The sequence below is a fragment of the Thamnophis sirtalis genome, unplaced genomic scaffold (assembly GCF_051295495.1).
Source record: "Thamnophis sirtalis isolate CommonGarterSnake01/CBP01778 unplaced genomic scaffold, rThaSir2_p1.2 scaffold_3, whole genome shotgun sequence".
In the NCBI taxonomy this organism is placed as follows: Eukaryota; Metazoa; Chordata; class Lepidosauria; order Squamata; family Natricidae; genus Thamnophis; species Thamnophis sirtalis.
This window is the reverse complement of record NW_028261383.1, coordinates 120,086,055-120,374,412: the sequence shown is the minus strand read 5'-3', so window position 1 is coordinate 120,374,412 and position 288,358 is coordinate 120,086,055. Positions and strand designations below refer to the sequence as shown.

The following is a 288,358-nucleotide window of genomic DNA, read 5'->3' as shown; positions in this document are numbered from 1 at the left end:
ACGAGTATTAAAGGCATCCCGGCTGAAATCACTTTTTAAAAAAGCCATTTTAAAAAAAACCCCACTTTTAAGGTGGTGAGCAGATCTAATGCTCCTTCCAACTCCTCACAACAGAGAAAGGGAGGGGGGAGAAAGTTAGGGAAGGAAGGAAAGAAGGAAGGAAAGGAAAGAAAGAGGGAAGGAAAGAAGGAAGGAAAAGGAGGAAGGAAAGGAGGAAGGAAGGAAGGAAAGGAGGAAGGAAGGAAGGAAAGGAGGAAGGAAGGAAGGAAAGGAGGAAGGAAGGAAAGAAGGGGAAAAAAGAGTGACTGGCCTCATTTCATCCAAGCAGATTTTCATGCCTAAAATGGGACTAGAAACTCCTGATTTCTTGTCTGGTGCCTGAACCACTACTAGGCAAACTGGCTCTCTTATCCATATTTGATCTACTGCGACCAAATATCTTCCAAATCGTGCCAGGAAAGCAGCTGAGCACAGCTGCATTGAGCAACAGGAATTATTTTTATGGCTGCGTAGTTTCTCCTTTTGCAAAACTAGCAGATTAAACAGCAAACTCGCCACAAGATTGCAAGTAACTTCTAAAACTTCTCCTCAAATAGAAGTTATCTGAAACAACCCAGTGAGCAGAGTTGGGTGTTGATATTATTGTATCTCTGTGTAAAGCCATGAATTTGTTATAGAAGGTCATAGACAAATAGCTGTCTTTTGGGGTCATTACAGGTGTCTGGAATAGAAGAACATGGGTGTTTTCTGATACGGAAGCATTTGTATAAAATAGAGTGCAACATTGGCTAATAAACAATAGCTCCAAACTTAGTTTTAATTTTATACATTTAAATTCATTCATATTTTCACATACTATGTGAACGAGACAGTTTTTATATTCCAACACTCCAGGATACAGTGTTAAGCTTATTGCATTGGGAGATTTTGTACAACATTTGCTTAAAATATTTAAGAAAAAAATGATTGGATATTTTGTTGTTTAGAATGCAAGGCAAGCACACTTCAATTTTAAGGGACTGGGATTATTTCCATATACTGTACAGCAGGACCTCGATTTACAACCACAATTGACCCTAAATTTTCCATTGCAAAGCAAGACGGTTCCTCATTTCATGACCTTTCTTTCCACAGTTGTTAAGTGAGTCACTGCATTTGTTAAGTGAACCATGCAGTCATTAAGCAAGTTTGGCTTTTCCTGGTCACTTTGCTTGTTGGAAACCAGCTGGGAAAGTGATAAATGGTGATCGCATAATCCTGGATACTGCAACTATCATGAACACATGCCAGGTGCCAAGCAAATTTTGATCATGGGGTCATGAGGATGGTGCAGTGGTCATAAAGGAGAAAAACAGTCACAAGTCAGAAGAGCAACAAAGATGATTAGGGGACTGGAGGCCAAAACATATGAGGAACTGTTTCTGGAACTAGGTATGTCTAGTTTAATGAAAAGAAGGACTAGGAGAGACACGATAGTAGTGTTCCAATATCTCAGGGGTTGCCACAAAGAAGAGGGAATCAAACTATTCTCCAGTAGTAAAAATGCTACTGGTTCATTGAAGGCCCAAAATGTAAAAGATGGCTTCCAAGTCTGACACTGACTGATTCAAACTGACCTAAACTCATCCTGGTCTCTACGTTTCTGGTAGTCAATTAATATACCAAACTGGATCTGAAATACCAACCTGGTTCTGAAATCTTTCATGTATGTGGGAAATCATATAAACTTACACAACCATGTGAAAAAAAAGTAAACTGTTTCCTGTCATCTTTTTTAATGAAAGAACTGAAGGGGGGGGGGGAGAGTTTACATTGGCTTCAAGTATAAATTATTTTTAAAATCCTGCAACAGAGGCCTCCTACAACAAATAATGTCTGGGAAATTGGCATTGGGAATTAACTACTTGACTGTTTTGTTTTCATTATCTGAAATGTTCTTTTCTTAAATTGAGCCACCCTTAATTCTTGCTAGGCTGGGAATATGTAGGTTATAGGTTATAGGTTTATTATTTATAGGCCGCCCTTTTCCCTGAGGGGACTCAGGGCGGCTTACAGTTCATAGGGAGGGGAATACAAGACAGTGAGACATAAAACACTACATAATTAAAAATAGAACACAACATTCATCATTCGGGCGGGGGTGAATTGCAATCTTTAACCCCAGGCCTGACGGGATAACCAGGTCTTAAGGGCTGTGCGGAAGGTCTGGACGGTGGTGAGGGTACGAATCTCCATGGGGAGATCGTTCCAAAGGGTCGGAGCTACTACTGAAAAGGCTCTCCTCAGCATAAATATTATATATATATATATATATATGTGTGTGTGTGTGTGTGTGTGTGTGTGTGTGTGTGTGTGAGAGAGAGAGAGAGAGAGAGAGAGAGAGAGAGAGAGAGAGAGACTAAAGGGAGATTGTATTTATTTGTTTAAAATATTAATTGAAACTGTTTCACTATTTAAAAATCCCCTAACTAAAATTAAAAATAATCCAGTACAAACAAGAAAACCCAAGGCAATACATTATAATTCACAATGAACACATACATAATGAGCTCCCCTAACATTTTGACCTTAACACCCGGGGGAAAAACAGGCTGCAAGAATCTTCTGGAAGGCCAAGGGGGTCAGTGCCCTCCAAATCTCACGGGGAAGGCTGTTATACAGAGCAGGCAGGGTGACAGAGAAGGCATGCCTCTGTAGTCCTGAAAGACAGCCTTTTTAATAGATGGGACTGGAGCATTCCCACCTTGTCAGATATGGTGCAACAGTCAGAGAGATAATCCTGCAAGTAACCTGGTTATGTGCTATCCAGGACTTTAAAGCACCCTGAATAACACCCGGAAGCATCCTGAAAGCCAATGCAGGTTGTACAGCATTTACACTCCTGTGCAATTTAGTTTACCAATCTATTTGCCATTGGTGTCAGTTTTATCAGAAGCCCATTCTACCCTGTTTTTTTTAGTAAAAATGAAAGTTAGCACACAAAATGAATATATTTCCCTTTCTAAATATACATGTTGTATGCAGCTTTAAATTAAAAACTATGTTTCAAAATTGAAATAAGTGTGAACACTAGGGGAAAAATAACTTTGTTCAATCCATATAATAGTTTTAGGAAAGGAAATTCTATCTCTCCACTACCTGTTTATTCTGTTGTAACATTGTGCAAATGAATGTCAAATATAATTTCATTGCACCTTAGGTTGTAAAAAAAAAAGATCTCTACAGTTTTAATGTTTTTATTTTCCTCTTTGAGGTTGAATATGCTGATTCACAAATGGAAGCAATTAATAGACTCTGAAACATAATACAACAGGGCCCTGGAGTTTCAAACTCAGTGGCTACTAATTACAGGACATCTTGTTCTGTCTCACATAAATACATCTTACTTAATCTGTCATAATTAGCTGCCTTTATGACAAACACGCCAGGAATTACACAGAGAAGAGGGCTTGATAAAGTAGTTTAGCCCACTGATGGCCATGATGATAATAAAATAAGGCAAACCATATAATTTCTTAACAATCAATTGCTTAATAATAAAATATTATTTCTTCCAATCAATACTACCACTTGTGGAAATCTTTGAATACCAAATACTGAAGTGAGAAAGCAGATGGCAAGAAAAATGAAGCTCATACCTCTTCGTTCCAAAAGTTTATGTCATCGTCTGTAAGCCTTGGAAAGTATTTGAGCTCTACCCAGAAATTGGTCAGTCAGCCAAATCGATTTTCCTGTTCTCTTTGTTCTCAAGAACTTCATATTGGTCGGTCCCGACATCTGTCTCAGTCCATCTTCTTTTCATCTCTGCATTCTACATTTTTTACATGTCATCATCAACAGTTAGTATGTCCAAACCTAGCTCAAAACAAATTGCAAACATAGCTATTTGCTTTTAAATTTTCCTCCTTCATACACATACACACACATACACACACACACTGTTTTAAAACTGTTTCTTGAAGGACTGGTTGGTAAAAAAAAATACTGTATTCTTTCAAAAAGGGAATCTAAAAGCAGAAGCACTTTTCAGAAAGATATGGCAGAGCTGAAAGGCATGACGTGATTGGAATTTGCTCTCATGGTATGTGCTACTACAAAATACATCTGCTGGTTTTTCTTGCATGCGAGTATTGGCACTTAATGTCATGTTCTGTGACGGGAATATGATATAGCAGCCTCAAGAATGTATTGGATTTTTGGGGGGGTAAGCCCACATTTTCCAGAAATTTAACGGGTTTGAAAAAGGGCCCCTCATGATAGAAACACAACTTAGGAAGCTGCCTTACACTGAGTCACAGTTTTGATCCCCAGGCCTAAAATAGGCACCATTGTGCTCCCAGGATTTCAGATTGGAATCTTTCCCAGCTATTACTTTAATCAGAAATTAATCTGGAATTTTCTGTATATGTTAAATTGTGACTCTTCCTTCAGGTTGAAAACACTGTTCGTAATTCTTCCAAGAGCTGTACTGGAAATGAGGACAAGCAGAGATCCTGCACCTGCCCAGGGTTTGGCGCTCACATAACCTTCACAGTATTAATCAGCCATTTTCTTAATCAGCTAAGTACAATTTAGGATCTTATTCTTTTTAAAATTATTTATTTATTTAAATCTATTGGCCATCTGACTCCAATAGATTATAGGCAGCATTCAAAATTAAGGAAAATATTTAAAAAAGCATTGAGAATCACAGACAATTCAGACTAGTCTAAAGGACAGCAGAAACAACAAAGCCAAACAGGGGCCATTGAACAAACAATAAACACCAACCCAGTGGTGAAATCCTCTGAAGTCTACTGGTTCAGTGATCTGCTGCCGAGTGCGCGCTTTGTCCGCCTGAGGCGCGCCTGCACAGCACTAAAAATGGAACATTTTGAAGCCTTCCGAGTCTGCAAAGGTAAGTAGAACAGTGAGGGGGAGAATCCACTGTCCACACAATTTAGATTAGCTAGAAAGCAGGAAATCCGACGATTCTAGCTAATATAAATCTCATGTCACAGCTGATTATCAGAAATACCAGTTCGCCTGAACCGGTAGCATTTCACCCCTGCACCAACCCCGGGACTGGGTCCAAAGGCAGGTTTCCAAACTTTTCTGAACACCACGATTGAGGGCATTCCTCATTTCTGGGGTGATGCTGTTAGGGTGCCACAAAAAGACATGCTTTCCAGGTCCCTCAAGATGGCAGTGTTTAATGGAGGGCACCTGGAATGCCCCCACTCTGCTGGAATGTATTGGGTGGGCAGAAGCAGTTGTGGGATAAACACTTGCTCAACAATTTAGGCCTTTTGCCATACACAGCTTTATAACCAGAACTTTAAATTACACTTGAAAGCCAACTGGCAGCCAACACAGCTCACATAGCAGTGGTGACACATAGGTGTGCCAAGAGGTGCCTGTTACTGCTCAGGCAGTTACTCGGGTTGTTGGAAGCTGGCAGGAAGTTATGAGAACATGCTCGTTTAATGACTCATGATCCTTACTTACAATGGGGACTGCAGGGATGCTGTGGCTAACAGTATAACTTAAAGATAGATATTCATGTCCCAATTGCCATCATAACTCAAGGACTATCCATATTTGAGATAAGCAGCTATTTAAATATGATGAATAAATTCATAAATAATACAGTCTTTGCAATATTGAGTCTCTTACTGAACAAGTTTAAGCTTTTGGAATACTCTTTATAGCAATGGCATTTAGACTTATATACCACTTCATAATGCTTTATGAGTCGTTTAGAAATGTCAGCATATTGCCCCCAACTATCTGGGTCCTCATTTTACCTACCTTGGAAGGATGGAAGGCTGAATCAACTTTGAGCCAACTTTGAGCCTGACTGTGGACGTGCAATACTGCATTCTAAACACTGCCCCATCACAGCTCCCGGAATTATAAATGATTTTGGGTATTATGACTGCTAAAACACCTACCCCAACATCTGGACACCTTCTCTCTAAAAATTCTGCACTGCTTGCTAATAAGGTTCCTACTCTCCTCCATCATATATTTTGCCTTCCTGGAAAGCCAGTTACTGTAGCTTTGACACTCTAAATTTCACCCACTGTGAAATTGCACAGCCTGTGGTGTTAACACTCACCTTGGTATGTCTACAGAGAATATCTCATGGGCCCCAATCTCCAAAAAAGAAATAAAATGTGGGGACTTGGAAGGAACATTTCTAATCTTCTCCTAAAAGACATGCAATTAAGATTGCCCAGCAAGGTACCGATCAGGTGCAGGATAAGTGCAGAAGAAGAAAATGTGAAATGGCACACCTATAGAGTTTTAAAAGGAAGAAAGGAGTGTTTGAAATGACTAATTGCAGAATTCAGGCTAACTTCTTTTGCCACACTTTTATGTCTGTCAAGAAAGCACTTCTTTGTAGTAAGTGACAATAAATAAAACATTCAAAAACAAAATTTATTGGATTATAAAATGCCTAGTTAATAAAGCAAATCCAGCTGGGCAAATGATGTCTGTTATGGAACATGTTAATCTTAGCAGAAGACTAACAAGTAAAATTCTTTAGCTGTCTTTAGACAATATTCATTAATTTGTAAATTAGCCGTGCATTCTGAATAATCCAATATTATATATAAAAAATGTAAGCACATTAAGAACATTATTTGAATTTTTTCAACAAAGGAACTCCATAGTATTGTTGGTCGAGTAAAATTATCATTGTTTACCAAATAAAATTGTATGTGATTTTTTTAAAAAAATGTTAGATTATGGTGTATTCACAAATCAGAAAGTCTCTGTGTAAACACCATAGAGAGACACTGTGGTTCAAGATGGAGAAAGGATTGTGGCAAGGTTGCATTCTTTCACCTTTCTTATCCAACCTGCATGCCAAAATGATCATGAGGAATCTGGAACTTGAAGAATAAAAAATCAGAGTAAAGACTGGAAGACGGAACATCAACAGTCTTTGTTATTCTGACAACACAACTCTCCTCTCAGAAACCAAAGAAAGCCTTAAACATCTGATAAAAAGAATGGAATGAGGAATTGATCCTCTTCCTGAACATCAAAAAACCTCAAGTTCATGACCACTTTGAGGAATGAAAATGTCAAAATAACAACTGAGAGTGAAGAGATCAAATGTGTACAAGAATTCACTTTCCTAGTATCACAGGTTGATCAAAGCACTGAATGCCATCCAGAAATAAAGCATTAAATTGTACAGGGTTGCATAGAAATGATGAGCTGGATCAAGTATAGAAAACAAGGATATCAACTTGCCAACTAAATGCAACTAAATGCAGATTAATCCACGCTGTTGTGTTTCCCATAGCTATTTATGATGGTAAAAGATGACTATGAAAAAAACTTCATTCATAGAAAAATAAATTTGTTCAAGCTGAAGTGTTGGATTACTCCTGCCCATTCATTTGACAGCAAAATGACAAACAATCAAGTACTGGAGCATATTAAACCAAGTATATTTTTGGAAAGCAAAATTACAAAATTCTGCTTTACTAATTTCAGCCATGTCATGCAATTAAACTCACTGGAAAAAGCAGTTATGCTTGGGATGTAGTCACTATGTTTTTGGTGACCTCGTTTCCTTTTGCTGCACCATCAAAGCTGATACAGCCATAACATAAAAGAACTGAAAGAACTTGTACAAGATTGGAGAAGGTGGAGAAAGAATGACCATGAACAGGACACAAATGAATGGATAGCATCCTCATAGTGTTGCAGTACAGTCTTACATATACTTACTTAAATAATTACCATCTATTTCTTTTTAAGAAATAAGACAGAAAAATGGGAACATACAGTAAGCAAATGGTTTTAAAATAAGTACAACATATAGATCAGCTTCTGATTAAGAATATGAAAATATTTATGATAAGCAATGTAGAACCGGCAAAATATGGTTTCACTATTTAGGAAAAGTGGAAATAAAATTATGTTATTTTGATATAACAAAATGGATACAAGTAATGAAATTGCCCTTTCTCTGGAGATCTTAAATCAGAACTACAGGAAAAAGGGAACTGAATCCGACAGATGGAGAGCTAGAGAAAAGTGAAGCTCTTTACCTCCATCATCTAAGCAAAATAGACCAAGAGTATGAATGTATCAGATTTCCCCAGTGATGCTGGATTATGAAAAAGAGAGATATTTTTGGTAATTGTATGTGAAATGCAACTTTCCTATTATGGTTTGCCTTGAAGAAAGCAGGAGTCTTGGAAACAAATAGGAATTTGGAAGAGAAAGAAGCTTTGCTCATTGCCTATGCAGCAAAAAAAAATGTAGCAGATTACATAATTCCAATAATTTCCAAAGAGATAGCCATTATTATTTTGTTCTTTCCATTAACAGATTATTAATGTTTTATTTGAATCCATTCTTAAAATTGTGCCTGCGGGTTCAAACACTTTTATTACTGAAATGACAAAATAGGGATAATTTGATTGCTCTCATTTTAAATAAATACTCTTCTTGATAGCCTAAGACCCTTCCAATAATTTAAAAAACTAAGAAAAATTATATATGACAGCACAACATCCTGAAAACTGTATTACACAGAAATAATTGAAAAACAGTGCACTCACTAAATTAACTTTTTAGCAGATGAGTCAATGGGCAACAATCCATTCATTTTAAAATATTCTCATCTGAAATTCCATTTAAAAAAAATTCAGATATTTCTAGCTTGAATATTGCGTTTGCTAAAATTATCTAAAACTATCAATTTAAATGATAGGAAATGTCTACAAAATTTCTGATTAGCCAATTGAAAGAAAGAAAATTAAAACCATATAATATATGTTATACATGTGTAGTACATACACACACATTGTACACACATTAATAAATAAAATCCACTAGCACGATTGTTGGCTTTACCAAGGGCCACATGATTGCAAGGACCACTTTCTGCTCAGGTAATCTTACAGCAATCTGAACAGTCGCATCTCAGGGAAGATGTCAAAAGTGGCAAGTTTATAGTTACAGCACTACCTTCTAATTGCGTCACTGTTGCATACATATACAGAAAAATAGGGGTTTGATTACAATATGAAATACAAAATATGAAATGAAACAACAAAATTAATACAATTAAAAAGAAACTCGAAAGTTAAAATCAATGTAAGTAAAGTATCATTAAAATTATGGCTTAGATATCTATACTGAACTAATCACAAGGGTCTTGGTCTATCTTTTAATTATGTTATTAAAAAACACAAACATCTATACACATTACATAATTATGACTTTGATTCTTAATTGAACTTTAGTTAACAGGTAAAATCAAATGCACTGAAAAAAGTTTGTCCAGTTTTCTTTTAAAACTGTATAATTTCCCATAATTTCATGCTCCAGGTAATCCCCACTGCACTACTATGAATTTCCAGACAAGACTTTGATTTCATCCTCTCCTTAATTAAATGAGGATCTTAACAGTTTTTTAGTCAATTCTACCCCATGGTAATGAATGAGACTATTGAAAAAAACAAAACAAGCACATGATGTGCTTGAGGTCAAACATCATGCCAGATTGTTCCAAGATGTTTTAGGTATTCCTTGTGCCACAAAGGAGCATAGAGCTATCAGAATATTAAGGAAATGTTCATAAATCTTTGTGTTTGAATATATGTATGTTTGTGAGAAATTATTCTAGGCTTTAATCTTTAGATTCCCTGCCATCCTTTTCCATGTTCTAACTATTTTTTTCTCCATAGTTTTACAATACAGGTAGTCCTCAACTTAAAACTACAATTGAGCCCAAAATTTCTGTTGTTAAATAAGACGTTTGCTAAGTTAATTTCTTGTCGCAGTTGTTAAGTGATTCTCTGCAGTTGATAAGTTAGTAACATGGTTGTGAAGTGAATCTGGCTTCCCCATTGACTTTGTTTGTCAGAAGATTGCAAAAGGAGATCACATGACCATGGGACACTGCAACCGTCATAAGTATGAACCAGTTGGCAAGCATCTGAATTCTGATCACATGATTATGGGTATGCTGCAAAGGTTGCAACTGTGAAAAAAGGTCATACGTCACTTTTTTCAGTGCTGTTGTAACTTTGAATGGCCATTAAATGAACTGTTGTGAGTCGAGGACTACCTGTAATACCATTAATGCTCAATTTAGCCAACATTGTAGATTTTAGTGATTTTACATTCTGTTAGTCATTTGTATTATGGTGGTTTAGCCATTTTTTAGCACAATGGTTTTATATCAGTATGTCCATCACATAGCTTTATATTCATAGTTGATTTTGTAATACAAATTCATTTATAAACTTAATGGAATATGGCAGTTAAAGCGTAACAATTGTTCAAAAGAAGCAGAAGCATTGAAAGTGAGGAGAAAGGCACTAGTTGTCAAAATACTCATTCTTTCTCGAAATCACAGAGAATGGATTTAGAAGTAGAGAGCATTTGGACTAAAGTAATTGGCAGAGCAAATAAAAGCAATCCTTTTGTTCTACTGTCATCCAACTAATGAATGCATAATGGCTTACAGAAGCACTTTTTCACTTCCTTCCAAGAGACCTGAAGCGTGATGGGAGACTTTTGTCACATCAACCCTTGTTGACAAAACACCCTGCCAAACCTAATGATTGTAAGAAAACCTTATTCTATTCTGAAGGCATTTTTTTTCTCAATCATAGAAGTCATATGAAGATCAGGTTCCTTGATCTGATATTATTTAGGGAAGATTTGGTTGAAGTTTTGGTTGAAATAGTACAGTAATTTGACTGTGCCTAGATTTAATTTTTCTTAAATATTGATTTTAATAAACTTGGCACAATAATAAGTACTTAGGCTAAGAGAAGCTATAATAGGATGCTGAAAATGCACTTTCAGGCTGAATTCAAGAGATGAATATTTTCCAAACCTTTGAGAAGCATTTTTTTTTAAAAAAAATATTTTGTTTGGTCAGACTCCACTTTGCTAATCATAATATTTGGTTCTAGTCTGAAGACTATGAGGGACTGATTCCAAAATAAAAAGTATCATGGGGAAAACTTGGTTAATTAAAGTGGCTTTAAAAATTGCTAATGGCGGAAGTCAGTCCTAAGGTTTCTTTTGGAGAGCTTCTACCCTTTAAGGTTTGAAAATTCCAAGATTGTCCTTATGCAGCATCTCTGGGATACAGATTTTGAAACTAATCTAAGCCTGGTATTTAATCCCATCATCTATGGGTTTGTTTTTTTCAAATGGGTGTTTGCCATCTGCTTGTCTTTCCTCCTTTCCAGTTCTGAAATTTTGCCTTCGCCTTGGCAGATTGGAGACACTACCCTCTGCATTCCTGTGGGTCATTATAAAAACACTCCCTTATATCAGTACACGTGCCTGAGAGGGGACAGCTCTATAGAGCCCCTCTGACACATGCTACTCTGCTTCTTTCTTTATAAGGAATCTCATATGACAATTGTCTTTTCCATGCTGAAAAACTATTGGCAGAGAGGATGATGTTTATTTGTCAAATCTTCTGTATGACCAAGCCTCTGGTGTATCGCTCAGGCTGCTTGATTTTGTTCTTCTATTTGTTCTGTAAATGAATGAAGACGTATCAATGTTGATCATTCATTATTTTTAATATTCTTTTATTTCATTGTATGAATAGTTTTATTTACAGCTACAGATTTTATACATATTTGATGCATATTGTGATACATTGTTTGTTGTAAGACTGTTAGAAACAATACATACATATTTTATCATTTGTCCATCCATCCATCCACTCTCTCATCTGAAAGAAACAGGAAGCTTAATATAAATCAGCCTGGGAATTTACTCCTATACTTTTCAAGATTGTTTACAAACTGGCAAATCAACTCTAGTAATTCTACATAATAATTCTGGAGGACGTTTTATTGTAGATTGTGACATCTCCCAAGAAAGAAAAGGAAGTTTTCCAATCAGAAATGACAAACTATATGAACATCTACAAAGCAACAAATAAAAACAAGTAATTGGGGATTTATTAGAAAAAGAGCATAGCAATTAAGGAATAATTTATGACATGTTTTTTAAACAGCAATGCAATTATAGTCTATTTCTCGTGTTTCTTATGTGATAATTAATACTTTCAACTGGCCTCTGCGTTTTGTGATTTAGAGACTTATAATGCATGCAACATAGATGTTTTGTTTTTTGGTTTTTAACTTGGAGGCTTAGTGGATTACGAAGACAGTAGCCGATGATATCTTTATAAATAAAACTATGGAGCAGGAGTTCAGTTCATAACTACCATTTGTGTTTAAGCTTATCTTCAAACTGCATTAAGAAAAGATCCCAAATTACTCTCTTGTCTGAAAACCAGGCTTCATTTCATGATTTGTAAAATCAACAAACAGAAATTAATTAAATGCATTGGGGCTTGATTTAAAAAGGTCAGCCTCCAAATATATTTGAAAAAGTTCTTTCAGGGGGTTATTTCATGCAGTTATTCATAAAATTGGGGGTGGGGGGCAATGTGGCAAAGGGAGTTGAGATTGTGTTTTCTCTTCCAGATGACAATGCCAACTTTTATTGCTTTGTTCAATTGCCTTTTTTAAAAATTCCTGCAACTCCTCTCTCAAGAATGGATGAGCCCATCTAGTGGGCACAAAAATCAGTAAAAATTAGCTTGTCATTGTGGGCATATTATAATTTTGGTGGAATGGCTTTAGTCCACCTAATGAATCAGTAGCAAGATTTTCATAAAAATGTGCCCTCTAGCTTTTGAGAAAATGGATCCATATCCCATACTTTTGGGAGGAAGGGGCCAAAATGAGCATGATGGCAAATAAGGCATCATGATACCAGTTTAGCCCTTTCCTAAATGCATTTGCTATTCATGCTGTTATAAAAAGGGTAGGACATGCTTGGAGATTCTCATTGTACCATGCTGGCACCATCACTCCATGAATGCTGAAGCTCAAAGTTATTGTGAGAGGGGAAGTTTTTCCTAACGTTGTTACTGCTGTTCATAACAGCAGACTATATAATTATTTCCCCCCCACAACATACCTGCCCTAAAGCTTACACTATGGGCTTTCATGTCATCAATAAATCTACCGATCAAGGTAGATGTGTTAAGCATATTTGCTTTCAAACGCATTTGAAGTAGTGCTTTTTGCTTCAGGGAATTTATTTAAGCAGCAGAAACTTCTGTAAATCTAAGATGGAGCAAAAATTGTTGCCTCGTATGACTTTAAAGCAGGATAGCGAGGCTTAAAACACTGCTGGGAGTGTGGGAAAAGAAACTTCTCATCCCCACTCTTTGAAGGGCTGTATAGGTGGCAGGAATACAAAACTCGTGATTTCATTTCTTGCTTAGTGCATCTATAAGATTTTTAAAGAAATGTCTTAACATACCTTACTAGAGAACTATTTTGCTAGTTGTTGTTAGCTGGCACACCTGGAGTTACAGGAGAGACAATAAATATGTGCATTATGTATAGCAAAAATAGGGACGCGATGGCTCAGAAGCTAAGATGCTGAGCTTGTTGATCAGAATGTTCTGCAGTTCGGCGGTTTGAATCCCTAGTGCCGCGTAGGGCTCCCGTGATTATTCCATCATTGGAGATTTTAAAAAATAAATTGGACAACCATTTAACTGGGATGATATAAGAACTCCTGCCTTGAGCAGGGATTGGACTAGACGTTCCAATCTGAGGTCCCTTCCAGCCCCATGATTCCATGTTCTATATTCTAAAGAACAGAGAAATGAAAATAATTACAATTTGCCTAATATCATAAATATAATTGTCATTTCTTTTTACCTAGTAACTTTCAATTAGGCAGTTAGTAGGAAAAATAAATGTTTTTGTGGTGTCAGCATTATTACCACTATACATCAATTTGACTTAAAGCAGAAGATTAGATGAATGGCCCTAAACATATCTGTTCAGAAGTAAGATTAGAAGTAACAGCACATCTTACACAATACTTATTATTCCACATCTCAGCTAAAATTATGTCTCTGGTTTATTTTCAGGTTCTATATTGTTCAATATCATGTCTAGCAAAGCGGTTTCTCATCGTATATTCTAATGCTGTATCTATCTACTGATTATTAGATTTTATCCCATATTTATTATTTTATAAGTAGCTCAAGGCAGCAAACATATTTTCCTTCTATTTTCCCCACAACAAAACCCTCTGAGATGGATTTCACTGAGAGAGACTGAATGGCCTAAAGACCCCCAGGCTGCTTTCATGACTAAGATCACACTAGAACTCACACCTGGTTAGCATCTTAACCCTCCACACAAAAACTGGCTCTATTGGTTAGATCACTTTTAATAAATAACTACACATTTCTAGGAACTAATTTTACCCTATCTCTTAGGCTACACATGTCTCTATCAACCATTCAACATCTGCAAACTAGCACTGATTTGATAAAATTGCCAAAGCTCTATTTCCCATTCTTCACCATTCACAGAATTGACTTTTCTCACCTCAGAGATGGATAAAACTTGCAATCCAATGAATTCCTTCTGTATTAATGATTTTCCCCCCATGAAGAAGGTGAACTGTCATGTCCCACTTCCCTGTTCTAAGTTGTCATTTCATATAGCACAACTGAGGAAAAACCCAAATATTCACTAGCATTGAGGGTGTTACCTAGTTTGGTAATGAAATGACTGCAAGAACACCAAGATCAGAGAGCACCAAGTTCCCCAGAGACCTAAATACTACTTGGGTGGCTTCCTGTTCTTATAAAGTTTGTTGAGATAACAGGCATGACAATGGAAAGAAGGGTGAACGGTTATCTGGTCATTTATAGAACATTAAAAACTCAGATCCTCTCTAATTGGTCAGTTTGAAGCAGAAAGTGTGAATTAATTGGCTAGTGTTCACAATGCTCAGCTATTAGCTACCTCAGACTGAGTTAATGAATGACCCAAAGTGTTTTCTCTAAATTCCAGCCTCATAAGCATATAAATAGCGCTATGCTTGAAGTATTTGAGATATACAGATGGCGAGACAAATGGCAGAAATCACCACTTGGTTTTAAAGTACCTTGCTTCTGTGGCAGACATGTTACACTATTTCCCATAAATTACAATTTTAAAAAATAGATGCTCAGTTGCTGTTCAGCTCAAATTGGCCCAATCCCAGATGGAATAATGGGTTCAACATTTTCAGTGGAATGTTTACTACTTCAGACACATTTACAATATCAAAGATAGAAAATATTTGCTTTTTCAGGTGATTGTTCTAAAATATTGAGAAGCAGGATCTCATAATCCTCCCTCTCTCCCATCAGATATTATACCCTAAATACTTGCACAGATTAAGCATACTGAAGTAATATGCTAAGTAGGTTCTTACTTATTGGCATAGGAAAATTTACCAAGTCATATTTTGGGGAAAAATTCACATCTTTGGTTCAGGGGTGATGGGAGCTGTAACTTAAAAGATCAGGAGATCTATCTTACAACAGCAACAATATAACAATTAAGTATGCAATCATATTCACTATATACTATACAATATGCACCTCTATCTCTTTTAATGTTGTTGTGAAGGAGTTATAGAGTTCAATTATATATGAAGAAAGAAAGCTAACTGAGATGCAGGCCTCACTGAATCTTATTTCTTCTTTGTAATTTTTTTTAATTGTCTGCTGCAGATGGCAGAAACTGACCAATGGCTGATATAAGAAATACAACCTGGGTTGGGCCTGGCTAGTATTTGGATAAAGGACCACCAGGATATCCCACAGGTGTAAGCTAAATTGAGAATTTGGGGAAAAAATCCCAAAAGCAATGAAGGCGAACCTTAGAGTGCAGTTGCCCAGAAAATGTGTGTCCATGTTCATGAGTGTTTAAATTGACTTTATTCTTAGTTAGAAAATGAAATCGAGCATGTAAGTTGCCAAATCCAGAAATAAATTTGATTAGCTACATGATTGAAAGCTATTAGCCATTGTTAATTGAATTCTAAAATATGCATGCTAATGATAGATTCAGAGTATTATAATCAAAACTTGGTCCTCAAAGAATGACACAGTCATGCTAACTCTATACTATCATAGTATTTCTTGCTGTTTTTTGAGAAACTTTTTTTTCCATCTTGAAGCATTTTCCCTAGGCAGTTGCCCTCTATGATCATTTCTTTTTTTTCTCCCTTAAATACTGTGCTAAAAATGTCAATGTCTCTTCTTTTGTTTCTTGAAAATAACTGCTTCCTGAAAGTGGAAAAGAATCAAGAAATGCCTTTTTGCCTCATCCAACCTCTTTTTATCCACTTCAAATATTCCCTTCAAAAGTAGGGGGCATTTCCGTAAAGGAGTTTCTGGCCACAAGTAAGCTAAGCACCTTACTTGGCCTTACAATATTCTGCTGGTTTTGTTAGGCACAAGGACCAAATCCCACACCATGAGTTGAACAAAGTTATTTTCTTTTAATTGTTCCTATACCTATTTGCAAGAATCTTACCAGATTGACTGTATTCTCTTGAGGACCATCAGGTAAGGATTCAGGGACGTTGGGGAAGGTTAGTAATGCAGTCACATTTTTTTGCTATGCAAGGACTTTGTTTGGTTCCCCCCCCCCTTTCATTCTACATGGAGATTCTACTACAGATGTTTAGGAAACCTATAAATGTGCAGCTCTTACACTAGGATTTTATTTGTTAGGTGTGTTTAGTGTTTCTTTTATCTTTAATTGTATGTGTGATTATGTATGTGTATTCTGTTTAAGATTTTGCTAGCTGCCTTGAGCGGCTGCTACAGCAAAATGTTGGACTGTAAATCAAACAATCAATATGTCAGTCAATCAAACAGATCCTCAGTAAGAAATCTGGTTTTAGCTTAAGGCAGAACACCCATGTTTGAAAATGCTAGACAACTTCATTCTAGAGGTATCCAAACTTACATGGGCATTAGTTACAAGCTTGTTCAACCATCTCACCAAATATGGTGAGTCATCAGACAGTAGTATTCTTGGATAAGAGCATCTAACAACTTTCTGTCAGAAGTAAAACCACTTATTTTCTATGGTATGAAATAGTTTAGCTTTGGGTGCTATATAATCGAAACAGCACCCAGAAGTGCTGAATTTTCCTACTTAATTTTCAAAGTAAAAATAACTGAGGCTAAGTAATTTTCTGAAACCTCCTCATTGGGGTTTAGTTTGATCTGTTTCTGTCTTGTGCAACTGTACTCTGCCTTAAAATGTACCATTGATTTATAGCTTATCAGTAATTTGACTCCAAAGCAACAGTGGCAATTAAGTGTATCTTTGCAGGGGGAGAGAGGAATACCTGGGACCTGGGTACTTGAGAGACCGCCTCCTGCCAATCACCTCCCTATGACCAATTAGATCCCACAGATTAGGCCTCCTCCGAATACCATCTGCTAGCCAATGTCGCCTTTCGACCCCTCGGGGGAGGGCCTTCTCTGTGGCTGCTCCAGCCCTCTGGAACGATCTCCCCGTGGAGATTCGGACCCTCACTACCCTTCTGGCTTTCTGCAAAGCCACTAAGACCTGGCTGTTCCGGCAGGCCTGGGGCTGATGAGTTCCCAGCTCCACTTAAACTGTTGCGACTGTTGTTCTGTTTTAACTTGCCTGTTTTTTGTTTTTTGTTTGTATTCCCCTTCCCCCTGCTTGTTAGCCGCCCTGAGTCTCTCGGGAATAGGACGGCATACAAATGGAATAAACATTCTAAACATTCTAAACAAACAAACAAACCTGCCCAACAGAAACAAAGTGTCTTCATTGTAGAGTTCAGTGTAATCTCCTTCCCCTTTTGCCAACTTTCAACTGCATGAGAGTGAAAAAGGATTGCATGCTTTCCTGAATTATAGTCCGATGATCCATATTTATTAGCATCTGGTGGTTCCGAACCTTGAGATTATGAGTGTCTTCTGATTCATTGAATTTTATTTATTTGAGAAAGTTTATCTAGTATTTAATATATATTTAGATCTTATCTGAGATGCACTAACGTATTTGAGTTTCTAAGGATGTTACGTAGTCACTGGTGACCTCCTGCCCTTCATAGCTCATTATATAGATGCCTCTTGATCTCAAACAGATGTGCTTTCTGTTTGTTCACTGAATGTCAGCATCATCTCTCATTCCATAGCTCATGGTTCCCATGGAGACCACTGTATTTTTTTAAAAAAAATATGAATGGATCAGCACAATGGGTGGAAAGGTCTGGGTAGAAAGACCTTGATTGCACATCACTGATTAATGTTCAGCAAGCAAATGAAACCAATTCATAAACTTCTTGAAAAGCAAAAGACACTGGGGCAAGTTAATAAGAAAATTTATGGTATTATATGCACCTCCATAAAATAAAAGGACAATGGGGGCTATTTTTCCTAATTAATTTGAATTTGTAAATATTTTATACTTACAAATTGTTTTATCCTTTGCTAGGCTTGGCCAAAAGGTAAATAATAATTACCTTGGAGACATAAACCAAAGTCCAATTAAAAGGAACCTAGAAGAAACTTCCACAAACAGCTTCACAGCAGCAGATCTAAGAGTTCCTCGTAACATTCAGGAGCCCAGAATTGGCTTTCTTTTATTAGCTGAAGTTGTTCTGAAATAAGAATCTTTGGGATTCTTTAGTGTGCCAGCTGAAGAACTTGCCATTTCCTCTTCCAACCACAAGCAAACCACAAAGAAACTGGCTTCAACGTGCAGCATGTTTGTATGAAGCAGGAAAACCTATTCTTTCATCAGCGCCACTCAAATCAATCTGCATCACTGTGGGTTACAAGCAGATCTCAGGAACACTATAAGGGAAAAAAATTAGGGAAGGAAAAAATGAAGAAGAAAAAGATGAAAAATAAAGCCTGATCTTGTATATTGCTGACTTCTACATAGCCTTTTATAACTTTGGAAGAGAGGGGGGCAAAGGGAGGAAGGGAGGGAGGGAGGGAAGGAGGGAGGGAGGGAGGGAGGGAGGGAGGGAGGGAAGGAAGGAAGGAAGGAAGGAAGGAAGGAAGGAAGGAAGGAAGGAAGGAAGGAAGGAAGGAAAGAGGGGGCTTTTAAAAAAAATAGTACATCAACTCCTTTTCATCATCCAAAGTGCTTCATCCATGCATGATTCTCTTTTCCCAATTTTAACTATGAAATAGTTTAGCTGAACAATAGAGGGCATAACATCAGAATGAGACTTGAACATAGATGTTCAAGCCATTCTAGCATGCAAAGGAAGGGTCCAGCTTTATCTTCTTACTCATTTCTCTTTACTTTGTGAAAGTAAAGTAATGAATAATAACCCTTGATTGCCTTATAATAGTGATCAGAACTGAATGCCCATAAGTCATCCTGTCAATTTTTATTTATCTTTTAGCTTCCACATAATGGCTGTCTGAAATTTCCAGGCCAAACCTGGCCTCAATATTTTACCACAACTTTACTTTGCCTAACCTAATGAAGAACCTTTGCTCCATCTTCCATCTTTCGTCTGTCAACCTGACTGCATATCTCTGCTCATATTTCCTGAATTTTCCATGTTTCAGCTTCATCAAAGAACTTCATTAATTTCAAATTTAAGATTTTTTAAAGGTATGCATAATTCTGTAAACCTCTATCATATCCACTCTTACTGAACTTTTCTATAAACTGGAATAAGTCGGAATAAGAGAATTGTTCCAGCCTCTTTATCAGGTGTACCAGTAGTAAAAAAAATGTTTAAAAAAGTTTTTTTTTAAAAAAAGTACCAATGATCAGCTGTGTGAGAATCAGCTGTGCCACATGATCATCAAAACTTTTAAAAAACTTTAAAAGACCCACTAAGAAAACAACCAGAATATTAATTCTACAAATGACACGAGATATAAAACTGCACTACTACTGGAAAGATACAGGTTGATGTAGTAAAAGTTTATAATAAAAATTAAGTCAAACTTAGTTAAATTTAGAGTATTATATATAGTCATATAAATGAGTAATATTGATAATAATACATATATTGGTACTAGTTTGAGGATATGAAATCTTATACAAACTGCAAATGAGGACTACGAGAGGAGACGTAAAAGTATTTGTTATTAAATATAATCAATTTTTATTTAGAATATGTTAGAAAGATGAAATGTTATTGAATGGAATGCTATTATATAGTTGTACCTCAAATTTAGGATATTTAACAAATCATCACCAACAATGAACAGGCAATGTGCCCAGAATTCAAACTGGTGATAAATATGATAGATATTCCTTCATTATTCCCCAAACCTTGTATGAAGATATATTGGTTAAAATGTTAATATATGTTATCTTTCTGGGAGAATGGAGGGCATTCATTTCTTTCTATTAATTCTCAATACAACTTGATTTAAAGTCCTTTCCAAGGCCTAAAAGATCACCTTGTTAATCAGAGATACTCTTGGACAGTTTAAGGAAGAAACAGTAGCAGAATCCAGGTCCTATCTTAGACACTCCCCATTAAGTTATTTTGTCAACTTTTCAGTGGTAGAGGTACATTACTGACTTCAGTGTGGAACTGAATGGAACTTCAGAAATTCTTTAAATTCCTTCATATTATTTCATTCATTAATTCATTCATATTATTTCCAGATTTCTTCTGGGATTGTTCACATCAATAGTTCATTTGAAATGTAAAGAATGAAATCTAAGCATCTAGGTCAAAAGCATATAATCCTAACCTCTGTCCAGTCTGTAAAATCTAAAGCATCAAAGTATTAGGAGGCTAGGTTGTATGATAGCCTTCCCTAAATTGTTGTCCTCTCTATATATTTGTCTTTAACTCCCAGAAAACTCAGAAAATCTTGGTTTGGGTTGGGAGAAAGCAACAGATTAGGAAAGTCTATCTTAACCTCATAGACTACCAAATGCTACCAAATATTTGGCAGTCTGCCTTGTGTCTTCTTTTCACTCTCTCACTCTTCCTTTTTCTACGATACCATTGAGAAAAAGGGAATATGACCATAATCACTATGCACCATTCTGGAGCTGTTAATACACTGTGCCTAAACTGAAACTCATAATCCAATCATTGCTTTCTTCAATTTGGGCATTTTTAAACAAACCTTTTATTGTGCAATCACCTTGCATGGAATTTAATGGGTTTCAGAGAACAGCTAATTCATCTAAGGCTTTCTTTAGAAACAGTGTATCTTCCTGTGAGCTATCAGACAATTCAGTACATTTCCAGAAATCAAAGATTCTATATTAAATTAATCCAAGAATGGCTATTAATAATAAATAATGAAGATAATTTCTTGAGTAAAAATGCACCTCATAATGAGTAATTGGTTAGCTGTCCAACATAGCATTCTCATTTGGTCTAATTATGGATTTGAGTTTTCTTATAAATCCGCCTAGTTTACTTTACCTACAGTATGTCTTTAACGTGCCATACAATCTGTTGCTTATGTTGCAATAGATTAATAGTTGATTCACTGAAGTTTGTTTTATGTGATTACTGTAGATCACAAAATAAACTTTTGCCTACTTTTACCAAACTTAGACAATATTGCAATAACAAATCTTCAAACCTGCTTCTGCAGCCCACATATTGACTTAACACCGTGAACTGTCCTCCCAATTTTTTTTTAAAAAAACTTGCCTCTCTTCTCCTAGAATACAATGCATGCAAATGAACTGCTCTGTCAGAGTGGGCATAGTGTGATTATGTGAGACAACTTTAACAAATAGCTCAAAACAAATAGCAATCAGCAATTACAGAAACACATATGGAGAGAGAGGTATGCCCCCAACAGGGCCTCTTCTTATTACAGGCTCTTAAAGTGATATCAGCCCAAAACCTTGCTGATTCATTCCTAGTATTACATCATCGTAGCAGCTGATCAGCTCTTAAATCATTATCCTGACATGCTCCAACAGAGTTAATTTGATCACCTTACTTTACCATCTATCTCAATAGGTTAATGTTAGGTAGAGGCTTTTATGATCGGATGTAGCTGTTTGGTGATAAAAATTTTACTCCAGCCCCAGTCACTTTATTTGTGATAATATCCATATCTGCTACCCATGCCCCTAGGCCAGTTCCAAAAGCATCTTGAGGAATGTATATGTCAGGCCTGCAGTTATATCCCTTTTAGGATCTTTGGCCTGCCACACTCTCTATTATTTCATTATGCTGTTTCATTAGTGTAGTAGTTGGGAGGGGGGAATAGAAAGGAGTAGAGTTGTGGAATGTGTTGTTGTCATTCTTTTCTAGAAGCCCAAGGTCATCTTTTGTCTCTGCACCTCTGCACCTGACCGGAACTAGCTGGGTGGAAACGCCAGCATGGGCAAAGAAGATTGGATCATGTGATGGATTTATGGGTGTGGCGATAAGATCATGAACTTTCAACTGGGTGGAATCCCAGGAAGTTTTTCAGATTTGGGATTCCACAGCCGTTGCCAACGTGTCTGTCTTATTAAATTGGAACTTTAAGGATAGCTCTGTCTTGGATTCTGATTTAATTCTGCATGATATTTGGAACAATATATTTATCAATTAGAAATTTTACAAGCCTGACTTTACATGCACTATGTGAGCAGTTGGTTGTAAGTCAGCATTTTTTTTCCAGAATAAAACAAGCATTCTCTTTGAGAAATGGCATGCTTGTCTTGAAGGCAATAGCAATAGCAATAGCAATAGCAGTAGACTTATATACCGCTTCATAGGCCTTTCAGGCCTCTCTAAGCGGTTTACAGAGAGTCAGCATATTGCCCCCAACAATCTGGGTCCTCATTTTACCCACCTCGGAAGGATGGAAGGCTGAGTCAACCCTGAGCCGGTGAGATTTGAACCGCTGACCTGTGATCTAGCAGTAGCCTGCAGTGCTGCATTTAACCACTGCGCCACCTTGGCTCATAGTTAAAGGCCCTAGTTATTTCTGCCGCAAAAGTACAGTATGCTGTAGATATTACTGTAGTGTTCAATTCCTGCCAGTAATAGCTCCAAATGTAGTGGGAATATATAATGCAGATTCAATTGGATTTCATTTTTGTTCATTTTCCAGCATAACCTAAATAACCTAAATAACATACCCAACCAAAAGCAATTGGATGGGGGATAAAAAAACTAAAGAACTACATGAGAGAAGGAATAAGCATATTACAATCTCTTTTCTAGCTGGATATCCAGAGCATGAATACCTACACACACAGACACACAGACCTGCTTAGATTGCATTGTTATTTTCTACTAAAGATTCATAAAGTCTGACAAAAGCTTTCGAAAGAACTGGAAGAATTTGTGCTGTCTTGTTGGCAGTTCTTTGCTGTTTAGGGAAAACATTTTAAAATGAAGAGGTTTTCATTTCCAAATCTTGAAATTCACTTAAAAGTGATACTGCCAACCTCACAAATAAACATATGCCCCAGGTCTGATAGTCCAAATATCCAAGACTCAAATTAAAGGAGCTGGCTTCCCCCGCCCACCCCCTTTTAACAACAATGCAAATTAATTCTCTCATAATTAAGATTTGCTTTACCAGTCATCCTGGCAAGCAACAATAATTACTTATGGCTTAATATGTATCCATGATAATTAAGCCACTCCACCATTTTCAGTAAAGTTATAATATTTTATTTCCTTTTCTTCTCCTCAATGAATAGTTTTAATATTCCATCATCCTGAGAGGGGATGCTGTCATTACAATAATAGCGAATCCTCCAGTTTCATGGGATTTTTAAAGGAGATTTTAAAGTACCACAAGCTAGTATCTTAAGCAACGGTGTGTTTCAGATTTTGTTACCACCAATTCGCCCCACATGTGCCTGCTTGCTTCATGGGCGCGCACTCCCCTTCCACATATGCCCCCAGCCTTTCTTGCATGCACTTTGCTCACACATATCTCTTCCTCGCAATTGCCCTGACTCAAAAACATGCCTAAATAGGGCAGCCTAGAGCCAGGGCGGGTGGACAGGCCCACCTGCGGTTTTCGCTACCATTTTGGGCAAACTGGTCCAAACTGGCTGAATACCACCTCTGACTTTAAGAATAAATTTCAGGCAGGAGTCATATAAGATGTGCATTCAATGACCTTAGTTTTAAAACTTCAGGGCACTTATACCAGTCCTGCCTGAACAAGATCTTAAACTTCAGTGAGCAAACTCCTTCTCTCTTCCACCTTCTTCTGCTTCTTTCCTGCTTTCTCAGTCAAAACATTTGGCATTTAATTGCTCTTCAGCACGAATAGATTTTATTGATAGGTCAATTTCCTTAGCACTCCTCCCCCCAAAAGAAAAGAAGCTATTGTGTATCAAACACATACACATACATTGCAATTTGATTTTACAATTTCTTGAGGAATACAGAAATCACTACTGTATGAGATTATGTTATGTTTCACTCCCAAATGAAAAGGAACTTGACTCACCATTTTGTTAAAACAGCAAAATTGGAACTTGCAGCCTCTGGACCAGGGGAATAGGGGCTTCCCAACAAGGCTTGGATGTAGGCACCTGCCTCAGGATCACTTCAAAAGTTGTGATTAATCTGACAGACTGACAGACACAACAAAAGTTGTGATTAATCTGACAGATCTTGGTTAAATAGATGGGGAGTAATTATGACTAGCTGTAAGTAAAATATTTAAATCAGAAGTAAATTAAATCAACATCAGTTATACTTCTGATCCTAGTCAGTAGGAATGTCACTTAAAGCTTAAGTACCCTCAGCTGGAAAATAGTCCTGCCTTCCTGAAGCAGCAAGTTTAGCTCTAGGTTCAACAAAGATCATTTTGAATTATGTGTTATAAATTCTTATATGAGTGTAATGGGAAAGGCATGTTATAGAGAGGGAAAACAATCCAAGTTCATTTAAATTACCCAACAGAGTATTAGGAATGAGTATATAGTTTATAATAAATCATTTATGTGTATAATTTTCAAAGTGGTGTGATATCTATCTGCCTACCATTCAGAGTTCCTAGGAGACAGAATATAACATTTCAAAAACAAATGCCATGTATTGTTACAGCAATAACACTGAGATAATAAGAGAGATGAGAACTGCTTGGCTAGAGCAAGGCTATCAATTAAACATATTAAAATACCTGTGAATGTGATACCTCAGAGAAAACAAGACCAGCACTGATGACCTTTCCTGAAGGAATTCCAAATTCTGGGTGCTTGGCAATGTGAGATGTCTCAAGATTAGAACCTCTGTTTCCTAGCCTAATGCAAAGGACCATCTAGAACAGAAGTGTCAAACTCAATTTCATTGAGAGCCGCATCAGGGTTGTCTTTGACCTCGGGGGGCCAGAGCGGGCATGGCTAGGGTGGATGTGGCCAGCTCAATGTCACCCGTGTCAGGGGCACCTGAGTGCTCTGCCAGTGAAAACAGGCTCCTGAGCTCCGTTTTCAGCTGCGACATTGTCCTGCAATCCTCTGCCAGCTTAAGTGGAGTTCATGGGCCAATTCATTTTTTGTTTCCAGAGGAGGGCCCGAGGGCCAGATCTAAGCACCTCAAGGGCTGGATCCGGTCCCCGGGACTTGGGTTTGACACCCCTGATCTAGAAGTAGACATCTAGAAAGTTCTTGAATTAATTAAGCAAGCATTTCCTGTTCTTGAGATTTATACAAAGCACATTTGTCAGGCAATGGGATTATTGTGTTTGGGATGTACATGTATCAAACAGGAAGGATTGGAGGTGCTGGGGAAAACTAGGGAACATGGTCGGAGAGAGGATTCCCAGAGAAAGGAGGAATTGAGGGCCCTGAAGGAACAAGCAGAATAAGAAAAGGACATTTACTAAGTGGCTTGGCTGCTGAAATGATGAGAGCTGCACTGAAAATGCAGACCAGGAATAACAAAACAAAGTTGCTGGATTGCCACCAGGCTCAGGTGAGAGTTATTTTTCACTCCTTTCCTGAGGCTCTCTAGAAAATATAACAGCGGAAAGTAAAAGCCCTGCTAAGTTCCCTAAATGAAGAGTTAGACTCAAAAAATTGTGCTTAAATTGAACATCTGTGTAAATAAGGAAGCGGGAAACAGAAACAGTTGTGGAACTGCAAGAAACTATGTAGATATATATGTAATAGTTCATTGTTTATATTAATAATATAAGTTCAAATTGAGAGCCTGTTTGGAGTATTGGTTAAGATATCAGGATAGAAACCTGGAGCCTGTGAGTTCTAGCCCCAGGTTAGGCAGATAGCCAGCTGGGTGACCTTGGACCAGTCACTGTCTCTCAGATGTATGAAGGAGGAAATGACAAACCAATTCTGAAATCTTGCCAAGGAAAATGCAGGAAGGCAATCACAGGGCAACAAGATTTACTCAAAGGCACTAAACAAACAAACAAAGAAAGAAAGAAACAAATTTAGTTGCACTTTAAGAATAAACATTGAGCCATGGTGGTGCATGGTTAGGTTGCAATATTGCAGGCTAATCCTGCCAACTGTAGGAGTTCGATTCTCACCAGCTCAAGGTTGATTTAGCCTTCCATCCTTCCAAGATGGGTAAAATTAGGACCCAGGTTGTTGGGTGCAATATGCTAACTCTGTAAACTGCTTAGAGAGGGCTGTAAAGAACTGTGAAGCAGTATATAAGTCTAAGTGCTATTGCTTTTGAGCTGGGAGAAGAATATTCTCTCTCCCTCTCCCCCCTCCCCCTCTCTCCCTCTCTCTCTCTCCTTTTCTCTCTCTTTCTCACTGTGTTGGGTGGGTTCCCCTTTCCTTTTCCCACCTTCCTTTTTCCAGAAACTTTTATACATAAGCAAAATAACAAGGGAGAAGGTTACCTTCTACAAAAGGAGGATTTTATTACAATTTTGATTTGCCAAAACAATGCACTGAAAGTTTACGGAAACTTTCTAATGTTCTCTCATACATGCACATAATTTGACAGGATCTGCCTTTGCACTTGGTTCTATGAGACACACATATAGGAAGCAAAAATTGGCAAAGAAACGAATATTTTAAACTACATTTTTCAATGCTGAGAAGGTGATTGAATACTTTTACCAGTTTCCCTTAATCTATATCAGACAATCCTTAAGGATTTTTATTTGAGCAATTGCCCAATTTTTCTAAAGAAAGAATGAATGAATGGCAATTTTCTTGCAGGTACTGTGTGACAGAAAGGTTACAGCTGCAGAGCTTGGAAAAATACAACTTGATGATGAATGAGGGAAACTCTAAACAAAAAGCTCAACATCAGATACCAAGGGAAAAAGCTGAACAAATTGAATACACGTCAGTCTCAATCTCTATTATGAAAAACAATCCTGACCTATATCCAAAGACTCAGAAAATCTTGTATGGTTATAAAGTGTTTGTAAGTGTTGGTAAATGGTTCAAAGTGCAAAGAAAAAACCACAGGCTTGGGCCCAGAATGATGTAAGTGCACTTCAGCCAAATTATCTTACATAATCAAGTCCTTTTTTAAAAAAAAAATAACCCACCAGAAAGTTACAAAGAGAGGCATAAAACTGGTGTTAAATAGTTCATGTGACAATACTTTTAACACCATCATACATCAACATCTGCCTAATCCATGTCCTTGGGAAGGACTTGATGGATAGATAAAAATGCCAAAACCGATTTAAATATTTGAAATATGTAGGACCTGAGCAAATGATTAAAAGTATATTTCATGTTCAATTATATCAAATAATTGATGAATCTGATAATAGAATTACAGTTTTTATTGTCATTATGACAATAAATGACAAACCGTTTAATTGCTGCAAAGAAAATAGAATATTCCAAGAAGATGGATGGAGAAAAATGCCAAAATCAGTTTAAACATTTGAAGTGCATGGAAATATACAGAACCTGGGCAAATATTAATAGTATATGTCATGTTCAATTATACCAAATAATAGATTTACAGTTGTTTTTATTGTCAATAAATGGCAAGCTGTTTAATTGTTGCAAAGAAAATAGAATATTAGAGTAGAATATTCCAACACAATACTAATTCAGATATAAATATGTATGAAGATAGCATAAACATATGTGCTATTTGCACCCTGAAAATATTCTGGTTTTCTTTAGCCATATTGTACAATTATACATCTACTGTGCATTCTACAGATCATGCACATTTAGATATTTTATGAATGTAAAAGTTTTGGGTTTTCTAGCCTGAGTTTATAAGATTTAAGTTTAATAGGCATGAGCTTATTGTTCATTCTGAGCTGAATGAAAATTGATTAAGTTTCTACAATAGTCAAGTACTTTTCTTTAAAAAAATTAACCCACCAGAAAGATACAGAGCGGTATAAAATTGATGTTAAATAATTCCTACTTTATAAAAATAGGTTTTTAAGGTTTTTTTCCTTTAAATATACCTCATTAGTATTCCCAGTGTTCTCCTGACATACCAACTATTTAGTTTTATAAGAGAATTGCTTTAAAAATGCTGACTGCACAAAATATGCCTGTTACCTATGCATGTAAGGACCTTTTCCTTTTACTTGACAACTACAATGACATTACTATAAACTCAAATGTGGAAAGGTTCAACTACTACCCACAATGGAGGAATGATTGAAGAAGATGATAAAACTTGCAGAGATGGCTTAATTAGCTTTTTTTATTAGAGAAAATACAATTTATGATTCATTGGAAACCCCTTACAGACTTTTGCCATGAAACAGGAAAAAAATTCTGTTATGATTGTGGTTTTGAAGTTTAGGGGGAAAAACTGGATAATGGAAAAAGTAAGTTTTTTTGTTATCATAAAATAAGAGATAGAAATTTCTTTCTTTTAAGTCTTTTTCTGCATGTTTACGTTTTTCTTTCTTCTTTTATTGCTTCTTTTATTGCTTCTTTTACTCCTTTTGTTAGTTTTTATGTTCTTTGTAGAAGTTTTAATGGAAAATATTTAAATGTCCAGGTATTCAGTAGAAGGAGCATATCCCTTACAATAGGTTTGGATCATTTAGAATATATGATAATGCAAAAAGTATTTTTTCCTGAAAATTTAATTCCATCTTCAAATATGCCCTATTCCTTTTTTAAAAGGCTATGAAATTATATACAATAAAGATAGGGACATGTGCTTTCCTTTCCAAAGCAGTCTATTTTCAAACATATTAATTGGGGGGTGGGGGGATAGGCCTTGACTTTAGAGATCATTTTTGTATCATATCCTTTGCCAAAGAAAGACTGATAGACTTATTTTATTGATTTCCACAAAAAAGATACCTATTGTTAAATATCTTATGCTGTAGGATCTTCCTATAAAGTTCACTGCCTATGAAGATTTGCACTTTTAGTTTGTCAACTCCTGGATATATAGCAGAACTCCCGCTTCCCTCAAATTTTTCTGGTATTATTATTTTTTCTATATTACTGACCCTAATGCTCTTGGCTATATACTGTAATTTCTTTCAAAAATTTGAACCACTGACACTATGAAATCTTTGACAGAATGCACAATTTCATTCTAGAGATGTTCTTTCTTTCTCTCTCTCTCTCTTTCACGAGGGAGAGAGGGGGGGAACACTCTTTCTTTTCCTCTGGAAGTTGGAAAATATTTTCTAATATTTTTTCAAGCAAAACCCTCAGTCGCCTACCCATGTATTATTTTAAGAATGTCTACACAGCCTATTCTAAGTCTACAATATTATGGGTTTCCTTTTTTTTCATTTTCTTCTCCCACATAATTAATCTAAACAATTAAACCAAACAAGACAAGAAATCTGTTAGGCATCATCTATCACTGTTTGCTTCTTACTGAGCTTTTCTCAGCAGTAGCACTGCAGGATCACCATTTGTGAGCATCCACTGAGTCACTGAGAAAGCAAGCTGTCTGGTGGGGAAAGGGAACAGAGGATGGGACCCCAGGGTCTGGAATAGACTTTCCTCGTCTCTCTAGCCACTTTACAATGCATTGGTCTGAATGTTCCTCAGGACAACTTCATCTCCTGAGTAGCAAGCATTCAGTTGCAAGCACAATAAACTAGATACTCTGGTTAGTGCATCAAGAGGGTCACTGGTGGAAGCTTGTCCCAATCTGCTACCTTTTAAGCGTCTGCTTAAAGCAGCCGCTTTATTCTACCTGAGTTATCCATGACCATGCTCAGTTCAGATATGCTGCAGTTATATTTAAGATTGCCACTGGAAGAAGTGAGGAACTTTTCCTAATGGAAAGAAAAGCACAAGTGCAATGATCTTTTTCTTGTAACTTCATTTTCTGATCTCTTCCAATCAAGATGTTTAAGAAATTACACCAAGACGTCCAAATTAGCAAAAAAAAATGCATGAAAGAGTGTTCTGCTCCACATCATCCCAAATCCAGCACTCTGTTGACCTAGCAGTACAGTGAAAGAAAGTCCGTGCCCTTGGGCTATTCTTTGTCAGATTCAAATCCAAGCAAAATAGCTTTCTAAGAGAATATTTTCAGGCTTCCAGAAGCACATGTGAATAATACTGTGTTTCCTACTGTAAATCCCACTTCAAAAGGGAGATATCCTTTCATCATTACCATCATCATCTTTCCAAACAGCCTCTATCTTTCCAAATCAACTTTCAAAAGATTACTCACTTGCTCTCACAAAGTCTCATCTACTATTTATAGCACTTCATTAAGCTGTCCTGTTAATTACAAAAGGCATTACAATAACTAACAGAATAACAAAGGGGGAAGGAACCTTGTGTAGTTCAACTCCCACACCCAAGTAGGATACCCTACACCATTTCTGATAGATGGCAGTCCAGTCTCTTCTGGAAGCTTCTAGTGATGAATCTTCCACAACTTCTGAAAGCAAGCTGTTCTATTGGTTTATTGTTCTCACTGTCAAAAAATTCCTCCTTATTTCTAGATTGAATCTCTCCTTGATCCATTTCCATCCATTATTCCTCGTCTGGCCTTCAAGTGCTTTGGAAAATAGGTTGACCCCTCCCCTCCTCTCTGTGCATCCCTCAAATATTGGGACACTGCTATTATGTGTCCCCTGGTCCTTCACTAGACTAGCCATGCCGAGTACTTACAACCGTTCATTGTATGTTTTAGCCTCCAGCCCCCTAATCATTTGGTTACTCTTCTCTGCACTTTTTCTAGAGTCTCAACATATTTTTTATAGTGTGGTGACCAAAACTGGATGCAGTATTCTAGGTGTGGTCTTACTAAGGCTTTCAACTAGATTGAATACTTACAGTGGTGGGATTCTAAATATTTTCCTACCGGTTCTGTGAGAGTATACTTCGTGCGCATATGTGTGTGCAGCATTCAAAGATTGCCCTCGGTGACAGTGGTGGTGAGCTGAGCGAATCAGCTGAGCTAAAAAAACCAAGGGAATACAGGACAGAGAACTGCAGGGATGGGAGAGCGGGACCTGGCAGAGGTGGTATTTGTCAGTTCTCCATATTACTCAAAATTTCCACTCCCAGTATGCCAGAACTGGTTTGAACCGGCTGAATACCACCTCTGAATACATAGACTTTAAGACACTAACAAGCTGCTTTCAAGCAACTGAATTATTCATTCACATCAGTGAAGAACTGCTGGCTTAAAAAGTCATTCAATATTTAGAAATAAGGAGGAAAAGTTGTAAATTTCAGGCTTTTGCCCACCAATAGATATACCAGCCTTGGGCAAGATTTGCCATGAATGTCAATAATGTAGACTACCTACCACAGGGATATTTGGCAAAGATATCACTTTTATTTCCCCAGTTTTTCAGAACAGAAGGAGGCATACACTGACTTAAACAAAATCAAAACAATCTTCCAAAGGCACCTGAAAATCCAGCAATACATCCACCCACAATAGCTAGAATGTAAATGTTATGCAAATGCTATGCCTCTATGCGCAAACAGATTTTTCAGATTAGCAGCTGCCTTTTACCAGAATGATACAATATCAGTTTGGCCTTCCATTAAGCCATATTGACATATCAACCTCTCTAAATAATGGCCTTTCCATCTGTCTTATATAATGGTTTTTGAAATTTCAATCCATTCCACTGAGAGATACTTCATACAGCAACTGCTGCCTCTTTATTTTGCCAACCAAGATAGGAGAGTTTTCTAATGAGGACATGGAACAACAGCAGTTCAACTCTTTCACACACTGCTTGGACAGTTTTCAAAGTCTTACAATGTGTGGGGGAACCCAGTAATTCCTTAACATAAAACAACATCACTCTTTCTGAACCTACAGCTGATCTAAGGATAAGATCCTTCTCTTTTAGCTAGAGCTTCTCCTATCAGACAGCAGGGTGAGATCAAGGTGCTTCCTTATAGCTCACCAAACAACTTATCAAAGGTTTTCCATTGTTAAAAAAATACCTTTTTACAGGTCATCAGTCTCTTTTATACATCTGCTGTCTATTCTACATATCATGTACATTTAGATATTTTAAAATATGCATGTAAACGTTTTAGGTTTTCTAGCCTAAGATTTAGGTTAAGCAGGCATAAGCTCATTGTTATTTTTCAGGTCTGAGCTGAATGAAAATTGATTACATTTCTTCAACACAGAAGTAAGCAAGAACATCTCTGAACTACAGAAATGGGATTTTTTAAATGTATTTATTTTGAAAAGTCTATATTTACTTGTAGAAACTATTATTTCCAAATTATGGGGAGTAACATAAAATGCAGCCGCAGATATTTTGGTAAAATTTAATAAGGGACAAATGGTTCTACTATCTAAATATAGTATTCCATGATTTGGAAATCCTGGCAATTAGAACAATTTTTCAAGAAGAATTATGTAGAAGAAACCTCAGGCAATGAAGAACCAGTGTTTGATTTTGGTCTTGATTTTCCTGCTGCAGAGTTTTCTTTTCTTTTAATTGCAAACAATGGTGATTTGAAATCAAATGGCCTTGGAAGGAAATAGAAAGTTTTGAAAGCTGACCCAGATGTGTGGTGAAGTAAGAATTTATTATATCAATTGTTTTAAATAAATCATGTCATCTCTGCTCCAGGATGAGTAAGAGTCTGCTTGTCAAATTTTTAGTCCCATTCATCAATAAATATCCACCTACTTTCTGCACAATTCAGTTCAGCTCAGTCTAGTCTTCATTCTGCAGTCAAGTCGTATCAGTTGTTCATTTTCTGAGTAATTTGACTTAGCATCTTGGTTAGCGTTGGATAATGGATATAAAATCGCTCTCATTTATGGCTGTTTTCTGGCAAAATTCAGTGCAAACAACACTCCTACACAGGGCACAGAAGTCTTAGTTTGGAAATCAACAACACCCATTTGGACATCTGGTTGGTGCTATTAACAGCCATTTGCCTAACACAGAATGTTCAGAAGCTACTTTGTTCAAATGTATTGCATGAGGCCAAGAAATGTATTCATGTTTAATATTCTTCAAACAGAAATGCTTGGAATAAAAGGTAAAAGAGCCAGAACTATAAAAAGAATTCCTCTGATATAAGAGAATTGTTAGGAAGCTGACAGGATCTCATTAAGTTAGTGACCATATTCTGGTCACAATTCAACTAAATTGAAATAATTAATCAGAATTATTCAATCTCAATGACTTTCAATAACTGACTGGACCTGAAACATCATTAAAAATTAACCCATTTGAAATTCAACAGGAATTAATCATTAATCAGTGAAAAGTGAGCATGATTGTGGTTGTTTTGTTAATGAGGTGAAGCAGAATAAATCCAACTTCTTTAAGTTTCAAGAGCTCCAATTGAAAAGCTGGAACATATTTTACTGTACTGAAGCAAAGCGCTGGGTCTGAAGCAGGAGATTAACATTTTCATATCATGCATTCTAGACAATGCTCATAAGTGTTCCACATTTTTTATTTGTTATGAGTGCCAATGAGATTTTTTTTCCCCAATGCAAATAATAACCTCAAAAAATAGGCTTTGGAAAGACCACAGCTAGAGAAGAAAGAACACCATGACATCTGTTATGATCCTGACTAATATCAGGCCCCCCACCCCTCCATTAGATACAACTATCCTCATTTTTTAAATGTGCACCAAGTGTCACATCTCATTTGGCTTTTAGCTTAATGCTTTTGGAACATTTCAAAGCAAAATCAGCAGAAGGTTTAAATGGGAAATAATTTCACTCACTCTTTTTTAATGTACCTTTTCAAAAAGCAAACATGTCAGCTTGCATAAGTGTCTTCCAAATTTTAAGCCTTTAAGCGCCTATCAATTTTTAGATGGCATTCTTGAATCATGAATGAGGAGCTGTATCTTAGCTCCTTGGCCAAGAAAGGTAGATGTCACCGCAGAGACAGAACAACTGCTGTGTCAAATCAATGATCAAGCTTGACATCATGGTGAGAAATTAGAGGGGCAGCACTGGCTTCCTTTTGAAGGAGGGAAGGTGAGAGGGGGAAGTATCCCAAACACTACATGATCAATCAGAAGTTCTTTTGAGAGAAAGTGGAAAAGTGATCAATAGTTCTGTGAGGGAAATGGGTGGTTTCTAAATGATGGATGGATGGATGGATGGATGGATAGATGGATGGATGGATGGATGGATGGACGGATGGACGGATAGACAGATAGATGGACAGACGGACAGACAGACAGATGCACAGACGGACAGATGGATAAGATAGAGTGGATAGCTAGATAGATGATAGCTAGCTAGCTAGCTAGCTAGGTAGGTAGGTAGATGATAGATAGAATACATATATTGAATACATAGATTGAATACATAGATTGATTAGATTAGATAGAAGAGTGAGTGGGAGAGAGAGAGTGGGAGAGAGAATGAGAGAGAGAGAGAGAGAGAAGTAGCCTTATTTCAAAAGTGTCTGGAATGAGGTCATGAGGTGCTGTTTGTCCTAGCATCTTGTCTCACTTTTGTAAAAAAAATGCTTCAACTCATTTCACAGACATAGACCTCGATCAAGAAGATATTTCATTTTTCTTCCACTGTTTTTCTCCTCATTGGAACACGACAAGGAGATTTTTGCATTAGGAAACCTCAGATGCCTGGACTCCAACTTAAAATCCAGTGCAACTGAAAAAACATCAAGTAGTCTGTACTAGAAACCATGTTTGAATGGTTGGCCCCTCAAAAACCAGAAACATTCTTGCAGTGGTGAAAATCATGGTGTATCTCACAGGAAAGAATTTGTCAGCTTCTCTGTTTGGTATACAAACAACAGACTTCTATTTCTAAAAGGCCTTTTTCCATTATTCAGTTGACAATCCCATGATACAATCAAGCTAAACATTTTTTTATTTTTGTGAAATGTTCGCTTCCAATTGTTCCTCTGTGTGTGTGTGTGTGTGTGTGTGTGTGCGCGCGCGCGCATGTATTTATATGTATGTATCTATCAATCTGCCTGCCTGCCTCCTGCCTGCCTGCCTGCCTATCTATCCTGTATATCTATACATATACATATACATATACATATACATATACATATACATATACATATACATATACACATACACATACACATACACATACACATACACATACATATACTACATATACATCATATACATATACATACACATGCACATATAGAACAAATAAACATGGAATGGATCAGGACAAAATGACAAAATTGACGTTCCCTGACTTCCTCAGCATCTTTTCAAGGGTTTTTTTTTTCCTATTAGTATCAATGCATCTTTTCAAAGCTTATAATCAGTATGATTCTTGCTTTTTTCCCTCCCTTACATTTTCCATTCCAGCGTTTCTCTCTTCCCAAGGTACAAGATGGGTAATTACTGCCCAAAATACCAATTCTTGCCCTGCAATTATCATTAGAGTTAATGAATACCTCAACGCAGCAGGCAGCTGGGAGATTCCTGTTTATACTCTCAGGCTGCACAGTAGGTTGTCAGGAACAAGGCACCTATTGCACTGAACAGATTTCTTTTTATGCAAAGTTAGGTCTCCCCACAAGTCACTGAGACAGTCAGAAAATAGGTACTGAAGAACCTTTGCCCCTAAATATAGGCATTCAGTCCACTTTCCTTTTTTACTTTAGAGAAGCGAGAGTGCAGCTGGCCAAAGAAGAATGAGCTCACTTCACTAACCCTTGCCTCACTGTTTTATTCCTGACTTTCGGACCTTGTGAAAAACACTTACAAAGAAAAGCAGGCTATATCTGTATGACGTTTCCTCATGATTGGAATCAAAATCATGTACCATACATTAGACTTCTTTTCATTTCCATCAATCTGTGGACAATAGAGGTGGAGGAGGAGGGTCACGAAAGTACTTGGGATCCATGAAATGGATGTAATTTCATGCAGTATTTGAAAGTTGCCATTGATTTCTTATTGAAAAGCTCTCTGATGTAAATATGTAGACATATGGTTGCAGCTGCCTAGTTCTCACGAAGATAAAGGTGAAAGGGAGGGAGGAATGAAGCACATTCAGATTTGCAGGAATCTTTTCCTATGACTTTACAATAAAGGTAGTTCTGACTTCCGTGACATGGGTTTCCTAGTTTAATCCACTTTGAATGGCTAACATAATACCTAAAGCCTGAGTTCAGAAGCTTGAGAAGCTGAGACCAAATGTCTTGCACAATCCCTAAGAATCTGGAATTCTTTAGATATCACAGAAGTATTTCTTGCATTCCTCTAGCATCAAGAATAAACTGTTGTGGGACACATAATGAGAAGGCCCTTGTTGTTTCTTTACAACCTGAGCTTTAACTTTACAAGTTTTAAACTACTCATTTTTCTTTTTTGAAATTATTTTATAAATGCATACTCTGAGAGAAAAACAACTCAAATGTTGATGCTACCGGTGGACCTCACAGACGCTGGAATAAAATTAGCACGAACGAACAAATTCCATGATTGCACATCAATCTTTTCTTGCCCCTTTGTTTAACTTCTGCATCAAAACAAGCCACACGGTCTCCATGGAATCTCTTCTCTTTCTAATTAAAAAGGTACAAGAAAGAAAATTGTCAGTGATATACTAAAGTCAAATATGTAACTAAAGTATATTTTTATGATATTTTATTTAAAAGTCAATATACAAGATACTTTTTAATTAGAAAAAAACCCCATTGTTTTCCGATCTGAATATTTCTTTTTAAATGAGAAAACTATTCTTTCATTCCTCAGTTCTGCATGTCATAACAAAAGAAAAAAAAACAAACCTGGTGCAGAATTGAGCAGTAATAATTTACTGCATGACCGATGATGACATTTCAGTTGTTATATGGAAATTGTTTCTGAAGATACGCATCTGACAGGCCTTGCTTACTGCTTGCCTTTTAGAAAAAGTGAGATCAACTGAACTTTCTTTTTAAGTTGGTCCATCCATAAGTACAGGCACTACTTTAAAACTTGATCTGAATCTTAAAGAACTAATAACTTTATGAAAAGCTCAATCTTCAAACAAAAGTGAGCCACAGGCAAAAGTCTTTCAGATGTTAGCCTATGCAGAAATTGCTTCTCCATGCCCAAACTTTTCAGATGCAGTCAAAAATGTTAATTATTATGTACCACTCAAGCAATAATTACTGTTTTTTTCATACCGCACAAATATGTTGCTTTGGGCAGTCATATCATTGTGCTTAAAGTGAGTTGACCTAGTGTCACAAATAGGACACCTGCCACTTTCTTCCTTAGAACCAGATTTCTGAAACAGGACATCTCTTTCTTCTTTTTCTTATCTTCTGTCAAATATTGGATTCACATTCACTAGATCTCCCTATGAATACCAAGTTCTGATTTTCACTACTGCTATTTTCTCTAAGATCTATTAACATGGAAGTGAAATGATTGCTTGATGATGTGCTATCAAGTTGATATGAAATCTGATGACCTCATAGATAGATTTGCTTCTGGACAGTCTGTTGCCAATTTAGTCCTTCAGATCTTCCAATGGTGCATCCCGGCCAATGTGATTGAGTTCATCCATCTTGCTGCTATTTGTCTTCCTTCCACCTTTTTAGCATTGCAGAATTTTCCAGAGAGCTAAGTCTTTACATATATGTCTAAAATGCAATAATTTGAACCTGTATCATTTGTGCCTCAAGTGATAAGCCTGGATCTGTATGCTTTCTTGGCAGTCCATGGTATTCCTAGGAGACGTCTTCAGCACTAACATTCAAAAGAATCTTGTTTCCATAAATGGTTGTAATCTCCATTGGATAGCCTTAAGCATTCTTTTGCTATCATGTGAAATGAAAGATTTGATATGATAGTTTTGTACAATCTGCTAAGTTATAGACTGACCTCTTCAAATCTGTTGGCCATTATCTAGATTTTGTAACATAATTTGGTTGGAAACTTTTCATATTCTTCTTGTCATATTTGTTTGTCATGTTTCTGTAAATATTCCTCTGATTACCGTAGCCTTATGACTTGGTAATGATCACAGTAATTATCTAACTTAGTAGTGGTTTTTGGAAAGAAAGATTGTTTTCTAAAGTATCTAGGTATGTGATGGCAAATCTATGGCACAAAATGTCCTTTCTGTAGGCACATGAGCTGTTGCCCCAGTTCAGCTCTGCTGTGCATGCGCATGGGCCTCAGGGAGCCACACATGCATGCACAGGGGGTGGGGCACATGTGCAGAGGCTACACATGCTTTGCATTCACACACGTGCATGCATACTTTGGGCACTTGGTCCAAAAAAAAGTTAGCCATCACTGATCTAGTTGTTGTTGACATCTCTACTGTACTGAATTTCAGTATGTTCCTTCAATCCTTGTTTGATATTCTTTAAGTCAATTACTATCTGTTCATTGGTATCCTTAATATATCAGTTTGAATTTGCAACCACCTTTTTGGAAGATTTTCTTGGGGTTTGTTTGTTTGTTTGTTTCTATCTTTGTCTTTACAGATGTCATCGTAATACCTTAATATTTCTTCTGACAGTTCTTTGAAAAGCTATGTTAAGTTTTTTCCTAAGATCTTTGGCTTTTCCTTCTTTAATTTCATTCTGTGGCTCCTCTAGTTCCCTAGCGATGAGATTCGGGACTTCAAAGCAATTCGTCATCTTCTCCTTGCAAATGGTGAGTATAAGCTCAAGATCCTGACATGAAACTAGTTGGACTTAGAACAGCCACTCAAGCAGTTCAAGATTTGTTTCATAGTTAGCCCCTGCCCATCTCTGCTTAGCTATATAGCTCAATTATAATTGAATGTTTCTACCTCCTTATACCGATAACAGAATTGCTTTGATTTATGTACATTCTTTGTGATGATTTCCATGCATATAAACAGCATATTGATTGTTTGAAGAAAGAATTATTAAAGAGGAAATCATTAGGTTGGCAGTAACTGATATGTGATTCTTCTGGTTCCTTCTGGTTTCTAGTCCATGTAATGAACCTCAATGCTATATATAACTTTGGCATCCAATTCTCCAGCCACAAGCAATACGTTTTGCTTATGTGTTCTCTCAATTTCAGATTGAACTTGACTGTTCACTGCCTCCTTTTCTGCACCAGTGCTTGGAATATAAACTTGGATAACTGTCATATTAAAAGGGTGTCCACATGTTTAATTGATATTATTCAGTCCACTGACTACATTATAGCCAAGTATGTCTGTATTCTTCCTGTGAAAGCAAAATTATTCCTTCTTTGGTTTTTCATGTTCTACATAGGAAAAAGTATGATCTTCGAACTGAAAGTTTTCAATTTCAGTCTTTTTGATTTGCTAATGCCTAAAATATAAATTTGTAGTCTATTCATTTCATTTTTCATTATGTTGAGTTTTCCCCTCCTCATGGTTCCTTTTTTTCCTTTTTATTATATTGTTATAAATCTTGATAATTTTATTATTTCAAAGTTATATTTATTTAATATGATTACAGAATATTAATATAGTTTTATTTATAAAGATTAAAGTATTGAAAATAATGTTTCTGGGATATCTATTCACAGGAGCTGAAGGTAAGTGATCCTGGTAAAAATAGTATACTAATCTGAATAGGGAACTTCCATTTAACTGTCATGACTAAGAAGTTATTAAACCCTGTTAGAATGCTTGTAGCTTAGGTTTAAACTGTGTGGTCCCTGCTGATCTCTGAGTTTGGTGGTTTTCTCGCAGATACTTCATTATCAAATTAGGTAACATCATCGGAGTATGATGTTACTCAATTTGGTAATGAAACATCTGCAAGAAAACCACCAAGTTTAGAGACCACCAGGGACTAATTAAACCCCCTTTGAGACCATCTATAGGATGTTTTCTATCTTTCTATTTAAGTCATAGCCCCTCATCATGTAACAGAGTTTCTCAACTTTAGCAAATGTAAGATATATGGACTTCAACTTCCCAAATTTTACAGTCCACATGCCTGGAAGAACAGACTGGTCTTAAGAGGACCAGCAAAGATGGGGCAGTCATATTGCTACCTGTGTTATCAAGAAAAATGCTTAAAGCGGAGGAGGATCTAACGTAGTGACGATACGGATGTGCGGTCTCTATGCTCCGAGACTGCAGCTGATACTTTCGCTGCTGGGTGCTCCAATCGGACCTAAACCATCCCTGAACAGGAAGAATACGTCTTGCTGACCTCAGGGACATTGCAAAGTCCCTGATCGATGCAAGAGAAGTTCTTCAAGCCAGCAATAAAATATCCAGCCAAGGCTGACAAAGTCGGGGTGGCTCCAAAGCGGAAGGATACAGAAAGAGAAAGTGTTTCCAACTGGTGAGAACCTTTTACCATTTTAAAAAGAGACTGCCTATTAAAAAACTTAAAATTAATTTAAATTGAAGAACAGAAGAAATAAGCAGAGGAATTAAATTTGGAATGGTTTTGGACAAGGGGTTATCTTACTTTTTAAATGCTATCTTCATGGATGGGATTTATGCAAGCCTTTTAAAACAAATGGATTAAGTTTTCTTCTAATTTTTTTCTTTTATTATTCTCTGTAACCTATGGACTAAAATTTTCCTCTTTCATTAGTGTGGGTGTTCTTCTAACTCATTTAAGAATCGGACTTTTTTTCTTTTAACTTGAAATACAAAAAAGATACAAAAAGAAACAAGGAAAATTGCAACATAATACTGCTATTCGGAGGTTGGAAGGTTTGTGTATTGGAAACAAAACATTCTTTTTTCTTTCACTGATTATTTTGGTTTAGCACTACAAGGTCTTTGGTACTACAAGGTCTCACTACTGCTTGATTATTGAGAGTGATAAGAAGGAAAACACACAGATGTCCCTTTGAAGTATATCCTTAACCAGCAAAAAAGTGAAAACAAAACATTATTGTGAATCTATGCTAAATTTTATTAACCTTCCAAGCCAGAGCAGCTGTGTTTGTTAGTTGGAGATAATGGCACAATTTCAGCAGCAGAAAGAAATAAGTCTGCAAAAGATATTCTCAGAAATACAGAAACTATCAAATACATATGAGAGGATAGAGAAGAAGCTGGAAGACTTAGAGCATCTAACAGCAAAATATGATGAAGAAGTTGAGGATGTCTATCAAGTGGAAAACGTGGTGGTTAAATCCTAAAAAAATGAAGTGGAAAATGAATATAAAGAAATTAAATTTGCTGATATTTATGGTCATTGGTTTGTCTCTGAAAATGGAAAGAGTGGGATACTGAAAGAGGAACTAAACGAAGGGGAAATTTATCCCAGATGGCAAGATACAGAAGAAGAGGAAACAAAAGAATTTATGGACTTAAAGAGAGAAATTTTATTACCAATATCATTGATACCACTGACAATCAAAGATAAGCTGATTAAGGAAACAGAAGAAGGGCATCGAGATTACATGAAAGATTTTATAAGCAAGGAGTTGCTAAGAGGAGTCCATACAAAGTTGATTAAGGAAATGATTAGAGGATTGACACCACAAATGGCAGAAGATATGAGACTATTTTGCTACTGGAAAGATACAGGTTGATAGATGAAAGAGTATAAGTTAAAACTAGTTAAACTTAGTGAATTTAGTGACAATAGATATTACAAATAAATAATTGATAATGTTACTATTGTATACAATGTGTAGTGTCATGATGAGTAATAATTGGATATGAATATTGAATGGTACCCACAAAAGGAAGATTAGAAATCCCTTTGGATTATATATAAAGGTTAATAAAAAAGAAACTAAGTTAGATACAGTTAAAGCTTTGATTATTAGGGGGGAAATGTTATGATACAGAATATAGTTAAATAAAGGAGGGATAAGGATAACACGTACATATAGATATGGGTATAACATAAGGAAACTGGATATAAATTGTAAACAGTGATTTGGAAAGGAGGATTAGAAAATTTTGATATTAAATATTGTGGATGTTTAGCTAGAATTGGACATAAGGATTCAGTGTCAATGGAGGATTTTAGAAATAGTAAATGAAATGCCAGTATGTGGTTATGTATTAAATCTTGGTATATTTTATGATGAAGGATGTTTAAATAATTATAGTCAAATGAAAATGGAGATATGATGATGGCAATATGTATAAATATATGAGTTAAAATACTTGAGTTAATATGAATTATGTTTGTTGACTGTGGAAGAGATGCACAAAAGTCTTTTTGTAACCAATTGATACACTTTCTACAGCATGTAAAGAAGGATGTTTGTTTTGAAAATAAAAAATAAAAAAACTTTATTAAAAAAAAAGAAAGAAAAATGCTTAAAGCAATCTATAGTACCAAAGCAGTTTCTACTTGTAGCGGTGGGGTATAGGATATAGAATAACAAAGTTGGAAGGGACCTTGGAGGTCTTCTAGTCCACTCCCCTGCCTAGGCAAGAAACCCTACACTACTTCAGTCAAATGGTTATCCAACATCTTCTTTAAAACTCCCAGTGTTGAAGCATTCACAACTTCTGGAGGCAAGCTGTTCCACTGATTAATTGTTTTAAGTGTCAGGAAATTTATTCTCAGTTCTAAGTTGCTTCTCTCCTTGAGAGAAGTGGGTAGGAGCAATGACTTTTGTAACTTTGTCTTATTTGCATGAATAATACACAACAATACCATCTTTCAAACCTTCAACAAGGAATTTAATTTGCAGTCAATTTACAGAGTCAATCTACAGAGTACTTTAACTTTCGGAGCTGTCCACATCCTGGTGCTTAATGATAATGCAGGAAGGGGTGCACTGTATGTAAACCAGAATAATATATCACATTCATCTTCTCTTAAATCCTTTAAAAGCATACAGGAAGGTGGACTGTATATATACCATTCTGGTACATAGAGGTATGGCATTACAAAGAATTTTGAAAAGTAAGGGTAATCTTGCTTCTATAAACATCAAGTGACAAAGCAAATTTCATAAGTAAATGAAGTGCCTCCATTGATCATTCTGTAAATATTATGACTGTCTTCATCCAAGCATGATGTTTACCAAATCTCCCGTCTTTCTTTCCTGACAACACAGCAAAACAATCTTTCATTGGAACGATCTCCCCGTGGAGATTCGTACCCTCACCACCCTCCAGACCTTCCACACAGCCCTCAAGATCTGGCTATCCCGTCAGGCCTGGGGGTAAAGATTATAATTCGCCCCCACCCGAATGCTGAATGAATGTTGCTTATTTTTTAATTACATGTTATGCTATATGTCATTGTATGTATCCCCTCCCATATAAGTTGTTAGCCGCCCTGAGTCCCCTCAGGGAAAAGGGCGGCCTATAAATAAACTTATTCTATTCTATTCTATTCATCTCAAGATATCCAAACATTTTCTGGAAACATAGAAGCCTTTTCATACATTGATGTAGGACAGGGGTGTCAAACTCAAGGCCCAGGGTCTGGATCTGGCCTCTAGAGTGCTTATATCTGGCCTGTGGAGCTGCCCTGGAAACAGTGTTGGACTGGCCCATAGTGCCTCTGCCAGCAAAAACTGAGCTTGGGAATGCCACGTGCAGGAAGCCGTTGCAGCTGAAAACAAGCTCGGGAGCCTGTTTTCTCTGGCAGAGTGCTCAGACCACCACAGACACCCCTGACATGAGTGACGTTGAGCTGGCCATGCCCACCCTGGCCATGCCCACTCCAGCCCTCAGAGGTCAAACACAACTCTGATGCGTCCCTTAATGCAGTCGAATTTGGCACCTCTGATGGAGAGAATGAGCAACAAGAATCATCCAAAGTATTCTTGCTCCTCCATTCAGTGGCATGCCTCTCCTAGTGCAATATATTGACTAAACCACAATTGTCTGAATACATATAACACTATTAACAATGATTTAGAAATAACAGTGATTGGATCTGTGTCACACCTTGTCATCATTTTATTTGTTTAATTTGGGCTTTGTGTGGTATGTGTGAATCTAGCCAATCAGTTGAAAGTACAGTAATTCTCTATATGAATAAGCTCTTTTCAAACTCCCCAGCACTTTGCAAAAGACAGGGTTCCTTGTACTGTGCATAGAGACTTCACACTGCTATACCTAAAGGCTCTATCCATACCTTCACCTCCAGTGTGAGGGCAGTCACTTGGGCAGCAAATGACTCTACTTTCCCCTCTAAATGCCTTTAAGTGAAGCTAAAGTGTTGCATGAAAAGTCTATGGAGATTCTCAGTCATCCAGGTCATGGTTGTCCCAAAGGTGCTTTTACTTTCAAGAGGAAACTGGACTTTCTGGGTTTTTTTTAAAAAACATTTTGCTTCTCATAATATCATAATAACAGAGTTGGAAGGGACCTTGGAGTTCTTCCAGCCCAACCCCCTGCCTATGCAGGAAACCTTACACCACTTCAGACAAATGGCTATCCAACATCTTAAAAACTTCCAGTGTTGGAGCATTCATAACTTCTGGAGGCAAGTTGTTCCACTGATTAATTGTTCTAACTGTCAGGAAATTTCTCCTTAGTTCTAAGTTGCTTCTCTTTTTGATTAATTTCCATCCATTGTTTCTTGTCCTACCCTCAGGTGCTTTGGAGAATAGCTTTGCTCCCTCTTGTTTGTGGCAGCCCCTGAGGTATTGGAACTCATCCAAGAAGTTTTTTCAGCTCTGACTGTTGCATGAAAACAAAGAACTAAAATAGTCCTCGACTTACAACTATAATTAGGACCAGAATTTCCATTGCTAAGCAAGGTGGTTGTTAAGTGAGTCACACCCAATTCTTCAATCTTTTTTTGCCATAGTTCTTAAGTGAATCATTTTAGTTGTTAAGTGCAATGGTCATTATGCTTGTTGGAAGCCAAGGTTGCAAATGCGACCACATGACCCTGAGACCCGGCAGTTGACATAAATATGAGCCAGTTGCCAAGTGCCCAAATGTTGATCATGTGACTGTGGGGATGCTGCAATAGTTATAAGAGTGAGGACCAGGGATAAGTAACTGTTTTCAGTGTAACTTAAAACAGTCACTAAATGAATGGTTATAAGCTGAGGATAAGGATAAAAGACACATGTGTATACTAAATCAATTTAGTTCATGATAAAATCCCCCCTTTTGTCTGCTTTGATAGCAAATAGTGGCAGCTATCATTCATCTCCCTGCTGGCAATTTTACATTTAGATTATTCAAATGCATTATTAAGGGAAGCCACTTAAAATGCCTTCCATAGTTTTCTCAATGGCTGGACTTTGTAAGATTGAAATCGACAGATCTACCATTTAAGGCAAAATAGCTGGAACCATCAGCCAATGTTAACAAATTGTTTAAAAGCCTTTAATAGGCAGCAACAGCCTGAAAACTGTTACTGCCTATTAAAGTTGTTCGTGGAAGCTGACTGCTTCAAACAAAAGCAACATAAGAGAAGTGTTGCCTAATAAAACTTTCTTGACACTTTTTGGATAGCCACTGTGTTACCCTTTTATGGATTATAAAAGTCATTAAAAACCAGCACAAGTTATTTATGGTGCCAATATTGCTTGGAAACACAGTGCTGAAGCAAAAACAATTATTTTTGCTTTGTTTCTATCTTTTCTTCATGGATGGCTGTTTTGTTTTACACATTTGCTACCATCCTAAGGTTGACAGATGGTACTGCACAGACAAAGCAAAGAATGCATAAAGTGCATAAAGAGACGTTGGCTTTTGTCCTAGATAGTTTAACCATAGAAACACAAATTTCATGATAAGCATTTGCCTAAATGTTAACAAGGACCTACTATGCAAATACTTTTGGACTGGTTTTTTTTTCAGATTCTGAATGCATGAAAAAAACAAAATCAGGACTGAATAAAAGCAATTGAAACTAGTATGAAGTAGTTTTCTTCTTTTATAAAGGAATCTATGATTTCAGGAAATTAGAGTGCCAAACCTAGAATTCTTCTTTATTAACAAGAGTTTTTGCATTAAGCACCATTGTCGTATAGGTCATATGTCTTCCTATATTGAAGCTATATGGGTATTTTGCCACTATAGAAATCATCCTGTGGCAGCTCAGAAAACCCTTCATCATCATCTATAATGCAAACCTTGGTGGAATAACATGAGCTTTTATCCTGTAAGTGTCCCATTTTATTCTTCCCTATCTTTTCTTTTAAAATGTATTAAAATTATTGTCCTAAAAAAACCAAAATGACCATCTGCTTTATCCTGGCTTGGATCGTTATTGGCCTATACCCAAATTCTCCATTTCAGCCCGACTAGGCGATAATCCAGCTTCAGATGTTGCTGGACTTCAATTACCATAAACTGCAACATTGCCAGTGTTGACTTGAATCATAAGAATTAAGAGATTGACAACATCTGGAGGGCCAATGTGCAAAATTACCTTCTGACTACTATGGCTTTGTATCTGTGGTAAATATGTCATCATTTTGCTACTCAGGACCTTTGGCAACAAAATCCCTTTGATAAAACATTACTGGGCAAAGTACCAGCTCCATTACTAATACCTAAAATAGCAGCAATTAAGACAGAACTATACATTTTTCTCTCCATGTTTAAGAAGAAAATAAAAAGAAGCATGAAACATAGTATTTGGCATTAGAAGGAGAGTAAAGAATGAACAAGTTTTTTGTTCCTTTCCCTTCTATGATGTATGTTCTAAAATTTCACTTTTCTTCCTCTTTTCTCCACTTTTAATATTTTTCCCAGTTTGTATTAGTTTTTGGATCTTTTTATTTGTAAACGTTAATAAAATTATTTTTAAAAAAATGAAATGATATTCCCCTAAACTTATTTGAAGATTGGAAGGAGCAATGTTTATTTCTTTTCCATTCTTTCCTTCCTAGGGTGTTTATTTTTAAAGCATTCTCTCCTATTTAAACTAAGGGACGTGTTTGAACCAGTGGTGGGATTCAAATATTTTTACTACCAGTTCTGTGGGCATGGCTTGGTGTGCATGGTGTGGCTTGGTGGGTGTGGCTTGGTGGGCATGGCAGGGGAAGGTTACTGCAAAATCCCCATTCCCTCCTGATCAGCGGGGGCTCAGAGGCAGAGAATAGATGGGGGTGGGGCCAATCAGAAGTGGTATTTATCGGTTCTCTGAACTACTCAAAATTTCCACTACCGGTTCTCTAGAACTGGTCAGAACCTGCTGAATACCCCCTCTGGTTTGAACATTTGCAAAATGCTTGCTGTGATTTGCTCCACTTTGGAAAGGAGGTGTTACACTTGAAATGGGACTTTTTGTGACATTTTTGCAGATGAAATTCAAGGTGAAACAGTTTACACACTCAAAGTGAGTTGATGGGCCTTTGAGGTCTCAGCCCAACCAGGAAAAAGCAAGGAGTTACTTTTCCTTTCCTCCTGCACCTACCTACCTACCTACCTATCTGTTGTGGCCCAGCAGGAGCTGTTGGAGCTGCCACCAGATTCCGACAGCGAGGGGCCCTATGAGTCGGCTCTGGAGGATGTGGAGGACCCTGGACAGGGTTCCGACTCTGAGCAGGGCACAGAGAGACTGGTTGGCCACCAGGTGGTGCCTGAGCCTTGGACCAGTGGGGAGGAGAAAGGGAGAGTGATCCAGAAGCCAGCAGTGAGTTGTTCCTGGATGTCTGGAATCGAAGAGCTAATAGGCGTCAGGAACAGTTACGCAAGTACAGGAGGTAATTGCACTCAGCTGGTGGTCATTAGGCTCCTCTCCAGACTATAAAAAGACTGTTGTGCACACACCCCTCTTGCAGAAGTCAATGCATCGACTAAAGAGAACTTTTGTAACTAACTTGGCAGGCTGGATTGCTGCCAAGGTTTGTCTGAATTGCTGCCAAGGTCCTTATCTGTTTGTTATGCTTGGCTTTCAACCACCGAGGTTTTGGTTTCTTGCTATTAAAGTACATTCCAGTTAAGCATGTCTCGGCTTTCGTTACTGGACAGAGGAGGGGGTCAGAACACTACCCATCCATCCATCCATCCATCCATCCATCCATCCATCCATCCATCTACCATGTTTTCCTGAAAATAAGACAGGGTCTTATTTTCTTTTGACCCCCCCCCCCCAAATAAGCACTTGGCCTTATTTTCAGGGAGTTCTTATTATTGTTGAGGTGCAGGAGGCGGCGAGCATGGTCACCTCATGGCTGATGCTGTGTTGCAATATTTTGGGGAGGGCTTATTTTCTGGGGAAGGCTTATTTTAGCACATGGGCTCAAAAGCTCGATTGAGCTTATTATCCAGGGAAACAGGGTATCTCTCTCTCTATCTCTCTATCTCTCTATCTCTCTATCTCTCTATCTCTCTATCTCTCTATCTCTCTATCTCTCTATCTCTCTATCTCTCTATCTCTCTATCTCTCTATCTCTCTATCTCTCTCTCTCTCTATCTATCTATCTATCTATCATCATCATCATCATCATCATCATCATCATCATCTATAAAAACCATAAACAATATTTACTCTTACATTTTTAGAAGTGCTGTTTTTTTTAAAGGACAGGTATCCTTTTTTATTTTTCAGAGCACCAATCAGCCTTTCCGTCTTTCAACTATTTTGATGGATCTTCTTTGGCTGTTAGCAAATGCATTTTCCCTTTTCCTTATTTTGCATGTGTGAATCCAAAAGAAGAGTGCAAGAAAGAATTTATTGCAATTAAAACCTCGTGGAATTATCTTTCCTTTTTCCTTTAAAATGAGATTATTTGTGAAAAATTATTATTAGTCTATTTTTGTTTCAATTTTATATCTCATTGTAATAATATGCTATATTCCTGGCAGGTAACATTGTAAAACATAAAAAACCATGATGAAAAATGGCACGAAACGATAAATATAAAACTCATATATAACATTGAAACCTGGGCATCCCTGTCTTTTCTAACTCAATTTGATGAATAAGGTTTAAGGCTGTGATGGCGAACCTATGACACGTGTGCCACAGGTGGCACGCGGAGCCATTTGTTAGGGCACGTGAGGTGTTGCCCTGTCAGCTCCAGCATGCGTTCGGGTGCTGGCCAGCTGATTTTGACCTTCTTCCGGTTTGCTCCTAGGGCCATTTTTTTGACCTCTGGAGCTTTCAGGCAAGCCTCCTGAAGGCTCCGGAGGGCAAAAAAGGGCCCTGCGAGTAAACCGGATGTCCATTCCTGAATTTCTGGTTTGCCCGCAGGACCGGTTTTTCACACTCCAGAGGCTTCAGGGAGCTCTTGAAGCCTCTGGATGGCCTCCCGCGGTTGGGGGAGGCTGTTTTTGCCCTCTCCAGGCTCCTAGAAAGCCTCTGAAGCCTGGGGAGGGTGAAAAAAAGCACACCAAAAGTGGGGGAGTGCTGGTTGTGCATGCATGCACACAGGGGGTCATTCATTCCTGTGTGCTGGGTTGCACGCATAGCATTATGGGTGTGGCATGCCAGTGCACGACCCCCCTGTGCTCCCCCCACTTTTGGCATGTGAGCCAAAAAAGGTTCGCCATCACTGGTTTAAGGAAATCTTGCCTGCAAATTCTATTGGGAACAGCAGAGTCACATCACAATCTTCTTTCCCCCCTGGAAAGTTTTCTACTTTGTGAAATAAAGACACAACAAAGCACTAAAATCAAGAAGAGATTCAGGAGTGGGATTCTATTGGCTTGGATTGTTTTGGGCAAACTGGTAGCTCCAAAGATCAGCTGGGAGCGAACCGGTTCACTTCCACAAACAAGTGGGCCCGGCTGGCTGCCCCTGCACTTTATCTACATTATCTACCATGCCTCAGCTATTTCCTTCCCAAGCAGCAATCCAGAAGGTAAGTCTTCTCTAATCTGTGCATTCATGCTTAGCAAACCAGTTGTTAAATAATCCCACCCCTTGATACAACACTTAAAGAGCTATTTTTGCATCATGAGGTGTATCAAAATCTCTTCCTCCTACTACATCACTGTTTTCAACAGAAAATCATACATTGATTCCCTGCAGGGGTGGGTTCCGGCAGGCACTCCTGCCAGTTCGCTCATCTGTGCACGCATGTGCAATACAATTAAACTTGTTCTGCCCATGCACAGAACTGAAAAACAAGAAGAACCGGTTCAGGGGCATGGCAGGCCTCAGTTGCTGCTGGTTCCAGCAACCCAGGCTGCCAAACCACTACTGGTTCAGCTGAATCAGTCCAAACCGGTGCGAACCCACCACTGATTCCCCATTCCCTTTTTCTTTTTGGGGAAGTGTTAGTTCATCCTACTTTCACAATTATATCTGAGCAGGAGATAATAAGCCCCATCATGTCAAGATAGAGAAGATATCAAGGAAGCAGTTAGGCTTTCTTGCTTGGTATCAACCCAGTTTGGGATGTCTTCTGACTGACTTCTGGCAAGATTAAACTTATCCTTCTTTGAAAAGAGGTCAGGCGAAGAGAATGCATTAGCAACCCACTGTGGCGAGGGCTGCAGATATTAATATTGATGAAGTTGCCCGATGCGTTGATGATTTAGAGTCACAGTCAAGTCTCTACATCAGTGTTTTATAATCCTAGGATTCCTGGGGTCCCCCACAGGGATCCACAAAAAATCAAAATCTCGCCAGTCTATGTTAAAAAAATACAATATTAAAATCACATCAAATAACTATGGGTAGTGGCAGCAAATGCATCAGTCTAAATTTTTAATATGATAAATATCAATAAATGTAGCCCATACAAAGAAAAGCTTTTGAGATCCTCTGTAATTTTTTTAAAAAGCAGAATGGAGTCCCGAGAGAAAAATGTGTAAGCAATCCTGCTCTATAGGATTAGTGCTCATTTCTTTTCATTTCTTGAACCAATCAGTTTTCTATCTATCTTTTTAAAATCTGGATGCTCATGAACTGGAAGAAGAGAGAGATTCTCAGGGACCTGAATTTGTTCTCTCATTCTCCAGACTTATAAAATAAGCATTTGAGATATAAATATTTATGCATTCCAAGTTGCTGTTCAAATGCTTCTGCCGTCCTTAACTATAACTACCTAAGTTGAGTGGATGAATAGGAATGTGAGATGAGCTTCTCTCATAATGTCAGGGGTACCAAGATCCTTTTTCTCTGCTGCACTAAATATTCCTATGAAAGAAGGGCTAATCTTGGCCCAATCTTACAGTAGCTAAACTTCCATGGGGAGGGAGACGAAGACTAATCTGAGCTCAGAAGCTAGTACAAGATGAGGCAAAGTTTCTGGTTTTATGGAAAGCACCATGCCCACCAGATCTATAGAGTTTTAGCTCTGCAAATTAAATATTTCCTTTGCAGATACACTATAGCTGAGGCAAAAATACAGGTAGTCCTTGACTTACAACAGTTCATTTAGTGACCGTTCGAAGTTAACGATGGCAAAAAAGACTTATGGCCATTTTTGCAACTTATGACCATTAAGCATCTCCATGGTTACATGATCAAAATTCAGATGCTTGGCAACTGACTCATATTTATGACAGTTGCAGCGTCCTTGAGTCAGGCGATCACTTTTGGTAACCTTCTGACTACCAAATTAAATGGGGAAACCAGATTTAATTAACAACTGTGATTTACTTAACAATTGTGGCAAGAAAGGTTGTACAATGGAGCAAAACTCACTTAACCACTATTTTACTTAGCAACATAAATTTTGAGCTCAATTGTGGTCATAAGTTGAGGATTACCTGCATATTCCCTCTGACAGTGAGAAGAACTCCAAGTGCAGCTGTAAAATCTCTAAAGCTTTGTCAACTAGTACCTTGGTGGAAAATCAGGTACTTCGGTGATTGGAATAGAGGCTGGGTAAGAACCAGCAGTGGCATCAGCATATTTCATATAGCACTTCCAAAGCACTCAGACTTACATACCACTTCATAGTGCTTCATAACTCTCTCTAAGCAGTTTACAGTCAGCATTTCACCCCCAACGATCTGGGTTCTTATTTTACCAACCTCAGAAGGATAGAAGGCTGAGCCAACCTTAAGCAATGGCCACCGACATCACAAAAGAATGACAATAAATTTGTGATATGAATTCCTTTTCCTCTTTGTATATACAAGATGTAACTGTGTAAAATGGGTTGTTTAGATAACACGGGAATGTGTAACTTAGCAAGCTTTGTACTATAAATTCCTTTACTGATTATGTCTTTGTATGAGAAAATCACTCTCTCCTGTGAATCTTTTATCTGTTCTTATTTGTAGCAATTAAGATAAAGAGAACAGTGTGAGCTCCTTAATTGAATGGCGGGGGAACAGTGTTACTGGTCAGATATGTCTTCAGGCCATCCCCAGATATTCTCCCAGGTTTTATTCAACACTTGTCTAGAAGGTGGTTAGTCGCCAATATAAGTTATCAAATCACCCCCAGATGTTGCCTTCTAAGGTCCCTGTCTGATTTGAAAATATCCGTGGCGGAGGGTCCACTATCTTAAGTAATGTCCAAGTGACTGATATGTTGTACGACTAAATGATCTCCAAGTGTTATTGTTCATATTCTCTATCTCTTTAGAGATAGAGTAAAAAAGGATAGCAAAAGTCCCCAGATAATTTTTTTTAAGACCTCAACATAGCTTTCTTCCGAGGAAGAAAATGTATTGCACAACAATTGGCTGTAATGGGTCTGACCCTTGGCACTTGTGAGCTTCCTAGTAAGGGAAGAAAATGCAAATGCATATTGGTGAAATGCTTTTTGGCATTTCACACTGGTTTAAGCCTATTCTCTCTGAATCCTAATGAACCAATTGTCTCCCAGATGGCCCCGGATACCGACATATATGTTTTCTGTTAACTCACGGGGGAGTGTTAAGTATTTAAGGGCAACAGCAAGTAGAATCTTTGGATTCTTACTCATAGGATGCAAAGCATATGTTACAGCATTGAATTATGACATGTCTTTCATCCTTTCAATGAAATAATAAGGTATCCATTCCTCATTTTCAAAATGACTAGGCTTTGACAAATTCTAAAGCCCCCGTTTCTTTTCTGTTCAGAAAGAATTCAGACAACTTTCTTTATTACCATTCTAGCATGGGAGAGCAGGGAAGAAACAAGAACATAGCAGCTTTGATTTCCAAAAATTCAATCATCAAAGGGGCACAGTGACCAGACACATTAGGCAAGAAGCTGGATTTCGTTAGTTCTAAATCTGAACATTAGGAGAGAAAGAAAAGCTGCCTGTTTAAAGGGCAATTCTACATATAGTTTTGAAACCACTTCTACATTACATCTGACCATCTTTCTTGGATAGATGAACTACTGCAGGGGTGTCAAATTTGATTTCATTGAGAGCCTCATCCGGGTTGGGTTTGACCTCAGGGGGCCAGGGTGGGCATGGCGAGCTTGACATCACTCATGTCAGAGGGGGGGCACCTGTGGTGACCTGAGCACTCTGTTAGCAAAAACGGGCTCCTGAACTCCATTTTTGGCCACGATGGCCTGCAGCCCTCTGCCAGTTTTCACTGGCAGAGGGCTGCAGGAGGCTGTCGTGGCTGAAAACAGAGTCTGGGAGGGCAGCGCTTGGCCCTCCCGAGCTCCATTTTCACTGCCAGAGGCACCGCAGGCCAGTCTTTTGATGTTTCCAGGGTGGCCCTGTGGGCCAGATCTAAGCAACCCATGGGCCAGATCTGGCTCCTGGGACTTGAGTTTGACATCCCTGAACTACTGTAATTTTCAGATATGGTTCCACTTATAGAACAGCACTTCCATATTTGTTCATTCATTCAGTTTGAATGGCCACACCTCTCAAGTTCATGACTCTGGGTAGCTAACTGTTAAAAAAAAAGTAGAAAAGCAGAAAAAAACAGAATAACTAGAGATAAAACAGCAGCCAAGATGAAAACAGGTCTATTAGTCACAAATGAACATAACACAAGCACAAGCACAGCCCTACCTCCTGATCACCAGACCCAGTGACATTTTATTCTTCTTTACTTTATTTTATTACATGTACACTGCCAGTCATGCCTGTTTCTGAGCAACTTACAATGAATTTAAAAATTAAAAACAACAATCTAATAATACAGTTTACCCAAATGCTTAGGAATAATCATGGAACACACCTCAGTGGAGACACAGAAGCAGCCATTTAGAACTGAAATTTAATTGAAGCAACAAGATCTTAATAATTGTGCAAAAATTAGGACCTATTTCATATTAGGGCCCAGCTGCTATTCCAGACTAGGAGAGCAACAACTGAAAAAGTCCACACCTGGGATTCCTAAATTATCAGTTTCTAGTCGTTTCACAATCCCTACAAACACTATCCACATTTTCCGCAACTTATATAAACAAATAGGCATTACATTTTGGTCTCACCCTACCCCTAGACACTGGGCTAAATTGAGCTATTATTATCTCCACCCCCAGACAGGCAGACACATGCAGAAATTTCACACTGCAACTACGGTATGTCAGTGCTTATAGAGGTGTAAAGCACTTAGATGCAAATTAAGCCTATCATCAGAGCTTCCTAAAGGAATTTAAATGCAGGAGTAAACACCCTTCCCCATATAGATCTTGACAGCTAAGAAAATTTGCAACATGACCATACATTTGCATACGACATGTACTGAAATTATGGGGAAGGGTGTTTGTCACTTTTCCCCCTCTATGTGGAATATGGATAAGGGGATTTCTGTCATTATAAGAGATGCCATAACGCAGGTCTGCAAAAAAAAAAATCGACAGCTGTTTTGGTTATTCCACATAATCTTTATGTTTTTTGTGTGCTGAATCCGAAAATGACCTCCATTTTGTCATAGGACATCATGTTTCCTGACAATTTAGGTAACTATGTTAAATAAGGCAATACCTCAAAATAAATGGAAATAGAGTTATAAAATTAAAGTTTTATTAGAATATTTTCATGAAAATCCTTTTTTGAACTGAAATGAGCTCATCTATACACACTAAACTCTATTCTTCTCCCTTGTGAGGCTCCTTTTGGTGCATTTACGCTTATGAGTAGCATCTGGAATGTCTCTATGAAGCATCTAACAGTAGTCTGCCATCATTGTAATGCTCCATTTTCCCTGGTATCTCCTTTCCATCTCTTTAATGTCTTGGTGGAATTGTTCACCTTGTTCCTCCCTCACAGCTCCCAAATTTTCAGGAAAGTAGTCAAGGTGGGACTGGAGGAAATGCACTTTCAAACTCATCAGGTAACCTAAAGCTTGAAATGCTTTCAGCATTCTTCCGACAATCTTTTTGTAGTGAGGATCTTTGTTATTGCCTAAAAATTTCTGTACAACTTCTTTAAATGCAATCCACCCTTCTTTTTGAGGATCCGTCATGGTATTGACAAACTCTTGATCAACTATAAGCCTTCTAATGTCTGGTCCGACGAACACACCTTCCTTCAATTTTGCCTCCGACAGGCATGGAAACTTGGTGACCAAGTATTTGAAGCATTCTCCATCTCTTGGAAGTGATTTTACAAATTGCTTCATCAATCCTAATTTTATGTGGAGAGGTGGTAGAAGAACTTCATGGGACGGTACCAATATTTCTTGGAGGACATTTTTTTCACTGACTGTTAGCACCCTCGGCTGCCAACTCTTCTTGGTCCAGTGATTTTGTTGGTCTCGACTGTCCCATAGACACAGAAAACAAGGGTATTTGGTATACCCAGCTTGTTGCCCAAGTAGCATGCACAAGACCTTCAAGTCCCCACACACTTGTCAACCATGGTCTTAATATTTAAGAACCAATTCCAAGTTCTCATAGGTTTCCTTCAAGTGTACGGAATGACCTACAGGTATGGAAGCATAAAAACCATTGTGGAGTAAAACTGCTTTGAGACTCCTTTTTGAAGAATCTATAAAAAGACACAGTTGCTCTGAATCATATTGGATTTTAAATTGACCCATCAGACTTTCAACATCGATGCAATAAACCAACTTGTCTTCTTGGGCGAAGTAAGGAACAAACTCCTTTTCACGATGTCTGAACCATGAAGATGACACTCCTGGCAACAATAAATTCCTGCTTTTCAGCCTTGATCCGAGTAACTCAGAGGCATCTTTGGGAAGATTCAAGTCTCTTACCAAATCATTCATCTCCTCCTGAGAAAACAATTTTGGTCTTGTATCATCTTCAAAGTCAGAACTTGATTCGTCATCTGGTTCAAGTATGACTTCACTTTCATCAGAGCTAGGTATCTCTTCCAAGGTACCAGGGGGCTTGGGTAATGGTATATCTGTGCCATGGGGGATGGGACAAATTGCTGAGTGAAGATTGGGGTATGAAATGGAATGCTTCCATTTGGAATTAAACCCTTTCACATTGCATGAACAAAAGTAAGAATGACGAGCTAACATGAATTGCGATGAAAAAGTAAGAACAGCCTAGAACCAAGAACCTGATGAGGTTTTTTTTTAATATAATTTTTTTAATTACATAAACAACACATACACACAACAATAAAAACTAAACAAAACAAAAAAACACACAAAAAAACCCCCATCATCACATACAGCATGTCGTTTGGTTACAGGTGTTTTAACATTTATCATTCTTATACATTTATTATTTCAACCTGATGATGATTCATGCACAAGTGTGGCATGCAGGAGAGAGCAGCTCTGTGTCTGTACTCGAGATGTCACAGTGCTGGCCACGCTCCTGCACTGACCGGAGATGCTGCTATCTGCCCTGTGTCTCCCTCCCACTGGATTCTTCAGGAAAGATTAACCCCTTCTACCATTAGAAGCACAGACTTAAAACTTGCTTAGCTTATGTATATATTGCTGACCATCAGATTTACAGTGCTATATATATTTTTTACATAGCTCGGACAAACCCTTTAAGGGTTTTTTTGGCATTTTATATCTTAAATGCACTTATGTGAATTAATTAATAGTAATTTTGACTAAATTTTGTTAAAAACCCATAATATAAAAAAATACCAAAAATTTAAAAAAAATGATAAATTTGAAGACAATTTTGCATGTTGTGGCAAATCATGACGTTTAGGAGTTTTTTCAATATTTTATTTGTTTTCAGCACACCAAAATACATGGAAATTAGATGAAAATAATCAAACAGTTTTTTAGTCGCAGATCTGTGAATTCATGGAGCAAAATACTGATTGAAGGATTTTTGATTCTCCCATTGATTCGCTGGGGGGGGGGGCCTTTGATTTGTCCATGATGTTCTCAGTGTAATGATAGGATCCTGCATCATAGAAGGAATGTGGGTGTCTAAAACAGGCTTTCCAATCAAAATCTACTACCTCAACATGTGAACAGTATGAAGGACTGCAGGCAATGAGATGCCAATGGGGGTGGGTAAAACAAGTAGCATTGCCAACTCTCCCTTCAGATCATTGTTATTTACACTTGGGATTAAATGACACCCTTTCCTATTATTTCAGTGCATATTGTATGCATGTGTATGGTCATTTTGCAAATCCACTTAGTGTTGAATTGATATTATCTACTATGGGAACAAATCTGAATTACTTGCCATGAGGTAAAACTGGACGCAATTTATTTCCCTCGGATAGCAGCAATTTTAGCGAGCCTTACAAGGCTTTTTCATTTTTTCTGATGATTATCTGTTAAGCATCTCTATCCTCCAAACCTCTGTGCTGTTTACAAATTATCTAATCCTCTCATTCTCTACAAATGGTTGGTCTGTTGGAATAATCCACTGCTCACTTCTTTAACTAAACAGAAACCCACCATATAATTCAGCTTTTGCCATACGTGAATTATGTGTCACCTTTACAGAAAAGGAAACATGAAGTATTTTGTTTTGGGTCATTGCTTAATAACTGCCCTATCAGTAGGTGCCTCCTCTAGAGAGATTATAATCAAATCTGTGAAATTAATTGCCAGTCTATTTCCTGTACTTTGCAAACAGCAATTAACAGCGTAAGAATAAGTTCTGTGGCCAGAATGAGTTGAATAATGTTATGGACTTCAAAATAAATAAATAGTGTGCAATAATTTATTCCTCCTGAAACAGACATGTCTCACCATGAAATCTCTGATATGGTATGTAAGCTGTAAAGGAAATGGAAGGAGAAATGTACTTTGAGATTTACAAGTTTTTATTTTTATCTATACATTTTATTAAAACTTTAAAAGAGAACATGAAAGCTAACACATAATAAAGAAACTTAAAAATACAAGGCAAAAAGGAACAAAAGTGCAATAAAAAAGAAATAGAAAGAGGTAACCTCTGATTTTCATTGCCGCAAATACAAGTAGAATTACAAAGTTATATCTTGCTACATGATTACAATAAAAAGCTTACTTTTTTTCTATTATTCATTTTTTTAAATAATCATCAAAACTGCAAATTATAGATGCATTTTTTCTATTTCATCCAAAAAGTCTGTAAAAGGTTTCCAGCCACTCAGAAATGTATATAATTGTCTTTTCTCTAATTTAAGAAAATCATGTAGATGTCTTCTCCGGTTTCATTATCTTCACCAATCATTCTTCTGTTGTAAATAGTGTTGAATCTTTCCACTTTGAGCATATAATAGTCTTACTGAAAAGACTATGATATATGCAGTCGTCATATATCAAAACAAAATTCCATGACTTTTTTCTAGTTACCTGTCCCTTGCTTCCAAAAGAAAAGCCTCGGGTTTTAACTGTACTTTAGTCTTTAAAATCTGAATTAATATATGTATTTGTATTCAAAAAATTCTATTACCAAACATAATAGAATATCCCTTCTAGTAAAGATTTGAAGTGCCTTTTTACATTGTAGACAATTTTTCTAGTGACAAATGCCAATGACACATCACTTTATAGAAATTAACGGTAAGATTATCGCATATTGTACAGTAAATTTCAGTTCTTTCAAACAATGTTTTCCCATTGAACCATTTCTATATTGTACCAAATAGTTTAGTTTATTTCAACATATATTTTTTCACTTGTTCTTCTTTTATCTCATAATTCTATAAAGGTTTATACGTTTTAGCAACAACATGTTGATCATTGGTACATAGTTCTTTTTCAAGTTTTAAATTCTTCAAAACCATAGTATCTTTTATCCACTTTGAATCTTTCTGGTAATTATTCATAAGAAAACCACTGACAAGTAAATCCTTCTAATATCAAAACTTCGCTTGATTTTATTTTACATTCTCTTTGAAAAAAAATCGTACTATATCAAAGTAAGTTAACCATTTTTGCTTAAATATCATTTTTCCTCTATAAAATGCTTTGTGGACACAAATGTATTATCATGCACAACCTAAATTTATATTTATTCCATTCTCTAAGAATAGTTTGCCTGATGATTATTTTTAAAATCTACATTAACCTTAACTTTGACATGCCATAAATAGCTATACCACCCAAATATCAGATCATGTTCCTCTAACTCCAATAGTCTTTATTTCTTAACAACTCCCACTCTTTTATTGGAGCAGCAAAATATAATTTCAGATGTGGTCAACCCAATCCTCCTCTCTTTGCATTTTGTGGTACCTTATATTTAACTGGTGGGTTCCCCCCAAAAAAATTTAGATATCCTTCCACCATTGTATGGTGGGATCAATCATCAAAACAGGTATTGTCTGAAACAAAATAACATTCTAGGTAAAACATTCAACTTAATCATGGAAATTCTACACTACAGTGAGTATTGTAACTTTCTTCATATTGACATAACTTTTTAAACTTCATTCCATGTCTTCACGTAGTTATTTTAAAATAATATACAATTCATATTTATTATATTTATACCCAAGTGTTTTACCTTGTTCTCAATCTTAGAACCCATTTTATTCATTGATTCTGTTTGAATCTTTTAGCTTGTTTTTCCTCTCATCTTGTCTTATATCTTTATTCAATTTTTCAAATAAACAAAGGAAGGGACAGTGGGCAACTTTGTCTTGTTCCTTTTTGTATCTCATATGGTTTGGTTAAATCTCCAGTAACAATTATTTGTGCCATCTATGGAGGATAAATTGATTTCATCCATTTTAATAAAAAAATCTCTCCAAAATTCTTTTCATCAGAATTTTAAACAAGAAAATCCAATGCAAATCATCAAAATCTTTTTCTCCATCTAAAAGCATCAACGCAGATTGTTTTTGGTGTGCTCTTTTGGTGTGCTCTTTTGAATATTCCAGAATATGCATTTTTAGTTCCAATATTGTCCTTTAGTTACCTTTTAGCTAAAAACTCTAAATGATTAAATTCTTTCAAAACTATTTTCAGTCTTTCAGCAAAAGTCATTGTAAACAAACTACAGTCATTATTCAACCATGATATTGGTCTGTAATTTTTTGCTGACATCAAATGTTGTACCTGTTTAGGTATTAATGTTATATTAACCTCCTTCCAGGTCTCTAGCATCTTTCCTCCTTATGGAATAGAATGCCTTGTGTTCTATAAAGTTTATAAAAGTTTATCCTCAAAGCAGTTATAATGTCTTTGGAAACAATATTAACACCGGATGCTTCCATGCTGCCACATTCTTGTGCCTGGGAAAGTAGGAGGGGGGATTTAGTAGGGGGATGTAGTTAGATAAAATAGCATTCTTCTTTTCAGTCAAAGTCAGAGTATTCCTGCATCTGAAGAAGGAGTGGTTGGAGTGATGTCTTGAATTGGGACAGATTGGGATTGGAAGAAGCGATGGATTGATGGGTGCATGGGATGAGTTTGAACTTTTGACTTACTGAAGGAAAGTCCGAAATCTCAGATTTGGGTTTTCCCAGATGTGCCTGTATACCTACTCTAACAAATGGGAGCTTTGAGAAAATGCCTGTCTTGGAATTTCATTGGAGTTGGGGTTTTCAGGAACACTGACATATAATACAAATTCACTACTTGCATGATTTATACCTTACAAGGTAGATCCAGCAGGAAACACAATCTAGTGTGATAATTATAATTTATTGCAGAGTTACATTAACAGAAACTTGCAAGTCTGAGACTAAATCTCTCCCACTTCACAGCCCAAGAAACTAGGGAGGGTCTCTTCTGAGCCTCTTGCTTTCTTTTTTTAAATTTTTTTATTTATTTACTTTCAAAACAAACAAACAACTCCTCCTTCTTTACATATTGTAGAAAGTGTATCAGCTGGTTACAAAAGGCTTTTGTGCATCTCTTCCACCATCATCAAATATAATTCATATTAATTCAAATATCTTAACTCAAATATTTACTATATTAACATCATCATACCTCCACTTTTATTTGACTATAGTTATTTAAACATCCTTCATCCTTAAATATAACAAGATTCAATACATAACCACCTGCTGCTATTTCATTTACTTATTTGTAAAATCCTCCATTAACATTAAATCCTCATATCCTGTTTTAGCTAAATATCCATAATATTTAATACCAAAATTTTCTAATCCTCCATGTATATAATTTATTATCATTACCCTTTCTTTATTTAACTAAGAGCCTCTTGCTTTCTATCCACATTCCTGCTGCAAACTCAGCTATCTTTTGATCTGACATTGTTTCATCCTTTGCTTACAGTCTCTTTCTCCTGTCACTCAATGTTATTCCCACATACCATTACAAGGCCCCACTTCTCAATTATACTCACTCACTTAGCAAAAATTTCAAGGGCTTATGTGAAGGCATTTCGATCAGTAAAGAACATAGTTCCAACAAATAATATGCTGCAGTGGAAAACTTTGAATTACAAGGTTAGAATAAAATTTATAGTATTTTCTACCCATATTTTTCAATTAAGAGGCCTTTTTCAAACAAAGCAATAGATTGATATTTAGATAGGTTTATACTGGGGTTTCCGTCAACATAGAAAATAAAAGTTTATTTAAAATGTAATAAACCATTCTATTTTATCTTCTAAATATCAACTGAAACTAATAAAATATTTATTCAACAAAATAGAAAAGCTGCAAACTTATACACATGTATCTGGAAGTCAATTTCACTGAACATTGTGGGACCTATTTGTCAATAAAGATATATGGAATTTTCTTGAAGTTATTATAGATAGAAGAATACAGAAATACCGTTATTGAAGGAATGGATTGTGAAGATGGTAGAGTTCACAGAAATGGCTGAATTGACTTGTTCAATTAAGGAGGTAACAGCAATTAGCCTTATAAAAGGCTGGAAAGCCATTATGGACTTTTTGCTGAAAATGGATAAAAATGAATTGATGATTTCATGCCTTATGGCAAGAATGGAACCAGAATATGTAATTTGGGAGAGTGGAAATGGTAATTACGATGTTTATAAGTGCTCCAAAGAAACCTGGAAGTAAATAAGTCAGTCTGCCTCCCTCCCTCCCTCTCTCTCTCCATATTTCTCTTGTTATCTTTCACTTTTTATTTTATTCTTTCACACTTATTTCTATTTTTTATTTTCCATTTTATGTTTCCATAGTTTTTAATCTTATATAAAGATTTCCCTGTAATTAAAAAAAAATCCCCATGTAAAGAGAGTTATATATAATATTATACACTGATAAAATTTATATTGAACAAAGTTAAACAATAACTAATAGGAATAGAAAAGTGTGAAGATACACACATGGAGAGAAAGAGCACTTGGTACTCATTCAAGTAAGAAAGATGAGTCCAGTGTCTGTTAGATGTGTTATCCTTTCACTGTATTTAGCCCTTAGAAAGTGATAATGAGATAGGATTGTGGGAGTTGTCGATCAACTTGCCTATATTAGATACTACAGAAACCATGTAGTAATCACATACAAAAAGTGCTTATTAGAAAATCCTAAGTACTTTTATGGTTGTGTATCACTAAAATATACATTATCTTCATAGCCATATCTAACATGCATGTGGCATTCTGGTGAAAAACATTGCTTTAGGGAATATTACCATAGCAAAAATCCACTCCCCCAAACCACAGGTAAATGTTAGTTAAGTAACATTATCACATTATCTAACAAGAAGCAATAGCAGAGGATCAAACACACTTTATAAAATTTGGAATAATTGAACTGAACTGAAAGGAACTGTCATGTTCAAGGGCTTGCAAGGTGCTTTACATTACCACAACAATAGTACCGATATATACTATGAATCTATCAAATCCTTCACCTTTTCTAGCTACTAGAACAATGATGGGGAAACTATGGCATGTGTGCTGGAAATGGCATGCAGAGCTATCTCTCCAGGCATGCCAGCCATTGTCCATTGCTCTTCCAGGTTCTGGGAGCATGCGTGTGTGGGGAATGCCAGAAGCTGGAAGAGCAGCTCCCTGGCATGAATCGGCACACTGGGAAACTGAGCTTCTGGTTTCTGGTGCTCCTGCACGTGCGCGCCGGGGAGTTGCTCTTCTGGTTCCCAGTGATCCCCTGCACGCACGTGCTCCCGTTTTGGCACTCGGTGCCAAAAAAGTTTGCCAACACTGTATTAGAACTTTGTTGAACTGGCTGCCATTTGTTATTTCTTAAAGATCTCTCTGGGGAATAAAGACAGAAGACAATGGGAGGCCTTAACCTTGATGTGCTCTGAAAATCTGGAAAGTCTATTTAAAATTTTTTTTAAAGGTTCAGCAGTGAAGTCTGAGATTCAGAAGGAAGAGTTTATGGATATAGAGGTGCTTGTAAATATTGTATTGTGACTTTAGCTTAATCAGTAGCCTGTACCCTTTGTGCGTACTCAATTGGGTTAAAAGGTAAAGAACCAATTGAGCTAGGATTAAAGGAAGACACGTCATGAAAAGGGCTCTCCACGAATGCGCTATTCACTGAGGAAAAGCAACAACAAAAAGCCTTCATGTGGCCATTTAGTGCCGTTATATGTACAAAAGAGCCAGCATTTCATTTCACCAAGAGATCAAGAAAAGTACTAGATATATTTACTTGGTCCTGAAAGGTCTTGCTGGTGAAGAATGAAATGGCTGCCAAAGACAATGGAGGAAACTTTCTCTAAAATGAAAACAAACAGGAATCTTGGATGAGAGTGAATATGTCATATTGGAATTCAATACAATGCAAACACAAGCAATAAAACATAAACACACCAGAGTCTTAGATTTTAAAAGAACTGATTTTAATAAACTCAGTGAGAACTTAGGAAAGATGAAAATCCTAAAGGGGAAAACAACCCAAGTAGTTTGGGAAACTCTGAAAAATATGATCATAAAATCTCAGTCTACCACAAAATCACTAAAAAATAAAAACAAGAAATCCAAGAAGAAACCAGCATAGTTACATAAAGATCTCTCTGTCCCAAATGTGTTTTTTTAGAAGGCAACTGGACTTTCTTGTTTTTTTCTTTTGAAGACGTTTCACTTGTCACCCAACAAGCTTCTTCAGCTCTGACAGGACAGAGGTGAATAGAAGGATTTATATTCCTTGCAGACAGCTCATAATCTGCATCCTTTTAGAGCATTATTGAAGCATTTGGAGGTTTATCTGTATCCTCAGGGTCATCTGAGTAGTGCTCTGAAATCCATTCCTACTCCCACACCATTCAAAGGGTGTTCATTCCCCCCCCAAAAAAAACACCTTGGGGACAACCATGACCTGTATTTTAGTTATACAATTTGGGCTGAACACCTAAGGATCTTGGAGTCCTAGTGGATAATCAATTAAGTATGAGCCAGCAGTGTACAGCAGCAGCCAAAAAAAGTCAATGAAATCCTAAATTGCATTAACAAAGGGATTGAATCAAGATCACGTGAGGTACTAATACCACTCTATAAAGCCTTAGTAAGGTCACACCTACAATACTGCATCCACACTATAAAAAAGATGTTGAAAATCTAGAAATAGTGCAGAGAAGAGCAACAAAGATGATTAAAGGGCTGGAGGCTAAAACATGTGAAGAACAGTTGCAAGAACTGGGCATGGCTAGTCTAGTGAAGAGAAGAACCAGGAATGACATCATAGCAGAGTTCCAAAATTTGAGGGGCTGATGCAGAGAGGAAGGGGTCATCCTATTTTCCAAAGCACCCAAAGCCAGACAAGGAACAATGGATGGAAACTGATCAAGGTGAGATTCAACCTAGAAATAAGGAGAGATTTTCTGACAGTAACAACAATCAACCAATGGAATAGCTTGCCTTCAGAAGTTGTGGGTATTTCATCACTGGAAGCTTTCAAGAAGAGACTGGACAGCCACTTGTCAGAAATAGAATAGGGTCTTCTACTTGAGTAGGAGTTTGAACTAGATAACCTACAAGGTCCCTTCTAACCCTGTTATTCTGTATACAAGTGCATGTGCACAAACACCAGTGGTGGGTTTCAAAAAAATTTTAGAACCTCTTCTGTAGGTGTGGACTGATTTGTGGGAGTGGATTGCCACCCATGTGACCGGGTGGGAGTGGCTTGGCAGTCATGTGACTGGGTGGGCATGGCCAGCTTGTAAAATATGGTGAAACACACTTAACAACGCTCTTGCTTAGCAACCAAAATGTTGGCTCAGAAACTCTGGCATTTGAAGCATTCAAGTCTTAAAGCTGTCAAGTCACAAGACGTTTGCACCCCTAACCTTTTAGAAAAAAAACCCAGGGGTGTTCAAACTTGACAGCTTTAAGACTTGTGGACTTCAACCCCCAGAATTCCTCCTCTCACTCTTCATCTTGATGATGTGCGGACGGGCAGGGTGAGGGGAGGGAGCTGGAACCAGTTCTAAATGGCTCTGTAGATTTGTGGAACCTCTTCTATAGAAGAGGTTAAAACTGGCAGGAACCCACCCCTGGCACACACTCATACAACGACCTGGCAGTGTGAGAGTTATTTACTCTCATTAAGTTTTTCTGTATCAATAACTGAAAGGATAAGTAGAAATAAATATCTGGAACATGCAAATCAGACACCCCGCTCAAAGCAGTAGTAGTATATTTAATTTCTTCAGGCAAGACATAAAGGGATATCCTGGAGAGTTATGGAAGTTAATTTCAATCAAAAAGCAAGCACTGAAACACACTCTAAATCTTCCCATTCAGACTACTTGATTGCCTGGAGTTACCATGCAAGAGCCCGAGCATAGTGTTTTTGTGATTACAATCAATTCCTTAAGGATTCTTGGGTTGGCAGCTAAGGCTATGAACATTTAAAAAATTATTCAAAAGAGGTGCTTCATATCTTGAATGAGCACAGCATCTCTCTGATATGCATTAAAGCAGCCTGACTTTTTTCAGGCTTCTGCATGACCCTGAAAAGAGGTGTCATTCCTTAAGGGCTTTAGTATCTTAAAGGATTCAATTTCTTAAAGAAGATGTAGGAGTCTGGAAAATGTTATGTCTCCTTTAATAAACAGCAGGCAGTGATGTGAATTTTCTCACTTCATTCAACTGGTTATTTATCAAACAGCAAGAGTAACATTTCACTGAAGCTTACAATAAATCTTTATGCACATTTGAACTGCCTGGACTTCGCATGTGCGAGTTTGGAATGTCCGCTTCGCTTTCCGCTCCGTTTCAAGCTGACGGAAAAAATGCTGGGAAACCTTACAAACGGGCAACATAATCCTTCGGAGAGGTCCCCGGGGATGATTGAGATCCAGGGGACCCGAAAAGGCCAGTTTGCTGAGGAGGTCATCACTCCCGGACGATCTCAGGTCTCGCAACTCTCAGCGGTTTTGAAACGTTCTATGCCGCTTGATGGCGGCGGCGTGCGGGCGATAGCGGCATTTTTTACTGACTCTCGGCGCCTGCAATGTCTTTTGACTTTGCCCGCCTGGCTTGTTGAGCCCCTGGGGACCTTTTTGGATTGCCACCACCCCTGAGGGGGGGAGAATGACCTGTGCGCCCGCCGAGGTCGGGTGAATTGGGCGGCTGGCTACATTTGCCACCACCATGGCCCTTCCAGAAGCCCCTTCCCCCCCCTCTGTGTTTGGCTCGGCCTTTGCATCAACGCTGCCTCCTTTCTCTTCCGTTTGTTGCTTGATTGAACTTCTTCCCTTGGTGAGTTTCTCCTTCAGCCCACCATCGCTGCTGTGGAGCCTTCTTCTATTCCCCCTGCTTGTCATTTGGCTCTTTTCCATCTGGGCTTCTGAACATCCAGCTTCCTTTAACCGTAATCCCAGGCCCTCTGGACTTGCTGCCTCAGACCCAATTGCTTTCACCATCACTACCTGCGACTGCCCCTGGAATACCATCTTGGACAGCACTTGTTTAATTCCACCCATTACAGGGCCTTGGACTTTGGATGAGTGGGGGTACTCACAGCATTTAGGAAGGCCCTCTGCCACCCCTCAACCACCCCGGACTCTTTGGACCTTCCCTGGCCTACAGAAAAGTGGGAAACGAGACACCCTCCTGTGGGTTGAGTTTCATTGCTGGGTTTCAACCATTTTAACCATCTCAAACGCTAAGAAGTACTTGCACAACTCCTAACATCGTGCGAACTGCTCTTGTATGTGGAATGCTTGTGGTATGCATGCTAATGAATGATCCCACTTTTTTAACCAATTTTTAACATTTTTGCTCTGTAACTGTAATTTATACTTTTATTGCTATAGTGGGGTATGCATGCTGGGAATGACTGTTTAGCATATATGAGTGGACCGAGAATGCGGCCTGGTGCCCCCCACACTGAGTGCAGAAGCAGAAGTGGGTGGGGGCCTGGACCCGCTTCTCGGTCCGGAGTCCATGGGGTAAATGGCCTGCCGAGGAGATCGGGGGCTGTGGGAGGGGAGGAGGGGTCTACGGAATCAGGGATGGGCCGGAGCATCCCAGTCACATTTGGGAGAGGCAGGTACGATGAGAGTTTCAGGGCTGGCCATTACCGGGGAAGGAGGGCTCGCTATGTTACAGCGATCCCTCGTTCCTGCCCTGAAGACTCAACCCAATGACCAGGTGGCAAGAGATGTCAGGGCCCTGGTCTCAAGTTGCTGCTGCTAAATGCCAGGTCTGTGATTCAGAAAGCTCCCCTAATCCGGGACTTAATACTAGACGAGGGGGCAGATCTGGCATGTATTACTGAGACCTGGCTTGGCCATGAGGGAGGAGTCCCCCTCTCGGAAATGTGCCCAGAAGGGTTTCAGGTGCTGCACCAACCATGACACCAGAGGAAGGGGTGGGGGAGTAGCTGTTGTCATCTAGAAATCATTAGCACCTCGTGGGATCCCTGCTCAGGAGACTGTCGGGTGTGAGTCCCTTCTGGTGAAGCTGGACCTTGGGGATCAAGTGGCCCTGTTGTTAACTTACCTACCTCCCAGCTGCATTACAACAGCCCTGCCTTCACTCCTGGAGTCAGTAGCTGGACTGGCAGTTGAGTTCCCCAGACTTATTGTCCTGGGGGACTTTAACTTGCCATCTCTCGGCAAACGCTCTGATGGGGCGCAGGAGTTCATGGCTTCCATGACAGCCATGGACTTGACCCAGGTAATTCAGGGTCCGACTCATACAGCGGGACACACTCTTGACCTCATGTTTCTCTCGGAGCAGTGCAGATGTGATCTGGAACTGAAGGGCATAAAGACCTCGCCCTTGTCATGGTCAGATTCCTACTGAGGCTTGATTTTCAGAAACTACTCCCCCACTGCAGGGAGGTGGAACCGATTAAATGGTTCTGCCCCAGGCGCCTGATGGATCCTTTGAGATTTCAGATGGAGCTTGGGGAAATACCCGACTCCCTTGCCCACAATCCGACAGAGTCCTTGGTCGCTGCTTGGAACAGAGCGGCGGCTGGGGCTCTTGATCGGATTGCGCCTTTGCGGCCTCTCTGCGGCAGTGGAGCCCTTGGTTCACTGAGGAACTCCGGGAGATGAAGTGCCAAAAGAGACGCCTAGAGCGATGCTGGAGGGCCAGTAAATCTGTATCTGACCTAACACAATTAAGAGCCTTTATCAGGACTTATCTAGTGGTGATTCGGGCAGCAAAATGTACGTATTTCTCCGCTCTCATTGCGTCCTGAGAATTCCGCCCGGCCGCCCTGTTTAGGATAACCTGCTCCCTCCTGAAAGGAAGGGATGCAGGTGAACCCTTGCAGGGAGGAGCCGAGGAATTCGTTTAGTTTCTGTCGGACAAAGTCGCTCAGATTCGGACGGACCTGGACTCCACTTGGGCAGTACCTGCAGAGATGCTGAGAGTGGGCCTTGATCGGATTTCTTGGAGTGAGTTCCAGCCTGTCACTCCTAAGGAAGTGGACAAGGCCATGGGAGCTGTGAGTGCCTCCACCTGTCTACTGGACCCGTGTCCCTCCTGGCTGGTTTCGACCAGCAGGGAGGTTACACCAGGCTGGCTACAGAGGATTGTTAATACCTCTCTTCAGGAGGGATCTTTCCCGCTGCCCCTAAAGGACGCGGTGGTAAGACCCCTCCTTAAGAAGCCTTCTCTGGATCCAGCTATCCTTAAAAATTATTGTCCAGTCTCCAACCTCCCTTTTGTTGGGAAGGTTGTTGAGAAAGTGGTGGCCTTTCAGCTCTGGCGGACCTTGGATGAAGCGGATTATCTGGATCCCTTTCAGTCGGGTTTCAGGCCTGGTTACTCCACTGAAACTGCTTTGGTCGCGCTGACCGATGATCTCTGTCGAGCCAGGGATAGAGGGCATTCCTCTATCCTGGTGCTTCTTGACCTCTCAGCGGCCTTCGATACCATCGACCATGGTATCCTTCTGCGACGACTGGGAGAGGTGGGAGTGGGAGGCACCATTCTATGGTGGTTCTCCTCTTACCTCTCAGATAGGTCACAGTCGGTGTTGGTTGGAGGGCAGAGGTCGACCCCTAGGCCCCTAAAGTATGGGGTGCCTCAGGGCTCGGTCCTGTCCCCCCTCCTATTTAACATCTACATGAAGCCGCTGGGTGAGATCATTCGTCGGCACAGGATCAAATACCACCAATATGCGGACAATACCCAGCTGTATCTGTCCACCCCGTGCCAACTCAGAGAAGTGGTAGAAGTGATGTGCCAGTGCCTGGAGGCTGTCAGGGTCTGAATGGGAGTAAACAAGCTGGCACTCAATCCCGACAAGACCGAGTGGCTATTGATGTTCCCCCCCAAGAATGGACCAAATATTCCATCTCAGCCTGGGGGGAGAAACTCTTCACCCCTCAGAGAGGGTCTGCAACTTGGGTGTCCTCCTGGATTCTCAGCTGACATTAGAATACCACCTGTCAGCTGTGAGCAGGGGGGCTTTTGCCCAGGTTCGCATGGTGCACCAGTTGCGGCCCTACCTGGATCGGGAGGCACTTCAAATGGTCACTCATGCTCTCGTCACCTCTAGGCTTGATTACTGCAATGCGCTTTACTTGGGGATGCCCCTGAAGAGTGTTCGGAGACTACAGTTGGTCCAGAATGCGGCCGCAAGAGCGATATCGGGTGTACCTAGGTACACCCATGTTACACCTATCCTCCGCAAGCTGCACTGGCTTCCCATCGGTCCCAAACGCGCTTCAAGGTGCTGGTCATTAGCTTTAAAGCCCTACATGGCTTGGGACCTGGATATCTGTGGGACCGCCTCCTGCCACATACCTGCCAACGACCCATAAGATCCCACAGGCTGGGCCTCCTCCGGGTACCGTCGACCGGGCAATGCCAGTTGGCGACTACTCAGGGGAGATCTTTCTCTGTAGCTGCCCCGGCCCTGTGAAATGATCTACCTGCAGAGATCTGGACCCTACCCGCAGAGATCCGGACCCTTAGCCAGGAGAACATAGTATTAATATGGAGTAGTTGCTTGGCTGCCTAACACTAGGTTGTAGGTTGTGTACCTTTTGAGTCCCAAGCTTGGTTGAGTTCCCAGATGCCATTTGATACATTTGTGTAGAGGGTTAATCCTACTTTTGTTATGTAGAAGAGACTAGTTCAAGCATTTTAATGGCTCATTGACAAAGGTGGGAGCTATTAAGAGTGAGTCTGTTTCCTGCCTAACAACATGTTTCTCCATTTCTTATCCAAGGCAATATAATATTCTGCCTTTTCAATATTTCCCAGGATACCTCATTTTTATAGGAGGGGGGTGGGTGCTAACTTCCTGCACAACAATGAGTAATTAACTGTAGGTTTTTTTTTTAAGTTTCTTTCTTGTCTACAGTAAAGCTTTAAATCTTGCTAAATCATGTCAGAGAATCTCCTGCCAAGTCAAGCCGCAGGCAGAATAAGAGGGTTAAGTCTCTAGATGACTATGATTTACTGCAAAGCACTGCCCTGACCTTTGACAATTGCAGAGAAATAAACATTCTGTGATGAGTAAAGAATTGAAATGCAGCTAGAAATTGGAAAAATGTCATAATTTTGAAAAGGACACACCTTGGCAAGTACTTACATTTTCATTTACAATCTAAATGTTTAAAAAGGCTTACTGCTTCATCACTAATTCACTATCTCATATATAAATCAATCAAGTTACTATTTTAGTCAAATTTATCACAGTCAGATGATATTAATGGATGGAAGCATAAATCAATCAGTCAAGTACTGTGACAGATGCTATATCTTCAAATAGCATACAAAACATTATTGTGCATGACTGAAAATTTATACAAGCAGATCCAGAGAAACTTGCCACTGATTTATGAGAACTGATAAGAGTCCTGGTGGCGCAGTGGTTAGAATGCAGTACTGCAGGCTAATTCACTGCTCACTCCAAGGGTTCGATGCTGAGCAGCTCAAGGTTGACTCAGCCTTCCGTCCTTCTGAGGTCAGTAAAATTAGGACCTAGATTGTTGGGAGCAATATTCTCACTCTGTAAGCCACTTAGAGAGTGTGGTAAAGCTCTATGAGGCAGCATATAAGTCTATTGCTATTTCATAGTTGGAATATTGATCAGTGGTAAAGAGAAATTACAGTTTTCTAAATCCACAGAAGCAAAGTTAAGCATTAAAACTCCTATAAAATACTGAATTAACAAGTAGTTGTGAAATTGAAATTAAAAGTGGATGTCTCTGAACTTCCTTTCCCCTCCCCCCTGCCCAGTATATCATCTGGACCTCTCTCTGAGAATGGGATCTATTTGTGTAGTAGGACTTAGGCCAATTCTTATCCAATTCTTATTAAGGAATATGAGCAAGATAGTGGGGTCGGGGGCTACCTTGGTCATGTCTAGCTTGTGGGCTTTATTAGAAATTTGATTGGCCATTTGGAAACAAAATCTGGACTAAATTGGTCTTTGGTCTGATCCAGCACTGTTTGTCTTATACTCTGACATGACATATACTTGGCATTTATTTTTCTCCATTAATGGACTCCATAAAACTTGGTTCATAGGCCAAGCACAAACTTGCCAGGTTGCACAGGATCATGCTTTCCATGAGCAGGGTGGAGGCGTGCATTGCATCTCTAGTTATCCTACCACAGACAATCAATCCAGAAGCAAGGTAGAGAATATTTAAATTTGCTATTCCTAGGAGCTCCAACCAGCCTAAACAAGACGGTAATGTAAAAGTCGTGGTGTTATAACTGGGGAGTATTGTAATTAGAACTAGTAATAATAAGTTCCCTCTGCTGATCTAAAAAACATATCAGTTGAGGGGAGGGGAGAAGTGGTGGGATTCAAATATTTTTACTACCGGTTCTATGGGCGCAGCTTTGTGGGTGTGGTGTGGCTTTGTGGGATGGCTTTGTGAGAGTGGCAGGGGAAGGTTACTGCAAAATCCCCATTCCCTACCCACCAGTGGTGGGTTTCAGATCCCATTGCAACTGGTACCGTTGCAACAGAGCCCGGCGTCCTCCACATGAAGCTATGCAGCACACGCATGCGTTTTACCCTCCAGCAACGCCTCCATGAACCTCCGCAACCTCCAGCTGCTCAGCAGAACATCACGCAGGACTGTATGCGCCATGCATGTTCGCAGAAGTGCCAAAGAGTTTAAAGACAGGTAAGGACGACAGGCGCGTGGGTGAGCCCTCCGGAGCACCATACCGGAACGGTACCCGGTGCTCTGGGCAGGCACCGGTACACCTGTACCGGTGTACCGCCTGCAACCCATCAGTGCTACCTACCGCACTAACCTGCTTTCCAGCTCCATTTTCCTGTTCAGGACAACAAAAGAAGATCACCTGGGAGGCAGCGGAGGTGGGGCCAGCCTGCCAGTACTCCAAACTACTCCAAATTTTCGCTACTGGTTATCCAGAACTGGTCAGAACTGGCTGAATACCACCTCTGGGGTGGAGGCTATATGTCACTTAAGCTCTTTGCCTGCAACAGTCTTTGTCAAACTGATTACCCTAGCCACCATCCCAAAAAAAGACATGCTGAACTGTGACTCTCATTATCCCCACTTCTGGCATGACTATCTGAAGGCACAAAGTTGAGGAAAGATACCTAGAAATCGGTATAGGCAGAAACATCAAAAGAGCCATAGATCACTTGTTTCTGTGAGATCACCAGATACTAAAAGGCTTGAAATAGAAAGTTGCCAACCTCCCTCTCCTTTGTACAGGAAACACAACATGCTCTTTCAAGTAACTGCACTGCATGTTCTAACCTATTTTTGTTTCTGGCAAATTAGCCGAGAAATGAAATAATTGCATGGAGCTCTACAAGTTTAAATTAAGCAAGAGAGCAGAAGGATAAAACCTCATTGCAAAAATGTTTGGAAATCCAAATGAGGCAAAAGTTTTGCTTTTGTTTTTTAAAACAACCTTCAGTAACAGGTGGGCCATTTCTTTACACTTGCGCAAACACATATGGGTGCACACAAATTAGAGAAGATGGATGCACTATTTTTATTGTTATTTAGCAGAACAATTTACTTGCAGAAAATTACCAGCTGCTACCTGGTGCTAATCTGACTGTATTTAAGCAGTAGCACTCAGGTGCCAGTTGTCTAGTTATTTGAATCAGTTATCAATGACCCAAAATGAGAGAGAGAGAGAGAGAGAGAGAGAGAGAGAGAGAGAGAGAGAGAGGGAGGGAGGGAGGGAGGGAGGGAGGGAGGGAGGGAGGGAGGGAGGGGGAGGGGGAGGGGGAGGGGGAGAGGGAGGGAGAGAGGGAGGGAGGGAGGGAGAGGGAGAGAGATGCAAATCAGGGAGCGGGGAAATTACCAGCTGCTACCTGGTGCTTATCAAATCCAAGTTTTCCGATCCAATTTTTCACCCATTGAGATTTTTTTATGAAAAAGAAAGAAATTATTTTATATTGCATGGACTCATGAAATAAACAAGACATGGTTCCTAGGAATGTAGATGGCACCCCCTGATTATGAACTCTTTTGTTAAAAATTTCTTTGTGGAAGAAATTAACATAGCAGTATGAATCCATTTGCATGTGAATGTTGCTGTTAGTGAAAAAAATATGAGATAATTTAGTAGACAATATTATGACATTGCAATCATTGAAAAGTAGTTGAAATCAAAGGAGGAATGCTCTAACGTAAAGTCACTCTTGCAGCAATTTGGGAAATATTCCCCATTAGAATAACATTCCAGAAGGGCAAAACAATTATGTATTATTATATTATTAAAACAATATGCTCATAACATATCTTTCCAAAATTTCTACATTTTCAAAACGTGTAATCAAACTATAAATGAATGTTGTTCCATTGATGTTAAAGAAAATCCCTAATATACTGGAATGGCTGGAATAAACTGGTCTCCAAAGGAATACTAGAATATTCTGGACTTTTTTGAAATGTTTCATTCTGGGGCTGGAATGTTTTGCAAATTCCAAATTCAAATCAAGAGATGGTATCACAACCAATGAGGAATCAAAATGAAAGAGTAAGCTGGTCAGGGATCAAAAAGATATCAATGAGCCGAGGTGGCCCAGTGGTTAGGGTGCAGTACTGCAGGCCACTTCAGCTGACTGTTATCTGCAGTTCAGCGGTTCAAATCTCACCAGCTCAAGGTTGACTCAGCCTTCCATCCTTCCGAGGTGGGTGAAATGAGGACCCAGATTGTGGGGGCAATTTGCTGACTCAATTTGCTAAAAATCTGTAAACCGCTTAGAGAGGGCTGAAATCCCTATGAAGCGGTATATAAGTCTAATAAATAAATAATAAATAAATAAATAAATAAATAAATAAATAAATAAATAAATTTGAAAGTCTAGAATGAGAACCAAGAAATATTAAAAGAAATATCCCAGAACTTTTATCTTGATCAAGGTGGGAAGATCTGCACACCTGCCTGGGTGAAGCCAATTACTAGATAAAATGGCATCACTTTGGAAGATTGTTTACTGAGAAAGCAAGCAGCTGAGCACATGAGCCAATTGTCATATTCTCAGCTCCAGGTAATAACTGCTTTTTTAAAAAGTTCTTTCTCTCTCTCTCCCCTGCATTTCCAATTACGCTTTTCACGAGCTTTTATATGTGGATAACGATCCAGGCATCATACAACTAAAGTGGCTCATCATAGGATTTGCTCACAGAATGAAGTTCATAAAAATGCAAATTATTACTCCCTATTGCTGATTCTTGAAGCCAGTGGTGCATGGTAATAGTGGAGAATATTTGTCAGTATTATGTTACATGGAGAACCAGCTCTCGTTTTAGTACATTAATGAAAGATTTTTAGCTTTCCACTAGTAAAATTCCATTAAAAGAACCAGTGCTGTAAAATAACAAGTGTGGTAGCAAGATACTTGAGTCTAGCATGCTAAGGATTTTATCATCAGTTTAATATTCTTAAAGTGAAAGACAAATGGAAAGAAAAAGAGAGAAAAGAAAGAAAAAAGAATACTCAAAATGAGTTATGAAATATAGTGACTTTCTTCTCTTCAATCAATATTGACTTACTCATCCTCTCTCCTCCCTCTTATCTTCTCCATAAATCCTTTCAATCCCATATTAATTTCTCATCTTTTTCTATCATTAACTCCATTAACTCTTCAGTTCATATTTTTCTTCTTTTAGCAAAAAGTCCATAAAAGCCTTCCAATGTTTTTAAGAAACCACTTATTCTTGTCTCCCTGACCAAATAGGTCAATGTTACTATTCAGTGGTGGGATTCCAATTTTTTTTACTACCGGTTCTTTGGGTGTGGCTTGGTGGGCTTGGTTTAGCTTGGTGGGCGTGGCTTGGTGGGTGTGACAGAGGAAGGATACTGCAAAATCTCCATTCCCTCTCCATTCCAGGAGAAATTTATTGCAAAATCCCCATTCCCTCCCGATCAACTGGGACTCGGGAGGCAGAGAATAGATGGGGGCAAGGCCAATCAGAGGTTGTATTTACTGGTTCTCCAGACCACTCAAAATTTCCACTATCGGTCAGAACTGGTCAGAATCTGCTGAATACCACCTCTGTGACCATTAATACTAATCCTTTGTAGGTGGCAACCCTGCCTGAGTCCATGCCTCCTTTTTAAAAAAGTATTTTTTTTATAATAATAAAAAGGGAAAGCAAAATAGGCATATCTCTGGAGAAACGTACTGTTTGCACCAATTAAACCATAGAGGCAAGGTTATTTTATGGTTGCCCTTGGTTTTCAACTGTTATTTATTTGTACAGGCAAAATTGTGGAAAGTTTCCTAATTTGTTAAAGGTGCTCCAGAAGAGCATAGTTGTTTTTGTTTATTTATTAAGTTTTAAACAAATAAATGGATGGTTTTATATTACATTCACTCAATATGTCAAGAGTACTGGATCACATTTTGAAATATAACATTTAGTATCATAAAAAAAATGAAACAACTTCTATAGGTCTAAACAAATAAAAAAAGTGTTATTGGATCCTCTCCTAAGTGAAGCACAAATCATAAAATGTTGCTAGTTAGAATTTGGCTGCTGTTTAAAAAAGTGGGTGGGTGCTCTGCCCACCCACTTTTATCATATGCAGAATGTACTCGACTTACAACCATTCAAATTTTAAAAAGTGATTTACAACCAATCCTTGCACTTATGACAGCAGATTCTCTAGGGTCATATGATCAAAATTCAGGATCTTGGAAACCAACAGGTGTTTGTGATGTTGGCAGTGTCCCGGCCTTGTGTCAGCAGTTTGGCAGTTCAAAACTCACTAGGCGTTTTTAAAAAGTCCCGATTTTCTGGCTTCATGTTGAAAGCCCAGTGGATTTGCTTAAGAAATCCTAACCGGGGCAAGACAAAAGACACTCTGTCTAACCTCTCTCTCTGTCTCAGTACTTTCATTGAAGATATTAAAACGTTAAAGCAAGAAAATGGAACACACACACCCCGCCTTTTTTACTTCCTTTTATAAGAAAAGATGACCCAGTACCATAGAGCTCCAGGAAATACTTTGGCTAGAGAAGTAGTGAGTGTTCCTTCCTGGATTTTCCGGAGGGGAGGGGAACGGAGATTGGAGGTTAGCTCGTGTAGGGAAAATGGTGATATAAATGGTGATAAAATATTTCCCTGGGACTAATTTCACCATTTTAATTTGCTCAGTTCTTTGTATTAACATCTACATCATTCTGGATTGACTTGGAGTTCCTGCCTGCTGGTAAGTGATCTGGGTTTTTTCTTTTATTTTTTTAATGTATTTTAAAATAATATTTTATTTATTGTGCATAGGATTTTTTAAAATTCTGTGTGGATTCTTTTTTAAAATTGTCTTAGACTATTTAAAAAAAGATTCTATCCAAAATAAATTGAAGTGAAACCATTTTTAAAAATTTTATGCACAAATATTTTAGTTTTGCTTCAATTTATTCTGTGTGGAATAGTTTGAAATGTTTTACTTCAATTTATTCTGTGTGGATTCTTTTTTTAAATTGTCTTAGATTATTAAAAAAAGATTCTATCCAAAATACAAAATACCAGCTGCACTTATTCACTTAAGAACTGTGGCAAGAAAGGTGGTATAGTGACCAAAGTTTCAATGGCATTGAAAAAAGTGACTCATGACCATTTTTCACACTTAGTGATCATTTTCACACTTAGTGACCATTGCAGCATCCTCATGGTCACACGATCAAAATTTTGATGTTTGGCAACAGATTCGTATTTATGATGGTTTCAGTGTCCTGGGGTCATGTAATTGCCTTTTGTGACCTTTTGACAAAGTCAAATGGGGAAACCAGATTCACTTATGTTACTAACTTATCAGCTGCAGTTATTCACTTAAGAACTGTGGCAAGAAAGGTGGTATAGTGACCAAAGTTACAATGGCATTGAAAAAAGTGACTGATGACCATTTTTCACACTTAGCAACCATTTTCACTTAGCGACCGTTGCAGCATCCTCATGGTCATGTGATCAAAATTTTGATGTGTGGCAACAGTTACAATTTATATTTGTAAATAAAAATACAAAAAATATTACAGTACTATTTTTGTGTTTTATGAAAATTTTTATTGCTCCATATAAAATTTTTAATCAAGCCCCCCCCCCCCCCCGGTCAAAGGTCCCTCTTTACCAATCTGAAAATCTGGTCACCTTACACTAGGCTCAAGGTTGACTCATCCTTCCATCCTTCCAAAGTGGGTAAAATGAGGACCCAGATTGTTGGAGGCAATAGACTGACTCTGTAAACCGTTAGAGAAGGCTGTGAAGCAGTATATAAGTCTAAGTGCTATTGCTATTTGTGGCCTTCCCAGTTGGCTTCCAACAAGCAAAGTCAGTGGAGGAAGGTAAATTTAGTTAACAACTGCAATTATTTGCTTAACATGCATGGCAAAAAAAAGGTTGCAAAATCAGGTACAACTCACTTAATCCCCTTGTTTAGCAATGAAAATGCTGGTGCCAATTGTGGTTGTAACTTCAAGACTATGTGTAACAAAGTTTTCATCCGCAACCTCTCAGGAATATGTACTGGATAATTGTCACTCTCTCCAGGAACTTTTTTGGCTAGGGGTTGGCACAGGGAGGTTGGTTAAAGGCTGCCATAAGGACTTGGATATATTTGTGGTTTTTTCCAGTATGTTCCCTCCTAAATAATAATAAAGTTGGTGGTTATATAATATGTGGAAATTGCTGAGAGACTACTGAGTCTCTCCTAAGCAATGAGTTGTACTGTAATGTTATAATTCTTAGAACTCTTTCAGTCCTCTTCTTATCACTCCTTTGTTTCTTCTTATCTCTACCACACCACTTCTCCCTTTTCTTTATCTATTCCTAAAGGTGCTATTTGAAACTATGAGGAGCAGAAAAGGTGACTGCTTTTATTGCTGCTTATTAGAAAATAAAAAAGGTTTCCGTAACTGTTTCACTTAGCTCAATCAATGTTCAATTTAAGGGAAGAAAAGGCACCTGAAGTACGATTTTGGGACTCCATGCCATTTTACTGAGAAAGTAACTGTGTACTTTTGAACTTGCTTCCATCTGTAGCTAAGACTAATGGGAAACTGTGCCAAACACATTAAGCTACTGTAATATATCATGTAGTTTGGTACTTGAGCCATACGCTCTTTCATTTTTGGAGAGTTATTAAAATGACTTCCTGCTAGGTAATATTTTTAAATGACATAGCAGGTCAGGAAACAAAAGGCAAATTTCCTGAGATAATCCTGAAGGATATTTATCAGACATAGAAAAACCATCACTAGCAGTGAGATGGCTGAGCCAATTCCAAAGCTAAAAATATCTGAAGCAATTTGTTCATTGTTCTGATTTGTATCCATATGTGGATATTGCACGTTTTTCCACACACAAAAAGTCTGACTATTGCATTTGTATTCATTGCTGATTCTTAAACATTCTTTAATTATAATTAAGGAACTGAAATTATTATTATATGTTCAATCACAGCTGTCAATTTTATGGCTGGTGTCGGCCTTCAGATGCTTCAAGCTTTCCCCAACAACCTAGGATGTCAGAGCTATAACTGAAAAATCATCAAATGATACAAAGTACAGATTGTGTAAAGTGACAGAAGAAATAGTAATACATATATTCAGGTCTTGCAAAAAGATGGCACAGAATATAAACAACAAAACAACCTGGTCACCAAAATGATTCACTGGAATCTGTAAAAATTATCCTGTGCCAGAAATGAAGAAAATGATAGGAACATAGAACTGAAAAAGCAGTAAAAATGAGCAGGTTAAAATATTGTGGAATTTCTGATTTTATCAATAAAAACTGATAAAGCCTTGGATCATAATCCACCAGATTTATTTATAGTTGAAAAGAAGAAAGTGTGGATACTTGATATGACAATATCAAGAGTTACCAAAATAGAAAACAAAGAATTGGAGATGATTATGAAGTATCAAGATCTGAAAGATTAGGGCTCTGATGGTTCCAGTACATATCAGCACACTACTCTTGGATGACACTTAGAAAATCTGTGCATTGACAAAACTTCCATCTGTCAATAGAAAAAGCCAGAGTATTTGGATCTCCACATATGCTATGCCAATACAATGTGATATCCAAGGTCCTTGGGAAGAGCTCAATGAGTATGAAGGTTAATATCAGCTTAAAACTTGCAGCTGTGATTTCACATTGTTGTGTATTTAACAATAATTTTAACTTTATGCCTCCCATGATTCACTGAATTATTGTTTCAGGGGTATTTCCTAACAGAGTGACCATGAGTGGGCAAAAAGCAGTGGAAGCAAGAGCAACTTCTGATTTCCTACTGATTTCTCTACTGAGTATTTTGGTGTGAAGCTGGGAGGGAACATCAGAAATCTTCCTTCCTTCCTTTCTTCCTTCCTCCCTTCCTTCCTCCCTCCCTTCCTTCCTTCCTCCCTCCCTCCCTCCCTCTATATTGAATTCTGAGGAAATCAAATTTAAAATAATACATTTCTAGATTCATTATATGTAAAGAAAAAAAAATAAAATAAAAAATGGAGAAACCTAGGAGTAGATGGCTCCTAAGAATATACACAACAACCAGGTTTAAAAACAAAAGAAAATAAAAATTTGAAACAATAAATAAACAGCAACACAGATACTCCCAAAAGACAGCTGCCTCAAAATAGGGGTTTTCAAGGTAAGATGAAACGAAGTACTGTGCTAAAATTTTCTGCTTCCCAGTGTTTGAAAGCTTTCTTTCCATATCAAAGAGCCTTACTTTTCTTATCTCATTCATAGGCCGTAATACTTTCTGCAGGTTATTTTCTGATGTACTCTACTTTGGCATAAATGATGACATTTCCGCCTTCTCCCTTGCTCTGCAGCCTTTTTGGACTGAAATAAACCCAAGAGAGAGATTATCTCTTGGTACCTCCTTTGCAATTTCATTGAACGCTGGGAAGCCGCAAACAGAATGCTGAAAAAGTTTGCTCCATTAAAGATGACTCATTCACACAACCCTTGCCCCAGTGCAGGATGTCCCCCGTCAATGTCTGTCCTCGCATAACACAGTACATAACATATTACTTTCACCTGCCAGTCCCTGAGTTCTTATTTTCAGGATCATTCCGAATACATCTTTATAATTCCTATATGAAAAGGCACTTTGAGAATGTTCAGTGTTACTTTTGACAATCAAAGGCCCAAGTTTTTGAGACTAGGGAGGGATACACTGGTAATTATCTGATCTCTGATATCATTGGAACAGCATTCTCTCCCTCCCAAGAGGTTAGGCAGCTGCTGAATGATTCAATTGTTGATAAGAATGCTATTCTTGAAGTCAACAAAAGATTGGTTGCAGCAAAATCATTAGATCATTACATATGCAGAGGATGGATCTTTTGGTATCCAATTATATATTTCATTCCACAGAATAAAAACATAAATATAAGTCTTGTACCTTAGAAAAGAAAAAGCAACTGAGCAATTCAAAGCAACAAAGTGCTACCTTCTTAATTAAGGTTTTCCAGCCTAGGTGTATCATTTCTGACAGCACTATTATTTTGCAGGCATCACAGTCACTTCTTCAGTTTAGTCATGCTTTATCACTGGAATAGACAGACCTTTAAAAAAAGATTTACAAGCATTCTCAGTTATTAATGTTAGGTTGTATGCTGGAATTTATACAATTGTAATTACTTCTTCATCATCATCACCACGGAACTGGACTCACAATAAAATCACCTCAAACTTCTTGCATATTTTGAATTTAGGTATCAAGCATGTAAATAGTTTTATGATATATTCTTCCAGGGAAAACTCATATCATTGTAGGATTCCATTAGGAAAATCTCATGAGATGGAATTCCTAATTTTTGTTCTTTGCCCCTCAGATCTTGCATTTCATTTGCCAACAAGATTTCCAGTTTTGCCAGAAAAATTGGCTTTCAAAAATATCTCATTGAAACCTAAATTGCACATTTCAAAGTTATTACAGCACTGTAATATTTCATGTGATGTTATACCAATGGAAAAAATTGTGAGTCATTTTAGCACCAAACTCATTGATGCACATTTGTGTTCTACAACAAAATGAAGGTCTTTATTATTAAAACTGTCCATCTATTGTATTGCATTTGCTTTCTTCATATTATATAATCCATTTTTCAAAAAGTCTCCATTCCAACTTATTTGACATCCCAAAGTTTCCATTTACTGTGCTATCCTTTATGTTGTTCTGTGACTTGAGTTGATAGAGTTGACATTTGATTTAGCATGCCAGAGTTTTTCAGTGTGACAGCTACAGTTCAGCAGACAATAAAGAAACAGTGTTTAAGGTAGTATGAGCATACAGTATATAGCTAAATTAGAGCTACCATACTTGGACTGCAAAAATGAGACAACTGGTAATTTGTCTGCTGTAAAGCATCAGTCTTCTGTATCCTTTTTACTGCTATTTTAGCAATTGTCTGGATTTTGGCAGACCTAGGTTGTGTCAATTAAAGTTAATTTTTTAAGCCCAATTGTCCACCACATTTAAAACAATGGAGTAATGACCCCTTAGCCAATGAAATGACTATAATAAGGATCAAATGTATGCCACCCATTGTGATTGTGAAGCAATGGGAAATATCTGAAGAAACCCATGCACTATTAGGGGCAGATTAGCAGAAGACATGGATCAATAGGTAAGTGCCACTTAGCAATGAGAGTAGTATGGTTTGGAGACCAGTGAAGAACCAGGGGAAGAAGACAATGCCAAGAAACCCCAGTTGTGAGCTTAAAGGAAAGTTCCTCTAACACTGACACTGTTTCTTGACAAAGCAGCTCCTCTTCTTAGAAGAGGTTTGTGTCCATTTTACATACCTTTGGGGTGAAAGGGGAGATATAGTTTGACTCTAAAAGTAGACTGATGGAAAATCCTTTAGCGCTCCAGACCCATGGGCCGGATGCATCATATACTGGCCACGCCAACCCACGGTTTAGCAAAGTGGGGGGGGGGGGGCTGATACAACCCATGACGCTACCATGACAACGCGAGTTTGGCACCCTTGCTCCAGAGGGTCAGGCAGGATAATTGGATCTGGACTGTTAAGTAATGAAATGACACAATTCCAACTTAACAGGGGTTGTTTAACAGGAATTGTTAAACAGCAGTAATGTGACTTAATATGTATTTAAGCGAGCAAGTTAACTATTTATTCTTGATCAAGAGAGTCACTAAAGAGGGGGGTATTGTGTTTGTTTTCATAAGGGAAAGATGATAATACTGAATCCTGGCTTTCAGAAGTGAGGGCTTCAGGTTTGTTTTTTCTTGGATAGATAGGAACAAATGGAATACCTTTCACCACAACAAAATGACAATCATAGTAATAGGATTCTGCAGCATCATATTCTGAACATCCCCACAATTCCCTTTAAACATCTGTCACCGATGAACCCTACCAGAAGTCATCTCAATCATCTGGGAGTTTAGTCCTGACCACTTTTATTTCAATATGAGAGGCAGAGTCACATTTATAACTTTGTTTACACATTTAACAAATAAAGTCAGACTGCTGGAGAAAACCATAGTATTAAATATGTTTCTTCCCAAAAATATTGCAAAAATGCCAAAATATTAAGTTAAAAACTGCTTATAATCTGTAAACTCTAGTAGCCCTTAGTGACCTTCTGCAGAGGTGAAGATGGGGCATCAGTTATTATTACAACCCAATTTTCTGTCCTCCTTAAATCAGCCAGTCAGCGAGTACTTCATGCTGATTTTCCCCTGTGTTTTGAGAACCTGCTGATAAAATATGTAAAACACCTTGAGAGCCTTGGGATATACAAAGGAGTCTGGCTAGCAATGAGATGTCTGAAGGATTATGCATGAACAAAGTTGCAGAATGCAACAAATGTCAAACAAGAGAAAGCTTTTGTGACTGATACCATAAAGATGTCATGGCAGGCAACACATGATAGCAGCTGCAGCGCAGCCAATTCAATAGATAAGACATGCCAAGTCTTGTTTAAATTCTTGGTAGATATTTTATATTTTGTATTTCAGTTAGTTACGCCATGAGACAATGCTTGAATCATAAAATGATTAAAAATTTAATTCTCAGTTTGAGAGAAAAAATAAATTGCCTTATTTTATTAGTGTCTGTTTCAGTAATAGCTATTCTTCAACACTTAGTAGAAGCATGTCAGTGCTTGCATGATAACCTTCTCAGACATAGAGAAACAAAACAAAAAAAAAGAAAACAAATTATGGCTTCTGGAATTGATTATATTAATGTAGTTGTGTACAAAACATTGTATACTTATCACAGAACATCGGGATATTTCTTGAAATGTTCCCTGTTTGTACCTCTCCCTTTCTCTATACCTCCCTATCATAGGGATGGTTTATGCTGTGTTGTCATGATTACGGCCAGGAACGTCAATCAAACAGTATACGAGCACTGATTGGTCCCGACGTGACTGCAGGCATCCCATTGGCTAACTGTTTTGACAACTCGACTATAAAAAGGCTGTCATGTTAGAAGTTGTTCCCTCGCAGTTATTATTAAATAAATTGTTGTTGTAGCAGAGCTGTCTCCGTGTCTTCCCTCAGGGCTCAGGCTATAGCATTGGCAACGAGAATGGGATACTGAGGAAATTGCTGCATTCTCTCAAATATACTACCTCAGTTAAAGACCCATGGCTAAAATGATGGTGATACCTCCTTTTGCTGCCTTTGCCCCTGAGAAAGAATCTTGGGAGATATTCATGCTGAGATTTGAATGTTTCCTCATACCGCATGACTTTACGGAAATATCCGGTGAGAGGAAGAGGGGATATTTCTTAAGGGTTTGTGGACCTGAGACATTTTCCATGGCTCGAGCTCTAGTCATTCCCGCCTCTGCATACGGTGCCATTGGAAACTATACTGGCTAAATTGAAGGGGCACTATGCTCCGGCTCCCTCACGTTTTGCTAGAAGATATTTTTTCCGCCTTTGTAGGCAGAAAGAGGCAGAATCAATAAGCCAATACATGGCTTCTCTTAGAAGTCCAGCAATTTACTGTGATTTTCCAGACTTAGAAGAAGCCTTGGTAGAACAATTAATCTGCGGCATTAGAGATTTGCGGCTTCAGCGATGATTATTGGCAAAGTCCAACCTAACTTTGACCATCACCTTGGATGAGGCAAGAGCGGCTGAGCAGTCAGAGCTATCCATAGCCAAAATTCGGAGATTTCAAGCCACACAAGACGGTTTCTCAGCTGCAGCTACAGTCAATCAACAAGTGGCTGACAATGAGGACAAAGAATGGGCAGCTGATGAAGTTAATCATCTTAAATCATCTGCAAACAGCTGCTGGAAGCCTTCCACAAAATCACCTCAGACTGGCTGCCTGAGTTGTGGAGGTAACCACAGGCGCTTGAATTTATTTATTTATTTATTTATTTCCCTTTATTTGTATGCCGCCCTTTTCCCTGGGGGGACTCAGGGCGGCTCACAGTTCAAAAAAGGGGGGGGGAGGACAAACAATTTCCAACATAAAAGCAATACAACATATTAAAAAAAAAAACACAACAGTCACACAATTCGAGTGGGGTTAGAATCTTAACCCCAGGCCAGCCGGGACAGCCAGATCTTTAAGGCGGCGTGGAAGGACTGGAGGGTGGTGAGGGTCCGAATCTCCACGGGGAGTTCGTTCCAGAGGGTCGGAGCAGCCACCGAGAAGGCTCTCCTCCGAGTAGTTGCCAGTCTACACTGGCTGGATGATGGAATTCGGAGGAGGCCTAATCTATGCGATCGTATCGGTCTGGTGGAGGTAATTGGCAGTAGGCGGTCTCTCAAGTACCCAGGTCCAGTACCATGAAGGGCTTTGTAGGTGATAAGTAGCACCTTGAATCGCACCTGGAGATCAACAGGTAGCCAGTGCAGCTCGCGGAGGATAGGTGTTACGTGGGTGAAACGGGGTGCACCCACGATCGCTCGCGCGGCCGCATTCTGGACCAGCTGAAGTCGCCGAATGCTCTTCAAGGGCAGCCCTATGTAGAGCACATTGCAGTATTCCAGCCTAGAGGTCACAAGGGCACGAGTGACTGTTGTGAGGGCCTCCCTGTTCAGGTAGGGACGCAACTGGTGCACCAGGCGAACCTGGGCAAATGCCCCCCTGGTCACAGCTGACAAATGATGTTCGAAGGTCAGCTGTGGGTCCAGGAGGACTCCCAAGTTGCGAACCCTGTCTGAGGGGCGTATAGTTTGACCCCCCAGCCTGAGAGATGGAACACTTGGCCAATTCGCGGGAGGGAAACACAGCAGCCACTCGGTCTTTTCTGGATTGAGCACAAGTTTGTTGACCCCCATCCAGTCTTTAACAGCCTCAAGACCCTGGCTCATCACATCCATCGCTTCGTTGAGTTGGCACGGGGCGGACAGATACAACTGTGTATCGTCCGCATACTGATGGTATTTTATCCTGTGCCGTCGAATGATCTCACCCAGCGGTTTCATGTAGATGTTGAAAAGAAGAATTGCCGCTTCAAGTCTTCCATTTACCGGCATTGTGGCAAAACGGGACATATTGCATATGTATGCTGCACCAACATCCTAAATACTGATCAGCCGACTAGTCGTTCTACCAACCAAACTAAGGGCAGGCACCCCTTTCAGACCAGAGATGACTGTCATGCCATAGACCACGGGGGCAACAATGAAGAAACTGTCAATACTGCATCCTGTCAAAACCCCAGCAGCAAGCTGATGTTCATCAATGTACTGATTGAGGGGACTCCATGTAAAATGGAGATTGACACAGAGTCTGTTAAGTCCATCATAGCCTGGGGGACACTTAAGTGGCTGCTACCCAAAGTTTAAAAAACCAATTTGGTTCCGGGAAGCTGCTCTTTAAGGGATTACCAAAACAATCCAATTCCTGTTATGGGAACAGGGATGTTCACTGTGAAGTTTGGCCACTTTAAAGGAACCCTGCCATTAGTCATGGTGGATGGGCCATTGGCTACTTTGATGGGATTGGAGTGGTTTGCAGTTTTGGGTTTTTCCATTACAGGTATCCACTCCCCTGACTGCACTGCTGACTTTGAGGCTCTGGCCAGAGAATTCGAAGATGTCTTTAGCGACAACCTTGGTAAATATAAGGGATCCCCAATATCTTTCAATTTAGATCCTAGTGTTACCCCAATACGTTTAAAGGCCAGGAGAGTTCCATTTGCACTCCAAAGTAAAGTGGGCACAGAGTTGGACAAATTATTGCAACAGGGAATATTAGAGCCTGTAGATTACGCTAAGTGGGAAACCCTTATAGTTATTCCAATCAAATCAGATGGATCCATTAGCATCTGCAGGGATTACAAATCAACATTGAATAAGGCCCTTCAGGCACACGTACCCTGTGCCAGTGGTGCAACACTTGTTGCATTCACTGGGCAGAGGTCGCATATTTGCTAAGCTTGACCTAGCACAAGCTTACCAGCAGCTGACTGTGGATGACAGCATGGCTGATGCCCAAACTATTTTTACCCATCACGGAGCATTTCGGTGCCGCAGACTCCAGTTCGGGGTCTGTGTGGCACTGGGCATTTTTAAAAGCATCATGGAGCAATTGCTCCATGGGTTGCTGGGGGTATTACCCTACTTCAATGATGTGCTAATTGCAGCACACAATAGGGAGGCCCTACTTAACAAGCTCAGGGCCATATTATGCAGGTTCCAATGCCACATTGGAGTAGAATCAGTGGACATCCTTGGATTTCACATAGATGCCAAGGGCATCCATCCAACCCCTTCGAAGGTTGAGTCCATTAAAAAGTCTCCAGCCCCCACCAATAAAGTGGAACTGCAAGCTTTTTTGGGGCCTCTTAAACTTTTACGCTGTGTTTTTACCTCACATGGCTTTCATTGTGGAACCCTTGCACAGGCTTTTAGACTTGTCCTCAGTTTGGAGATGGGGCAGCCGTGAAGCGCATGCGTTCATGGCTATCAATTCGCTGTTGACGTCATCTGCGGTGCTCATACAATACTTTGAGTCACTTCCTCTAATATTGGCCACTGACACTTCTCCTTATAGAGTAGGCACTGTGTTTAGCCATTGCTGCCCAGATGGCAATGAGACTCCTTTTGCTTACTTTTCCCACTCTTTGTCCAAAGCTGAAAGAATTAAAGCCAATTGGACAAAGAGGCATTAGCAGCTGTAGCAGGAATCAAATGATTCCATCACTACCTCTCTGGCCGTACTGCAAACAGATCATACTGCAAACAGATCACAAGCCATTGCTAGGCATCATAGCAGGGGACCTCCCAACTCCCCCTATATGTCCCCTAGGATGACTCATTGGATAGAATTCTTAGTGGCATATTGCTACTGCCTAGAATTCTGGCCTGGAAAACACATGGGACATGCGGATGCCTTGAGCCGCTGTCCCTTACCAATAGAAATGCAAGACCCAGTCCCTGCATCAACTGTCCTGATGATTGACAATCTGGATTTGCCCTTATCATCCACCGATATAGCAGGGCACTCTAAACGTGACCCCACTATTTCGCAGGTTTTAGATTGGGTCCATAGGGTCTGGCCTAGAGGAGTAGCCAACCCTATTATCTGGCCCTACCCTATTATCGAAGGCGGATCGAACTATTGGAACTTAAGGGCTGTTTGTTATGGGGAACCCGAGTTGTGGTCCCACCCCCTCTCTGGACACCCATTCTGCATCACCTGCACAAAGGCTTTAGGCCGTAGCTATGTCTGGTGGCCTAAATTGGACACAGAGATAGCTGACTGGGTGGCTGGCTGTCAGCCATGTCAGTTGTCCTGACCAAATCCCCTGGCGGCCCCAGCCAGGGTTTGGGAATTGCCCAAGGGCCCATGGAGCCATTTACATGTAGATTTTGCTGGCCCAGTGCATGGGCATCTGATAGTGGTAGATGCCTTCTCAAAATGGGTTGAAATATCTACCATGTATTAGACATGCATTGGTTGCTCCCTATCACCCGTCTAGCAATGGGCTGGCAGAACGGGCAGTTTGATCAGCTAAGGAAGCCCTGGAGCACATGGGCCCCGGTCAATGGGGTCAGAAAATTAATCAATACTTGGCCCAACACACGACACCATGCCAAACAACCAAGAAAAGCCCAGAACTTTTAATGGGGTGGCGCCTTCAGATATTACTGGACCGTTTGCATCCATCCTACCAGGCAGCCTCCCCTCCGGAGCCATTTGAACACAACCATGTTTTTCAATTAGAGGATAGGGTGTTTGCAAGAAATTTCATAGCTGATCCAAAGTGGGTCGAGGGACATATTATTCAAGTAACTGGACTGTATTCCTATAGGGTCCAGTTACTGGATGGATGACAGTGGCGACACCATGTGGACCAGCTGAGGTGCCACGACTTGAAACCCAAATAAATATTACATTTTAAGGTGACCATATTTTTGTACCCAAATGCTGGGTATGAACATCTAAGACTAATATAATATCATAAAATTATTATTAAAATAGTAGTGGCAAACAAACTTCAATGACAATATTTCATTACCTCAACAGGTAACCAGAATGACTATGTGGGCACATAGGGAGCAGGGGCAACTTCTGACTTCCTACTGGCATCTCCATTGATATTGCTTATGTGAAACTGGCAGGGAGAGTTGGAAATGACAATCACGTATCCACCAGGATACTGCAATGCAGAGGTGAAATCCAGCAGGTTCTGACAGGTTCTGGAGAATTGGTAGCGGAAAATTTGAGAAGTTCAGAGTACCAGCAAATGCCACCTCTGGCTGGCCCCAGAATGGGGTGGGAATGGAGATTTTGCAGTATCCTTCCCCTGCCATGCCCACCAAGCCACACTCACAGAACCGGTAGTAAAAAAAAAAAAAGAATTTCACCATTGCTGCAATGGCCACAATTTTGTGAACAAAACTAGTCTAAACATTGTGGAAATTTCAGTTCCACAGGAGTAATGAGTTCCAGATTTTTACACATTCAGTTAGTGGATTTTAGATACTCTGACTCAAAAATTATAGTAGTTATAATTTGGTTAACTTGAGAGTACAAAATACAAACAGATAAAAATAATAAGAACTTTAGTGGTGTATAGATTTTATAATACTGGTAAATCTCTTCCCTATTCATTTTTTCATTTTCCTATTTTTCCACTCAAACATGAGCTTACAAAAGCTCAAAGAAGCTGTTAGTGACAAACTTCCCTTGTAAAATGATGCCCATAAGCAACTCAACAACAACAAGTTATAGCATAATCCATAGTCCAGTGCCTTGGAATCTGCTGCCAAATGATTTTATTTAATATGTTCAGATGGGGAAAATATTAATAAGGAGCAGTCCTAATAGCTGCATTTAACTTAATTAAATTTAAATTAATTCAATTTTTGTTGTAGCATACAAAATTGTACATCCCTTTCATATAGCAAATAGATAAAGAAGATATGTATGTATTGCTCCAATTTCCACATTTTTCCCTTTTAGAAAGCCATACTAAAGTTTGCTGGGGGAAAAAAAATAACAATGAAATCACTACAATGTATATAGAAGTTCATAGGCCTTGGCATATGGTTAAGGTGACCAGACGTCCCGCTTTTGGCGGGACACACCCGCCTTCCAATGCATTTTCCCGCGTCCTGCCCGCCTTTTTAAAAGGCACGCTTTTTTTGGCGCTAGCAGCTCCCGCCCATCAGCTGCTAGCTTGCTGGGCTGGCTCATCGTTCTGTTCTATCTGCTACAAATTTAAGCCAGCCCAGCCTGCCGCTCACTGATTTAATTGGCCAGGACTCCAGCCAATCAGTGAGCTGAAAATTTTCCATCCCAACCAGCTCACTGATTGGCTGGACTCCTTAGCCTGAGGACGCCTGCGCAAGTCTCCATTTTCCTTTCGTCTTTTGGGGTTGCAGCTGCGCTTGTTGGTGAGTAATCTAATCTAATTCTAATCAGAGAATTTTCCGCTCGCCGCGGCAGGAGGAGAGGGTGGGGGCAGCGGCAGCCGCCCGCAGAGAACCTCCTCTCGCTTCCGGGGCTCCCGCCGCCCGGCAGAAGCCCGTGAAGCGTGTGGAAGTTCTGTGCGGGCGGCTGCCGCTGCCCCCACGCTCTCGTTCGTGCAGAGAATTAGCCTCGGCTGCTGAAGGGATCGGGCCGCCACTTTAACTTTCTCCTCCTCCTCCTCCCCTCCCGCCCTCAGCAAGAGAAATGGCAGCCCGCCCGGGAAATGGACACTTTGGCAGCGCTTGCACAGCGCTGTGGAAGCCCTGTCAAAATGCACGTTTCCCTCCTCGGCTGCTGAAGGGATCGGGTCGCCACTTTAACTTTCTCCTCCTCCTCCTCTCCTCCCGCCCTCAGCAAGAGAAACGGCAGCCCGCCCGGGAAATGGACACTTTAGCAGCGCTTGCACAGTGCTGTGGAAGCCCTGTCAAAACGCACGTTTCCCTCCTCGGCTGCTGAAGGGATCGGGTCGCCACTTTAACTTTCTCCTCCTCCTCCTCTCCTCCCGCCCTCAGCAAGAGAAACGGCAGCCCGCCCGGGAAATGGACACTTTAGCAGCGCTTGCACAGCGCTGTGGAAGCCCTGTCAAAACGCACGTTTCCCTCCTCGGCTGCTGAAGGGATCGGGTCGCCACTTTAACTTTCTCCTCCTCCTCCTCTCCTCCCGCCCTCAGCAAGAGAAACGGCAGCCCGCCCGGGAAATGGACACTTTAGCAGCGCTTGCACAGCGCTGTGGAAGCCCTGTCAAAACGCACGTTTCCCTCCTCGGCTGCTGAAGGGATCGGGTCGCCACTTTAACTTTCTCCTCCTCCTCCTCCCGCCCTCAGCAAGAGAAACGGCAGCCCGCCCGGGAAATGGATACTTTGACCTTCCCACAGTTGCTTTTCTGAGCAACGGGGAGACAGAAGGGACGCAATCTCCTTTCATTCTCCCTCTGCCTTATTCACTCATTCGGGCAGCAGAGAACGAAAGAAAATTGCATAGCCAAGGACAAAGGAGCCTGCAGCCTCCTTCATTCAAATGTTCAGGCAGCGGGGATGGGGGGGGGCTTTCTCGCATGCCTTCTTTCTCTGAAGCCGCTGCAAACCTTGGGATTGTGTAGCAGCCAAAGATCGCCTGGTTAAAAAGGAGGAAGAGGAGGCTCCACTAGTCCGGAGCCCATCCGCGGTGGCAGGGATCCCCCACACACATACACACACACACAAGGAGGGAGGAGAGACAGAGAGAGAGACAGACACACACAGAGAATGACAAGAGAGACAGAGAGAGGGAGGGGGGGAGATAGAGGTAAAGAGCCACACAGAGAGTGAGAGACAAACAGATACAGGGAGAGGGAGGGGGAGAGGGAGGGAGTGTTTATGCACATAAGGAAGATTTAAAACTTCGGAGTGAATCCGGGAAGAGGGAAGAGATGGAGGACTGACTTTTCACTCCGATTTCTGAGCCCCCAGCTGTTAGTGACGGAGAAGGACGAAGGAAGAGATTGCATTTTTGTTAGGCTGAAAGAGCTGTGGCGTTTTAAAGAAGTCCCGTTCTTTTTATTTAAGCACGAAAGGAAAAATCTCCAAAAAGCCCGGGGAAATGTTCCTTGCAAAGCATCACCGTCTCAGAGAATGCAAATGAAGGTGCTTATCTCCCTGCCCGGCTCGGAGTCATGCTGAGTCCTATTCAGAGGGCGGAGGGACGCTGTGCTTTTTTTTTTTTTTTTTTTTTGTTTATGTTCTCACAACCATGCAAAGGTGGGTTTTGTGCTACAAGGATCTTTCTTTCTTTCTTTCCCTGTCTGCGGTTCCGATTGAAGTTGCTTCGGTTTAAAGCACCGTTTCTCATTCCTTGCAAAACTGGGGCAGGACTGCCTCTCCTTGCAGCAGGCTCGGTTGCAAAATGTTTCCCTGATTTGGTTTATAAGTTCGCAGCAAGGCAATCCAACAAATAGGAAAGTTTTAATAAGATTTTCTGACTTTATTTGGTCTCTGCTGCCACCCCCAACCCCAACCCCTCCCAAGGAGAGAGTGGGAAGGAGAGGAAGGAAGGAGGGAGGGGGAAGGAAAAGAAGAAGGGAGGGGGGAGAAGATGGAAGGAGAAAAGATGGAAAGAAGGAGGAAGATGGAAGAAGAAAGGAAGAAAAAGAAGAAGGGAGGGAGAAAAGAGGGAAGGAAGTGGGAAGAAAAGGGGAAGAGAGGGAAAGAGCAGAAAGATGAGGAGGATGAAGTTGATAGGCAAGAGGAAGGAGGAAGGAAGGAAGAAAGAAAAAGGGAGGGAGAGAGGAAAGAAGAAAAGATGGAACTAGAAAGGAAAGAAGGGAGGGAGGAAAGAGGAAGACAGGGAAAGAGCAGAAAGACAAAGGTGAAGGTAGATAGGCAGAAGGAAGGAAGAAATAGGAAGGAGGGAAGGTGAAAGGATGGAAGGAGGAAGGAACAGAAGCGAAGAGGAAGAGAGAAATGGAAAGAGCAGAAAGACAGAAAAGATAGATAGGTAAAAGAAAGGAAGTTGAAAGAATGGAAGGAGGAAGGAAGAGAAAAGGAGGAAGGGAGTGAGTGAGGAAAGAAGAGAGGATGGAAGGAGAAAGGAAGGAAGAGAAGAAAAGAGCAGAAGATGGATAAGGTGAAGATAGATAAGCAAGAGGAATGAAGGAAGAAGTGAGGTGTCTCGAGGAGGGGGAAAACATTTAGTGACCAACGTTACAATGGCATTGAAAAAAGTGACTGATTACCATTTTTTACACTTAACAACCATTTTCACACTTAGCGACCGTTGCAGCATCCTCATGGTCACACGATGAACATTTTGATGTTTGGCAACAGATTCGTATTTATGATGGTTTCAGTGTCCTGGGGTCATGTAATTGCCTTTTGACAAAGTCAAATGGGGAAACCAGATTCACTTATGTTAATAACTTATCAGCTGCATTTATTCACTTAAAAACTGTGGCAAGAAAGGTGGTATAGTGACCAAAGTTACAATGGCATTGAAAAAAGTGACTGATGACCATTTTCACACTTAGTGACCATTTTCACACTTAGTGACCGTTGCAGCATCCTCATGGTCACGCGATCAAAATTTTGATGTTTGGCAACAGATTCGTATTTATGATGGTTTCAATGTCCTGGGGTCATATAATCACCTTTTGACAAAGTCAAATGGGGAAACCAGATTCACTTATGTTACTAACTTATCAGCTGCATTTATTCACTTAAAAACTGTGGCAAGAAAGGTGATATAGTGACCAAAGTTACAATGGCATTGAAAAAAGTGACTGATGACCATTTTTCACACTTAGCGACCGTTGCGACCATTTTTCACACTTAGCGACCGTTGCGACCATTTTTCACACTTAGCGACCGTTGCAGCATCCTCATGGTCACGTGATCAAAATTTTGTTTGGCAACAGATTCGTATTTATGCTGGTTTCAGTGTCCTGGGGTGACCTTTTGACAAAAAAAAAATTTTTTAATCAAGTGCCCCCCCCCCCCCCCGGTCAAGGGCGTCCCTCTTTTCCAATCTGAAAATCTGGTCACCTTACATATGGTGCCAGTAATATATTATTCAGCAAGCAAAGAAATTATTCAAAAACCGTTAAGTCAAAGCCCTTTCCTAATTTTATCCTGACCTATAACTGTCAGAGTTTATTTCTGTAACATTCTCATTTAGTTCTCATAGCATTCCTGAGGAGTAGCCTGGCATTTGAATAATGAGGAAACAGGAAGAATTGAAGGAAGTACATGGCTGATTCATATTTTTCCATTTGCTGTAGAAGTAGTATGAGATCTGTTAAGTGTGATTTGACAAGGATCTCCATCTCTCAGAACATTCTTCCTACTGCATTGAGTTGGCTAGTTGTAAAATAAGTTGAAATTCCTGCAAATTACGAATAGGATAGGATAGGAAAGGAGTCCCTGCAGATTTTACTCTGCTAGTCATCGCTGACTATAGGGGGCAGCATTCATCTCCGTTTTCAGACCATGAGCCAGTGTTGTCCAAAGATGTGTTCACAATCATGTGGCCAGCATGACAACATGGAGCACTGTTACTTTCCCACCAAAATGGCACCTATTTATCTACTTGCATTTACATGCTTTTGAACTGCTAGATGGAGAGGAAATAGGCAAAGATGGATGCTCACCCTTTTGCACAATGCTTGAGTGACAAACCTGGGCTATTGGTTTTCTAGACGACAAGTCATCATGCTGCAAATGAAAAGTAAGTTTTAGTGATAGCACTTAAAGTTATATACCACTTCTGTGCTATATAGCCCACTCTAAGCAGTTTACAGAGTCAGCATATCAGCCCCAACAATCTGGGTCCACATTTTATCAATCTCAGAAGGGTGGAAGGCTGAACCAACCTTGAGCCAGCGAGAATTGAACTGCTGAACTACTGGCAGTTGGTAACAGCAGGTTAATTCTTATATCATGTACTGTATATAACTCTGGGTGGCTTACAACAGTTTAGAGCTCCTATATTTTTCTCAGTGGTGCAGGAATTCTGCTCCCCCTCTTGGAATCTAGCTGTACAACTTTATGGTAGATTGGAGGTATTAACCAGATATAAGAGCAGAATGGGAATGTCGTATCTGTAGCAAAATTCCAACAATTTTAAATGTTACACATGTCAGAATAAGCCTCACTGATCAGCCTTTCTGACAGCTGAATGTTTAGGTAAGATGTAATGGCAGTTTATTTATTTATAGTTTGATTGAGGAATTTTTGTCATACTTTTTAAATATAGTTTTTTCCTGGCCTGGGGGTATAAGGATTGGTTTGGTGTGTGTGTGTGTGTGTGTGTGAGAGAGAGAGAGGGGGGGGAGGGAGGGAGGGAGGGAGGGAATGAATTTCGGTAAGAAAGGGAGATTGTAGTTTTAGATATATTAAAGAGATCCTAAGTTTAGCAATAGCAATAGATTTAGACTTATATTACAATGTGCTGTTTCATAGTGCTTTACAGCCCTCTGTGCGCAGCTGACAAATGACAACATATTGCCTCCAATAATCTGGATCCTCATTTTACCAACCATGGAAAGGTGGAAGGCTGAGTCAACCTTCAGCTGGTCAAGACTGAACTGGCAGTGGGCAGAGTTTTTCTGCAATACTGCATTCTAATCACTGCACAACATGTCTCATTAATATATTTTACACATCATATCTGCTGTTTCCCTTGGAGGGCTAATAAGAATTGGGAATGTGTACAAACTACAAGCCACACCTCTTTATTTGTATTACCTATTTTTAATGTAGGTAAAATTATACAATTCAGAAGAGACTAAACCAATGATGACATATTACAATATTCAGATAAAATGAAAAAAATTATTATATATTTAAAATTATAGAATAACTATATAATAGAACAAATATTTTTGTTAGTTGGGGCTTTTGGGGTGAGGTATTATAATTATAATAACAGAAATGGAAGGAACCTTGGAGGGCTTCCAGTCCAACCCCCTGCTCATGCAGGCAACCCTATACCATTTCAGATAAAAGGTTGTCCAATCTCATCTTTAAAATCCTCAGTGTTGGAGCACATACAACTTCTGGGGAAACTTTTTCCACTGATTAATTGTTCTAATTGTCAGGAAATTTCTCCTTAGTTCTAGTTTGCTTCTCTCATTGATTAGTCTCCATCCATTGCTTCTTGTCCTGCATTTAGCTGCTTTGGAGTATAGACAGTGTGGGATTCAACTAATTTAACCGGTTCTCTGCCCTAATGATTTCTTTCAACAACCAGTTTGCCAAACTGCTCAGAAAGTTAACAACCAGTTCTCTCAAAGTGGTGCGAACTGGCTGAATCCCACCACTGAGTATAGTTAGACCCACTCTTTTTGTGGCAACCCCTTAGATATGGGAACACTGACATCATGTCACCCCTAGTCCTTCTTTTCATTAAACTAGACATACCCAATTCCTGCAACTGTTCTTCATATGTTTTAGCCTCCCATCCTCTAATCATCTTTGTTGCTCTTCTTTTTTCTTTCTGGCTTCTCAACATCTTTTTTATATTGAGGCAACCAAAGCTGGATGCATATTCCAAGTGTGGTGTTACCAAGGCATGATAAACTTCAGGTAATCTTGATTCTATCCTTCTGTTAATGAAGCTTAGGGCTGCATTGGCTTTCTGTGTGTGTGTGTGTGTGTGCGTGTGTGCGTGTGTGCGTGTGCGTGTGTGTGGTATTTTTGGCCGCTGCAACACACTGCTGGCTCATATTTAAGTGATTACCCCAAATTCCCTCTCACAATTACACTATATGTTATTAAGCAGTTTTGGTGTCTGTCACCCTAAAGTCTTCAAAACAGATTCTCTAGCAAGAGAGGCTGACTTGATTTTGTAGGATTTGTTGTACTTTATATAAAAAGAAACTCTAAATTTCACTTGATCCCTTAGAGGCAAATGCTACTAACTTTTCATAGCTGGAAACAGATTTTAGAGAGATGATGATGATGGTTTACTTGGAATAACAAAATGCTTGCTTGTTGCTTGCTTGCTTACTTGCTTGCAAATTGTTTCTAGTTACTGTAAATAGATTTAAACCCAAACATGAGCCTTTGACTGCCTATTTTCCTACAACATTTGTGCATTTTATTAAAATTTCTTCATCATCTGCTACTTGTGCCAAATAATTCAGACTGCCAGTGGCCTGCAACAGATCAAATATAATAAAATGTCTATTATGAGCTTTAAAAAATAATTGTTTGCTAATTTGTATGTTCAAATGTTTGGGCATTATAGCAACATGAATCAAATAATATTCTGAGCAGAGGGCAAGGGAAGGCAGGTTGGTGTCTTCTAAGTTCTGAGTGACAGCTTCCAGCATCTCTTGTTAGCCATGCCTTTTATGGATCATGAAAATATACATCCATCTCTGTGGTAATTAAACTGATAAACACAAAGGGATATACTAAAAGGAGGTAGAGTTGAGCTATTTCTCTTTCTGAAGATATGAGTTCCTCTTGTTTGTTTGTTTTTTTTAAAAAAACATTTTCACATATCAAAAGCAATTTAAGACTGAATTAACTCTTCTGTCATTTTCTCCAAAGTACTCATCTGAAATATGTGGGAAGCATAGTTATCTTTCAGTAAAAACTTAATTAAACCCATCTGCTCAGTGTAGCTATTTTAGTTTAAGAGAACACTAAGTGGCTTTTGACACATTCATCACCAATTCTCAGTTCTATCAGACCAATACAGATAATAAAATCTGGCTCTTTGAGCTGTTGTCTGCTTTCACTTTAATGATACAAGATGTTCTTATACAAGCAAACATGTACAACGTGATAACACAGGTCTGACTCAAACCTTTCTTATCCCATTTCCCCTTCATTTCTTAACCAAACAGAAAGCATCTGCCAACTCCAGAATATTATGACAGAGCTGTCAGCTATCATCAATTCACAGAATTTCCAAAAGCTAAAAAATTAAGCAACATGTCATGGTTTGTAGGCAAAAAAAAGTAAACAGACACTTGGTGAATTTTACCCCAAAGGCCAGAAGAACAAATGTAGAAAAGTAAGAGGTAGATCTTTTTACAAATTCACAATACTTAAGTATGTAACTAACAACCAAGAAGTCTAGATCCATCTGAATTATTCAAATAGTATGTGGAACAATGATTTAATTATCTACAGGTTAAATATTTACACAGAGTTATGTTAAGATTTGACTTTAAACTGTTAAACCTGATAAAACATTGGAGCCTACTGCTTAAAAAAAGACCAATCCAAACTGAAATATATGAACTTGTTACAATTGGGCTACTGGTGGAGAAATAGCCATTGCAGACTTCCTAATATGAGGCTGTCATATCAAGGCTGCAGTCATCTGAAAATCACTAAATTGCACCAAAGAGCTTGAGTTCTGTAATCTAATGGTCATCTGGAATGTTGCAGCCCAGATATGGTGTTCATGTAGTTCCCCTAGTTTCTTATTGTGAACAGACCACACAGGACAAATTCTCTAGATGATGATGATGATGATGATGATGATGATGATGATGATGATGATGATGATGATGATGATGATGATGATGGAGAAGAAGAAGAAGAAGAAGAAGAAGAAGAAGAAGAAGAAGAAGAAGAAGAAGAAGATGATGTAACCTATTATCATCATGGCACTTGGTACCATGTCCAAGAATTTTACAAAACACATCAAGAAATTGCAGCTTCCTGCAATAACACCAGTGGAACTGCAAAAAACTGCACTACTCAGAACATCGTACATTTTAAGAAGATACTTGGTTGATACCTAGGATGCTGGCATCAACCCCTATCAACCATCAGTGCCAGTCAATGATATTTGTGATACATTTTTAAATGTTCAGTTGACTGAATTTCATGTTTAATGAATAAAAGAGATAATAACAATAATAATAATATATCAAAAGAAAGCAAATGTAGTATTACCAACAGTAATAGATGGCTTGGGTGCAATCCAAAAACAACTGGAGCCTCACTTGGACACCATCAGCACTGACAAATTCACCATCAGTCAATTGCAAAAGGCAGCTTTACTTGAAATAGTTTCCATCCTATGACAATATCTGTAACACCATCAACCGTCCACATCTGCCTACCCTAGGACGTTGGGAAGGACTCAATAGTTGGCTAAACTGCCAAATCCAGTCTGAACATCTAGCTGACTGTGTGATGAATCAAAATAAAAAATAATAGCTAATTAATGTTCTGGCTCCAGTTATAAACGAATACCTAGAAAGCAAAATCAGGAAGCAAGAAAAAAAGTCAGAGAGTGCACCACCAAAATAGAAAACCAGGCTGCAAAATTAGTACTGGCATGTTAAAATCTGATGTAAACCATCTAGAATAGATGAAAGAAAATAAGCTGAAAAATAAAGAAGACCAAAGAAGGCCTGAACAAGAAAGATCACCTACAAACAAGGGAGATCAAGGAAACAGTGAAAATAACAAAGCAACGAATAACAGATCAGAGAAGATCAGCAGATATAAGTTTGAATTTCAGACTGGAGGCATAATCCCTCATTTCAGTCAAATCAGAAAATGCATCCATGGAAAAACTGCCATGAACCACTCAACACCTGACAAAGAAGAAATAGTACAGTTCTAGGAGCAGCTATGGAACAACCTCCCCAAAATACAAGAATGCAATTTAGCATGGATTTAAAAAAGGTGGAGAAAAGGACAAGGAAGATCAAGAATTAGTTGGCACCAAGTATAGATTAATTGCACAGTTTTTAATTGGAACATATGACTGGTCTACATCCATTTGTTGCCAAGCAATTTAACAACATATGGAAGAAGGTAACAGTGAAGATTGGTCAACATCTGGATAAACTTACTTGATAATGAAAGATCTAACAAAAAGAGAACAGCAACTACAGGCCAATTACCTGCTTACCAATGACTTTCAAATTGCTAACTGGTATAGTAGCTGATACAGAGAAACTATCCAACAGCAGAGGAGTTAAAAAAAATCAGTTCCTATTTGACAAGATAATTCTGGAAAACTGCAAGAAAGGAGAAAGAAGACCAACTTGAATGTAGCTTGGATCAATTATATGAAGGCATTTGATTCCCTGCCTCATGACTGAATAATCAAATGCCTTCAAATAACAGGAGTCAGCAGAAAAGTCAGAAACTTTGCGCAAAGTTTAATGGCATAATGGGAGACACAGTTGGCTAATGGTGATAGTCTGGGAGAGATTAATATCAATAATATCTTTCAAGGCAACCCACATAGCAATATTGTTTGTTGTTGCACTGATTTCTTTGTCAACAATAGTGAACAAGCCAGGCCAAGGCTATCAAACATCAAAACATCTGCCAGGCTATCCCTTCTCCTTTAGATGGATGATCCGAAGGTATATGGAAAAAATATCATCTGAAATAGAATTGCTACTAAACACTATATATAGAAAGAGTAAATGATAAATAGAGAAAAGAGTTATGCCAAAACAAAGTATTTGGCATTGACGAAATCCCCATTACTCAAATACAGAAGGCACCTTTACATGGAATAGCTTACATCCTGAAAAAATATCTTTAATACCATCAAAAAAACATCTGTTTATCCCAGGTCCTGACAAAGAATTCCATAAGTGAATAAAAAGCCACATTCAGTCTAAACATCTGGCTGAATATGAAATAAACCATAATAATGAGGTGTTAGCATTAGAAAAGGCATCTTCCAGGGCGACCCATGGTCACCATCATCAACATCATCATCATCATCACCATCATCATCATCATCATCATCATCATCATCATCATCATCATCATTATACAATTGTATCACAGCGGCCATTTGTTTCGCCGGATTTGGCATTGATTACTAGTCGGGCCCCACCCAGGGGCCTAGGACGTCGTAACGTATTTTCGTAATATGCGTGCAGATCCAAGCAGTGCGGCTTTTTGCATTTGACTGATGGTGATTTTGTCAATTTTTAACTGTTTTAAATGTAATTCCAGTGCTTTTGGAATAGCACCTAGTGTGCCAATTACCACTGGAATTACCACTGCTGGTTTGTGACATAGTCGTTGAATTTCGATTTTTAAGTCCTGGTATTTTGCGATTTTTGCATGTTCCTTCTCGGCGACCCTGCTATCACCTGGTATTGCAATGTCTATGATTGTCACCTTGTTTTTCTCAACCAGTGTGATGTCTCGTGTATTATGCACCAGTATTTTGTCTGTTTGTATACGGAAATCCCACAACATCTTGACCATCTGATTTTCGGTGACTTTTTCAGGCTGATGTTCCCACCAGTTTGTTGCTGTTTTAATATTATAATTTTTGCACAAATTCCAATGGATCATTTGCGCTACTGAATTGTGCTGCAATTTATAATCAGTCTGCGCGATTTTTTTACAGCAGCTGAGTATGTGATCAACAGTTTCATCAGCTTCTTTGCAAAGTCTGCATTTGGCATCATCAGAGGATTTTTCGATTTTGGCCTTAATGGCATTTGTGCAGATAGCTTGTTCTTGCGCAGCCAGGATTAGTGACTCTGTTTCTTTCTTTAATGTACCTATTGTTAACCATAACCGAGTTTGTTCACTGTCCACTTTATCTTTTATTTTTTCCAGAAATTGGCCATGTAGTGCTTTGTTCCGCCAACTCTCCATTCTTGATTTTATCACATCTTTTCTGTATTCTTGTTTCGTCTGTTGGGCCTTCAGTAGTTTTTTGTTCTTTACTTCAATTAATAGATGTTCTTGACTTTCTTTTAAATAATCAGCCAGTGCATGTTTTTCTTCTTCAACTGTTTGCTTCACTTGTAATAATCCTCTGCCACCTGATTTTCGGGGCAGGTACAGTCTATCAGTATCACCACGTGGATGTAAACTGTAGTGCATTGTCATTAGTTTCCTGGTTTTTTGGTCCAAAAGGTCCAAATCAGCTTGTGTCCAGTTAACTATACCAGCTGTGTATCTTATAACTGGTATTGCCCAGGTATTTATGGCCTTGATTGTATTTCCACCATTCAATTTAGATTTCAAAATTTTCCTAACTCTGTTGGTTTACTCTCGCCTGACAATAATTTTTACTTCTCCATGCTTGATATTATCCAACTGCAGAATGCCTAAGTATTTGTAGGCTTCATTTTCATTGCATTTAATTAGTTGGCCATTGGGCATTTCAATTCCCTCACATGCAGTGATTTTGCCTCTTTTTATGGATACAGTGGCTCATTTTTCCATGCCAAACTGCATTGAAATATCGGTGCTGAATACTCGGACTGTGTTTGTCAATGATTGGATTTCTATTTCTGACTTTCCATAGAGTTTCAAATCATCCATATATAATAAATGCGAAATTTTTTCAGCTTCTTTGGCTGTTTGGTAGCCTAATTTCATTTTTTAAAAGATTACTGATAGTGGGATCATTACGATGATGAAGAGAAGAGGTGAAAGTGAATCACCCTGGAAAATTCCTCGCTTGATATTAACCATTCCGTAGATCTCATTCCCTACTGCCAACTCAGTTCTCCATTGTTTCATCGCCTTTTCAGTAAAGGATGTAATATTTTTGCTAATGCCAGTTGTTTCTAAGCATTTTATGATCCAACTATGTGGCAGTGAGTCAAATACCTTTTTGTAATCAATCCAGACCATATTCAAGTTCGTTTTTCTGTTCTTACAATTTTCTAATATCATTTTATCAATTAGGAGCTGATCTTTTGTGCCCCTGCTCCTTCTTTTGTTGCCTTTTTGCTCTACTGGCAAGATGTTGTTTGTTTCCAAATAATCCATCATGTTATCTGCAATAATGCCTGTGAGTAATTTGAAGGTTGTTGGCAAGCATGTTATTGGTCTGTAGTTTTCAGGTGTTGTTCCTTTAGTTGCATCTTTCTGAATCAAGTATGTTTTTCCGGTTGTCAACCATTCATCAATTTGGCCCTTTTGTAAAATTTCATTCAGTTGCCTGGCCAATATTGCATGTAAACTGGTCAGATATTTGAGCCAGAAACCATGTAATTGGTCCTTTCCAGGTGATGTCCAATTCTTTACCTTTTTTACTCGATTTTTTACCAACTCAGTTGTTATTTCTAATATTTGCATTTGTTTGTTGCCAATGCTTTTCTCAAAGTCATGTATCCACTTTGCTTCCTTATTGTAGTCCTTTGCATTTTCCCACAATTCTCTCCAGAATTCAACTGTGGCCTGCTTTTCTGGTTTTTCACTTTTGGTGTCACCATTCACATTAAGACTTTGATAAAAACGCCGTTGGTCTGATCGAAATTGCTGATTTTGTTTATATTGGATGATTTGTGCCTCACATCTTTCAATTTTTCTAGCTGTTGCTGTTATCTGCTGTTTTACAATCTCTACAGCTTCATTGATGTTTCTTGTATCCAATCTATATCTTCTGATTAGCCAATCTATGATTTTGTTGTTTTTAAGCCATTGCTCATGCATGTTCTTTAAGTTACTAGCATCTGCCCTTAATTTTTTGTTTTTTTGTTCTAATCGGATTTTCCACTTTGGCTTTGATGCTTTTTCTGTTGTGTGACTAGGTACTTTGATTTTAATGCCTAGTTCATTAGTGACTATTACAGCTGCACTGTACATTAACTGGTTTGTTTCCAAGATGGATCCCGATTCAATTGTTGAAAACACTACATTAACCATTTTCATGATAGGGGCCAAAATTTTCTTAGGCACAATTTTTAGTGATGGTAAACGTTGCCTTTCCTCATTAAGCAGAAAATGCTCCATGATCTTATCCTTCAATTCTTTTTGTTTTTGAGTTAGTTCATCAGTTGGTTCAGTGATAACTGGTTCTAGTGGTGGTGGTGTTATTTCCTCCCCGAGAGCTTCTTCTGGGAGTTCTACTATAATGTCTTTAGTTGTGTTTTGAATATCAGTTATTTCTGCTTGTGATATTGTTTTTTTTGGTTTTGCAATTTGCCTGAATTTCCTCAAGTTCAACTTCACTAAACACTTTATTCCGTATAATAAATCGCCTTTGATCTGCTAGTCGTTGTTCACCAACATTTGAATCTGGATATTGTTCTTTCCATAATTCATACACTCGCTTTAAACAACCTCCTTTTTCTGGCTCTGAGTTGCAGTAACCGGCCATTATGGCACAGTTTTCATCTGCACCACATTTCTGTCGTTTTGTTGGCTGGTCCACTTGTAGCCCACTTGTCGACGGCCCCAACATCCGCCGCGGCCCTTGTTAACCCGCGCGACGACCGATGCGGTATAAAATTTTTATTCATTTCTTTCACCATATTGTATGGGTTGGCGGGGGTTTTTTTATGGGGCCAGTTGCCAACCTGACCCCAACCCTCCTCCTTTCTCTTCCGGGCTTGGGACCGGCAACGGCGGAGTTGTTGTTGTTGTTGTTGTTGTTGTTGTTATTATTATTATTATTTCTCATTGCCACTTTCAGTGATTTTGAAGAAAACAAATCATGGCTAGCAAACAGCAAAATATTCTAATAAAATCTCAACTTGCTTTATATGAATGATCCGAAGCTTCATGGAAAATCAGAAATTGAAATTGAAATTGTAAGAATTTTTAGCAGAAATATAGCAATGGAATTTGTCTTAGAGAAATGTGCTACTGTAGCAATAAAGCAGGATAAAATCACAAACAGTAATGGAATTGAAATGTCAAATAGCCAAACCTTCAGGAGGCATTGGGACAAAGTCCACTCTCTCTGTTACAATAAGGCATTAACAACAGATCACAACTTTTTGTTTTACCATAATAGTATGAACCAGTCATTTCTATAAAGATCTATCAATCTAATCTGTAAAACCCAAAATCAAAGTTTCATTCTTTTCCACATCAAGCACGAACTTCAGAAGCAGTAACTTATATTTCTTTCTTTAATCAAAGTAATCAATTTTGCCATTTCAGCCAACTCCATCAGCTTCTGCAACCATTCTTTCATATAAGAAATCAAAAGGTCCTTCCATTTTTGCACATACAATAGTCTTGCTGCTATCAACATATATAGCAAAAAAGTTCCAAACTTTTTCTCCAGCTCTTTTTCCATTAGACCCAAGAGGAAAAGTGCTGGTTCCATTTTTATCTCTACTGTAACAAAGAGAGTCAGAAATCTACGTTTCTTCTTCTTTCCCTATTCTTCCTCACTTTTCTTTCCCTTTTTCCTTCCACCCTGACTGTCCTCTTATTTGCTTTTGTATTTTATAATACCTTAATACCTAATAAAAAATGTATGAAACAAAAAGAGGCATTGGGATGAAGGCTAGAAGTATCTAGGAATTTTAGAGTTGGATGAAAAGCACAGTGGAAACCACCATCAAAACCATCAATATCCGAGTCCTGGCTGTGATATGATATACTGATGGTTTTATTGATTGGACCCAAGCTAAACTGGACAATTTGGACCAAACAACAAGTAAACTAATAATTGTTCACTGTGCATTACATCCCCATAGAGATATTGATACATTAAACCTGCCCTGCAGAAGTGGAAACAGGTTTACTTGAGGTCAAACAAACTGTCAAAGAAGAAAAACATGATTATGTAAAAGACAACCAATAATAAGTGTTAGTGCAAGATAAAATTTGGAAGTTACTTAAATGTACATGAAAAAATAGAATATTGAAAAAAACATGTAATAAAAGCACAAACAGAATGGTAGCAAAGAAAAGTATTACATGATTAATTTTCACAAAAATTGAAGGGAAATAGATAAAGATAAAACCTGGCAATGGCTTCTAAGTGGAACACTAAAAAGGAACTGAAGGCTTAATCATGGGTGTGCAAGAGTGCAAGCTATCTGAAACTAATGCAGTCAAGGCAAAGTGCAAATTGTACAAAGAAGCAGCTCATGCAAGAAGATTCACAAACTGATTATAAACAATGACCTAACACATTTGTCAATTTACTGAAATATCTATAAAGATTATCATGTGCCAGTAATAAAAAAATAATCTCAAAATATGGTTAAAATATTGTGGTATTTCTGAATACAGACTGATACGGTAATTGTCTCATTATGAAACATATATAACTGTGATTGAAAAGAAGAAAATGTGGATAATGATGTGACAATACCAAGGGATAGTGAAATGCAAGACAAAGAATTGGAGACGATCACAAAGTAGCAAGATCTGACAATCAAAACTGATTATGACCATGGTGGCTCTAGTGTTTATCAGTACACTAGGTGTTATACCAAAATAAAAAATAAAAATCTTGGACAGCACCTAAAAAATCGACACATTGACAAAATTTCTGTCAATTGCTAAAGGCCACATTGCTTGGATCTGCATATACACCACATGGATACATTACAACATTTTAGGTTCTTAGGAAAAGCCCAACATGTATTAAGGTCAACACCAGTTAAAGAACTGGCAGGTGTGACTCTACCATTGTTGTGAACAAAGAATAATAAATTATAAGCCACCCAATTCCTAATGACTCTGGGCAGTTATCTTTCCTCTTAGTGATATCATCCCTGAGGATTAAATATAGATGTGAGAAACGAAGGCAATAGGACATAGAGACCAGTGGTGGGATTCAAATAATTTAACAACCGGTCCTCTGCCCTAATGACCAGCTGGGTAGGTGGGGCTCGGTGGTCATGTGACTGGGTAGGCATGGCCAGCTCAACATCACTCAGGTCAATGGGTGCTTTGCCTTAGCTGTTACAATGTAATAAGGATTAACCCGAGAGGCAGTTTCTGTAAGCATGGCAATAAAGATTAGACTAGAAACAACACTAGAATGTTTCCTTCCTGCCTTCCTTCCAGGATTAGTCCTGTAAAGTGGGAAAAAACAAAAGGAGATTTCTTCTAACAACTGGTTCTCCGAACTGCTTAGAAAGTTAACAACCGATTCTCCCGAATAGGTGCGGACTGGCTGAATCCCACCACTGATAGAGACGTGTCCCTTGGTCATCTTGTAGTTAAAAATGACACAAACCACTCATAAACATTTTCTTGAAACACTCTTCTAGAGTAGCTATTTCTTTTTTATAAAATTGAATGAGGACAATTGAACAACACAGAAGAGCATTTTAATATAACACACTACAATGTTAAGTGCCTGCCTCTTCAAACTAAAAACATTTTCTTCTTTACCTTAAAACTTTTTAAAGTAGCCAGTTTTTTTTCTCCCAAGGAGCTACAAATATGTCCCTGACCCTTCTATACAGAAGCATCTTTTTACTCTCAAATCTGAAGTAAATCATAACCCTAGAAGTTAGTTCATTTTATTACCAAATGCTTAATGAATTTGCTGAAAGGAAATGGTTAACAAAAAGTGTATTTTGTGGCTGGTACCTAAACTTGGTATCAAAACTCTGCTAGAGGTTTTTTTTTTTTTTTTTTTTATAAAAGGGACAAAGAACATTCTTGCAATTTTTAAGATCACAACATAAACTTTTATGGATCATTATCTGCTTCATAAAATACATCAAATACTATGCTGAATGAGGAGTATATTATAGTATACACTGTACTTTGCTGTGGAGGAGGGAGAAATAATAAAAAGAATCTCAGACAACAATAAAATGTAGAAAGCACAAACAGTACAAATAATCTATCGATAATGGCTATTAATTAAAAAATTGTTGGATGTGATAGACCTGCATGCACTGATGAGCTATATAATGCACAGAATATAAAAGTCTCTTGGCTTTGTTTAACCCATAATAAATGTTGTTCAAACTTCTAATACATTCTAGTATAGCTACTTCACAATGAAAGCGGTCTTTATAATTCCTTTGCTCAAGGATGACATTAGTAGCAGAACGTCCTAAGCAGTTTTGACAAATCTTTGCTCAAGACCTCCAGTTTAAGTCCAAATAATAAAGATGACACCTGTAGAGTATATGCCAGTTAAAAGAAAAAGCAGGAGCCGAGGAAGTGATGTCATGACTATAAAGATAGTGTGAAGACATTGCCATGTTTTGGTGGCTTTATAATCGAATAGAACTCCAATATCTGGAGCCAAAAATTGTTGGAAGTCTCATGTAATGAATTTGATAAGATTTAATATTAGGAATGAAGGTTAATAAAATTGGATCAACAGTAAATACTAGGTATTGTTTCTGAATTATTTTATAATATGTTCTATAGATACAACCAAATGACAGACACTTACTTGTCTCTCAATTAATCTTATCTAAAATAACACCAATGTTACATTTAATGAAGAGAGAAAATAGAGGGAAACATCTTACAGTGATAAAACCTGCATCAATTGATCAAAAATTCAATGTGAGTTGATTCTGGCTGGTCAATTATCACTTATCTACCATAATCAGGAATATCCCCAGAATTTAATAAATGAGAATAAATATAAAATAAATCTCTATTTTCCCACCTACCCACACCTAAGGGCTGTGAGTATATCATGTATTTTGTTCTAATTGACATTAAACTTTTTATGTGGATGCAATACTAGTTTAGGTCCAAAGTTTAAAGAACATGCAAAAAAGTCACTAAAACACTTGGTTATCATTGTGAATTCAAATTTTAACTTGTGTAAAAAAAAAAAGGAGATATAATATCTTTAAGCTAACATTTTATAATACTAAGGATACTGCTTGTAAGAAAAAAGAAATAAAATATTATATGCCTTAAAATATAGAGAGGGAACATTTTTCTCTAAAATACTGAAAGAGACACTTTCAGGGAAGAAATATTTTTGTATAGTTATTTCAGTGACATATCAGTCTGTGTGGGAAATCCAGGATATTTTGTTTTATGAAAAACAGTCCAAAGACATTGCTTTATTGAACAACATTTCTCTGTGGATAAATGTTTGTATATCTTGAATTATTTTACGACAGATAGTGAACAGAACAGTATCCATGTCAAAACAGTTAATACTCTTCTATGTAATTTCGTTTTAATTTCCTGATATTTTCATTGACAAAGTTAGGTGTCAGCATTTTGGAAAGCCGGTTTGGTCTAACGATCAAGGTACTAGGCTGGAAACTGAGAGGTTGTGAGTTCTAGTTCCACCTTTGGAGTGAAACAAGCTGAGTGACTTTGAGCTACTCACTCTCTTTCAGCCCTGGGAAAAAAATAGGAACAAACCATGTCCATATTGCCAAGAATATTGCAGGGATTAATCCAAACAGCTCCCAGGAGCCAAGAGTGACTTGAAGAAATAAGGGGAATAAAATATTTTGGACTTCAACTCTCATGGGACCCAATCAGCCTGGTTAATATTAAAGAGCTGTGGGAGAAGCAGTCTAAAATAACAGGGAAATGTCAGAATGCCTCTTTCTGATGGAAGCTTTTTAAATGCATTTGTACCAAATGTTTAATTTGCACTTCAGATTTCTGAAAGTTATAGATCTAAGGGATTAATGTGTATATAGTTATGAAAAGTGAATCCTGAACATTGTTGGTATCCCAAGTTATCACTATTTTTTTTTCATATATCAGGGGTGTCAAACTCATGTCGTCATGGTGGCGTCACATGACGTATCGAGACTTTTTCCCTTTTGCTAAAGCAGGCGTGGGCATGGCCAGTGCATGATGCATCCACCCCGCGGGCCACGAGTTTGACAGCCCTGTCATATAATCTGCTCTAAAAGGTTTGTATTTGTTTCCTATGACTGCAAGCTTGAACTTGCATAACAATGTAGTCATGGTTTAAACAAAAATGTAATTCTGCCTGAGATTCTTTCAGAATTCAGAAGAGAGTCTAGATGAAATACACCACTGACATATAAAGCTAAAGGTATTTCTGCATGCAGCTTTAGGGGCTGAACTTCTGTAAATAATCTGGGAAAGATTTCAGGACTATGGTGAATAGTTCAGTGGAGATTCCGACTTACTGTGCTTGAAGCATTTAAAAAAGACAAATTTCATGCTAGCAAGCATTAGGGAAAGAGATGGAAAGTAAAACTCCTGATGTTGCAAAGCCCTTATTCAAATGTATATCCACATCTGGAAAACTCTGTATAGTTCTAGTCACCAAATTTGAAAAAGGATATTACAGAGTGGAAAAAACACACAGGAGCAGGCAACCAAATACCTTTCTTACAAGAGAAGGCTAAAACATTTGGGACTCTTTAGCCTAGAAAAAAAGATGACTGAATGAGGACATGATTGCAGTGTATAAAAATCAGATGATTGAGCAAGGCCACAATTGTAATATATAAAATCACTCTCAGCATGGAGGAAGTGGGCAGAGAGAATCTTTTCTCTTTTGCTTAAAATGCCAAAGGCCAAGGTCATCCATGAAAGCTGTTTGGAAGGAGACAGGCATGCTGTATATAATTACTCATAGAAATTCATTATCAGAAGTAAGTTAGGGGAAGACCACTAAAGAGTCAGTTTAATATGATGGTTAAGGCATCAGGCTAGAAACTGGGAGACTGCGATTTCAAGTCCCGTAAGAAGCCTAAACTGGGTGACTCTGAATCAGTAACTCACTTTCTCATCCCTATGAAGGAGAAAAGTGGCAAACCACTTCTGAAATCTGAAAACAAAAACTTGCAGGGACTTTTCCAGGAAGTCACTAGAAGTTAATACTGACTGACTTGTAAGTGCAAAAACAAAGGAACAAAACTTGAATGGCTTTAAATGAGGGTTGGATAGATTCCTGGTGTGTTAAGAGCTACTTATTTTAAAAATACTCCTCAGATGGTGCCAGATATCATGTTTGTAAATAATAAGGGAAAGGAAGTAACAGTAAGGGAAATGTATTTCAAAAGCTCCTGATTGTTTCTGGTTGGCCACTGTGAAAAACCAAATTTTGGACTTAGATGAGCCAAGGGCTATACAGCAGAGCTATTTTCTCATGCTGATGGAGCTAATGGAGAAGAACATCAGGTGATTTAGAGCCTTTCAAAAATCAAATTATAAGTCATAAGCCAAAGTTAGTCTAAAAGGGTGCTGACAGACTCACTCTAATTTTGGCTACCATAGCCTCTCCTCCTACAATATCTGATTTGGGCCATCCACTACCTCCCAGACAAATTACAAAGCTCACAAGTTTTTTATGACCGTGAGGTGAAGATCTTCCTGTAGATCTCAAAGGATCGTGAATGGCAAATAGTGAAATAATGAAACTGAAGAAGGGCTATTCTTAAAGATCCAGTCTGAATCAGCTACCAGAATCAGAGTCCTAAAGATGCTTTTTCAGGAGGCAACTGGACTTCCTTTATTTTCTCTTTGAAGATCTATCCTCTCTATCCACTATCCTGCCAGAGCTGAAGAAGCTTCTTGGATGAGAAGTGAAATGTCTTCAAAGAAAAAACAAGAAAGTCAAGGTGCCTCCTGGGACAATCTTGACCTGGATGACTGAGAATCTCTATAGTCCAGTACCAGAGGTTTTGTCTTCTGAGCTTTCTGACTCATGCTGGAGCCCATCTTCAGGAAACTTCTCTCTAGCAGAGGTGTTGTTGTTGTGTGTGTGTGGTATTTAAATGGTATGCAGCTTTTTAGATTGGGGAGCTAATGGCTAGCTATTAGGTTGGGGGGGGTTGGACTAGAAGATCTCCAAAGTCCCTTCCAGCTCTATTCTGATTGTTTCTTTGTGCTGCCAAGCTCTCACCTCCTAAGTAATTGATAAACTGGGGGTAAATTCATAAAGCCTCCTAAGTAGACCTACATAGAGCAAATATAGTCATACTGTACTCAGTATCAAGGATGCGGCTGTACAGGTAGTCAACAGTATTAAGTATCTGGGGGTGCAGATAACTAACAATCTAAACTGGTCTCTCCACACATCATCCTTAGTGAAGCGTGCAAACCAGAATCTACATTTCCTGCATCGGATGAGAAGAGGACATCTTTCACCTTCTGTCTTGGCCACTTTTTACAGAGGAACAATTGAGAGTGTTTTAACAAACAGCATCACTGTTTTGTTTGGTGGCTGCTGTGCCTCAAAGTCCATTCAGAGCGTTTATAGATTATAGGTGGCTCGCTTCCTGTCAATCAGGATACTGCTTATAAGCGCTATGTGCTTAGAGCTCAAAGCATTGTTAGAGACCCCGCACACCCACTTCACGGTCTGTTTCTGTTGCTCCCCTCTGGGAGGAAGTTTCTAAGTATTTCTAACAAACTGGCAAGTTTCTGTCCATGTATACATCCGAACTAGACTGTGTTGTTTCACTGTGTGATTATATGTGGGTATATGCATAATTTTGTATTTCTTTATTATGACATGGTTATGTAATGTATATTGAAGGCGGTGACCCTTTGAGAGCTGCATGCAACGAAAATTCATTTTAATATATGCCAATTAGTGTACATTCAAAGTGACAATAAAGTTGGTCTAAGTATTCTCTCCGAGGCTTTCCAGAAGAAGCAGGTCAGCCCCATAAAACATGCACAAGGCAATCCCACGAATCCAAACGCCCTCCCACGAGCGTTCCCGAAAGCCTCGACTACTTCAGTAGCTTTTACTCAACTCCGACCGTGAAGTCGCTGAAGAAGGAGAAGCCCGAGTCCCAGGCGGACGCTGGAGCAGCGGCAGCCGCGGAGCTCGGGGCAAGCAAGGCTCGGGAACAGAGCCAGCCATTGGCCGCCTGGAGCTCCACCGGGAGAGCGGGAGGCGGTGGCCACCGCGCGGCAAGTTGGAGGGGGGGAAGGCGACTGGCCCCACTTGCTCCGCGCGCGAAATGGAGCGCAACTTAAGCGTCGGACTTGGCAACGCGTCTTCTCGGGCCGCAGCGGGGGGAAGCGGCAGCGAAGCGGCGGCGACCTGGGTTTTTGGCGCGGTCCTCTCCGTCATGTGTGTGGCTGGCGTGACGGGCAACGTGTACACCTTGGCGCTGCTTTGGCGCTCGGGCCGGGGCGCCCGGGGCGCGCCCTTGTCCGGCTCCATTGCCAGCCTCGCGCTGGCCGACCTGCTCTATCTTTGCTCCATCCCATTCATCGTGGGCACGTCGGTGGCCCAGGACTGGTACTTCGGCGAACTGGGCTGCCGCTTCCTGCTCAGTCTAGACCTGCTCACCATGCACGCCAGCATCTTCACCCTGACCGTCATGTGCACCGAGCGCTACCTGGCCGTCACCCGGCCGCTGGCCGTGCGCTACCGGGCGCCGCGCTTCCGCAAGATCACCGCCGGCGCCGTCTGGGGGATCTCGCTGCTGCTGACCTTGCCCATGATGCTGATGGTCACCCTCAGCCAGAGCCGCGACGGCAAGCATATTTGTGCCCCGACCTGGAGCCCCGACGCCTTCCGGCTCTACCTGACGGTTCTTTTCACCACCAGCATCCTGGCCCCCGGGCTGCTCATTGGCTGCCTCTACGCCCGCCTGGCCGCCACTTACTTGGAGTCGCAGAAGAACCCGCCGCGCAAAACGGGGCCCAAGCGCTCTCCCCGCCAGAAAGTCCTCATCCTGGTCTTCACCATCGTGCTGGTCTTCTGGGCCTGCTTCTTGCCCTTCTGGATCTGGCAGCTGGTATCCCTCTACCACGGCCCCCTGGGACTGCCTCTCCACATCCAGAAGTATATCAACTACCTGGTCACCTGCCTGACCTACAGCAATAGTTGCATCAACCCCTTTCTTTATATCTTGCTGACCAGGAACTACCGCGAGTACCTTCGGAACCAGCACAGGAAGTTCTACCGCTTCACCTCTTCCTTTCGGAAGAAGGGCTCCAACTTGCACTGTTCTTGGAGACGATCGTCCTCCTCGGGCACCCAGTATGAGTCTGGGACAGAAGGCCTGGGGATGGCTGCACTGAAGGACTGCAAATGAACTTCGCCTCCCTCTTGCTTGTTGGGAACCGTTTCTAAAAACCATCAAAGATGGGCCTGAGCAAGGTGAGATTTGCCATGTGGGTGGTCTGTTTGGAAATTTTCCCAGGGTGAACCAAGAGAGCAATTTTATTTCCTCAATAACAAACTTCTTTAAAGTGAAACTTACTTCCGTGTTAAGCATACACACAGAATTGTGTTTTATTCAAAATCAGAAGTTGTGTTAACCTTAAAAGTGGCACAAATTTACTCCAAGTCTTTGGAGTAAATTTAAGCAATATAAATCAAGAAATTTTATTTTATTCATTAAGATAATTCTTAGTAAGCCTTACCTGTGCAGTAAACTCTGGGATTGTAGAAAATTGGAGAGAACAGCTATTATAATACTTTAATTTAGGCAGAGTTTTTTTTAAAAAAAAGAATTGGCACAAATCTTTGCAAATAGATACTTAAATATCACTCTTATCTATTCACAGATATTATTAAGGTTATATCCCACAGGTCTTGGTTGTGTTGTTTTCTTATAAATGAATGTTTTAATATAGTAGCTGAATTTAATGGTCATAAGGTAATAATAAAGATCCACAATTTAAATTGCAATATTATAGTTACTTGGGAGTAAGTACTTTTGAACTCAGTGCAGTTTACTTCTAAATATGTATCTTTCGGTTTTATGGCAGGGCTTAATATTTTATATGTTCGTTGATTTGTTCTTTAATCTTTCTGAAGGCTGATGCTGGTGCATTATAGTTTTTTTAAAAAAAATCTTTTGTCAATATATTGAAACCAACAGCTGTATTAACTTTAATGATGCAGTGATAATGGGCTAGGCAAAGGTTATTGCAGGGTAAATTATTTTGCTAATCTTTTAAAAGAGTAATATTTCAAAAACTCAATACCTTTGGTAAACATTCTACCAAGATACACATATGTTTCACTTCCTTCTGGTTTTACACCATTTATGTATCTTGCAACAGTTCAATTCTCCCCATCAAAACAAATTCTTTGGCTTTGGATACATTAATTTTCAGATCCATACTCCTTGTTCCATACAATTTAGCTAACATTTATTCCAATCATTTTGATTCTCAGCCAGCAATATCAGCTGAATATGAAAATATATGCATATTCATGTCCCCAAACAACAAAAAATGACATTAGAGTGTCATTGCAGGCAATATTAGTAGTATTGTCCTAAATCAGTTCATTGCAAGATGAATCCCTTCTCAGTTGACTGTGCTAGCACAAATCACACACTTTAATAGTTTAAGAGGCATGGATACCCTTCTATTGGAGCGAGGAAGGTAGGCAAGCAGCAACTCCAACTGAACGGCCCAATTTCATGAACAGGATTTTTCATCTGGCTTTATTGTGACAGTATCCTTAAGAGTCACCAAAGACTACTAGATAGCCACAGCCACATACCCATTCCTGCCCTGAAATCACTATTGGTGCCACACCTGAAATCTGGAAAGGCACATCTTCAAGAGGGAGTCCCCGCTCATCCATGTTTCTGCAAAGAATGCCAGGTTGACTTTTTCGTTCACTATCAAGTCATGGATGAGATAAGCTTTATTATACAAGCTGACATAGCATTCATTGATCTATGATGGTGAAACAAAGCTTATCTAAAAACAAGAGTTCAACTTTTTAAAAAGTTAATGCTTATCTTGGTCTTTAAGCAGCCTGCAGAGCTAAATTTGATTTTTAATTACATCTCTTAAAAAATAAAGTATCTTCCAAACTGAGCTCTCCACTTTGGTGATTTCATGGATAGATCCATGTAGTTCCTTGGCAACAGTACAGAGCTGGCTTGCCTCCTGTCTCCTCATAGGATTTTTCCCTCCTGCAGTTTTAACTCATAGAATTGGTATTTTTTTTAATTCCTTCCATCCATCCAGGACCCAACCTACTTAGCTCCCCAGCCTAGACAAGATTATGCAAGTGCTGCCTTGTGCTGAGGCTAATGTCATTTTTCTCCTCACACTTATTTTTCTGTTACATTAATAATTACAACCTGGTGGCAGCTTTTAAAAGATGGTTTGCAGCTGTGTCCAAGGTTTTTTGGCTATACCTGGCCCTGCAGATTGTCTATCCTAACCTTAAAGGAACAGAAAGCTAACAACCTTTTCACTCATTTGCTGCTTGGCTAAGGTGTCCAAGCCTTGCCTATTACAATTTTGCCCTTTGCATCTTCTCCCTCCCCCCCCAACTTTGTCTTTTTCATTCTCAGCTAACTCCTCCCTCCCTAGTTTTTAAAAACCTTTTCCTACTTCTGAAATTTTGCATGATGATTTTTTTCCCTGCCATATACCTGTAACATGTTAACAGACCATTTTTTTCCAGTTGCAATTCTCTCTGCATTTTTCTATACTGTTTTTACTCAGCCCCAAAGCCTATGAATTATTTATTTCCCTACTTCCCAGGATTCTTTCACATTAAATCCAGAGTTCTCCCCATCACCAATAAAGATCTTTTGAACTTATAACAACAAATATCTTTATTCTTATTAAAAGATTATCGGTCACCTTTTAACTATTAGTCATTTCATTATCACCGATTCTCCTAAATCAAATTTTAAATCTTCACAGATTACAGGAACAGTTGAACTATTAAGAACGTGTTGGTGGCTTCTCATTATTCTCTGCTTTGCTCTTCTTCTTTGGCCCCGTTTCCTTATGGAACAATCAAAGGAGAAAGTTCCAGTCAAATCAAAGTGTAGGTGAAGGTCTCATTCCTTGTTACCAAGTGCCCATAGCTTCTACTGTCCACCATCAACCAAGAGACTGCCAGGTTGAAGGGCCCATCTGGATCCTTCATACATATTCTTGGACATGTCACCCATTTTCCTGTTCCCTTCTATTCTTATCCTGCCACAGCTCTTTCTTTCTGTCACACTACTTCCCCACCCTCTCCAGTACCCTTGTCAGACAAGAGTGCTGATAACTTTTCTTCTTTGTTGACTTATAATTTCAGAATAGAGCTGGAAGGAACCTTGGAGGTCTTCTAGTCCAGGCCCCTGCTCACACAGGAGACCCTATACCATTTCAGACATGTGACTGTTGAGTCTATTCTTAAAAACCTCCCATGATGAAGCACCCACAATATCTGAAGGCCAGCTGTTCCACTGGTTAATTGTCCTCACTGTTAGGAAGTTTCTCTTCAATTCCAGATTGCTTCTCTCTTTGATTAGTTTCCATCCATTGTTCCTTGTCCTGCCCTCTGTTGCTTTGGAAAATAAATTGTCACACACACACACACACACACACACACACACACCGGTCTTCTATGTGGCAAAGCCTCTCAAATGCTGGAATACTGCTGTCATGTCCTTTAATGGTTTGTGTTCTGTTCAGTTATAGATGTGCTACATAGCTTGGCTTTTTTGGAGACTCTAAAACACTGTGGGGAATCAAAGACAATTTAAAAAAAGAAAGTTAGTAAATTACAGATTTTGGTGAACAGGAAAATTGATAAGTGACTGATATCGAGTTCCTGAAATTAGACTTAATGATGCAAATTGTTTTCTGGCATAGCAGTCCTGAATACTTTGAAATCACTGAGTCATAGCCATATTTCTTTTAAGCCTGCTTAGTGCTAACTTATTTCACAAATGTATTCTGAAGAGTTATATTGGACCTGTTCTTAAGTGTTTATTTTTAATAATCCATCATGTGTTTGTTATTATTATTTTAATTATGTAATGATCCATTTGGAAAGGGTATAAATTTGCACCTATTCCCTTCCCCTTTTTTGCCACCAGCCAGCAGCTGCCCAGTGAATTAAGATGACCATTTCCAACTAGCCCCATGCGGCTAAGCTCCTCTGTTACTAGAAATCAAGAAGAAGCAATTTAGATTTGTCTTCCCTGATGGAAGGCCACAGCAGTAAAATGCCTGATCACCTGCTGATCTTCTTACACTGAAATATAGAGCTGCATGGGGCTAGATGGGAAGTGGCAACCCTGGCTGTGATGATCTGTGCTGTTTACAACGGAGTCTACATAGAGTCAATTTTAAAGATAATTTTGTCTGTTTGTAATAACATTGACCTTTGTGGTGAGCAGTTTTCAAAGTGTCTTACCAAGAAGAACCATGTCGAAACAATCCTTGTGAAAGGATGTATCCCTTTAGTGTGTTGACTGTAGGGTGACATCATACCATAAAGTTACTATATTATGTTTTCCAGGTCATGGCGATGTCTTTGAGGTCGTGCTGACAAACCGTGACATAGTCAAGTATTTGACTGATCACACACTGGTCTGGTCAATCCTCAACCTGCATGTAGCCCTTCACACAGTATGCCGCCAAAGACTGTCAGTACCTCATTCATCATCATGAGACTGCAGGACCCAGGTCAAGTCCAATGTTTTCAAGACGTATTTAATTAAAAAAAACAACTCTCCAACAATTTATCCCTTGTTGGAACCTGTTCTGGAAAGTGGGTGCAGTTTTAAAATGTCATCACTCAGACTGCAACAACGGTAGTTGTATTGAACACCTGGGTGCACCAAGATTGCTTTTGATGAAAACCATGAGACCATTTCAGCAGCCCTCCAGGCCAAAACAAAAGCTATGCAAGCTGCCATTTATCATCTATCTCAAAGATGCACATTTTAAAATACCTGCAGTCCAAAGTACAGGAGAAACTGCAAGAAATGCAAGCTGAGCGGTAGCTGAGAAAGCCTGCTTGAGCAGGCTTAGCAGATGGATTGCTATGTAGACACGTATGCCTCTGGAAAGTTCTTCAGCACCATAAAAGCAATTTATGGTGCTTCTAAATCAGGATGTTCCCACTTGCTGGAGTTGAACCGGATCAACCGACCAGGAAGAACTGAGAACTACTGGGCTGAGCACTTTTCCAAACTGCTGAATAAGTTGATCCTGCTGTCTTACAGCATAAATCCTGACATTCCTCTGCTGCCAGTCTTGGGTGCCTAGATCTGCCTCCTTCTACTGATGTGATCAGGAAAGTGATTTTACATATAAACTCAAATAAAGCAACAGGGCAAAACAGTGTTCCTGCTGAGATCTACAAAGCCCCCAAACTCTTTACAGATATTCCAGTACATCTTGGCAGATGCCTGGCTCATAGAAGAGATGCCCGGAGATTCTGTGATGCCTTCATTGTGGCTTCCTATAAAACTAAGAGAAGCAAATCAGACTGTGGAAAGTACAGGGTATCTCACTGCTGTCCATCACAGGCAAGATTTTTGCCTGCATTCTCTCTACAAACTTGTCACTTCTTGGAAAGCAACTTCTCAGGGACACAGTGATGCGCTAGAACAAAGTACAACAGACATGATATTTACCATGAAACAAATCCATCAAAAGTGCATTGAACAAACAAACTTCTTGACTGTCTTTATTGACCTGACAAAGACATTAGCCACTGTAAATAGGAAGGCTCTCTGAATCATCCTGAGATGTTATGGACATCCAAGGAAAATCATGAAGTTGATTCAGCTACTCCATGGTGGAATAACTGGACAAATCCTTTACAGTGGTGATGCATCAGCTGCATTTGCCATTTCCAATGGGGTGAAGCAAGATTGTGTGTTAGCTACAATCCTGTTCAATCTATTCTTACTTGCATATTATTACATGCCATCCAGGATCTCTTTGACCTCACTAATTGAACCCACACATGAAGTGCCTCCATATGGTCATTCAAGAAACCCTTTTTGCTGATGACTGTGCTCCTAGTGCACAAAGACAGTGGCTGGAAGTTGATACTGAACAAATTATCAGACACTGCTTTGCTCTTTGGCCTGACTATCTGCTTGAAAAAGAGCTGGTTAACCTGTGCCAAATACCAACCACATTGGTATTTGATCCAAAAATTACTGTTGATGACACCCAGCTGGCAAATGTAAGAAGTTTTAAACACCTGGGAAGCAAGTCTTTGGAAGAAGAAATTGACTCCAAAGGCCAACCAGACTCTGTACCAGGGTTCTCAATCAACACAATACCTGTATCTCCCCAAATCTGAAAGCCTACAAAGCTGTGGTTATCCATGCTCTCCTATATGGATATGAATCCAGGAGTCTGCATCGATGACAGATCAAACATCTGGATAAATTTGTGGAAGGCATGTCTCCAGTCTGGAGATTTTGGATCACAGGGAGTCCACCAGCATTGATTTGGTATGGTGGGTGGGATATGTCATCAGAATAGACATCTGCCATATATCCTGCCAGTTGCTCTCTAGTCTACTGGAGACTGGGAAGAGACTTCAGGGTCATTAAACATGTGCTACGAAGATGCTGTGTGAAAGAAACCCTATACTGCTTTCGCATTCAGCCAAGAGAACTAAATGTTATGACTGCTGACACAACTTGCTGGCGAGCTCTGTGTTATGAAGCCTTCACTGTATTTGAATAGACAACCATTAGTGGCATCAAACAATAATATTCATAGCTATTATAATGGACTTTCAGTGCCCCTTTTATGCTATATTCTGTGATGCCAGACTGCAGAACAATCTCTCAGTTCACATATGAACTGCACAACAGTATGTCTTTTTTGACTCTGAAGATATCTCTCTTTTTCTCCATCCCTCCATCCATCCTATCATCCATCTATCTATCTATCTATCTATCTATCTATCTATCTATCTATCTATCTATCTATCTATCTATCTATCTATCTATCTATCTATCTATCTATCTATCTATCTTCCAAGTCACTTTCATGATACTTGAAGCAGTCCTTTTTAAACAATGAAATTGGTTTTCTTATGATATGTGTGACAGTTCACCAAACTATGTTAAAATGGTATTGGAAAGAAAATGGGAACATCTGTGTTTGCCGTCATGCATGAAGATTGTGGAATATGACTTGGAATCAATTGTTTCAGGGACATGGCTTGAGATCCATTGATAACTAAACATAATTTGTTTTGCAGATTTATAAAATACAAATATACAGATCTTTCAGCCCAATGACAGTCCAGCTGCCACACTCTGCACCAATAACAGTTTCTGGAAACATGTCAAGGGTAGCTTCATATCAAATATATTACATTCACTAAGGAGAGGCTGATCCTAGGTATAAAAAAAAACTGTTGCCAAATTTGACAGCTCCAGAAAGGTTGCAGCTGGTCTATCTGATGTACTTCTGCAAAAGTGCTTCTTGACATATAGCATTGCCTGCAAATCCACTCTCAGCTTAGGCTGAAGGGTTTTCCCAAGTTGCACTGGCTCATTCAGGAGAAGTGGTTCCAAAACAGTCTCAATCCACAAGTCCTCCAGGGATGGAGAGAGAGAGAGAGAGTTGTGATATTTGTATGCCTGTAGTCGTTTTATTCATTGTATTTGTGTATGCAGACAAAACTTAATGTATTCCTTTTTTTAGGTGTGAAGTAATAACTAGCTATAAGAATATCTGTTTCATTTTAAAAATAAATGGTTTGGGTAGGTTTTTCAAATATTCACTCCATTTCTTCCTGTATGATCCTTTGTTGGTTGAAACTTCTTCTTTACCAACACCACTGATTTGTCCCCTGTTCCATCTGAAAAGAGAACAAAATTTCTTTTAGTACATATGGAATATTTTATCTTGATCTGCAAAAGAACACCTTTTAATTTACTGCATTTCTCCTGATACTTTAAAAATAAAAATAGGGAGGTACTTTGAATTCTCTTTCCTGCTTGCTTAACGTAAAATATTTTATCCATAACTGATTATAGAAAGAATACATTTTCAATGATTGCATGATATTTTAGAATGTATTGATTTATTGATTGACTTTATATGGTTGCCCAGCTCACCAGAAGTGGCTTGAAATGTAGAAAGTTAGCACCCACCCCTCTCCTAGAAGAATGAAATATTTTAGGAAATATTAAAAAGGCAGAATATTATATTTCCCTAAAGAGAGAAATGGAGAAACATGCTCTTGGAAAGCAGTGTCCACAGCAGATGTCAGCACTTAAGAGATAAAGAGATAACATTATTCATAAGCAAATTTCCTGCAGCAAGGTCTGAACAAAGGTAGGATTAGCCCCCAGCCACAATAGGAATTGCCCAATAAGCCTCTTCATTGCATCAGCCCTAATTTCAACCAAACTTAGCTCAGACAAACTCCTAGGATTTGTACATGGCACCATCAGAGTCTGACAACAGCCAATAGAATACATGTTCTTGCACAGGAACAGGAGGTTCAAGTGCAAAGCCCAAGAAAAAGTATAAATACCCCCCACTCTCAACTCCATGGGGCCAGCTGCACCACAACCACAACCCATGTTCATCAATAAATGGGTCCTCTCTCCAATCAGCCTCCAGCCTCCATTTTGTCTCCAGTGCCTTTCTCCCAGCTTGGAACTGAACCAGGTGGATATTTCTTCCCACAGAAAGAAAGCATTATGTTCATGAAGATCTGCTTGGGCCAGCTGTGATCCAGATAAAACAACCCTCCCTTATGATTTCCTATTCTGTGTTTGATCAAAAGAAGCCTCCAAACAATTGGGGGTGTTTTGGATAAGGATCTGCAAGATTCAAGCTGCCCGGAGAGCAAAACTCTAGATGACCAATAGATGGCAGCAGAGAAACACCTCAAACTCTAGCATCTTGTTGGGTCCAAGTGGCTGTTCAAATACCTGCAGGCCAAAACTGATAACCCTACCCTTAAGGTTTCTTTGAATAAGGGAATGAATGAAACAAAAATATGAGCGTAAATCCTAAAATAGGGTGAGTATAATTTACAAAAAGGAGAAAATAACCTTGTATCCAACCAATGCAAAAAAAAAAAAAAGACATTTATTTCATACCTCTTGCGTCATCAACCCAGCTGCTCCATTAATATTTTTAGTCTAGCTTTGTAAATGAAACTAAAAAATTATCAGGACACAAGTGTTTATGATAATCCACTCAATAAGAGTGAATGGCCATGTTTATAATTAATAGCACATAAGCCACCTGGCAAAGACGTTTGCTGAGTTTACCACTGCTTCTCTGTTAGCTCTCCCTGCAGTCCTTGTTTTCCTGCCTTGCATATCAATTGCTCCTCTCCTCCCTTTTAAATGCTCATTGTTAATTTGATATTTGAAATTCCTCAAGACTGCAGCTGTGTAATTTCCCAACAAAATATATTCAGTTCCACTGCCTTTATTATTTATTCATATATTTATCTGAATTATGTACATGCATGCTTTTTATTACATAAGTTCTACGAAAGAAACGTAGGAGAATTTCAGCAAAAATAAAAACAAAGAAAAAATATTTGGACAAAAACATTTGAAAAATCTCCAAAAATTTAATCTCCCAGGACATGGGGTAGGAATGGTTTTTGGAGAGTAGAGGAGTGTCTAACTAAACAGGCTTCTATGTAGGTTGTTTGGTTGTTGGTTGTTTCTTACTTGGACTATATCCACAATAAATAGAATGAATGGAGTCCCAGACAGTGGTTTTCTTATTGTACTGCTGTAGGAAAAATAGGGATACTGCCTAAAGTTCCCAAATAAAAGATGAGTTATAAATCCAATATATAAATAAAACAGAAAACTATAAAGCTTTCTGGTGCAATCCACTCAACATGAAATCCCACTGACTGACTTTCGCAAAATTTATTTTCCGATGATTGTATGCCAGATTTCATTTTTATTTAACACACACAGCCAGGGCCTTCGTAACAGTATCATGGGCCCCAGGCAAAGCAGTTTACTGGGGCCCTTACAACAACTCACAGGAATAAAAATGTAAATGGTTGATAAAATTAAACATATATTTGCATGCTAGTATTAATAAAAAGCCGTAAAATGTAATAAATATGTTGCTGTATTTATATAATACAAGGTGCATTGAACAGTTAATATACACAGATTAGGATGTCCCCCCTGTGCTCGTAGGGCCCAGGGGCAAGTGCCTATGAGGGCCACACAGCAGAATTTTTCCACTGCTGTTATCTTGAATCTACCTCAGATCTGCATGGAAATGTCCAATAAGAGCTTTACTTTCCTAGCTGCAAACCCAAGCATTAAAATTCATAAAGCAAAAACTGTCTTCTGGAATTATTGTTTATTAATACATGAAGCGGGGCGTTCTAAGGTACGGGTGTTCAATCTTTACTTCCATCAGGACATGAACAATAAAGAGAAGCAGAGTTAGGATGAAATTTATTTCCAGTGTTACTCAATCTGAGCCATTTTCAAATGTGTGGACTTCAACTCCCGGAAGTCTCCAGCCGGCCTTGTTGGTTGGGGGAAATGCTGGGAACTGAAGTCCACACACCGAAAAGTGGCCAAGGTTGAGAAATACTAATATAGACCATCCTTGCACACAATACATTACAAGGTATATTCTGTATCTGAAACAGAGGTGGGTTCCTGCCAGTTCTAACCTCTTCTATAGAAGAGGTTCCACATATCTACAGTGCCGTTTAGAACCGGTTCCAGCTCCCTCCCCCTGCACATCCACACATCATCAAGATGAAGAACGAGAGGAGGAATTCTGGGAGTTGAAGTCCATAAGTCTTAAAGCTGTCAAGTTTGAACACCCCCGGGTTTTTTTTCTAAAGGGGTGCAAGGGTCTTGTAACGACAGCTTTAAGACCTGCATGCTTCAAATGCCAGAGTTTCTGAGCCAACATTTTGGTTGCTAAGCAAGAGCATTGTTAAGTGAGTTTCAACACATTTTGCAAGTTGGCCACACCCACCCAGCCACTTGACTGCCAAGCCACTCCCACCCAGTGACATGGCTGGCAAGCCACTCCCACAAAGCAGGCCACACCTACAGAAGAGGTTCTAAAAAATTTTTTGAAACCCACCACTGATCTGAAGCCATTTTACTTGCATTCTTAAATTGAAGAGAATTTTTATGATTTTAACACTTAATAGAAGAAATAGGCAGTGTGAGGTCAGGATGACAACACTGGCTGAGAGCCTTTCTATTTGCAGCAGTCAAGACAGCGATGTAGTTTGTGCCATTCAAAGGGGTGATTTTTCTGGGGTTTGGGAAGATTTGTGCATTTTCATTCTTAAATAAAGCCTTCACTTTTTACATTTTTTGCCCCAAATAATGGAAAGTTTAATTTTGATGTCATTAGCCATTGAAATGGATACATTAGGGGAAGAGGAGGATGGGCCAGGAGGAGAAGGAGGAAGGGGACAGGGAAAGGAGGAGGGGGAAGGGGAAGTTGTTGAGAGCTATTTACAGTTTGGTAGTCCCAAAATGTCCACATAATTAAGGATAAAAAAAATGTTTTCACCTTAAGAAATTTTGTCTTGTGCAAATGACCAGCACTTTTAAGTAGCAAACCTGCAAAGTATTACAAAAACAGTTTAGCCCTGCCAGAAAAATAACTTAGCATAAGAACCAAAACTAACACTGACCTTTTTAAAAAAAAGAATAGAACTGCATGAGTTCATTGTGGCATTTATATTTGTAGCCGATTAAAAACCATAGTGTAATCTGCTTGGAGCATTATATTTTGGGTTCCATGCATACATAGACAAAATTCTTTGGTTTTGGTTTAGACAAGTTGCCAATATTTCTTTTTTACTTTTGTGGTGTGAAATTGTAGCACGGTTCATGTCTGCCAAGATAATATCAAAATAACAAATTGGACAAATGCTGTAGCGCTGCTCCAGTTTCGCTGACTGGTAAATAAGGATGAGGTATGTGGTGTATTCTCAAGCAGCTGGTCGCCTCTACAATAACTGACAATCATATGGAGAGGAAATGCATTCCAGTGACTGCCATGCCTAGAAGCAGCATGAAGAAAGCCTGTGAAATGGATATGACAGCCAATCTGGACAGAAGTGTACTTGCAACATATTGCCACATCTCAGATTTGGAAATCTTGTGGTTGCCCGATGTCCAGAAAGAGCAAGCTTCTTTGCGCTGAGTGATTTGATATAATAAGCAAGAAAAGATGTACTACTCAAAGGAAGTCTTAATGCATGACTCTTTAAAGATAATGGTGGCATGCTGCTTAAAATACAGGCAATTTGCAGGCAAACTCTGCCCACAGTCAGGAGTTCGATCTTGACCAGCTCAAAGTTGATCCATCCATCCATCCTTCTGAGGTTGGTAAAATGAGCACCCAGATTGATGCGGGCAATGTGCAAGCAATGCTTCTACATTGTAAACAGCCCAAAGAGTGCTGTAAAGTGCTGTAAGGATAATATAGAAGCCTAAATGCTATTGCTCCAATGAAAAATAATGCATACTTCAATATAATGTAAGTCATTTCAGTAATACAAATGTGTGGCCTTGTAACATAGATCTGTGCTACTAGAGGTTTCAGCCTTTATTTCTGCCCTATGGGGAATTAAACATCACAGAAGATAAATCAGATTGAAATTTATTTTAAAAAAATAAACTGTTAAAAAAAACCTTTAAAATTTTAAATATCAGAAAAACAAAAAGAAAATAAACGCTTCAAGCAGATTACATTAAGGTGCTGGTCTGCTACAAGCACGATTTTTTGTAGCAGAATCTTCAAAGGGATGTTGCAGGGATTTCAGTTTGTTACAATTCATCATAACATTATGATGAGAAGCAATATCCTCAGGTCCATCCTGAAAAATAAGTAAAAGTCAAAATTATACAGAATTAATTAGCTTGTACAGAGAAATTTAAAAAAAAAACTGACTTAGTACCATGATAAAGCATAAAACAATCAAAATGCCAATCCTCTTCAGAACATTTTTCTGCAGCTTTCTGCAGAACAAATCATTTTTCTTAAAGGAAAAACTCTTGGATTCCTTTTAGCTATTCTGCCCCTTTTTCCTAGAAATTCAGAACTTTCTGAATTCCTAGTTCAGAACTGAAAATGGTAGGTGAAGTTGTGCTTTTCTCACCCATCATTTAGAGTTTCTGAATAAGTTCTATATCAAGATTTAAAACAACCACACTTTTTCTATCGTTTCCCAGAGGGAAGATGGCGGTGAGGACATCTGGTTAGTGTATGGACAAAGGACATCTCTGTTACTGTATTACTGTTACTGAATTACTGTATGATTTTTTTAAAAAGGTATTGAGAATCTCAAAAGAGAGCAGAGAAGAGCAACAAAGATGATTTTGTCTGGAGGCTAAAACACATGGTGAACAATTGCAGGAACTGGGTGTGTCTAGTCTAATGAAGAGAAGACTGGGGGTGGCATGGTAGCACTCTGAATGTATATTGAGGATGTAAGCCTGTCCAGCAAACAGGTAACCTTCATTCATAATAGCTACCTTTGCCTTCGGTCTTTTCATGTTTGAGGCTCTTGGATTTGAATTTTCCCCATTTCTTACAGAGAGAAAAGTGGATTGCTATAAGAAGTCTTTTGATAAGGAAATTTGCCAAGGAGATGTCTCTATAGAAGCAACCCAAATTTCAGTATTTAGCTCGTGCAAGCTTTTTTGTCTTTTCTTTTTAGCCTTGTTACAGGACAGATAGGTTAACTTACTCCTGTGACACATACCAAGGCCCTGAGTGCAGATTCTGCCTCTTAGGCACCAGTTGAGGCACCAGGGGAGAATCTGGCAGGACATCACTGGATTGATTTTCAAGCTGTTACTCCTGAGGATGTGGACAAGGCCATGGGAGCTGTAAGTACCTCCACATGTGTACTGGACCCGTACCCCTCCTGGCTGGTTGCTAACAGCAGGGAGGTGACACGGGGCTGGATCCAGGCGGTTGTTACCGCCTCCCTTCGGGAGGGGTTCTTTCCCCCCGCTCTAAAGGCGGCGGTGGTGAGACCCCTTCTGAAGAAACCATCTTTGGATCCAGCCATCTTAAACAACTATCGTCCAGTCTCCAATCTCCCCTTCGTGGGGAAGGTTGTTGAGAAGGTGGTAGCCTTTCAGCTCCGGCGGTCCTTGGAGGAAACCGATTATCTAGATCCCTTCCAGTCGGGATTTAGGCCTGGCTACAGCACGGAAACCGCTTTGGTCGCATTGATCGATGATCTCTGGAGAGCCAGGGATGGAGGCTATGCTCCTTGTCCTCTCAGCGGCTTTCGATACCATCGACCATGGTATCCTTCTGCGACGACTGCAGGAGGTGGGGGTGGGAGGCACTGTTCTACGGTGGTTCTCCTCTTACCTCTCGGACAGGTCGCAGTCGATGTTGGTCAGAGGGCAGAGATCGACCCCTAGGCCCCTGACGTATGGGGTACCGCAGGGTTCGGTCCTGTCCCCCTTCCTGTTTAATATCTACATGAAACCACTGAGTGAGATCATTCGATGGCATGGGATAAAATACCACCAGTATGCGGACGATACGCAGCTGTATCTGTCCGCCCCGTGCCAACTCAATGAAGCGGTGGACGTGATGTGCCAGGGCCTCGAGGCTGTTAGGGACTGGATGGGGGTTAACAAGCTTGCACTCAATCCAGATAAGACTGAGTGGCTGGTGTGTTTCCCTCCTACTAATTGGCCAAGTGTTCCATCTCTCAGGCTGGGGGGTCAAACAGTACGCCCCTCAGACAGGGTCCACAATTTGGGAGTCCTCCTGGACCCACAGCTGACTTTTGAACACCACTTGTCAGCTGTGACCAGGGGGGCATTTGCCCAGGTTCGCCTGGTGCACCAGTTGCGTCCCTACCTGAACCGGGAGGCCCTCACTACAGTCACTCGCGCCCTTGTGACCTCTAGACTGGATTACTGCAACGTGCTCTACATGGGGCAGCCCTTGAAGAGCATTCGGCGACTTCAGCTTGTCCAGAATGCAGCCGCGCGAGCGATTGTGGGTGCACCTCGGTTCACCCACGTAACACCTATCCTCCGCGAGCTGCACTGGCTGCCTATGTCTCTGGATACGCTTCAAGGCGCTAGTCGTCACTTATAAAGCCCTTCATGGTATTGGACCTGGGTACTTGAGAGACCGCCTGCTGCCAATTACCTCCACCAGACCGATTAGATCCCACAAACTAGGCCTCCTCCGAATTCCATCCGCTGGCCAGTGTCGACTGGCGACTACCCGGAGGAGAGCCTTCTCTGTGGCTGCTCCGACCCTCTGGAACGAACTCCCCATGGAGATTCGCACCCTCACCACCCTCCAGGCCTTCCGCAAAGCCCTTAAAACTTGGCTGTTCCGACAGGCCTGGGGCTAAAGAACCGTGCCCCTATCTCGAATGGTATGATTGTTGCGCTTTTAAATTATGTATTGTTTTGTGTTGTTGTCAAATTGTTTGTATCCCCCCTTCCCTTGTTTTGAGTTGTGAGCCGCCCTGAGTCCCCCTCGGGGGAAAAGGGTGGCATACAAATGAAATAAACATAAAACAAACATAAACATAAGAAGTATAAAGGCTATATTCTAATTATCCGGGAAAAGATTCAGTAGAAACCACTGCTATGTATGGTAACCTCCTACAAATAAAGCTAGAATTAAAATGTCTATTATACTATTAGTTTTGGCTCAATGCAAAACATTTTCAAGCTTTTGGAATGCATCAAAACATCAAAACATTGCGAGAAACTCAGAAAGTTCCTTCTTCCTTATCCTTTCCACTCATTTTGACTGTTATTGACAGAAACATTGCACTGTTGGCTTACATCCAAATGAAATTCTGAACTGATTAGACTCTGTGCCAAAGGGTTATGCCAGAATCAACAAGTGATTATACTAAAATAGCAAAGAAAATTTACATGATTAGCTTAAGTAGCTTTGGAGTTTCACTGATATTATTGTGCTGATTAAAAAGACACAATTTACTCTATTTTTTTAATACTTAAAATTGTAAATATAAAAGGGTCCTATTTAATCCCATTAAAGAGAGATTATACTAATAGGTGATTATAACTTTTCTACCATTTCAAATGGATTATATACAGAATGAGGTTTAAAAGAATCCTGAGATTTTTTTGTAAGGACCTATATGTAAAACCATATGTCTATTTTATCACAGTTACACAGATAAAATAGTCCTGATCTTAGACAGCATGACAGAAGACATATATGGCATTTCTGAGAGCATAAACAAATGCAAAAAAAGCATCCAAAATGGGTTGTGTAATTTCAACTATTTTGTTAACATTTTCATAGTGACGTAAATCAGCATTAGGCATTTGAGCAGCAAATTATAAGTGGGTACCAAATTACTACAGGGAATAGAATGCCTCTACTTTAATTTCCTCTGGTTTATAACCTGAGCATGCTCAAATAAAGAACTTCAGTGTGGTTCTATCATAAAACACACAAACAATCTTCTTTTTTCATGTTTTAGCAATTGCCTGATAATACAGCTTTTTACATAAAGAGATGAATAGCTCATCATTATTCTTCCTAACAACAAGAGAAAGGAGGCTCATTGTCTGAGGTCTGGTTTTCCACAGGAGAGTGATCATCTCCATGAAAATTAAAAATAAATATACTTTCAACCTTGCATATATCTAGTGGGGTAACCTCTGTATTTTTATTCTGCTTGTTCTTAGGGATGTGTGCTGGAGAATAGTGGGCATATACCACATTTCCCTGAAAACAAGACCAGATCTTATATTAATTTTTGCTCCAAAAGATGCATTAGGGCTTAATTTCTGGTTAGGTTTTATTTTGTGGGAAATAGGGTACTAAATGTATCTGTCCGGCTGAAAATCTTAATTGTGGCTTATTTTGAGGGTAGGGCTCATATTACTGAAAAATCATGCTAGAGATTATTTTCTGGTTGGGTCCTATTTTCAGGGAAATAGGGGGGGTATGAATAGTTGAAATGTTAGGGTAAGGTCTAACTGATAATGCAGACTTTCCAAACAGTTGGACTAAGCTTGAAGAATTCCCCACTGCCATGCCTCTTCTTTTTGCAATAATTTTATTAAATATTATGTTATACAAATAAACTAATACACTCGAGTTAAAATATATTTTAAAAGAAGAAAAAATATAAAGGTCCATTGAAAGAAGAATCCTCCTTCCTCCCCTGCAAGTAACATCAATATTAACCAGTGATGGGATACAATTTTTTTTACTACTGGTTCTGTGGGCATGGCTTGGTGGGCATGGCAGGAGAAGGATACTGTGAAATCTCCATTCCCTCCCCACTTCAGGGGAAGGTTACTGCAAAATCCCTATTTCCTCCAGATCAGCTGGGACTTGGGAGGGAGAGAATAGATGGGGGCAGGGCCAGTCAGAGGTGGTATTTAACTGGTTCTCCAAACTACTCAAAATTTCTGCTACCAGTTCTCCAGAACAGGTCAGAACCTGCTGAATACCACCTCTGATATTAACAGTTTATCATAATCTCTTTAAAAAAAAAATCTCCTCCAACTTAAATAGCAAGAGTCCATTAAGAAATAACAACATACTATAAAAGTTACATTAATAAACTGACTTTGAATCCTTCATTTTAAGTTTATGTCTCATTTTCTATTTAAACAAATCCCGCATCTTATCATTTTAAAATAAATTATTATCACATCCAATCATTAACAATTATCTTCATAACAATTAAAACATCATCCTTGTATTAATCAATAAAATCCATTAAATGTCACTGAAACTAGCAGTTCACTTATATTAATCCTGACCAAATAAACCAATGTTGAATTCTTTTTTTTTCTTCCAAAAATCTTTAACTCCCTCAAAGTACAAACATTTAATTTTTCATACTCTCTAAATCTTTTCTCTCAGAAGTATTGGCATCCTTTTCATGTCTCTTTTGTGATTCCAATGAACAAAAATTATCCTTGTCACTCTTCATGTTCTCACTGTCACTTCTCACAAAATCTTTGACAGTTCCAACTAGTCCATCATTCTTCTGGTTTGATGTTTGTAAGTCTTTGTTAATTATAATAAGTCAGCATCCAGTTCCATTTGTAAATCCATTATTCCATCACTTTGTTATAAGCTATCAATTTAAAATCCCATATTCAAATCCATATGGGTTTTATTCAACGGAATTTTCTCTTTATCAATATCATCTTCTAATTTGATAAGAGATAGCTTTTATAATTACAGCTTTAGAACATTCATCAAAAATTACTTTACAAGGCCATTGATATATTTACACTAGTGCCCTCTAGTGTCCAACCTTCAAAGTCATCTTATGAGCAGTTTCCCATGAGAAAGGATTATTTTAATTAGCTTCAAAATCTTTCTTTAATTCAGATCCATCTGAACCCTTAATCTGTTTAAAAATTTCTAAAATTGGCACTCTGGTCACCCTTCTGCTGCATATTTTGGAGAATTTTTTTTACAAAACTTATAACTTTCTTTTACCTAGCAAATACAAACCAAGTTGCAGTTCTGAATGTTTTCAATCTTAAAGTAAAGGTTCTCCCTGCACATATGTGCTAGTCGTTCCTGACTGTAGGGGGCAGTGATCATCTCCGTTTCAAAGCCAAAGATCCTGCACTGTCCGAAGATGACTCCGTGGTCATGTGGCCGGCATCACTAAACGCCAAAAACGCACGGATCGCTGTTACCTTCCCACCAAAGTGGTCCCTATTTTTCTACTTGCATTTTTACATGCATGTATGTATTTTCAATCTTAGCAAGCAGTTAAAAAAGGTTAAAGAATTTTAAATTTTAACAAGAAGGAAATGGGGGGGGGGAGGAAATGCAAAAGTGATTTAAAAAATGAGATTTGCTCAAACCTTGACTCTATATAAAGCTACATTAATAATTCTGAGCTTAATGGAGTCCAAGTTGTTTGCAAGAGATTGCAAAAACATCCATTTCTGCCCTCTGTTCACAAAACAACCCCATCTGTCTGGACTGTTTATGGGTGATTTCAAATACATCTCCCCTTCCTCCAGAGACAATTTGGCAGTCTGGATGCGGCATCGCACTGCCTGTGGGCTGTAAGGTCTCCTGCTGTTCAGTGGAGTCAATTTGCCATTCCTCACTGGAAGCTCCTCTCCTCTTGTATTAAGGACAATAGGTTGGAGAAAATAACTTCATGTAAATGCCAGCATGAACAGGAAAGGGACCTGCAGCGATCCCACAACCAAAGTAGACATGAACAGGGCAGTCAGTTTCAGGGATACAGCCTGTCACATAAAATTAATACTCTCACTTTTACAGTGTTTTGGCATAGAGGAAGAAAGACAGTAAGAGATAAAAGAAGCAGAGCGGAAAATGCAGTGGAAGATACAGGGCAAATAGTATGTACGGAGAGGGAGACAAAGCAACAGATAAAGGGGGCAGTCTTTCTTCCTAGTGATTAAAAGTGACTGGCGTGAAAGGGGTTCTCTCCTAGGTAGGTGGTACCATCTCTGTACATCCGGTTTCCGATGCAAGTAAAGATAGGTATTGCTTCATTGTCATTACTCACTCTAGCATTTGACTCAAGCCATCAGCACATACTCTTACTCTGCATATGTATCAATGACATTACAGTAGAATTGCAGAAGACTGAGCAAATCATCTGATTGGGTGTACTTTTAAATATCAACATTTTTCCATTAAAAGAATTGTAGCATGTGAAAATAAGACCCTTCAAGTCAGCAACATGCATTTTGTATTTATTTTATCACACCTTATTTTTTACAAATAACTTGAAGTGGTGAGAACATATCAAACACACTTCCTCTTATTTTCTCCACATCAATCCTGCGAGAAGAGTTGGGCTGAGATTAACAGTAACAGAGTTGGAAGGGACCTTGGAGGTCATCAAGTCCAAACCCCTGTTCATACAGGAGACCTACACTAGGGATTCGAACCAGTGACCTTTCTGATTGATAAGCTCAGCATCTTAGCCAGACTGACCCAAAATCACCCAACTGGCTTTCATGGCTAAGGGGGATTTGAACTCACAGTCTCCCACTTTCCAGCCTAGTGCCTTAGCCACTAGGCCAAACTTGCTCCCATAATGGATGGGGAATGAAAATAAACATTGTTGCTTTCTTCACTAAATGTATTCTATAGAGCATCAACTAAATAGTAAGAGAGTTGCTTAAATTTATACATAGATCTTGGAACAAGTTTGTGGTGGTTTGCATATGCCAAAGGAATTTATGTCAATCAGACATGAATGCTTGTAATGATAATTATGAGACAATTAAATTCTTCTCTGGAAAGCAAATTAAATTCTGTTTAGAAAACAATTTTCTCATTAAGTGCTTGAGTGGAAGATCTGTAGTGAAATACGAAGCCCTAATCTTGTCAGAAAATGAGGGAGCATTCAGAATATATAATGTACGTTTCTTTGATATTTGGATGTTTTATTGCAGGCAGAAAAAACTGGACAAGACAATAAAAGCTGTGAAGAACCAAGTGGGAAGAAAATGCTTAAGTGCCAGTAAAATGTTTCTCCTCCTCCCCTCAATAGCTTGACAAGATGTTTATGAAGGATTCTGCATTTGCTGACCGAAAGGTGTTGATTAGAAACCATTGTCCCCAACAATTGCATTTTATGTTTGAAGGAGGCAACTATAAGCCTATTGTCAGCCTCTGCTTTGCTGTTACTTCGGCTGCCATGAAACGGGGAGGGAGGGCATGGTATTTGGGAGGGGTTACTCATTGTGCTGGAGGAAGGTTCTGGAGTTCAGCTGCCTGTCGGACTACGCATGCGTAGGAGATTCCCGCCAGGACTAACAGCGCCGACATTCCATCTTCGTGATGCCTTTTGAAGTTATCTCACACCTGACACTTGGGAGAATTATGATTGGACTGTAACTGTGATGCCAAGGGGTGGGGAATGGGCTATTCTATATATCAATCGCTTTCGCGCCTAAATAATCCAACTTCGCTTCTCTATGCCTTTAATCATTTATAATTAGTAAAAGTACACTTGATTTCTACTCATGGAGTCTCGTGGTCTTCTTTCCTAATTATCTAATGGAGAGGATCTGACACCTATTCTCAAGCAGCTGCAAGGTGGAAGCACTTTTCTCCTGCAAACTCATTGACTAAAATGAAGGTTGAAGTGTTGAGAGGTTGAACTGATCTAGCAAATGTGAAGGTATTTCTTGAGTGATCTGCATACTTGACATGACCACAGTTGGGAATGGAACTTCTGCCATTAAGCAATATGATCATTAAATGAATCATGCTGATTTTACACTGTTTTATTGCCACTGTCATTAAGAAAAACACTGCGGTTGTTAAAGTCAATCCAGCTTCCCCCATTGACTTTGCTTGTTGGAAAACCCCTGGGAACATTGTAAATAGTGATCACATGACCCTGGACTGCTGCAACCATTGTAAATAGATGGTTGCCAGTTGTCGGGATTCTGATCATGTGACTGTAGCGATGCCGCAATGATTGAAAGGACAAGTACTAGTCAGCATTGTTCTAATTTTGAACAAACACAAATGAATGGGTATACTGTAAGTTGAGGAATACCTATAAATAATTTAACTTTGAATCTTGACCTAGAAACTAGAAGCCTGTGAGTTCTACTCCCATTTTAGGCATGAAAGCCATCTGGGTGATTTGGGACAACAACTTTCTCTCAGCCAATCCACCTCATAGAGTTGTTTTTATAGGAAAAATAGGAGGAAAGAATATTAGGTATGTTTTGCCACCTGACGTTATAAAGTAACCAAGGTGGGGTACAAATATAATAAAAATAGTCAGAGATGGGATAGGGAGAGAATAAAATAGCTAATATTGAAAATAAACAAATAAAATTCTTAGAATCCACTTTCAAAGGAAGACAACTTTCTTACAGCCAATGGAAATCAAATCAGGCAGCTTTTGCTGTAATAAAAATGTTATTTGGTGGGCTAGATAGGGTTTGTCAAAAAGGCACATTGTGTATTTTGCTTTCTCATAGGATGTATGTACTGGAGATGATTTTCCAGATTGTCTAATGTAACTACTGTTGTTCATTCAGAAATTCACCAAACTATTCTTGGCAGCAACCATCCAGAATTCTTTGGGTCAGATCATGCCATATTTGTCAAATTTTAAAACTGATGAATATTCAAACATCTAATATTTAAGAATTATTGTATAAAAGATGTAGTAAACTTTGTAAATACAAAAAAAGTTAAAATATCACTCATAAATATGACAGAATGCAAAGTAATAATTTTAACTCACAGTACTTTCCTATATAACAAGGGTATCAAACTCGATTTCATTGAAAGCTGCATCAGGGTTGTGTTTGACCTCGAGGAGTTGGGGTGGGGATGGCTAGGGTGGGCATGGCAACTCATCATCACTCATGTCAGGGCTCCTGTGTTGGCCCAAGTGCTCTGCAGCGAAAATGGGCTCCGTTTCCGGCTGTGACATCCTCTTGCAACCGTTTTCACCAGCAGAAGCACTGCGGACTGGTCCTTTGCTGTTTCCGGGGCAGCCCCGTGGGCCAGATATAAGCACCCTGTGAGCCAAGTCCGGCCTGCAGGCCTTAAGTTTGGCACCTTTGCTATATAACTTGCTTGGAAAACTTTTCCCACAATTGAAGAATATATAGCCTAAGCAGGTTCTTCTTAAGTTTTCCTTTGGTAGAAGAATGCCACTGAAATATTGATTCTAATAATCACAGTGGAATTTGCATGAATCAAACGTATTGTTTCCATTTCTAATACATTTTAAGTTCTGCCAATTTTACTTAAAGGACTTTGAAGATATTTTACACTTACTCAACAACTGAATAAGTGAGGCAGCCAAGACCAAGTTTATTCCAACACAAACTTTAATGGATTTTCAAATCACTTGAATATTTATAATCTAAGATTATAAGATTAAACAAGGTAATGAGTCTGTTTCCCCAGGCAAATAGAGAAATTGAACCGCTATTAAGCACATTATTTAGTAGTTTTATTTTATTCTAAGAAGCCTCCTCTTAGCTGATTATATGAAATCATGACTGAAATCATATACAGCTGGTTTCTACAGAGAAAATTCAATCATCACAGCTCATGGCTTCTTCCAAGGAAGAACATATTGAAATAAGGATATAAAACAAAAACCTGATACTCTTGTGTAAAAGAGTAGGGTACACCTGTGTAAAATTGCAAATGATTAAAGCCATAAATCAGTTGGCTCACAAGTGTTCCAGGTTTTTATTTCCAAAATATAAATAACTCTATGGGATCTGGAATAAGGCACGATGAAACTCCTTCTTTGCAGTACATTCCAGAGTCCATGAACATATTTTATGGGAAATCACAAATTGTAATTTTGAAAACAACTGATGAAAAGGAATATTTGAAGAGATTGCATGATGGAATAATACTGTTTCCCAGGCCTGTGCAGTACCCAAGAGAGTTGGAAAGGAAAATCCAAACCATTTTAATTACTATCTTATAAAAGCAATGTTATAAGAAACTTAGAAATAGGGGCCTTAAGGCACTGTTTTTGCAACACTTAGAAGGAAGCAAAGTTAAAAGAAAAACTACACACACACACACAATTTACTTTAGATAAAATGCAGTGGAATTTATATGGTAATTTAAAAGTTGTTTTCTTTTTCTCTCCCATACAGAGTTTCTCTTGCCAATCCATTTGGCTACCATCTGTCATGTTAAAACAGGATCCCTGATACCATGGTCAGGATTGCAGGTAAAGGAAATGGTGATGGCATAGCGAGTGCCCCAGTGGACCTTCTCAACATGATGGAGATTTTCCGAGCCAGATGTGAAAAATGAAACCCGTCCTGCAAAACAAGAATCTACAGTCAGGAACTTAGCAAAATCATTTACCTGATTGCCGATACCTAGGATTCTGTAATTAGCTACTCAGCTTCAATCATCCAAGATTTGGTAGTTACCTAATGGTAAAGCTACCCTGTTCCCAGATCAAAATATCTTTATGCACTTAACAAGATTTGAGAAAGCCTGTTTTTTTTTTAATATGTACATTCTTAGTTCCACAATTATTAAAAGAAAAGCTTCAGCAAGGGAGCAAAGAAGAAAGAAAGAAAATCTTTGAACATAGTCTTAAGTGAACAGGACTTCTGATTAGGGTTGTGCACAGCTTTGAAGAAGAAAAAGTAACCCCTATCAACAACTCCTTAAACCGAGTTTTAAAGTTTTATCCTGGAATCAACCACTATAGATGGGGATTCTGGGAAAACACCCAACTCATTTAAAAAGATGCAAATTAGTGCTAAATAGAACAGACCAAGCACTCTTTTCCATATGAATGAAGGTTATGAATGAAGGAATGAAATATTATCCCAGGATAATGTTGTCAGTCCAATCTGGGCCAGTCACCAGGACCAAGGTTTTGTCTTCCAAGCTTTCAGACACACCCTGGAGCCCATCTTCAGGAAACTACTCTCTAGCAGAGTGTGTGTGCTGTTCTGTATGTGGTATTTATAGTGCCTGTTGTAAGTGGCTTTTTAGATGTTAATTGGGATGTGTTGATAGCTGGCTTTTAAGTCATTAGCTGTCATTTGCTTGTGCTGCCCAGGCCTCGCCTTCTAAGTACCTGACAGGATGGTGGTAAATCAGCACTCTTGTTGACTGACAAGGGGTTTCTGAGGCTTCAATCACTTCCCTGGCTGTTTTTGTGCCTGTTCATCCAACAATCTTAGTAGCTGAAAAATTGAATGTGTCTCCTTGTCATTGCAGCATGAGGCTACCAATAAATTCAGGTCTTCTTGTCTGACTGCTTGTTTGTATTCTTACAATCTGGTGGTTAGTTTCCTCCACCAAATGGGCTCCAGCACCACTCTAGAAGCTCGGAAGACAAAACCTCTGGTCCAAGTTGGATCCTGCATTTTTTTTTCATGTACAATCTGAAGGGCTGCATAACTTTCCCTTGATTCAACTTTCCCTTGATTCAGTGCTTGTTGGAAGAGATTTGGTTTATCTATTTTCTTAGATTTTCTTAGATTCTGCATTAAAACTACCCAACATATACCCAACATTTAGCATGTAAAGAATTTTAACACCTCATATTAAAATGTATTACTAGTCTATTTGTGTGGGCTATGTGACATGCTTGGACTGCTTGCTTATGTATTGAGCACTACACTGGTGCAATCAACAATTCAGGTATTTTGGGGAAGGAAAATGCTAGCTACAACAGCTCTGTCTTTCAAGCCACCACCCTTTTAACTCCCAACCACCTCCTACTCTTATATAAAATCATCACATTATGAAAAAGAAATGCAATGTCTGTTACCAGAATAGAAACCAGAATTCCAATCACTTAAATTTCTGATTGTGCAACTTCTCAATGGTTGGAGTAAATGTGATACTGAACAGCAGTTTCACATTACAATATTGAATTGGACTTACAGGTGAACATTATCTTTTACTTTAGTTGCCCAACTTTCACAAATGGTCTTTCCAGAATAGAAGAAACAGTGGTTATTTTCACTCTCCTGCAAGATTCAATGAATGGCTTTCAAGAAACCATACAGATTTACAATGCAAAAAAGAAAAAGAAAAAAGGGCAGAGGCATTGTAAGTGAGCCTCTGCAAGGAAGATGTACAACTTTTGCCAGCTCAAGGGTTGCAATTCAAAAGTGATGGGATCACTTCTATTTATTATAGAATAAATAGAATTATAGTGCCACTGTGGGGAGACTTATAACAACAACATTATAACCATAGTAAAAGAGATACCTTTTTATTCATGAAATGACTGCTTTAAAAAAAAAGGCAAAAATAAGATAATTCTGTTTTCCCCCGTTTCCATTAGCAAAAAGGGAGGTCTCAATATCATAGTTCTCCCTACTAAAGAACGTATAGCTATCTTTTATTTAGGGAAGTTGGATTGGAAGGGTTGGGAAGGATGGACAGAGGTAGGCAAAGCATGTGAGAAAGGTTAGAAAAGAAGCAGAAAGGTAATAAGTAGAAATGGCTGGGAAAGCAGGGGAAGCAGCAGCTACATATGGACTGAGATGGCTGGAAGGAACAGAAATCTAATCCTCATCCTCATCTTCATCATTGAAGGATTTTTGTTGCTTTAAATTAACAACTACTTAAACTGATGAACAATTGAGGGAATTATGTGTGTCTAAGGAAGAGAAGGACTAGGGGTGGGTGACATGATAGCAATATTCCAATATTTGAGGGACTGACACAGAGAAGAGGGGGTGAACTTATTCTCCAAAGCCCTGAGGAAACGACAAGAAGTAACAAATGGCACCTTTCATGGAGACATCCAACCTAGAGTCAAGAAGAAATTTCCTTTTAGAGAAAACAATTAATCAGTGGAATGGCTTCCCTCCAGAAGTTGTGGGTGCTCCATCACTGGAGGTTTTCAAGAACAGACTGGACAGCCATTTATCTGGAACTAGCTGAATACCCGTGCTCCACTACAAAACTATGTGATTGGGCTTGATAAATCGACACTTATAGCTTGAAAATTAATGTAGTTACCATCAACCTCCCCTCTCTCCCTCAGACTTGCCCCACAGAAGCCTCCCCTATCCTATCCCCTTCTCTCCCTCAGATTTGTCTCACGTCTAACTCTAAGTATCACAGCCTGTTAATAATAATATACGAAATAATAATGCTCCGATAGTCATTTTGAAAAATCCTTTGTTACCAAGCACCTAGAAGCCAAGAGGAACATATGTGCCAAATTTCAAGTTTGTAAATTTCAAGTTTACGGTTCTGGAGATTTCGTGATTCCTGTATGAGTGTTTTCATGTTTATATATATATATATATAGGTGGTATAAGGCCTCTTGAACAGGGGATTAGATACAGTGGTCCCCAACCCCCGGTCCGCGGACCGGTGCCGGGCCGTGGAGTACCTGGCACCGGGCCGCGCAGCAGCCGGGGGCCATGATCGCTGCAGCGGCTGGGGGCCATGCAACGGCCGACTCTTCACTCATGCAGCGCCGTCGCCGGAGGGGGGGAGCTGCGCGGAAGCACAGGAGCAAGTGAGGCGAGGAGGAAGAATCCCTCGCTACTACACCACCTCCGCCCCCTCCCCGAGTCAGCCGTCCCCTCAGTGAACGCCTCCGCCTCTTTCTCCTTTCTCGCCTCAGTCGGCTCGCCTGGAAGCGAGGCGAGGAGGGGGCGGACCATGCGCTGGAAGCGGAGCCCTTGGAGGCCCTGGCGGCTTCCCCGCCCGGCCTTGGCTTGTGAGAAGGAACGGTGGGAGAGGTAGAGAGAGAGAGAGAGAGAGAGAGAGAGAACGTCGGGCAGCCGAGGGCTGGGGGGTCTTTTGAGGGGAGATGGGGGGCAGCGCACGGTGGAAAAGCGGCGGTCTTGCCCACCCCTTCCCTGCCTCCCGCCCGCTCCAGTTGCCGCAGCCAGGGGTGGGGGCTCGGTGCCTGAAGTCTCTTGCCTCTCTTCCAAAATTTCGCCAACGGGCATCGGTGAAGCGCGCTCTTTCTCTTCCTCACAAAACACATTTCCTTTCCCCCCACGCGTAGTTATTGGCGATATGGACTCTTGGAGGCTGCGCTCCTGGGTCGCGTTTCCTTTTTGCAGCCCACGAGAATGCCTGGTTCTGAGCCTCAAAAAACGAGAGTTCTCTTAAGGCTGCAAAAAAGGAATATACTTTGGTCCTTGAAGCGCTTTTCCTGTTATTTGGACATTATATATATACGTACGTACATATGTACGGTATGTATGTATGCATGTATGCATGTATGTATGTATGTGTGTGTGTGTGTATATATATATATATATATATATATATATATATATATATATATATATATATATATATATATATATATATATATATATATATATATATGTCTGTAGTCCATAATATAGTGATGATTTAAAAAAAAATTAGTTGAGCACATGGAATCTTTTTTCTTTTAGTATATTTTGGAGGTGGGGGCCCACTTTGTTATTTAAGATAGTATCTCCTTTTATATATGGTAGTGAAGATACCTAATACTCCTACCCCCTATTTCCCCCACGACAATCAATGTGTCGTCGCGAACAACGCAACCTCACCCCTGCGCGCGCTCAGCGGGCCACGGTAAAATTATCAAAGGCTGACTGGTCCGCGGCGATAAAAAGGTTGGGGACCACTGGATTAGAAGACTTCCAAGGTTCTTCTAATCCTGCTCTTCTACGTTCTAAATTAACGACTTGTAAGTAGTAACACCACTGCAGTGCAAAATTTTTCAGAACTTGCCATCTCTAAACATATAGTTTCCTAAAACGACAAACTACAGACAGAACCAAGAAGGGATCTTATTTTCTGACTTGCTGAGAACATGTCACTAGTAAGAGAACTCCTTGAAAAAGATGTATGTATTATCAAAGCCTCTATTGAAAATCATGATGTCCATGATGATTTCACCCATAAGGGGCTTCAAGGATACAGACAGTCCTTGACGTATGACCACAAAGGAACCCAATTTTGCTGTTGCTAAGAAACACATTTATTAAGCAAACTTTGCCTCATTTTACAACCTTTCTTGCCACAGATGTTAAGTGAATCACGGCAATTGTTAAGTTAATAACACAGTGGTTAGTTGAATCTGGCTTTCCAATTGCCTTTGCCTGTCAGGAGGTCACAAAAGGTGATCACGGGATTCCGGGACACTGCAACCGTCATAAATATGAGTCAGTTGCCAAGCACCCAAATTTTGATGACAGTGAAGATTCAGCAATGGTCATAAGTATGAAAAAAACATGTCACTTTTTTCAGTGGTGTTGTAACTTCAAATAGTCACTAAATGAATCATTGCAAGTAGAGGACCCCCGGTACTGAGAGTCTGGAATGAGCCTAAAAGACAAACAGGCATCCTGTCTCTTGATGAGAAAAACTCACTCTCTTGATACAAAGGTCTGGAGAAGAAAAAACTATTAAATAATGAAGATTACTTTGCCAGACCTGATATCACCAACTCCCCTTCCAATTTAATTACACATAATCTTTCTAGGTAACTTAAGGCACACCTCTTCTACCCTGTTTGAACTATTTGTTGGTTTTCCAAAAGGAGTTCCTTTAAAATGGTGGAATTATTTCCTGTTACTACAGGACCAAGCCAGTAGCATAATAATTTGGAAACAAGTGGCTAACAAGACTGAGAAAGCTATACATTTGCCTATAATTTTGCATCAGTAAGCTAGTAACCTCAACGGTTTTGAAGGAGGAAGAGGGCTTTATGCCCCAACGGCAGATAAAGCAGTAGAACCATCTTCTAGGACCGTGATGGTAAACCTATGGCATGTGTGCCACAGGTGGCACATGGAGCCATTTGTCAGGGCATGCAAGGCGTTGCCATGTCTGCTCTAGCTGACTTTGGCCTTCTTTTGAGGCCACTTTTCACCCTTGACATACTTCCAGTTTGCTCGTAGGGCTGGTTTTAGCCCTCTGGAGTATTCAGGGAAGTCTGTTCCTGAACTTCTGGTTTGTCCATAGGGCCGGCTTTTCATGCTTTGGAGGCTTCAGGGAAGCTCTTGAAGCCTCCGGAAGGCCTGAGGGGGGGGGGCTGTTTTCACTCTCCCCAGGCTTCTATAAAGCCTCTGGGAAGGGTGAAAAAAGCATGCCAAAAATGGGTGGGTGAGCGCTGGTCATGTGTGCATGTGCACTGGGGTCGTGCGCATAGCATGGGTGTGGCACGCCTGTGCACAACTCCCCTGCGCTCCTCCTGCTTTTGGCACGCGAGCCAAAAAAGGTTTATCATAACTGTTCTAGGAGAAGGGAAACTCTGATTACAAACCTCCACTGCCTTGTGGCTATATCCATTACTGGAAAAGGCTTCAGGAGTCAACTTCGAGGCAAAATCCTGAGCCGGAGTCCTGAAAGCAGTTCATGATTGTATACAAGCACGTTCTGGTAACTTTTGTGATGCAGCTGGAACCAAATGAATTGGCTCTGCAGTCCCATTGGACTATTTCAGCAATGTGGAGAGGGAGGGATCTGCTGCTTGGTTAACAGTCTATCCTCCATATTAATCTATCTAGACCTCGTGCTCTGGAGAGGACACTCCAGCTTTACCTTTTTTCCAGAGTATCATAGTCTTTTGAGACTGAAGGATGCCAATGCAAGCTAGTAATTAGTGAACTGCTATCTCAGCAGGTGGCAGCACCGTTTGTCTTTTCTTGTCAGCTAAGCAGCAAAGCTGATTGTGGAAATTGCTAAAATATGAATATTAGTGCCTACAAATTCTAGTCCATCAAGGTCATTTTCGTTTTTTCTACAGGGACTGCATTTTGAGCAATTTAATATATCACGATGATTAGTAGGATTAAGACTCAAGACCAGGAACTGTCATGCTTATGCATCTAAATACATTAATACATCAAGAGCCGAGGTGGCGCAGTGGTTAGAGTGCTGTACTGCAGCCACTTCAGCTGACTGTCATCTGCAGTTCGGCTGTTCAAATCTCACCGGCTCAGGGTTGACTCAGCCTTCCATCCTTCCGAGGTGGGTAAAATGAGGACCCAGAATGTGGGGGCGATATGCTGACTCTATAAACCGCTTAGAGAGGGCTGAAAGCCCTATGAAGCGGTATGTAAGTCTAACTGCTATTGCTATTGCTATTGCTAAGTTGAGAATTTTTGCTAAAATTGCTCTCTTTCCAATTTCGTTGTATTTAAGTACAATGTCAATAAAGATCATATTTGATGAATGGTCACTAGTAGAAGGCATAGGCAGGAGTTTGTGCTATGATACATACATTTGCCAGTGATGGGAAGAACATCAAGAAAACTGGTGAGAAACTTCAGAGGCCCCACTTGGTAGGAATGAGCAGCCACGGTTGAGGGCTTTTATAATCTTACCTGATTCTAGTATCTGAATTTGAAAACTATTTTTAATGTTTCTCTTGTTCTAAAACAGTTTAAGAGCTGTTAAAAGTCATTTATAAAAATACAAATGCTTTGATGTAACTGATAGCCATAAAGAAACAAAATTGCTCTTATTGTGCAAAACTACTAATTAAAATGACTGAATAGTTCATTTCTTGCCAACTTTGTAATAGCATAAGCTTTTAAGTAAAATATATTATTAAGTTTCTAATAATCTGCCCCAGTTGGAAGACAAAGAACAAGATTTTTCCTAACCCCAAGCTGAGTAGATGAAACCAGAAAGTCACTTACTATGCATGCACCATCCCCTACCACCCCAAATAAGATGTAGCCTTCTTTCCTCTCCCACCACCCAGAAAGCTGTAAAAACTTTGGATTTGGGATGGATAAACTCTGCACACTATTTTTTTAAAATGCCAGAGTAATACATAATAGGACTTTCCGATGACTTATATCTACGGAGGGTTCCCTAATAATTTAAACAATGTAGTTATTTAGCTCTACTCATATCTATGTTACTTTAGCATTTATAGCATACAGATATGAACAGATTCTCATCTCAGCCTAACATGGGATATATACAGCAGTAAAGTTATTAATTGTTAATCTATGCAGAAAGTTTAAATATAGAGACAAGCGATGGTGGAGGTCTGCTTCTAAATATAATATAGATCCATTCAATTTACTGGAGTTCAACAGAAAGCCAAGTCATTTAATTGTTAAGAACATAATATATGTTGAGACTTCACTAATAAAAACAATTTCAAATTGCCACATGACTAAGATGTAAATGTACTCTAGTTATGACAGAATATTTTAGGCTTTTCTTCAAAAATGGATAACTTTAAATAATACTTTTTCTACCATATCAGTTGGCAGTAAAAAAAATAAAGTTACAAGCGCTATGAAATGAAAGCACATGATTAGATATGACACTTCATGTTAGCTCACGTCTGACTACTTGTATTCGCTTGGAAGGGTATGTTAAAATTCTAGCTTATCAAAGAATGAACATCATAGTATTCACTTGTCAGTAAGAATGTCCTGGATATGATTCATCGCCCCATCAAAACCAAGAACATTAGTTCCACTCAGAGTAAGCAAGAGCAAAACCCAGACTTCTGACTTTCATTCCAAAGTTCCTGGTTAATATAACAAGTAACCCAGAGATAAAAATGCCCGAATCCCTTTGCCAGACCTTTCTATTGGGAATACTGGCAGAGCATTGTGCTAGCCTATTGCTCCTTCTCTGGGAAGACAGAAGGCTGAGGAAATCTAAATGCTCCAGAAGTAAAAAGCAACTATAAACTCCAATGCTCCAAGCCTATGCTACAAACCTATTATTCAGGTCACATAGGGGAGGGTAAGGGGAGAACCCCAACATTGTAAATCATACCCCCAAAAAACCACATTATATCTAATGAGTTTGATTAATGTTCAAATGCAAAAAAGTTTCAGATTCTGAAATGGGAGCTTTTTTACCATAATTTTCTATGTACTTCTATAAGGATATTTAAAAACCTTATTTTTTAAAAAGATCTAGGCATCCCACAAAAACAAACTAAAATAACAGTACTTTTTACCTAGGGTATAAATCTGAGGAAGTCTGATGGATTTGACCTGGACATAAACTTTGTGAGTTCAACTGTGGACCTCAACCGACCTCTGGGTTTATATGCTGCTCTGAAGGCTACCCTCTTACAGAATGAGTCGATCTCATGCCTAAGACTCTACTTTAAAGGCAGAGGTCTTTGTTCCCTTAGTCTTACTTTCTTTCAAAACAAATGCCCAAACAAAATAAAGAAGAAAGGGCTCTGCTTTGAAGGGATACCCCTGGGAAATGTCACAAAATCAGATTAGTGTGTAAGCTAGTTCCTATTCTTTGGCACTTTGGGTAATTTTTGCCTCAAGACAGTATTTATTAAGCAATACAAAGATCTTTCCAGTTAAATATGCAGGGTTTCTCCCCTATCCCCTGACTGAGAATCACGTAATGAGTAAAAAACCTGTGGTAAAAAAATTCATTACATCCTCCCTAAAATCACTGGATGTTTAAATGGACGGGTAAGAAAAACTGGCAACAAAATACATCTTTGTCACTGAAGACTTATAGCAGAGATTTTAAAGGAAATCTTGTAACATTTAAGAGGGATAATGTGTTTGGCAGAAAAGTAAGACCTTTTACCTGAGTGCTTCTAATTCAGCAAACTGTCCAATTCTTCTTGGATAATGCCTTTTCAGAACCTGATATGTCTATGGTGATTGCTTGAACCAAAATGGTAATAGTTTACAAGGTTTCCCAGGCTCTCTGTTTCATGTGATTCAATGAAAACTGAGTATTTGTTTTTAATTTATTCTTTCTTTATGAAGTATAAGCAATAATACAACCATGAACATATCCTTTAAAAGCACCTCAAATAACAGTCATGCATTGATACATAAATGTCTTCCAATTCTTGTTGAATTATAGTTTCATCCCTCTTAAATTTTACGGGATTTAATTTAATTGCATTTTTGGAATGCAAAAAAGATGATGATTGTTCTAGTTTTGTCTCCACAAATAGTTCTGAAACATGTACTATTCAACAAACCTTTGTTGTTGAACTAAAACAAAAATATTTTTTTCTTTTACCAGGTAATGTTTGTTGTTGTTCTTTATTCCTGTATAGTCATAGAAATGGGGTATGACTTGATTCCTAATCATACATCCAAAGGGCATTTGTGGAAGGTTTGACCTCTTTAAGATTTCACTTAAGGTGTGCTCATCTTCAAAATCTTAATAAAATTTATTTAATGAAGCTTCAAATCAAAGGACATGTGCCAATTAATAGTTTCCAACATGAATTATAGTGGAGAGATTATGAACTTCTTCCAGATATCACCTGAGAAAGAAGATACTTTGCTGATCACACATCTGAGTCTTACTAAGGATTTCAGGGTTCCAAGTAACACTTCCAACGCAAGAAGACTCCAAGGCTAGAAGTTCCTCAAAGTTCCATTTTATTAGAGATGTCATATTGGCACACCTGGAAAAACCCAAATCTGAAAGCTTCCAGGTTTTCTCCACCCAAAAGAAAGCCAAAGTCCCTTCCCCTGAACCCACATGTCCATCACATGGTCCAATCAATGCACCATCCCAACTGGAGATGCCTCCCAGTCACACCAGTCCAGGTGTAGGCCAAATGTCCTTGGCTCTCAGAGAAAGTAATGTTATTATGGCTATCTCCCCTTCCAGTTTTCCACAGCACCAAATGTGGCAGCCCTGAAGATCCAAAGAAAAAGATGGCCCCCAGGGCTGACAAAGGATTTGTTTTAAAGTGACAGAATAAGCAGCTTCAGATCATTAGGAAAGGGCCCCTAGACCTGACCACTCAAAGTGTAATGTTCTGTATGCCATCTCTTCAGCACAAAATGGTTTCCCATGAGTGAAGAAAGATTTTACTTTATTAAAATAATGTTCAAGGAAAATAAAGGATCAGATTAATTAGAAATTTTATCATAAAGGAAATGCATATGTGGAGAAAAGCAATTATATCCAGCAAAAGACAGTTTCCAGAGACCAAGAGATCAAATTATTAAAATTTCTTCTGCACAAAGTTATTTAACTGCACATTGTTAATGCGAAACATGATTATGATGATTTAAGAATTTTATTCTGCACCTACTTCCTTCCCTGTGTCTTCCTTTTTTTCTATTTCATTTCCCTCCAACAGTTATAAATTACATCATTTTTCTGGACATATTTCTTTGTTTAACCTACCACCAATATGCCAATTTTTTCAAGCTATTAATGCTTTTAGGTATTACCACAATATATTACACCCCCTTTTGTTTAAAAAAATATTGTTAAAAGTTAACATTATAGATTGAATTGAAATGGGAAAATATACACATTAGAATGACTGCTTGGGGATTGTGATTGTGCTAAAAAGGCAACACATGAAGCTACACAAATGTCAACATGATTATAATACTGATGCCTCTATGATTTAGAGTGTCTTAAGAATCCCTTGGAGATCTTGGCCATAATTTACCACAAAATTAATTATGCTTAAACTTAGATGTTCACAATTAAGAGCCAGAAGAACCCCCAGGGGCTAAATGGACTCCTAAGGTTCTTCAAAAGCTTTAGTTCAGAAAAGGGCGAACAGGAATTTCTCTGCAGCTTTTCTCTTTCTCTCTTTTTTCTCCAAATTCTTTGAGCCTGTAAGAAGGCTTAAGAGAAAGGCTGAGCTTTATTTCACCTATCTCATAGAAACAGGGGGAGAGGAAAGTTTGAAGACATTTTTGTTAAATATATTCAAGAAAAAAACAACAGTTCTTTTCTGGAACCTTCCTCGATCTAAAGAGCTCAAAAAAGAGGTTGGTGGTAGGGAAAAATCAGGACTCTTTAGTGAAAGATAATTCTTTTTCTTGCTTTGTCATGGTTTGGTTAAAAAATATACTGAAGAACAGCAGAACAGTTCCAGGTATTTCTTGGTATGTCACTTAAAGAAATACACGCCTTCCTATTCCTCTGCATATACAATACAATACAATAAAATACAATAGCAGAGTTGGAAGGGACCTTGGAGGTCTTCTAGTCCAACCCAGGCAGGAAACCCTATACCATTCCAGACAAATGGCTATCCAACATCTTCTTAAAGATTTCCAGTGTTGGGGCATTCACAAGCTGTTCCACTGATTAATTGTTCTAACTGTCAGGAAATTTCTCCTCAGTTCTAAGTTGCTTCTCTCCTTGATTAGTTTTCACCCATTGCTTCTTGTTCTACCCTCAGGTGCCTTGGAGAATAGTTTGACTCCCTCTTCTTTGTAGCAACCCCTGAGATATTGGAACACTGCTATCATGTCTCCCCTAGTCCTTCTTTTCATTAAACTGCCCAATTCCTGCAACCGTTCTTCATATGTTTTAGTCTCCAGTCCCCTAATCATCTTTGTTGCTCTTCTCTGCACTCTTTCTAGAGTCTCCACATCTTTTCTACATCGTGGCGACCAAAACTGAATGCAGTATTCCAAGTGTGGCCTTACCAAGGCATTATAAAGTGGTATTAACACTTCATGTGATCTTGATTCTATCCCTCTGTTTATGTAGCCTAGAATTGTGTTGGCTTTTTTGGCAGCTGCTGCACACTGCTGGCTCATATTTAAATGGTTGTCCAGTAGAACTCCAAGATCCCTTTCACAGTTACTACTATTGAGGAACGTACCACCTATAATGTACCTGTGCATATACCTTTAAAGTTTTTGGGAAATTTTTCTCCCATGAAATGTTTTTCAAGTAAAATGTTTACTTGAGAGGGGGTAATAATTTGATTCCTGGCAAAGACCTCAATTAGCCTCTGCAGTTTTCTTGGCAAGATTTCAGAAGTGGTTTGCCAATGCCTCCTTTTTAGGGATGAGAAAATGTGACTGGCCCAGGTCACCCAGAGGTGTGATTAGCTTTTGGTAACTCAGGCTCTTCCAGATATCTTGGGACCAACTGCCAAAACTCCAATCCAGTATGGGCAATGGAATGTATCTAAAGGATTCCAGGCTGTGGAAGGATAGACTAGATGACCCTTTGTAGCATTACATTGTTGTAAAGTTTCAATAGGATAGTGAAACCTCTATGTAGGCCGTCCACTGAGTCATTTTGGCGGTCTCTTTCACTCGGTCAATCAGATTGTGAAGTCAAAACAGATAGAGGGTTATCTATCTGAATGTTCAGACTGTATATTTCATTTGCAATAATTCAAAGCATACTACTAGATTATTAGCCATGTATGCCTCTTTATATTTCAGTCTCCTTTTTTTTAACCATCAACAAAATAGTTTGAAAATTAACAATTCACAAATCATGCTTATTTTTTTAAAAAATAATGTTGCTTTTCAAAACCATGTTTCCTCATGTGACATCAAGTTACAATACATATTTACCTCTCATTTATTCTTGTAATAGAAGGCAGCTGGAAATCACAATTCTTACTTGTATAACATTTGAATGATGGAAGGTGTGATACTGCTAAAACTAGTGTTAGATAAATGCAAATATTAGATAACTCTTAAGACAAAAGCTGCCAGTTTTATTTGCACTTATTTATGCTGACGTTCTAATTCATTTATTTCTATCCTGAAGGTATGGATACACAAATTAGGGAGCTGTGTACAAAGGAAGGTATTAAAAACAGAGCACGAACTAGTAAGATCTGTAAAGCAAAGAAAATTCTACCTGCTCGAGGTTCTACAGTCCTATTTGCGCCTTCATCCATAAAGACAAACCGTCCACCACCAAAATCTTCTGCATAGTCTGATAGGTAGAGCAGTGATGTGTAATCAAAGGAGCCATAGGTCACCTACAAAGGAAAGATAAAGTACTGAATATCAAAAAAAAGCTCGGGGATTGAATTGGGTCTGCAGATGCATAGGCCCTGAAAGAAGTTGGTTATCTGGCTCCCTTTTGGTTGGGTTCCAGGTCCAAGTGTGGCAATGAGATTTCATTGATTTCATCTGTGTTTAACCTCTGGTGAGACAAGGAATGTATCCCCTCCTGGTACTGAATGCTATTTCAGTGGCTTTTGATACTATCAAACTTAATATTAGACTGCCCCCAAGAGAAGGAGTTTGGCACATTGCTTTGCAGTGTTCTCCTCAATCTGAATTTGCTTCTTTTGCAGCCACATCACACTAGACTTTCCATCTGCAATCAGCTATTTGTCACATTTTGTTCATAAACACTATTACTAAGCTAGGTATTTCAATCCTATATCTTTGTGTCTAATTTTTTTCCACTTTATGAAACAATTTGTATCTGTCTCTAATAAATTTCCTTCTGCAACTTTCAATGGATTGAACGAACTTTTCCAAGGATACTAGCTATTTTCATTCTCATTTCTAAAGAGAAGCTATTCATGAGCACTGTTTGAATGGGATTTTTTAAAAGTCAATTAGCCAACCTCTTAATTATCATGTCATCCATTCAACACACACGTTGCTAATCAGAATACTATGGGATCCTTGATCAAACGGTTTGCTGAAATCTAGGATGACCTAGAAATCTAGATGGCTGCAGCATTTTCACAATCTAATAAAATTACTGAACAAAAAAAGAAGGCTATTCTAATAAGACTTATCCATGACACATATATGCTTATGTTTAGTATTGATCACATTATTTTCAAGGTAATAGAGATCAGAGATATAATTACTGACTGGTGGATAGTTTCTTGGATGGTCTCTTCCCCCTTTTCAAAGATAGGAACATTTGTTCTTTTTCAATCATATTTCACCAGTTTTTCATGAGTTCTTATAAATAACATATAACAGTTTGTCAAACTATCAGCTACATCCTTCAGTATCCAAGGATGCAATTCCTCTGACCCCCAGAGACGTAAGATTCATTTAAAGCAAAGAAGTATCTTCTCATCATGTTTTGTTAAATTGTGGCTCCGTCCCTTCATCCTGCTCTTCATTATTTCCTTAGACAGCAAATATATCCTTGTGGGAGAAGACTGAACCAAACAGCAGGTAAGAAAAAAGCTATTTCCTGTTTGCCTTTTCTAATTTTCATTAAGCAATTAGTATACTAATTTGTGTTTCTTTCCTTTTTATGAACATATATGAATAATTTATTTTCTACTTGTTCCACTATCAGCGAATAGTATTTTTTTCCATTTGTTTTTTTTAAAAGAATATACTGTATCCAGTACTTATCTACAATCACTTTTCTGAAGGAAAATTGTTATGTGAGGCATGTTCCAAACAAAAATAATTTTCTTCCCAAAATTAATATCCTTCATCCATTTGTTTTAAGAATGAAAGAAAATGATCAGGCAGTAGCATATGCAAGTGGGAATGTCTTTGCAAAGAGTTGATCAATTATTTTGCATAATTTCCTAATCATTTACTGAAAGACCCAAGTGAGCCTCTTGCTGTATTTTTATTCCAGCTGCTGCCACCACAAATTAATTTGTTTTTAGAGATATTTGTTTTAAAGTGCTTTATAAAAGAAGCTACAATGATGATAAGTTGCAACTATTTTCAGCACCACTTAACTTCTGCTGACAAGTGCAGATGTACTCCAACAATTCAGGAAAAATTCATAGAAATGTTTATGTCAGCAATCCACAATTTCCTCAATCAATAATATAGAAATGTTCATATGGTGTTTCAAAACCAATTTTCTATAAGTTACTGAATAATCAGTATTTCTAATCTTACAGCTTTGAGAAAAAATATTTTCACTAGAATGAAAGGTTTGAAGATCATAAATGTAATCTTTGTGGAACCTTTAAAACTCAGGAAAAGTGGTTTTTCATCCTCTTTTCCTTATCTACTACTGTTCAGTTTTACAGATCAGTGTAATTTCAGTTGCAAAATGTGTTGCAGAATGCTGAGCTAAATGTTTTAGTGCGACACTGTCACTCACATTCGGTTGAGTAGGAAATAATAAATTATTCTCTCCCAATCACCAGAAAGGTTCAGAAAAAAATATCTTGGCTAGATCAAGGACAGAACAGCCCAGTTTCCTCCCAATAAATCTAACTTCAGGATCTTTCCAAGCCATACCATTTCTGGAAAAGCAATGATGGACTGAGGAGCTAACAGCCACCACAGGATAAAAACAGGCAAGTAGACTGGCTTTTTGATAATGCTTCTCCAGACAAGGAATAAACTTGAAATTACAAGTGCTCCAGGCAGCTGCCACTCATGACTGCAAGTCAGCAGTCTCCAGTGGGATTACAGCTCTGGGTGATGAGGAAATAGCTATCTTGTTCAAACTGCAGTGAAAGCCTTTGGAATTGTCATGGACAATTGTCATGGACAGTTTAGGACTCACATATGGATTCTGAGTCTAACATTGAACAACCTTCAGCTCAATTGGTGGTATGTCAAGGGGAATCACATGAGGCTGATCAAACACAGGCACCACCTGAGCAGTTAGAAAAGTCAGAAAATGACATACGACCTCCCAGCCCACACCTGTGACAAGAGCAGAGAAGGTCTATCAGACTCCTCATCAAGCAAAGAAGAAAACTTTCTAATTGGTGACAACTGGCTGCAACTTATCAAATAATCTTCTTTGCCTGTTTTCTTTGCTGTAAATATCTGCCATCCAGCTCACGTACAACATTTGTGTGTGATTTTGGTTCTCGGGCCTTTAGCATTTGGACTGGCTGATAACCTTGACCTTGAAACACTGAGCTGATTCTGGATGATTTTGTGGCATTTATATTGCCGCCTATTTGCCCATGGCAACTCAACGCAGCTTACAGAATATAAAATGACATTTAAAACTAACAAAAAGAATCAAATAAATTAATATAGTACAATATAACAAAATCACCCCCAGCTCCCATGGCCCTGTCCCAACGACAGCAGATCCCACAAGCCATTTAATGGGCACCATCCTGTTCTGTATTCCCTAGGCCCATTGGCAGAACCAGGTCTTCAGCCCCTTTCAGAAGAGTATTAGAGTGGGGACCATTCTAATCTCTGAGGGAATGATGTTCCAGAGCCACCACGGAGAAGGCCCTTCTTCTGGGTCCCACAGGTGTATCTCCTTCGGAGATGGGACCTGCAACATTTCCTGCCTCCCTGCTTTCATGGGTCGGGTAGATGTGACTGGCAAGAGACGGTCCCTCAGATAACCTGGTCCCAAGCCATAAAGGGCTTTAAAGGTGACAACCAGCACCTTGAATTGCACCCAGAAGCAAATCGGCAAACAATGCAGCTCCCGCAGGAGAGGTAATAAATATGCACACTGGAGTTTGCACAAAACCACGTGGGCTGCTGCATTTTGCACCAACTGGACCTTCCAGATACTCTTCAAGGGCAGCCCCATGTACAGCGCAGTGCAATAGTCAAGATGGGAAGTGACTAGGGCATGAGTGACTGTGAGTAGGGATTGTTGGTCCAGGAAAAGATGTAACTGGAGCACAATCTGCAATTGCACAAAGGCCCTCCTGGCCATGACCGCCACCTGCTCTTAAGAGTTTTGCATGCTCCAGTTTTCAAAGCAAACCTTGCAGCCAAACTTTGGCTTTGTTTACGTTTCTTGTTTCCCTGTAACTTTTTCAGCCTACTAAACTGATAATTACCCAATAAAGTGTGCATACATTTGTGTGGCTGAAGCTATAGCAGGGCACAAAGGACATTAAGTTCACAAATTTTCTTTTCTAATCACTTTCAGAAATTACTTGCTTATTGTTTTTCAGCTATTATGAATCTTTAGCTTGACAAGTTTTACAACACCAGGTGTTTCCTTCAATCCTTAGACAAATAGGCTTTAACTAAAAGTTTAAAAATGTAAACACTTTTTAAATAAACAGCAAAAGGGCAATTAAAAGTTTGATTTTAGCAAGTTACAAATGAACTAAGGGTCCAGATGAATATGAAATAAGATTTTGGGATTAATTATATAGAATCCTTCCTGTGGGAAAATGCTTTTGTTTTCTTTCTTCTTTAAGTTAATAAAACTTTAAAAATTAGTTACTAAAGCGAACTAAACATTATAAATAAAGGTGCAAACTCACAATTATAGAATTAAGCAAAGTATTTTAACATTAGACAATACCTAAAGATATTTTTGAAAAATGGATCCAGAAGTTCATTTTAAGAGTATCTGCCTCTATAGATAGACTATTTAAAAGATGTTATGGAAAGAAACAAATTCTATCTGACAATATCAGTACTAATTTGACAGAATTACAAAAACCCCACAATGAGTTATTTTATCACAGTTTTAAGTTAAGTTTAGTCCATGAAATGTGAAAGAATATTGATACAAAGAGGCACTGATAAAAAAAAGGCCAACAATGCATTTAATTCTGAGTTCCTTCTAAAAGTAAGGAAGAGAATATAATGAAACAAACCACGTTCTATGTAAAACCTGAAATGATGGGAAACCCTATCCATTTAAACGACTTTCATTCCTTTCATTTTTCCAGATAGTGTGTATAATGCACATTATTACTACTTATTACTGTACTAATAATTATTACCAATTATTACTAAATTCTTCAAAAATCATTATTTACTAGGATTAGTCTTTAACATCTTTTATCTTTTTATTTTATGTTTTATTGTAATGTGTCTGATTATTGTGAAATACCCAGAGTCACTGAATGTTGGACAACAAACAAGTTTAAAACATATGATTTGTTGCATAGCCAGCCAGACCTTGAGACTGGATTTAGTATTTCTATCCATCTATGCAATCCTTCTATTATTATAATTATAGCTAGAGCTATGTTTAATTCAATCAAATAAGATGGATGAAATGCTTTTTTAAAAATAAAGTAAGATAGTTTTTTTTTTTTAAAAAAAAAACCTTTGGAACTGCCAAATCTGGAAGAGATTAGAAAAATAATTTTCTCAACTAAAATTAAGCAAGATAATATCTGAAAAAATAAACATTTTGTGGAAAACTGTAATGCAACTTTTTATGAAATGATATGATTTACTGGAACAATTCATACTGAATCAAACCAAACTATTTCTATCATATTATTTGAAGAAGATTGACAATTTGCAAAGAAAAGCAGCAAAAAGATTTTGTTTATTGTATGAATAGAGGCAGGAAAATGTCAGTTACTCTCAATAGCCTCATTCAAACAGTAAAAAATAAGTTGGAATGTTATAGTCTTTAAACTTACATTGGTAAAATATTTTTACTACTAACTTCCTTAATACTTTTTTGAGCAGAAAAGCAGAATGTAAACTTTATAAATAATGGATTACATAGTACAAATATAAAAGGCAACAGAAAGCCAACATGATAAAAGAAAATTCTAAAAAAATAAGAAACTAAAAATACTCCCAAAATAAGATTCTCAAAGTCATATACTAACAATATTTTAGCTTTATCAATGACCTTTGTTTATTAGGAACTTTGCTCCTAATGAACAAAGTGCTACACAGGCTGATACTGTTCCTACATTTTCATATTATCTAGCAAAGCATAATAAGAATCAACTGAATAGCCAGACTGATTATGTAACTTAATAGGAAACAACCCTAGGTTTTTAACTTCTAAATTTTGACTCACCCAAAAGGGAGCACTACAAATTTAAAAGTCATTCTACATCCATTTACTCATTAATACATTTCATTAAGCTCAGCAGGGGTTACTTCTGAGAAGGCACACATGATACTTACCTGCTGAAATTACATCAGAGCATCCTGACTCTTTAATTAGAGTGCTAGCATATATATATGCAGGATGCCAATGCCAAAAGTAGATATTTAGAAGAATAGTAAGGAAAATATTATTTCAATATATCATTACCTTGTCAATATGAGGATGCCAATATTCATCATGGGTTGTCTTTGCTTCTGAGTTATTTATTCTAGAGAAGAAAGTTGGCTTTGTCAAATACATGGAAGATGAGCTGATGCCAAAAGCAAGAGCTATTTTTTGTTGAATTCTTAGCCTCACATCACTACAAATGAGAAAAGAACACCAGAACTGAGTAAAACTGCACAAAATATTGGATTTATTTTAAATATATTCTCTTATTTCACAATATCTAACATACACAGAATATTAAAAGAAATCCATGCACATTGTCTCAAGAATTCTATAACTTATGTGTAGCACAATTAATTATAATACATCATGGCTAGCAGTCTTAGAGAGAATAGAATTGCATTAATTTGTTTGTAGTTCAGTTCAGTTTAGTTCCGTTCTGAAGCTTCCAATGATACAAATACTATATATGACCTGCACTTTATACTCTACTTCTATAACCTCCAAGCTGGAAAAAAGTATAATTTGTCATTTTTTTCTAACTGTCCTCCATTTCACACATCACATAAGTCATAAATCAGTTTTATAAATCCCAACGGGTGAATTCAATCTTCCCATGCAAAAGGTTTTCACCCAACAAACATTTTTATTAATGGAAGTGGAGGCCAAGATAAATTCTGTCACTTTTGGGTGAAAAGTCTGAAGCAAGCAGAGTAGGAACCAGTGACAGAACTTTTATCTGAAAACTAGACAGTTATTTCCTGCTTTCAAGGTCAGAAGAGAATTGGCTAATATTCAAACAGGTGGAAAGAAAAGACATAGAATTTAATTAAACGCTGTAAAACTCTAAGTAGTCTTTGAGTTATGACTCTTGGGTTCAGAAACCATTCAAAGTTACAGCTGCACTGAGAATGAATGGTACTTAAGCCCCATCACCAAATTTATAGCCATTACAGCCCATTCTGTAATCAGAATTTGGGTGCTTGGCAACCCACCTGCACTTAAAAACCACAGGTGCATTTCAACTCCCTCCCCCATCCCTCCCCATCTCTGCCCTTTTGGCCCCTTCTATTCTTTAGCTCCTACTGTCCTGCATGCTACTGCCCCACCTCACTGACCTACACTGCCTTCTTACCCTCCCCATTGAGCATTTGAGCATTGAATATTTCTCCATATCCATTGTCCATATTCTAAAAAAATTTCAACACTGGAAGATTTAGAAGAAAAGAAATTCTCTATCTGTGCTTCCCAGCCTTTTTCTTCATAACTCAAAACAGCTTATCAGAAAGTCTTATTGAACTTTGAGTCATAACTTTGAATGGTTGCTGAACAAATGGTAATCATTCAAGGACTACCTGAATTATAAAAACATTTCTATATCATCTCAACAATCATTTCACTGTCAATTTTATTGATATTCATCTTCTCAGGAATACTTTGGGAGATTTCTGAATATATTTCAATAAACATGCAATTTATAAGACAATTTAAAACTCCCTGTTATGATGGGTAATTGGGTTTGTGTGTCATTATTCAAAGAAAGACCATTTTTACCTAATTTTGGATAATTGACCCAGGAAACATTGATCTAAGAGCACAAACTTGCACATAACCCAAATACTGTGTTCTTTCATTATCAACACTGCTTTTTTCCATATTTCAGATCTATCTTTAAAAAAAAGATTCATTTGAAAAAGTTTATTCAGGAAACTTATTTTATCCAAACCAAATCAATTTGAATGTCTTGTCTATTTTTTTTCCCAGTAAACTTTGCCCATCATTTAAAAATCTTCCTCAATAACTAGTTTTTATTCACATAGTCTATTTGACAAAAATCAATTCAGGCACTCTAAGCAAACAATAAGACTTTTCTTTAGCTATTCCTTTGAGCTGCCACTCTGAAAGCTATCCACATGCTGAATTGTACTGAAAAATCCTTTAAGAATTTCTTCTGTGCTCTCTAACACAATAGCTGTGATTATATCGAAAAGGCATCAGATGCTCTTTAATGCAGAACCATGCTCAGAGATGATAATCCAAAATGAAAGGTAATTTTTATATCAACCCACCATTTAGACTTGTGTTTATCTGCCTTTTCAGAATGAATCTTCTATCTACAACTGCCTACATTAGAAGAAGTATCCAGTAAAAGAAGTAGATACACAATGTAAACTGAATTGCGACCATAACATCTATACAGTTAGAATTCATTTATGAATCAGATTAATATAATTAAGACTACCACATCTTTTTCTGGTTCAAAATACCATATGGGGATACAATTAATCCTTCCCAAAACAGATTCCCCTGCCAAACAAGAACAGGTCCAGAATGCTCTCACTGAGCATACTCCCCTCCGAGTTTCTATTCAAGCATCATCCCTCTAGTCCTCTCCAATGGCAATGAACAGCTGATAACAACCAAGGCTAATGTGGTGCAATGGTTAAGATGCTGGATCAGAATAGAGAGATACAGGTTCTAGTCCGAGCTGAGGTGGCGCAGTGGTTAGGGTGCAGTACTGCAGGCCACTTCAGCTGACTGCTATCTGCAGTTCGGCGGTTCAAATCTCACTGGCTCAAGGTTGACTCAGCCTTCCATCCTTCCGAGGTGGGTGAAATGAGGACCCAGACTGTGGGGGCAATATGCTGACTCTGTAAACCGCTTAGAGAGGGCTGAAAGCCCTATGAAGCGATATATAAGTCTAACTGCTATTGCTATTGCTAGCCCATCATTAGCCATAGAAGTACACAGGTTCATTTTAGGACACTTACTCTCTCTCAGCCTAACCTACTCCTCAAATTTATTACAATGGGGAAAAACATGATAGCAACTTCATATTAATTTTACTAATCTTAAGTATTACCAATCTTTAAAAAGAAAGCTGCACAAGAGACACTCTCCTTTTGCCATTTAACTAGTGGACTGTACCAAAATCAAATGCTGGGATTAAATAAAGTCTAGGATGCCTCAAGATACATTTAACCAAATTGTTTCTGTACTCTACCCTTCCATTCATTAGTGGTAAAACAAAAGTGATATTTTTAAGATTCTTCCCTTCAATCTATTAAAATGTTTCCTCAACTAATATTTCTACAATGCAAAATGTTTCATCTTTCTTTGCTACATAACAAGTTAAGGCACTGATCAATTCAAAAATTATGCTATAATATAATTTTTCCCAAATACAGTAATAAATAATGAGTATTAGTATAACAAAGTTATACTAGCCAGCTAATGGAGAAAGCAAAACTAAAATTTTATAATACCTGGAATTTCTTACCGGTATAACTTAAAATCCTTTTCTGTGAAGATGTCATGGATTTTATCATTAAAGTATCTGGAGGAAAACGAAATAAATAACTCATGAAATCAACTCACAGATCATGTATATTAAATCTTTGTACTAACCAATTACTTTCAATATTCTTTCAATTAAATTGTTTACTCAGATCACAATTTTAATACACAATTATTTTTAAAGTTTCAAAACAATACTTATTAAGTCTAACACACAAGATCAATTCTAATAAATACCAATTGCTGTGGAAAACTGACAGCTTGTTTAAAAAAATATTCTAAAATGAACAAGAGCCTATTTCTACATCCAATATCCCGAAAATGATTATCACATATTCTTTGCTAAATGAAGAGAAGTTGCTGAAAATAGAGTAACTTGTGTAAAGTCATTTAACAGACTGAGAGTTAAAAGAACAAAGATCAACCACTCTAACGGTGGATATATTAAAATGCAATTCCAAATTTACCTGTACATATTAACAAAATGCTTCCCCAAAGAAAGGGCTCCAGAGTGCAAATCTAGAATTGAAGCCTGAAATAGGAATAAATAAATACGTTCAGTATGTAAATACAGACAATGGAAAATATTTAAGGCAAGCTGCTTTCTTTAAAAAGAAGACAAATTACTCTGTTTGGAAGTCACAATCCACAATGTTCTGAGAACATAATGTAAAAGTGTGATGATTTTAAATATTTCCCAAGAACAAGGAAACTCAAACTTACTCTGAATTATTTCCCAATAATTCTTTATCTATACATATCAAGCTTACCAATATTTCTGGAGGGGGAAAAGTTATGAGCTTTCAAGTGGAGTGAATTTAAACCATGATAGAAATCACTATTAAGAAACAATGTTTTAAATCACAATTTCTTAAATAACTAAAATATTTAATAACAATTAACCGCTCTAAGACTTAGCCAATTCAGTTGGTTCTAGATTATTGTTTATCCCTCTGCTTCTTATGTCTGGGTAAAATGAACAAGCAAACTAAATCCTATAGCAGTAATGGACAACTTTTCCACAAACCCTGACTTTTTACTGAATTGTAATTTTGAATGTGGCAGATGGGAAGAGATCATAAGAATTATAATTAGGCAGGTGAATTTTTCCCTGACTTCAATTTTTTTTCAGAATAAGCCTTCAGGCAGAAAATGCCCAGTCCTCTGAAGTGCTTTCACATTATAGTAGAGAGCAATACGTTAGCATCTTACAGAAGGGATCCAGAAAAAAATCCCACTAAAGTATACATGACCAAGAAAAATTGCATGACAATATATTTGTATTTAAGCTGAATTTATATATGAAATAAAATGCAAACAAAGGTTATTTGTTTAATGAGGTAAAACCATGGCATATTATTATTCAGCAGTCAGTTATATTCTCCATAGAATATCTTATTTAATTTTTTTAAATTAGCATTAGGAGCAACAGCAGTAATATTCTCTTTCATGACCTTGGTCAGATTACCTGTTCAGGAAGTAATAAAGGATAGCATTACAATATGCTGACAATGCAACTAGCTTTTAAAACAATATTTTCAGTTTCTACAAAACCTGCTGAGTGACTCACTGTACAAAGGGAATTAATAAAAACAAAATGGCAGTTAAAGTCATTCATTCATGAGAATCTGCTCATCAGCGTAAATAGAAGCACAGTGGCTCACAAGGTTAGAACGTTGGGCTGATGATTTGTATTTGAAACCCGTTGCTGCACCAAGGTGGGGTTAGCTCCTGTCACATACTCTGGCTCCTGCCAACCTAGTGGTTCAAAAGTGGGTGATCGCGAGTAGATAAATGGGTACCACTTCAGTAGGAAACTTCATGGCAACCCAAAAGGATTCCCCAACTGGTGTCCCTTGGGCAACGGTGATGTCACCGGCAAATCCTTTCACAATGGAAGCACTTTGGTGCTTCCAATACAGAAGAATTAGTATACCGGCGTAAATAAAAAATAGGGAAAGCATCTGTATGAAAGGTATTCTTATGTCATAATAATTATAATCCTTAATCTGAGGATACCTAGGTGCTCTCTGAGCTTGAGCACTGATTATGTTACATAATTTGGGTAATGAAATACCTGCAAGAAAACAACCAAGCTCATAGAGTACCAAGGACCTCCCATTTCAATCCTAAACTACAAATATTCTCCTTTATTGATCCTTAATCTGTACGGATGTCAAAGCAGTTTGTAAATGATGCAGATCACACATGCATATAAAGGTATCTTAAACTCATACTACCAATTTTAGAGCAGCAATCATCCTTCATCAATTACACTCAGTGTAGTTTAGACTATGATACTTATCACCTTATTTGTGATAACATCTGACTATAGAAATATTCACTTGGGCAAGTAGAACTAGCCCCTATGAGACTAATAATTTAAAACATTTATGAAAAGGTTGTCCATCTCCCTTGCATTCAAATAGAAGGAAAGCCATGCAAAAGACTTCTTGCTGAAAGATCTGAAACAACTGAAAAGAAGTCATACATTCAATTTAGGATTTAGAGAAAAAAGATAAAAGCAATACTGAATCAACTTGATTTATTGGAGGTATGTGAAATATATAAAAATCATCCTGGACAGAAATACTATGAAAAAGTTATAAACCACAGATATATTGTTAACTTATCAATTTTAGAAGAACGGCATAAAGGAAAGATAAGTTCTATTTGGGACAGAACCCAATACATCTCTACAACAAATTAAATTATTCAGCCAATTCATCAATTATTTTTGGAATTATACAGCAAACAGTCACCTGACCCAGAAAAAATTGAATATTTGAATGGCATATTACTTTAAATATTACTAATCAACAAAAAGCTCTTAACCCATAACAGAAGTCAATACTAAAGAATCAGTTAAAAAGTTAAAAATGAATAAAACTCCAGGACCTGATGATAATTCAACAATACATTATAAGATTTTGCCCAGCAAGCAGCCATTTAAAAGACAACACCGTTCACAGATGCAAAATGGGTGGGCAAAGATTCAGACCTATCTAACTTTTGGAACTGCAAAAGAGACAGTGAGAGAATCCTATTTTCAGAATTGTAAGATTGAGGTCAGCCATTCCACCTGAACGAGATAGGGCAGGAAATATGACCCAATAAACTAATCCTATTTTATTGTAAAGCGACATTACCAGAATCTTCAGTGTTCCAGAAAATTGTATTTAAGTTACTGAACTAACAGACTTCCTACATTCAATCAGATATAGTACATTATAGTGTGATATTAGGATATCAGATTAATCAGAATAAGACACAAAGAATTATATGGAATCTATCAGAAAAAAAGCGTAGTAATACCGATTAAGCCAATTAAGTATCTGGGAATTTTACTTAGCAAAATATAAAAAGATATATTTAAGAATAATTATTCACATATTTGGAAACAAAACATAATAGCAGATATGTGCAGCAAAAATGAATATTTTACCCAGAATTAACTTTCGGTTTCAAATAATTCCAATAAGAATTGAAGAAAAGATACTAAATGTGTATCAGAAATGAATTAATTAATTCATTAATTCTATTTGATGAAATAAAAAAACTGGCAATAAAATTTAAGATTTTGCAAGATGTGAAAGAGATAGATTAGCAGCATCAAATCTTAAATTATATTATTATATCAGTTGTTTAATCTGAATCCATTGCTTTATTATTAAGTATTTATTTTCCTAAAAGTGAATATATATAAAAAGTTGACTAGTAGAGATTCATACGGATAAATTAAAGATGAAATCTTCTGAGATTCTCCCCAATGGTTAGAATTGTCTCATTGATTTCAATATCTCCAAATAAGTAGTATAGTTCAAACAAGGGATAATACTCAAGAGACTTGACTGAATTTTAAGCACTTGTTAACTCAAACATTTGTTGGGGCTTATTTCTAAGTTGTTACTGAAATATGAACCAAAAAGTGAACAAGTTAAGGATTCTATTGCTGGAATTCAAAATTAGTAACATTAGCAGATATAATCAAAGTTAGGTTTTTACTATGCAATAAAATAGCTAGAAGTCATCATAATAGTAGTACATAAACAGACTTAGCAAACTAAGTTGTGGATTATGCATCAATGTCAAAATTATATATTTAAAAATAATTTTGAATTTAACTTGAAAACTTTGTCTGAATTGTTATTCTGTACTTGTACTATATGCAAAGTCTGGGTCTCTTTTAAGGTAGTGTTTAAAATACTAAATCTTGTCTGTAGTCTAACGAAGACAAATCATCTAAATTTGGTAAAAAGTTATACACTTTATTCTGATGAACAATTCTTATTTAACTTGAAAACTTTTTCTGAACTGTTATTCTGTACATGAACTTGTACTATATGCAACGTTTGGTTCTCTTTTAAGGTACTAAATCTTGTCTCTTGTCTAACGAAGACAAATCATCTAAATTTGGTAAAATATTATACACTTTATTCTGATTAACAGTTTTTATTTTTATTAATTACTGATACGTGATTGGATTTCAGTAATTAAGATTACTGTAATATTAACCCAATATTATTTTGAAATGCTTTATTCAATATTATACTGTGTGGATTTAAAAAAAGTTTTATTCTTTTTTTCATTATTATGATTGTGCTATTAAAGTATTACAATATAAGCATACCAATAACATTTTTTTATGGACGAAAGCTCCCAAGACAATCAGTCAAGTTCAATTACACAATCATTAGTGCTGTCATGGTTGCAAACATTGTGAGCAAAACATGTCTTCTTTACTGGCCTCTCAGTTTGGCATGTGGTGAACAATACAAGTAAAAGGGTTTCTAGCCAGCATTACTGGCTTTTGCTAGCTAGCTGGCTATACGGACTCAGCACGCCCCGCCCTCCAGTTCCTGGTTGCTCCCGGATAGCTCCAGCAAGTACTCTTGCTGCAGTCCGGTTGCTCCCAGGCTGGTTCCAGCCAGTATTTTTTGGGCTCAGCTCTAGCAAGTACTCTTTGAGCCCAGTTGCTCTCTGGCCGGCTTGAGCAAGTACTCTGCAGGCCTGGATGGCTTCTGTGAATTGACCACAGCTGGCTTGCCTTCCTGGCTCTTCTCCCAGCATGAGTCCCATCACCCAACACCCATCTGGGCCCCCCCATGCATCCCCTGCCCCCTGCGCATGTGTGGCAACTCTGAAATGGCACGTTGTGGCAACTTTCAACGGCACGTTGTCTCGGACGTTGACATGTGCATTTCAAATTCTGTACTTGAACACATATTGCATAATAGAAAATGAACAGACTGATTTAAGTAATATATCCCAATGGAAATTTATTTGACAGACAGTGGGCAAACAAAGAACAGGCAATGTACAGTTCTAAGAGAACAGAAAGGCAGACTGAAAGAGGTTCCTTCTCACTCATCCAGATCAAGAGACTTTGGGGCTTTCAAACAATAGCAAGGCTATGTTGATTCCTTATTGAATAGGCTGTACATTTCCTAATAAAAAAGACACTAAGATTGAATGGCAAAAGCTGGGATTTAATGTTACTGGATCACAGACAGTTGAGATTCCTATCCGTAACTAAAATGAACATTTTCATAAATGAAGATGAGAATGGACTCCCGTTTCTGTCTGACAGGTACTTCTCCCCTAAAGACAGCGTAAAACATAATCTGAAGAATCTTGCCTGAATACCAGAAGAACGTAAGAAAGTAACAGGACACTGCTCACCCCTCCATCCGATCCTCCCAGGGACAGTCCCCTCTCTGCTATTCTGTGGATGAAACAACAATCTCAAAACATAGCTTTTCCCCCAGTTCTTTACAGATGTTTTTGAAATACAACTTGTCACCATTAATAAGGAAGAAACAGAAAAGAAACATCCCCCTTGGACTCATAACAGGTAAATCAGCATAACAGGTGGCCTTCATTATCTGTGGAGTTTCATTCTCAAGGGTTCAAACTGCAGATTAAAAAAACTGTAGATGTGACCTTAAAAAGAGATAGAGAAAAGCATAGAGAAAAGCTATCCAGAATATTGTGTTCATGTAAAAAAAGGAGGGGGGGGGAGAGCTCCAAGCTAGAGTTACATAAACTTTTCTGCATGATCTGGACTCCGTTTAACAATTATTGAAATAAAATACTGCAGATAACGAGGGACACCTGTGCCACACACATTACTCAGAAAGAGGCAAAGCATTTGCTAGTAAAAATGGCAAAATCCAAAGCTGAGCGCTTACCCAGTCATTTCCAGGTAGGATTACTGCAAAAGTCAGCAACAAGTTTTGAATTGCAAGTGAGCAAAGGTTAGAAAAATCTAGTTTATTATCAATGAAATAATGTTCTGTGGGAAAATGGGAATCTATAGGCTGAATAGAGGAGTCTAAAGATGCAGTGGAGAGAATGAAAAGGGAGTGGGTGAAGTACCTTCTGTGATGAAAAGAGCTATTCATCTTTATTGAAAAAAGTGATAAAGCCCCTAATTAAAGCTTTCAGTTCTTTCTGTGTTTACCACTGAACACTAACCTTAGGGCCGATCAAGGTGTACTTTTCCAGCTAAAGTTTAGAGCAGCTGAATAGGGGAAGAATAACAGTTTAGGCCCGTGATGGTGAACCTATGGCATGTGGGCCACAGGTGGCACGCGGAGCCATATCTGAGGGAACACGAGGAGTTGCCTTATGTCAACTCCAGCGCACATGCACGCACTGGCAAGCTGATTTTTGGCCTTCCAGAGGGGGTGGGGGAGGCCATTTTTCGCCCTCCCCAGACTTCAGGAGGCTTTCCTAAACCTGGGGAGAGCGAAAAGTGGCCCAACAGGCTTACCGGAACTCCAGAGGCCTGCACGCATGCACAGGGGGGGATTGCATTATCCCCTCCCCCCCACATGGGTGTGGGCATGCGCATATGCGCTATTGCACACATGCGTACACTTTTGGCACTGAAGCAAAAATCGTTCACCATCACTGATTCAGGCTATCCAGGAAATAGGGCTGGCAAGGGAAAAATAGTATATGCAACTCATATTCCCAGCAGCATACTTTGTAACAAGGCCAAAATATATATTCATGCTGAGCTAATCAACATCTCATAGGAATATCACATGCTGAAAGAGAAGCATATAGTGCAGAGTATAAAACTGCATATACTTGAAATAAATATTGTGTTTATATACATAAACACACATACTCATTAATAGAAATACAGTATGTGTCCATGGAAGGTGTATCTAGATCACGTAAAAACTCTCGGCCCATGGGCCGGATGTGTCACACCCTGGCATGCCCACACCCAGTTTAGCGATGGGGGGAAAAGCCCCAATATGCCCCGTGATGCCGCCATGACAACCTGAGTTTGACACTCCTGATCCAAATAGACGAAACCATTCTAGATAGGCTTTCTGGATTTTTGGATCCAAATTCCAAAATATGAAAATACAACGGAGACAATTTGGAAACCTGGTTTTAAATTATGGCCAATAATTTATTTATTGTTAATAAACAAGTTAATACAGTTAGAGAGGAGTTATAATCTCATGTTTTAAAAGAAAACATTTGATTCTTTGGCCTTCCCTACCTTAATTCCATATCTGTTAAATGAAATAATAATGGCGGCCTATGTCACAAGCATGTTTGAATATAAATAGAATGCAGACCAAAAAGTATGTTTCATGTTATACCAGGGGAAAGGATGGAAGACATTTTAGATGTTATAGAACAAGAATCCCCTGATGTTTCACCAAAAGTCCTCTTGACTAGGACCGTGGCACGACAAAACTGCACTCGTCAAAATAGCGGTGATTAAACCGCGTCGCTAAAGCCGCGACGTCATCACCACCGTGAAAACAGCGTGGCGACAGAAGGGCGTTCTACATGCTTCGTTCCAGCTCAGCCATGGGGGGTCCAGCTCAGCCGCGGGGGGCAGCAGGAAGCCCCCGGGGGGCCTGGCAGCGGCGGCGGCTGAGGCTCTCCTGGGGCCGGCGAAGCGGGCTTGCCCGGCGGCGGCCGCCACCCGTCCAAGGAGATGTTGTTGAGGAAGAAGAGGGTGGCCTGCTTCCGCCGGGCAAGCCCACTTCGCCGGTCCCGGGAGAGCCTCAGCTGCTGCCGCTGCCAGACCCCCCCGTGGCTGAGCTGGACCCTTCCCGCGGGCTGCTGCTGCTGAGCAGCCCGCTTTGCCCCATGCCCACTGCCGCTGTCAGCTGGAGGAGGAGGGCTACCTTTGGAGGTACAGAGGCAAAGAACGAAGCATGTAGAACGCCCTTCTGTCGCCGCGCTATTGTCGCGGTGGTAGGGTCGTGTTTTTCTTAGCGCTTTGGATGCCGCGGATTTGCCTCTGCACTTATGTCGGCGCGGATAAGGGCTTCGCGGTTTTGTGGTGGAACCGACTAGGACTGGGAAAATTAGTGGAATGGGGAGTCTTTGCTGCTCTTTTGGCTGTTTTCTTATAGACATTTCATTACCTACCTAGGTAGAATCATCAATGTAAGTGAGCATGGGGTTTGCTCCCAGTTTATATACAATAGCTTGCCCTGTCAGTAATACTGGTATATGGTTTTTCCTTGTTATTTCCTTAATTAGGGATTGTTTTGTGCTTGATCCTTTGCCTGGTGCTCATTCCAGCTTATCTGGTTATTGGCTGTTGTAGAGGATATATCTTTTTAATTGTGTCTTTTGAATGGTGTGTAAATAATGTCTGATAATTTATACTAGAAGTCCTCATTTAAAGTGTGATTGTGACTGGTCATAAACTGAAAAATCATGTGACTGCATAACTTTATCCCATCTTAGTGACAACCCTCCTGGATGTCACTGTAAAAAAGAACTGCACAGGTTGTTAAAGAAGGATGTCACATGACTGCATAACTTTATCCCATCTTAGTGACAACCCTCCTGGATGTCACTGTAAAAAAGAACTGCACAGGTTGTTAAAGAAGGATGTCACATGACTGCAACTTCCAATTTCCTGTTAATATCCTCACTGACTTTGCTTGTGAGAAGCCAGCAGGAAAGTTGTAAATTATGATCACATGACTGTGGGGATGTTGCACCATCCGTAAGTATAAGATCCAGTCATAACTACCACTAGTTCAGAGTCATCGTAAGTTCAAACAGTCACTCAAGGGGGCATCTGTATACTGTTTACAAAACAAACAGAAAACACCACCACCACTCTATTCTAAAGTTTTTAACAAGGACATTCTGAAAAAAAAATATATTTACCTACGGATTTGCTCAGCTTCTTCCCTGCTAATTATGGAATCTGTTATTCCTCTTCCACACTTCCGAGGGGTACAGCCTAGATAATGCATAAGAAAAAAGAAGAAGACAGTATTTAAATGTATGTTTAAGTGTATGGTTTGCCAATTGCATAGTGGCAAATAGGACAGCACTCCAGAGGGTCAACATCACTGCCTAGAGGATCATTGGTTGCCCTCTCCCCTTTTTGGAAGAGCTTTATAGCTCCCGCTGCCTTAAGAAAGTTCAAAACATTCTCAAAGATCCATCTCATCTTGGGCACTTTTTTTTTTTTTTTTTTTTTGGAATTATTACCATCTGGCAGACGGTACAGGATGATAAAAACTAGGACAAACAGGCTGAATCCCAGGGCAATAGCCATACTGAATTCTACGGTATAGTGCAATATTGGATTTTCAATTTCAATTATATAGAATGTAAAGGATGTATATATATGATTTCATTTTTATAATTGTAATGTACACTGAAGACAGCATTTAATTTCGTTGTACCATGTGCAATGACAATAAAGTAAACTAAACTAAACTAAATATTTTTCACTGCTGTACCTGTCTTTAAAGATATTACAGACAGTCAGGGTGGATAAAAATCGATATTTTTTTTAAAAAAAATCAGATTTAAATTGGATTTTGTTTTATTTAAAACAGATTTGTTTTATTTTTATCAAATTCATTTTAATAAAATGCTTCTGGAGTAAAAATCTATCTAAAGATAGTTTTCTATTTAAGATACATTAATAATTTAGTTTATTCAGCATGAAATGGAGCTAAGTTTTGTAGCATGGTTGTATATTCTGCAATATTGGGACTATCGGTGAGTCAACAGCAGGTCAGACGTGGAACTGCTACGGAACAGAGATGACAGTTGCTCTTTAAAACTTATGATTTAAATTGAGTTGATTTAAATCAAGCCTTTTTACTAGTGATTTAAATCGTGATTTAAACAGACTTGATTTAAATCAAACCCACCCTGCAGACAGCTGTATTACTTGAAATGACTGATCCATCAGTAGTAGATCAAATCCATCACAACTTATACATTGCTATCATTACACCTCATACTTTTATTTAATTCTCATAATAATTATTGTATCTTATGAAAAAACAACTGTCCATTTCAATTTCCTCCACCATTTTTCTTGGTTTCATGCATTAGCTGAAGAATCTGACTTTCTAATTCTCAAAATTATACAAATTATTGTTAAAAAGTCTATATTTCTTTCCCCACACAAATTATCCTGATATAATAATAAACATTGTAACAAATCTAAGTAATGTTTTTTTGCCTAATTCGTCAAAAGAATTTTGATCTGTTTGGAAGAATTCACTGGTGCCAATTTTTACTTGAATATAAAAGACAGTTATCTCCAACTTTGCAAATCTTTATATTTTTGTTAGGAGCTTCAAGTAGCTGAAGTTAATATTCTATCCTGTTGGTTTTACTTCTTGGACATTTACAAAACTATCATATTTCAAGGAGCATCTGGGGAACAACTATTGATTCAACTTCGTCAAGTGAAATAAACAAATACTGAATTACAAGCTTGATCTTTCAGAGTAAATTAGACTCTTGAGACCAACTTTTCCTGTACTCTTAAAGAGTAAAAATGACAGGAGAAAAAAAATGATCTATCTGCAGCGGACACTTCAATCGTGGTATTTTAAGGAAAAAAAATATTGAAACATATACTAGAGAACTCTGCAGCATTTTATGTTCGATTCTAAAAAAGAATTTGGGGGTACCAGTCTGCAATCTAGGCAGTTTATATAAGATTAAAAACCAAACAGAAAAAGACCAGCAAGATAAAACAATAGGAAACCACAATAAAACAAGGCTGAAATCATACCAATAAGTTGAACTTATCTACTCCCGTGGTCTAATGCCTGGGGATGAACCAGATTTTCAAGGCTTTATGAAAGGACAGCAGGGACCATCTGAATCAGGGAGAGAGTGGGCAGCTGTTTCATACAGCAGGCATTGTGACAGAGAAAGCACAATCCCTATTAGACAGTATTGCTTCATGGAGGCTATCCAAACAAGTCCCTCCTGTCATATCTTGTCAGTCAGGCAGAAAGAATTGAAGACAGGAAATCTAATCTATAATTTGAATCTGTACCATATAGAGATTTATAAATAGCATCCTGTAATTTGAAGTATTTAGAAGAGTACAGGAAGCAAGTGCATTTTGCATACTATGGCTACCAATGCTGCCACATTCTGGATCAGATGTAACTTCCTGATAGCCTCCAAGGGCAGCCTTATGCACAGCACATTACAATAGTCCAAACTGAAAGTGACCAAGGCATAAGTGACCATGAACAAACCAATCCAGGGAGAAGCCCAAGCAGTACACAAGATGGTTTTATGCAAAAGCCCTTCTCACCATAGCTGCCATCTGCTCTTCAAAGTCCAAGAGAAACCAAAAATCTACACCAGTTGTGTCTGGAGAAATGCAACTCCAACACCCCAAATAGAGGTCCCAGGATCCAGGGACCCCCTAGAATCCATTGCCACTCAATTTAGTTTCTTTTCAGATCCAGGCTCCCATGGCCTCCAGATACTAGTACAAAAAATCCATCACTTGAATGGCCATGAGGTGAGATTCATACATGGGTGTCATCAGTATATTGATCATCCTTAGCTGCATGACAACAGATGAGCCCACCTGGTGAGTCCATATAAATGTTAACTAGGAGCAAATAGTACTTTAAACAGATCTCTGAGGAATCCTGGACAGAGTTTTAGCCTTCTCAAAACTAAAGCAGATAAAACAAAGCAGCATTACACAAGTTTAGGAAGAGATAGTATTGCAGTAAATTACCAAAGCAATAGATAAATCCTGAAAAAGGCTAGAGATAAATTACAGTTCCCAGGATTCTCATCAAGGTTACAGTTAGATGTGATTTAGGCAAGCATCAAACTGAATTTTGATATACAGTATTTAAAAAACTTTACTGTCAGATTAGAGAATAGGGAACCCTGTCAAATATATCTCACAGGTGCCCCCAAGTGGAATCTTGGTAATATGAAAATTGCAACAGAAATGCAAAAAAAAGAAAGAAAGAAAGAAAGAAAGAAAGAAAGAAAGAAAGAAAGAAAGAAAAGAAAGAAAGAAAAGGAAAAATAGAGCAACCATTCAGAAACAGACTGAATTAATCCAGCAGAGTATGATCAAAATATATTCATTTAAGAATATATATTAGACTGGGTCCAAATAAAATATTTTAAAAAGTTAAAATACTTCAAAATTAAATTCATTTTAGTATTGAAAATGCAAACCTCCCCTTTGAAAGCATGTTAAAACTGTAATTTCACCCTTAAAAACCAATACAAATGGGAACCCCCACCACAAATAAATGAACCTAAAAACATTATCCCACAAACTGAGCATGCATCCACCAAGCCCAAAAGCGCAAATGTGAGATATATATCCTACACATTCTTTCATTCTGTATGAAATCAAATATCTAGCTCCTCAGTTATAAGCATTATTTTTTATTCTGATTTTTAATTCTAATTTTAACTTAGTGATTCTGAAGATGCAAAATCACAATTATGAATAATGAACTGTTATAAAAACTCCTGTTTTTACAGAAGATGAACTTTTGAATCAGATTATAGTGGCACAAGCAGGCAACTATAAGAATCATGGGAGCTGAATTTAAGAGAGAAATCATATAAAAATATACGGATCCAAGACATACTGTATTTTTCGGAGTATAAGATGCACCAGAGTATAAGACGCACCAAGGTTTTGAAGAGGCAAATTTAAAAAACAAGTAGGTAGATAGATAGAGGGATAGAGATGGAGAGAGAGAGAGAAATATAGTAGGTAGGTAGGGATAGAGAAAGAGAGTAGGTAGGTAGAGGGATAGAGAGAGAGAAATAGAGAGAGAGAGAAATACAGTAGATAGGTAGGGAGAAAGAGAGTAGGTAGATAGAGCAGGGGAGAGAGAGAGAGAAATACAGTAGATAAGTAGGGAAAGAAAGAGAGTAGGTAAGTAGGTAGGTGTTTCCAGGTGTATTTATCTATGTGCTGGAGAAGGAAATCGCTGACAATTTGCGACTTTGTTTCTGCTGGGACAGCACTTGATCAATGTAATTCTCATCAATCAGTTAGAGCTTTTCCAAAAGGGAAAAAAAGTTTTTGCACTCTGCAAACCTCCCCAAAAAAGGCATGAATAGCCTTGGGGGGGGGGGGGGCTTGCAGAATGCTCGGGGGGGGGGGGGGGGAGAATGAGAAAAAAACAGGCTGCTTTTCATGAAAATGGGCCTCTTTTTTGTCAAAGAAATTGCATACATAGTCTTATGGAGGCTTATAGAGTGCTCCTGGGGGCTGGGGGGACAAAAAACGGCCCGTTGTTTGCTCATTTCTGCCCTTCACAGCCCCCAGGAGCTGTCTGAAAGCCTCCATAAGGGTATGCACAGGAAGGGGCGGGACTTTGGGAGGCAAAAAAAAATGCTGTATTCAGTGTATAAGACACACCCAGATTTTCAGTCTCTTTTTTGAGGAAAAAAGGTGTGTCTTATACTCCGAAAAATATGATAGGTTGTCGAGAAGTTTAAAATTTTACATGCTTATTTTATGGGAAAGTTTCCTATGCACCCAAAAAATGCCATCTGACTCCAGAGACTCAACAGAACTGGAAAGTAACATCAGCAACATGGTGTAAAACCATGGATATTTGGGATAGATTCAGGTTTGCTTTATACATTTCCCATTTTATGCCATAGCAGCACTGACTGCATAGTTTTCTTTTCCTTCTGCATCCTTTATAGATGCAGCCTGTGAGATGACACTCCTTTGAGTGTCCCTCCACTGACCCTCTTTTGTAAAATCCCCCCTCCCCCCAAAATATAAGGCTATAATGAAATTCAGGTTTTTGCACTTATGTATTGCTAATAGTACATGATTTTAATTATAACATCTCTCTGAGTGAATATATCCTATGACTCTCCAAAGGGAACACTAAGAAGTCATAGAGAGGCTTCTCCCAGATACTAGAAAAAACAGCCTTTGAACTCCTATGAAAAACCAGAAGAACCATAGCTTGAATTAATAACACTGAGAATTGATCTTTAGTTTTTTGTACACATTAAGAAGATCCATGTGATGGCACAGCATGGTTGTAGTCCATGATTTCATAATCCATGTACAATTTTCTGCCATATTTGCAATGTACAATATATACAGTGTAATTTTTTTTTAAAACTTGGTTTAATTATATGAATCATACTAGGTGATTTGTCCATGCTGGAAAGGATCTATATAAGATTTATGAACATCAGTGAATCACAGTTATGCTTTTGCCTCATTGCAGCATATATTAGAGAAATGATCTGTAATTTAAAGGATATTTTGATTGAAATCTTCTGTAAAAATATGGAGGATCCATGCTTCATGCCAGTAGTTTGTAACAATAAATCAGCAATTTTATCTGTGTGGTTTATAAACAGAAACATACCTAATGGTTGGGCTTGAGGTCAATCTCATACCTAAATCTAAATCCAATTCAATACTGGCATTGATCCATGGCTCAACAGCATCATCATAATACATACAGTTCTGCCCGTTGTGGTCCGGCAGCGGCCTGCGGAGCTCACAGCAGAGTTGGACAGCGAGGAGGTTGGAGAGGAACATGGGACAGTCCTGAAATCTGGGGAAGGCTAGGACAAGGACTCTACAATGGAGGCAGAGAGGGGGCCAGGGCTATCTGGGTGTTACGTACTGCCTCTGGAGCTGCAAGAGTTGGACAGCAGCAAGGCAGAGGAACAGGCTCCACCTGTTCCCAGGGTACGCATGCGCAGAGCTGCCAGAAGGCAAGAACAGTTAAAACAGAAGGGACGATTCAGTTGTCAGGTTTGGAACTGATTGGCCTATGGGGGGGGGGGGGTCTGGATTCTTTTACTGCCAGTTCGCTCAGGGATGTACTTTGTGTGTGCTTGATGCGCAGTAGTAAACAAATTGTTTCTGCGCGTACACAGAAGCAAAAGACATGATGGCACTACAGCACCACCGATAGAACCGGTTCGGGAGCATGGGCAGCCGAGTTACTACCTATTTGGCCGAACCAGTCTGAACCGGTAGGAACCCACCTCTAGATTAGCTCCTCCCATAGGATATAAAGGAAGAGCAAAGGCACATGAGCCTTTTCAGGAAGCAACTTGGTTCATGCTGATCAGTTTATCTTTTGAAAATATGTTTGGACTCTTTGCTCTTTGTGGTCTTGCCAAGCTAATTGCCATTTAAGTCTTTGGCAGCCTTATGCTGACAGACTTTGGCAGCCTACTGTAGAACCTTTACTATTATTTGGAATTCAATACGGGCTGTGAATGAATAGAATTTTCAGCCTTTGAAATAAAAAGAGTTTTTTGGGACTTCATCGTGTATTTTTATTGTATCAGGAAGCCTAGGTCAGAACAATGCCCATGTATGTGCTTTCTTACTTCCGTTTATGAAAATCCCATGTAAGGATCTTTTAGAATATAGTTTTGAACTTTGGTGGTACCTAGAAACATTGTCACTGACTTTTAGAAGTCTCTAAACCCGAATATAAATTCTGGACATAAGGTAGGATATTGTGTAGAAATCATGAAAGATTGCGTGCATCTTATTTTATAAAAATATTTTTGTGCCACTGTAAAATATTGAATTATAGATAGTCCTTGAGTTATAACTATAATTGATCCTGGCAATCATGGTTATAAATCATGATGGTTGTAAAGTGGATTATCATGGGACTAGACCTATTTTAATGATCTTTTTTCCATTGGTTGTTAAACAAAGCTATTATTTGCTATGGCTGGTTTTTGCAATAAAGGAAATAAACACTGGTTTCCAGTAAAACTGAGATAAATCACAGACATGTAACCATGTGGTGCTGCAAATAAAAGATTATTAGAAGCAAAGAAAGGAAATAGACTTGGTTTATTGCATCACTTGGTTAAAATAGAAATGTTATTATTTTTGGTAATCCCTTAATAGGGTTTTGCTGACATCAGGACTGGAATGACAAGGTTTTAAGAATTTGTTTACAGAACAGAGATGGAATACAGGAAGAAAAGATCACTTGTTGTATTTTAAGAGAAGATGATAAGTTACTACAATTGTTTATAATTGTGATGAATTTATATGTGGGAATTGTTAGAGTAGATAAATGAGTATGTTTGACTCGGAGGACCTGCTGGGGAAGGCGGGAGGAACCGGGGTGGTTGGGGGGACCATGGACATGGGAGTGGGTCGGAGCATAGCGGTCGTGACAGGGAGAGGCAGATATGGCGGGGACCTTAGGGCTGGCCATTACTGGGGAAGGAGGGTTCGCTACATTACAGAGATCCCTCCTTCCGGCCCTAGGAGTCCCACTCCAAGACCAGATGGCGCGAGTAGTCAGGACCCTGGTCTCAGGCTGTTGTCGCTAAATGCCAGGTCTGTTGTTCACAAAGCTCCCCTCGTCCGGGACTTAATTGTTGACGAGAGGGCAGACCTGGCATGTATTACTGAAACCTGGCTGGGCACAGAAGGAGGAGTCCCCCTTGTAGAGATGTGCCCAGAGGGATTTCAGGTGCTTCATCAGCCGAGAGCCCAGGGAAGGGGTGGCGGTGTGGCTATTGTAATCCGGGAGTCTCTGTTACCTCGTAGGGTCCCTGCTCCGGAGCTTGTCGGGTGTGAGTCTCTGCTGATAAAGTTGGACCTCAAGGGTCAAGTGGGTTTGCTGCTAACGTACCTGCCTCCCAACTGCGTTGCAGCATCCCTCCCCTCGCTCCTCGAGTCAGTAGCCGAGTTGGCAGTTGAGTTCCCCAGGCTTATAGTTCTGGGGGATTTCAACTTGCCATCGCTCGGTGAACGCTCTGATGGGGCGCAGGAGTTCATGGCCTCCATGACGGCCATGGGCTTGACCCAAGTAATTCGGGGCCCAACCCATGCAGCGGGTCACATGCTCGACCTCGTATTCCTCTCGGAGCAGTGGATGTGTGATCTTGGTCTGAGGGGTAATGAGATCATACCCCTGTCGTGGTCAGACCATTGCCTACTGAGGCTTGACTTCCGGAGGCCAAACCCCCACCGTAGGGAGGAAGAACCGACCAGGTGGTTCCGCCCCAGGCGACTTATGGATCCTCTGAGGTTCCAGACGGAGCTTGGGGTTATTCCTGATACCCTCGCCCACAGTTCGGCGGAGACTCTGGCTGCCGCCTGGTACTCGGCGGCGTCGGAGTCTCTCGACCGGATTGCGCCACTACGGCCCCTCCGGGTCAGTGGATCCCGGAGAGTTCCCTGGTTTACCGAGGAACTCCGGGAGAAGAAACGCCGGAGGAGATGCCTAGAGCACCAGTGGAGGTCCGATAGGTCCGAGGCAAGCCGAGCACTCTTAACTACTTGCACCAAGGACTATGTCCGAACATTAAGAGCTGCGAAAAGATCATATATTTCTTCCTTGGTTGCGTCCGCCGAGTCACGCCCAGCCGCCCTGTTCAGGATAACCCGCTCCCTCCTTAATAGGAGGGAGGCGGGAAACCCCTTGCAGGGTAGGGCTGAGGATTATGCTCAATTCTTGGCGGACAAAGTAGCTCGGCTTCGATCGGACCTGGACTCCACCGCAGTAGATCCAGCTGAGACGCAGGGGGACCATCTGTTACATCAGCTCTGGGTTGAGTTCCAGGAAGTTGCCTCAGGGGATGTGGACAAGGCCATTCGAGCTGTAAGTGCCTCCACTTGTATTCTGGACCCGTGTCCCTCCTGGCTGGTGGCTAACAGCAGGGAGGTGACACATGGCTGGATCCAGGCGGTTGTCACCGCCTCTCTTCGGGAGGGGCACTTCCCCGCCGTACTTAAAACGGCGGTGGTGAGACCCCTCCTGAAGAAGCCATCGTTAGATCCAGCCATTTTAAATAACTTTCGTCCTGTCTCCAACCTTCCCTTTATCGGGAAGGTTGTTGAGAAGGTGGTGGCCTTTCAGCTTCAACGGGCCTTGGAGGAAGCTAGTTATCTTGACCCCTTCCAGTCCGGCTTCAGGCCTGGTTACAGCACAGAAACCGCTTTGGTCGCATTGACCGATGATCTCTGGAGGGCCAGAGATGGAGGCTATGCGTCCATCCTGGTTCTCCTGGACCTCTCAGCGGCTTTCGATACCATCGACCATGGTATCCTTCTGCGACGACTGCGGGAGGTGGGAGTGGGAGGCACTGTCCTACGGTGGTTCTCCTCCTACCTCTCGGACAGGTCGCAGTCGGTGTTAGTTGGGGGGCAGAGATCGTCCCTGAGGCCCCTAACATGTGGGGTACCCCAGGGTTCGGTCCTATCACCCCTACTATTTAACATATACATGAAACCGCTGGGCGAGATCATTCGGAGGCACGGGATAAAATACCACCAATATGCGGACGATACACAATTGTATCTGTCCGCCCCGTGCCAACTCAATGAAGCGGTGGACGTGATGAACCAGGGTCTGGAGGCTGTTAAGGACTGGATGAGTGCTAACAAACTGGTACTCAACCCGGATAAGACCGAGTGGCTGTTGTGTTTCCCCCCCAATAATTTGGCTAATACACCAACACTTAGGCTGGGGGGTCAAATTTTATACCCCTCAGATAGGGTCCGCAACTTAGGAGTCCTCCTGGATCCACAGCTGACTTTTGATCACCAGCTGTCGGCTGTGACCAGGGGGGCATTTGCCCAGGTTCGCCTGGTCCGCCAGTTGCGGCCCTACTTAGATCGGGGGGCTCTCACAGCAGTCACTCGAGCCCTTGTGATCTCTAGGCTGGAATACTGCAATGGGCTCTACATGGGGTTGCCCCTGAAGTGCATCCGGCGACTACAGTTAGTCCAAAATGCAGCCGCGCGAGTGATAGTGGGCGCACCACGGTTCGCCCACGTTACACCTGTCCTCCGCGAGCTGCACTGGCTACCTGTTGGTCTCCGGGTGCGCTTCAGGATACTGATGACCATCTTTAAAGCACTCCATGGTAGTGGATCTGGGTACTTGAGAGACCGCCTTCTGCCGATTACCTCCCTAAATCGACCAATTAGATCTCACAGACTGGGCCTCCTCCGAATTCCATCTGCCAGTCAATACCGACTGGCGACCACGCGGAGGAGAGCCTTTTCTGTTGCTGCTCCAACCCTATGGAACGAGCTCCCCATGGAGATCCGCACCCTCACCACTATCCAGACCTTCCGCGCAGCCCTCAAGATCTGGCTCTCCCAGCAGGCCTGGGGATAGGTTCCTAATTACCCGCCCGAGTGTTTGACTGTTGAATGAAAGTTGGGTTTTTATTACTTTTCTGTTGTTCACATATTGTTTTGTTTTGACCTTGCACCTCCCCTCCCTTGTCGTTGTAAGCCGCCCTGAGTCCCCTCAGGGAAAAGGGCGGCATATAAATCCCAATAAATACCTAAATACCTAAAAAATACCTAAAAAAATATGTGTATGTGTGTGTATGCGCGCGCACACACACACTGTTTCCCTGAAAATAAGACCTCTCCGGATAATAAGCCCAATTGGGCTTTTGAGCGCATGTGCTAAAATAAGACCTCCCCTGAAAATAAGCCCTCCCCAAAAATATTGCAACACAGCAGCAGCCATGAGATGACCAGGCTTGCTGTCTCCTGCATCTCAAAAATAATAAGACCTCCCAGAAAATAAGGCCAAGGGCTTATTTCGGGGTTCAAAAGAAAATAAGACCCTGTCTTATTTTCGGGGAAACATGGTACATACACACATATACATACACATACATATATACATATACCATATTTTTCCAGACTATAAGACGCCCCGGAATATAAGACACAAGATTTTGAAGAGGTAAACAAGAAAAAACCATTTTTGTCCTCCTTGGCCCCTAGGAGCACGCAAAGGATTTGGGAGGCCTGCAGAGTGCTCCTGGGGGCTGGGGAGCACAAAAATGCAAAACATGGGGATTTGGGGGATGCCAAAAACAGGGCATGCAAAGGGTTTGAGAGGCTTGCAGAGTGCTCCTGAGGGCTGGGTAGGGCAAAAACACCCCCCCTTTTTTTTGCTAAAAATAGGCAAAAATGGGGTTTTGGCCTCCCTAACCACCGAGGAATTCCATTTTTGCTTTCCCCAGCCCCCAGGAGCACTCTGAAAGCCTTCCAAACCCTCTGTGCAAAAAACAAACCTGTTTTAGTGAAAATGGGGAGCCACAGAGCAGAGTTACCAGAGGCCAAAAATGGTTGCATTCAGTATATAAGATACACCAACATTTCCATCCTCTTTTAGGGGAAAAATAGTGTGTCTTATACTCTGAAAAGTATGGTATATGCACAGTACATACATAGACACACAGACACACACACACTTTACTATATTCTTATTTTTCTTTTCTTTATTTTTCTACTTTTTTCTTTTAGTTTGCATTAATTTTTTAATCATTGTAATTATCATTTTAATAAATAAATTATTTAATTTAATTTAAATAAATTTACTATTAAAAAGCATCAATGCAGGTCATATTATTCAATACCTTCAAACCGTTTATGGCTGTCATAATCCTCTGAGCAGGGTACTTCAATGAATTTGTCTGGGATGCTTTCACCATGATGAGCCAATACTTCTGTAACTCCATCTTCACTGAACAAGTAGCTTCTACTCAAAAGATAACCCAGCATGGCAGATGAGAGAAGGAAAGCTGCTGTTAACCATTTTCGCCGTGCATCTTTCTGAGTATTATCTTTCACGCCACTGAAAACAGAACAAGATGCTTTTATTCTTTTCTTTAATACATATTTTGACTTTGGATTTTACAATGAAGTTTTAAAACCTATGTCTGGCCTTCATACTTTTACTGTGTATTATTTTTTCATCATTATTTTAATTTTAAAATGTCTGTCTTTTGATTATAGTACACCATGTAGTATCAGCTGATCTGGGAAAATGCTATATTGAAGAGCAGAACATGCATTTTAAAAAACAATAAATATAATTCATACAATATGCACTTCTTTAAACATAAAACTAGTGAAATACACTTGTATTCAATAACATAGGCTCAATGGCTGCATCTTTAATACAAAAGCCTCATTCACATCAAGTAAGAAATATCATTTTCTGAATCTTGGGCTTGGGGAAAAATAGCCTTTAGCTATTAAAATTCCCGATAATGTACACTTAATACGTTATGGCTTACTAAAAAAATACATGTTTTCTGAAATATCAAAGAGAACTGAAACACCTGACTTCTACCTCTTTTTTAAAATTCAGTGATTTGTAGTAAGTTACAGAAAGTATTAGTATAAACTGCTATACAGACCTAGAACAGTATGTGGTTTAGATTTTGGATTTGCACTGGACAGACCCAGGTTCAAGGTTTCACACAAAGAGAATTCACTGTTTGACTTGGGAGACAATTCGGTCTTAGTCAACCTATCTCAAAGAATTGTTGTGAAGACGAAATGTGCACTTAATATTATTTTTATCTAGCTCTTCCCCCACGGCCTTTCTTATTTATATCCTCACAAGGACTTGCAAATATTAAGTTGTCCACATGTAAGAAATTCAAGATTACCCAGAAACTTCTGTGGCTGAGTAAGGAAATAGTTAGGGTATTTCTGGCCTAAATCCAGTGCTCTACTAGTACAGTAAGGATACTAGGCAGAAGTCATTAAGGCAATTCTTTAGGACAGAGGAACGCCATGATCCAGAAGAAACATAAAAGTTTCATAAAAGATAGTATTGTCCAAGTAACCACACAAGCATCAAAAGGAAGCGGAAATTCTTTTAATGAACTTAACTATTCCATAGAGTTCTTTTTTTATTCAGCTACCCATGTCATGGATATGACTCATGAATATTTATCAGCACTGCTGAAATATTATAATTTTCCCACTTTTCCTGCAGCATATTCTCAACATGGGAACTCATACAAATAGTCCTTGACTTACAACAGTTCATTTTTACCATGGCACTGAAAAAAGTGATCAATTTTCACATTTTCAATCATTGCAGGATCCCCATGGTCACATGATCAAAATTCAGACCCTTGGTAACTGACACATATTTATGATGGTTGCAATGTCCTGGGATCACGTGATTCCCTTTTGCGACCTTCTACCAAGGAAAGTCAATGGGGAAGCCAGATTTGCTTAACGACCGAATTACTAACTTACTCACCTGCAGTGATTCACTTAACAATGGTGACAACCAAGGTCGTAAAATAGGGAAAAAACTCAATGCCTCACTTAGCAACACAAATTTTGGTCTCAAATATGGTCGTAAATTGAGGACTACCTGAATAAAGTAGTTTGTCTAGAATCCAGCTATCAATACCATCTTAAACGAAGGGAAAGGAGAAAGCTTTTTTCTCATAAGCAGATTCCAACCTGTCACCTTATTATTAACCTTATTAATAAGAATCTTATTGCAGGAATCCAACTCAGTCCAACTAGAAATTATTAAGAGCTGCCTTGTGATAGATTCTACATAAGGGGTCACCAACCTTTCCAACCCCAGGGACCAATAAATTCATAATTTTAAATCCCACGGACCATTAATATATTTTTTAAAAAAGGTAACTAGTATTTAGTGCAATATAAAAAATGCAAATTATTTTTAGCGGATCACCAAAATTTTCTCACGGACCACTGGTTGGTGACCACTGTTCTAGATTCATCATGTCGGTAGAAGTCCTGAGCCTTCAAAACACAAAATACCCCAAACTGATACCCTATGGATTTGTGTGATTTATTGAGGCAGCCCTCAATCCGGCCCCCAAGGACTTCTAAATACAGCCAGCTCTGTCCTAGGTGGATAGATTTTGGAAAGCGTTGTCCACCTCGATGGAGAGCGCGCCAGGCTGGGCAAAGAGCTGTAGGAGGAGTGAAACAAGCCAGGCGGGATGGGAAAGATGAAGCACTTATTCTCTCCCATGCGCAACACTGAGCCATAACGGGCAGCTATTAAGCACCCAGTCACCCTTCGCACCTGCTGCACTGACGACGCTCTTCCGCTCGAACCGCCGCACCTGCACCGCCACTCTCCGGAGCCCTCCCAGCCGGCCGACGCTGAGGCGCCATGGATCCAATGAAGCCGCTCTACCTAGATCTGAGGATGCTACCTTCGAGGATTGGAGGGGGCGGGGACGGAGGAAGGCATCGGCCAATAGGCTTTTCACAGCATCCGACCCGGAAGCTCAGGGAGCCGCTATTGAGCTTGGAGAACGCGAGCGGTCAGGCATGCTCAATCCAGCCTAGAGCAGCCGAACACAAGCCAGAGGCGATGGAAAGGTGAGCAGTTGTTGGAGAGGGGCGTCCGCTGCGATAAGGTTATTCGGAAGCAGGTGTGCAGAGAGCTTAAAAGAAAAGAGAGCGAGCGAACGAGCGATCGCCGGATAGGGGCTGGGGCTTGAGCCATGAACAATATATCTAAAAGGTTGCATTTACTCTGGTTATTTTTTTTCCTGTGGCTTCTGCTGTCTTGTCTGCAAGGAGATGGGACCCTGCAAAGGGGTGAATTCAGGACACCAGTTTGCTCTTGGAGAAGGGCGTGGAGGTTTTGCTAGTCCGAGTTGCAGCTGTCCCAGAGTTGAAAGTCACCTGCAATATGAAGACATATACCCATTTCACGCTGTTACCTTAACACGGGTAACGTGTGAAGTCCTTGAGAACAAATTGATTGTTGTATTTATTATTACTATTTGTGACCTGCTCTTAATTTTAACAACTTCTAAAGATCCTTAAGTTCTCGTAGGAAGTCTTCTGAATGTGGTTATTCTCCTAGACCTTGTGGGTAAGGTTTGATGTGCAGATTGTCTGGATGTTTAGGCTCTTTAAAAAAAAATGTTTTTCTATTTTTTAGAGTCACTCTGACATTGGGTGGCTTGTAAATCTAATAAATAAATAAATATAAACATATTCTAAAGCATATGTATGCAGAAATTGATTTATTTAATAGGGTTTTCCCCAATATGTCCCAATAATTTGGCATGTATTGCATATTATATAACTGCAATGTATATGATATACTTTGCATGCATAAAATCTCAGGTTGCACCCCTGGCATCTTTAGATAGGGCTGAGAGAACATCAAACATGGTATTCCAGATATGTTGAGCCTTTTGTTAATGGCCAGGTTCTTGACTGATTCTCAAAACATTAAGTAGGATAATATCTAGTTGCTGCTTGAATGGGAGACAATAAAGAAACATTAGGCTTGGAAATTTGAAAACATCCTAGAAAAATTTCATAGCAGACTAGGTCAATCATGCTACAAAAAATGTATGAATCACCAGGATTTTAACTCAGAAGCGACTTTGGGTTGACATGCTGAGCTATCAATGTTCTGAATTTGGCATGAAGCAGTTTCCTGCGTCAAATATAAAATATCCTCCTTTATTGATGGCTGTCTATTGTAAAATGTCTTGAAACTTTTAGATTTAGTGATATGTCAAATTTTAAAATATTAGTACAACTGTTTCCCTAATATCTATTTTCTTTTAGATTATTACAAAGTGGCTCAGTAACTTTAATGGAATGCTAATAAATAAAATTAAGCTATAAAGCAGCAATTTTTACTTGGAGAGAAGACTCTCTGAATGTGATGTAGCTTTTTTCAAAGAAACATGCCTTTCAGTTGTAATGGAAAATTTATGTCATCCTATACTGACCTAAGTGACAAATTTGCTCTTTGAGATGATTGAGGCTTATGGCTTGAAGATGAGAAGAAAATAGGAATACAGGTAGTTCTCAAGTTATGACTACAATTAAGCTCAAAATTTCTGTTGTTAAAACATCGGTCAAGTGAGCTTTCCCCCTTTTAATGACTTTTCTTGACACAGTTATTAAGTTAATCACTTCAGGTGATAAGTTAGTAACACAGTTGTTAAGTCACTCTCGCTTAACATTGACTTTGCTGATCAGAAGGTTGCAAAAGGGGATCAAATAACCCGGGACACTGCAACCATCTTAAAAATGAGTCAGTTGTCAAGTGTCTTGAGTGTTGATCATGTGACCATGGGAATGCTGCAATAGTCATAAGTGTGAAAAATGGCCATAAATCATTTTTTCAGTACTGTTGGAGCTTTGAAGTCACTAAATGAACTGTTGTAAGTTGAGGACTACCTGTATGTGGGAAAGATTAGGCATATAACAAGAACTTGAACTATTTCTTCTCTGACAGCTTCAAAACATCAGTCTCTTATCATAACATCCTTGGAGTGAAGAGCTTTATGTAACTAAATGGCCTCGTAATTATGAGGCAGGATAATCAGTGTGGTAACACTCTCAGACTAGTAGCATTATGCTTCTCCCAAACCATTACTGAAAAAAAATGCTTGCAGGTAGAGATTCAAAGGCATAAATATATTAAAATATGTATTTTTAAAAAGAAAACAAGAAGCTAGTGATTGTCAACAATAAGACTCAGACCATATTTACTTAAGATTCAAGGTTTAATTTGACATTCCTTTTTCTGACCCATGTTGTAAGGGTGAAGTGATTGAAAGCGTGCTTCCACTTATATATTAGGATGGTCACCTATGGTATTTGCTTTGTAAAAGCCATGAAGAAAATACAAATGTTGCTTATTTTGACATTGTGCCCTCTTGTAAGAATAAAGACTCACAAAATGTGGTTTTGTGGCAACTTTCTATTATCTTAATTAATGATGGGGCAAATGAGGCAAGTGATAATGCAACTCCTCTTTTCCAGTATATCATTAATTGGTGTACTGCCGACAGCAAATGCAGAAGAAAATATAATGATGGTTTCACCTCCCTTTGAATTGCGCCTGGTGCATCTGGATCTCAAGGGGGCTCCACCCAGAGTCTCATACCTGGCAGAGGTAACACAGTCTTTATATGTATAATTGAGGAACTGATTTCTAGCTCCACCCAGCTCAAAAAAGTAGTCTTCAATCTATAAATTGTATAATTGCCAAGGAGAGTTCAATAGGAATCTGGTGGCAGATAAGTGTAATCAATCAGTCAACCAATTACAGTAACATTCCTAGATTTATTTTGTATAGAGTAGCTGCAGTGTTACTACAATTCAGTTAACTATGTAATTAAAAAGGACAATGCCCTGGAAAATAATACTTTAGAAATAATGGCTTCTAAATCAGCTATAACTGGCTTTGAAATGTGACATTAGGAAGAACTCAAGAGTTGTGCTGGATTAGGATACCCGTCTTTCTAATACCACACTAAATAAGTAAATGTCTCTGGCAGCATTTCGCACCTATTTTCCCCAGCGATTTATTGTCTCAAGTGCAGTAATCCTTGAGTTATGATCATAATGGGACCTGCCCATCATGTTGTAATTCACGATGGTTGTAACTTGAGTCAACCATGTGACTAAGCAGATTTTTATAACTTTTTCTGCTGTGGTCACTAAGTGAATGCTACAGTCATTAAGCAAATCAATAGTTTGCTATGGTTGTGTCTTTGCCAAAAATCTGAAATAAATGCCAGTTTTTGACAAAATATGTAATAAAACATGGTCAAATGACTAGATGAGATTGCAAATGGCCATAAATGCATTCCAGTTGCTGAGCTCTTGAAGTCTGGTGAAGTAATACAGTGGGATGACCGTCAGAACTGGGTATCTGGTTTATAAATAATCTCCAGAGAGATCTGTCTCTTTTAACAGTCACTAAGCAAATGGTTATAAATGAAGGACTACCTGTATTATGTAACCATCATGACTATTAGCCATTATCTTCTGTGAATTTATCTAATCCCTCCCACCTTAGGATCATGTTTTCCAACCATCATCTTTCCATTGCATCCATTAAATGTTGTATGTGTTGTTCCTATTAGTTGTCCTGAATCTCCCACATTCACTTGAAATGTATGAACCTGGCTTCTAGCATTTTGCGAGAAGAAAGCTGCTTCTTCCTCATTTTTGTGCTGTACGCATAAGGTTTATAGTTTCTCAATAAGAAAGGAAAATGCCAAGGTAGATTCTGCTCTTTGCTTGCTTTATTTTTTTAAACAGGGCAGAAACAAGGGAGCTAAAACATGCTATCTCCCAAGATCAAAGCCTAGGGATCAATATATCTGGGAGGCATTTTCTAAGGCCATTGTTTTCTTATAAAATTAAATGTAGCAATTCACCACTGACTAGAGATTTGAGATGTTTTATGTAACCAACAGATCTTCCCATTGCTCCATGAGCTGGGTGCAAATGGTATTCTCCTTGAATATGAGGATATGTACCCTTATGATGGAGAACTGAAGCCACTCCGATCAAATGATGCATACAGGTATGTTAGCCAGCCGGTCGTCTCAGAAGAGCCAACATTTAGATATAGTCTCTGGTTCTCTTGCTTCACTGAAATCTGAGTTTTATAGAGCTGTACGTAAATTTACTACTGAGGGACAAACTCTTTATTTTTTGAATAGCCCTGAAAAACAATTCCATTTAGTTCTAATTTCTTTTATTTGCTGTGTACTGGATAGTGGTTTAAACTCTAGAGCAAATCGCGCTTAGGCAGCGCATGACACATCCGGTCCACGGCTGGGAGTTTGACAGCCCTGATCTAGAGTATCTAATATTTAGTTTAAATTTGTTGCAGGTATGGACACGTAATGTAGATGTAATCTGTCCACTATGCAAAGGAAACACATCCATGTAAGATGGAATTCTAAACAAAATAAACCTGGCATCAAAGGTATAATTTATTAATAAATGTTTTTCCTTCTAGTCCCGCTGAGGTTAAAGAGATTTTAAAGCTGGCAAAGTCGCATGATTTAGAGGTTATCCCCTTAATACAGACGTTTGGACATATGGAGGTAAGTGCCAGCTCCTAGTTAGGGATGTTTCACCACTGTTTGTTTTATTTTTTGTAATTCTGAGTTGTTTGGTTGATATATTTATCTATACAGACTTGCATTTGTAGCTATGCAATCTTCTGGATTACTCTACTATATTTGCTTTGGTTTATGGATTACTACCTCTGGTTCTTGCTTCTCCTGCAGTTTGTTTTGAAGCACAAAGAATTCTGTCACCTCCGAGAAGTGGCAATGTTCCCCAACACAGTGAACCCCCATAAAGAGGATTCCTTGAAATTGGTTATTGCAATGATACAGCAAGTAATGGCACTGCATGACGATCTCCGTTGGTTTCACATTGGCTGTGATGAGGTAATGCTTGGAAACATGAACCTGAATTTGATCAGGGAAGACAGGGCCATTTAGCAGTGGTCATAACCGTCTGGCACTTTATTATGTTTCCTTGTAGGATTTTTGTTGTTGTTAAATTATTTATTTGTTAAATTTATTTGTTGTCAGTCTCGCCCTGGGGCTACTCGAGGCTGTTTTAATGTTTCTCTTCATGCCATCTTTCATGGGATCATTCTGATCAGCTTTTGTTATGCATCAAAACTTACACTTTTATATCTTTTATTTTAGCCACTTGCCATTTATTTTTCTGTTATTTTGATTGTACCCTGGTGTAAGGAAAATAAAGAAACCTCCTTGCAAGACAAGGGTGAAAACACAAAAAACATATATTTCAGCTAGCTGCTTTCCTGAAACAAATTATCTGTGTTTCAGTTGTTTTGGTCTACACAAAACACAAAAGCTGTTTTGTTCCAGATACTGACTGTTTTTCTGAGCACAAGTGGGGGTGGGGTGAGTGGAAAAGTGCAATAGCAACAGCTCAGGGAAAGCATAGGCTGGTGGAATAGGCCAAATTAGGACATTGGCAGCAGAGGTGGCTGAGAGGAAAAATGAAAGGGTAGACAGTGCAAAGATGGACAAACAGGTCATCACAAAGTCCATGCAGAGAGATGAGACAGCATACTAACATTTTTCTAGTCACCCTGTAAAACAACATAATTCCACAACATAATTCAGTCAATACCGAGAGTAATTTCATGGTATATTTCCACCAAAAAGTGGCTGATGTAAAATTGATGGGCAGAGCTTTGGAAGATGATGGTTTGTTTCATATTTGGAAGAAAATGTATTTTCCATTGTGTTCATACCTATCTTAGATTAATAATAACAATTTTGCCTATCCATCCTTGTTACTATCCTGCAATTGTCTGATATTATGAGATATTTTCTTACAAACAACACAGAATAAGTTAACTTTACTACTTCATAAACATTGGGATACAATTAATAATGCCTGCAGGATTTTGTCAGATTTCTCAGTGAGGGAAATCACAGATCTCTAAGCACTTAAAAGTTGAACCTGTTTCCTCACTGTGACATGGCTAAAGATTCCCAGATGCAGTTTTGTTAAATTAGAATCTTTATTTCTGACAAGAATGAAGCCACACAGAGTGGTTGATTGCCTGCTGTTAGTGCAAAACAGTACACTAATGGTATGAGATGTGTGTTAAAACCAGATTTCTTTTGATTTCTTCCTTGTCTGCATCAATTTTCCAGATTTAGAATTTTGGGTTTTGCCGTTTTTCGCATTTATTACTCTATTTTAACATGATTTTACAGAAGGAATAGCTGTAATAAATGAAATTTTCCCTTCTTTATTTTCATGGTAAAGATAATCATTCTGAATGTGAAAAGCAGCTCCTTGATCATTTGGGAAAGCCTGTTTCCAAATGACATAGCAATATAAAAGGTACCCTAAAGGAAAAATATCATTGAAGAAAAACATTGACTCTATATCTTCAGGTGTATTACCTTGGTGAAGGGGAAGAATCCAAGGAATGGCTGCAGCAAGAAGAAAATACTATTGAAAAGTTGTGCCTAGACCACATGAAAGCAGTGGCCAGTCACATAGTCTCAGCCCATCCCACTGTGAAACCAATTGTATGGGATGACATGCTGAGGAGAATGAGTAAAGAAACTCTGAGAGGTAGGTAGTCAGTTCAGAATTCCAGCTGCAGTTTTGGAATATTGGAGCAAACTCAATGATTTCTGAGAAGTCACTTTTCATCAGTCACATTTGCACTAAATAATAAGCCATTAGGCTTGCTTAATGTGAAAGTCCCTGCTGACAAGAGCCTATCTACCAGATCTCCTACCCGTATTTGCTTGGGGTCCCTCACACACACTATCTACTTTTGAAATTATCTGTATGAAATAGTGATAAATAAATTATGAATAGTGTCTACAGCTAAATTGAGCAGGAAGGAACATGCACCCTACATTTGGGTAAGATCAGCTGTTTAGAAACCTACATACTATGTGGACATTTGGTAATTGTGTTGCTTGAAAACAAGAGCCAGTGGACACACAAATATCAACCATTCTTTTGCACAATATTCAAATATTCTTTTGTGCACTGTATTGGGAATATAAACATTATATATAATCCCATAATCTCTCAAGTAGTTTGAGGTACTTTTGCAGAAGAAAGACCAATTACAACTATAAAGAAAATTTTCCTTTCTTTTCATGGTGGAGATAGTTATTCTAAATGTATAATGAAGCTCTTTGACCATTTGGAAAAGCCTTTTGCATTTTTCATAAAAATGCAATGTTCAATAACTATGTCTACCAACATTTTTGTTATCTGAACATCATAAAAAGTAAGCACTTAAACCTAGTAATTTTTAAAAAAAGATGGATAAAGTCAGATTGCTAAACTGTTTGAAGTGTGGTGTTTTTGGGAACACTAAAGACCCATACACAGAAAATACACAGTTAAGGCATTTAAACCTATAATTATTATAATTAGCACTGACAAGAATGTCTATTGTGAACAGGAAAACAGTTTGAAAATAAAAATCCCAAAACTATATAAACGCTGCTGCTTCAAATAATAGGAAATTATTTCAAAATATAGAAATGCCTTAATGAAATGAATTGGAAAAACACTAAATATACTGTTGAATTATAGGTAAATAAAATTTTGATTTGATACAGAACTGAGAGGTTGCCAGGTATCTTCTTCAGTCTTGCCCTCACAAACCATTTTTGGGGTTGGGATCAAGAATTTGATGTATACCTCCACATTTTCCATAATTATCCAGAACTGGTTTAAAATTAAAATAATTTGAAACAGTTAGAAAGGAAACACATTGTTAAATCACCACATCTTTTACTATTTCATGAGTGAATGCTAAAATAACTTGTTTTGCTAAAATCACATTATTTCTGGCTTCATTAATCCATTCTCAGAGAGGCAGGAACTTTCTTTTTAGAATCTTAGCCACTGTTCTCTAAATTACAGAAAGAAGAATTGTTTGTACAAAACTGAGAACAAACATCACAAAAGTTTGATCTTCACAATCATTTACGTTTCTGCTTCTTTCCAGATTCTGGGCTAGCACAAATGATAGAGCTGATGATTTGGGATTATTCTCCTGATCTTGATGTGGAGAGTAAAGGTTTGTACTTGAAAAATGGTAAAATACACTGTCCTGATGATCAGAGTAAATACAGCTTCCCAAAGCCCTGCATTCAGCAGATAGTATGTTATGCTAAAATTGGGATTAAATCTCCATTTAGGGAGGAAGGTCATTGGATGTTGCCAGAATATGCTTGTTTAGCAACAGTCCCCTTTTGCTTGAGTTTTTAACAATAACCAGCAATGGCCTGATAGGGTACGGAGGCACTAAACATGAATGGAAAAAGCTTATTTTCTCTTTATACCCTTTGTGCTTCTGACTCACACAGAAACATACACACAGTCTAGAATTAAATCAAGGTGGAAGCAGCAGAAATATTGCTACAGAAACAACTCATTTGCTGGTGTTTCTGGCCTTTTTGCTATATTATCCAGGCGGTGAGAAAAAATGGAAAAAACAGAAGGAATAGAACTGGGAAATGAAAATATAGTGAAAGCATTAGCAAAGGATGATGGTTACAAGTACCTAGGCATATTGGAAGCAGATAACATCTTGAATGGAAAAGTCAAAGAGTCAATGTAAAAGGAATACATCAGGAGGGTCCGCAAAATATTAAAATCAAAGCTGAATGCTGGAAACATAATTAAAGCCATTAATACATGAGCAATTCCAGTGATACACTACTCAGCTGGAATCATCAACTGGACTCTGGCTGAACTGGAAAACCTGAACCGGAAAACACGCAAACTTTTGAATATGTACCACGCTTTACATCCACGAAGTGACATTGACAGGTTGTACCTGCCAAGAAAAATAGGGGGCAGGGGTCTATTGCAAATCCATCACACTGTAGAAGAAGAAAAATGAAGTTTGAATGATTATGTGAACCAAAGTACAGAAAAATTGCTGCAGGCTGTGAAAATGGAGAACAGCATAAAAACAACAGAAACAAAGGAAAAACAGCTGGATGACAGATTAAATTGATGGAAAACCAAAGCTTTGCATGGACAGCGCTTGAAAAACATTGAAGGAAAATGTGGTGACAACTTGACATGGACATGGCTTAAGATGGGAACCATCAAGAAAGAAAGGGAAAGTTTAATACTGGCTGCTCAAGAAGCACTACAAACTAATGCCATGAAAGCAAAGATACAAAAATCCACCGACAACCCAAACTGCCGACTTTGCAATAACAAAGTCAAAACTGTTTCACATTTAATATGTGAATGCAGCAAAATCGCACAAACTGATTACAAAGCTAGACATGACCGAGTTGTTAAATTAATCCACTGGTCATTATGTAAAAAATATGATTTACCTGTATCCAGAAAGTCATGGGAACATGAAGTGGAAAAAATTATTGAAAATGAGAAGGTAAAGATCTTGTGGGACTTTAGAATACAAACGGATCGTCATTTGGAGCACAAGACGCCAGATATCACGGTTGTAGAGGGCCAAAGTGTACAGTTTATTGAAATCGCTGTTCCTGGAGATGCCAGAGTTGAAGAAAAAGAACAGAAAAAAAAATGAAATATCGCGACCTGGCCATCGAAACTACACAGCTATGGATGAAGCATGTAACAGTGATACCCATTGTCATCAGGGCACTTGGCACCATGTCCAAGAATTTTACAAGATGCATCAACAAATTGCAGCTTCCTGCAATAACACCAGCGGAACTGCAAAAAACTGCGCTACTCGAAATATTTTATATTTTAAGAAGGTACTTGGTTGATACCTAGGAAGCTGGCAACAAACCGTATCAACCTTTAGCACCAGTCACTGGTATTTGTAATGCATTTTTGAATGTTCAGTTGGCTGAGTTTCATGTTTAATGAATGAAGTATATAATAATAATACTGCCGACTTTGCAACAACAAAGTTGAAACTGTTTCATATTTAATATGTGAATGCAGCAAAATTGCACAAACCGATTACAAAGCTACACATGACCGAGTTGCTAAATTAATCCACTGGTCATTATGTAAAAAATCTAGATATAGAAAATCTGTATCTAGAAAGTCATGGGAATATAAAGTGGAAAAAGTTATTGAAAATGAGACGGTGAAGATCTTATGGGACTTTCGAATACAGACGGATTATCATTTGGAACACAACATGCCAGGTATCACAGTTGTCGAAAACCAAAACGTACAATTTATTGAAGTCGCAATACCAGGAGATGCCAGAGTTGAAAAAAAAAAGAACTGGAAAAAATCACGAAATATCACAACCTGGCCATCGAAACCACGTGATTATGGATGAAACATGTAACAGTGATACTCATTGTCACTGGGGCACTTGGCACCATGTCCAAGAATTTTACAAGATACATCCACAAATTGCAGCTTCCTCCAATAACACCAGCGGAACTGCAAAAAACTGCGCTACTTGGAACATTGTATATTTTAAGGTACTGGGTTGATACCTAGGATACTGGCAGCAACCCATATCAACCATTAGCACAAGTCAATGGTATTTGTGATGCATTTTTGAATGTTCAGTTGACCGAGTTTCATCTTTAATGAATAAAGTATATAATAATAATAAGCAGCAGCAGCAGTAGTGCTTGGAGGTATGATTTGAAAACGGTTAATATTAGGCAAATTCAGATCCTACATTTTAACTGAGTTTATCAGCTCTGTGGACAGAGCCAGAGAATCACTAGCTTGTAATGCTTTATTACTAATCTGAATTTAGGTTTGTACTTATTACAAATCAGTTGTAAGAACAGGGCCTTAACATCCCAAATTTTTCATAAATTTTTCCCATAAATTTTCCCTTGTCTTTTAATAATTCATGCAACCTGTATCATTGCTGTCTCTTTTTTTATGCAGCCAATCTCATTGAAAAGTACCAAAGGTGTAACTTCTCAAAATTCTGGTTTGCTAGTGCCTTTAAAGGAGCCACTGGAGTAAACCAGTGCTTGACACTCATTGGACACCATCTTAAAAACCAGGAGCAATGGCTGAAAGTGGCTAAGAGCTGTCCTGCTGGTATCATAAGAGGAATCACTCTGACTGGCTGGCAAAGGTAACTACATCAGAAGTGGTATTCAGCCAGTTCTGGAGAACTGGTAGTGGAAATTTTGAGTAATTCGGAGAACTGGCAAATAGGCTGGCCCCGTGCCCGCTGCCTCCCAGCATCCTAGCTGATCTTTTATTGCCCTTGACAGGAGAACGGAGCTGGAAAGCAGGTTAGTGGGGTGGGGAGGGAATGGGGATTTTGCAGTATCCTTCCCCTGCCATGCCCATCAAGCCACACTCACCAAGCCAAACCACACCCACTGAACTGGTAGTAAAAAAAAATGAATCCCACCACTGAACTACATGGTATACAGATTAATAGATATTATAGCATTATTAGTATATTGAAAATTGGCACTCTTAAAATTGGTTTGGCAATCTGAGGGGCTACTGCTATACTGCCTCACTAGGCCTACATTTTCTTCTTTAGGTATGATCACTTCTCCGTTTTGTGTGAACTTCTGCCTGTGGGAATTCCATCCTTAGCCATATGTCTCCAAGCATTAAAGAATGGTACAGTATGGTTCTTTCTTCAGTCACTTAAACACATGCTTAGGATCTATCAGCTCTTTGAGGTCATCCAAATAGGAACTCACAACCATGAGTACTAACACTAACTTTGTTGTAACATTAGAGTAACAGAATTTTGCAAGTCTAATAACACTTCTCTCCTTTCCGCCTTTATTTTCAAGAGAACTAGGAAGAGTCCTTTCTGAGATAGTTTCTTCACCTCTATTCCTGTGTTCCTCCTGTTTCCAAAGTTATTCTCGCAGCCATTTAAACAGCATCACAGTAAAAACGTATTTTTTTAATTTCATTTATTACAAGTTTAATGAAGTATACACTTAAAACTAAAAAAATATGCCAACAAATTATAAAAAATACAAAAGTAATCAAAAGTAAAAACACAATAAACAACAAAAACCATGAACAATCTAGGGATACTTTGTGTATCAAGTTTTAAACAATGTATCAACATTTCAAATAAAGAAAACTTGTAAAGTGTGTTCAAATCTGTGTCAAAGAAAACATTTTTACTAGTAGAATGCCTTATATATTACACATCTTGACTCCAGTCCTTACTATTACTTTTCTAATATCTCAAAATAATCCTTTTAACAATTCCTCATGCCTAAGAAATTAACAAATTTCTTAAAAACAGTAAATTTCCACATTTTTGGAATGATATATGTATTAAAATATTGTTCCCAAAAGTTACAATAACTTACTAGATTAAACCATAACATTTCAAGGAAACTGGGATTACTAATACTAAAAATTGTGCATTCCTTTGAAATACCTTTTTCACTTCTAATTTAACCCATACTTTGTAACTTATAATAGGCAGCTGTGTTCTTTCACTGCATTTAAGTACTTTATTTGGCTAATTGTTGTATGAACATGTGAGATAACAGACAGGAACTTGGGATAGTGATAAAATGGTTTGTAACTCCAGGGAAATACTGCTCTTAAATATTTGAGCTCTGTCTTAGATATTCCCTATATCGCAGTGATGACTAACCTTTTTCGGATGGCATGCCAAAAGCGGGGCATGCACGGGCATGTCCACACCCATAATTCTATGCACGCAACCCCCGCCCCCCTGCGTTTGGCCCACAATGGATCCATTTTTCACCCTCCCCAGGCTCCAGTGGTTTTCTAGGAGCCTGGGGAGGGTGAAAACACCCCCCAGGCCTTCAGGCGGCTTCCCTGAAGGCTCCAGACGGCGAAAAACAGCCAAAAAAGAAAGCCAAAGTCTGCTGGCCAGCGCACCACATGTGGCATGCAGCTGACAGGGCAACACCTCACGTGCCCTGACAAATGGCTTTGCTTGCCACCTCTGGCACTTGTGCCATAGGTTTATTTATTTATTAAATATATTTATATGCCGCCCAATCCCAAAGGACTCCGTGCGGCTTACAAAAAATATAAGGAAAAAAAAACACATAACGATAAAAGAAAACAATTTAAAAACAACAAACACCCTCATGCATTCATTCTAGTCGGGGCTGGACCTCAACAGTGAGGTCAACAAGGTTCACCTTAATAGCTATATAGCATCAAATAGAAAAGATTATCAAATAATTTTAAGCTAGTTACATATTTATTTAGAACTTCAGAGACAGATCTAATCTGAAGGAGATTACAGATCCCAAATGTTCAAGTGTTTATAGGATCAACATCTTTTCAGCAATATGAGAGGGATGGGCAAGATGTATCCAGAGAACTGATACAGTCACATGTCCAACTGAGGAACATCTGAACAGGACCTTTACTACAATTATCACCATGAAATGTGGTAGCAGGAGCATGTCTGAACACTAATGAGACATTTTGGCATTCCTCAATTTTCTATTATCATAGTAATAAATTACTGTACAAAATAATTACCCAATTTTCTTTCCTTTTCCAAATTGTATGCTTAAAAAAAGCTCTTCTTTGGATCTTTAAGGTGGCTATTCAGAAAAAGTGAGAGAAGATGTAGAAAAATTACTGGGGCTCTCCCATTTGGAAATAAACAGCTTCATGAGGTAAAAGTCCCAAGTTTTTCATTATTACTGAATTATTATTACAAATTAAATCTACTCTTACTCTTCAAAATAAGGATTTGAGAGCGGAACATTCTAGAAAACTATGACACTTTGGCCTTAAAATTGTGCCAAAATCCCCTCACTGTGGCATTTCAGGAACAGTTTGGCTCTTTCTGAAAGTAATCCTCCAAAAGGAGAAGTGGTTTGAGATATCACAATTAATAAAATTGTTGAACCACACCCAAAATGGCATGGCTTGAGGGAGAGATGTTCCAGATTTCTCTGAAACATTCCATTATCAAGTTAATGAGTTTTGCACATCCTTTCTCCTAAATTAGAAGTAAGCAAATCTGCATAATGCACTTTTTAAATTACATGGAATTGATTTCCAAGGATAATAGCATCTTGAAGGAATAGTGAGGCCACTGAAAAAGGAGATATAGAACTGCAAGTTGACATCCTTATCTTAAATATTTAGCAATACAATCAAGATTAATTAAATTAGAGGTAATCCTTGGGTTATGTTAATTTGTTCAGCGACCATTCAAAGATATAACAGTGCTGAATGAATGGTACTGACCATGGGTCCTTGTAAATTTTGTCCATTACAGCATTCCCATGGTCATTTGATTGTGATCTGGACACTCAGCAACTGGCTCGAATTTCCAACCATTGCTGTACCCATGGTCATGTGATTACAATTTGGGACCTTTCCTGCTGACTTTCCATATCAGTGAGGAAGCCAGCAGGAAAACAAAGATATGTCTTCCATTTTGAAAGATTTGATAAAATCTGTTCATTGTCATTGGATAGAAAACTGCCATCCATTTCTGCTTTAACAATTCATTTAGCACTTATTCATTCTTCCTCTTAGGATATACTAATGACAGCTTATTAGCAGAGAGATAAGCAAATAGGGTAAGGACATCTGTGCCAAGTGAGATTTTTGCTACTGAAGTTCTTAATTGTGAGGACGTCAACAACTATACATTTTTTCCATCTATAAAGATTGATTTTTCTACTGATTAGAGAAGACCAAGATTTATCCTCTTCCCTTATTTAATACGTATCTGAATAGGGCTCAGGCATCATCTCAAAAGATAATGTAAGATGATGTAAATGTATTATTAGGAAGCTCATTCTTTCTTAATATTTTATTAATATATTTTTTTTTAAATCCTTTTAAAAAGACTGCCCGGAGTAATTCACAATCAAATGAACAATATAATATCTAGTCACTTATAATGAATAAAATGTTTTTTTCTAGCCACTTATGAAAGCTGATACAGATTCTCTTTTTGAACAGTGGTATCACAGGGACTTTCCCAGGAAATGAAATTCTCTCATTTGTAACTCAAATTGCGTTTTACCTCAAATCCTCAATAGATGAACTTTTGGAAAACAACAGGTTAGAAATTGTGTCGTTGTCTGTACCATCCCCCTCCCCAAAAGTTGATTCTTATATATAATTGAATTTGTATCTATATAAAATTACAGTATCATTTTGTTATGTATTAAATCACCCAATAAATACATCATGGTTAATGGCATTTAAACAGTATCAATATTGTGTTGAATGGTCCTGAATAAATAAATGCCTTCTACATTTTTAATAGAATAAATGGACATGTGATGTCTCTCAATTCATTGTTTTTGTTCATTCATATCAGTCTGAATTTTTAGATATGTTACAGGTTGGTTTAGTCCCTACCACAGAAAAAGAAAGAAGATCCATCCCATAATGATTCATCACTTTCAGCCAGATGCCGTAAGGTAATTCAAGATCTGTGATCTCATGCAAAGCCTGCATTTTTAAAACTAGTTTGGGACAGACTGATGGCTATAAGTTTACACTCTTGTCCAAACCCACCAATACAGACAATCCCATGCTGAGACCTAAGTGAGGTTCTTTATAGATTCAATCAGGTTTAGACCGATAGTTAATGGAACTTATATTATTAATCATAACAAATATATCTCATTGATTTCAGTGCATCAGCTCAAATATAGTTATGTATGTTATTGTAAATTTTGGTCGGCTGACACAGTCTATAATTTAATCAAATTCAGAAATAGCAAAATATTTCCCTTATTACCTTATTAATAAAAGTAAATTATTTGATTCACTTGTATGTGGTTGTATGTGTATATATCAAATAAATAACACACCTAAAGGGAGAGAGATGAATAAAAACAAATATATTTATCCCCTATTTTGAACTTCCTCGAACTATAGGACTGTTGGAAATCATGAATTATTTGTGGAAATTTAAATTTCCAACTTAAAAGGCTTAAAAAAAGAATGCTGACAAAGTGCTGGTCCTTCATGGGACGTGAAAGGTGAATTTAGCTAGGCAGAAATGTTAATATCTAGACATAAAAGAATTAGCAGAAAGCTGAGATATAACTAAAAATATGGAATGGGACTGGATATTAGATGTCAGAAAATGATAAAAGTAATTGAATTGCGGAGAAAGAAACACGCATAGGATCTGAAGAAAGAAATAGAGGAGTTGATGGCAAGAGGAACTGATGTAATTATTACTTAATACAATATGATATTGGCTATATAATAGTATACATGTCATTATATGTTATGAAAATGGAAAATAAAAAGTTCTTGTACAAAAAAAAAAGAACAACAAAATAATAAAAGAAAAAAAAAAGAAACAGCCAAATCGCTTCAGATCTCAGAATCTTGAATACACAGGAGAGAAAGTAGAATTATAAAAGCATTAGAAACACAAACAACTTCAGAGATGGGAAACATGGTGAAATAGATTGTATTTAATCAGATCGCTGGGCCTTCAAGGCAGTATTATCTATATTGACTGCAGTAACTCTCAGCAGGCTCTTTAGAACCAGGTAGAGAGAAATTGAGATCAGCAAATCTTGCACAGTACAAAGGAGAACAAGGCTGCATAATTGAAGCAATAGAGTTGACAAGAAGGAAGCTTAAATAAGGGAACACATTGAATTGAAAAGTAATGTGAAAAGTAATGTTTTATGTCCTATTCAATGCTGACTATCAACTAGAGAATGAAAACTTCTGCCACATTATACTCCCCTTATTTCTTGCATCTTCTATTATGTACATATTCTTTGTAGCACAAGGTATTTTATTCAACATATGGCATCACTTTTTTTGCTAGGCTTCTGACCAAATGGACTGTTCTAACAGAGGAATTGCAAACAGCCATGAAAAAGATTTTCTACACCACTGCTATAGAAGAATGGATAGAAGAAAATGTCGAACCAAGCCTTCAAAGACTTCAAGGAACAGTAGATGATCTGAACTGTGCAGTACAGGAACTGTCTTAGCATTTTGATATATGACTTTGCTAATTGGAAACTCAACTTTCAGTTAGAATCAAGCAAATAAATAATAGGGTATGTCCAGATGAATTTTAATACGTTTGGCATTATAATGAAAGTCTGGGGTTATAAGAGAGATGAGTCTTCTTTTTATCATGCTTTAAATTTAAAATTAAATTTAAAAATCATGCAGACACTTTAAGTAAATATGCTTAGAATACTTCCCCTGAAGTGTGAGAAAAGTTAAGTATAAATTTTTTCTCTCTTAAATACTACAATGGTTAGGAATCTTCTAACTAAACAGTGGTGGGACATTCAGGATATAGCAAACGAACTATCTTCATGCAACCAAAAATTTTAAGGAATTCATAAAAAACAAGTGAGGATTAGCATACAGACAACTTAAAAATGGACATTTACAAATTAACAGAGAACTTTACATGGGATTGTAATGTGAGAAAGAGAGCACACAAGAGTATAATCTCTTCCATTTAACTAAGCCTGTTTATACTGCAAGTAATCTTGCATCTATTACAGTTTCTTGAAGCTGTGCATTTGAACATTTAGTGATTTCAGCTACTAAGGCACCAACTGTTCCTCTGCCAGATATTCAATGCAGAAAAAAATATACAATTTTGTTATAGCCACTCTTTACTTTTAACTTCAAACAGGCACCTTTCCATTTTAAGTATTAAGGTTCATCCAGGCAAGAACTTTAATTACCGTATTTTCACGACTATAAGCTGCACTAAAAATCCTAAAATTTGATCCAAAACTGGCAGTGCGGCTTATAACCCGGTGCGCTTTATATGTGGAAAAAGATCTCCCAGCTGCTTTCGGGGCTTCCTGGAGCGCCAAGAACCTTCGCGCTCTTCTCCGCTCCTCGCGACTGCAATAGATGTCCAGAAGCTAATGGGGCTAATGGGGATTGGATTTCCAGCTCGATAGCCCCTGCCGCTCCTGGACGTCTATTGCAGTTGTGAGGAGCCGAGGAGAGTGTGGAGAAGGGCGCGAAGGTTCTTGGCGCTCCAGGAAGCCCCGAAAGCAGCTGGGAGAGGCGCGCGGTTTGGTTTCTCCTCCCTGGACGTCGCAGCAGCAGCCCCAAGCACACCGATCTCTGTGTTTTTCACATCGGGGCATGCTCTTGCAGCACACCCCAATGCGAAAAACACTGAGATCGGTGAGTTTGGGGCTGCTGCTGCGACATCCAGGGAGGAGAAACCAAACTGTGCGCCTCTCCCAGCTGCTTTCGGGGCTTCCTGGAGCACCAAGAACCTTCGCGCCCTTCTCCACACACTCCTCGGCTCCTCACAACTGCAATAGACGTCCAGAAGCGGCAGGGGCTATCGAGCTGGAAATCCAATCACCATTAGCCCCAAAAGCCGCTTCTGGACGTCTATTGCAGTTGTGAGGAGCCGAGGAGAGTGTGGAGAAGGGCGCGAAGGTTCTTGGCGCTCCAGGAAGCCCCGAAAGCAGCTGGGAGAGGCGCGCGGTTTGGTTTCTCCTCCCTGGATGTCGCAGCAGCAGCCCCAAACTCACCGATCTCAGTGTTTTTCGCATCGGGGTGTGCTGCAAGAGCACGCCCCGATGCGAAAAACACAGAGATCGGTGCGCTTGGGGCTGCTGCTGCGACGTCCAGGGAGAAACCAAACCGCGCGCCTCTCCCAGCTGCTTTCGGGGCTTCCTGGAGCGCCAAGAACCTTCGCGCTCTTCTCCGCTCCTCGCGACTGCAACAGATGTCCAGAAGCGTCGGGAAACGTGCGGCTTATAACCCGGTGCGCTTTATATGTGGAAAAAGTTTGAAAAATTAACGTTAATTGATACTGCGGCTTATAATGCGGTGCGGCTTTTGGTCGTGAAAATACGGTAAATAGTATTTTCCAATAAATCAAACTGCCTTGTAAGATTAGTTTACAACGCAAATGTTTATAAATAAATGTTGAAGTTAAGACTTTTTTTTCAGAACTATATAAAAGAGCGCCTGTCTTATCCTAGTCAGAGATACAATCACATTTCCAAGATGTCAGATTGCTTCCAAAAGAATATCTTAATATTGACCCCAAATAACCATCTGTAATCAGTTCTGAGATGAGCAATGAGCATTCAGTTCCATGAACCAGAACAGGTGACAGCCTCATGCCTAAATTTCCTTATGCAGCTCAGGTTCTCTCACCATCTCAAAGACACGTTTGTGTTACATTCAATTTGATATCAAACCATTTCTTATTTTAATGTTCTAATTATAATCTTGCTTAGATGGATATTTCTTCTACTGTATCAATTTCAGTGAATTATGAAATATTGTCCAGTTTTTAAAAATGCACACATTTGTAGACACAGCTCTATTGCTTAATTGTGCAAGAAAAAAACTTTTAATTTCTAATGCCATAGCCAGGAAACAAGTATTTATAGAATGGAGTTTATAACTTTTCCTAAACCATTGTTATTTTTTTAAAAGCAAGAAGTTGTTTTACAAAGGAAGCATTAAAATGTGTTACTATAGTATTTGAATATCTGACAAGGAATATTAATACTCAGTATGAAACAGTGCAATAATTTTTAAATTGTACAACTGAAAAACCACTTTATAAAGCACATTCACTTTCCAATAAACATCTTAACACTTTTCAAATAACCTGACATATCTGAACAAAAATGTCTTTTTGACAATTATTGTTCAACAAGGTTCTACTCAGAAATTGACTAGAGGAAGAACTGTCAAGACAATCAATATATTTTTAGAATTTCTAGAATGTGGGGTATTTACTTTTCATATGTGGAAACCAATGACAGACCCTAAACCTTTTAAGTTTAATAAAATATACTGGATAATCCTTTTTGATATTAACTATTTCTTTTTCTTTCTTTCTTTTTTTTAAAAAAACCCCTCTAAACAGAAATATCTGACATATAGCATTTTTCCCATTTTTGAAATAAAAATCTATCATTTAATTATCTATTAGACTGGGTATTTCCTTTGAACTACAGTAAATTTAACACAGACATTATTGGTACTTGGCCCCAGTAGAAAGTTAAATATAATCACCATCAAACTAATATGAGAAAAATGGATATAATGTGAATCATGAATTGAAAACAAACCCGCAAGCATATGCACACACATAAGACTTTCATTGTGCTTATCAATTTTAAGGATGCAATATCAAATGTGGTTGCTGAGGAAAAGCTAACAGTAATTTAACGCAAACCATCAAGAAAAATATGCATTTTTTTGAAAAGTTGCATTCAAAACATTCAATTTCAGCTAACTTTTAGAATTTATTATAGTCACTGATTTACCATTACAGACTCATATCACCTCTGTGGGCTGTCATTAGAGAGCTAGCCTTTGGTTGGAATCCCATTTATGTCCTTTTCTAGATAGGAAGAACCTAACTACTGTTGATTACAGACTGGTAACTACAAGTTTACAGACTGCCAATTAACTACAAGCAGGAGTCCAGTTTTGTTTAAAACAACCTTGGATCAGGACAAATTTCACTTGTAATTACAGACCTCCTTAATTGCGAAAACCATTAGAAGAGGTTCTGCACTATGTAACATGTACTATAGCTTGTCAACTGGTAATCACTTGCAGATGGGTCTTCTCTGGAGTTGTTCCTGCTTTCCCTTTTGTTTAGAGGGGAAACATCCCAGCCTCAAATCTGGGTGTAGTGTCAAACTGGTTTGCTCTGTAGCAAAAGTTTTTATACTGCTCCTCCGGGGGAAGTGCAGTTGTTGACAAATAGCACGCTCTACATTTGAAGTCTATGGCCTCATGATACTCTTGCTGGAGGATTTTATTGAAATTTAAAAATATCACAAGGAGTGCAGAAGGAGAAATAGGCTCAAGACTTATCGGGAATTAGGTAATCATCTAAAGTATGCCCAAATGGTATTCCCACCGGAAAATCTTTCAGTTGAAAGATCCATAGGTCTAGACTCAAGAACAGGGATGTCAAATTTGCGATCCGCGGACCAGATGCGTCACATGCTGGCTCCACCCAGTTTAGCAAAAGGGGGGGGAAGTCCTGATACATCACGTGACGCCACCCTGATGACGTGAGTTTGGCACCCCTGCTCTAGAAAATATGGAAGAAACTCCTTTCTGATTGTTGCAAATCTGTATGCTTAACATTATACACAGGAAGTTAACAATTAAAAAATGTTTCTAGAACTTAATAATGTAACAGATTCAAGTTTTCTACCATTCAGAAAATTTTTGGTTTTTACGTATCAGAGTTCATGTAACTATTTGTCCTTTGCTTGATCTTCATCACTAACATCCGTTCCACTACTCGTTTCAAGGCCTTCGTCAATCTGAAACTCGTTCAGTTCAAGGAAACCAACAATGATTTTGGCCACAGCCTCAACATCACTGAGGAAGAAAAAAATAATAGGCAAGATTTAATGAATCCAACGCCTACTTGAGCTATTCATGAAAATATGAAACACTGTGCATCCATCTAGTAAAGGTAAAACATTTACTAAAACAGATAGCAAAATCTCTGGCCTTTATTGTTCCAATGTCTGCTTGAAAGAATATCATAGGTTTTAATGTTAACTTTTATTTTCAAACTGAATTAAATTTCAGTCTGATAACAAAATTATTTAAGCAAAATAAATTAATTGTATGGGGTTTCAGATGCCAATTCTCTTCCTGATATAAGTAAGAAGTATTATATTAATTTACCTGAAGCACTATGCCTTTTCTGCTAACCTACTGGTCTAATGGCTAACTGGCAGGAAATAAAATACATAGAATGTGTGGAAAAATTGTTAAAATACTTTCAGAAATGTGTAGTTTTATTTCTTCCAAATATGTTTTTAAAAAGTGCCTAAAAATCAGCTACATGTTCTATAGCAGACATAATTAAAAACCTAACCTCATTTTAATTGAAGAACTGAAAATGTTAATGACACATTTCTGACATCTACACCTAAAAATTTCAAAATAAAATACACTTCAATTCATTCTGTGGTGGTGCAGTGGTTTGAAAGCAATACTGCAGGCTCCTCCTCCTGACTGCCGGCTGCCTGCAATTTGGCAGTTCTTATCTCACCAGGCTCAAGGTTGACTCAGCCTTCCATCCTTCCCAGTAAAATGAGACCCAGATTGTTGGAGGCAATATGCTGACTTTGTAAACTGGTTAGAGAGGGCTATAAGAGCATTGTGAAGCGGTATATAAGTGCTATTGCTATTCTTCAATAGATTTCAGTCATGAAAATGCCATAACTTTAAATTAGCCATGGTGTCACAAACTCACTGCTCACTCCAGGAGTTCGATCCTGACCTGCTCAAGGTTGATTCAGTCTTCCATCCTTCCAACCCCTTAGAGAGGGCTGAAAAGCACTGGGAAGCAGGATATAAGTCTAAGTGCTATTGCTATTACTATAACTTTATAACTTTAACCGGAAAATGTACTAGTTAATGCACACTGAAGAATTTGAAAAGAACAATAGTAACAAAAGGACAATTGGGTTGTTGAAAATGGAATTGTCAATCTCAGATTAAATCATACCTCCTAACATTCCAATCAATGACAAAAGAGAAAGTTCATACATACCTTCTGTAGCCCATCACTGCATTCTGTGTGAGAGGGTGTGAAAACCCAGTGCCAAATCGCAGTACAACTAGGTACCCCTTCCCAAAGTAACGAACTTTCTCTTCTTCTACATTTACAGCCTGTATTTCATCCAACGGAACAACCACTATTTGCAAGGAGCAAACACTGAATTATTAGTAAAATCTTGTCAAGCAATACTACATACAATTCACGCACAAAAGTAGTAAAAACTATCTGGATCTCCGTGCACATCCTCAACTGCCTCCTATTTTAGGGCCATCAGAGCTAACAAGCACTGACCCTAGATAGGAGACTTTCTGAATTCTGTAGAAAATATCAGCATAAGCTCTCTTTTGCCTCCTGCAACTTAGGTTTTTCCTCCCAGGACTTTTGAATGACGATTTGTACATTTCAGGCCAGGGTAAGAAGGGAGCTCATTATTCGTGTAGTGAAAATCTTTTTAAACAACAGACTCCAAGAATCTCTCAAACCCTAACCATAAATTTAGTTTCTGTACTAAGGAGTGTGGTGGCTATGTGATTAGGATGCTGGATTGGAGGTTAGCAAGCCCACATTCACCAGAGTGCTGCTGGGTGAAAGGATGAGCTCCCATCATTCAGTCCAGTTCCTGCTGACCTAGCAGTTAAAAACATGCAATTACGAGTAGATAGATAAGTACCATTTTGGTGGGCACATTAATGGGAGTTGAAAGGCGCCTCTAACTGGGCATTTCCAGGCAATAGTGATGTTACCACCTAATCCTTTCAACCAGGAAGTGCCTTGGCGCTTTCAACATGAACACAAGCAAGTTTCTGTAGTTGCCCTTTTATAACAAAAAGATTACTAGCTTACAAACATGTCATTTTGATGTTAATATTTATTATTAGGGAAATATGAATGTATGTTTTTTTTAGAGATTTAAGACTTCTTGAGGATTTGCTAACAACTTTTCAAACAGTATAGAAGAATTGTCCATTTTCAACTATTACACAGGGAATTCTGTGTTTTAAAGATTTAAATATGTTTGCCTTCAAAATCCTCTGATAAATCAATATACACTATTGCATCATAAAATTGTACTGCTTTCTTATGCACAGATTAATGGAATATGAAGCAAATATGATCTTAGTAGCTGTAAGCAAACTCTTGGTGGAAAACAGAGGAGTTTACTTGTCCATTGTCCAACCATTCTGGTATTCTTGCAATCACAGCATAAAATAAAGATGGTTTCAAGTAGAGTTGAGCTAAGGGTGTTTACAAGGATAGCGCCTTCTTCTAGGATATTTCTTCTACATTCTGATCTAGCTGATTCCAGGGGATCCCCCTTGAAGTAATAACTTGATCTAATTCTCTTAAGTTTTTTTTTCAAAGTCAACCAATGTGGTCCAAATGCTGCCATATCATGTAAAGACAAAATGAATAGTAGTTGAAAAATTCTAACTCTGAAATCTCCACAACCATTGGAAACAAATAACCTACTAGTTATTATGAAGACAAAAATATTTAATCTCAAAACCAAAAACAACATTGAATAGAAATTTGTTGCAACATGGATTTGGCCTCTGCAGGATTCTGAAGAAATTGTCATTTTCTTCAGATTTTTACAGAGGCAAAACTTTAACCTGCCTAAGCAAACAAGTAAAGTATCACAGTTATGAACACAGCTAAATATATTTTACTACAATATGTACCTAAGTCAGGATGAAGTAAATATCTTACTTCTTTCTGTACAGCATGCACCATACTAGAGAAACACTTGTTGCTTTACCTTGTTCATGGCCAGCTCTGGAAAAGGTCAACACCTTTTTGTAAAGGCTGAATGACTTTAAGTAAACCTTTCCTGCATCTTTCTCAAATATAACTTCCTGTGTAAAATAAGTAAATAAATAATTCATCTTATGAAGCCATTTATTGGATGAGAGGAAAATAATCAGAGTTGTCAGACAAGTGTAAACATTCTTTTCTGTAACGATTAATGTCAATAATTAAAATAGTCTATATACAATGACTATTACTCCAAACCTCTGGATCATGTAAACAAATTTTGTCTCAGATTCTCCTTAAAACATAAAATCTACAGAATCTCATATTTCCCATTAAACTCTTTTTAATCTGTTTCAGAAAAAGCTCAAAGTCTGAATCTCAAACTGGATTGTTTGGAATGAGCTATTTCTTACTTGTTTTGACTCTGAAACAAGCCGTTATAATTTGTTGGATCACTTCCAGAGTAACTGAATGCCTTTTTCCAAACCAAAAGTGCTTTTTTGATCAGACAAGTTTGAGAACAATCTTATCTGGATTCAACACATTCCATTACTGAATGTTTTGTCTTTCCCCAATTTACTATCTGGCCAATGAAACTAACTTTTTTTGTAAGACTTTATAGTACTTACTTCCCACTCCTCCAGGTTTTGTGCAGCTACAAAGAGGCAGCCAACAAGATAAAAGAGTTTCCATCCCAGGCTTTCTTGAATAACAAAATAATATTTCAAATTGAAAACATTTCCAATTTACACTTTGTTCAAATTATTTGAAGGCATTAAAATGTGGCTGAAAATAAAAAATTAACAATCACATCAAAACTTAAAGTAGAACAAATAAGAGTACAGGCTAATTTAAGAACAGCTAGTGTTAAAATCAATTACAAATGCTTTCAGCATCTCACTAAATGTTAATGCAAAAATGATAGTAGTTGATACATTCCCACTGGTAATGTTTAAAACTGGCAATATAGAGAACTAAAAGAAAAAAATGGAGAAACTGTTGTGCAGAATCTATTGAAGCAAATACCATGAGCTGCTATGTATGAGAGAAGATGAAGGCAAAGACACCATCAACACTTGCTCTTACACTAACAAAAAATTGTCCATTTGCCTCCTACATTTTTATTTGAAAACTAATGCTTATAACCAGGCAGTGCCCGGGTATTTATTTATAGGGGGGAAATGTCCGAATCAAACATAATTTCTAATATTGGATTTTACCCCTTACCAGGGGGAGCCCCCTTGTGGAGTACTAGGAAGCCATTACCATGGCAACTCCACTGCCCTGTACAATAGAAGCCATTTTACAGCAGTACAGCAGAAGCCATTTTAAGACACAACAGGCTGTATTGTAACAGAACACACACATCTTGAAGGGTGTTAGGGGTGTCTTACCCCCACAGTATTTGTTTCCAGAGAGTAAGTCATCTGTGTACCAAGTTTGGTTAAAATTGCTCGAGGTGTTCCAGAGTTATGCAGAACACACACACAAACACAGCCATTTTTATGTATGTATGTATGTATGTATGTATGTATGTATGTATGCATGCATGCATGCATTTCTACATAATGGTATGGGGGCTGTTCATTGAATCAACATTTTTTAACATTTTCACACTTTCTCTTTTCCTTATGAGGTATCTAGGAAAAATGGAAATATATACACTAGAGTTCAGAACTGCAACTGATTCCTCTTGAGCCCACTAGATAAGGCACAGCACAAATCAGAACATAATTTAAAGAATGGCAGAGAGAAATGTGAGCATGTTTTTTTTTTAAAAAATATTAACAAATCGCTAAACTTTTCTAGTAAATTTACCTTCACTATAATAAGCAGCAGCTATGCCAATGGAGGAGATCCCTAAAGAGAAAAAGGAAAGGAATTAATTTGCAATTTAATTCTACTATTTAAATATCTGATGAAACTATATAAAAATACAAGTTTATGTTCACATTTAGAGACATTTTAAAGATTAACTTCCAAAGAATCTTTAAAAAAAATGATTCTAGCTATTTTTTGGAACTCAATACAATGGCTGCTATTTAGGTACTAAGATAAAAAAAAACACGCTGGAAATCTAAATTGTGTATCAGGTGCTTTAGAGCTAGTTAGGATAAAATATAACCATCGCTTTGAGAATTTGCCCACTTCCATCAATTTGATAATATATCTGATACATTCTAATATTTCAGAGACTAGTGAAATTTTTATTACATTTGTTCTAGAAGAAAAAGACATTAAAATTATCTCTCTGACCTTATTATTCTCCCACTATTTTCCCTGCTGAGCTAAGAGGATTTTGTAAAGGATTAATATATAATGAGAGTTAGAAATAGCATAGTGCCAACTATTGCATTATCTTGTTGACTTATACTGTAAAGACTTCCAGAATCAATTCAAATAACTGTTTGGAATAGTATAATGATTCTGTAGAAGTTGTATTAGAATAAGTGAGGGATACTTTCAATAAATACATCCCAGGTCAACGACTTGAAGTCAAAATTCTGATTACAATCAGCATGCAAAATCCATCCATATATTCCAATCCATCCATATATTCCAATTGTTGCCTGGGATATGGGAACAAGCAGTTTTGTTCTTATACAGTATTTGCTGCAGTCCCCAGCCCTGAAGAGACAGCAAAAAAATGTCAAAATTGACTCTTTTTTTTAATGGACATGTCATTTGAGCTTTGTTTTAGAAGTTTGGGAGAAAAAGGCTTACCTACAAAGATAGACCAAGATCTGATGCCCGGGGATCTCTTCAAGTGAAGGCGTTTGTTTGAATGACTTTCAACCTGCATATACATCTTTGGCAGTGGATAGGAAGTTACAGTGCCACAAAACACTCACAAAGCCTAAAAGAACAACAAAGCAGGAAACCAACTAGTATAGTATAGCCTTTATTGTCATTGTACAAAATAAATACAATGAAATTGGTTTTAGCCCACTTGTGCAATTCATGACAACAAATACAAACAACATAAATAGTATAAAGAATTAAATTATTGTTTTCAAGCAAACTGCAGTTTGGCAGGAACAGGGGCATGCATAAGCGCATCTAGGGATGTGCATAAGCACACCAGCATACCTAACGTCCCTGTCCTACTGTCCCCATTTATTTTTACCCACTTCTTGTGATCTTATTCATGTTTATTCTTATTCCTGTTATCTTGTACATGACAAACTAAATAAATAAAATAAATCCTTCCCCACAGTTGTCCACCTTTCCAGCATTTTCCACTATACGAACCAAAAGCATTTTGCCCCCCATATGAACAGCACCAAACCCCTCGTTTCCCACTCTCCAAACCGACAGCCAATGGATAAACTTCGTTATATTTATATATAGTGTTTTAACGGTGCAATTGTCAAACGGGAAGTAAGGACGATGGGCTTACTTCCTCCCTTCTCCCTTCCTTGCACCGCCAGCAATCCATTCTGCTTAGTACAATCCTAAGTAGGCGAAAGGGTCCAGCACCCTTCTCTCGTTCTCTCTACAGCCCTTCAGACGTTACTCTTCCGGACACGTGCTAGCCCCTTAGTTTAGTCCCGGGAGCTTCCCTTTCTTGGACCTCCCAACCCTTCAGAGAACTGCGCGGCGTCAAGTGTGCCTCCATCCCCCGGGAGACGCACCCCCGCCAACCTTACCTAAGTGACTGCCCGGCGCTTTCCCAAAGTCTTCCGTGCGACCAACGCGATGCCGAAGAATCATAGAACTAAGACAGGTCGCTATACTCACATGGGTTTGAAACGTACACGCGCCTCAAGTTCAATAGAAGCATGCAGTCTAGAGTAGCGCACAGCGCTCACTTCCTTTTCTGCTTATTTTTCCTCAAGACGAACCTCATAAATGGATGTTCTTAAGAAACGAAGGGATCCGAGAAAATGCGGGGAATACTTGAAACAAGCGTGAATCTTGCTGCCTAGTTTCCTACATGGCTTCGAGTCTTCCCTCGTTAAGCAAACGAGCGAAGAGCGCACGGTGGAGCGGTTTTTGTCAAGGCAGACTAATAATTTAAAAATTTGTATGTATGTTTTGTTTGGTTGTTGTTGAATAATATTCTTTGGGTTTTTCTTCTTCTTTGATTTATTGTGTGTGTACATTGTAAACGCCGAGTGTAGAATAGTATATATTAGGCAACTTTGTAAATCTTTAGTAGGATAAGTTCTTGGCGTATCTGCTATAAATTAGGGGGCATTTACAGCGCATTATTCTAAGTTAATGTAGCTTGGCTGATTTTCACTTTATGCAGTGCATTAAACATTTGGATAAACATTATCAAAATGTTTTCACCTGTCGGAGAATTTGGACTAATTTTTGTCAGCTGTCTTTCAGGCAAACAATTTTTGGAGAAGACATTTTATCATTAGCAGCAGACAAAAAGGACAAGAGAGAAATGCCACATTTTAAAAATGCAGTCAAGAATATTCTTTTATTACTGGAACAGACTTTATTTTAAAAAGATCATCTGTTGGCAAAAAAGAAAATAATTTAACTGCAAGGTGAAAGAATTCCATATTTATTTCTGAATTCGAGTGAAAAATTTGAGGCAATGCTTATATAGGAAGCCTATAAAGCCTTCTTTGAAATAACATTAAGTAAAATATTGAGTTATAAAAATAACTATTTCTTTAACAAATTAACATGCACACTATGACCATAGGTACCAAAGGTATCCAGCCTCAACATTCCCACTGATCTATACAATTCCATCCTTTTGTTCCATCCCTTTGTTCTATCCCTTTGTTCCTAGTTACATCACATATATGAAATGTTCAGTATGACAGATGTAAGCATTGGTACCTTTATTTGTTTGTTCATGTAGTTTATTTACTGCTTCAAACCAGATAGTTTTAAGACAGGGTACAAGTACTACTAATAAAATAGTACAATCATAATAATAAGGAATACAATACGGTAAACTATTTCATTTCAATGATGCACTATCAATACCCCAAAGCCTTCTAAGAAGTCAGGTCTTCTACAACATCATAAGAGTGGGCGTAATCTTTGATTCATGGAATAGAGTCAGGAGTGTCAAACTGGCAGCCCATGGTCTGGATGCATCACACCTAGGCCACACCAACCCCAGTTCCGCAGGGAGGGTGGGAAATGTGAAACATCAATTGACGGCAACATGATACAATGAGTTTGATACCCGTGGAATAGACAGTTCAAAAAAATGCCAATCATGAGAGAAAATCCCTCTCCTGACCACCTTTTGGTAGATGGGAATTTTTATCAGGTATCCTTTAAGCATTCATGTGGGGTCTATCTGTAAAAGGTTGTTTCTTAGATTCCCAGGGCCAAGCCATATAGTGCTTTATAGGTAGCAATCAGCATGTTATTGTGCTTGGAAACACAGTTGGCAGTGAAGCTCCAGAAACAGCTCCGTAAAAGGGTAGTAATATGACTTGATTAAGAGCCTCAGTGACGCAGTGGTTAGAGTGCAGTATTGGAGGTTACTTCTGCTGACTATCAGCTTCCTGCAATTTGGCAGTTCAAATCTCCCCTGGCTCAAGGTTGACTCAGCTTTCCATCCTTCCAAGATTGGTAAAATGAGGACCCAGATTGTTGGGGGCAATAGGTGACCCTGTAAACTGCTCAGAGAGGCCTAGAAAGCACTGTGAAGCAATATATAAGTCTAAGTGCTATTGCTATTGATCAGTGACCACATGGACACTGCATTGTGGTGCAACTGAAATTTCTTGATGGTCTTCAGAGGCTGTCTCACATGGAACAAATGACATTAATCTAGTCAATAAATGGCAATGCATGAGTGACTGGCCTCAACATGTCCTATTTGAGGCATGACTGCAACTGACATGCCAGCTAGAGCTGAAAAATGGCTTCCTAACTACAGCATCCACCTGCTCTTTTAATGGTAGCCATGAGTCAGGAGAATCTACAAATTTCAAGCTTCTCGCTAGGTGAGCATATACATGACAGCAAACATTTTTTAAAGTAAACTTCCTTAAAGCTGTGGTTTCTTTTTGGAATCGGCAAACAGTCATTAAATAGGGTCTCATTCAGTATCTTGCACACCTCAGTCCAACTGCTTAGCTGTTTGCCCAATGGAAATATAAACTATATTGTAACACATCATAACACAAATAGTGAAGAGTTCAAAGTACATGCAGGTGTTGATGGATCAAAAGTTACATTTAAAAGCTCATATATCCAAAATTCTCAAACAAATTAACTCCTAAAGGCAAAAATAAGGAATGTTCGCCTATCAATTCAATTTGTGGAATTTGAATTTGTTTTCAATATTTTTAATGGTTGTTATTACTTAGATTTATAGAGCTGCTAAACCAGAAATAATAAATAAAAATTCAGAGGTGCGAATATTGTAAAACATACATGAATCAATACAGAAATTCTAGCCTCGTGAGGAAATAAACAAAATTCCAATCACCCATTATTGACCTGACCTAATCCCAAATTGCGTCAGTCTCTAGTTTGCTGTTTCTCAACCTTGTCAATTTAAGATGAGTAGACTTCAATTCCCAGAATTCCCCAGCCTGCAATCTAGGAGGCTGGCTGGGGAATTCTAGGAATTGAAGTCCACCTATCTTAAATTTTTACAAAGTTGAAAAACACTAGTCTATTTAAAAAGCTAGGTTTTGAAAGCTTTTATAAGGATAATGGTATTCTAGAGGACAGGAAGAGCAACAGAGAAGGAATAGGTCCCACAATCTGAAAGAATATCAACATATTGACAATTTAGTTTATTGAAGACAGAAAAAAATTACAGAAGGTGGTCCTGAAAATAAACAGATCTTATACCCAACCGAAAATATACATCTTTTCAATTCTGTTGGGACCTCAGCAATTGGAAAATGTAGTAATATTTATATTTGCAAATTCACTATTGCAGCATATTGCAATTGTATAACTTATGGAGTTCCATTAAGCCAAATGTATGGAACATTCCAATGATTACCATTGGCAGGATGCCAATTTAACTCCAAACAAGTTTTTTTATAATGTTTGTTCCAGATAAACGCAGTCAAGGAAAAGGCAGGAAAATTGTAATCTTAACGATTGGTAAATCCCTCTTAGTCCAATCCCTTTTCCTGGACAAGATTTGGGTACCCATAACCTCCAACTTCCAAAGGACACAAAAAGCTGTGGAAATTGGATTGGACACAGGAAAAACACCCCTAAAAGGGGGTGGGGGGGAGACTAGAAATAATTGATAAGCCAGAAGGGAGAAATCAGACTGGAACATTTTTAGATGCCTCACGGGTTGGGGGAAATGTAATCTTGGGGAGAACCTGTATTTTTCCACCGCTACTTCTGGTTCTCCAAGTATATATATATAAAATCATCATCATCATCATTGCGGGACGATTTTCACCTTTCTGTCGCAAGGGGGCGCTGATCCTCGCTTGAGCCACGCCAGTGCCCGAGAGTACGTGACAGCTCTCAGGTCTACAATGAACGCCGGCGAGCGGCGGGGGAAGAGGGAAGACCAGCGAGACTATCCCAAAATCAGGAGGAAAAAGAAGAGCGGTTTACACCGCGTTTACTATCATTTCAGGACGCCCTCCGCCTCCTGACCCCGTTCCAACCCCTTCTCCGCTGGCCGTAGCCGGGGGGCTCCCCCTAGGCATGCCCTTTGTGACTTAAGGGGATTCACCGCAAGGTACCGTGCCCGCTTTTGTTTCTTTCCCTTTTGCTGCATGTGAGGCTGTCTCCACCCCCCGCCCCCGCCCGGCAAGGGCATCACCTCCTGCTCTTTGCGGGCGAGAAGTAGCGGCCGCCCGGCGGCACCCCCTCCCCAAAAGGAGATTCCCTCGTTGTGTGGCGTTTGTGGCAGCCGAGAGCGCGGAGGACGCCGCTCCTCCTGCCGCGCGTGTCGTGTGTGTGTGTGTGTGTGTGTGTGTGTGTGTCGTCTCCCAGATAAAATGCACCGCTTGGGTTGGCCCTGTTAACTGGAGAGAGAAAGGGACGGTGTTTTTTTTTTTAAAAAAAACAAAATGCTTCGGCAGTGAAGCCCTTTCACAGAGCAAAGCAGAAGAAGACAACTACTCTTGTTGGTGTTTGCTCTTAGGAGGAAGGCAGGCGGAGGGAACCAACCCATGCTTTTTAAGCCAGCGGAGCGAAACCTCACTGCACATTCTCGGTAAGGGAACTGGAGACACAATAGTCAGCGTGTCAGGTTGTGTAAGCTGAAGAGCGATGCCTGTGCACTGTCCCTGCTATTTACGCACCCCTGGCATTTGCCCTTGGAAGGGTGGGTTGATCAGAAGCTACCCGCTTCTGTGGAATCAGGTGTGCTTACCCAGCCTTTAGGTTTCAGTTCTGATAAAAGACTTCCTGGACCTTCATGCCAATAAGGTGACCAAGATAGCGGCCAGGGTTTGGTTTGTAGTACTTCTGAAGATCTGGTATTGGAAATGTGACTGAAAAGACTTCTAAAATCTTTAATAGATCCCACCTTGTAAAGTTGTCGGAGATGTTCTTCCTTGAAGGGATGCTCAGGGAATTCCGGTATTGGAACATTTTTGTTTTTCACTTCAGAAAATAACTTCGCCAACAATACACCAATGTACTCCAGTTATAAATCCGTTTATTCTGCTCATTAATAGATGCAAGCTATGCCTACATCCTCAGCTGGGCATTTGCTTCCATGCATCCCTGCTTGGTGAGTTCATAAGGATTGTACACACCGAGAGACAGGTTGCAAATGACTCTTCCTGGTAACTGAGTGGTGCTGTTTGGACTTCAGAACTTCAGTTCTGAAATGAAAGATCGGACATGTTTGGTGGAGCTGTGATTGAAGTAAGATAGTTGTGGCAGGATCTGCGGTCAGGTGTTGTTAGACTCTGGCTTCTCTCAGGGCCATCCAGAAAGCAAGTTTGTTGAGGATTGTGGTCCAGCAACATGAATGGTATGGACACAGGCTCCACATCCATAACATAAACAAAAATGTTGGGGCCCTAAGGGCATCAGGGATGATAAGTTATTCTGTGCACCTGTTGCGCAGCATTAGGGATATCTTGAAATACTTTTCTTCCATTAGTACCATGTTTCCCTGAAAATATGACAGGATCTTATTTTCTTTTGACCCCCCCCCCCAATAAGTGCTTGGCCTTATTTTGGGGGAGGTCTTATTATTTTTGAGGTGGTCACCTCATGCTGCTGTGTTGCAATATTTTCAGGGAGGGCTTATTTTGGGGGGACGTCTTTTTTTAGCACATGCACACAGAAGCCTGATTGGGCTTATTATCAGGGGAGGTCTTATTTTCAGGGAAACAGGGTAGCAGAATTGTCTCGATAGTCACAAAGTGCTGAGAAGAAACTGACAGTGTTGTGCTTTGGTCTCTTGGAGGAGAATCCCACTGCTGTGCCACATTCAAGAATGACTTGCGGGCATTTTCTATGTACAATACTGTTTTCATATCTGAAATTTGAAAGCCACCCATTCCCACTTCATATTTCATCTCATGGTTATTGATGATATATACTATTAAATAAAAGATGGGGAAAAGTTCTCCCTTTTTTGCCTTTGGCCCTCTCTTCTCTGGGCTTGAAAAATGCAACTGGCTGTAAAAACAACCATTCGCTTGGGTTCCCATAGCAAAGAAGCAAAATGTGCTTGTGTATACAGAGCAATAAAATTGTGTATCCTGGAGCTAATCATTGACAGGAAATAAAAAGTATTTTCGTTTGACAGATTTTCCACATCACGAGAGTTGAGAAGGCAATTGCTGTTTTTGTTAGTTCTGCAAAGTGAGAGGATTAAAAACTTCCACTTTTCAGCAGAAATGGGACTGGCAGCTGAGCAGTCAGGTGGTTCCCTCCTTCGAAGTTTCTTATTGGCTCTGGAAAGTCTCATTGAAAAGAAAGTGCAGAATAGGGCTGAAAAACTGGAATAATAATGAGGGAAATCTTCTACAGCTCTTCTGCTGTTTTTCATTATTCCAGACAGGTGGAAAGCAGGAACACTGGCTCGTTTTTCTGAGTACACCTGGCAGCAACTCAAGAGAGACCCAATTTTGCCAAAATAAAAAGTACCAAAGACAGACCTACCAATGAAGTGTGAAAATTGCACCAAAAAGGTGAGTCTTATTTTTATTATTTATATCGTGCTACAAGTCCCAATGCACAAGTACTGGGCAAAAAAACATGTGGTCAGGCACTTTCTCTGAGCCTTCTCAAGGTGGTTATGCTGGGGGGAAAAACAGGAGAGAGCACTGAGTATGTTGTTTTAAGCTCCTGAAAGAATGGTGCGATGTAAATCTAATACATTCTTACATAAACATACAATAAACTTATGTGTCTTTTGAAAACAAGCCCAATGGAACTTACTGAAATATATTTGCAAATAAACATGAAGCTTTCTGCTCTTGTGGTGATTGTTCCTCCAATCCAGAAAGAAATCAGTAGTGATAATTAAACGTCTGAACAGAATCCAGACTGAACAGAAAATACTTTATTTTAATCTCCAAAACCTGGTTTATTAATTGGAGAAAAGATATATAATTGATAGCTGAGATGAGAATAATTTTAAACCAACACTATTATGAAACATTTTACTTACCATTACTATGATGTTCAAAGTGGTAAAAAGGTATAAATGTGCAGTTATAGCATGAAATGATAACAAATATATTGCATTTCAACTCTGTTCACCTGTCTTCCCTACACTGTACCTTTCAAGAATTTTAGACTTCCAATTTACATAGTTTTTGGCAGGTGCGGTCATACTGGCTGGAAATTATAGAAAGATTTGGGAGATACCAGCTTAGAGGAAGTTGCTGTATATTTATAGTTTCTGCATAAATAAGAAATAAATGGCATCAATGCTTTAGCTGTTTAACCTGAGAATTTCCATGAATTTCATGAGTTAACTTCTTCACTTTTATAATGTTCAGTATTGTAATTCACCAGGACAGTACATGATCCTTTTTGATGTTAGGACCATGTAGTTAATAGTTAATACTATTTGGAGAAATTTGGAGACTTTTTTCTTATTGGGAGGGGAGGAGTTGAGAGGACAAGCTCAATTCTATGCATATTGTATGCTCACCTTTCTTTTTGTAGTTCTAACTCCTTGTAGCTTATCACAAATGCTGTTCCTTCACAGTCTCACCGTTTGTGTGAATGGGGTCTTATCATTTTGTCCAGGTTGTTAAGAAAATCCCTTCTTTCCCCCTGTCTTTCTTAAACCTCTTTTTGCCTTATGTGAGTGGGACATGTTATTAGAAATAGTTAATGTGTACTATGTTTTATTTATCAGGATGAAAGTGGAAAAGTTACATTAATCAACAGACCAAATTTGAAATGTGGTTTCTGTATCATTAAAAATACCATAGAAAACAACTAGCACACAAGGTGTTTTCATTGCTTCCCTTAAAAACAATTAATGCTGCATCAAATATAGATCTTTGAGTTCAGTTATTATTATAAATCCATAATATTAATATAATAATATATTAAAACACAGAAGGATGATACATTCCAGTTACTCTGAGATGTTTTTAACAAGAATTATATGTACAACATTAATTGAACTTGAACCAAGAGCAACAGGAATATTTTTGGAAGTATAAAAAGTATAAGTGCTTCATTTCTTTTCTTTTTTAGACTTCTGTTGTAGTCAGTATTGTTATTTGCTCTGAATTTAATTTGACTAGGGTAAGGAATTATTCAGAAAAATATTCTAGGGGAGTAGTAATTAAAACAAAATACTGATAATCTAACCTGATTCCAGAAGGTACATGTTTTTATTCTATTTCTTACAGAAAAAGAATGTTGCCAAAGTCCATTGACTTCAACTACTTTAGGTGTCTTAGTGTATGGTGGATATATTATACATGCATTTTTGTAGAGGTTTCAGAACAAATACATTTGTGTTCCCTTCCCTTGAAAACTTTTCAGTTATACTGGTCCTTTTTTGTTTTTTGTAATGAGTTATTTAATCATTTAGGTTTCTGAACATAGTTTACACTTCAGGAATAATCATTTTTGACGTTTATGTCCAGCTGTAATATCCACTTTTTAAATTTTTCCTTTGTGACAGTCCTGAGAGCTAGCTAGTGACTTGGCAAAGGCAGAAACTAAGGAGTTTCATGTTTGAAATTAGCAAGTTGTCCACCTCCCAAAGACCTTAGGAGACTTTTGCTATAGTGGCTGCTAACTGGTAATCTTGTATATTGGAGTTACTAGATCTAGACCTCAGTTTTCATATTTACTGCCATTGGAGACCGAAAAATACTTAGTCTAATTTCCCATCATCTGGATTTTCTCCTTTTATTTTTCCCCCTTCTGTTACCCCCCTCTGATATGGCAGCAATTTCCTTTATTTTATTCCAGTGGATTGCTCTGAAGCTAAGTACAGTCAAGTTAGTACTTAGTTAGTACTTAGATGAGAGACTTCTATTAAATTCCAGACCTGTAGAAAACATTCCAGAAGAAGGCAGCAATAAACCATGATGTTGCCAGGAAAAGTGCAAGGTTGCATCTGCGTACGTACCAGAATTTGAGTTCAAATTGATGGCATCATTGCTTAAGTGCACCTTGCCTTATCAGTAGTAGTATATAAATTATTAGCCAGATATATTGTTTGGTTACATTTGGCTAGATATAACAGTTCCCATTGGGTGATCCCGTGGACATTTTTTTTCATCCTCTTTTATTCTACCTCAGGTGGCTTTGATCAGTGATTGTAGTGTTTCTGAACAAGTTATGTTTTGTGCTATGTTTCAGGAATGTAGTAAAAAACAGAAGAACGATGATCCACAAAATGCAACCGTTGATGTTCTCAATTCAAATGATGAAAACAATGAGGTAAATTCCTTTTAGATGGATCTCTGAATTGCATTGCTTCCCAGACAGTTTAAATTAATCCTGACTAGGCATTTCTGAAGGTGACTGAACTGAAGATAACCCTTTTCCTCCATTAATTTCAGCATTTAGTTGCAACATATTCTTGTGGTTTGCAGCCAGCATGCTTTTCTTGTTCAGATTTCTGAATGCCAGGGTATTAAAAAATATATAATTTTGAAGTATTCCCATCACGCTACAATCCTCATTTTCCTAATCTTACATTTCACTCTAATGGCCCGCTAAAGATTAATGAAATTATTCTGCATTTAAAGGAAGCTCTTTGGAAAAAAGCATACCAGGAATGGGTTGCTGCCAGCATTACTGCTGGTTCAGTGTGCACACAATTTTGCACTTGCTCGTTTCACTCACGCACCAGACATACACTCTGCACACATGCACAGTTGCCCATAAATAGGTCTGCGGATGCGCAGAACATTTGAAAATGGGGAAAAAACAAGCTGCACCGAGTGGGGAATTGGTTCGGAGGCATGGCAGCCCTGGGTCGCTGCTGGTTCCAGTGACCCAGGTCGGCCAAACAGGGCCAAACCGGTAGGAACCCACCTCTGAAGCATATCCAGAATCCAGTAGCAATATTTAATGCAGTACAAATAACCTTTCTTAATTACTTCACATAATTCTCAATGTAAATGAATCTTTAAAGTCACAGGAATTAGTCTCAGCTCACTGTTAAGAATCTAAATATCATTCACAGAACTATTTGCTGTTGTGGAGAAATATGTGACCAGGTGAGCTGTGTAAATATTTTCTTGCTGCCTTTGCTCACTTGCCTCTCGCAGTGGCCCAAATTTATGCCAACTACAGTTTTTGCTTTCCTTTGCTCTGGCATGTGGCCTTGATCTTCTCCCTAGCCTACTGTGAGATAATGTTAAATCCTCCTTTGCTGTATCAGGGTTAAAGTGGTCTTTTCCAAGGTCAGCTTCAACATGTGTAACTTGGCAGTTTTGGAAGGAAGTCGGGTGATTGGCAGTGGCTGGAAACAAAAGCCACAGAGACAAGACAGGGATTGGTAACAGAGATAGCCAATTGCATACCAGTGGAGTATGAATTGATTGAATTGAACTGAACTGAACTGAAGAGGTGAAAGCAGGATGAAATCTTTCCACTTTGCTTTTCACTCAACCAGCCACTTTCCCCCCCCAAAAGCTGGGGGGAACCTAAATTTGATTAAAGTGGAGGGAGTAAAATTGGAGAACCTACAGTTTTAATTAAGGGCTGTGCCTGCCTCCTCATAATCCAAGTGTTACAAGACAGAACACTTACCCATTGTGTGGTACTTAATCGTTTATTACTTCTTATTTCAAGAATAACTGCACTACTTTTTTATTTCATTGTTACATTTTCTTAATGGGTTTTTAAAAAATTTATTCATTTCTAGAAAAGTGAATTCCATAAGTTGGCTAATGCAAAAATATTCCTTAGTGACTGCCTAGCTTGTGACAGTTGCATTACAGCCGAGGAAGCAGTCAAAGTTTACCAGCAGAATCCAAATGAGTTCTTCCGTGTACTGAACCTTAATAAGGTAAAGGGGATGGTGTTTCTATGCTTATACATGCCCAGGACATTTTCTGCCCTAACATGTCACTCTAAAACATTGTGGTACATCCAACTTCTTGTTTCCTTTACTTTGCCTTCCCTGTTTGCTACTTTTAGATTTTATCCTCTGAGATCTTTTCTTAAAAGCTGTTCTCAATTCTTCAGTACTTCTTTCCATACTCATATTATAGCCAAACATCTGTTACTTGTTCCTTACATTAAAAATTCTTCAAACCCATTGCCTCTAATTAGTGACTTCTTATACTAAAAAAAACCCAATGTTGCCGATGACAATCATCCTTTCCCTAGGCATACGATTTGGATGTCCATCCAGTTTACCACTAAATCTGACATCAAATTTTGAATAATTCTAAAGTCTATCTTTTTATTTCAGTGCCAAAATCCTGCTTCTCTTATTTCCTTCTGAGTTATTGGACAGACGAACAATTGATCTCATTTGAAATCTTTTCCTCTCTTTCTACTGCACACCATTTTGCTTTCCTTTTTAGCCTTTACCCTGCATCCTTTTTTCTTCCTGCATGCAATGTAGAGGGCGTTACACAATCATATCCTTTCATTTGTGTACTCTGCCCTACCTTCTTCCATTCAGCACACCCATGCTCACATGCTTCTATTAATCTACCTTCTACTCCCTCTTTCCTTTTCTAATCCCAAAAATTCCTTTCCTCCCCTACATTGGATATAATTTTTCTTTGGCTCTACCTCTATTCAGAAAGCTCATTTGATTAACCTTGTTAAATTAGTGTTTATTTAAGATTGGGGGAAGGAACAAAAACTATTCTTACTTTACTTTTTGATTCCCCACCCTCACCCCATTTTCTTCTGCTTTCTTTGCTATGGTTTTCTGTCTTTAAATGTGAATTTGTAAGCAAGCTTTTAATTGTAAATGAATCTTCTGAATGTTTTATGATACACACCTTCCATTGCTGGGATTTTTATTTGTTTTCTATTATTATTTTTGTTGTATTATATGTCATATTGTCCTGATTTGGCTATTTATTATTATGGGGATGTTTTGTTTTTATCTCATTCTAACTCAGAGGTTAATTTGCTTTAGTAAGAATTGGTACCAGATGTAATATGCCAAATTAATTTCTGTATGAAGCAACATGCTTGATGTAAGAAAGCCATCTCTTATGTAAGCTAGTCTCTAAATGTTTGCACTTAACACACCCATGTGTTTTATTTTGCTTTCCAGAAGTGTGATACCTCAAAACATAAAGTATTGGCAGTGTCTATATGTCCTCAGTCTTTGCCTTATTTTGCTGCTAAATTCAATCTCTCAGTAACAGAAGCGGCTAGGAGGCTTTGTGGCTTCCTCAAAAGTCTTGGTAAGTTTTTCTTCTAGATGAAAAAAGAAAAGAAAGCTGAAGACAGCATTAAAAACGGTTGTTGTTTCTTTAAAAAAAACATTGTTGCTTCCTTAGACATTTTTTATAGCATGTGTGTCAGAGTACAGGCAAGAATTGCAAAATGGTTGAGATAAGTGAGCTGTTTATGGATATGACCACAAGTGTTATAAATGGGGATATAATTAGGCAGTTAAGGCAGTAGAGACAAGGCAAGAGCACATTCAAATCTTTTCATTATGTTTTTGTTCACAATCAAGGCACCTAAAAGTTTGCACAGAACAAAAATGTCTAGTATAGAGTTTTAAATCTTTCCAAGAATTGCACATCCCCTGGAGATACTCAACTGCCATGGAGAGGATTAAAGGGAAAGACCAGGACTGCATCTGCTTTCTGTCTTTATCCAAAGTTCTAGGCATTTGAGATGACACTTGGGAAGAGGTCTGCACGCTTCCACTTTGATTGTATGGTCCTTGCCCACTGCTTTTGCTAGACTGGGGTTGGGCGTGGTCAGTTTGACACCCCTGCTCTATTCAGGATGGAAGGGACATCATTTGAATGCCAGAACAAAAGTGATCACGATGTCATACACAGGCATTCTTTTACATAAATCAAAAGTCTCCTCAGCTTTAAAAAATATTTAGTATACTGCTTGAAGGAAAAGAGGCAAAAGCTATTGTTGATTCAGCTATAAGTTGGTATCCTAGAAAGTTGTGGCACAGGAAAAGAGGAATTTGTTATGAAACTGAAGATGTGTTGAAAGTTTCAGCATCCAAAAATGGGCATCAGCTTCCCTACAACACGATTTCCATTTTCTTCAGTATTTAAACTGAGAAGAGCAACAAGCACATCTCCATTTAAAAGGCTCTTAGGAGAATATTGGAAACTTTTGCTCAAGAGCTGCTGTCAGGCAAAACATAATATTAGGCACGAAAGGCATAATATATGGTGTATATTTTGTCCTAGGGCAGCTTGGAAATGTTTCCCGCAGTTTGTCCTTCAGAGCACAGCATCTCTTGCTTTAGAAAAAAATGCTTTTATTTATCCACAATAGTTGCCCATGCCCTTTACTTTTGAAAGCTGATCTTGTGACTATGTATATTATCTTTCAGACTGCTTCTTGAATGGGTGGATGGAGAGGTTCCATTTAAGTCTTCTCCATGTGAAAATTGGAGAATGCAGAGGACACATACTAAAAGCCAGTGTTGCCTGGGAGAAAAGAATTAATTCAGTTCTGTAATTTATCTGTTCTCTAGGAGTGCATTATGTCTTTGACACCGCAATAGCTGCTGATTTCAGTCTTCTGGAGAGCCAGAAGGAATTTGTGCAACGGTACCGCCAGCAGAATCAGGAAGAACATGTTTTGCCAATGTTTTCTTCTGCCTGTCCAGGTAAGAAATCTTAATCCAGACATGTTGTAATTTGCTTTTCCAAAGTTTGCTGTAATGGGAGATGAGTTTGTTCAAAAATGATGGAGACGGGGGGTTTCCTAAAGTGCCTCTCTCCTTTGGCTTGCCTTAGTGTTGCACCTATGTGTTGGGAAATTAATTTTTATTTTAAAAACATAGCAGCAAAGAAACTTCTGTTTTTCCATTCAGAAGATTGGTATCAGTTTCAGTTGTGTGATTGTGCTTGTCAGCTGGTAGCAAATAGAAATAGCAAATTCTGACAGGGGACATCCTGTTTGGTTTTTCCCAATTCTTTTTTTTTCTCGTAATGTTACTCTTTCATGTTACTATAATACAGTTTATAGCAAGTCAGCATTCTCTAGCTTTCTTTTAATGGAGCATTTAATGAATGTGGTTATGAGTAGGCTGATTTCCTGCCATTTTCCTATAGTTTTCTTCCCATTTTTTAAAACATTGTTTTTCAATCATTTGCATTATATTTGCCTCAAAGATAATTAATGTTGCCAAAGCAATTCAAACAAAAAATAGAACAGAACAGAATAGAATACATAATTGTTATATAGAAAAATAATACAGAAATATTTTTAGCACATGGACAAAAACCAGATATAGGCGAACTATTATATACTAATTTTCAGGAATGTGTCTTTGGATATCATAAACAGTAAGAGGAGGGAGGGAGGAAAGGAAGGGGAGGAAGGAAGAAAGTTTAAAACATATATCCATTCTAGCTAAATTCTAGGTAAATTTTGAGCCAGAATGGACAAAAATGATCGAAGAGGGCCAAACAATTTTATGAGGTATATATGGCAATAACCCTCAAATTCATAGACTGTTCTACATTTTGTTTTATTTTAGTATAGAACTTTATAAGGTCACATAGTCCTAGAAAGACTGGGTGGTGCACTGTATAGAAAGAACAACCATCACATGCAATTAGTTGCAAAATAACATTAGTATTCTACCTTTCATTTTGGCTGGCAAGGAAATAAATAGTTGCTAAGCTTGGAATGGATGAAAATTGATGCTTCAGGCATTACTACTGCAAAGCATCTTGAAATTTCAACTGGATATATATATATAAAACATTTGCTCGAAAAATTCAGCTTTTTGGCACTCTACAGAATCAAATTGTGATTGTTATCAGTTTGTCCAGCAGAGGTTTCAGTTGAATTTTGCACTTTAGCTGTAAGACTGTTACCAGAATAGCTGAAATCTCTAGGCCAGGCCTCTTCTTTCTTCCCCTCCTACTCTTAAGTTACCACTGGTAGTCCTCATCTCTTTCTCAGCCAATTCTTCTCCACTCCAGTTGGACTGAAGCACAGCTCTGGCTGGGAAGAATGGCAGCTTTGGTTGAAAGCACACAGAACATCTGGTTGTGAATGGCAAACATTGACTTTGAGCAGCAGAAGGGCTGTATTTCTATACAGTAGCCAGGAAGTTCTCTTGGTCTGGTCTTCAGCTTTTCTATAACCCTATTTCTGGAGTTCTGCCTTGGAGCTGACTCTGCAGAAATGGCCCGGGTGCTTGTTTCAGTACAGATAAACACCTTCTGGAGCCTGCTCTTTATACACCAAGGCGGTCTGCGTGCTCATGCAATGGCAAATGCGTGAAATTGCAACGCTTTATATCCTGAACTCTGCTTTACTTCTTATCAAAACAGATACTTGGAGGTCAATCAATTTACAGAGTGACTCATGCTAAAAACTGGTTCTCGACTCAGCTCATTAAACTTTGCTGAGACTTGTTTGATCAGAAATTATAAGACTTGGAGGCTCTGGAAGTTCACCTTTGATGTGCTGAATTATTATAAATGATTTTGGGGACCACCATTTTTGTTTCAGGGAGCCACCGCTGCATTGCATATTTTGTTTACATAATTTGTTAACATATATGTGTTTCAAAATAGTACCAGTGTATTACAACAAAGTCATTATACATGATACATTTTTTTTCACTCTCTGTGTTCTATCTGCAAATGGGACAGGACCAGGAGTTAATGTATGTGTAGATATGAGGGGGTTGAAGCCAAAAAAGACAAGAGAGGATAAGGAAAAGCAAGTGTATGCTCAGATAAGTTTTGACAGAGGTGTCAGACAGCTGCTGTGGCTTGCCCTGGGTTTTCAGAAGGGAACTAAGAAGATTTGCAAATAGGGAAGAATAAAGTGACATTTGTTTTTTCCAGATGGATTGAAAGTATCTTCGCGGCTTCTTCTGACCCGAACCTTAAGTAGATCCTTTACTGAATAAAGAATCACATCCACTATGAATCTTACTTGATTGTGATGACTGGGGGGGAAGGGGGGAGGAGTCGATTCAAATTTTGCTTCCTGGAAACTCAGCCAGCCTGCAATATAGTTTTTCCTACATGTCTTGCCCTAACTGGAATTCTAATGCCATTCAGTGGAGAATATTTGCCCCTCAATCAATTTGTTGCTTTTACCCCTTGCACCCCACTTAAAAAAAAATGTAAATCCTTCAATCCTTACCAATATTTGGCAGCTATTTGGCTTTCCCACAGGGTCTTATATATTTTTATTTGGTTATTCATTTCTGCATTCTAGGCAGTTGACAGAATTAGGATTAAAACTTCTGTTAAAACTAACAAAATACCATCATTCTAAATCTAGAAACTTATGGAGGAAAATAATGATTGTTATTGCAAAAGACTGTTAAAGTGTTATTCTTAATGTTAAAGAGGGCCTAATACAGACCCTTTCTGGGACTTTTCAGGTCAAAGATTTGCTTGATTAAGTTACAATTTTAGCAGCTGTTTATGCCCTTATTCAAAACAATTTCTCATTAAACGAAATCTTGAAGCAATATAAAATCAAATACTGCAATTGCCATTAAAACAATAGATTTTTAATTAAAACATTTGAATCAAACAAATGTTAAGATATATTAACATTGAAGGCCCAAATTCTGTTTCATTCATATTACCGTAGTTCAAGGTGGCAGCGAGTTCCAATCCAATTATTCTGAGGTTCATGCTTTGCTTCACTTTACCTAGTCATGTGGTGGCCAATGTTCACTCCCTATGAAGTCATAAGGTAGTCAAATATGATTGGAAACATAGTGTCATCATCACGTTGTTAGGTTCATTATATAGTCCCTAAATTGAGAGTATGATGTAGGAAGAGAAAAAGAAATCTAAAAATGTGTTGCAGAAGTTTCAGGTCTGGGCTATAAAAAATTGGAAAAAAAATGAAAAATCACATTTCTGGGAAATATTATTGTATGTGTTGAAATGTTCTTGCAGCCCTGAAATATTTGCAGAAAACATTTGGTACTGCAAAAGCAAAAGACAATGGCCTCGCTGATAGCGACAGCCTGCCTTCTGCCTATTTTCCTTTCTCATGCGTGCATAGCTTTGTGTGTGGCCTTGTATAGTGGAGGCTGCTAAATCCAGGCACCTAGCTTGGTACCCTCTGCCCTATAATTTCAGGAACTGCAGGATGCTAATTACTGTCATTGAAGAGGAAGAAGTTATCTTTGCTAAAAACCTATGGCAATAATTTGGATTTTTCTAAACACCAAGCCTGGGAATAATATTGTAAATGTAAGATTTTCCTATGAATCTGGCATCCATCATTTCTATAGCTAATAGTTCCTGGAGCAAACACATTAGTCCAATTCTCATGTAACAATCCAAGTCTGGAAACTTTCCCCAAATCCATGCTGTATTCAGCCTGATGATCCCTCGGTGATGTGATGTTGAGATGGCAGAGAACAAAACAAACTATATCCATATGGCTTGCTGGAATAATTTATTTATTATCAATTCATCATCATAGTGATATAGTATTTTTGAAACATGGCTTTGGCTTCCTCTTTTTAATTTGATTAAATTTTAACTTCTTTGGTTAGGAATATTGCACCCACTTCAGACCCTCTTTTACTAATTTTGCTTGTGCCTTCTAGGTTGGATCCAGTATGCAGAGAGAGTCCTGCCCAGCACAGTAATCCCACATATTTGCACTGCGAAGTCACCACAGCAGATCATGGGTTCCCTTGTGAAGAATTATTTTGCCAGGCAACAGGTATGAGTTTGCAGCTTCTAATTTGGGCTTCTAACAGTTTTGAGAGCAAAATGTTACTTTCTCATTCTCTTCTCAGATGCTCGTTCGTGAGATAATTTTGTAAAGGGTTTTATCCATTTAGCGAATTTAGAATCTGGCTCTAGTAAATATGAGCTTTTGCAGAGCCTTCAGCCAACCTGGAACCCTTCTCTAACATCATCTTGTACTCCTGAGCAAGTGGGCTTCTGCTAGCACTCATCCCTTCTACTAAGTCATCTTGACGTTAAATGAAACGTTAGAGTGTGCATATGAAATCTTCCTGATAAAGAACAGCACAGTAAGTTTATTCACTGTTTTGAGTGATTTACTTGTCTGCTCTATTTTGGCTCTGTGGAAGATTTTGGTTCCAGCATTCCAGAATCTCCACATGTATAAGCAAACACCTATAAATAAAGAGCCCTGGGGGCAGAGGTTAGAATGCAGTATTGCAGCTGTCTCTGACCACAGCCAGGAGTTTGATCCTGACAAGACTCCAGGTTGACTCAACTTTTCATCCTTCCGACGTCTGTAAAATGAGGACCCAGATTATTGGAGGCAATATGCTGACACCCCTCAGTGAGTGTTGCAAAGCACTATGTGTCAATTTGTAAAGCATTTCCATGTCTGTAATCTCTGGTGTATAAGTTTAAGTGCTATTGCTAAATTGAACTGTTATGTTGACCTGACGGTGCCCAGACAATTAACATTAAATCCTGTAATGCCAAGGTTTGGGTTGCAGGGCAGGGAGACATCTCCTTGATGACCTTCCTGATCTCCCTTCAATTTAGAATGGGATTTAGATTGCAATTATTTAAAATATTTAAATAACCTTCCATCACAGAGCACATCTCTAGGCGGTTCACAACAACAATAAAATAGCATATACATTTAATAAAAGTACAAGTCATAAATAGTTCTGGAGCAAAAGAGTTTCAGTCGGGTACACCAGCCACTGCAGGAAGGGTTTTCATTTGTTCACGCTTTTCTATATATACTCTGTCCCTTTAAGGTAGATGATTTTCCAAGCAAGCTGTAGATTGAGCCTGGGGAAACCTATATGAAGGCCAACCAGGATAGACTAAGGGAGTCTAATTTCCAATCTTACAAAATCCAAGTTCCAATAGAAGAGAATATCTGTAACTCAAGATTGAACTGTGGACTGCTTGGTGCTCTCTGAGCTCAGTTATTTGCTTGCCGATGTTTCATGACCCGACTAGGTAACGTCATCAATGCACACGGATAATATTGCCTAATTAGGGCATGAAACATCTCTATGCAAACAGTCAAGCTCAAGGGCATCAAGATGCCCACAAATCCAAATTCTGTAAGAAAAGCTTTCTGAAAAAAATATTGCCCTGTATATGTGTGTGTGTAATGTATTTTCTTTTTTCTCTTTTCCTATTAGCATCTATCCCCTGATAAAATTTTCCATATTGTGGTGGCCCCTTGCTATGACAAAAAGTTAGAAGCATCACGAGGAGACTTTTATACCCATTTGTATAACTCTCAAGATGTAGATTGTGTTTTAACATCAGGTAATATCTTCTTTACAATATACTACATTTCCTTTTACTCAAATTTCTTTTAACAAGGACATTGTATGAGGACCTACAGTCATGTAACAGTAAGGTTGGCTGGGTAGATACGATTGGGTACTTTAAGAGAAAAGGAGAAGGAGTGGAAGTTGGGGTAGTTTACGTTTTGAAATATTGCGATAATAGTCATATTTTTAATATATGATATTATATTGCATTATTTTTGTGTCTGTTGGACATATGCATATGGTTATAGGAAATATTTCTGGCAAGATCAGCCCTGATTATATATAAAACAGACAATGGGGGAATGCAATTGTAATACCAAAAGGGTACATAGATGCTGAATTTTCTCTCCCATCCTCTCACTCTCCCCTGGGAACTTAACTTCCTTGAATCTCATGTGCCACTTTTCCATGACCCCAAACTGACATTGGCTGGGACAAATGTATCACTGTGAAGTAAGCTGTGATTGAGAAGACTGTCATGTTTCTGTGTTTCATATTCTTTAAATTGAAACATGACAGTGTCAGCCCTATCATTGGGGAGAATGCCCATGGGCGTGTAAGGTTTCTGACATAGTTTATTCTTTTTCTGATTTTAACAAACTGAGAGATCTTGTATAATTTTTATCTCAAATGCCAAAATATCTTTATGGCCCTTGAGTACTAATGAATCTTCATTTGTTATTGGGAGTTAAGAGAGAATAACTTTCAGTTTCGGAGTGACAACAACAATGTGTTTGGCTACCTCATCTGAAGGAAGAACCAGTTAGAAACCAACTAAGTTTAGACTTAGCTAATATTTGGATGGAAGCCCTCCAGGGACCTTGAAAGCTGTTTTCCAGATGGGAGACTTAAAAAAAAACCTGTTCTAGAAAAAGAAGAGAATTCTCTTGAGAATTTGTGCTTAGTAACCTTGTTACATATTTAAAAAAGTTTTTTTCCCCCTACAGGTGAAGTCTTCCAAATGATGGAACAAAGAAAAATATCATTGAAAGAAATAACTGAGGTGTCCTTTGATACCTTGTAAGTAGCTTTTATGAGCTTTTTGTTTCATGATTTCTCTAAAAACTGTCTCCTTAGGCATCTCCATCAGATGAAAGCATTTCAGAAGGACAGATATGAATTATTATGGCCTTCACATTATGCTATATAAAGTGACGATCCTGTTAAAATTTGGTTTGTTTCAGCATGCCATCCTTGTAAAAAATTCTTGTGTATCCAGAAATCCTGGTTATATTTGGGTAAATGGATTGGACTGTTCCCCCATCCCCATCACTTTTCCTGCTGGCTGTCCTGTAACTGTCCATTGCAGAACTGAAGTATCAGCCAGCTTCTTTGTTCCCTTCATCTTATTTACCATCAGACACAAGAAGAAAACAATGAAGCAGCCAGCAGCTCCTCCCTCCCTCCCTCCCTCCCTCCAACATATGAGTAAATGACACGAGCCAGATGGGAGTTCAGCAGTTCCCATCCATGTGAAATATTGATGGTGCCAGATACATTGACTTCTGCTAATGTGAGCTTCTACAACCCCTGACAGTAACATTACCATATGCTCTGAATTGTAGTGCAGAAGTGAGCGTTATTGTTGTGCTATTTGCAAAGATGATGATGGAGTGGCATGGCTGGCATGCAGTACTAGGACACACGAGCTTTGCTTTGTGGAGTTGACATTGGATATGCATGTGTGTCCTGAGATGCACTTGCTGTAGAAGCATGGAATGTTTATCACAGCACATAAGTGGGAAGCCTCCTCACTGTCAAACATTGTATGGTTTGCAAGCAGTGATAACTTCTTTCAGAAGACAAACTGCTAGAAGTGGCATTTTAAAAACATTTACCGTATTTTCACCCATATAACCCGCGGGTTATATGCGGTTTTTACATGCACAGCGCCCCCCTGCGGGTTATATGCATGGGCGGGGTATACGGAAAATATTTTACACGATCGGAGGCTTACACGATCGGAGGCTTGCTTCTTTCTCCGTTTCTTCCCCCACCCCGATCTCAGCTGTTTCCTTCTCCTCCGTTCCTTTCCTCTTCCCCAGCGTGCGCAGGCTTCTTTCTCCGTTTCTTCCCCCACCCCGATCTCAGCTGTTTCCTTCTCCTCCGTTCCTTTCCTCTTCCCCAGCGTGCGCAGGCTTCTTTCTCCGTTTCTTCCCCCACCCCGATCTCAGCTGTTTCCTTCTCCTCCGTTCCTTTCCTCTTCCCCAGCGTGCGCAGGCTTCTTTCTCCGTTTCTTCCCCCACCCCGATCTCAGCTGTTTCCTTCTCCTCCGTTCCTTTCCTCTTCCCCAGCGTGCGCAGGCTTCTTTCTCCGTTTCTTCCCCCACCCCGATCTCAGCTGTTTCCTTCTCCTCCGTTCCTTTCCTCTTCCCCAGCGTGCGCAGGCTTCTTTCTCCGTTTCTTCCCCCACCCCGATCTCAGCTGTTTCCTTCTCCTCCGTTCCTTTCCTCTTCCCCAGCGTGCGCAGGCTTCTTTCTCCGTTTCTTCCCCCCCCATCTCAGCTGTTTCCCTTCTCTTTTACTCGTCGCGGGTTATATGCGTGGGCGGGTTATATGCGTGGGCGGGGTATACGGGAAATATTTTACATGATCCGGAAAACCCGCGGGTTATATGCGTGTGCGGGTTATTTGCGTGGGCGGGTTATATGGGTGAAAATACGGTAAGTGTTGCTTTAAAATCTAAGAATTATATTATGGTGGAACTCTTGTAGGTGTTAAAAGACTTTCACCATAATATAATTCTTAGATTCTAAATTAATACTTAAGTGTTCTTTTAAAAATGCCACTTTTAGCCTTTTGTCTTCTGAAAGAGCAGTTGTTTCCCATTTTATTAGAAACGTTGTCTTTAGCAATATTTGTCTACAGGATAAATACGTCATTTAGTCTACAGGAAACCAAACAACTAGGGAAGAAAATAGATGCTCACAAGATCAAATGGAAGATCACAAACACCATTCACAGCTGCAGTTATCTGTTATTTTTAACATTGGTATGCTGTTTTGTCATGCACATATAACAATTGTTTATTCCAATCCAAGAGCTACACAAATGCACATATCCACATAATATGAGTAGGGGTGGCAGAAATTTTGATTCCCTTACTGTGGTTAAGTGGGGTCGTGATGGCTCAGCAGGTAAACACACTGAGCTTGCTAACTGGAAAGTTGACAGCCAGGCTTTGAGAATCTGACTGCTCCGCAACAGGGTGAGTTCAATTGTTACTTGCCCCAGTTCCTGCCCACTTAACAGTTAAAAAGCAGGCATATGTGAATAGATAAGTAGGTACCATCTCAGTGGAGAAGTAACAGTGTTATGTGTGCCTCAGCATACAATCATGCTTGCCACATGCCCATGGGAGGGTTTTTGGACAATGCTGGCTGCCTTGGCTTAGAAATGGAGATGAGCATCACCCTTTAGAGTCAGATACAATGGACAGGGGAAATGTTTACCTTTTTATGGTTAGGTACTATATTGCAACTGTTGATGCACAAATATCTACTAAAGTCTACAGTGCATCCTTCCCCAAACTAGGTATGCTGCCCTGTAGCTCCCATAACTCTCAGCCAGCATCAGCCTTTTGCCTGGGAATGCAGAGGTGGTATTCTGCTGGTTCACACCGGTTTAGGCGAACCGGTAGTGGTGGCAGCACAAGGCTCTGCCCACCCACCCTGACGTCATTGTGGATCTTCTGTGCATGCGCAGAAGGTTCTGCGCATGCCCAGATGTACCACACAATAAGAGGATTTCATGCCTGTGGGAATGATAACATAATCAAGAATGTTTAAGGGGTCAAAGTTGCCATTTATACAAAGCAACCTTGGTTTTCCACCTCTTCACTCTCCCCTTATTGCTTAACAGGTTTGGTGGCATAAAAGAAGAGCTAAATCGGCATGATGGAAGATCAGATGGTTACCTAGAGCACATATTTAAACATGCTGCCAAGGAGCTATTCAACACTGAAGTGAAGGAGCTCACCTACAAAATATTAAAGTAAGTTGCTTAACTAAAAGTTAAACAGAAAGAGACAATAACTGCTTTTCAAGCCACACATACAGGTAGTCCTCAACATACAACAATCGGGAGCAGGATGGCCATGGTAAGTCAGTGTGATCATAAAGCAAGATGTTATGTGAGTGCACCAATTTCAGCATCCATTCTCTGTTGTGGTCATTAACTGAGAATCGTGGGTCATTAAGTACTCACTTCAAGCCTTTCTGGGCTTGGCCCCTCCCAGCTGTGAGCCTCAGTAAGTTAAGGGACTGCTCCCAACTTCCCTCATCTGCCTATCTCCCCCATGCATCTGTGCCCTTTTGGCTACCCTGCATCCTGTCTTACAGGGCGACAAGCAGGCCCAGAACCTGGTGGTTCTGAGGTTGCTTACCACACCCCAGGAAACCTCAAGCTCCTGGCAAGCCCCAGCAAGCATTCGTTCACCCAGCAGCCTTCTCTCCCAGTTCCCCACACCGACATTTGCCTTTTGCACCTAACTGCCACAGCCAAAGCAGGAGAGCTTCACTCTCTTTGCTGCCTCCTTTTTGGACCCAGTTTCTCTGGCGAACTTTTACCATACGGGACTCCTGAGCCTTCATCAAACAGAGATCTTATTTGTAAAGCTGTGCAGTCTTCAGAACACCTTTGGAAAGACAGCACAGCTAATACAGTGCAGCTTTACGAAGGCAGCACAGATTTATGAAGGCTAGGCTACTTTGTTGGCTATAATATTTACTTAAGGCCTTGATACAGCCTTATTTACATATTTGTTTTGTATACAAGCCTTCACTTCATGGGTCAGTATTAGATTTGTTCCTAAAACACTGTAAATAAAGCATGCAATTGCTTAGCAGCCGTTGTTTATTTCTGGGTTTTTTTAAAAAAAAATAATGTTTAAGACATCCGCTAAACTTTGGAAGGCTGGGACCCTTGAGCTGAAGTTGCTTTTAGGCACAAGAATTCCAAAGGGAAAGTCTGTCCACAGGGCCACTATCTGAACCTTCAGAGCCTGGCCCCTTTGCCTGCAGGGTAAAATTGTTCTGAATTAGAGAGGCAAAGACTGTCCCTTGCTCTAAAAATCCCAAGACCTGAACTCTTTAAGGTCAGTTATTAGCCTTGTGTTTATGAAGACTAGATTGATACAAATAAAATTAGTCATAGTAAAATCAGTCATAATAAAACCACAATGAAAAATATTTGGAGGGGAGGAATAGTAGAGCATTTCACTTACATAAGAAAGTGTGTAAAACAACATGTTGGATTAAGTTGAAAGGAACATGAAGAACCAATTCAGAGCCAGACAATAAAGAATTGGTATCGTCACACTGCCAGTATTTCTCCCTCTCTTTTTTTTAACAGAGAGGACCTCATTATTTTACCTGCTGAGCTACTAAGGCATATGAGAGCTACTAAGGGCATATGTCATCAGTATGTAGTCCTAAATAAACAAACACACACACTCCCCTATACCATATATGTATAAATTTATTATATTTGCAATCACTTTCAGAAAAAATAATGAAACAGTTTGGAAAGAGTGATGATTTTCTTTCCAAAAATGAGCAACAAAAGGTGGAGTAGATAGAATTAGTAGAAAGCATTTGTGATCATCAGATATAAAGGTTGAAATAGGAAATCTTATCCATGTTTGCTTTGTTTGGGACCAAAACAGAAATCTTTTTCCCCTGTCTTTTCAGAAACAAAGACTTTCAGGAGGTTACCCTAGAAAAGGATGGTGAGACAGTGCTCCGTTTTGCAGCAGCCTATGGCTTTCGAAACATCCAGAATATGATTCTGAAGTTGAAAAAGGGGAAATGTTCCTACCATTTTGTTGAAGTTTTAGCCTGTCCTGGAGGTAATCAACAAACCTGAGACTTTGCATCACCCTATATAGTTAAAAAAAAAACCCCGCACACATACATTAATTAAACTAATATTGCCGAAGCTGATTCTAATTAAGACAGTACTGTCTGAAACTGCACCTAGCAGATTTTAGGTGGGGAGGCTGTATTTGTCCAATATATTTATGTGAACATCTGTGGATGTCATAGGTAGGGTAAATAAAGATGGAGATGCAAAGATCACATGAAAATAGGCTATACAGAATCACGGTGGATGCACCCACTCATTGTTTTTGAGTAAACCAATTTCTCTTGTTTTGGTTATCGGTGTGTAGGTTGTTTAAATGGGAATGGCCAGGCCCAGACTGAAGACGGAAAACCAGATAAAGCCCTTCTGAAGCAGATGGAGGATGTATATACCACAGTTCCTGTTCAGATTCCTGAAACCAACGGGCATGTGCAGAAGCTTTATCAGGAATGGCTAGAAGGGATGGAGTCCAACAAAGCCCAGGAATCTTTGCATACTAAATACAGCATGGAAAAACCACCCGCCAACAGTTATGACATCAAATGGTGACCAATCCGATTATAAGACATGCATCAGGATTGATGGACCTGCAGCACTGTCACAACTATGCTATGCACCTGAGATCGGCACAACCTTGTAAAGCATGCTCAGAACTGGAACTGCATTTGTTTCCTCATTGGGGTTGTGCAGAGTCAAAATGCAACTGTCTCAGTGTAAATGTGGTGTATCTTTATTTAACCAGAACTCTAGCCCAATCATCAATATACCTGTTAAGGCATATTGGAAGGAAAATGGGGCGTGTTACAAAGTGCTTCAATGCTGACCCCTTCGGTACTCAAGGCCTGTGTGCCAAGAATCTAATACCATGAATGTGCTCAGAATGATTTTAGGTTAAAGTTTCACTTATTTCAGACTTCATATTATTACCAAACATAGTAAGATGCCAAAATATGATAAAAACCGCCTACTACTAATTTAGTGTCCAGAAAGTAAGGCCTATTTTCTTAATTATGGCAAAAAAGAATGTCTGTGTTTACACTAGTCTGAGAGAGCAGTAGGAACATTGACCTCTGCTAGAAATGAATGTTCATTTGGTCAGCTTTATTTTGCTTCTTCAACTGTTCAGAGAGCAGGGCCCATTGCTCCTTCTCATTGGCATTGATTTCTTCTTGAGAATATTGGGATCCTAGTATCTTAAGTCAAACCTGGTAAATTCTTTTTGACGTTCAAAACTATATTTGGGGGGTTTGTGTCGTCATCAACAATGCTGGAATGGATTGGGGAATCCTGAGTAGGCAACGAGTACTTTAAATCATTAAATCAAGTGGGCAAAGGTCAAGCTAGAATAGGCAAACATCATAAAACCAGAATATTTGGGGGAAAAGGGCTCACCTGATTTAAGATGTACTATAATTCTTTTCAGCATGCCTAATGCTGAAGTTCTAAGTGACGTTTTAAGAAAATATGGTTCAGTGACTTCTTCCTAGAAATACTATTATGTTTTTGGATTTTCTGGGACTTGTTAAAATTTTAAATGTGATAGCAGTGTGCATGCAGATCAGTCACTGATAATCTTTCTAAAGAAGGTAGATATCAAGAGAGATGCATTAATATGTGGAAGAAGGTTGTAGTTCTATTTATCCCTATTATGGACTATTCCATTCAGAACTGCACAAGCAGGCAAAACCTGAACATTCATTTTACCCCGGCATCACACTGCCAAAGTCATTGGAATAAATTAACACTCTGGAGCAGAATTGCTAAAAGGAGAACAAGAGTAAGACTTCTTTCCATGGATCATATGCTGAATATGTAAATACTGTTTATTAGCATGCGGTCACACCCCTCAAAGTTCATGCAGCACTTGACCAAGAAGATTGCTCTTTCTGGGAGATGTCCTAGTAAACCCAGATTTTCTTAGTAGACGTGATAGGTTTATATTTTAAGAGCTGCCTATACAATACTGAGATACACTTTCAAGTACATGTTCACTGAAAGGAATGATCAGCAGTTCTTATGCTCCAAAATAGTAATGTGAATCCATTTTGCCCTATTCTGAATCACATCTCTCAAACATATATACAGAGTTACCCCCTTGAACGCTGTGCTCAGGAAGAAAAAAAAAAGCTACAAAGATTGATGATTCTTTTGTTCCATTTCTGTTGTTCTTTTGTTGTGTGAGATCCTTTGAAACTCTGCTACCTTTAGCCTGTCCCATGTTTTCTTTTTCATTAGATGTTCTTACCTCAACATGAATAAGCTTGGATGTGATTTCACTAGGAAATTCTTGGATGTTCTTAAATTGCCAGTTTATAAATTCATAAAATAGGGATATTATTATGACTTTTATGTTGTGAAAATGTAACCTTCAAATGTGAGGTGGTTCAGTGGTATCCCAACAAAGTCATTCGATTTTTACCCAGGACTAACTGAATAGGAAAGAGACATAGGAAATCAAGCAATCATAAAGTGATTTGCTTTTTGGCATAGAGATGTTGGGAAGAAGAGGTGCATTTTATGTACTAACTATACATATGGATTGGGCTATAAAACTGCATAGCCTGTATTCATAATATCTTTGAAACAAGAAAACAGTAATATAAAATAAATACCAGATTTAAATACTTAAATTTATCTGCATGGAGGAAAGGAATTTAAAATAGGCGAAGTGCATGTAGGCATACATTAAAATATAAAAGGACATTCTCATGCTACTTTTTCACAGCATCAGCCCATTAAGGTATCAGAGATGGGCCCGCATATTACACACATAGATTCCTTTTTATCACAAGAACATTCTTCTGGGGCTGAAAGATACTGGTGTTTTCTAAGAATACCTTCAACACTTATAGTTATGCAATTGAAAAGGAATTTTGGATGAATGTACCCAAGCTTGCCTAAATTTCTGAAGCAAGGCAAGAGCATAGAAGCACAGTTTTTAATACCTTCAAGTTATGGTGGCAATGTAATTTATTTCTAATTGTGGGTGGGGGAGTTATTCATTGAGTTGCCCTGGATGTTTTGTCCTCCCCTCCCCCCCCAATTCTGGCTTTTTTATTGTTATGTTTTTGTATATACAAATGGGCCACATCCTATGTTAAATACTAGAGCTTACACACTCTGACAATAGTTCAAAAGAAATGTGTGAAAATCCACCTTTTCTGGTGTTCATTAAAGTAGCCATATCACTAATGCAAAAGACAAGAATTTTGTGGATCTTTAATAGTCAGTTGGTTTAATTCATCTTTTTGCAGACTCCTACAGAAACCTGAATAAAGACAGGCTGCTTTAATGAATAGCGAAGAGGTGCTACATTCTTAGCAGGTCTTCTGAATCATTTTCAAAGGATATGCAATCTCTTTTATATAATTTAACTTGATGTTATACATATTTTAACGGCTTGTAATGTATGTGCATGGTAGACTTTGGAAAATATGGATATCAGTAAAAGATTTTTAAATAAACATGTCCAGTGTTCAAAATACTCTGCAACATAAATTTACATATATTGGGGAGGGGATGCTTTTTTGTGCCAAAAATGGAGGCTGCTCAGTGTAAATCAAGGGTTATGAAAAAGTCACTGACCCAAGCAAATTCTTATTGCATGTCACATCCATAGTACTACAGTTTCCCAGATTTGTCCCCGCTCAGGTTAATGAAGCACCACAGAAACAACAGATTTATTTTAAAACTGCTCGCCTCCTGAGTTACTTGGATCTTTTTGTCCTCATTGTAGGGTCTCTACTTACTCAATGAAAGACAATACAGCATAGTTCCTAACAATTCGTGTTTTTCCTGATACGAAGTGGTCTACAGTATGTTAAGCAAAGCTTGCTTCCTTTGCAGTACATTGATGTCTTTCCATGATGGAAAACTGGATGGTGTCATCCTTTTTGCATCTCAGAAAGATATCTATACTTTTAAAAAAGCCACAGGTGTGAAATGTGGTTAATATGCTGGAACTGTGGCTATGCAAAATATGAGTTGCAGGAGGTCATCATTACAAAATCTGTTACACCATTAACCTATTAATCATAACATTCTATGAAATTGTCAGCAAGTACCCTTAAAGGGAGAACTTCTTACATTAAGCATCTGGAGTGGAAGCATTGGAAGATTGGACTTGTGGACTTATTTGACCCTAGCTCTTTTATTGATCATTGCATTATAACAAAATTTTTAAGTTCAAGGTTGTAGAAATCTTAATCATTTCTCAACTGTGCATCTGATCCATTAGGTCCACTGTCTTAATTAGTTGCGATGACCCAGTGGTGGGTTCCCGATCCTGTTCCAACCGGTACGGTTGGAACAGCCCCGGCGACATCCACATGGACGCACGCAGCGTGCGTGCACTCATCTTACCACCTCAGCGAGCCTCCGCAACACTCCAGTTGCTCAGCGGAGCATCACATATGTGCTGTATGAAAGCTGTGCGCGGAAGCGCTGAAGACTTAAAAGACTGGTAAGGAGCTCGGGTGGACGTGCGTGCCCACTTGCAACCCACCATTGCGATGACCCCTTTGTCGAAGGCAGAAAACATCCAACACACCTTTCTCCTCCTTTTCCCACAACTACAACCCTGTGAGATGAGTTGGGCTAAGAGTGAGTGACCAGCTGGTATTCATGGCCAAGGCTGAACTTGAACTCGCAGTCCAGTGTTTTAACCATGGTTTAATTCTGAAATAAATTCTGGGAATTTTGAGAGTTGCAAGTTGCCAAGGTTGGACACCCTGAACTAAAAGAACCTGAGCTGCATTCTAGCCCCGTTTGGGCTGTTACAATGCATATTTGTGGTGCTCTTGATGAGTAAGCAAGTAGTATGAGTAAGTAACTAACCCAGATTTTGGTAGTTAAAGGCAGAAGCTTAGCCAGGCTTCCCAATTGCAGAAGCTTTAATTAAATTGAAATATATGAATTCCATTTAGAGAAAGTTAAAGAGACCAGTTTCTTTGCTCCTGGGTGGTCTCTGCTCAGTCATCACTTTTGCAAAGTGAGAACTTTTCTCCTTGCATTAAAGAAACATTTTTAAAAGAAAATGTGTTTTGAAAAAAAGAAATCCACCCTAATCCTGCCAATAATTACAGTTAAACCAGAAGATTTCCAAATCTCTTTTAATAACATACACACTTTTACTTCCCTGCCACAGGTTTCATCCTGAGGATTAGTGCGGTGAGAGCCGCCACCCACCCACTCGTCCTCACACACCCAGAGTTAAGGCATACAAGTACAGGTCCCCAACTTACAACAGTTTGTTTAGTGACTATTTGAAGTTACAACAGCACTGAAAAAGTGGCTTATGATTGTTTTTCACTTATGACCATTGCTCACATGATCAAAATTCAAACACTCGGCAACTGACTCATTTATGACCATTGCAGTGTCCTGGGGTCACGTGATCACTTTTTGGACCTTCTGATAAGCCAAAGTCAATGGAGACGTCGGATTCACTTAACAACCGTGTTACTATCTTAACAACTGCAGTGATTCACTTAACAACTGTGGCAAGAAAGGTGGTAAAATGAGGCACAACTCATTTAACAAATGTTTCACTTAATAGCAGAAATTTTGGGCTTAATTGTTGTCCTAAATCGAGGACTACCTGTAATTTGTTTTTTTAGGCACAGTTACGCAGCCAGAAGGTCCTTGCTTGTATTATGAAAAACCCTGTCCTTAAACATCAAGCAGCCAAGAACTCTGGAGGAAACCCTTCAGATTTTTGTCTGACAAAAAGCCGTTTTTTTGAATCACTATCACAGCAAAATTTCCCAGCTGGATAGTTTTCATAAACTATAGCAATTCAGTTTAATTGAGTATGGTTAGTGGTGGCTAGCAAAGTAAGCCCGTTTACTGCAGAGATCTTTTCGAATAAAGGCACATTTTCATCTTCAGCAAGAAATTGCTGTTATCTAAAAACAAAACAGCCTCTTTAAAACGTTGTGTTTCAAGTTTAGGTTCTACCGAGATTTGAACTCGGATCGCTGGATTCAAAGTCCAGAGTGCTAACCATTACACCATAGAACCACGAGACGGGCGTCTATTTGGAAAAGTCCTCCATTAGCACGTCCTTCTGGTTTCCCTTTGCAACCTGGATTGCCTTTCTATGTGCAACATTTATATAAGAAAGCTTTTCTCAGATTGACAATCCTCTGTTGAGCAATATAAAATTGAAACACTACAGTAAAAACTATTCCGTTCTTTTAAAAAGCGTAACTAAAAAAAAGCCCTTTTAATCGGATTGCAACATGATTTTTCGACTATCATTAAGTCATAATGCTAGAATATTGACCTTTAAGCTAATCTTAGTTTTCAGATATATTTTTCTTAATTCTTACTTTTTCCCCCCATCCGTCCATAAAACAAAACCAGGAATTATCTTAAAAAGATTTACGCATCAGGTTCCACCGAGATTTGAACTCGGATCGCTGGATTCAGAGTCCAGAGTGCTAACCATTACACCATGGAACCACGATGCAAATGTTTTCGATTCTCTATTACTTACTCCGGTCGCAAATTAACCTACGATATCTTTCTTGGTCTTCAGACTACTGTAGTTTGAAGTGCTTGTTTCCAATTTAAAAAGTCGAACTTATTACTTATATCAAACTTCTTTCCTCCTAAAAACAGCCTCTTCAGTTCAGCGTCTCCCAAGCCCACCAAGCGAAAAATGAGCTGAGAAAACAACCCGAGGAATCTAATGCAATTCATAAAGAGCGCAGAAGACAGTTGCAAATGCAACCTAAGGAAATGACTTTCTTGTGGCTGATCGCACAGTCAACCAAATGTATTATTATTATTATTATGGGTCGTCGCCCTGACAGTCAGATGTTGAGACTGGATTTGGCGCTTTTATTCACCTAGCGATTTTATCCCAGGGACCTGTTTGATGGTATTGGTAAGTGGTGTAGGGTTCCTGCCGAAGCAGGGGGTTGGACTAGAAGACCTCCAAGGTCCCTTCCAACTCTGTTATTCTGTTTTCCCAAAAGAAAAACAAGAAACCAGCATGGTATTAAAGGTGTCTCGAGAGGTAAGCTTTTCCATATAAAGTGGATTTTTGCAAGTGATTTTGTCAATGGCGATGGTATTCAGTTGTTTTGGAATTGCACCCAAAAGTGCCTATTGGCACTACCTTGCTTTATTTACCACAGTCCTTTTACACAGTTTGCTGATTCTACTTGCAGGTCTTTGCATTTTCTGATTTTCTCCATTTCTTTCTAGAACTAATGTATCCTTTTCAGATATCCTCTTCTCCTTGGACTTAAATTTGCAACAGGTGAAAACACCTTTTCTTTCAGTAGTCCCGTAATTGCTGATCGCGGTTACCAACCAACAGCCCTGATTGCTGTAGCGGTGCTTGGCTCCAAATAATATATAATGAATATAATTAATACTGATAATATTTCATTAACGAATACATGCTAATTTAAAGTAAAACGAAGGAAAGAAAGAAAGCTTAAAGTGCAGGAAAGGAAAAAAACTGTTTCAGAATAGAAAAGAAAGAAAAAAAACACACAGCGAGGACTTCTGATCTTCATAGCAGTACAATTATAAATGTACTTATTTTAAGGTTATAGCATTATTCTTTTATTTCTTTAATCTAGCTTGTCTCATTATCAAAACAATAAATCATAAGGTTACTTTTTATTTATATTGTGCATTTATTATTATAACTCAAGGTGGCAGACATATACAATACCCCTTTCTCCTCCTATTTTCTCCACAACAACATGAAATGGGGTTGAGCTGAGGGAAGAGTGACTGGCCCAAAGTCATCACATCACTTACATGCCTGATGTGACTAGAACTCACCATCTCCTGGCCAAGCCTGGTACTTCAGCACTAAACCAATTTCTCTCTGTGGGTTTGTTTTTTTTTGCAAAAATCTTCAGTTAAAAGTGAGGGAGAAAGGTGCCTGGTACCTGATAAAGAGGCCTGCTTTTTGGCTTACCGCAGGCTTCAGCTCTCTCCTGATTGCTTTCTAACCCTTTGCTTCATAGAACACATGTTGCAAATTCTTTCTGTTAGTAGGGGAATAAAAAAGAAGGTTTAATAAAAGAATGAGCTGGTAAACTTGTCTGACAGATGTAAAAGAAACAATTGGTGGGAGACAGCCTTTTAGCAACTTTCACAGCCAAAGGCATCTGCAGGGTTGAAAATTTTTGTCAAGATGACAATGCCATTGTCTTTTTAATATGTGTGATGTCACAATACATGGGCAAAAAGATCAAAATTGAGTTCTTAAACTCAGAGTATCCTTGAATGCCAAGCTGGGCAGCATATAAATCTATATAAATAAAAATGTAAATGTTTGTTTGTTCAAAATCTTAAATCTCCGAAACTTCTTCACTGATGGCTTTGAAATTTTGATACAACGTTACATTAGAATACGCACGTGTTTTATATATCTGTATTATATAGATGTCATACCTGTGACAGGTAAAAACATGCTTTTTTGAAAACCAGCGCCATCTGTTGGACGTAAAAGCAAGACACACTATACTAAATATTTCACGATTCCATTTCAATGTTTCCGATTGCATTGTTATATTGAATTTTCATAGATTTTGATTTATTTTCATTTTGATTTAATTATTTCGTGTGACATTGCATTGGAATTGAGCTGTGTCATTTACCATAGCGTTTATTTCATGAGTATAGTATATTCGGAACAGTTCAGCCTCTCTCCAGCTTTGTCCCGACAGTCCCTTTATATGTGTAGCTGGGCTGTGGCCGCACCCTTTCCCCTTTCCGCCCCTCCTCCGACGAGCTTCAGCCATTTCCGCCAAGGGGAGCCGAAGCCCTTCGGCCTCCCCCTCCCCTCTCTCCCCTCTCCACCCGCTGGGCCTTTGCTGTCTACGGTGGGACGGTGCCTGCGCCATGCCTCGGCCGCCTCCCCCACCCTCAAGCCAGCCTCCCCCCGCCCTGCCCAGTGGAGCTCCAGAGGAGGTGGAGGCGGAGCGTCTCCTCAGCCCGGCCGGCTGTGTGCACTCTCCATCCCCCCACAGCGAGTCAGCTACAGCCTCGCCAAGGCAGCTCCGACGGGGCAGCGGCGGTGTCAGCCTGAGGTGCAGTGGGGCTGGGGCAGCCCCTGGTGCCCCGTAAGGTGGTGGCTGCAGCGGCGGCAGCGTCTCTGGATGGGGCCATGGCCAGCGGGGGCTGCCTCGCGTCCGTGTCGCCAGGGACGACTCCCTCCTCCTGCTCCTCAGGAGACGCCAGCCACCTCCTCTTGCTGCCGCTGTGGGAAGCCAGGTCGAGGGCGGCAGCTGCCTCCTCCTCCTTAGCCTGGCTGGGCCGGTGCCTGAGGGAGTTATTGTCATTGTCGGTGGCGGCATCGGGCCTTCCTCCAGCTGGCTCCAATGCAGCAGCAGCAGCCTGACTCAGTGGCAGAGGCACAGGAGAGGAAGAAGATGGCTCAGCCTGCGATGCTGCCTCGGCGGGCCAGTGCCAGCAGCAGCAGCGGCACCGGCTTGGAGGACTTCCCACCCGGCCTGCTGATCCAGCCGCTGCTGCCTCCTCCAGCCTCCGCTGCCACCTCCGTCTTGGTTTCCTCCTGCTCTCCCAGGGTGCCTGCGCCACAGAGCCTAGCGCTGCTCTCCCAGGGAGGAGGAGGTGTCGAGGGTCTGGCAGGTGCCCAGTTGAAGAAGAAGAACGGTTTCCAGATCACCAGTGTGACCCCGACACAGATCTTGGCTAGTCTCAGCTCCAACAACAGCATCGCTGAAGACACGGAAAGCTACGACAACCTGGATGAGTCGCACACCGAGGACTTCTCCTCCGAGATCCTGGACATCTCGCTCTCCCGGGCCACCGACTTGGGGGAGCCCGAGCGCAACTTCTCCGAGGAGACACTCAACAACTTCCACGAGGCCGACAGCCCCAGTGTTGTCTCCCCCAACCAGCCTCGCCTGGCCCAGCAGCCCCGAGGCCTGACCAACAGCAGCACCCACCCGCTGCCCCACTATACCAATGGGGGACACCCCCAGTCTCCCTCCCATGCTGGGGTCCCCCTGCCCATGTCTCTGAGGGGCCCCATCCAGCCCCTCGTTTTGGAGGCTGCCCGTCGCGGGGAGCTTGGAGGGTGCCAGGCCAGGGCCTGCAGGAGCATCCTCCATGGCAGCTCTTGCAGGGCCCACCGCGGCTCACTTCCATGCGGGAGCTGCCTCTGCTGGAGGAACCATGGCCGGTGCAGCGAGTGGCAGGGCCCGCCAGGTAGGCAAGACCCTCACGAACCTTGCCACTGCTGGCAACGGCATGACCCTGCCCGGAGGGAACCACCCTGGGAATGTTTCTTTCTTCGCACGCTTTTGGTAAATGTGCCCAGTCCAACGTCTTTCCAGCAATTGAAAATTGTTTCTCACATGGACAATTATATGTTGCATGTTCTAGAGTTGGTAAACCAGACAATCTCTATATCTGGAACAACAAAAAATATTGTATACCCACAAGCATTGTGAAATTAAACATATTAGAAACTTGCGCTTTCTCTTTTCTTTTTTTCCATTTAACCAGATTGGGCCACAGCAACGCGTGGACGGGTACAGCTAGTTTAACAAATAAATAGTATGTCCCTGTTACTCTTTTTCATTCTCAAATAAAGTCATTATTCTCATAAACAACAATAACACAAATAAGTGTCTCAACTGCAGCAAACCCAAAGTGAATGCTTGACTCATAAGTTTAAGGTGACCAGATTTTCAGATTGGTAAAGAGGGACACCTTTGACCGGGGTGGGGGTGGGGGCTTGATTAAAAATTTTATATGGAGCAACAAAATTTTTCATATAACGCAAAAATAGTAATTTTTTTTTATTTCAACATAACTACAATTTACAAATATAAATTGTAACCCTTGCCAAACATCAACATTTTGATCACGTGACCATGAGGATGCTGCAATGGTCGCTAAGTGTGATTATGGTTGCTAAGTGTGAAAAATGGTCATCAGTCACTTTTTTCAATGCCATTGTAACTTTGGTCACTATATCACCTTTCTTGCCACAGTTCTTAAGTGAATAACTGCAGCTGATAAGTTAGTAACATAAGTGAATCTGGTTTCCCCATTTGACTTTGTCAAAAGGCAATTAAAATGACCCCAGGACACTGAAACCATCATAAATACGAATCTGTTGCCAAACATCAAAATTTTGATCACGTGACCATGAGGATGCTGCAATGGTCGCTAAGTGTGAAAATGGTCGCTAAGTGTGAAAAATGGTCATCAGTCACTTTTTTCAATGCCATTGTAATTTTGGTCACTATACCACCTTTCTTGCCACAGTTCTTAAGTGAATAACTGCAGCTGGTATTTTGTATTTTGGACAGAATCTTTTTTTAAAATAGTCTAAGACAATTTAAAAAAAGAATCCACACAGAATAAATTGAAGTAAAACATTTCAAATTATTGTGCATAGAATTTTTAAAAATGGTTTCACTTCAATTTATTTTGGATAGAATCTTTTTTTAAATAGTCTAAGACAATTTTAAAAAAAGAATCCACACAGAATAAAACTTTTAAAAAATCCTATGCACAATAAATAAAATACTATTTTAAAATACATTAAAAAATAAAAGAAAAAAACCCAGTTCACTTACCAGCAGGCACAAGTGAGCACTCCAAGTCAATCCAGAATGATATAGATGTTAATACAAAGAACTGAGCAAATTAAAATGGTGAAATTAGTCAGGGAAATATTTTTCAAAGAAACTTTGCCACCATTTTTTTCCACACAAGCCGACCTCCAAGCTTCGTGCCCCTCCCCTCCAGAAAATCCAGGAAGTAACACTCGCGGCTTCTCTAGCCAAGCATTTCCTGGAGCTCTATGGTACTTGGTTATTTTTTCTTATAAAATGAGGTAAAAGTGGCGGGGGGGTCCGTTTTTTTGTTTTAACATTTTAATATCTTCAATGAAAGTACTGAGACAGAGAGAGAGGTTAGTTAGACAGAGTGTCTTTTGTCTTGCCCCGGTTAGGATTTCTTAAGCAAATCCACTGGGCTTTCAACATGAAGCCAGAAAATCGGGACTTTTTTAAAACGCCCCGGGACACGGGACAAATTGTTATAAAGTGTGACTGTCCCGCTGAAATTGGGACGTCTGGTCACTTTACTCATAAGCAAGCAGTTACAAATTGCTCCATTAGCCCCAGGTTATGGCCAAATTTAAAAACTACTGACTTACAGCATTAACACTGTAGAAAGTTATTACCCAGCCCTCTCCCAGAAAAATGAAATATCCTAGGAAATATTGAAAAGGCAAAATATTACATTTCCCTGGATGTGAAAAGGGAGAAACATGTTTTAAAGACAGAGTAACTCCCTGCAGCTTCCTACCTAACTTCTTTGTCAATGTGCCATTAAGATGCCCAAACCAGTCATAATAAAGAGTTCTCCCCTTCAGTTCCGGGGTGATGGGATTAAGGCATGATTAGCCTTTATCCACTCACCACATGGCATGTGAGAAGTTAACCAAATCTGGATTCAAACCACAGCCTAGAGAGTTGCCCCTGCATGACCCCATGGGAGTCTGACAACCAATCAGAATACATTTCTTACACAGGAACAGAAAACAGAGCGGTAGGGCTGAACAGATTATAAAAAGCCCAGCAAGCTCCTTCCTTGGCCCTTCTCTTCTTCTCCACCCAACATTGAAGCATGTGATCACCTTTTCTGTTCAGGACTCAAGCCATGTGGTCCTGTCCATCATTAAACCATCTTTCCAAGCGCTCTCCATGTCTCTAGTGTCTTTTTCCCCACTTGGAGCTGAACCCAGAAGGACATTTCTTTCAACAACTGCTTTTATTATTGTATTATTGTTGTATTTACCTACCCAACCTCTGGAGTATTGTTCATCCATTCAGCTGTCTTTAGGTGACATGTTTAAGGCAGGGGTGAAATGCTACCAGTTCAGGCAAACCAGTAGTAAAAAAAATGCATAACAAAGTAAAAAAAAAAAGTTCTGATGATCAGCTGTGCTGCGCAATTGTATAAACTTTTTTTTACTTTTTTTTTAGCATTTGGGGTCCGGTTTTTGCTCCCAGGAGGCTTCCCTGAGGCCTGCTAGGCCAAAAGCAGGGGAGGGGGTTGCAAAAGAAAGAAGGAATGAGGGAGGGAGGGAGGGAGGGATGGAGAGGGAGAGAGATGGAGGGAAAAAGGAGAGGGAGGAAGAACCACAAACCTGGCACTAGACGCAGCTTCAGAGTGTACCTTGAAACAGCACAGCAATCCAGGGCTGGAAGGGACCTGGGGTCATCTAGTCCAACCCCCCGCTCCAACAGGACATTGTTAAAGTGAGTTCCTGTCTTTTGACACACCCAGTCACATGACTACATAGCCACACCCATCCGGTCACATGACCCCACCACCCACAGAATCTGTAGGAAAAAAGTTTAGATTTTGACAATGGTTTAAAGTGACATGAGAATGGGCAGTTTGAAGATTGGAAACTCAACTTTCTGAAGGATTATGGAAGCCCATTTGGTGATGTTATGATACCACCATAAGGGTCTATTTGGGAGTTGGATTTTTTCTTAGAAGGTTTAAGAGGGGACTGGAGTGGTTGTTTTTCTGATCTTAAAACCACTCTGAAACTCGGTGGATATTCTACCATTTTGCCTTCACACTTCTGCAGGAATTTCACCAAATTTCCAACAAAATCACCTCAATGTGTAGAAATATTGCTGACAATTGATTGGAAATGAATTGATTAAAAACAATTTTAAAATTGCTGTTTGTGATAAAGTATAAGGTGACCAGACATCCCGATTTTGGCAGGACAGTCACGATTTCTAACAATTTGTCCCATGTCCCGGGGCATTTTAAAAAAGTCCCGATTTTCTGGCTTCATATTGAAAGCCCAGTGGATTTGCTTAAGAAATCCTAACCGGGGGAAGCCAAAAGACACTCTGTCTAACCTCTCTCTATGTCTCAGTCTTTCATTGAAGATATTAAAACATTAAAGCAAGAAAACGGAAACCCCCACCCGCCTTTTTTACCTCCTTTTATAAGAAAAGATGACCCAGTACCATAGAGCTCCAAGAAATACTTTGGCTAGAGAAGTAGCAAGTGTTCCTTCCTGGATTTTCTGGAGGGGAGGGGCACGGAGGTTGGAGGTCGGCTCGTGTGGGAAAAATGGTGAAATATTTTTCTTTGAATTCTTTGAATTTTTTTTCTTTAAATAGTCTTAGACTATTTAAAAAAAAATTCTATCCAAAATACAAAATACCAGCTGCAGTTATTCACTTAAGAACTGTGGCAAGAAAGGTGGTATAGTGACCAAAGTTACAATGGCATTGAAAAAAGTGATTGATGACCATTTTTCACACTTAGCGACCATTTTCACACTTAGAGACCATTGCAGCATCCTCATGGTCACGGGATCAAAATTTTGATGTTTGGCAACAGTTACAATTTATATTTGTAAATTGTAGTTATGTTGAAATAAAAAAAATATTACAATACTATTTTTGTGTTGTATGAAAATTTTTGTTGCTCCGTATACAATTTTTAATCAAGCCCGCCCCCCCAGTCAAAGGTGTCCCTCTTTACCAATCTGAAAATCTGATCACCTTAATAAAGTACCTTTTTAGATGTATGAGAACTAGAAAGAGTAGAAATACGATAAAGTTTCTTTTTTTCTTTGAATTTCTTTTGCATTGCTTTTTGGAAATCAGTGTTATTTTGGTTTTATTTTATTCACTTTTGAAGAATAATCTTTGTTTTTGGAAGAGATCTGTTTAGAGCAGATGATGAGACATAAACAAATTCAGTGACGTACATAACCATTGTTTTTCATTTTGCTTTTTGTTTAAATATACTCATTCTCTGCTTATTTGTTGCACTGTCTCTTAGGTTTCCTAGCATTTGAATTCTTCACCAAGGTCTCCACCCAAAAGGCATTAGAAGTTGTGAGAAATTCATTACAAGTTTTTCAAATGTATGCCTGACATCATCTTGAAGGAGTATATACAGAACATAGATTTGACTTGTCTCTACATTTAGTGATTCAAAAAATAGCTCAGTTCACCATGGATTACTTGGAACTCTTCCCTTCTTCAATTTGTGGGCCAAATTATAATCTTGGTTTAGATACCGTTCCAATAAAATGAAAAGGAGAACATTTGTCATGCTTGACATAATTGGATGAAAGTACATATTACAAAACTCCAATGTTATGACAGAAAAATATATATTTTTATCCTCTGTCCCCACACCATCTTAATCATGCTTTCTTCCAACATAGTTCAGGCATTATTTCCTCAAATCACTAATTTTGTCTACTAACCACACCCTGGAGGCCTGCCAACAGATAGGAAGTTTGCAAAAATCTATTTACGGTAATTCTCCCCAGGACAGAGGGGGCAATTTTTTTTCATCTTGCATCTATGCAATGCATGTTTCACATAAACTAAGAGATTTCCAATGCATTCATCTTTTGCCTTAGAAAATTGGCCTTTTCTTTTTTCGGCAAATTTTCAGGTATTGCAGTACAGCTTTTTAGATGGAACAGCTAAATCTTTCAACATTATTAGAATATGGATTTGGACATTATTGAACAGGATGTATTATCTGAATTGATGAATTAAACAATTCAGGCACTTATTCTGAATCTCAGGATCAGTTAATACATTGTTCTTTAAAATTCTTTAGGGATTTTGTTAGATGTATTTTGACACGTATTTAATAGCAGACACAACTCCTGGTATCACCATGACTATATGGTAAGAAAGAGGATGTTGGCTAGATAGTTGTTCCCCTGTAGTACTGCAGGGGTTGGTCTTCTCCCCACGACTATTTAATATCTACATAAAGTAACTGGAAGGGATCACCTGTCATTTTAAGGTTCAATTCCATCAGTATGCTGATGATACTCAGTTTTACATCTTTACTTGAGTCGTATGGTTGCACTCTTGAGGTCTTGGTGTCTAGAAGCTGTGAAGGTTTGAATGTAAGAATACAATCTAAAATTAAATGCTAGCAAGTTTGGTGTTATAATTTGCCCATTGGTGCTCTTGGATAGCTAAATATGGTAGCATGACCCATGGACTAGAAGCTCTATGGTTTGGGGATCTATCTGAATTGTAGCTTTTGCTGAAATAACAGGTAGAAGGCATGGTTAACAGGGCCTTTACCTGACTCCAGTTGAAGCCCTAACTACAGTGAATCAGGTTTTCTTTACAGCTTACTTAGACTGCTGCAGTACATTCAACATGGGCCCACCTTTAAAAATCACTTGGAAGTTTCAATTGATTCAAAATGCAGCAGCCTATATACAATCCAGGGCTCACCAGTGGAAATATATTACAATTATGGGCTCTGCATTGGCTTTCTGTAGGCTTAACCTTTAAAGGTTTTTATTGCTTGGCTCAAGTTACTTTCAGGACTCTATTTGCCCATTAAAATTACCCCAGCCAATTTGATCTTACAGCTGATGGTTAGGTTACCCATGTTTAGGAATTGGAGGGGGCAGGTTGGGTTTCAGAGACTAATTTTCTTTAGTAGAGCTCATAATCTAAGCTCCGGTATGGCAGCCCTTTAGAGCTTAGATTAGCTCCAATCTTAACCATTATTTTTTTTACTATGTTAGACCTACTCAGTTTAAAAGAGGGAAGTGAAATAAAAACACCCCTGAGACATTGTACTAGGCAGCAACCAAATTTGCATGACAATAGCAGAAATGCAACTCAGAGCAGAAAAAGGAACTCACAGACATTATTCAAACAGGAGTTTTATTTATATCACCCCAAGGCAAGATTGTTGGCCCTGAAATGTGGAAGAAAAGGGATCACAACTTTAAGTATGCTAATCCACTGTTTCCCTCATGGCTGTTTCTAAATCAGTGAATGTGTTTTCAATTGTTTTTATTGATGAGAATAACAAAATGTCAAGTGGTGATTGGGAGAGAAATAAACAGGCAGTGGAACAGAGAAAGATTGAACACATCTCCCAAAGGCGAAACTCTTCCGGAGCCAACATCACATTGCACCAAATAAAAGCCTAACAGCAGCCATCTTTTAGTTCAGCGCCCCTCTCTCTCATTCGGGCACATATGCAGCACTTTCACAAAGAATACATTTTCTCCCACTTACTTCCCATACTTTTTCAGTAACAATGGACATCCTCACACTCGCAGAAGTGTGCATAGTCTTTCTACAAAACGTATTCAGATAGTAAGAATATAAGCATTCTCATTTCTGTGGTGAATAGACCACTTTTCCCAACCTGGGTATTTTAAGATGAACCTCCCATAGATTTGCTATATAACCAAGTTAGTGCCAATTTTCTCCAGTTTTTTTTAAAAATGCTGTCTCTCTCTATAAACCTCTTGATTAACTTCACTCATCTACCTTCATTTTTTTACTGTTTTTATCTCAGTCTCAAGCTTCCTCTAACCTAACTTAACTTCCTGCATGATCACCCCATTGGAGCTACTATGGGCCATGCTGCCTGCAAATGGCAAGAGTTGTTTGAATGGTGGGGTGGGGGGTGGGGGCAGAAGGGGAAATAGCAGGCTTCTGTGGGGAACAATTATTTTGAGGGAAAATGCAAGTCAAGCCAGACCCAGAACACATTGTATGCTGCAGGAATATTCCAATTGGGCTCCAAAAATTCTAAAGACCACTAGATGGCAACAAAGACATGTAGCAAACACTAATACTTTGTGGGTTTCTAGTGTTCATCTTGATTTTATTTATTCAATTTTTAAAAAATCCTGTCTTTATTACTTTATAAGTAACTCAAGATGGTCAACATACACAATACTCCTTCATCTTCCTATTTTCCCCACAACAATAACCCTGAGAGGTGGTTGGACTGAGAGAGAGTGGCTGGACTAAAGTCAGCTTTCATGGCTAAGGCCAAAGTAGAATTTACAGCCTCCTTGTTGCTGGCTTAGTGCCTTTCCCCCCTTTTTTGCAGTCCAGGTTGGGGGGCGGGCTGACTGAAGGTGCGACACAACAAATATCACTTGAGAATGTAAAACCCAATAAACTGCATAGTTTGATCATCTGATCGATAAATTTCATACCACCTCATAGGTATAACCAATATAGATAGTATACATCAACATAGATGTTGGAGGCTTAGCAATGTACTGAATTTATAACTAGCCTCCTCAGAATATCCACTCACAATCTATTCTAGTTTGAAACATTAGAGAAGACTTGGAATTTGTGATGCCTGTCCCTAATTCCAAATTCAAGGTGGAGTACCTTTCTGAGATAATTTGAGCGTTGCTGTCGCCTTTGTACTATTACTATAATGGCACAGCAAAGATAAAAATGTTAAACAAAAAATATTTTTGTGTTTAGAGCTAAATGTTTTTACATTATGAGATTTCTGTGAACCTGTAGCATTGCATGAGGAGAAGGAGGCAGTGTGAGAAGATCAGTGTCAATATTCATCAAAGACATGAATCGACCAGTGGTGGTTGGTGCTTTGTCTGCAACAAGTCAAGGTTATATAAAAATGACAACACATGCATGCCGACATTATGATACATAATCTGTTCTTATACATTTGTGTTCTGGTGTCTTACCTGACACCAGCAGGTAAACCATGAAATGTGTGTCATAGCATCATGATAAGCATTTCATCATATGCTCCCCACCACTATCTTGAGGACATGTATTTTTTAAAAAGCCCCAAACTGGACATATCTACCCATGTGGAATGAAAGCAATGCAACATTTTGAAACATGGAATGTTTCATACCCACTCCAGGCATTTGCTTAATTTTTCAGAACTAAAAGCTATAAAAACCAAGCATTACTGCTGATTTGAAAGGTTCAATTAACCACACAAAAAGGCAAAGGCTATGAACCCTTTTTCTGTTTCCTGTGAGAATTTCCCAAATGTCAAACCAATCTCCTTTCTAAGATCCATGCACTCTGGTGTGAAACCAGAACCTCATATTCTTCCTACACTCTCTCTTTCTTTTCCACATGTCCATCACTCAAATTCTCCCCTATTCCTGAAATTCCTCAATTTCCAATATTAGTCTACAATTCTCTCGATCTTCACGCCTTTTCTGAACACTTCACCCAACACGCAGACAATTCATGCTTTCTATTAAGTCTCTTGAAATTGTCCAGGAAACTAGTGGCCCCATTTCAGATGACTCACTTGGCACCCTGAAAAAAATGTCTTTTGCTCTCTTTCATAGCCCAGCAGTGCACTTTTAATGATAGATGAAAAAGCCATATCCTATTCCACTGCCTCCAGATCCTTAAACATAACTTTGGGTTGTTTTTTTTTTTTTTTTTTTTGGTTTTTTGTTTGTTTCATTTGGATTCATACAACATACTTCCAAGATGCCTCTCTCTAGCTTGTGCGAGAGAGAATTGGCATAACCCTTTTACCAAGGGAGATGAACTTGATGCAATCAGTTTTCAACTTCAATTTTCTGTTTTTCTTTCACTCCAGCAGCAACCACAGCAAAAAATATCTCTGGGAAGAAAGTGCGAATATAAACAGCTGCCTTTGCGATGGGGTTTGCCATGAACACTTCCTGCTTCTTCCGGTTCACGGTCCGTAGAATTTCTTCTGCTATCTCTGTTGGGCGGACACCATAAGCTGACTTTCGGAAGAAGTCTGAGAATTGGGCAAACAAGAAAGTATTAAAAGAGATAACTAGCTGCTATGTGCCATGGTCTTGTCTCATTTCAAAGACAATATGAAGTTCATTTTGGGGACAGGGCAGGGGTGGGTTGCTGCTGGCATTACTGCCAGTTCGGCGTACAAAATATTTTGTGTGCGCACATGCACGCTTTGTTCGCGCACATGCCAAACACCTAAAAAGTACCTTAAAAGGTCTGCGCATGCGCACATTAGAAAAGGAAAAAAAATTGCAATGAAGATTGTTGTGCGAAAATCAAGATGGCGGCACCAACGATAGAACTGTTTCGAGGGTGTGGCAGGCCGAGTTACTACCTACTCAGCCAAACTGGTCTGAACTGGTAGGAACCTACCTCTGGGATAGGGAAGGAAAAAAATTTGGTGGAATGACGGGAAAATACTATATCAAAGAAAAAAGAATGAGAACTATCTTGAATGTACTTGGGTCAATATTAAAGGTTGTGCGGGGGATGACATTACCATAGGTCTATACTACAGGCCACCCAACCAGGCAGAGGAAGTAGATGAACTTTTTGCTAGTCAGCTAACTAAAGTATGTAGGAAGTACACCACAATAGTAATGGGGGATTTTAACTACCCTGACATTAATTGGGAAACAAACTCTACACAAAGTGGAAGATCCAACAGGTTCCTAACGAACCTAGCAGACAACTTTGTTTCCCAAAAAGTAGAGAAGGGAACATGGGGATTGGCCATATTAGACTTAATTCTCACTAACAGAGAGGAAATGATAGAAAACAACTCAAGAAGCTTGGGAAATTTTGAAAAATGAGATTACAAAAGTCTAGCATAATACCAATGAAGAATAAAATAACAGCTCCCAAAAGAAACCAGCATGGCTGCATAAAGAACTCTCTGACAAACTGAAAGACAATAAGTATAAAAAGTGGAAAGAGGGGGACATAACTAAGACAGAAAATCAGCAAATAGCCCGAGCCTGTAAAGATGAAGTAAGGAAAGCTAAGGCTCACAATGAAGAAAGGCTTACCACAAAAGCAAAAAAAAAAAGAAAAAAGAAAGAAAGAAAAGAAAAACAAAGAAAAAGAGAACAAAGAGAAAGCAGGACTATTTAACTCATTTTTTTGCATCTCTCTTTACACAAAGGGATAAAACAGTCCAACCTATCAAAAACAGCACTACAAAAATCAGATTTGGAACACAAATTGAAATAGGGAAGAAAATGGTAAGTGAGCACCTGTCTACCCTAGACGAGTTCAAATCACCAGGACCCTGATTACACATCAGGGTTCTGAAGGAACTGGCAGATGAGATCTCAGAACCACTGAACTATATCTTTCAGAGATCCTGGAGCACCGGGCAACTGCCAGAGGACTGGAAAAGAGCTGATGTGGTTCCCATCTTCACAAAAGGAAAAAATAGATCCAGGAAACTATAGACCTATCAGCCTGACCTCAATACCAGGAAAAATTCTGGAAAAGATAATCAAGCAACGAATTAACGAACACCTAGAAGTAAGCAAAGTAATAGCCAAAAGCCAACATGGGTTTGTCAACAACAGATCATGCCAGACTAAACTTATTGCATTCTTTGACAAAGTGACAAAATTAGTGGACCAGAGGAATGCCGTTGATATAGTTTACTTGGACTTCAGTAAAGCATTTGATAAGGTAGACCATAACCTACTACTAGATAAAGTAGAAGTATGTGGGTTGGACAGCATCATCACCAGATGGATTCGTAACTGGCTGATCAACCGCACTGAACATGTAGTCCTCAATGGAACTGCATCTACATGGAGAGAAGTATGCAGTGGAGTATCCCAAGGCTCTGTTTTAGGCCCTTCAACATCTTCATCAATGATTTCGATGAGGGAATAAATGGGGAACTCATCAAATTTGCAGATGACACCAAGCTGGCAGGAATAGCCAACACTCCAGAAGACAGGCTTAAGATACAGAAGGATCTTGACAAACTTGAACATTGGGCATTATCTAATAAAATGAAATCCAATGGTGAAAAGGGTAAGGTTCTACATTTAGGCAAGAAAAACGAAATACACAGGTACAGTATAGGTGGTACCTTGCTCAATAGTAGTAACTGTGAGAGGGATCTTGGAGTCCTAGTGGACAACCATTTAAATATGAGCCAGCGGTGTGCAGCAGCTGCCAAAAAAGCCAACACAGTTCTAGGCTACATAAACAGAGGGATAGAATCAAGATCACATGAAGTGTTAATACCACTATAATGCCTTGGTAAGGCCACACTTGGAATATTGCATTCAGTTTTGGTCGCCATGATGTAGAAAAGATGTGGGGACTCTAGAAAGAGTGCAGAGAAGAGCAACAAAGATGATTAGGGGACTGGAGGCTAAAACATATGAAGAACGGTTGCAGGAACTGGGTATGTCTAGTTTAATGAAAAGAAGACCTAAGGGAGACATGATAGCAGTGTTCCAACATCTCAGGGGTTGCCACAAAGAAGAGGGAGTCAAACTATTCTCTAAGGCACCTGAGGGTAGAACAAGAAGCAATGGGTGGAAACTAATCAAGGAGAGAAGCAACTTAGAACTGAGGAGAAATTTCCTGACAGAACAATTAATCAGTGGAACAGCTTGCCTCCAGAAGTTGTGAATGCCCCAACACTGGAAGTCTTTAAGAAGATGTTGGATAGCCATTTGTCTGGAACGGTATAGGGTTTCCTGCCTAGGCAGGGGATTGGACTAGAAGACCTCCAAGGTCCCTGCCAATTCTAGTATTGTATTGTATTGTATTGTATTGTATTGTATTGTATTGTATTGTATTGTATTGAATTGAATTGAATTGAATTGAATTGAATTGAATTGAATTAATAAAAATGCTGAAAGGAATCTTAAAATGGTGAAATATTTTCCAGGAGAATAGGCAGACAAGTTAATTTTTGATGCTTTTAATAGACTACACAATAAAAAGAAGACTCAGAACTTTTAAAAAAATGTTAAAACTGCTCCAGTATGTCAAAATGAAAGATGTATTCTCCCTTACTTTTAACTCTACATTTTAAAGGCAGAGAAAGGTCATTTTTTTTCTTTAAAGGGCCATGTTAGGGTCATGTTAGGCACAGAATTGCATTATTCATCATAATGATGTCAAAAACACTCACTTTTTGTTACTTATGATGCAGTAGTGGTTCATAGCCAATGTATTGTTTTCTGTGCTGGGAACAAGTAGTAATGTCTTTTGTAAATATTTTACAATTGGTTTGACCATATTTACTAATTGGACAGAATATATATATATATATATGCCAAGACATTAGCATTCCATAATTTTGAAACAAAAATTGTATGCTTCTAGTTAATGAACTGACTTATATTCCAGCTACAAATCACTCATGGTTCTTAAATATCAAAGCTATCAAAGGGAATGTATTGTAAATCTTTGTCTCCAAAGACTGGTGATTTGAATTTTGTCAGCAAGTTATTTGCCTAAATCATTTTTGCCATCTTGGGTATTTTTATTTTTAGTTATGCTTGTGTTCTGGTGCTCATCCCTGTGTGAATGACTTACTTTTCCATGAGGCGCCTTCACAGTTCTTAGGCTGCAGTTGATTATGATAAGAACATATGAAACTTGGAGAGACAGTACTGACACAAACACCAAATTCCTTCAGTTCTGCTCTCAGGCAATCAAAGAATCCCAGAGCAGCATGCTTCGAAGCAGAATCTAGGAGAAAGGGAAAGATTCATGCAAGAAACATACTATCATATTATAATATACCAAATGCCTATCCATCCAAAAATCCATCCATCCATTCATCCACATTAGCTCATCTGATTACCTATACCAGTGATGGTGAACCTTTTTCTTACGGTGTGCCAAAATTGTGCATGTGATTGTGCCATTGTGCATGCACTTGCCCACTCAATCCTTCCCACCCACCTGCGCACACGCCCCCCCCCCTGCGCGTGCGCATGCAACCCCTCACCAGGCTCTGGAGGCTTTCCTGAAGCCTGGGGAGGGCGCAAATGGCCTCCCCGGCCCTCTGGAAGGGTGAAAAATCAGCTGGTGGCTGGCTTGCCACCAAATATGGCTTTGCATGCAACCTGGGGCATTCGTGCCATAGGTTCGCCATCACAGACCTAAACTAATAAAATAATAAAATAAAATATAGGTCATTTTGTTACAAAACATGCTTATTCTAGGTGCTTCCTCATTTTCTTCATGCCATGAATATACCTTGGTAATTGCTTCCCCCCACTTCCCTATCATCTGCAGCCCATATCTGAGGTAGTTTAATGTTATCTTTAACTGTACAAGTTTTCAGAATCGTGTTTTCTTTCATCTTCCTAAACAGTTTTTGTGATATGGTGATATGATTGGTGATGTGGTGAGCAGTTGGGATCTGCCTGGTTCTCATTGGTTTCTTTGTGCTGCTTCAGGCAGCATCCCCCTCCCCACTTCTTGTTGCTGGAAATCACCTTCCATGCCTCTTTTGGCTTAGGCTGCTGAAGAGGCTCGAAGCCTGGTTTCCACAAAATATTTTACTCCATAAGGCTGAACCAAGGCTTGCTGCAGTACTTGTCATGTCTTATGCTGGCTCCTTACAACGCAGGTTTAGCGTTTCCTGAAAGAATGCTCAACCTGAGTCTTGGAGTACATAAACAATGCTTTAAAAAGGTGCTAGCCCTTTGCCACATAGAAGGTCAGTGTAAAGCAGGTGACAGACAGGCTTCTGTCATCTGGATATTGCTGGTTCACATGGTGTTGTTTTTTTTTACTATATTCACTACTTTTATTCCTGAGGACCTATACACAACTGCTGGGACTATCATCTGATCATTCAGTGTCTCTAGAGCCAATATTATACAATTGTATTTGCAGTGTTCGTGCAGTTTACCATTGTTATTTGTAATACCTGAGGGGAGTGTGATGGTATTTTTCTGTTCCATTCTATTGGATAAAGCTAGATGTCAGAGTAATGACTGTTGTTATGTACTGGTCAATCACAACATCTCATTGGCTCCTTCTTTGAGGCTATCGGCCATAAACTCAATATTGGTCTTCGTGGTTCCTCATCTGATGGTTCTGAGGTTTGGAGGAGGAGCTGTTCTTACCAGGAGCTTCATCTAATCTCCCTCCTGTTTCTCTCCATGTCCTTCCCAGAGTCTACCAATTGAGTAATCTGACAGGTGGCTAAACCTGCCATTCCAAGCATCTGCTTACAATAATTTATCTTATCCCATATTAAGGGGGAGTATTCCCTCCCACCAAACGTCAGAGAGTGCCGTTTGGTGGAAGGGAATATAAAACCAAGGTAATCTATTTCCCTACCTTGATTTGTATTTAGTAAGAACAATACATTTGCCAGATTTTTGTAAAATTTGATTCATTGGTGGGAGAAGGACATTTTGTACAACTGGACTTGTGGATAGACTGTCCACAAGTCCCTTAAGTATTTCTTAAACTATCCATTATCTCAGGTCGTTTCAACAAAAAGACAAAAACAAAAAAATCTCCCACCAATCAGATAACCTGTACACAATCAAAGTTATCAGCAGTTACCAGTTTTATAATTTCTTAAAAGACAGGAACTAGTAGAAGGTAATAACAAGGTTCATACATCATGCTGCACTGTGTATAATCATGATTCATTGAGTAAGCCACAATGACATGAGTTTGCACCATATCCTATAGTTTATATGGTACATTTAATCAAAATCAGATAAATTGTGTGTTTGCCTACATCAGATGGAGTACTCAAATCACTGAAAAGATTGTTCAGTGGCATTGTCTGTAATAACATGGAGGAATACATCGATTCAGATGATCAAGTCCATCTGTATCTTCTGACAAATATGGAAGACCACTGAAGAAAGCATGTGGTAGAGAATTGAAGGCTGTTCTTACTTGGTGAAACTAAAGTTTTTTGTCTTTCTCTTAAGAACAGTTAGATTCAGAGAATCTCAAAAATATTTAAGATTCTCCAGTGGTCTTCTAATTGGAAGACATCAAGTTTCATATTGTTCTAATTGCCCAGAAATAAAAAGAAATAATGAGTTAGATTCATAAACTCACAGGCTGCACGAAAGGGAACACCCAATTTCCCCTGGATATTGTTGACTAGTACAATTTGACCAGTTCTCCTGGAGATCATGTTGGGAAGAAAAGCTGGAGAACAAAATGGGAGAGAAAATCATTTCACATTAACAGAAATGAAAGTACGAATTTCTGATCCACTAAACCAATAGCAAATGAAAGGATAACAGTATGATATCAGTTTACACTACACTATATAGAAACCATGAAAGTTTTTTTTTTGCTATATATGCATTATTCATTTTTTTCTACCTATAGTTAGATTCTTCAGGAACTAAAAGCTGAGAAAATTATTTACAGTAGACACTAAAATAGCAATTGATATTGTGTCTAGGATGAATAAAAATGCATCACTGATCAATGCAGAAATGGCAGAAATGTTTCTGATTAATTAAAAAGCAATTAGGTAATTGCTAATTCCTTTGAATGTCCTGGGGAGGGGAAGGAGGGCATAAATCTGATAAAGAAATAAATAATTTCCTTGAATTGTATTGCATCGATGTAACATCAATTAATCTAATTTCTTCTGGGAGATTGAACAACAGATTGAATATACGTATAAGATATGCATCTTTACAATATGAGATGAGATATTAAGCAGCCATATCTTCAACAAAACTACTCAACATCCAGATTTCCTCAAAGGGAGAAAAGACCCCATTTCAGTAGGTTGGAAAAGAAAATCTGCAACCTTTTAAAAACTGAGATACCCTAACAATCTCTCCAGTTCTTTGTGAATGAACATTGCTGAAATCTAGTGTGCCAGAAAACTAAATAGGCTTGGACCTGGGTCATACTTGGATGGGAAACTATCAATAAATCCTATGATTATAGGCTAGCTAGGGAATAAATAATAAAAACAGAACAAGGCAACAGCAAATTATTTCCATATCAAGGTTCTAAAAATTGCATGGATATAGCCATGTAGTTACAAGAGCTCAGCTTGACAGAGTCTTTGCTTTATACTACAATTAATTTCAATTGGTTCATTACATTTCCCTTAAAACAAAATAGTATGGCAGACACCTGAATAACATTCCTGGATAACTCTTACAGACAGTGTTTCTCAATCATGGCAGCTGTAGGAAATAATATCCCATTTATCCCTGCCTGAAAGTATGGCATAATAATGCTACGCTATCTTGCAGAGCTGGCTTGCTTCACATTCACTCTGCCATTAGGTATCCAGGTAACAATGATGCAATTCATTGTGTGCATTTTTAAAATGTTTAGCAGTTAAACAACAACAACAACAAAATTATTTTTAAAAATGTCAGTTCCTAACTTTGCTTCTGTCTTTATTTTTTTGGTAAATAGATTAGTGTCTAATCACAGCAACATCAGAAGTCTGTATTTTTGAATTGTTTTTTTTAGTAGCAATAATTGCTTCCCTTGCAGAATATTTATTTTTTCCTTGCACAATATTTATGTCAATCATTATTAGGATGAATCATGTCATCTAAAACTTGAAAGTCTTATTACTGATCATGGTTTCATCATTTTAGTTATTTTTATTAACATTTTTTAATGCTACCCATCTCCCCTATAAAATGACTCTGGACATTTCATGCTACTTGCAGTTAAGGATTTTTTTCTGTATTTTCTTTTACACATAGTAAATAATTATACAACCAACCATTTATCCATCCTTTAGTTTAAAACAATGAGCTTGGGCATGCCACAGATCATTCAGTTTGCAAACAATTCCCACTGCATGTTAATCTAGTCCATTTCTCCTTTGCAATCTTCTTGTCAACTGCCAATCACAGACCCTTTCAACTAATTATTGCTGAAAGGCAAGATACATTGTCTATCCAACTACAGGAAGTAGGAAGGGACTGTCTTCCAAAGACTGCAAACCTGGTGGAGGTTTTTCTTCCTTTCTGTGCACCAGCAGTAGTTGGCAACTAGCACCATTCAACTGATGAGTTTGTGTCCTGAGACAAACATAAGACATAACCTTTGTATGGAAACTCCACATCATTTCTCATTTTAGAATGAGATCTCTGCATGCTATAATTGCTACTTAGGAGTTTGGGATGCTTCCAGATGGAGGATTCATATCACTAGTAATTTAAAAAAAAAACCATTGCATTTATCTTGCATTTACCTTTCAAAACAGATTTTCTATAGTGGGAAGAAAGGTGAAGGTGCAGTAGAGGAAATACAGGATTGCAGATGGAGGATCGGACACTCAATAACATTGTGTGAATATATTGGAATAAACCTTTGGAAATGTACTATGATCTAAATTTGAGTCAGATCCATGTGATCTGGAAGCACATTATTAATCTGGCAGGACATGCAGGCAAGATACAATCTGAAACAGCCAGGATGTACTGTAATCTGAGAACTAGCAGCCTTTAAAAGGTGAGTGATACTTTAGGATGTCCAACGGCTAATGGGTGAGTTTTTACAATATATTTCCTCACTCTCTTATTTTTCCCGGATAAGCCACATCTCTCTAATCTTGACTGTACCACACATCTGAGATACTTTTTCACAAAAACACAGATGAATCATAATTATTTTGGGGGTCTACAGTTAGTATTCATTTCAAACCATTTTGAGGACCCCAGAAGCAGGACATAAAGCTGCAACAAAATTGTCCACGGAGAGTTGTTAGTGAAAAATTAATGAGCCAAACTTCCCCTTGGACTCCAAAATAGAATTCCCAAGAGTCAGAGTCTTGCTGCAGAGATTAGTTCATAGCACATAAATATTTGAGGCGTGTGGCAAATGGACTAGTATTGGGCAAGGTGTAAATGTGCTCAATGTAGTTATGGGATGAAGAATTGCAACAAAGAGCACATAGAATGAATCCCAGCTTTTGAACTGGTGTATTCAGACATTCTTGTTACATTTAACCAAAATGTATAAGCTAGATCATATAGATCTTCCCCCCCCCCCACACACCCAAGTTTTGAGTAGAGTCTTTTTGAAGGAAAGGAAGCTTCATTTGGTTAGTTGGATGCAGACACTTCCAATGGATCCAGAACCACATGTTATTTGGCTTCCACACCACATAGCAGTCTCAGAATGTACACATGGAGTGACATTCTCCACAAATCTCTGTGGATGCCTAGGACAGAGGCTAATGCTGCTGAACAAGATGACTGCAATTTTGGACCACATAAACCCCTTTGTATGTTCCCTTTTATTGTAACTAATACATCCCCAGAGATGGCTAATATTAGAATTGAAAGGTCCATGGAAGAGCTGTGGATTATCAATCAGTCAACAATTGAACGACTTGTTGAATGGATTGGATTGGTTTTAGTTGTTGTTTTAGCTGTAGTTATCACCAGAGAAAGGTTAAAATGACACAGGTATTTTTCCATACAGACCCCAGGGGTCAGGGCTGACTCAGTGGCATCTAACCCATTAACAGTAAACACCTCCAGGAAGGCTGAGCCCAGCAATCCAGTCATTAGATACATATACTATTAGGGGAAAATGCTTTACCAGCAAGCAATATTCTGCCAAATCCCTTTCATTAATAAATCTCTCATCAAACTCAGCAAGTCTTTGGAATAATTCCAAAATGCACCCGAGTTTGCAATCAGGGCAGATGTAAGCACAAGCTGCTAAAGTTACTACCTCATTTTTCTTTATTTAACCACTTCCAATTCTGTCTCCATCCTCCACTTTTCCATGTAAAATGATAGATTACAGTCACTAGAAGTATTTGAAGTAGTTACATGCCACTGATTCAAGTCTAGTAAGAGTTGAAACAGCTATCAGAAATTAAAGCATGTTGCCCTACAGTTATGTTTTATTTCCTTCAGAGAGACTTAGGCTCTCTGAAGATTTGGGTGGAGCTCTATATCCTGGAGATTATCTGGGGAAAGGCATGACAGTTAAGCTGAATTAAATTTGAGATAGTTTGTTGTATGTATATACATAAAATTACTAAAGATTCCTTCCTTTCCAAGAGCAAAAATATAGTACAGGTAGTCCTTGATTTACAACAGTTCATTTAAAGTCCATTCAAAGTTACAATGGCACGGGAAAAAGCAGTTTGTGACCATTTTCCACACTTAAAATGGTTGTAGCATCCTCATGGTCACATGATCAAAATTCAGTTTGGCAACTGATTTCTATTTATGGCGGTTGCAGTGTTCCAGGGCCACATGGTCACTTTTTGTGACCTTCTGACAAGCAAAGTCAATGGGGAAGACAGATTCATTTCACAATTGTGTTACTCACTTAACAATTTGAATGATTCCCTTAACAACTGTGGAAAGAAAGGTTGTAAAACAGGTCAAAACTCACTTAACTAATGCCTCATTTAGCATTTAGAATTATGGTGGTAAGTCAAGGGCTCCCTGTATCCCTAAAACATAATAAGATAAGAGAGGCAGTCTTCTTTATACCTTTGGTGAGTGTTATAGGTCCAAAGTAGTTGGCATCCATGATCTTTTTGTCGAGTTCCAGTGACACGTTTTGAACTGTCCCCTTGGCCTTTGTGCTAGCGTTGTTAATGAGAATATCCACACATCCATAACAATCCAGGATTTCTTTAGCTACATCTTGGATACAGTTTACATCAGTGAGATCTAAAAGGATAGGCTTCGGTGTAAATGTCTACAAAAGAAGGAGGGTTTGAGGGTTACTGTATTATAAAACAAAGATATCCCAGTACTTTTTGAAGCATAAACAACACAAAAGAGCGGGATAATTCCTAGAGGCAATAAAACACTTTGCCCTGTTTGGTGACTTGCCTATTTTCATCTATTTTTGGATCTTCTGCTCCCAAAATTCCCAGTCATATGGCTCACAGTAAAATAAATGGGGTTTATCAAATGACCATGACTATGTAGGAGGCAATCAGATTCAAAGATGAAGTAGAATTGATCTATTAAAAGTATAAATAGTAACAGTTCCTTAGGAAAAAAAGTATTAGCTTTTAAAATTTGGTAGTACTCTTGTTGTTTAAATCCAGAATCAACTATTTGTCAGTTTATATAATTGTCTGGTCTTAAATCTGGAAATAACTGGTTGTGATTATTCGTACGGAAAAAAATATGTGAATCATGTGCACTAGCTCTTTAGTGTAAGGCAGCCTCCTTCATTCATTGTTTAAAAACAAACTAATTAGACTGACTTTAATTTTGATATTTTCCAGTAACATCCAATAAAACCTGTGATCATTCATTATATAAGACAATACTGTGAGGTAACAAATTTATACAATTGCAAAGAGAGACAATAAAACGAACTTTAGACTGCCTTGGGAAATAAGGTAGTTTTGATCTAACACTAAAAATGCAATATTTACGCTGTATGTCCTGAATACTGTTTGAAATACTGAATATTAATCTATATTTTTCTGAAATTGTATATTACAGCCTATGGTCTGTTACAGTATTGGCAAACCTTCAGGTTTCTGGCATGTGCATGCTCGACAGCCAGCTGGTCTTCATGTGCACATGCGCTCCAGAAACCGGAAGACCAGGCGGTTGGTGCACATGCGCGTGCTGGAAAGCGGAAGAAGAGCGGTTGCTCTTCCAGTTTCCAGTGCTTCTGTGTGCATGAAGACCAGCTGGCTGGCACACCAGAACATGTTATAGCAACAGGCAACAGCTTGTGTGTCCAGAGAGATGGCTCTGCGTGCCACGTCTGGTACCCATGCCATAGGTTTGCCATCATGGATCTATTGCCATCCTTTAACCCCTAAGAATTATTCAGTTGTAGGATATGCTTGTTCTAGGTAGGTTTTTTTTATATGATGTGCATTCCTAATGTATCTTTTTATTGTACATGAACAAGATTAGTGATTAATTACTTTATTTGTTTACATGTGCATTTTATTAGGTTCCTACTATCTTCAAACAAGATTAGTGATTAATTACTTTATTTGTTTACATGTGCATTTTATTAGGTTCCTACTATCTTCAGACAAGTGCCTCTCCAGCAAGCTGGCAAAATCATGCATTGTGCTATCATGACTGCTGTGCTATGCTTAAATGCCATCATTTAATTGCAATCTGCCCAGAGTCTCTCTGGCAACATCACTGACATATAAGTTTAATAAATAAATAAACAAGTGAATAAATAAATGACATTACTTATTTGCATGTGAGTACTAAAGGAACGGAATCAAATTTCATAATTTGCCTATGTTCATAGGACAGTAAGTTAATCTTTTAACTGCCTTCTTCAGCATTCCAACTATTTCAAAAACTAAGTTCTTAGAATGCTACTGCCTTCATTCCTCATCCAAAGGTGGAGATGGTGGAAATTATAATTTAAATCTTCTGGAAGTTTCCAGACTGAGGAAGGGTGGAATGTAATCTTATAACCTTTCATGTGTTTTCTTTTGTCCTATAATTTCTTCAAGCACTTGGTGTTTTTTTACTTGCACAGTATTTACCTTCTTAAATTTAGGCTGATCCCTCATGTTCCTTTATAGTAGAAGCAGGGAAACATTTGCCTTCCTGAGCTTGAGTAGCAAGTGAATTTTATTTCAATACAAGCAATGGGCCAGCAATTTCCTTCTCTGCATCTGAGACCAATAAATATTTTAAGGAAGGCAGAGGAGATAGTGGGTCACCCGGATTTGTTCAAAGAAAGGTGAAAATAGGTAAGGAAACCTCCCTCCTACTTCTACCTATGGTAGGATTGGCCCTATGAGTAATTAATTTGTCGGGAAGAAATGTTCAATTCAGAAACCCTGAAAAAATTGCTTGGCCATACTAGATCAAGTCTCTCTCTCTTTTTGCCTTTATATAAATCTTTAAGGATGTACAAGAGTCTTACTGTAGTAGGATCGGCTGCACTATTTAAAGCATCACAGAGAACTTCTAATTTGTCCAGGTGTTTCCCACACAAAATCAGCCTTGCTCCTCCTGAATGAAATACTTGTGCACATTCTGGAAGATAAACCAAGAGATAATTCGATTAATTGGGATTATAATAGAGTATACCTGTTCTCATTCATTCCACCTTAACAACAGAAAAAAATATTCTTCCCACATTCACCATTAGCATACAGATAAACTTTCCTCTCCATGCAATTGCTTATATTTCAGCTACTGATCTTATGGGTGGTTAGACAAATGTATAATCTGGACATTACCTAAAAACATATTTGTACCTGCCTTTGCTTATAAATGGATTCTATGAAGTCTTGTGCATGGAACTGAGAGCAACCACTAGAACCCAGGACCACTGTGGTTGGGTTATAGTTCTGAAAACACAAGGAAGTCATGATGTTTCCAATGAGGAGATCCTTTGCAGTGAGAGAGGTTTGCAAAAAAAGAAAAAAAAGTTAAATGAAATCATCAGGAGTCATCAAACCTGAAACTGCTTAGTTAAGGGCCTGCAGCTACAGGAGTTATATATCCATTTCTCTCAGTTAACTATAAACTAAACCACATTGCTACAGCAAGGAAAGGAGCCTGTTGCATGTCTGTGCTGGGTGGAGTAACAAGTGACTTATTTAATTTTACCCATTTAATATAGAAATGCAGAGAGATTCCAGAGCAGAATTTTTGCTCTGTCTCTGTTTACTTGGCATCTTCCACACAGGATGTGATGAAAAAGATTTATCTTCCTCTATTGCCAGCTTGGAAATGAATTGCTGGAAATATGTTCCATAGAAAAGGTCTCTCCACCCCACCTTGGGAAGGCAAGGCTGGGAACCCTGGGAAGCCAACATTTCCATGCATTTGAGTAATGTATATCAGTAGCAAGCATTCCCAAAGGAGAATGAACTGATAATGGTTGCAGTGATTGTCCCCTCGTGACTGAAAGGAAGAATTCTATCCCTGGAAATCCTCACAAAAAAAAGCCTAGGATAAACAGAGCAAGCTCAGTAGCTGCAGAATGAAATGCCACATGGAAGAGAAAACCCAAAAAAGATATTGTCTAGCAGGAAAAGAGACAAAACGGCAGCTTTGGAAAGAATGAACAGTTTTCTGGGCAAAACTCAGAGTAAAACCATTAACCGAATCAAATTTTACTGAATTAACTTGATTTCCTGGGTACACCACAACACAGGGTTAAAATTAAGCGATACAATTTAAAATTTAGTGGGTTGCACGAAGTCAACCACAATATGATTCTTTATGTGGAAACAAGCACAAAATATTTAAAACAGATTCTTCCTTTCTTAAAAAACCTACTACAGTCTTCTTGTAGGATGCACTATATATAGGGGGAACCTGGCAACAGAGTTAAGCAATTTGATAGAATAGCCTAGGATAGCTGTCTACAATTTGGAATGATCTCAACCTTTCTATAAGATATTTCTTAGATCTTCCACTCTCCATCCTGGTCCAGCTCCAGTAAACACAAGAGTTCAGGAAAGTTCACTATTGGGGATGAAAATGTCATATTGTCTTGTTCTATCACTTGATGCACTTCTAGTTTGTTTGCCAATGGTGCACATGACCCTGATGATTTCTCAGTTGACATCTCCTGTTTCCTTCCCCCACCCTCTGGAGAGGCAACAGAGCAGCAAAACTCCTGCATATCTCCACGAGAGGGATCATTTTTCATTCCTCTGACATTTTTTGTGGCTATGATTTTTCTCCATTCACCAAACCAGGGCTGCAGGTTCAAAGTTTTCAGCACAAGGTCTGCCAATAATTTTGCTTCAAGATAACCCTTAGTATCTCAACTGCTTGGTGGAAGATCTTAAAACTCACCACTAGTGCATAATTTAGGGATTACAGAAATAAGCTATTTATATCATATTGCTGCCACTTCATAGGTCCTGTATGTGTAAATGGTTCTCACCATTACAGCACAGCTAGCTATCTAAAAATAGATTTTCTCTCTCTCCTAAGACAGTGTTTGTGGGGGCTTTTAGATCTACACTTTTCTAACTAAGTGTAGATCTAAGTACTATTCTTTCTAATGGACTGTTCAATAGTTGCATCGTAAGAGATATAAAGTGGATGCCAGTCTTGAAATAAATAGAGCTTTTATTGCAGTTTGCAGTTTGTGCAAAGTGTGAGTAATTTTAATGACATGGAATTCTGAAAGTTGACTCCAAACAAAACGACAAAGCAATGTAGGATCTAATTTCTTACATACTTGATCAATTGTCAATACACTGTCAATGCACAATTCAGTCCCCCTTTCTCCTTCTCCTCTTGTGTCTTCATGCCACACGCTTTATATTTATTTTCTCTAATTTATTTCAATTGCAACATTTGTAATTATGCAGACAATGTAATTTGTTCCAAGGTGTTAAAGTAGGTTCAGAATGCATACAGACCATTTGAAGGCAATGTTTCAGATTGAGCAAACGGACATACAGATTGTGTTCTGTAGGAAGGAATTTGTTGATAAACAAGAGTAATCTGGACAAATTCTTAATATGCTCACTTAAGAAGGCCCTTTCTGCACAAATGTACATATCTATATGGCTTCCCTACTGACATACGGGGCTGAAGCCTTGACTCTGGTCTATAATACTGGTTTCTGAGCATTTAATGTTCCTTTTATTTCCAAGTTTTCCTTTGTGAATGCTTCTTAGAATCCTGGATGTCTCCACAAAGTAAACATTCATAACATTTTCAGGAGGAATTTCCTATTTTTGCAATCTGCCCCCCCCCTCTCTCTCTCTTTCACACACACACATACACACACACACACACACACAAATATTTGCTGCACTTCTTACCCTTGCCCACACCAGACAGAGCATCAGTGACTACTACAACTTTGCTCCGCACAGCAGACTTTGTCATCAGCTGAGTAACTTTCCGATAAATGTATACAATTCCACTAATTCCAACCACAAGCAGTGGAAGGAATAGAATAGCCCAAATGCCCATCTTCACCTAACAAAAAAGATAACATATTAAAGTCACACAGAAGGTCCATCATACTGTACATGCCACACAGATTTATTTTTCTTTTCATAATATACTTACTCAGAGGTCAGTGAGCAGCACAATTGGTAACATATTACACATTCTGACTATTTATTCACCATCTGTCAATGCATATGGAGATTTTCAAAACTGCACAAACCCTATTTTTTGTTTCTGCAAATCAACCCATTTTTATAAGATATTATCTTGTAAAATCAAGACTATGACACAAATCCATTTAAATCCATATTATATTCATTTCCTGATTGCTTGCTTTATATTATAAACAGTTTACATGTAGTAGTCCATTCATTTGTTGCAATGCAAAGCAGAAAAAAAGGGGAAAGAGTAGAGGAAAAAACCACTTATGTATTTCCTCTTATAATTATAAAAGGCCAAAAAGCAATTACTACAGACATTAATCCCATTTGATATCCAACTACAGTTCTGCAATAAAGCTAATAACTTACTTGGAAAGCAAGCAGTCAGCCCGCCGATAAGGTGGTGTCTCCTGCCAACTGGTTTATTCCAGAAGTTTAATTAAACTCGTAGACATTTTTGGAAAGGAAAAGCAGCCCATAAGCTGTAGCCTGGTCCTTTGAGCAAAAGCAGCTATGTATAGTGCCCAGCTGCACCCCAGACTTTAAAAAAGTAAATATAGTATCTGTGGTCTCAGCCACATACCTGACCTATTTCGTTTCACTGGGCTTCCAAGTCCTTCCGCAGCTTGGGGCAGTGGAATAATTGAATGTTAGGACGAAATGGTCTTCGTTTATTTGTTAGCAGGAACCTTGAATTAATTCTAAACTTGCCCTTGGAATGTCTATTTATAATGGAAATCATTGTTAGGAGCCTCCAGTCCATTAGCAAGGTTACTGGCACCTTTTATGATAATACAAGATGGAATTGCTTATTTTTCACAGTTCTTATTTGGTGGGAATGCCACTAGAAGCTGACCATAATATCTCTATATGTAGATAAGAATATTTTTTAAAAATATATCAATATATTTTAATATAACATTTAGTCTGTACTGCTAATTTTGTGTGCAGCTATGTCTCTGTCAGTGCTATCATTTTGTGGTTTTGTAATAGTCGAAATAGGAATTGTACAACTAAATAATACAGCTCTTATACAAGTTAAACGATGGATATTTTTACAAACTGCAGTGGCAGAGTTAGCTCTTACACCTTTTAAGTGCAAATGACATTTTGAAATTTTCTGTCAAATTTGTGGAAAAAGAAATCGAGTAGTTGACTTCAATCAATTTCTGTTTGGGAAGGAAAAAAATCATTTCAAAATCAAAATCCATCTCTAGCAGCAGTATTATTGAAAAATCTCAATGGGAGTTTTTTTCCCCTCAAGCTTTTTTGCTTCAAATTGATGAAACAGAAGATTGCAATGCCCTGGAAAGAAATTTACACAAGGACAGAGAAAACATTCTCACACATTTCTTGGTGACCAACTGACTGAATGAACACAGTACCATCAACTGTGAGAGTTTAATTTTCTCCTGATTTTAGATAATTTCTAAAGTAACTTTTCTTTCATCAAACTGAATGAGACCTAATAGAAGAGAAGGCAGAATTTCCATTCTAATCATCTCATAGTATGGAACACAAAGAATACAGTTTACAAATCCACAATTCACAGAAATAACATCTGTAACACTTCATCAATGCAAAGGAGAAAGACATTCAGTATCCCAACTCAAAATGTAGATGGGTCTAAAAGAGTCAGAGTCAGAAAAAATGATGCCCCAAAATACTGATTGTCTATTCAGTGTTGCTAGTTTAGTTCAAGGGTCACTAAATATGAGTGAACTACTATTCAAGTGAAATGCAACAATAACATTTTAATGAAGTTCAACTGTTCCAGAATTAGATTCTGTGGTTTGAATCCATTGATGGTTCATTGGTTTGTATTAACCCTCCCCCACAACAAAATCTTGTTCAAATTCAGATCAGCTGAGAAGGTGGAGTTGATATTGCCCTGCTTGAGAATTCTCGGAAATGTTTCAATGTAACTGGAAGATGCCAAGTAGGAAATTCTATCTTATTTGAACTTTATATTTTATCACAACTTTATCAGTGGACAAGGTTCCTTTGGAGAGGTGAAACATTCTCCTTTGCTGGAAGTCCCATAGACTGAGAAACTCCATAGACACTTTTGCAGGATTCTTTAAGTGTAAACCCGTCACTCCGGTGCACTCTACTTTGCCAACCCAATATTCAACAGGAACTCTAGTAGGTACCTTTTTTTTCATTTTGCCATTCTATAGGCCAGCAATGGCTAACCTTTTTCTAAAGGCATGCCAAAATTGTGTTTGCGCTATCGTGCGTGCATGTGTGCCTGACTCAACTGTGTATATGTGTGATGGGGTGGGTGGGTTTCACCCTCCCAAGGCTACAGAGGCTTTCCTGAAGCCTGGGGAGGGGGAGAAATGGCCTGACTGCCCAACCGAAAGTTTGGGAACAAATATTAGGTTAGCCCATAGGTAAGGTGATCAGACGTCCCAATTTTGGCGGGACAGTCACAATTTTTAACAATTTGTCCCGTGTCCCGAGCGTTTTTAAAAAGTCCTGATTTTTTGGTTTCATGTTGAAAGCCCAGTGGATTTGCTTAAGAAATCCTAATCGGGGCAAGACAAAAGGCACTCTGTCTAACTAACCTCTCTCTCTGTCTCAGTACTTTCATTGAAGATATTAAAATGTTAAAGCAAGAAAACAGACCTCCCCGCGCCCCTTTTACCTCATTTTATAAGAAAAGATAACCAAGTACCATAGAGCTCCAGGAAATACTTGGCTAGAGAAGTCGCGAGTGTTCCTTCCTGGATTTTCCGGAGGGGAGGGGCACGGAGGTTGGAGGTCGGCTAGTGTGGAAAAAATGGTGGCAAAGTTTCTTTGAAAAATATTTCCCTGACTATTTTCACCATTTTAATTTGCTCAGTTCTTTGTATTAACATCTACATCATTCTGGATTGACTTGGAGTTCCTGCCTGTTGGTAAGTGATCTGGGTTTTTTCTTTTATTTTTTTAATGTATTTTAAAATAATATTTTATTTATTGTGCATAGGATTTTTTAAAATAGTTTTATTCTGTGTGGATTCTTTTTTTAAATTGTCTTAGACTATTTAAAAAAGATTCTATCCAAAATACAAAATACCAGCTGCAGTTATTCACTTAAGAACTGTGGCAAGAAAGGTGGTATAGTGACCAAAGTTACAATGGCATTGAAAAAAGTGACTGATGACCATTTTTCACACTTAGCGACCATTTTCACACTTAGCGACCGTTGCAGCATCCTCATGGTCACATGATCAAAAATTTGATGTTTGGCAACAGTTACAATTTATATTTGTAAATTGTAGTTATGTTGAAATAAAAAAAAATATTACAATACTATTTTTGCGTTTTATGAAAATTTTTCTTGCTTCGTATAAAATTTTTAATCAAGACCCCCCCTCCCCCCACCGGTCAAAGGTGTCCCTCTTTACCAATCTGAAAATCTGGTCACCTTACCCATAGGGCCTGTTTTTCGCCCTCTCTAGGCTCCAGAGGCTTTCTTGAGGCCTGCGGAGGGGAGGTGAAAACAGTCTCCCCTGGTCCTCCAGAAGGTTGAAAATCATTTGGCCAGTGTGCACGTGTGTACTGGAGCTAATGGCTGCCATACCAGCAAATGTGGCCCGGCATGCCACCCGTGGCACATGTGCCATAGGATATTGCATCATGGTTATAGGCTTTTGATTTGTTTTGGCTGCTTTTATGTATGGTTAAGATAAGTTAGGACATCAGAGGTAGAAAAAAACATATTGAAGCTATCTAGAACTGATGGAAATGGCAATATAATAGTTGCTATGACTAACAATACTAGGCTAACAATACTTTTAATAGTATCTTTATTAAAAGTAGCAGTTTAAAAAGATGAAAAGTAATATGTAATCTTTTTAATTATTAAGACATTAGCCAATTTCATTTGTATGTCCAATATAGCATTTTTTTTAAGTATCATTCTTGCAGATTGTCTATCTGCAAAGACACTTTTATAGTTCTTTTACGTCTGGCTTCATTGTTTACAAATATCTTTCAGTGTGCCCAATTTTAAAACAATTTGCTAGATTCTGTATTAGTAAGGCAAACTTAAGTGTTCTTCTCATTTAATTGTAATCTTTTCTTTTTCCAGGTCCCTTCTAGTTCCATCCTTCAAGTTTCATCCTATCATTTTTTTTAAGAGAATTGAAATAAAAACATTTTTTTCCAGAATAGTATTCTTATAATTAATTCCAAAATATTAATTCAAATCCACTTTGGTCTTTAGTCCATTTTTAACTTTCCAAAATCAGAGTTTTAAACATCAGTTAGTTGTTTATTAAAAAAAAAAACATTTTTGTACTTAAAACTTACTTCACTAAGTATTGAAGGAAACTCACCTGGTGCTATAAAACTTGTTGATCAAAAAGTTACTAATATCTGAAACACAATTAAGAAGCAATTTCCAAAAATAATTAGAATAGAATAACAGAATTGGAAGAGACCTTCTAGTCCAACCCCCTGCTTAGGCAGGAAACCCTACACCACTTCAGGCAAATGGTTATTCAAAATCTTCTTAAAAGCTGTCTATTTACAGGCTCTTCATTCCATCACAATTGTAGGCTCGTCTTTAACAGAACCATTTCTTCCCTAGATGTCAATTAAAAATCCTTCTAAGGAAGGTATCTGTTGAAACAAATCATATCAACAAGATTAGGCAAAACATTATATTATAAAAGTGCTCTTTTCAAGAACTCCTGTGAAAAGTTTCCAAGAGGATCTTTATATAAATGGTAGCCTATTTCTAATTTTATGGACAATAACAATATACCTCCAAAACATGGAAATAATTCAGAAAAGTAGCCTCCTGAGTTTTTGATAAGCGATTTACATTAGACCTTCAAAATCCACATACTATGTCAACCAACCTCTATAGAGTTCAAAATAGCTTGTCATCATTATTAGCTATGGATATAAGTCAAAGGCAGAACAAAGTTCATGCTTCTTTGTTCCTATAGTCCCCAAGAGATGCTTTGGTCCTTCAGCTCATGACAAAGGTATAGGTGCACTTTGGGACTTCCCAAGTAGCACTTTCATCTTATAATGGGCTATGTCTGACACCATGGGACTTCATGCTAAATGATCACTCCATTTTTATTTGATACTTGAAAGATCAAATACTTTTGGCATTGATATCATTTCATCTCTGGATCTCATGAAGCCTGTATACCTGGAAAACCAAAATAATGCAAGTAAATTCATACTTGAGCTCAGTATGTTTTTTGTATTAATTTTCTTTAGGCATTGTTTGACTATTGGATTATCTGAGTAATAGTTCAGACAATAGGTATTATTTAATGGATTCTTGAATATCATGAAATGATGGATTCCTTTTACTGTAATAGGGTTGTATGTCTTGATTGTGTTAACCTTGATGATAAATGTATTTTTTAATATATATTTTTTCCAAATAGACCTCATGGAATCCCTAAGAATTTTATTCTGAAATATCTCCAATTATCAATGACCCTAAAGATTTAAAAATTTAAAATCCTATAGATTTGTAGCATAATTTTTTTTCTGGAAATCTTTTCTTTGCATAGCACACACAGTGTTGATTTAAACATGTTTTACCAAGAATAAAGGAATTTGATTTTATTAATCATAAAGCAAAGGTGCAGAGCTTAAGATTTCTGATAAACCTAAAGTCCTTTAAAAAATTATCATCAATCTGTATATTTTAAGTGTCAGCAGGAGGAAAATATTTTAGATGTAAGAGTAATCATATTAACTGGATGTAAATATCTTAAAACCAATTTGTTTTTGCCCTGGTATGCCATTAAAAGTTCTTCTGTGCTTTTTCTAAAAAGCAGTTCGTTATTGCTATAAAATATACAGATTCTTCCTCAAATGCTATTTCATTTATTTCCCCCAGTGAATTCTAAGAAATTGGTTATTATATTTGCGAAATGGAAAATAGAACAGCTAGAAATTTTTACACATCAGGCATTTTCTGATTCATTCATTGGCATATTTGACCCATCAACAAGAAGGTCAATTTCATATGTGATTTTCTAATAGAAGCAGACTTACAATTTGCAGCTGAAATAGGAATGGGTGTCACTATACCTTATGAAAAGACATCTGCACAAGGGGATTACAATTATTCTGTCTATGATCAGAGCTTGTTTTAAGAGCCAAAGAAAGGCATGCAACTCCTTGAGATTCTCAACTCTCACTTTGAAATCATTTTATGTCTGGAGGGATTGGGGAATAATTTGCATGGCCACAGTGTTTGCTTCAGAAAATCAAAAGGTGACTGTGTAGATTTTCAGATCTTTCAGTGTTCAGTAAATTTCTGACCTCCAGTATCAAACATGGTTTGCATCTGGTGCCATATTGTGTTATTCTTCTTCCAGCAACTGGTGGCTCAGATAAATCTAAGAGATTTGCAAAATGCAGATTTTGCATTGCGACCAATAAAAACCATATCAATATGATCTGTGCTATTTAATAGCACAATAAAAGTTTTCTTGTTTTTTTTAAATCTCTCTCTCTCTCTCCCTCCCTCCCCGCCCTCTCTCTCTCAGAAAAAAATAATCTATGCCTAAGCTTAGCATTTGTTTGAATACATATTGGTCTAAACTAGACATTGATTTAAATCCTGTAAATGAAATAATCAAAGTTGCTGTAATGATATTAGAGATAAAATTTGAATTAAAATTTGGCAGAGATGTGGTCAGAGAAAAAAAGAACCAAACCTTATTCCTACGTTCCATAGTAGCTCCTGTTATCTGTAATGGGAAGAAATACAATGAATAACAAAAAAAAAACCTATATTAATAAATTTCTCCTTTTGTACTAGCAACTGTGGAGAGGAAGTACAAAGAAAAGACAAGGAGAAGTAATTCTATTCACAAAGCAATAAGTTTGTCCATTTTCCCTATCCAGGACAGAAATCTAAGAATTATGGTGCATATGGTTATAATGAAATAATTCTAGAAATTAAAAAGAAAGAATTTTAAAATACAGCTAAACATTAGATCTTTATAGTAAACTAATTGGAGTTGTATTTTGATAGCCTATGCTTTTTCTGATCACCCAACCTCAAAAAGGATATGGCAGAAAGTGGAAGAAAAGACACTCGAAGCAAAGCAATTGAGTGAAAATAGTGTTGTTGTTGTTGTTGTTGTTGCCTTTATTCTTTAGGTGATGAGATAGGAGGTAATTTTGTTCTCAATGTGGAGAAAATAGCTAGAAGCCAGTTTGTCTTTTTCTACATAGTGGACTTTGAAATTTCCCTATGATATCCATGAACAGAACATTCAAGATAAATAAAAGAATAACTTCATACCATGCATCCTAATATATTACTTTTTCCTAATGGGCTTCCCTCTGCCCTCTCAGCATGGCCAGGTTTTTCTTGGATGATTAGACTTGATATCCTATCATCTAGAAGATAGGGATGGTTGCTTTAAGGTAGAGACCATAATCTTTCAGGCTGATCCAATGAAGATGACATTTTTGATTCCCCCAGGATGAGTGAGAGTGAAAAGGCACTTAGATGGCTTCAATGCATAAAGGAGGATTCAAATCTGAGTCCTGTCCTGAGAACCTGAGACCTACTCCAGCACTTTAACATCATACCACAATACCCCTTATATTAAGTTAGGAGAAATTTCCTGACAGTTAGAACAATTAATTAGTGGAATGGCTTGCCTCTAGAAATAGTAGGTGCTCCAACATGGAAGTCTTTTAAAAGGACAATTATCTGTCTGAAATGGCATAGGGTTTTCTATTTCAGCAAGGGGTTGGAGTAGAAGATCTCCAAGGCCTCTTCCAACTCTGTTATTCTGTTGTTCTGTTATATTCTCAGAATTAAGTCTCACTATATTCAATGGGATTTCCTTCCAAATGCATATAGTCCTATATGCCATGTTAAGAATTCACTGTTATATCCAGTGGCAAGATGTATATAAAGAGTATATAGAGTGTATAGAGGCTAGGTTAGCTCTAATTACTCAGTTGCGGGAGGCAGGGGAAAGATTACTGCCTTTGATTGGATTTTACTAAGGCATCTAAGAGACCTTTGTGGTTTGGATATGTAGGCAGATCTTTGGTCTGTTCTAGAAAGGATGTGATCTTTTCCTATACTCTACCTGTCATTGCCTCACTTCTAGAATTGAGTGGTACAGGTAAATGTCTGGATGCTCCATTTTCCATCAGCTCCAGTCAACATAACCAGACATGCAGGGGTGGGGGGAGGTGGTGTTGGCAGTGTTATATATCTATATCTATATCTATATCTATATCTATATCTATATCTATATCTATATCTATATCTATATCTATATCTATATCTATATCTATATCTATATCTATATCTATATCTATATCTATATCTATATCTATATCTATATCTATATCTATATCTATATCTATATCTATATCTATATCTATATCTATCTATATATCTCTATCTCTATCTCTATCTCTATCTCTATCTCTATCTCTATCTCTATCTCTATCTCTATCTCTATCTCTATCTCTATCTCTATCTATCATCTATCTATCTATCTATCTATCTATCTATCTATCTATCTATCTATCTATCTATCTATCTATCTATCTATCTATCTATCTATCTGATTAGCTTTCTGTGGTGTAGATCGTCAAGAAGAAAGCCATGGAAGTCTCTAGGATGGAGAGGAAAATGTCTCTCTTTTGGTCTGAATTTATAAATGGCTTCATAAATTTATAAATGAATTTATATAAATATAAAATGGCTTCCCTCTCCCACAGTTGGCTGTTCTCAGAATGTAACAAACTTTCCCGTTGTGCAACTTATTTCAAGGCAAAGTAGCTCATCCTTTGCTATTGCAATTCAAAATAATTGCTAGGATAGCTCTCCATTTTCTGCTTCCAAGCATAGAGTACCAGACGTGCGAGGAGCAATAAGCAGAATATGTAAAGAGGCAATTTGCAAAAGAGCTCCTGAAAATCAAGAGAGCCCACATTGTTTATTTTGCTAATGCATGGAGATCAGATCCTTATTTGGATTTAGAAATGGTTGTACCAGTATTTTACATATATTTCACCAAAAGTGTTTGTTAAGAATTAGAAGGTAATAGATAAATTAAGTTCAAGCATGAGTAGGCAACTGAGTGATTTGCTTTACATTGATATACAACTGTACCAATAAGTTTGCCGTTGCAGTTCTGGGCTTATATTATAAACAAAGGCACTGCTTGTTGCAATCCCCTGCAGCACCTTTAGATGTCTCTGATTATGTGGTTTTTGTACAAAAAAGGGGGGGGTGAAGAAGAGGGAAGAAATTGTTTGTCTGCAGCTGCTTCTTTAAATAAGCTATCCTGTTGCTTGGATTGTGAGAGAAATCAATAACAGCAAGCAATTGCCCAGCCAATGTTTATGGTTACAAAGTGGTTGTGCAAAGATGGCAGATATCCAGACTGATAGGGAGAAGCTGGCTTGTAAACTCTAAAATTGTGGACAGAATTACACCTGGAAGGCAGGAGGCAGAATTTCCTCCATATTACAAAACTGTTATGCCAGATCTTGTATGTTTAGTATAAACAAAATATCCTGGTGAGGATGAGCCTGTTTTTTTTTTTTGGGGGGGGGGGAGGGGAGTCTGTCTATTTTTCTTTCTGTAAGCCAGGGAGTTGTGACTTATTTTAGAGAGACACCAGGCAGCTACCATCCTATGCAATTGTACTCAGAAAAAAGAACATTATATTTAAGGCAGAGCTTCCCGACTTCAGCCAGCTGGATTGCAATTCCCAGAATTCTTAGCAAAGCTGGCTAGGAAATTCTGAAAGTTGAAGTCCACCTATCTTAAAGTTACCTTTATTCCCTTTTTAAAGATCAACATATGTGTACAAGGTACATGTCTAAACATTCATGCTTATCATGACCATGCTGCTATCTGAGTATTTTGGGGACAGCAACAGCAAGTCAGGGTGAGACCATTTTAATGGATCACATCCACTTCCAAAGCAGCATTACATTGGAGTAGGATCATGTCTAAAGCAAGTCCAGCCTTTTCTTGCTGTAGTGACTCTTATGCCTTGCATTATTACTTTATAGATGACAAGCTTTCTATAGGAAAAAACAGTCAATGATGCAAGTAAGGAAAGGAAGGTTGGAAAAATAAACTAAGGTATACACAGGCTAACAAGCTAATTACCATATTTTCCCCAAAATAAGACAGGGTCTTATTTTCTTTTGGCCCCTGAAATAAGCACTAGGACTTATTTTCAGGTGGGGGTGGTCTTATTATTTTTGAGGTACAGGAGGTGGCGAGCATGGTCACCTCATGGCTGCTGCTGTGTTGCAATATTATCAGGGAGGACTTATTTTGGGGGGAGGGCTTATTTTAGCGCATGCACTTAAAAGCCTGATTGGGCTTATTATCTGGGGAGGTCTTATTTTCAGAGCAACAGGGTAACTAAAAACTGATAAAGAGGAGCAATCACCTTTTTATCCATGGAGACTGGAAAACAAACAATAGCATATTATACATTAACTTCAAGAGATTCAGTGTGGGAGATAACTATTTGTCAGGACATTCTTGACATTGACTCTGGAGTCACCATTGGATAAAACATTGTGCGAGCAGTACCAATGTACAAAATGAGTGAATATTGGGGGAAGTGATATGATTTCCCTCTAACTCTTCTTCTTCCTGTTTCAGTTCTGCAGGGTTTGCCTGGCTGGCACACGTGATGGAGCGGTGCAATCAGAGCTCCGTGGCTGAGTTCGTCCTCCTGGGCCTGGCAGAGGGGGACATGACCGAAACTATGCTTTTTGTTCTTTTTTTGGTCATATACCTAGTTACACTACTAGGGAACTGCACAATGGTGATGTTAATTGGGGTTGAACATCGTTTACACACGCCAATGTATTTCTTCCTCCTCCATTTGTCCCTACTGGACCTTTGCTATTCCTCAGTAACCATCCCACAGATGTTGGCACATCTTCTCTCTAGGCATAAAGCCATTTCCTTTGTCCGGTGTGCCTTCCAGATGTATATTTTCCTGGTGTTTGGTATGGCAGAATGTGTGCTGTTGGGTCTCATGGCCTATGACCGCTATGTGGCAATTTGCCACCCCTTACACTATACCACCATCATGAACTGGCACTTCTGTAGCTATACCGCAGGAGCTGCTTGGTTGAGTGGCTTCCTCAATTCCCTCATTGTCAATGCTTTTGCTCTGCGCATGCCATACTGTACCCAGAATCGCATCAATCAGTTCTTCTGTGAGGTACCGGCTGTGATCAAGCTGGCATCTACTGACTCCTCAGAGGCAGAGATAGTTGTGTTTGTCTTTGGCTCCATTCTGCTGCTGGTGCCTTTCATCCTCATCGGTGCCTCCTATGCCCGCATTGGGATTGCGATCTTGCGCATTCGCTCAGCTGAGGGCCAACGCCGTGCTGTCTCGACCTGTGGTTCGCATCTCCTGGTGGTGAGCCTTTTCTACGGCACAGCACTCTTTGCCTATATGAGGCCCAGCTCGGTCAGTTCTGCCACAGGCCAGGATAAGGCTGTGTCTGTGTTCTACACGGTGGTCACCCCCATGATGAATCCCCTCATCTACAGCCTTAGAAACAAGGAGGTGAAGGGTGCTCTGAGAAAATTATTAAGCAAGAAAACAACTTCTCCAAACACGTGACTCTGGTGCTGTCTCCAGCTCTGTTCAGAAACGGAGGCTGAGAATAAGGATCATATCTGTAGTTTTAATTCCTCCTATCTAGAACCTGTAAGTTATGGTGTATACTGAGCTGGCTCATGAAATGGCCCATATGGAAATAAAAAACATATTTGTTACAAATTGAGACTAGAGTTATTGGCTCCTCCAAGGCCCTCCATCCCGGCAGGAAAATACTCAAAGCTGATTGGCTGAGCCATCTGACAACTCCCTATAAAAGGGCTAGCTGTCAGACAGAGCAATGCTGGATCTGTACATAGTTATTGAATAAAGAGCTGTTGTTATCACTGAAGCCTAAGTCCTGTCTTATCCATTCACCTAATCTAACAATATTTAAAATACATGGTTTCTTTCAAAAGTCCCCTTTTTTGCATTTAAACATAATCCATATTTTGGATGAAGTTTTGGCAGTGTAGTTTTACCATAGTTATCCACAGCAGTTTATTTTCAGCTGTGATGGCACAATGATTAGCATGCAGTACTGCAGGCTATTTCTGCTGACTGCCAGCTGCCTGCAATTTGGCAGTTCAAATCTCAACAGGCTGAAGGTTGATTCAGACTTCCATCTACGTTCTCAAATTTAGGCTGATCCCTCAAAAAAAATTTAGAAGCAGGGAAAAAAACATTTGCCTTCCTGAGCTTGAGTAGCAAGTGATCTTCCCTCATCTAAGACCAATAAGCAATTTTAAGGAAGGCAAAAGAGACAGTGCGTCACCCGGATTTGTTCAAAGAAAGGTGAAAATAGGTAAGGAAACCTCCCTCCTTCCTCTACCTAATGGTATGATTGGTCCTGTTAGTAATTAATTTGTTGGGAAGAAATGTTTAATTCAGAAAACCTTAAAAAATTGCTTGGCCATTCTAGAACAAGTGTCTCTTTTATTGCCTTTATATAAATATTTAAGGATATACAAGAGTCTTACTGCAGTAGGATCAGCCACACTATTTAAAGCATCACAGAGAACTTCTAATTTGTCCAGGTGTTTCCCACACAAAATCAGTCTTGTTCCTCCTCTTGTGCACATTCTGAAAGATAAACCAAAGGATGATTCAATTAATTGGGATTACCATATAATAGAATATACCTGTTCTCATTCATTCAATCCTAATGACAGAAAAAAATCTTCCCACATTCAGGATAAATCCTCCTTCCACATGCAATTGTTTATATTTCATCTACTGATCTTGTGGATGCTTAAACAAATGTATAATCCAGACGTTGCCTGAACAAGCATATTTTGTGCCTCTTTTTGCTTACAAATGTATTCTACGAAGTCTTGAGCATAGAACTGAGGGCAAAAGCTAGAACCCAGAACTACAGCAGTTGGGTTATAGTTCTTAAAACACAAGAAAGTTATGATGTTTCCATTGAGCAGATCCTATGCATGAGAGAGGTATGCAAAAAATTAAGTGACATCATCAGAAATTATGAAGCCTGATATGCTGCTTAGTAAGGAGCCTGAAGTTATAGGAGCTAAATATCCATTTATCTCAGTTAACTATACATCTAGCCACATTCAGCAAAGACAGGAGCCAGCTGTATGTCTATGTTAGGTGAGGTAACAAGTTACTTATATTCCCATTTAATATAGAAATATAGAGAGATAACAGAGCATAATTTTTGTTCTGTCTCTGTTTACGTGACATCTTCCACACAGGATGTGGTGAAAATGATTTATGTTCCTCTGTTGCCAGCATGGAAATGAATTGCTGGAAATATATTTCTTAGAAAAGGTCTCCATACCACCTTGGGAAGGCAAGGCTGGGAACCCTGGGAAGCCAACATTTCCATGCATTTCAGTAATGTATATAAGTAGCAAGCATCCCCAAAGGAGAATGAGCTGATGATGGCTGCAGTGATTGTCCTCTTGTGATTGAAAGAAAGGATTCCATCCCTGGAAATCCTCACAAGAAATAGCCTGGGATAAATAGAGCATGCTCAGTAGCTGCAGAATGAAATGCCACATGGAAGGGAAAACAAAAAAGATATTGTCCAGCAGGAAAAGAGACAAAATGGCAGCTTGGAAAGGATGAACGGTTTTCTGGACAAAACCCAGAGTAAAATCATTAACTGAATCAAACTTTAACTTGATTTATTCGGTTTAAAATTAGGCAGCACAATTATAATTATGTGAAAATAAGCACAAAATATTTAAAACAGGTTCTCCCTTTCATAAAACCTACCACAGTCTTCTTGTAGGAAAGCAGTATATATAGGGGAAAGCTGGCAGCACACAAGCAATTTGATAGAATAGCCTAGGATAGCTGCCTATAATTTGAAATGATCTCATCCTTTTTATCAAGAGATTTCTTAGATCATCCATTCGCCATCCTGGTCCAGCTCCAGTAAGAGAGTTCTGCAAAGTCCACTTGCAATCTGTCTGTCTGTCTGTCTGTCTCTCTTTCTCTCTCTCTCTCTCTCTCTCCTTCTCTCTCTCTCTCTCTCTCTCTCTCTCTCACACACACACACACATACACAGAGTGGAAGAAATAGAATAGCTAAAATTCCCTAGCAAAAAATGATACCAAATTAAAGTCACACAGAAGGTCCGTCATACTTGCCATAGAGATTTATTTTTCTTTTCAAAATATACTTACTAAGAGGTCAGTTAGCAGGACAATTAGCAATATATTGCACATTCTGACTATTCAGCATCTGTCAGTGCATATGGAGATTTTCAAAACTGCACAAACCCTATTTTTTCCTGCAATGCAACCCATTTTTGTAAGATTTTATCTTGTAAAATCAAGACTATGACACAAATCCATTTAAATCCATGTTGTATTCATTTCCTGATTGCTTGCTTTATATTATAAACAGCTTACATGTAGTAGTCCATTCATTTATTGCAATGCAAAGGAGAAAAAAAGGGGGGGAAGAGTAGAGGAAAAAACCACTTATGTATTTCCTCTTATAATTATAAAAGGCCAAAAAGCAATTACTACAGACATTAATCCCATTTGATATCCAACTACAGTTTTGCAATAAAGCTAATAACTTACTTGGAAAGCAAGCAGTCAGCCCACCGATAAGGTGGTGTCTCCTGCCAACTAGTTTATTCCAGAAGTTTAATTAAACTCGTAGATGTTTTTGGAAAGGAAAAGCAGCCCACAAATTGTAGCTATTGTGCAAGTTAAACTATGGATATTTTTCCAAACTGCAGTGGCAGTTAGTTCTTACACCTTTTAGGTGCAAATGACATTTTGAAAATTTCTGCCAAATTTGTGGAAAAAGAAATCGGGTAGTTGACTTCAGCCAATTTCTGTTTGGGAAGGAAAAAATCATTTCAAAATCAAAATCCATCTGTAGCAGCAGTATTATAGAAAAATCACAATGGGAGTTTTTCCCCCCAAGCTTGATGATATGGAGGACTGCAACACCCTGGAAAGAAATTTGCACAAGGACAGAGAAAACATTCTCACACATTTCTTGGTGGCCAACTGACTGAATGAGCACAGTACCATCACCTGTGAGAGTTTAATTTTGATTTTAGATAATTTCTAAAGTAACTTTTATTTCATCAAACTGAATGAGACCTACTAGAAGAGAAGGCAGAATTTCCATTCTAATCATCCCATAGTATGGAACACAAAGAATGCAGCTTACAAATCCACAATTGGTTGTATGGACTGTTTTCACAGAAATAACATCTGGAACACTTACTTCATCAATGCAAAGGAGAGGGACATTCAGTATCCCAACTCAAAATGTAGATGGGTCCAAAAGGGGCAGAATCAGAAAAAATGGTGCCCTGAAATATTGATTGTCTATTTGTTAGTCTCAGTAGAATAAACATATTCAGTGTCACTAATTTAATTCAGGGGTCACTAGATAACTATTATTCAAGTGAAATGCAACAATAATTTGTTTAATGAAGTTCAACGCTTCCAGAATTGGATTCTATGGTTTGAATCCATTGATGGCAAACCAGAAGTTTGTATTAACCCCCTCCCCTCCTTAAAAAAAAAAAAACACCAACATAATCTTGTTCAAATTCAGATCAGCTGAGAAGGCAGAACTGAAATTGCCCTGCTTGAGAATTCTTTAAGCGTTTCAACATAACTGGACTAAGTAGAAAATGCTTGAATTTGATATTTTATCACAACTTTTATCAGTGGAGAAGGTTGTTTGGAGAGATGAAATGTTCTTCTTTACTGGAAGTCCCATAGACTGAGAAACTCCATAGACACTTTTGCAGGATTCTTTAAGTATAAACCCGACACTCCGGTGCATTCTACTTTGCCAACCCATTATTGAACAGGAATTATAGTAGGTGCCTTTTTTTTTCATTTTGCCATTCTATAGGCTTTTGGTTTGTTTTGGGTGCTTTTATGTAAGGTTAAGATAAGTTGGGACACCAGAGGTAGAAAAAAATGCTGAAGATATCTGGAATTGGTGGAAATGGTAATATAATAGTGGTTATGACTAACAATACTAGGCTAACAATACTTTCAATAGTATTTTTATTAAAAGTAACAGTTTAAAAAGATGAAAACTAAAAAAATATATAAAATGAAAAATGAAAAGAAAAATAGAGAACAATGACTTTATAAGATTAAAGAAAAAGAAATGAAGTATATAAATAAAAGATTGTCTCTTTCATCATAAGTACAAACACTTTTAATAACATATCACCTTTTCGTAAAATAAAACTAATGATATCTTCTTTCCATAACTTATCTCTTGTCTATAAACAAATCCTTAAAGTGTTGCCTTTTAGTCCTGATGTCAGCAAATGTCTATTAA

At 38.7% G+C, this 288,358-nt stretch overlaps 7 protein-coding genes and 2 non-coding genes across 14 annotated transcripts; 4 read left to right on the top strand and 5 right to left on the bottom strand.

Moving 5' to 3' along the window:
- Positions 1-112,851: 112,851 nt before the first annotated feature.
- Positions 112,852-119,865, top strand: LOC106541752 (urotensin-2 receptor). Its single transcript, XM_014057282.2, has 2 exons — positions 112,852-114,139; positions 118,262-119,865. The coding sequence occupies exon 1, from the start codon at positions 112,989-112,991 to the stop codon at positions 114,072-114,074; it is 1,086 nt and encodes a 361-aa protein (XP_013912757.1). The 5' UTR covers positions 112,852-112,988; the 3' UTR covers positions 114,075-114,139; positions 118,262-119,865.
- Positions 119,866-136,559: 16,694 nt separating this feature from the next.
- On the bottom strand, positions 136,560-183,401 carry OGFOD3 (2-oxoglutarate and iron dependent oxygenase domain containing 3). The gene is made up of 9 exons (XM_014057277.2): positions 183,243-183,401; positions 180,787-181,004; positions 169,267-169,342; positions 165,781-165,823; positions 160,566-160,630; positions 160,082-160,138; positions 156,841-156,994; positions 150,784-150,907; positions 136,560-137,540 (listed from the first exon to the last, which is right to left on the bottom strand). Exons 1-9 carry the CDS (start codon positions 183,332-183,334, stop codon positions 137,404-137,406), a joined length of 966 nt encoding a protein of 321 aa, XP_013912752.2. The 5' UTR covers positions 183,335-183,401; the 3' UTR covers positions 136,560-137,403.
- A 51-nt stretch (positions 183,402-183,452) lies between these two features.
- On the top strand, positions 183,453-205,368 carry HEXD (hexosaminidase D). 3 transcript variants are annotated; one of them, XR_015695995.1, is made up of 14 exons: positions 183,453-183,544; positions 185,966-186,098; positions 187,411-187,520; positions 187,962-188,049; positions 188,236-188,400; positions 189,901-190,084; positions 191,490-191,561; positions 194,360-194,555; positions 194,979-195,061; positions 197,001-197,079; positions 198,386-198,487; positions 198,763-198,852; positions 200,232-200,469; positions 204,703-205,368. XR_015695995.1 is itself a non-coding variant. In XM_014057272.2 (13 exons), exons 1-13 carry the CDS (start codon positions 183,537-183,539, stop codon positions 200,398-200,400), a joined length of 1,479 nt encoding a protein of 492 aa, XP_013912747.1. In that variant the 5' UTR covers positions 183,453-183,536; the 3' UTR covers positions 200,401-201,110. The 3 variants fall into 3 exon arrangements, 2 of the variants coding, with proteins under 2 accessions (XP_013912747.1, XP_013912746.2); XM_014057272.2 differs by lacking the exon at positions 204,703-205,368 and having other exon boundaries at positions 200,232-201,110; XM_014057271.2 differs by lacking the exons at positions 183,453-183,544; positions 204,703-205,368 and having other exon boundaries at positions 185,104-186,098; positions 200,232-201,110.
- Positions 203,452-216,360, bottom strand: CYBC1 (cytochrome b-245 chaperone 1). 3 transcript variants are annotated; one of them, XM_087709845.1, is made up of 7 exons: positions 216,175-216,360; positions 210,450-210,582; positions 209,544-209,585; positions 208,355-208,428; positions 207,730-207,826; positions 205,962-206,106; positions 203,452-204,772 (listed from the first exon to the last, which is right to left on the bottom strand). In XM_087709845.1, exons 2-7 carry the CDS (start codon positions 210,532-210,534, stop codon positions 204,646-204,648), a joined length of 570 nt encoding a protein of 189 aa, XP_087565971.1. In that variant the 5' UTR covers positions 210,535-210,582; positions 216,175-216,360; the 3' UTR covers positions 203,452-204,645. The 3 variants fall into 3 exon arrangements, with proteins under 3 accessions (XP_087565971.1, XP_013912750.1, XP_013912751.1); XM_014057275.2 differs by lacking the exon at positions 216,175-216,360 and adding an exon at positions 211,376-211,494; XM_014057276.2 differs by lacking the exon at positions 216,175-216,360 and adding an exon at positions 211,126-211,214.
- Positions 215,138-239,847, top strand: NARF (nuclear prelamin A recognition factor). 2 transcript variants are annotated; one of them, XM_087709844.1, is made up of 13 exons: positions 215,138-215,379; positions 215,788-215,859; positions 217,665-217,798; positions 220,449-220,529; positions 221,965-222,108; positions 223,342-223,474; positions 224,749-224,883; positions 228,826-228,944; positions 230,368-230,497; positions 231,453-231,525; positions 234,365-234,496; positions 236,194-236,351; positions 236,673-239,847. In XM_087709844.1, exons 3-13 carry the CDS (start codon positions 217,772-217,774, stop codon positions 236,912-236,914), a joined length of 1,374 nt encoding a protein of 457 aa, XP_087565970.1. In that variant the 5' UTR covers positions 215,138-215,379; positions 215,788-215,859; positions 217,665-217,771; the 3' UTR covers positions 236,915-239,847. The 2 variants fall into 2 exon arrangements, with proteins under 2 accessions (XP_087565970.1, XP_087565969.1); XM_087709843.1 differs by lacking the exon at positions 215,788-215,859.
- A 2,467-nt stretch (positions 239,848-242,314) lies between these two features.
- TRNAQ-UUG (transfer RNA glutamine (anticodon UUG)) lies at positions 242,315-242,386 on the bottom strand. The gene has a single exon. It is a non-coding gene; the product is annotated as a tRNA-Gln (tRNA).
- A 372-nt stretch (positions 242,387-242,758) lies between these two features.
- Positions 242,759-242,830, bottom strand: TRNAQ-CUG (transfer RNA glutamine (anticodon CUG)). Its single transcript has one exon. It is a non-coding gene; the product is annotated as a tRNA-Gln (tRNA).
- A 12,680-nt stretch (positions 242,831-255,510) lies between these two features.
- On the bottom strand, positions 255,511-272,491 carry DHRS7C (dehydrogenase/reductase 7C). The gene is made up of 7 exons (XM_087709841.1): positions 272,327-272,491; positions 271,664-271,823; positions 268,789-268,901; positions 266,403-266,613; positions 262,006-262,098; positions 259,498-259,653; positions 255,511-255,946 (listed from the first exon to the last, which is right to left on the bottom strand). Exons 2-7 carry the CDS (start codon positions 271,815-271,817, stop codon positions 255,738-255,740), a joined length of 936 nt encoding a protein of 311 aa, XP_087565967.1. The 5' UTR covers positions 271,818-271,823; positions 272,327-272,491; the 3' UTR covers positions 255,511-255,737.
- A 9,980-nt stretch (positions 272,492-282,471) lies between these two features.
- LOC106541756 (olfactory receptor 2D2) lies at positions 282,472-284,043 on the top strand. The gene has a single exon (XM_087709839.1). The coding sequence runs from the start codon at positions 282,631-282,633 to the stop codon at positions 283,576-283,578; it is 948 nt and encodes a 315-aa protein (XP_087565965.1). The 5' UTR covers positions 282,472-282,630; the 3' UTR covers positions 283,579-284,043.
- Positions 284,044-288,358: the final 4,315 nt, after the last annotated feature.

Bases quoted from the DNA above. Each gene is read 5' to 3' on its own strand.
- LOC106541756 (XM_087709839.1), top strand. From the start codon at position 282,631: ATGGAGCGGTGCAATCAGAGCTCCGTGGCTGAGTTCGTCCTCCTGGGC.
- LOC106541752 (XM_014057282.2), top strand. From the start codon at position 112,989: ATGGAGCGCAACTTAAGCGTCGGACTTGGCAACGCGTCTTCTCGGGCC.
- DHRS7C (XM_087709841.1), bottom strand. From the start codon at position 271,817: ATGGGCATTTGGGCTATTCTATTCCTTCCACTGCTTGTGGTTGGAATT. The intron at 262,099-266,402 runs GTATAAAGAAGA...TTTGTTCTCCAG, and splicing joins ACCTATAACACTCACCAAAG to CTTTTCTTCCCAACATGATC. The intron at 255,947-259,497 runs GTAAGTCATTCA...CCCAATTCTCAG, and splicing joins TGAAGGCGCCTCATGGAAAA to ACTTCTTCCGAAAGTCAGCT.
- HEXD (XM_014057271.2), top strand. From the start codon at position 185,919: ATGATGGGGCAAATGAGGCAAGTGATAATGCAACTCCTCTTTTCCAGT. The intron at 194,556-194,978 runs GTAACTACATCA...TTTCTTCTTTAG, and splicing joins ACTCTGACTGGCTGGCAAAG to GTATGATCACTTCTCCGTTT. The intron at 197,080-198,385 runs GTAAAAGTCCCA...CTTTTTGAACAG, and splicing joins GAAATAAACAGCTTCATGAG to TGGTATCACAGGGACTTTCC.
- CYBC1 (XM_087709845.1), bottom strand. From the start codon at position 210,534: ATGTATATGCAGGTTGAAAGTCATTCAAACAAACGCCTTCACTTGAAG. The intron at 206,107-207,729 runs GTAAAGCAACAA...CCTTGCAAATAG, and splicing joins CAGAGCTGGCCATGAACAAG to TGGTTGTTCCGTTGGATGAA. The intron at 204,773-205,961 runs GTATGTATGAAC...TTTCTTCCTCAG, and splicing joins GCAGTGATGGGCTACAGAAG to TGATGTTGAGGCTGTGGCCA.
- NARF (XM_087709843.1), top strand. From the start codon at position 217,772: ATGAAGTGTGAAAATTGCACCAAAAAG. The intron at 220,530-221,964 runs GTAAATTCCTTT...ATTCATTTCTAG, and splicing joins CAAATGATGAAAACAATGAG to AAAAGTGAATTCCATAAGTT. The intron at 234,497-236,193 runs GTAAGTTGCTTA...CTGTCTTTTCAG, and splicing joins CTCACCTACAAAATATTAAA to AAACAAAGACTTTCAGGAGG.
- OGFOD3 (XM_014057277.2), bottom strand. From the start codon at position 183,334: ATGGCGCCTCAGCGTCGGCCGGCTGGGAGGGCTCCGGAGAGTGGCGGT. The intron at 181,005-183,242 runs GTGCGAAGGGTG...TTCTGTTTTCAG, and splicing joins GAGCGTCGTCAGTGCAGCAG to TGGCGTGAAAGATAATACTC. The intron at 137,541-150,783 runs GTAGAATTTTCT...CTTGTTTTGCAG, and splicing joins GACTGTAGAACCTCGAGCAG to GACGGGTTTCATTTTTCACA.